The following is a 244939-nucleotide window of genomic DNA, read 5'->3' as shown; positions in this document are numbered from 1 at the left end:
CAACAATCCTTACTCGAGAGTGGATTCAGACTGTATGCTTAGTGCAGTGACTTTTACATTATGTTCATCATTCACTTTCTAGAACTTTAGCTCATGTTTTGTTCGTGACCTACTTCATCACTACTTTATTTAAAGTGAGTATGTGGGGCAATTCTTTGAACTTTTGAAGACAAACTTGCATAAAATATGTGTAACATGTTGTTAAAGAGAAATTTTGAATATTTTTTAAAGCGTACATTCTCAATGTTATTAAAACATACACTTTCTCTGATTCCCAAGGCTGAGAAGAAGGCAAGGCAACTGGAATATTCATGATCAATGTTAAAATAGAGGTTAAATTCAGGTTAAATTTGTATCTACTGGTTTATATAAGGCTTTAGCATGTCACGTCAGCATTATTTTAGTTTTTTTAATATACAGCTACTACAGCTATAGCTACCCTTTTCTCATTTTTAAAAATTGTCCAGGAACTTTAGCAATTGTTTGAAGAGAGTATAGTCTGGGCCCGAGTCTGGGGTACAATTACTTTTTGTTTTTGTTTGACCCCATGAAGTGAAGCTTGTATTATAAGCTGTTGAGACGGCTTTGAATGCCTCTCAAACAAATAACAACTGTGAGAAAATGTCAAGTTTTGAGGCTTAATTACCCTCCACTTGATTAAACCTATTCATGATATTGTGGAAGAAGTGGCCTAAATCCAGTGGGCAGCCGCGCGTGCGCGCGCGCGCGCGCGTGCGGCCTCTCCCTGTGCGCACTGAGCGCCACGCGGGCGGGGCGTGGCTTTGGAAAGGGGGAGGGTGCAGGCAACACGCTGCTAAGTTTTCAAACTGCCCCGGCCAAACAAAGTGCCAAGCCAAGCAGGAAGCAGGGAAGTAACCTTGGAACAGGGAAACGCGACGCACTGTCCGCTTTTTACAGCCACAGGGACCTTTACTCCGGGCGCGTGTGCGGGACAGGTGAGCTCCGCTCGTGCGCGCACTCAGGTGATTGCACTTGCGCCACCAAAGCGAGGGAGCACTGTTCCGCTGCCTTCGTCCTATTGATTAATCAGATCTATCGTGTGAGAGCACAAAGCCCGTGTGCGCCTTATCTGGAGCGCCCGCCCATTGGGCTTTCTGCGGAGCGATAGCGGGAGAGATTGATGATAGTCTCCGGGATTTGCCGCGGAGAGAGAGACGGAACGAGCCGCTGTGGACTGCTCGGATTTGCTCTCTCATCATCAGCGGAGGCAGGAGGGCGGCTTATTACGGGCTGACATCAAGATCTGCTCCCTCCAAAGTCTTGTCAGAGGCTCTCCCCATCACAGACTTTGGCGCTGCTCGCTCTGTTCCACCGGAGGCTGCCTCAGAATCGCCTCCGCAGTCTCAGATGCGTAGTAACCGGGGAGGAGGAGGAGGAGGAGTGGGCTGGGTCGCCTAGACTTCCATACATCCCTACGCACACCACGTCGGCGGTGATAAAGAAGCAGATAGGTGCGGGTGAGCGCCAGGGGAACGCACGCACTGTGGGGCTCCTCTTCTCCAGTCGCAGCAGGACGCGTGAAAGCGAGAGTCGGACAGTGGCGCTGACCAAAAAAAAAGCCTCATTTGACTTTCAAACACGAACCCCCCTCTGGCTCTGACTATCTTTTGTCGCTTGGGATTTTCCTTCCTTCTTTCAGGATACGCGGTGAGCCACGGGACCGAGCACAGGCGCGCTGACCGGCGGGACTGGACTATAGAGAGGGACACGTCGCTTCTCATCTTCACCATCCAAAGGGAAATACTACAAGTCATAGATCTGTGGGGCAATGGCAACCAGTGCGCCCCGGCTTCTCCTCGCCTGTGCCCTGCTTGGTGAGTACCGCTGGTGGTCCTAAAGAGAGAGAGAGGAACCTTTGATTTACTGGTGGACTCTTGTGCGCGCAGCTTGAGTAAAGTGGCTGTCAGAAGGTAGACAGAGGGAGCTGGTTACGTTGATAATCTTTGGTGTGATGTGGCAGATGCCCCTGAACAGCTGTGCGCACGGTGAACTAGGTTAATGTCATATTTGGACTTGAGTCACAGATTAAACACAGTGATGAGAGTATGTAAGCGGTATAGTCATGTGTGCCATTGTAAAACTACACACATACACACACATAGACACACACACACACACACACACACACACACACACACACACACACACACAGAGAGAACACCTGGGGCACCGCGCACACCCCCTTACGTGGAGTCATCCTCTGCTTCTGCCTCCAGGTGAACTCATCATAAGTCACCGCCGGTTCGAGTTCGCACACCTAGTTGTGATCATGTATGTGGTGCCATTGTTGATTACTCATGGCTCCAAACAGTGCATCCTCCTGGCTGTCCCAAACAAACGCCAGATGGCTTTTTTTTCACTCCCAGTTTCAGGATGGGGCAGCCTGACAACATCGGAGGAGGAGGAGGAGGAGGAGGAGGAGGTGGAGGAGGAGGAGGAGGAGGAGGAGGAGGAGGAGGAGGAGGAGGAGGAGGAGGAGGAGGAGGAGGAGGAGGAGGAGGAGGAGGAGGGACAATGGGGTCGTGATAGTGGTGGGTGCCCAATGGAGAACCCCGTTTCGACCTAGAGGATTAGCAGTGGCAGCTAGTGTGATGTGAATTCAGTGAAAACGTATTAACCTTTTGGTAGAGAAGTGTACAATTGCTCTAAATGTATGTGTTGGTAAATGTTAAGTTGCTATGTATGACGGTAGATACCTGTGATGCAACTAGGGATGTCAGAATATCACATTTTTGGTGTTACGATGATATATGAGAAGAAATAGCACCGTTTTTTTAAGCTATTCACACTGATTGACTGGCCCAAAAAACTGTGAAATGCTTAATGCACTTTCATTCACATTGTGTGACAGATGATCATTCTATTAGTATGTGGCCAGCGGTTTTCCCCCCTCCTCTTACTTAATTGTGAATCACACAGAACGTTCAGGTGTTGTGAAATGATGTAATGCCCTCTATGGCAAGTGTGAGAACATCGTTTCATGGATTAAGTAACACAGTGAAAAAGCCTTACAGTGCAGAATATGCTGTGGCACTTTAACACATACTCCTGTGTTGAAACATTAGAGATGCTTTCCAACATCAAAGCAGGGCTATAATCGTATTTAGGGCTATTTTCAGAATGCCTATGTGGAAGGAAAGGTTGGAGTTGCAATGTAATCACCTGTGTCATTTGGTGATGTGGAATAATCGTTCGGAATAGGAGGGAGGCTGCAGATGCAATAGTTCTGCGGAAGATCAGTCTTAGTTAAGGTTGGCACTTTTGGGGGCATGCAGATCTCATATTGAAGTTATTATTTATGATGCTGACTGTGCAGTGAGGGATGGATCTGGATGCTTATGGTATGGAGCATATAAAGGGCCCAAAGCTATGAATGTTTATTAGTTTCGCAAATGCGATATCTTAAAGTGTGAAACCCGTGGAGTGAGTTCGTGAAAGGCAAAGTAAAAAATAAGTAATGTTATTGTTGGATATGATGAAATAACACTTGATACAGTTTTTTTGTTGAAAACTGTTTACCGTATTTTCCGGACTATAAGTGGCATTGGAGTATAAGTTGCACCAGCCAAAAAATGCATAATAGAGAAGAAAAAAACATATATAAGTTGCACTGGAGTATGAAACGCAGTTGCAAGTGTGAAAATAACCAATAATATCACATATAAGTCGCTCCGGAGTATAAGTATATAAATATAAGTATAAGTCGCACCCCGGCCAAAACTATGAAAAAAGACTTATAATCCGGAAAATACAGTAGTTACTTAGATACTACAAAATACTTCCGCTAATAGTCTACTATCAAAGTTTACATTGAACTCATTATTAAACTTGTGATTCAATGTTGATAGTGTCACTAAAGCCCATAATGGCTGGGCAACTCGGTGCATGACACTTTATTCACACTCATTCACTAAGAAAGTATATTTTTTGACATTCAAAGTCAAATAATGTAATTTTCTTAACAACAGCAAAGGAACTGCCTTTCGTTGTATAGTGGAACCTGGTGTTATTTGACCGCAAAGTGCTGAAAGTGTCCCGTTTATTCAGCTACAGTGACAGTATAATATGTGTGAGCCTGGCTGGTTTAACTGTGAAATGCCTGAGTGCTTTCCATTTACTGAGCCCTAAACGAAGAGGTTAGCCCTTGCCCAAGAAAAAATCAACCTTTACCTGCTTTCCAATACCGGCTGCTGAAAAAAATTAAAAGAAAAAAGAATTATCCTTTTCTCAAATGACCGAAAGCCCATGTTTAGCTGTCAAGATGGACGCCATCACTTTGTCACGGTTGTTATTAGCTGATGTTTTATTTATATCCTTCATAGCACTGCCAAATCTGAGAGACAGGTGAGACTTCCACGCAATTACTGAACATGTTATGAATGCATTTGCGGCAGATGAGAGTCGGACACATATGGATGGTGTGAGTGTGGTGGGGGTTAAGGAGCCAGGTGTCACATTAAGTACATGCAGTACAGTGAGGCACAGATCAGTTTAATAACTAGTGCCTTTTTCAGACATGGATCTGAGCAAATATCCACCACCAGTCCACAATAATTTTTTGATTTTTTGACTTGCGTAATTATTAGTTCTGCTGTAGATTGGGGCTTTTGAAATGCATTATTAACCAAATAAAGTTTAAAATATGCAAACTTCTAGGCTTTTGAATAGAATATTAATGATTAAAGTGTATTATTGATGAATATCAGAGATTCCTAACCAATAAACACTGAATTTTAAAACCTTGATTCATTAAAAAATACAAAGATGTGTGTAAAACTTATTTTTTTTTTAAAATGGGTACTTAAGTATTGTTTACTTTGGTACATTTAATTAAGTACTTTTTTGCTGCACTCAATTCAGCCAGGTCACAGCCCTTTAATATAGTGCTATTGATGTTTTTTTTAGTAATAAGTAATACCCTGTAACTTTAAGTACAGATGGTGGAAAGCTAAGCCTCCATGATTGGCACAATCAAACAACATGCGGCAATTTAAGAGCTTATTTCCTTTCAAGGCTTACAATCCAATTCCTTTTCCTCCTCTTTGCCTTAGTGTATGCGAGAACAGTTACTGGCAATTAGGCGCAGAGTTGATTGCGTGAGACGCGCTGTTAAGGCTGTCACCGGTAAAGTGGTCATGAGAAGAGGACTATATTTTCTATTTCTGGCAAACGCACTGCCAAGTCCTGATGTAGACAAGTCTACATCAGGACTAAACACAGACTTATTTTAAAAAAAAAAGGCAATGAACCAACAGTTTAAATGTAAAAGACTGATTAATACCACCACATTAATCCTTTTATCAGCCACTCCCTCCGTCCTGCCTCTGCCCCGTCCCTTTCAGTGACAGATGTGACTTCCCCACCCTAAATATGTGGGATAGTGTTAACTTGTGTGGTCAGACCGACTGCTTGTCCTGGATCAGCTGTTGCCACAGTGTGAATGCCTTCCATGTGTTTGGGAGCTGCAGCTGACACAGGGGAGAGTGCCGTCTAGACTGAGGGATTCCACGCAACAATTTACTGTCATCACTTTGCACATAGGATATTGTAATTTAATTGCATGTTATTATAAACATACTATTTTGAAGTACGTTGACAATGTTCTTGCATTATTCTAATTGCTAGACAGTATTGGGTGATAGCCAATGTAGTAAGAAACATTGTAAAAATCCAGTCATGGAAATGTATTTAAAATGTATTCATCGCCTCTTCTGTTTTTGTCTTTTCTTTGCTCTAAATTTGTCACATCCTTTGTCTTGCCTGTGTAAGGAGTTGCATATTGATGTGGCATAGGTTTTATTGGCTGCCATTCTTCATTAACCAAGTCAATTTATTGGGGTTCAAGGCTGACAAAAGCGCTGAAATTGATTTAATCTTCTGCTTTAGATTGTTCTAATGATAGTCCAATGTTTGAAGTTATGTTTAAAGTTAAAACAGGCACCGCCTCTTACATCTAAAACACGGGCTTGCAGCTGTCCGTCTGTGCCTTTGCTGCTTGTTTGTATTTGTATTCACACACTTTTGTTTGCATCACAGGTGCCTTTGTGTGCATGTGACACAAGCGTTGCCGTAGTTTTTTGTATGAGAGCGTTTTCTTGTAAATCGGAACATTAAGTTAAGCAACGTGAGCTAAAGAAAAATATAAAAAAACGGACTAACTTTTACCACCAGCTGCGTGGGACTTTCTCAGATATGCATTTGGCATATAGTGAACACTTTATGAAAATGCGGTAAATAAGTCGGGACATTATGTGAAAAGTGTTATGAACAGCTTTACCACGCTTTTCATAAATAGTACCTTCTTTTGAAATTGAAGACTACAACACTTACAGCAGCTATTAAATGAACTTTAATCTGAATCTGAATGCAATATTAAAAAAAAAAACATTTACTCTCATCCAAACCTCCCAAAAGGTGTTCAAACTAAAAATCTTCCATCATAACTGACATATATTTACTCATTTTGGTTATGTTTGCTGTTTTTTGGTCCCAACTTTTTGTAAATGTATAGTTACTTTTTTCTGCCCTCATTATTTCTGGATTCGGAGTGAACCCTACACTGTCTGAAAGTAGAATGTTTGGCGCTTAGTGGGCAATGTTGCGTTATGTCTGGTTCACGGCTAAAAACATGTCAAAATAGTGCTGTTACTAGCCACAGGGCAAGTCATGCGCCCTGTAATCCAGTCTTTGCACTCAGCAGTGGAAACTCACACCAAACTACTACTGCTAGAGCAAGTCGACTCCCCCGCATGACTCCCATCCTTACGAGGCAAAGAGGAGGGGTGAGGAGTACACATTAAAAGATTCCAGGCAAATCTTGTATTTTTAAATCATGACTGCGCTGTTCTCCTGGCTATCGGGATCAGAGTGGAGTTGACCAGCGGTGCATGTTGGGAAATTCAGCGCTGGCGGAGTGAAGTTTGTGCAGAGTTCTTTGGGGAGACTTCCTGCCTGTCAGAGTGAATCAGGGAAGTGTTTACAGCCTCAGTTAGCATCTGCTTTGTGTCTGGTGTCTGGCTGGAGCAGGAGCGGGCAGTGCTGCTGGTTGAACTGTCAGCTTTTTGTAAACGTCACAAACTTGCTCCCAAAGTGGCTTATATAACCAAACTACCCTGGTGGTGAGGAGATGAGGGCTTTTCAGGGACTTTCCTCAACTAAAGCCACCCCAGCCAATGCACTCGTGGTCTTGTCTTCATCTCAAACCCTGTTTACTTTGGTCTGTGACTGGACTCGGCCTGCTCTATCTTTAGACAACTTTCTATATGTTACAATGTGGTCTTTTAATGATTCAGATAAAGTCCAAAATCATTCTAAAACTGTTCGGGAAAGGTCACGGTTCGTCCTGTTCATGTGATTTAAAAAAATAAGATAAAATTCAGTTACAATACTTCTAATTTTGATATTAGTATTAGTTTTATTAGTTGATTACTTTCTAATTTTCAATACCTTGACTTGTTTCTGCTAATGTATTCCCAACATATGGATGTTTTGCGTGTCTGGCCAGTAACGTAACATTTTTATGTTTGATCCCGACCTCAACAGTAGAATATTATGTACAGTATACTACAAAATGTCACATTTAATTACGATAAGCTGACCTTATTTGTGTTTAGCCCAGCCGGGCTATTTTTCCTGCTCGTCAGGTCCCTCCACACCTCAGCCTCCACTCCCAGTCTGGTCATGTGACTAACCACCACGTTGCTATCAGATAAGCTGTGTTTTGGTGATAACAGCCCAAGCAAACAGAGCCGTTTCTCTCTATTTGCTTCATGAAACACTAAAGAGGCTGTTTTTAGCTAATTTGTGTACGTGGCTCTCTCCTGGTAAAATGCTACTCCTCTTCTTGTCTCTAGCGCTTATGCTCCCCACGCCCATTTCCCAAACAATAGCACAGCCCTAAAGCCAGCCCACCTCCTCTTCAAAGAGCTCTAATTGCAAACGGCCCTCCAGTGTGATCCCGGGAGCAGATATTGCCGCTCCCGAGAGCCAGGATCCACTGCTTTTTAATACCGACGTCTACCTATTTACAAGGCCCTTCATAAGCTTAGACCAGCCCGCCCACTGACCCCCTCTGGAGCTCCGGTGCGCTCCACCCCCACCCCTCATTTTCAGACCCGTGAGGGTGTGAGATATGATGACGACTGGATTTTACTCCTCCACACTCGTGCAATCACAAAGCCCCCCCAGAGCTCCACGCTGCCGCCCTGCTGGGTCAAAGGCTGAATGAGCAGCCCAGTGCATCCCACACACAAGTGTATCTATGGTGACTGCTAACCTACCTACCTAAGAGATTTATATTCAGTAGAGATGATAAAATAATGTGATTTTCTTGCCCCTTTGGCTTATGGTGATTAACGTTCACAAGTATATACGTATATATATAATAAAATGCAAAATACAGAGATCATCACAGACTCATCATGTTGGGTTGTGTAGATGTTTTTGTTTCAAGGCAAACGTTTTTAAAAGAAACGGCTTGCGTTTTGTAGCCCATGGTACGTTTAGGACTAAGAAACACTCACTTTTAACTGTATTTTAAACTCTCAAAAATGTTTGTCCTTACTATTGTGTTTCAAAGTTGTTTTATTGTACTCGGTGTTGATGGGAACATTTTTTTTAAATTATCGGTTGGACATTTATTAACCTTGTATTGACATTATTTTATGCAGCTAAAATTACAGAAAAAGCTAAAAGATGGAGTGATATGTAACTTTCCATATGAACCTTATTCCGGAAGCCTATCTGGGCACTGCCATACGACGTATTTCTTCTTCCAGTTGTATTGGTTCACATGCCTTGGAAATCGGTGCAGTGTTGACTTGTTGGTCATCTGAACATTGGATATTTTACACAAATCAACATGCTTTATAGCATAATTTGAACGGTGAGATATTTCACTTGTTCTCCATTTGAACCAACGATGTTTTCCGCTGGACAAGAAGTGCGATGACAATGGAAGTCCCGATACGTAAGAAAAAGAGGAAAAAGTGGGCGTGGCGGAATACGGTCAATATCCCAAGTCTATAGGCCTTTTTGTATTTGGAAAGCGCCACAATAGGGCCACTATCTCATTTTGACACAAAATGTTACCCACAATGTTAATGAACTAATGCTTGAATATAAATAAATCACAGTTACAAATGGTATTCTCCAAAACAATCATGTTTTCATTTTTTCTTCATTTTTAAAGATTATTACTGTCCGTGTACTTTCTCATTACGATTGGGCTCATCTGCTTCTAAACACTTTGACTGTGTTAGTGTTTGTGCGTCTAATCACTTAATGCATAAAGGCATAAATGTACAAGCTTGCCTCCCTTTATCAGCCCGAAAAGGGAAAAACACTGACAATGACCAGAAATATTTCATTAAAAAATATTTTAAGCCAACTAATTAGTAGTTAATTAGCTTCCTCTTGTGCAAAACATGGGGGACTGATCGCTCATTGCCAGTCACAGCTAACCCAGTGTAGTAGATACAGCTGTCTGGCTTAATTGTGCACAAACATAAGACAGATAATGGCTAACTCTAGCACAGTATTTTAACAGCCTCTCACTCTTCTCCCACAATTAATGCCATGTATTAAGTGGTTTGTGACAGGATATTAAAAGTTGCTTGCGTTATTGTGTGTCAAGTGAAAGTTTGTTGGGGGGATATCGGCTGCTTTGTCTCAGATGGGGGGTTGGGGGAACAATGTGGCAGAATGGGGCATGAGAAAGTGCCGGGGGGAGGGGAGGTTAGCGAGGGGAGCAGGTGTCCATAAAGAGTTTTAATGTGCTGGTGAATGGCTTTAATGTACTGGAAGTGTCTGCCTTCGTCTTGCGATGAGTGGTTGTGCTTTGTCCACTGTACTGACCGGTCATACATTATTAAAACATGCCATTGGGGGTAAGAAAGCAGCACCTTAAAGAGTTAGATTGAACAATGCAGCCTAAACGGCACCCTTTCAGTATAAATAAAAACTGTAAAGTTTTGGCAAGCAGGGATGTTTTTAGATGTGAGAAGTTACAGAGGGCCGGTGGACAGAGTGTTCGCAGTGGAAATAGAAATGCAGTCGCCACGTTGGAGCAAATTATCATCTAATCCTTCTACTGGCTGTTCCCAATGGGGGTTTCCACAGCACATGATCTGCCTTCTTGCATATTGATTTGGTCGACCACCATATGCCCCTGCTGCCACAATCTTTGCCATTTACTTGGGTTTGGGATCAGAACAAAGGATCCATGTCAGACTATATCAAACCGCATGGTAATGTAGAAAGAAATGCAATTATCTGGTTTGATAATTAGTTGTATCAAAATGGAGATGGATATAGTGACAATGCTAGCACATGGTCTTAGATAATACTTTTAGTTTTAGGGCATATTATTTTTTGTTAAGAAATCATAACAGCTCATAAACAAATCTAGGGGGCCGAGCGTAGAACCTTCATATTCAGGGCCCACTGCCAATGTATTAGCCAAATGTTGTGCAGAAACAATTACTTCTTATTTGTCTGAGACTTCAATGGCTACATGGGTAGAATGTATTTATTGAAATGCTCAAAATGAAACAAAACAGAGAGCCATACATGTTTCACCAATCCCTAAGTAATATTGAATATTGAAACTTGGATATTCAGTTTGATTTGTCTCTAACTGCCATGGGTAATCAAATTGTGCTTTCTACAATGAGACATAATAATCATGTTTATCTTGTTTTGTTGTAGCTCAAACACTTCATCTGACGAAGTAGCTTGTGTAGTTGATGTGGAGAAAGAAGAAATTAAATTTGCCTGGCATCGCTGATTACATTTTAGATTGCAACTGTGTGAAAAATGTAAACTAAATGACTCTTTTTAAAGGTTGAGAGAATTAACTGGATGCTCATTATGCGTTTCGAATGATCACTCAAGATGAAATAATGGAACAGAAATGCTGTTGTTTCTATTCAGCTATTGAATCGGAAAGCAGAACGGTGGAGGATGTGGGAGGCTGTATGGACGAGATTAGGATCTGGTCTATCTTCTTGACACTATCGAGAAAAGCTTTTGACACCGGGAAGAGATTGAAGGAAAATATGAATCAACCAATCACACACTCCGTTCTGTAGCCGCGGACTCTTACACTGACACAAATTTACCCAAAGCGATGAATCAGCCATGAACCCACACGCACACGCACACCACTCATTGCACTGGTCTGGCGTCTGTTAATGAGCGACGGTGCAGGTGGGACCATCTCTGCTGCTGCTGCCCAGGGGGTCCATAAATTAGGATGATGTGGCGTGCGGAGAGCAAAGTAGCATGACCAAGGTATGACAGAAAATGGAGGTTGTAGTTCAAATCTGTAGACTTAAATCAAATGAACGGCAGGTTGAGACTTGTATTTCACCGTTTGGAGGCTTGACCAGCTAAGGACGACTTGATGGAAGGGTTAAAAAGGCACGGCAATCTGAGCGATGTCTCGGGATAATGGGATAGATGGCGAGGGCAGCACTGGGCAGGGTTTACATTAGGTAAATGTTGATTTGATCATCTGTGAATGGAAATGTATTTTGGTGTAGAGCCATATAAGCCCTGATTTGTTCTGGCATTTCTTTATCTTTGGATTCTAGAGCTCTATACTCCACAGATTGACAATTGAAAAATGTATGATATCTATCTGCAATTTGCAAAAGATTATGGCGTACACTGCGGTGTATTCTTTCAGTGTGATATTGCTTTTTTGTGGTTGATTTGAATATCCGTTGACAGTTTGTGCAATACTTTTTTTTTTTTTTGCATGTGGATTGCCAAACCGGTTTATTTTTTGTCAATATTGCCCACGCTTACTGGAGATTGGGAAAAAACAGAACAGATCCTTGTTGTTTTGTTTATATCATACAGTTCCTTGTGCAAGAGGCAAAAATCTGGGTCCAGATTTGTTTTATTATCTGAGATAGTTAGGCTTGTTAGATAGATGATGGATAAAGCATTGATTCAAATTGGCTTCATGTTCAGGGCGACCGGACTATTTTCACAATTTTGAGATAATACTATTACCAATAGCTCAGCGGATGTAGCGACTCACCACTCCATAATGTTGCCATATTCTTTTGAATGAGTTATTGTTAACATTTTCAAACACTTCACTCACAGCTCGTATGACACAGATTGGACTTTCCACAAATGACTTCCAACAGCTGTGTGCAACTGAAAGACACGAACAACAGCCTGTGGATCCATATTTCAAACTCTCCTCTTCCCCGGCTGCTTTTTTTTTACTTAATTAAACCGGACAATAGACTCTTTGATCCTTCTATAGCCTCTAAATTCACCTATTATTTGAGCGCTTACCCATGTCTAACAGGGATAATATTACTCCTCGTTTTACATTGACACAGTATATTGTGTGTGTCCAATGTCCCTGACTCTAAATGCCAAATTGTGCATGCTCTTCCCCTTATTAGAGAGGCGTGGGTGTAATGAGCAGTTGTTGTCGGCCTGTGTCAGCTGTTGGAGTGGCCTGCTGCTCAGTAATAGAAGTTTAAGGTCTGTTTTTTTTCCCCGTGGCTGTCTGTCAAACAATCACACACCAAGGCGCACCTGTTCCCCCGGCCGGCCTGGATGTTTTCTTCCCGCGAGCACAGGAAAATAATTTGGACCTGTAAATAGGAAATGCAGTGCCCTCACCTCATTCCGACTCCAAAACATTCCATCTTGTAGCACCATGCCCGGGTATAGATTTGCGAAGGAATTTGAAGGGAGGTCAAAAGGTTGCTAATGACAACACTGCGCCATTGCATTCAGTATGAGTTGGAGGATAATTATCACTGCAGGAAGGATAGGGATGTTGGTGTATTAAAATGTAGTGCAGAGGACGGTTAAGGCTTGTAGTTCGTGATGTAAGCCAGAAACCCATCAATCACAAATCCAAGAATCAGAAGAAAACGCTTGAGGGGAAGAGCGGGAGTCTGTTCACTTCATTACAAGCGTTTATGCCATGTACAATCACTGACCTTTACTGAGTTTTCAATTTTGTATCACATTCAAGCTCTGGTTTAAATCTTCTATTTGGAGGTGGAGATGAAGTAGTACAAGGGATGGGCAATTTTTCTGTCTTTACCGTTTGGTCATCTTCCTCTGGCGTTGACGCATTGAATCATATGCTTCTATCTGACCCTATCTTTTGCATCGTCTTCTCTCACTTTCTCTTTTCATGGCAGAAATAATCTCAGCCAGTACTTGTATTTAGGGTTCAGTATCTGTAAACGACTTGAAATAACTTGATATACAATGTACGGGTCTATTTCTGTTGACGGTAAACATTTACACAGAAATCAGTAGAAAGAAACTGATTAGGACCAATGCTTTCTCATGGTCTGTGAAAGTAGAAGTAGTTTGAGTTTGATTAATTATACAGAACTGTTCCCAGATAAAAATCTCTTTCTTAAGACGGTCCCAAAAGGCTTTGCTTTCATGTGGCCCCCTTCAGTTTCCCTGATCGTTGATCACTCAATCTTTAGATTGGTCTCATAATTATGTTAATGGCTGGAATATTCTTATAGGAATCAAAGACACAAAAAACTTTGGGGGAGTTTTTTTTAAATCCAGGCCCTGTCTTCGTTGTCAAATCTGTGTGTAGCACATTAGTCTGGAGTAGACTTCAGATTTTACATGTTGGTCTTCTACCCCCTAAGGCACTTGTCTTTCCCGGCTCTTCTGTTTTTCACTTTACTCTCCTCTTGACTACCTCCTTCTGAACGTCTTCACAGATTTTCACATCTGTGGGAGCAGCCTGAACCTCCCTGGGGGACCTAGGACATTGACTGGGCCCATTTTTTTGTCTGGTGCTCATTATTTATTAATCTTTCCAAGGCTGAACTTTTTTCTGTTTTATTTCACTTCTTCTGATTGTTTAGCAAAATCTAATCTAGCGGTAGTTTCAGTTTTGACAAAAATGGATGATAAATGTTTTAGAGGAAGATTGTGCTCTGTTTGCTTCCTTGAACTTGCTATACCAAATACAATGAGTCACAAAATATACATTTTTCATTGAGCTTTTACATTGCATAATAATTCTTAGCATATCCTATCTCTTACTCGCACTCTTCGCTTTCTCCGGCATTGAGGAAGGCCTAATCTATGTAATTGGAGAATGTGTTTTACTAAGGCTTTTGAGGGGAAGATAATGCCGACGGTGTTTAATGGAATACTACATATTTTATGAACAATGAGTAAAAAATGAAGGCTAACGGTTAATACTTAAAAATGTAGGGTTGGCGACATGCTAGTCTTTCACAATTCAAACAATGAGAGGGCTTGCTCTATGTCGTATGCATTATTCATCGGCCACCTCTGAATACGCCCTCATTAACACCAAATAATCCTTCTCCTCTTGTTGTAATTTGACATGTAAGTGAAATAACTCCCCGATTTCCATCTTTGATTCAACTTTCCGCTTGAGTTAATGGGGCGATGGAGGCACGCTTGAGCACAATACTGTCAGGGAGTCAAAAGATGTTCCATGTGCCCAAATTGTGAGATAAAATGTCTCACTTTTGTTGAAACACGTTTTGGAAATGATTTTTACTCAAGTAGGTCTCCACACACATGATGAATTAAAACACGGCGCACTCTAATGGCATCATTCATCTGCTCATAATGGGATTCATCTGCTGATTGGTTTCTGGGGTAATCACTTGTGTTAAAGCAGTTGGTAAAAAAAAAAAAAAACCTCAAGAATCTCTAAATGTGAGCTTGTATCAAGGACAATATACAAACTGGCTTCCTGTTGCTATGAAAAATTCCGGCTAAAAAGGCCCTGTTGAATCAATTGCCAAATTCAGTCACTATTGATGAAGTTGTGTGTAAAGGCAGTACAGAAGGAGAGACCACCATGTGACAAACCCATATTACATTTCAAATTTTACTGGTATTTTACTCCATACTCAATAGGGCAACGTTCATGAAATGTCCACCTTTACTGACCTCTGGCTGGAGTAAAGCCTCGTTTCCATGAGGGTGGTACAGGGCTGAGCGTCTTGGTCCAGTAGAGTTTCCACTGTGCAAAGTAGCCTGTACTAAGTGGCTTTTGAGGCATAGGTCTGGATCCAGGTCTGCTTAAAGCTGCGATGAGAAGATTAGATAAGCGAGAAAGAAGACTCAAGTGAAAAAAGGTGGCAAAAAGCAGATATACACAGAACAGTAATCATTTCTCACCAAATGCTGACTTGAAACCACTGTATTTAAGATAAGATAAGATATTCCTTTATTGTCCCACATGGGGAAATTTCATTGGTGTAACGCAGGTAGATACAGAGGTAGATACAGAAGAACAGATCACTTATAGGAAGTCTGAAAAACACTTTCAGTAGAAGATCTCCTATAAATAAATAAAAACTCCCATAGACAAATAAATAAATAAATAAATAAATAAATACCATTGCATGTGATCCCGACAGTAATTGCACATGAATATGTGTCACGACAGCACATAGATTGCACATGAATTGCACATGAATTCCAACAGCAATTGCACATACGACAGAATTGCACATCAGTATTAGGTTAGGTCAGTATTGCGACGGGATAACGTGACGATCTCCGGGTAAGACGACTGTTCTCCGCAGTTTCATGAGTTCCTCTTTTGTGGAAACGCGGTACGGCGCCGGCCAGGGGGCGGGGCCGGAGCCGGGGGGCCGGGCCGGAGCCGGGGGGCCGGGCCGGAGCCAAGACACATCGCAACGACACGACGAAAACACTCAATCCAGCCGAATAAAGTCAAAACAAGTTAATTTAAAGCGATTCCAGTGCGTGTCCCGATCGTTCGTGAAGTTCCTCTTTCATATAAACGTGTATATAAACGTGTACCGACGACACGCCGTACTTTAGCGCGGCCGGAGGGCGCGGGGGGCTGGTGGGCTCGCTCGGAGTTCAGTTTCAGCTTACTGTTCTATACAACAGTTTGAGGACTTATTTTTGCTCGCTAAATATATTGGACTAAATTGGTTTGTTAATCACTGTAGCAACCATTTTAATTCCTTCTCATTCTCAAACCCATGGATAGCCTACAGTGTAACATTGTAGATTGGTTTTGTTGCTGCAAGTGCTGCTGCTTTTGATAAATGAAAAATGTTGGATTGAAAGCCATGAACAAAAGAAGCAACATTGTCAAAACATCCCTGATAATTGCTCTATTATGGTGCGTTTTGAGCAACCCTGCTTTGTTTATTACTCCTACCATCTTATCAAGACACTTTTCTCTCAGAACTGAAATATTTGCGCTATAGTCATCAATGTAATAAGATATAATATGAAAAGGGCCCTTAACACAATCGCTTAGCTGCTCAATGTTATTATAGTGAGAAAAAAAAAATCCTGGCTAAATTTGACTAAGGTGATTTATTCTGCATTCCCTGGTCAAATTAACATGAATATTGATGTTATTTTCCTATGATTCTTCCTGATATTTATGCCCTACTTGCACTAATCCATTTTGCAGGTATTCCCGGCATCATTTATGGAAACATTGAGTGAGCAGTGATTGACGGGCGCCTCCCCATTTGACCTCAGCAGTGAACGTGCTCTTTGTTGATCACACCTGTCGCGCTTTTTATTGTACACCTTTGTCTAGGTGTATAATTATCGCTGAAGAGTAGAGTGATGGAGGGGGGGTCTCCTCTCTGCTACTGCTGTTGCAGCTGAGAATAAGACACTGGCCGCAAATGATTGGATTAGTGTTTAACCCTCCCTTCCACTTAGCATAATCCTCTTTGCAGATTTCTTTCCTCTTGTGTGAGTGTATGCACAACCCATTGCTCTGCATATAGGAAACAGCAAGGTCAGTTTTGCCAGGTTTCAAGCACCTATAGAATGGTGTGGAATGGCATGACATGTAACGTGTACTTCCCCAAAGGCATTGATTATAGAAGCAACGATACGCTGCCCAGACCAGGATTCATTCTAATATTTTAATCCGGTGGTAATAAATGCTTTATCCATTGACCTACCAAATCCTTATGTCTTGGTAATCTTCTTTCTTTAACCTTATCCCATCTGAATTTGCTACTGCAGATCATCTGTCAGAGGTCAGCAAATTGATATGGTGCTGCAATTATTATTACAATGTTTTAATATACTTTTTAACACAATAATAACTATGCAACCTGATTTTCACAAAGCAAAAGGAGGAGGTACATTTTAAAATGTGTAACTCATTCCTAACTCTCATCAACCTTTTGGCAAATCATTAATATCTACATGCATTCATTTTAGGCGCACACACGTTTTTGCTGCTTTTAAAATATACTCTTTAGGGTCAGGTATTGTACCCGGACTGACAAGACTGAAATTATTGTCTTTGGCCCACAAAAACAAAGATAAAGGTTTAGCAGTCACCTCCAGTCTTTTTCTCGGGAGAAGTTAGAAATCTGGGAGTAATAATGGACTTGAACTTTTAACAGCCATGTCAAATCAATAACATCTGCAGCTTTTTAACATCTGATACACTCTCCAAATCAAAAGTATAATGTCTAAACCAGACATGGAGAGACTTATCCATGCGTTTGTCTCCAGTAGACTAGACTACTGTAACGGCCTGCTCACTGGCCTCTCCAAACGAGCTGTAAAACAGCTGCAGTACATCCAGAACGCTGCTGCTCGGGTCCTGACTAGAACCAGGAAGTATGAGCACATTAGTCCTGTTCTCAGGTCTCTGCACTGCCCCCTGTGGCTCAGAGAATAGACTTTAAAGCAGTTCTGCTTGTGTACAAGTCTCTCTATGGCCAAGCACCAAAGTACATCTTGGATATGTTAGTGCCATATGAACCATCTCGGACTCTGAGGACCTCATGGACCGGCCTCCTGCTGGTGCCCAGAGTCAGGACTAAACATGGACCGGCCTCCTGCTGGTGCCAGAGTCAGGACTAAACATGGACCGACCTCCTGCTGGTGCCAGAGTCAGGACTAAACATGGACCGGCCTCCTGCTGGTGCCAGAGTCGGGACTAAACATGGACCGGCCTCCTGCTGGTGCCAGAGTCAGGACTAAACATGCACCGGCCTCCTGCTGGTGCCAGAGTCGGGACTAAACATGGACCGGCCTCCTGCTGGTGCCAGAGTCAGGACTAAACATGGACCGATGATGGAGGACACTTGGTTTTATTGATGTACATTAATTAATTTACTAGTCAGAAAAAAAAGATTAACATTGACAAAACCCAGATTCAATGGAGACTAATCTAGTCCTAAAGTCCTACCATTTTCCTTTTATAAAAAAAAACAAAAAAAAAACAGCAAATTTCTGTCTGGTGAAGTGGTGCTTTTACAATATATTTAGTTTGTTGCAATATCAATCATAAAGTTAGCCAATATTGTGGTATCAATACCTTTTAGGATATATTGTGCAGCCCTACTGGTGTACCTGGTGTGTGTGGAGTTTAAGCCTCATCAGAAGTTTGTGATCCTTTAAGATCTACTCAAAATGAACGCGATTTGTGCATTTGTCGTTGCAGAATATGATTGTTTATCTAAAATCACCTATAACCTACCTCCAAACGATTGTAGATGTTTTGGTTCTTCAAAACTTAGTCGTGTGGTTCATTTCAGGACAGTTTGTTCCCGTTTTGACAGCAGCAGCACATCTGAAAAGCCCACATTCTTTCCATTTCTTGTCTTTTCAGCAAGCTAAATATGATAGCTTGGACCGGGGTGTGAGAAATGGAAGATGGTAACGTGACATGTATCCCCAGTATGAATAAGATGGGCATTAATAATAGAAAATTTAACAAGCCAATATGGGCACTTGGTGATCCAGTTCTGAACAGCCAGAGGTGAGGAATGGGGGATTACGCGTAAGAAATGTGGAATTGAGCGATCAGTTGGAAGGTCTGCGGGGTTTGCGATGTCATTGTGAGACTTATAAACAGCCACAGCCAGAGATGTGCACTTTGAAGTTGCATAGAGCCGCTTAAATCCTGCCTGAAAAGACACTGAAGGCCCCCAAAGAGGAGAGGGAGACAGGCGGGGGACGGAGCTGGTGATTGGCGAGTAAAAAATCCAAAGTAACGGAAATGCAAGTGTGTTTTTTTAGGCCTTCTGACAGGTGGAGTGGAGATAGGAGAGCTCTCAACCTTGCTATGAAAAGTGTGTTTCTTTCTTCTCTTGGATGGATGAGTAATGTGTTTCTTGGACGTGGAGTGGATGCAACATGAGAAGTAGTGATGCAGCAGTGCAGAGCTGGGAGCTGATCTGAGTAGGATGTGGGTAGACCGGGTGCCATCGCATTAGGAGCTCTGACATCACGGTAAAAAGGGAAAATACACGGCCAGGCGGCTGAGTCATGAGGAGTAGACTCAAACAGACACCGTATAGACTCGATCAATCAACCTGAAAACTCTCCACTGTCGAGTTGTATACTGGTAGGGATATCTAAAGTTATACAGGGGTGTTGTAGACTAAGCGGCATTATATTATATATATCACTTCTGCTTGTAGTAGATATCTTCTTGTAATATTATACCACCTTTGATTCTTTGCTTCTGTTACCCATCTTGTCTATCAAATTATTATGGTAAGTGCCTACTCAGGCCTGTCGCAATAAAACATTTTGAAGGCTGATGTATTACTACAATAACATTGAAACTTCGTAATGCCACTGACATAATTACTCAAAAGCAGGATTATCTAAGTAAACTCTTTTTAAAAAAGAAAAGAAAACTGTGAACTGCAATAAATAAACTGCACAAAAAAAATCCAATCGTTTTCTTAGAATCCATAATAAGTCATTTTTGTTACTTACTGACTCTCTACAGATCAAATGGTCTCTACAAGTGCAAAGAATCTGTACACACAAAAAAATATTGAGCGCCATAAAAGTTAATATAGTGATTATTTTGATAGGCAGCCCATTCAAACCCCCATATGTGACACAAAGGGCTTCAGACATTCAGACACACTTGACTTTGACTCCAGAAGTTGACTTTCAAGTTGCTTTAGACAAATGGTCTTACTGATGCAACACATCAACATTGGGATATAACTTTGACTAGACCTGGTACTAGACCCCAAAATTGACCTGGAACAAACCAGGACTAGACCAGATTGAGGCAAGAACTAGACCAGTAATAGACACTGACAAGACCAGGCACAAACCAGGATCTAGAACAAGACTAGAACAAGTATAGATTAGGATGAATCTGAACTCAAAACTGGGCTCAATCCAGGGCCAAACCAGGGCCAAACCAGGACAAGTGTGCTTGGATCCAACAAAGAAGATAGCATTGTTAATCTTGGTTCATATGGAAAAAATATCTTCAAATTTAGGGCATCAAAGTAAGTTATGTTAAGACGATTAAGAGATGCTTTCATGGTGTTGCTGTTATCATGAAACTCACCGTAGAAATGGGGAATAGAAGTTGTGTGAGATCACTTGAACCAGATTCATTTTTCATACACCACCTGCTGTGATTGGATTGTGCGCCAATTGTACAAAAAGGAATTGGACATGCTAAAGAATTTATTAACGCTGCGAGTTGGATGTGCCGAAGAATCAAACAATAGAAAAGGGATTGGTACTTTTCCAAATCAAATTCACAATAGCCGTTTGAGAGAAAAGATTAAAATGTGGCTCTTCCAGCAAACCCGTTCATTAGACGTTTCCTCATGCAATAAACAAAACATATTCATCCCTGCACGTGGACACACACGCTAACATTGCATTCAAATGGGTGCATTAATAACAATGGAAGTGTGACAGAAGTTACCATGAGGGGAAGAGGATGGGGAAGTTAAAAAGCTGTTGTAGTGAATTATTAATGCTACCATTGTGCCTGCTCTTATACACTCATGCACATGCACAGCTGCAGTCCCCAGCCGCTGGTGTAGACAGGAAACAGCGGGCTAGTTCAGTCTGAATTAGGCCTATCTGTAAGTGCTCTGTTGTGAGAAGGATGCCAGGACCTGAATGGTAAATGCTATGTTGGTCACAAAGCCCTTGCACAGAGGTATATGGGTGGGCTATGAATAAGGCTACGATGGACAATCACCATCTCTCAGTCCATTGTACCTACTGTAACTACAAAAACATGCTTAAGCAGCTGTGTAGAGTTTTGAATTGTTTAATTTATGAAGCAGAAGAGACCAATTTGTGTAAAAGAAAAATAACATGGTAGTTCTTTAAGCAGCTTTTTTTACTTTATGTGGGCCAATAAAGGATTATCTTATCTTATCTTAAGTACACATTTGGCAGCAGTACCGGTAATTGTAATTGGGTACTTCTAATCCTGTAACTGATGTACACGTTTTCCTTCATCTTTCCAGCCTTTATCGCTATTATACTATAGTTGCTCAGAATAATTGTTTCTTTCCTTGCGTAACGTTTCAACACATTTTAGTAACACACTTTTCACATTTGATCTCGATTAATAACGAGAAGAAACGAGATTGTGTTAGAAACAACATTGTGTTATTACCCAAAAAGTGTCAAGCGAGGATACAACGTTTGCTTACACTAAAGTATAAATTAAATTCAAGCATAAATGTTGTTGCTAATAAATGAGTTTATGAAGCCTCATTTTGGCTAAATTAAAATGCTAATGAAGCTATTAGTCTTGTTGCTCTAAATCTGTATGAAAATGACTATGCTTCATTTATAAAGGAAGCAAACAGCTGGTTTAACATTCGAGACATTAGCGCTTTTGTGTATCTCAATTTACCTTAAATTAAATGTTGCCTTGTGACATTTAAAGGCTGTCGAAGAGAAAAGGCAAGAAACAATTTGAAGTATACACAAGTAATAAAAGAGCAAATCAAACTGCCGTTGCCAGATAAGTTGAGTGGAATCCAGTTTGGAAAGGTTGCTGCTGAATGACATAGTATCTCCTTTTATAAGTGTAAATGTCATCATGATTTCATATTCTCTTGTTGCATATTAAGAACTGTTTAAAAGTGTTTTAGGTTACGGGAGGGGATAAAAAGTCCTTAACCTTAAATTAACACACATAATATAATGAAAACACTGTATACCGGTATTCTTTGACTAAATAAATTCTACTTTCAGGATAAGATAAGATAATCCTTTATTGTCCCACATGGGGAAATTTCAATGCTTTACTCTTGGATTTGAAAAAAAATAAAAAGTTTTTATTCCCATTTACCAAGACTTTATTAAATGTAATAAAATCTTGGTAAATGGGAATAAAAACAGATTTTATTCCCATTTACCAAGATTTTATTAAATTTATCTCATATTTAAATCAAAGAGATAAGATAGCATTTAGTGTCACAATTTTAAACAATACATCTAAATAATAGCTGTTCCTTTGAATTCACAATGTGTTTTTTTATTTACTGTTTTATTTTAGTATAGATATCTCTAAAACTAATCAAGAAAAGGTCACATTTGTCCTATTTGTATCTATACTTCTTCCAATAAGTATCTATTTTTGATACAAATTTTATCCATTAGTATCTGCATATAGTTTTTTTCTTTACAATCCTTTTGCTATTTATTAAGGTATGTGAACAGAGGAAATTTGCCTCAATGTCAAGTTATCTGTCCGTTTCAATAGCCGCAATCATCCGAACTCGAACCGTAACTTACACCTCAACATCTGTACGCTCTACACTGATCGCTCAGCAATCAACAGTATTTGCACTTGATTGTGACTGCCGTGCTTCTGTAACCCTCCTTGTTTGCTCTCTGGCTGTAGATAAAGCTTACGCTGCGTGTCAAGCAAAGCGGTACTTACACCCTATGCACCTGTAGTCGTTTAAAGTCGACACGGCCCTGCACGCCCCGCTGCCGTGTTTGGTACCAACGCACTGACTATCTATCCACTGAATCCCAGATGGCCTGCGCTGGTCTCCCCCTCTGCAGCTGTGTGCCGTGTCCTTACATACAAGGGTTAACATGTAACAGTGTGTGGGCCAGACAGAAAGAGTTGCAGAGGAAGGATGCAAGTGGTTTCTGTGGTATTCCGACAAGCGTCTGTTGTGGGAGCATGTATGCCCACACCTCAGCCCACAAGGCACAGGGCATGCTGCATAGGAGAGAGAGAATGATATTGATTTGGACTGGGACTATTACGAAAGTATGAATCATGATTTGTTTCCTCATAAAGTTTTTACATCAACTTTAGGTCCTTCCCTTTCATAGGTGGGTGACAAAAACTATGAAAATGTCATGCTTATGTTCAGCTATAATAGGAATTAGAAAAAGGTCTGTTGATAAGCAATATCCTGCTTTCTGAGGATTTTTTTTTATGTTATTTTCCAAGTATGAACTATATATACTATATACTATTTTAGCAGTTCACTGCCCATTCACTGCATCATATGATTTTATTTTATTTTTAGTGAAACAAAATCCCCCCTTCACCCCGTTACCCCCAGGCCCTGCATTTTGCTGCACAGCCCCTGGTCCTTCACATCTTCACCTTTTTCTCTCCTCCCCTTCCTCCCATTCCTCCCCTACCTCCCCTACCTCCCCTGCCTCCCCTATCCCCTCTGCCTCTCCAGCCTCTACTGCCTCCCATGCCTCCCCTTCCTCCCCTTCCTCCCATGCCTCCCATGCCTCCCATGCCTCCCCTTCCTCCCCTTCCTCCCCTGCCTCCCATGCCTCCCATGCCTCCCATGCCTCCCATGCCTCCCATGCCTCCCCTGCCTCCCCTGCCTCCCCTGCCTCCCCTGCCTCCCATGCCTCCCATGCCTCCCCTGCCTCCCATGCCTCCCATGCCTCCCATGCCTCCCATGCCTCCCATGCCTCCCATGCCTCCCATGCCTCCCCTGCCTCCCCTGCCTCCCCTGCCTCCCATGCCTCCCCTGCCTCCCATGCCTCCCATGCCTCCCATGCCTCCAGTCAACACTCGGGCAGAGTTTTTTTCTCAGGACTGCTGAACTTATGTTTTATGTTGTAGGTAAATTTATAATGGTTGTCATTTGCAAGAACGAGTTTGACTTTGCTGCGCAGGCTTCCATGTGCTGCTGTGTTGGCGGCAGTTTGCGCTTCATTAATTCACTCTTGCATCTTTCTCTGTGAATATGAGGCCGATTAACATCAAATAAAATACTTAGTATTTTGTTGCAGAGCAAGGCTATGTGGCCGTCGTGTTCCCCTGTGGCCCTGAGCCGCCCACGCTTCTGTTTTTCTAAGTCTGATTCGAAACCTAAACAAGCCCACTGCTGGTCACCTGCGCCCCATAGTAAAGAGAAAAGAGAAAAGCAGAGGTGATGCCACAAAGAAGGAGAGTAAAGTTTGTGCAGGTCTAGACGGAGAGAAAGCACTAACGTCTCGCAAGGATAATAACAGCTAAGCATCAGTGATCAATACAAAAATCCTAGACTACACCACTATTTCATCGCTTACCCAAAGCCAGCTGGATCCACAGATCAGACGCACGCAATTGTCGTGAATGTTGTGAATAAAAAGTCAGGTTCCCATTCGTCATAAAAACTGTATGTTTTTGGCTTCTTTGCAGCTCATGCTGCTGCACGCATGGATGCTCAGCTTGGCTGAGATAACCAATGTTTTGGAAATCCCTTCGCGAGCTACTCAAAATGTGGCCATGGGCCAACAATAGGTTGGAGACCCCTGCACAATACATACAAATAAAAAAATATTTTTAAGTTAAACCTACACCCCCTCAATATTCTAAATAGTAATTTTACACACATTGCATATTTAACCCTCCAACAACCATTTTTCTCAGAGCCTTAGAAAATGCTCAGTGTTGACAGCTCTTATGAGTTGTGGGCTTCTTTTTGTTGTGTCTTTGAATGGGAAAAGCCAGACAAGCTGACTGTATGAGTAATATTACCTAATTGTGATGTAAGGAAAAGTATATCTCACGTCTGTTTCTTGAAAATTAATCTATACTTTTTCCTCTTCGTAGCCGGTATTGCCGTGGCTCAAAGAGTGGTGACGGTGCAGAGTGGCCCGCTTATTCGGACGGAGGGCTCCCATGTGACCATCTGGTGCAACGTGTCGGGGTACAAAGAAGGCGTGGAGCAGGACTTTGAATGGTCCATGTATCTGCCTTCGGTGGCAGACAGGGAGATCCGCATTGTGAGCACGGCGCAGCAGAACTACGCCTACGCCGTGTACTCCCAGAGGGTCAACAACAAGGAAATCTATGTGGAGCGTCTGACCCTGGACTCGGCCGTGCTCCACATCACCAAAGTGCAGGCCAAGGACCAGGGGCTGTTCGAGTGCTACACACCCAACACGGATGGGCGCTATCTGGGCTCCTACAGCGCCCGCACAAACCTCACCAGTAAGTCTGCCCCCATTTGTATGAGCACAAACACCACTGATTCACAAACACTGATTCAGTCCCTTATGAATGAAAATGAAACAGAAATTGAGGCAGTGAGTTAACCGTGTCCTAAAAGTAGTAGTATGGCTCTTATAGAGCCCTTACTATCAAACAAGTATTTATTTATGCTACAACATTCATTCATACATTATTTTTCACTCTCTGTTTAGTAGAGTCAACCTTGCTACCGATATTGGTCTGACTTCGCACTTCACACTGAACTGAAGCTTAATGTTTGCAGTGAATGCACTTGACACGCTTACATTCATTTCCATTGCAAGGAAATCCAATGAGAATCCATGGCATTGAATACATTTTTAACCTGCCTAAATTTGACCGTATGCGAGTCAGAGACTTATTTTTTTATTTTGTCAACAGATGAACCAGCTTTTAGAACCAAACATTGCACATTGCTGCCTGACGAGCGTTAAGCACGCCAGCAGAACATTAGGATTTTCTCAAATGTACCACCATCTGAATATTTAAAGGCAAAATCAAAATAGATGATAATAAATCTATTTCCACTTCCACTTGACACAACAATGTACAATGCATAATTTAATATTGAAACAGCAACCTACTATTCTCCACTTAACATCATTGTGCAGTTTGAGCATATGACAGCCAGTGCATCGTAAGTGGGCAGTTAAAAAACATCATCTGCTCCTTACATTAGTCCATATTGGTATGAAGCTGGTATTTGTGTCGCATGCTTCACAGTCGAGTTAAGTCATCACTGTCGGCTCCGTTAAAAATATATACTCTTAAATGTTCTCCACATCTGTCATCTTCAACTGAAACGAGGAGCGTGAACATTCTGTCTTTCAATGTCAAAATGCACCTGTTCGAGGCCTGGACATGATTCCTAAAACTGTCTTTATGCTACATTTTCCCCCCCAAATTCCTGCAGAGATGTTTCTGTGGCACGCTCCATGTGTTGGGGGATTTCGAGCACTTATTTAGACCAAGGCTGGGCAGCTACTGAGCAGTACACAGCTGCCATAGTTGGGGATTTCATGTCATTCATAACTGCATGCCTTCATGACTGGAGCGCTTGACCTTCCTCCTGAGGTCAAAGTGCAAACCAACTCCAAACTGGCTTCTAGTACCTTCTATAGGCCACATTTAGCTTCAAGGCCAGTCATACTATAATGAACAATGTACGGTAATATCTGGCAATTGGTTTGTATAAATTTTAGTAATAATTCTAATGTCTAAATAATCATCATTACATGTTGCATTGCTGTTTCTGCCATGATCTCAATGATGAAACATTGGCACCACTAGGACATTGTTCAGTTACTGTCTAATTTAATTTAGATTTTGTCAATCTGATTGGAATTCCTGGTTATCATTCAATTCTTATTTTTTTATGAAACATATTTTTCATTCATATATTAATTTATTTTCAACGTTCTCTTAAGTAATTTCTGGTTTAGCCTGACAAAAGGAACAATATTGATTTAATATCTTATACCACCCACATACGGGTCCTGACCCACCAGATGAAAAATGATAATCATTACGCATTTACAAAGATGAAAGTTTATCTATAAGTAACTGGCCTTTACCCTTTTGTCCAAACGACTTAAATCGGAATGGCTCATGTAATATTATGCATACACAGCAACATAACATTATTTATACCTTAGGGCAAACGGTTGAGAGCTGTGGGTAAATATCTGGGGCATTAGCCATGTTTTGGATTATGAGAGGTGGGGTCAAAGTGAAGACAGAGATTATATTTGATAAAGGAACCTGTTTGAGAGGGAAAAATTGTCCGTTCAAGTTATGACCTCAAAGCATTGGAAGAAAGACAACATGGCATAAACATTGTGATGGCAGGCGACTTTAGGTCAGTGCAAGTTGTTATAAAGTTATACCTTGTTGATATGGTCAATTATTGTAACAGTAATAAATAGACATAAATTCAACATAATGTCTTTGTAGTTTGAGTTGAATGTGGGGCAGGGCTCTCAGGCAGGGTGCAGTACAATGGCACTTGTGATAGCACTGAGTATTTATAGACGTGTTCATAAGACAGACTTCAGGGCATGAGGAGGGGCGGAGAGGAGCTGGTTATCTCAGCCTCCTCTCTGTATCTGCGACCTCTTAACCCAGTTTGAAAGGTCACGGGGTCACAGCAGGGTTGCAGCTCTCAGCGCAGCGTTATGGATTCCTCTGCCATCACTTGGCAGCTTCACACTTCCTTCGACCATTGTTGTCAAACATTCTCCCAGCCTCATTCACCCTCCCTGTCCCCCTGCACCCCTCCTGTCCTTCAGACTGTCATTTCAATTATCAGACGTGTTGTAGTGGAGCCAACAAGGACCAAGGCCGAGTCATGTAGTTCTTACCGAGGGAGCCGGTGTCAAAACTTTCGGAAGAGTGTAGTCTGGCTAGTCATTCTTTACTATGTCACTTTTATTCAACCAATCAGCCGTGATATTAAGAGCACCGCCAGAAAACTTGTTTTTATAAAACAGTGAAAAGGAGAACATTTTACTTCTTCCAAAAAGAAAAAAATGAGGAAAAATAGTAAAGAAGTTTTGAGTGTCCAAATGATATTGTGTTGCGATATTAGTGCTAGAATTGTCCTTGGTTCAGTCCTGGTTTAGTCCTGTTTTTGTTTTAGTCCTCAGTAAAGACTGGTTTTGTGCCTGGTTCAATTCAGTTTTTGCCTTGCTTGTCACTTCAACAGAAAGGGGATCAAACGTATCTTTAAATGTAATTGTTGAGGTTGAAGTCTCTGACAAAATGTGTATACGCGTTGTACACAACTAACTGGTTTTTAGTTGTGATTTTTTTTTCTATAGGCTATGTGCAATATTCAAACTGTTCAAAACGACATTTGCTACACTACTTTTTTTAATCTCTATATATTGCACACTTCTACAGTGCGAGTCTCCTTCAGCATAACATACCATACAAGCAAAGTACGTTGAAATATGCTTCTAAACGCATTGCTCTCCGAAGCCAGCACAGTAAAGCTCAAGAGGCAGTGCCGCACATGTGCTCTGACTACTACGCTGGCATTGAGGTGGGCGGGTTAATGGCAGGGTTACAAGGCCAGGTGGTAATTTGTGCCCCGACTGCCGCGTCCATGCTTAGTCATAAGACGTGCCCTTACTATAGTCACCTCTCGGCACAAAGCACACTTGAAGCCCGATCTCTAAATTGCCTCGGGAAGATCAGCGTTTCTCCTCTCCACCGCGCACACCTGGAGAGCCAGGCGGTCGATACTGTGACGATGTTGTATTGTTTAGGGATGACAAGGCGACTCGGGCGACACAGCTGTTGCGACGCGCTCTTCCAAACGCGTGGGAAACCCATTCGCTCGCTTCCTCTTTGGGAAACGCGACACTTTTCTTTTTCAGGCTCGCAGCGCTTATACCCTCAACGATACCAGAATTAATCAAATAAAATGTAGCTCTTTTTCAGCCCGCCAGTGCCAGTTTTGCTTGAGGCGGCGAAGTAATGGTTCTGCGCATGAAAAGAATAATTGACACTACAGTTTGAATTATGACTTGTACTAAATGGTGGGGTGATGTAAAAGAGGCGAGAGAATTACCTTGCACAATGGCTTTTGCTAACCTCGTATAGGATTTTATACAGGAGGGATGGTTCCAGCAAAGGGTGGACAAATGTGACTCACGTATTAGCCTACAGAATGAGCAGATCCTATTATTGGATTCTGTGGGAAATGGCAGGAGCGTGATACTATTAACACCTCGAGTTGCGGTGTATGGAGCCAACTAAACCACTTGAAATTGTACGCCGGTGTCAGAACCACAGTATTATAGGAATGCATGATTGATATCCTCATCAGTGGGAATACTTCATCACAAACTATTAGATTACAGTGACTAGTGTCTATCATTCATTCAAAGAATTCCCATGAGTGTTGTCATTCAATATTGTAACGTTTGTATAAGAAGATACTCATAATTATCTCAACATTTTTCCCTTCATGTTTTTACTTTTACAAAAAGATTGTGACATTAATACTTTTATTAAGATTATGAACTAATAAAAGCACAGTTTGTACCTGTTCAATATTGATAGGTTCAGTATGTTAGAAAGATAAGGTAATACAATGCCATCGATTCAAAAATTCAAGAGGCAAACAGTGCGTTTATTAGAAAAATATCATAATTTTAGTTTAACTTGTTGGGAATCCCTGGTGTATCACAATCATAAATCAAGACATGTATATTCTTCTTAACTAAACCTTTTGAAAATAAAGAATGTGTATGTCACTCTCTTTAGATCTATTTAGGCAATGAACTGAGTGAACCTTTGTCTCCACAACATGACATTCAATAGAGAAAGCAGTAACGAGCTCAAAATATGTCAACCTCATTAACCACATAAATCTTCCTTGTTTTCTTCAGCACTCATTTGTCACTCTCCTCAAAACCCAGCAGTTATGCAAATACTTTGTTTAGTTGCTCAAAGGCTAAGGCGTGAAGCATGTTTGAATGTCAAATTTTGAACAGAATCTGATGATGAAAACACAAACTGCAATTTTTGTCAGAAAAATTGCAAGCCAGAATGCACCTGCCTGTATGTACCCTTCCTGCCATCAGTAACAGAATGGTCTGACTAAACCCCCGTCTGCTGTATTTGGTGTTTGCACCCGTATATGATTGCGTAGCTCCCATCTACTCTTCAGATTGCAGGAGGAAAAGGACAGCAGACTGACATGGCCAAGGCGCTTGTCCTTAGCCTACGCACCAGCTTGTGTGTAGCATGTCCAACTGCTAACAGAACAGCAAGCCCGCAGCAAGATGGCCTACCAAGGACTTTAATACACCACCACCCCCTATAGCCACACGTCACACTGCTGGCAAACAGTCACATTATAGCTGCAGCATTTGGCAGTGGTCATGGGCTCCCAGTCTTGTAGTAATGTTGTATTAGAAGGAGGGAAGTCTGTAAATCTTTTATAGTGACATTTTATGCTATATTGTTATGTTGGCTTGGTGAGGGGAAAGCAATACACATCATCCGTGAAGGAATTGAGCTTTTCGAAATGGAGGGATAAGATGGTAATGTGTATACAACAGTAATTTGGGATGAAATGCCCTAAAATAAGGGATTGATCTATAAAAGCAAAGAAAGGCAGCCATTCTGTGCCAAAGACCTCACTCTCTTGCCCTGTGTGACTGCCAAGAACACAACAAAAGTACTGATGTCGTAATGTTACATTTAGTTAGTAACACTTTTGACTTGGGTTGTCAAAAGTATCAAGAATCCGATAGTGATTTATTGAATAAAGCTAGTATCAAAACTACTGGTAGATACTCATTTGAGCAAGTATCAATACTAAAATGTAACTGTTTTAGAATGATCTTAAGCTTTAGTATAAGACCACATGGGAACTGTCAAGTGCATAACTAGTTTCACTGCGTTGGCCCTCACACTTGAAAGTTGTGTACCCACAATTTGAAGTCAGTGCTGAATTTACTCAGACGTAGCCTCTAAATATATTTCCACTCTTTAATATTGCAGATCCATTGGCATCAAAAGGTAAAAACCTAGAACATAGAAAACACTATCAATCAATTAAGTCAGCAGTATAAAAATAGAATATATAAATATTTTACACAAACAGCCAAATAATACATCATATTAACCCCTATATACTATACTATAATGTACAATTACAAAAGACAAACCCGAATTAATGAATGCAGCAATTTATCTATTTCCTTAGTCTGAGGATTTACTTTATGTATAAGTATTTATATAGCACAATAGCCCACTGAAATAAATGTAAAATACATCACACCACAATATAGCATGTAAAGCACAAAATCAGTACTGCATATCGAGCCTATTCCTTAGTATTAGGGATGGGATATTGGTAATCAAATATCGGGGTAGGTTTTCACACTTATCGGCCCAATATTGGAAATTTAGAAGATATTTGGCACTGATATTTTTCTTGCACTGCCCCAGTCTGTATTTGCTCATGTGTCATCCCCAGTTAGTCCTCGGTATCAGATATGTCTTTTTAAACAAACTCATGAGTAAAAAGAAAAATAAGAGGCCAGTTAAAAAATACTATGTATACACTATCATGCCAGAATATTCAAATATCAGTTATTGGCCAAAACAGTAAAATGTCATGTTTTCACACCATCTGCCTTTTAGAAACTTTCTCTGTGTTCTTCCATCAGACTGTGGTCGAGCAGACAGGAGTTTGGCCTTGGCTTTAAATGAATCTCGTCAATGAGTAAATACACAGCACAGCATTCTGCACAAACAGCACCGTGTTTTCATATAAGTCTACATTGACCAAAACAAAGCACATCATATCAGCTTACAGATAAAGAAGAACTGAAGGTCCAGGGTTGCGCTCATATCCACCCTAAAAAACAGAGTCCGTTTTCTGCGTTGAAGCCAAAGCGGGTCCACATGATCAACACTAGGCTGTGACCCGCCTCCTTCTTGGTCCAGGTAAACGCGTAAACTGCAAATAAATGTGGCATGGTTAAAATCCAGCGAGAAGATGCAGCCAAACAGAGTAAAGTTCAGGCAAAACTAAAATACTGTCCAATCTCCATAATCCTCCTGCTCCATAAAGGTGTAGTAAAAGCATAAGCACGTGCTGTGCATCGGTGCTGTGAGTGCTGAAAGCAAAAGTGAAACTTAACATGGTGCCAGGCTGGTTTGTTTGAGTTTAATAGTATTAGCACTTTTCAAGATGCCTTTTTTGCATAATATTGGCCATTAATGTTCACACGCATACTTTCACTTATGCCTGCTGTTATTTTTGTTGTTATGTTGTCAGCTTCACATGTATTATTATGGGCCTCTGGGTCAGAAGTATATTCTGCAGATCCTGTGAGGACAATAGTTTAACCGCTACAGCCCTAGTTTCAGCTCAAAACAGTTCACATCGGACCATCCCTACTTGGCATCAAAATAGAGTTTTGGTATTTTGGCACTAGTTTTGACCAGTGCAATCTGCAAACCATTAAATGTAGCTTTTAATGGTATTGCCTTGACTGGAATGTTCCACATGGCATTAAACTTACACAAAGACAAATGGGTAACGTTACCAGGACAAATTACAGGTCAGGGGTCTCATTTATAATCGGTGTGTACGAACAAAATGGGGTCTAAAAGTTATGTATGTGATTTTCTATGTTCCATGTTGTGCCAGTGTCAGGACGTTTTATTGTTGTGGAACGTTTTTGTTTTATTCAAGCAGAAGCTAAAGATGAAGTTTATGTAAAGCAAGCGTCGAGCCGTCAAAACACTGCGGTCAAAGGCACGGGCCGAGAGCAAAGCAAAGCATGCACGTAGAGAACACATCATGTGAAATAAAAGCAGTTTAAGCTCAGGTAAATCTAGACTAAAAGGCATGCATTTGGGCACTACTGCTGTTTTATTCAAATGTTTAATGGCGGTCAGAGTTTTCACTAAAGATCACTCACCTGTGTCTCTACTGCAGCGAGCCCCTCCCTCTTGGTCTGTATCTCAGCTCATTATGGGCTCAAGTTTAGGTAATGCTCATTCACACCTTCCATGGGGAAAAGGAGGCGGCGTGGAGGAGGCGTGACGTGAGGTGAGATCATGTGCTGAAGGTGTGACCCATGAGGAGGAAATAACTGATGGAGTGTGCACGAAAGGTTTTATGAATCTCAATATTTTCTTTATTAGGGAAGTTTGAGTTTTGTCCTCACATACTATTTTATTCAGAGCTCCACGTACTGTTTAATAAATGAGACTCCAGATCTGTCAAGAGGCTAGCCTGTTTATACAATTCATGTTTTCTTCTTCAATGAAATCCTTTGTCATTGAATAAGTGCAAGCTGGACAAGATAACCAGACAAAGCAATAACGTGGACAGTGGACCCTCCTGGAAAGTTAAGTAGTACTCCTTTAACACAGTGTCCTGACTTTGAACTGTTCTTTTTTCCAATTGAGTGAAAGGAATAACTAGGCAATAATTCTTTGAGTTGTATTAGAACAAGAGGGTTCATTGGATCGACGTGTGTGACCAATGAATGATGAGCTGTTCCTCTCGGCTGCAACGTGATTGGTTACAGGTCCCCACGGGCAATACCCACAATACACCTGGCACTATAGGGGGCGAGTTTTAAATAGTCTGAGCCTGATGTGACTCCCAGGGTTAATGCAGTTACTAGCCGCCATACAAGTACCAAATGCAATTAGCCGGAGCAAATGGAGAAGGCAGAGAAAGGAAGGAAGAAAAGGACGAAGAATTTCAATTATGGCAAAAGTAAATAGTAGAAATTCTTTTGGCTCACAAACTGCAGGAAAAGTTTCAAGTGGTTATTTCTTTAGTTGTGTTATTTTCAACATCCATTATGTTCTAAATAGTCCAGGTAGAATGTGTTATTTTGCATAGGCTTGCAGAAGACTGATTGCTTGCCAAGGGCAAATAATGTTTATCTACGGAGGCGTGCTTCACTGTCCGAGGACAGAGTCAAATACCATTCAAATGAGAAACAAAATGTTGCATACGTATTTGCAGTGCAAAACACCAAAAAATGTAGTACTGATAAGATAATTATAGATAATGAGCTATAGTCCAATGTATGTGCAAAATGGTATTGGTGTTTTTATCTCAGTAAAGTTCAAATATTGAGAAAAAAAACTATTATACATAATACAGATTATTAGATCATAATGAAAGTGTATATTTATCATCTGAGTTCTCTTAAAAGGTCAGTACTAGGGCTGGGCCATATGTGTGATTCAGTGTGTTCTCTTTAATGCAGCTCTATGATCCGTTCCCTCCCGAGGGCTCTAAGTGAATGAAAGTTGGATTCATGAACTCGGAAAGCAAACGGATGATTTTATGGCAACTCGTTAAGATACTGTTCCTTAGTAAATTATTTACAAGTACTAGTGATTTGATACAAAGAGTTTTCCAGCATTTATCATTTGATAATTGAAAACTGTTTAATAAGCAGCTTTTTATTGCTCTACATTTTTTATGTGGTTTAATAACGCTTCCATGCGTTTTGCCCATGGCGCCATCTACAAATACTAGTAAATGTGTTTTAAGTGCTTATAAACAAATAACCGGTTCTCATTAATGCCTTATAAATAGTTTACTAAGGAACCTGATCTTATTACTACGTTATTTACCACACAAGTTTCATGGAATGTGATAAAAATCCAAATTGTTATTGGCTTGAAGAAAAATTATATTTTTTAGCATATCACCCTCTACTAGTCTTCACCACTCCACAAAAACATCTAATCATTTTTTTTCAGAGTGCTAACAGTATTGAGATCATTTTCAACTTTCCAAAGCTGTGACTTTTTAACCTGTGCTTGATTTAGAGACTCACTGTGACAGACAGTTCACACTCTAATACATTCACTATGGGCAATTTAGATTCACCCGACGATGCCAGGTGTCAGGAATGACAAGCGCTGCCCCCTACACTTTATGTAGTCTATAAATGAAGACTTGACATTGGATATGACAAAAGGAATGGCCTTGTTTTTAACTTGTTTTGATTGTTCAATTTTTTTAAAACACACCACAGCTCTAATTAAGGTAACCAGTTGCATCAGCAGTACTAATATGTAAATGTGTGCATGTGGCGGCACATACAGAGTAGTACGAGTGGTAGTTGGTGCTGAGCCAGCGCGTGCGTATGTGTGTGTGATTTGTGTCTCTCCCTGCACTTACGTTTCGCAGAGAAGTGGGTGCTGCCAAGTCGCACTCTTCTACTTCACTTAATGAGATAGACCAAATCCGGAGATGTCATCTTGCATTCTATATTTTACACCGAGTGACACCCGGCCGCGCCCTGTAGCACCGCCGCTCCTTTCCCATACGTCTCCATCAATCCTGGGACTCCGACGCAACCCTCCACCGACCATGGAGGTCCAGGTATATGGATATGTCAATACGGCTGTGAGTCGGACTTCATTATAGGAGATTGGAGCACAGGGCATAAGATGGAAGCGATTTAATGAGAAAAGGCAGAGAAATATGGCGGCCGTTGTGGAACTGGTCAACTGTTTGAACAAAAGAAAAGTACTAAATGTGAAGGCCTGGAGTGGTTTGCATCTCCCCCTCTGTAGGACTGAAAAACATGTCGTCTAGGAAACAAGTTGACTCACAAGTGAAGCACTTTGTTGATATGTTTTACCTCAGATCAGTGGTATAAAGTAAAAGAGTACTAAAATAAACGTTCTGTACCTAAGTAATATGATTAGATATGTGTACTTTACATTTTATTTGAGAGCAGATATATGTTCTTTCTACTCCACTCCGGTTCCATATTGTTTAAGGGAAATCCTCCCTAAAAGTGTCCTGGCTTTGGGCAAACAATTAATGTACGGTATATAAATAAAATGTGAAAAAAGTGGCTTCTGTTGACTCAAAATCAGCACAATTATTTATCAAAATCACTATGATCCTTTGATTTTTACTTCAGTATTCTTTGCTCCTGTAGCTGTACTGTTAAGTAAATATATTGGGTGCTTCTTCCATCATTGTCCCAGATGCCCTCCCAAACACTACTCTCCTCATTTATCCAGGCATGGAGCCGACACAATGATTCAATGGCCGCCTTGTGTTGTGTTTTAGCCCGATGATTAGCATACATTCTGACTATACTATTTGTAATAATAAATTCACTGCATTTCTTAATCTTCTAGTTCAGGGTTTAATGCTTTTAGCCTAAAACCATAGATCAAAGTGTCTGTGTAACAAAATGGTAGCCTTTTTGTTCCCATAAAAGGCGCAGAATCTCAATGAAGTATTTTGTCTCATTCCGTCATTATATTATGTATGACAACATTAGTCTCCGTGAAAAAGAACCAGCCAACTCTGGATTAAGAGAATTTAAAGAGACAATGCAGATCAATGGACAGGGGAACTTGCATCTATTTGTTGCTATTGATTTTGACTTGCGGCCCATGTGCACTTTATCTTTTTGTCCCTCTTGTCCTCCCTCCCTCCTCTACCTCTCCTCGCTGTATCTATTTGGCCTCACTGTCACCTCTTGGTTTCATTTAGACTTACATTTCCCGTGTCGTGTGTTGGTCCGTGTGGTGATGTGTGCGCAGAGCTTTAAGCTTTGGCCCAGGCAGCTCTCCAGATGGAGAGAGATTTCATCACTTGGTCTGTCTTGCCATTTTCTTTGCACATCTCATCTACTTCAGGAGACAGGGCTCTGGGCTCAATAGATCCTTCCACTAGTGACGTAAGCAGAGGGAGAAAACGGAACTTAATAAGGAACTTTAGATTGAAAAGCTCACTTTTTTATATAGATGTAATTTTCTACAGGCTTTGGACTGGCACAAACCATACTTTAACTACTGCAATACTGGCTGAACACTGAACACTTGCTGGAAATGTACGAGTTTTGATGGATCTTTTAAGAATTCAGAAGATATTCCATTTTGTTTTGAACTGTTAACTAGAGATGTCACAATATCACATTTTAGTGCTATGATTATTCTGTGAAGAAACATCACACTTTAATGAGTATTCCCAATTACTGAGAACATGTTCAATCGACAGTGAAATCATGTTCTTTAATTACCATTCTCTAACAAAATTTAACTTTCGGAGAGAAAAAATAAAGTTATTGTGTCACAAGAAAAAAGTGTTTACATTTAGATCTGTTTTCTTTTTTACTCTAGTTTGATTTTTGCTTATATTTAGGTTCTTACCTATTGTTACCTGAATAATCATGATTATAAATTAAACTAATAATCTTGACATCCCCACTTGTCATTAAACAACTCTGAGTTGTATTCAGAAGGATTCATGTTCGAGTCATCGTTATTCTTCTGTGGACAGTGGTCAGTTCAGGTCTTCGCCGGTCCCGTGTCACGCCCACAGCTCTTTTACTTCATTCTGCAATTTGATTTTTGTAAAACACTGATTTGGCAGCATCAGTCACTTTGAAATAAGTACGTTTTATTTTTAAACTTGTAATTTTAGATCCAAATTGCTATTTAAAATGTCCAAAATACAACGTAATGATCCACAGGCATTGTAGATTAGAACTATGTTGAAGACAAAATCAGTATAAAAGTGATTTAAATACAATATATACACAACAAGATCAAAAAGAGCAAAATCGTATTAAAGTGAGGTATTATTCATCACTCAGAAACCCATGGATAGCAAAGAGTTTTTAAAGTTATTTTTAATTATGTTATTAATTTAACCTTAAGCTGAATTTTATTGTGCTAATTACAATAAGCAAAATTCCCAGATGTTCTAATTTTACCAGGCTCTGTCCAGACGTATTCCTCATGTACGCTGCACCTGACACTGTTGTTATTTACTATCAACATGACCAATATTCACATGTGCGAGTCAAGAGAGCGCAGATGATACAAATCCCTCCGGAGTGGCACACCAGCAGGCTGCCAGTCAGGAGAGATGTGGCGGCCATAATTGAGTCAGAGAGCGGCGGCGGCGGTTGTAGTGCTCCCACCGGAACATATGTTTTCAGCTGAACATCACTGAAGAGCCTTTAACAGCCCTCAGATCACGGCGACAGACAATGCGGTGGCAGAATAGGACATGGAGCACCCTGAGTAAAACGCCACTACAGAGGGAGGTGGAAGGGCAAATGTCCCACTCCATGACACTTGTTCTCTGCACTCACGCGCTTGGAGAAGTCAGAATTAAGAGGTGGAAGAAATCAGCATTCAAGCGGAGGGAAAGGTCATGACATATTTTTGAGAGGATCAACCCAAACCGTTATTGTTGAGGATGTACTTTTGATTTGGATTTTATGAGGGTGAAATGGAAGAGGTCATAATCTGGTTTACGGTGGGAAGTACTCAGTTACATTTACTCTAGATTTACTTTTACTAAGAAATTGTTCTTCTCGAATACCATACTTTTACTTCTACTTGAGTAAGTAAAATTACTCTTACTTGAGTAGAAGTTGTGGCTCCTCTTCCCACTGTGAGTCTGCAAGTCTCAAAAGTTTAATTTTGATCAAATGAAATGATTTGATAATTTGTGTTTCTTGCTCTGCTCTTTTCAGATTTGATTTGGTTTAAAAAAATAAATAAAATAATGTATTTTTACCATTCATTATAGTTTGTTCTTCCAATTACATTATCTTCACATGATGGATAGACTGTTACGTCCAGACTTTACTCTTCTAATTGCTCTTACCAAATACTGTTTTACTCTGACCTGAATAATGACCTCTGACCTGAATCTTTTTTGGAGGTCTACTTTGTACTTCCACCTAAGTATTATAATTTTTCTCTGCTGAGATGTACACACAAATGTACATGATATTATGTAAATAAAATATAATCCTCTGCCCAGGCACGTGCAGCAGAGGTCATTCCTGCCTTTAAGTTTTTACCTTTGCAGTAATGATAAGGCTGAGAGTTCAGTAGTTTGCAATGAATTCACAGTGGATTCCTGATAACTCCAAACCTGCCCTGCATATTCACACATCCTTTTACTTTAGAGCCATACAAACAGAGCAATGACCACAAGAGCGACACACAAGGAGCTGATCTAATAGAATAACTTTGAGTACAGGTCTCACGATAACATCTAAAAAAAAATTCCAAAATAAAAATGGTACATGTTTGTTTCTACTTTTGATATACAACTATGAGTCATACAATCATTACCACATACATGAGGTTTTGTGTGAGACCATTTTTTGTGATGAGTAAAGCATGTCCAGTGGGGCGTCGTTCGTCTGCAGTTGTCAGTTTCTATCAAAAGAAAGAAGGAAAAAAACAACTTAGCTTTGCTGCCCTTGCTTTGCACTTCTCGATAAGGTTTTCTATATAACAATCTTACATTTACATGAACTATTTTTCTACTCACACATTGTTGCTTAATGCACTTGTTGTGACATTCTGCATATGTGCCTATATGTTTATATTATTAGCTTTTACAGAATGCTCTAAACACGAGCCAGTGCTGCTGTGGTTTGCCTTGATTAGCTTAGCAACCCTCGGGGGTCCTGCTTTGCCTCTTCCATGTGAGATTAACAGAACTCAGCCCGTTTGAATATATTTGTGCATTAATATGGATGGGAATGAATGTGCTAATGACTGTTTTGCCACTAAAATGTGTGTGTTAGTGAAAGTGGAAGCGCACAAGCCTGCAGGACTGGCTGTCTTGATCCCAGACACTCATTTTGCTCTTACATTGTTTGATGTTGGCAGCTGCTTTGAAGCCTTATCTGAGCACAAAGAAGGACACAAGGTTCTTACCAGTGCGAGCATTTTATCTGATCGCCCTTGTTGACCTAAACACAAATAGGCATTGTTTGGATGCGAGGCTGCGATGGGTACCAGTCAGAACATCGCAATACAGACCACTTTGTTGTAATTAAAAGTGCAACTACAAGGTTTGATTAGTGGCCATAATAATAATAATGTATTGCTCATGTTCATTTTGGCCCAATACATTTTTGAGGAGGAAAAAACAATGGTCCTCTGCTTTATATTTGCCATTTTTCAGTGGCCACTGAATCCAGCCACATGAGGTCACTCAAGATGGCTGTTTTCCAAGAGAAACCAAGAAGGTTTAGTCATGAGCGACATTAGGCCCTACAATTATATACCATGCGACTCGACTGAGAGGCAGGGGAATTTCTATGATGGGCAAAGACCATAGCATCAGTTCAATACAACGCCTCCTTGTTGCTCTTCCTGCTGTGTTTTATAGAAAGATTAAGAAACCCAACACCTCCTTTGCTCCCAGCTCATTAACACGCACTTCCCGGTGTGATTATTTGTAATGGGAAACAGAGGTTTAGTTAAAGTGTCTTTAATAGATTACAATTTGGGCTGCAGAGTGTGAGCCTCAGGCTGTGTACTTATTAATGTGTGGAGTAAAATGCTGGAGAATAAGTTGCAGCAGCGGCAGTGGCGGCGGCAGCAGTAGCAGCACACAGGCAGGAAAATCGAATTGGCCCAAAGCTTTGACTCAAGGACAGGGGATTGTTTGTACGCTCAGACTGACAAATACCTCAAACCACTCACAAGGATGCATTGGGCTAGAGGTGTGCAGAGAAAATGCAAAGGCCAAATAAACATGATTGTATTGTTATTTTGCTCAATAGATGTCATAAGCATATGAGTGACAATGAACTGGTGACAATTCAGTCAAGATCTCACAAAATCAGGACACCAAGGGTGAATTTTAAACTGAGTGTGTTGTGAAACAGCCTGGACAGTGGAAAAGTTGTCCCTGTGGCGCAAACATATTTCTTTTCTTTATTAGACAGGAAACGGAGTGTGAAGAGGACAGAGCAGAGAAGGGAGGACATGCAGTAAATTGTCAGAGTCGGGATTCAAACTCTGCAGCCGACTGCATGTGGAGCCGGGCATAATGTGCTGCAGCCTTAAAGGCGCAATGGAAGATTTCTCGTCGATTTGAGAACTCAAGCGGAAGTGCTCATGCGCACTTTACTTTTTCCTTCTGTTTCCAGATTGACTAATTTGGGAGTAAATTATCTGGGTATTGATGAACTTAAAACCTCACAGAGATCAAAACAGTGATGTAGATAAGATAACTGAGATATTATAAAACGTTTTCATTGCTCCCTTGGTGTCATCATTTTCCCTTTTATTAAAACTTTTCAAACTACCAAAGACTTTTAAGTCTTTAGTGTAAGCTTATGTTAAGAGCTCTTTAATTACTGCCAAAATCTCAAGAACTGTCAAGCGCATATTGAACATACAGTAAGTGCATATGGCAGTGCCATTTCATAAGGAAACTATAAGGTTGGAGCCAACATATGATGTGATGATTTCATAAAGTTTTATTATTAGGTTTTCAATTTGTTCTGGCATCTCTATGTGTGGATAATTTACCTTCTATAACTTATGACTTGTTTTATTGATTTCACCAAACCAGGGTGTCAACTGAAAATATTCCAATCAGGATCTAACATCTGATTGATAATTTGGAAGATCTCTTCTTTGGGAATAATTACTAGAAATCGGCAATTAGTTGGGGTTTGGCTCAAGAAGGATCCAAAAATCCCCAAAAATTACTACAAAAGTGAAGAGTTTGTATCAGTTGTGGTAAGATATGTGGAGATTAAACTTTTTTTTAATTTGCCAACTAACCTGACATGTAACTTGGTCTATTGGTGTCACCTGCTTGTCTCCATGGAGATAGATTAGTTTAATATCCTACTGTGGAACATTTCTGGTAAAGCACTGAAATCTTCTTTGAGACAAGCAGCGGGCTAAGTTAAAGCCCATGTGACAGGTTCTCATGTTTTTGTAATTATGATGTTGTTTGGTGAGATAGTCCCTGTGGTAAGTAATATCATAGTTTTTCATCAGTCAAGTTGTAGTTTGTGCAGACAATTTCACAAATACAGGAAGTAGTGCTGAGTTCTAAAAACAGAATACCCCAACATGTGTTTAAAAAATGCACCATTCCATCAAAAATGCCTTGAAAATTTGCACTCAACCTTTTTATGATGGTTTAAACCTGTTTACAGGTGTAATTATTTGTCAAATCATAACTATTGTAGGATTTAATGTTAGTCCTTGTTTACAATCTGGTTTCTAAGTAACAGTTGTGGAATTGCCTCCACCTATGTCATATGTACTGGCCTAACCCTAACCTAAACCTAACCCTAACCCATATTTACTAGCCAGGAAGTGACATTATAAACGGCAGAATTGGAGAAAAATAGGCAAAAATATTTGTCAAAATCCTAAATATAATCATATTCCCTTTGTTTTTACTGAAAAGTGTAGTCAAATTTTTGATCATTATTTTACAATTTGTTCATTATAAACCACAATATTGATCTAGCACTCAATAGTCATGAAAATATCTCAGTTGACTTCTATTCAGACATTTGATTTGAAATCCATCTCGAGCTGTCCGTGACTTATTCACCTGTGTTTGATCTGTTTGAATGACAGACAGTGGACATATGCTCCCGCACGTGTCCTGGTGACCTGCTGTCCACTGCAGGACATGCACGCAGTGATAGATGGCTGTATGTGTTTCTAACAAAGGGGGAGGTGCCGACATATGCCTAATTCTCCACAATGTTGGCAGCCTGGACCAGACAGTTGCTCCCTCATCTGCTGCCCCGCTGGATGGGTGCCTGCCGAGCCCTGCCCGCTCGCCTCCCTTTAGACAGTTAGGCTTTTTTCTGCAGCTCAGTGCTATTTCTCATGCTCGCACAAACAGCTGCTAATACTTTGGCATGTGGACAGCACCTTTGGCCAGGTTCCACTTGTAGAGTCGCCGCGCACTGCAATAATGAAGTGATACTAGAACTGTCGCCCAGTGTTTGTGCAAAACAAAGGCCAGATGAAGTCTGTAGCTGTTTAGCATCATAGGCCAAGGTATGGAGAATGAATAAGAAAAACAAAATGTATTTGTAGAGCACAATTTGTACACAAAGTAATTCAAAGTGCTTTACATAACTGGAAAAGGTGCATTCAAACCACGATACACAGACATGAAAACATAAATAATGACTTTAAAAGAGAAGTTCAACAGAAAAGACCAAATACCAGATTGCTTAGCTACTAACTAATACATTTATTCGGTTGCAAATATAGTGTGTTTGCTTCACACAATGCATTCTTGTGATGAGAGTTGTACATTTTATTTAATATTCATAAATGACTGTACTCAAACACTGAGAAACAGCACAGATATAAAGCAGAAGTGCAAAAAAATATTGATTATATATTTTTTAAACTGTAACAAATAGCTACAACAACCCACATTGGTCTAAATCTACACACAGAACAAAGGATCTCCTCACATTAGCACTTTAAGGTTAAAGGAGGCTGTCTTCTCACTCCGTTTAAAAAGCACTGATCTGTTTTGGAGCTTTCTGTGGGCACACAAACAGACGTTATCAGATGGCGGGTGCTATAACCGCCTCTATCCTCGGGGAAGCCTTTAATTGGTCACAGTGCTTCGCCATCTGGGGCCAGAGCTGCAGACCCGGGGATTGGATGAAGGTGAGCGCGAGGGAGACGGTCGAAGTTCCTGTAAGCGCTTCACCGAGAGCCATAAAACAAGCGCATCGAAAAGAAGACGGCAAATACAGCACTGGGATGGGCTTTATTGGTTTTAATACTTACCCCTCCGGTTACGTCGGGAGTCATAATATACTTGATAAATATGGTTTATAGTAAGGGAATGGCCGGGCCCGTAGGTGCGCTGGTTTTATTGCATCTTTGTGTACATGCGAGGCTTGTAGTGAGAGAGAAAGTGTGTGCATGTCCAAGAGGGCCCAAACCACTCTAGGGTCTGTGTTTGTGCTGAGTTTGGCAGACGGAGCGAGATGGTGCGCCCGTGTTAACAACCTCCAGGACAGGAACAAAAGATAAACAGACACAGTGAGAAGCCGCAGCGTCCCGTGTGCTCCACTGCTTTTGGAAGAGCAGAGCCACAGCGCCAAAGTCCAGAGAAAGCTGTAAATGCGGAAAGGTGTATCAATGTAGTCACAGAATACAGCAAATGAGAGGCTGTTGGTTGTATTGCATTGGCAGCAGCGGTTCGACTCGTTTTGATGCAAAGAAAAAAAGCGATGGAGAGAAAAGCAACACAACGTAATGTATTTTTATAGGAATCTATTTCAGTTTTGTATAAGAGAATCTCCTCTTGGCGAACTGCATTCTCTACCCACTGGATTAGTCTTACCTATTAAAGACCTGTTTGTGTGTTGTTTTTGGCACATTTACTGTTCCAGCTGTTCTGTTGTTTTCTTGTCCTATGCCAAGTTTCCAACCTGCTTTCCTCTCGCTAAATGATTGAAAATGCTGGCAAGCCTTGGATTGTAAGATTAAGACCACACTTCCACACACAGTTCCGCTGCCATTTCATTGAATTTGATCATTTTTATTTCAAGCTTTGTACTCTATACATAATGTGCAGACTCATATTGGTGTATCAAGGTCAAGGGAAGCCTGTTTGTCCACTGTTGCCCCTCGAGGCCACTGTGATTTTTGGCGTTACAGAAATAAATTGATTTGAAAACGGCATTGAATAAACAGTGCATTGGTGTTGGATTTTGAATAGGATAGAATAGCTTATTCTGTTGGATACACTTTTAATACTGTCTTTTAAAGGCAATTTGTGGAAGAGTATGTGTTTACCCTTTTGATCCTTGACCTTCAATAATGATGTGTGGAATTCCAAGTGGTATTTTTGACCCGATGTTATTAAAAGGTTGCCATCTTTTAAGGCAACAAGTTAAGTCCAAGTCTGAATCTACTATGTCACTGCAGAAGATTCAAACTGAAAATCACATAAAACATGGCGCTTTAGAGCACCTGTGAAGTTGGGGTCCCAGAAAGAATCAATTGGCCCACTTCCATGGTGTACCTTCTGTGCGATGTCTGAGAGACCAGGTCTTGGGAAGTCAACACGACTGATTACAGCTTGTTCCTAAGGAGATTTAGTTCAGCTACACAGAACACCATTGTGTCCATACTAGATAACATTTATATTTATTTCACAATCCTAGAGACCTTCACCTCAATCTATAGACCCTTCCAGGAGTGATGTGTTTAGAACAGCTGCGCACACAGCATTTACTGACATAAACTTTCTATCTCATTCATTTTAATGATGCAACAAATAAAAAAGGAGTTTTGTTGTTTGGAGACAGCACAGGCATATGCTGGTTGTTTATATGGTCATTACATTTGCCGGGATGAGAAGAGATCAGAATTCAAGATCTTACTTTCTGAAGTTCTTATTACTGTGGTATTTGTGTGACCCACCATGTTTTTGGTGCATTATCATCCGACAAAAAGTAGGGCTGGAGATCGACAGATGGAGATAGTCATGTGAAAATGTCAATAATTTGGTTGGGGTTTTTGAATCGTCCACAGTAAAATCATGTGGTTTTGAGCAAAAGTCAGATTTTTGAAGAACTTTTAATAATAGTTGTGTAAAATGGCAGAGATCAAAAGTCTGTAACGTTAATGCTTGAAATCATTATTAAAAATCAAATCAAAAATTGAGATCGATCAATATGAAATAGAGAATGGTGATTATTTTTTTATTTCATATCGCCCAGCCCTAACAAAAAGTTAAATTTAAGACATTTTTATTATGAGGTTGTTAGCTTGTATGCTAATTTCGGCGCTAATGGTTAACAGTGACAGTCCACCCAAAAGAAAACAGTGCTACATGTGGTAACTTGTGGTAACTTGTGGAATTGTGCCCGCTAATGGATTGCAGTCGTTTCATTTGCAAACTTTGGAAGGGAATTGGACAGTTTCTGTTTTAAAAGTTTATAAATGTGGACAGAGAATGTGTGTGTTTTCAAAATGTTAGCAGTCAGTGTTTAACTCATTCAAATGTTTAAGCTTGAACATGATCTCTATTTCCAGCGCTTTAACACCAAGACAAGCCTTCATGTTTAGCCCATACAGTAATGAGATAACCACGCTTATTAATAATAATTCTGCCTGTGGCCACAATGTTAAATCGCTAACGGTTGCGGCATCCGCTTAGTGTTTAGTGAAGGTTAGAGTGTGCGGAGGGAGAGAAGGGCGACTGGCAGGTGGAGCTGAGAGCCAGAGGGGAAGTGCGTGTGAGAGATACAGCATTTCATGTGTTTAGGCGTGATGAGTAAATCTTTGATGCTTTAAATGATCTCACTCAACGATAGCTCAGCTCTTCTGCATTCTTAGGGAGATTTGTCTTTCAAACTCCCACCTCACTTTCTCTCTCTCTCTCTCCTCACATTCCTTGCCGTTTAATCTCCGTCGTGTTCTCCATCTTCCCAGGCCTTCATTCCCTGGCCGGGCCTAAGTCATATGCGCTGCTGCAATGTTAGTCTCAGTTAGTGTTGAAACCATCCACGTTGCCTTTGTGTAAACGGCGTCTCATGTATGAAAGCTACAGCTCAAGACGGATCCGCTCCTTATCACAACATTCAGCCTTTTTTAAAACGGCGTCAGTTTTCAACAAAGTGCTCTTCTTTTTTCTCCCACGTTTTGCTTTTGTTGTATCCTCCTCTCCTCTCCTCAGCCGGACACTTGCTTTTATTAAAAATGATGAAAGTTGCTAGATGAAGGGAAATGTTTCAGGAACGGTATATTGCGGTTATTCTGCTACCAAAGCAGCTTTAGAAGGTGATATCAACGTTGGCATTAAGCCCACTCAAAAATGCAGACTTCAATTTGAACATTACAACGTTATGCATTCCATGTCCTCACTTTTAATCTGATCTAAATCAAAAGTTATGCAATGAAATGGCAGTTTTTCCACCAATACTCATTTGTATTTGCTCTTTGTCCAAACCGTGTTACGTGTTTACTCGATATATTATCCATCTTCTATGTTTTACCAGAACAGCATGTCCTCATTTGACATTTTTGCCTTTTCCTTTAGTCTGCGACGCATTTGTCGGTTAACAATATTTATGGACTGTCTATTAAAATGATGCTCCTCTGTCTGCTGTCCCCTGAAGCAATGTTTCACTTCTGCTTGTGGAATTCTTGAATAATGTTGCTAATATAGTTTGTGATACATGCGTAATGACTTTACAAAACACACTGTATCATTTAGAGAGATAGATTTAATATTTGTTTTGAAATACTGGGTGATAAAAGATTGATCTCAAAGCACATATTTGCAGAAGATGGATTCAAACAGATGTTTCAAGGAGATTTTTCTTTTTCTTTTTCTTTAGAGAAGTTTTAGAAAGTATAAATTGAACCATGCATTTCTTAAGACGCATATATATGTTATTATAGCATATTTTAAACACAATTTGACCAACTTGACCTGCTTCATCATTTAATGTGGGTTCGATCATACTTCATACTTTTTCATATTTTGGGTGGAATTAGAATATCAATTTTATATTCTAATTTATATTCTAAATAGCAAAGTTATGTGCAAAAATATTTCATCTGGAATAAATATAAATTTTTGTCAACATCGCCCACATCCCCCTATAATTGCAATGGTTATTTACATGCTTATCAAATTATTTAAAGCACACAGCCTCCAGCCTTCTCTTCTGCATTTTTAATTTATCCTTTGCATGACATGGTAGAAAATGTTGCTAAATAAAAAATAATATTTGTCTACTATATTATTCTACTGTGTTCTATTCATCTTTATTATCGTCCTGCACACCTACCCAAAACGTACTCTCTATTTATACATTTGGACTGAACCCAACTTTCGGGGCTCGCTGCGCTGCTCTGTGGTGCGCCTTTTACACTTCAGCTGTTTTGTTGTCATCAAAGGGTGCAAGCCAATATTCCCAGTAAACATGTTGACACAAACTCTCCCCTCGTGTGCCTTGGAAACACGGCCAAAGACGAGATAAAATTAGACAAAGAGGAAACTGCAGCTAAAATGGTGTTACTAGCTTATCACAGCTAATTGCAATATAGCGATTCTGGGCCGTCTCTTTTTATTCATATGTCATATGAGTTATTTGCAACACCTCTTCACATTTTACAACAAAGCGTCTGGGGATGAGTCAGTGTGTTAATACTGCTTTTTACTCCACTGGTGGAGCTGACACCATCACAAAGGCATCAATCAAATCACAATGAATTTGAATGGTAATTATATATGGCATTTTTATGGAACGCAGAAATACTCGCATCATCATTGTCAGTGATGGCTCCTCACTGTTGTTTTGAATATTACCACGATGTGTTTTTGTGATTTATGAAGCTGTCAGAGATACAGATAATGAGTTTGTGCTGTTTGCAGGTTCAAAGTTGAACTAGTGAACTATTGATTCACTCTGTGAAAAGTGGCGCATACAAACATTTTCACAAATCAAATTGAAGACCACTACGAGCCACTGATGCTCTAACCCTAAAGCATGATTACTCCAATAAATCCTTTACTAAATAAAGATATTTTTATTTAACCCTCTACATTCCACATGTTACCAAAACAAGTAAAAGTTCCCCACGTGTATCGCTGCAGAGATCAATAAGTTGTTAATTTGTCATTTGCTGAACGATCGGTCGATAGTAATTATTGTGGCAGGATTAAGTACATGCACTTAAGATAACTTGCATTGATGGCTTTATTCGGTTAATCAATAATTGATTTGTAAAGGTCACATTAGACTCATAGGTAAAATTGTCTACAATTTTAAGATATGATGCAAAGTTTACAGACCACAGACAGTGCATTTTCCATGCACTCTTGTATAGGGTGAAAATCAAATAAAAAGAAGAAATGTGTGCAAACTCGTGGAGAAGCATATCGACTTAAAATAGGGCCAAATATTTCTGTGCAGAAGCCTTTATCGATTGCTGTGGGATTAATTGTAAACTGGACTTGAATGACAGTTCTGTAGTAAACCCGTTGCAGTTACCTCCATCAGTGTTGTACCAGCATGTGAGTGCAGCTGTCCCCTGGAGCTCTCCACACACAGTATATGGCCTTGTTTACGTGGTTTGCTTCACAGCTAATCACGAGACACTTCCTGCTTTCTCTTCCACCTTTGTCTATAATGAGCTCTAAAATCCATAGGGTGCTTCCTTTGTTATTCCCATGTCTGCGTTCCTCTCCCTCTGACACACACAAAAAGCAGATGTTACAGTTTAAGTCTTAAAATAAAATAGAATAAATACTGGTTATTGTAGAGTGTTGCAGAGTTGACAGGGGCTTGATGCAACACATCCGGCCATGTTTGGCGAGCATGACGTGGAGGAAGTGACAATAGAAGCTGTGAAAAACAGCCAAGTGATAATTGGGTACAGAAGTCTACTTTTGTAATAAAAAGGAATCTCTCCAAATCAGTCATGTGCAATCTTCTCACAGCACGTAATTGGCTAATCCTGGATTAAACCTGGTCGACACCTGGATGAAGAATTTTTAAAGGAGATTGAAAGGAATATGATTAAAAGAAGATCCTGATTAGATATACCCAGACCAAACCAGCATGACCATGACAGAGTACAATCCGGACATTTATTTGACCAATCCGTCAATGCCACTGGAGCAACCTGTCAGGAGCAGTGACCCATGTCCAGACCGTGAGCTGGGCTTGATCAGGACCACCAAGCACGTTTCAGGTTGATGGGGAAACAAGAGCCTACCTAGACACGGGGAGAACAAGCAAACGTATCCAGGTCCAAATAATGCTGGGCAATATGGAGATAAACATTTAAGCCTGATCTTATCCCTGTCACAGTTTGCTAATTTGGAAAATCAGAGAATTATGAAGTCTCAGGAGGAGCAGATGAAATTAGTTTGCGTTTACTTTCATCTGAGTCCAAATAGATGTCCTGGTCATACGGGTACTTTTGAGTTAGCGCTACGGCCACGCCCCCTTTTGGGTGAAAACAACCCGTGTTAAAAGATAAGCAGGAGATACAAATCGTTAAACAGTTTTCGTTTTGCTCCAAAATCCCCAAAAACATTGACACTGGCGACACAGCAGCCGTGGATGGAGAAGAACATTTTAATAATTTGTATCTCCTGCCTATCTGTTAACACTGTTTGTTTTCACCCAAAAGGGGGCGGGGCCGCTCTGGTGGCACAGGAAGTGACATGTCCAGAGACATCTATACTCTCCCCCAATTTACTAAAGCAGTACGACATTGAGACCAAATTAGAACAGCAAAACATTAGTAAATACTACCAGTAAATGTCCACTGCACTAGATTATGTATTTAAGTTGAAAAAAAAGAAAGACAATTATGAGATGAGCCTGAGGACTCGGCAAAGGAAACTATCAGAAGGACCCTTAAATTAAGTGGAGAGTCCTTTTCTGCTCTATCCTTGAGACCTTTGCATTAATGGACAGACACTTACCCTGCTCTACTCTTCTATTAGCAAGAGGGACCACACACACACACGCACACGCGCACACACACACACACACACACACACACACACACACACACCAAATCTCATAATGGCATCTGCATGATCTCTCATATCCTCTCCCCACAGACCACTTTTAATTTTTTTTTTTACAAGATGGCATGCTGTGTGCTAGGATAGGATTATTTCCATTCAGACAGATAAGTTTTAATTTGTATCGGGTTCTTTAGGCAATGTACATAAGAAGAGATTAGCATTCATTGGAAATCCAATAAATATTAACATTATTTAGCCTACACAGAATCAACGTGGATGGGAGCGGTTGTGCGCCTCTGCTTACAGCCTGATTACATCTCATCAAAAGCAGTAATTAAAATCTTCCCTCCTTTTCATAGGGGTGATTGCGCTGGCAGTAGTTCCACATGTACACAACTTAAACACACAGGATTGAAGTCTTTTATGAATGATTATGGTGACTTTGATCTGGACACGTTATACACCGTGACAAACAAATGGGAAGTACAATTGAAGTCTCTTGATTTTGAATCCCAGGCATCCTTGTAACACATCTGGAGAAGTCCGGAGCGACGTTTCGGGGCCATTTCTAAATTACCTATTTGAATCTTTGACCTGCTGTCAACTGGAACAAAAGGGGTCTGACAGGTTCTGAGGCAAAGATTTCAGTTGTTTTGAGCACTCCGACTTCTCTGCATCGCCACTGTAGTATAATGTATATTACTTTATAAGCAAACTCCAATATGTCATTAAAACTGTGTATATTGTAAATTAGAGCTGCAAAACTTTGAAAGAATATTAAATTGTGATTTTTCTGATCTTTATTGCGATTAGATTCAGGATTTGCATTTTCACCCGTCCAGGAGAATTGAAAAAAAACTGTAATAAAATTCACTTATAAACTAATAAAAGAATCACATGTATTCCTGAAAATGTTTGTACAAATCTAAACTAGCTGTTAGCTGTAATTATTCAGATTAAGACCAAATATGTTAGCTTTACGAAAAATTCAAAAGCCTTTATAAGGGTGTGTGGCTATTGACTTAAAATACGCACCAACGTGTTTCGTCCCAGCGTGGCCTTCCTCAGGGTGCAGAAGGTGTTACACGTTGGTGCGTAAGTCCTAGGTAAGTTTAAAGTTAATAGCCATGCTGTGATAGACTTTTGAATTTTTGTGTGCTTACAGTGCCTTGGATTTTTGTTCTATTATTCTACACTTTTTACCCAAGTTGACTGGGCTTTTGTCCAACTGAGTTTCTGTTTTAATACTATTTTTTTGGACACTATGTACCCAATAAGTTCTGAAAACTGTTGTGGATTTTCTATTGAAAACTCTGTCCCCAAGTGAAGTCAAGAAACCAGTTAACACCAGTAAATGGGTACACGCCCATGATAGATTAGCTTCATAACAGATCAGTTGTTGGTTATCCTATCTTAACAACACAATGTTTATTTTAATGGGCTGCGGACATTTAGTAACTGGACTTTGAGATTTCCAAACGCAGTGGTGGCATGACTTTTTTCCAGTACGAGACCAAATATGTATTTTGATGAATTGTGCGGCCCTATTGTAAATCAGACTTGCATGCATCTGTGCCATAAACATCTCAGTGGCACAAAACCGTCCATAAGATCCCAGCATGTCTTACAGCTGTACTGCATAACACGTAGATCTATGAGAAACTGACAAGAACATCCACCCAGCACTCCACTTCGGCTCAGATTTGGATTCCATCTTATCTGATCATGTGCATGTGTTGTATTATGGATGTGGCCCTGCTGCGCCTCCAGATCCCACACCACAGCACTTTGAGTCAGTTTTCTACCTGCTCCTTTCTTCCCTGTTCAAGAGCCTCCCCGGTGTCAGTTTTATCTCAGACACCAGTCATTGCCGGACATCTTTCCTGCTACTACTGAGCTGTCGTCTTAATGGCACCGTCTCATGGGGAGGCTGATTAGAAGCACGGCACAGTGAGAATTCTTTTTTTATTGTTGAAATTATTATTAGAGTGAGAATTTTCCAGCATGTTTTTTTTGCAGAGCTTCACGTGTCATGGTTTGGAATTGATGTTGTCACTTAATAACATGATTTTTAGGGATGATATGTCAGATTTGCACAGATATCGGTATCGGTCTGGCATTGAAAACTTTGACACTGATTTTTTTCCTGCAATGACCCAGTCTGTTTGTATCACTGCCAGTTTGTCCTCTGTGCATCAGATTTGTCTTTTTGAACAGACTTGTGCGTAAAATGGAAATAAAGGGGGATGTGTTAAGTTGAAGATGATAGAGACATGAGCTGGGTGGGTGGGGCTGAGAGATGCTGGGATAGGCCTGTATAATTAGGGCTTCTGGGTAATTAGAGGTGTGGTTGAAGAGTGGAGGCGTGGTGGTTGCAGGAGGAGGAGCGGGAGGTTGAGGCGTGGGCCACCTCTTGAATCTCAGTCAATGATTAACCATCATTAACTACATAAAAGTGAAAAGTTCATGTGTGAACTTTACTCAATCTTAACTTAATTTGTGGGCTTTGCTGTGGGTTGTAAAGTCTTAATATTCACATCTGTAAATATCATTTATCGGCCACAGCAGCAAGACAAATATCAGATATCATTATTGGCTCAGAAATGGATATTTCTGAGCCAATAACGGCTCTGATTTTATGATTTTATGTACAACTGACAAATAGTGCAAATAATCTATCATTAAATATGTCCCTAGGTCTGGATGATATGTGATAAAACTCAAGTAGTGATCTAAAAAAAAAAATCACATCAGTCACTACTGCCTCATGGTCATGCTCTGAATGAGTGACAGGTGGATTTAACCGACAATGAAGTGACACGCAGAAGAAGATGAGTCTACCCTTCTAGAACATTTATCTGTCTCACACAATGACACTTGTGCTTTTTTCAAAATGAAAAATCCATCCAGTACTTTAGACATAACTTTAAAAGCATATGGGATTTAAGTTTGCATCCAATCCTAAATTCAATAACCTATTATTGTAGCTGATGGTAATGGCAGTTTCTATGGCAACAGAGAAGTCAGCCTAAAACTCTAATAATTATTGGTTGTACAATGTGTTCAAATTAAAAGTTACTTGCCAATGTTTCTTCACTTTTTTTTTTTTTTTTTTTGGGGGGGGGAAAAAGAGAGTAGACAATGCTATTTAACTACCACTGGCAATACAGGCAAACACTGTAACTATACTTTATGTGCATTATTGTGTAAGAATAAACACACAAACATCAATTTGGAGTGCAACAATGAATCAACTAATTGTGACTAGCTGACTATAAATAATAATCAAAAGTTTGAACACACACACACACACACTAGGGCAGGGTATTGCCTAGTACCTCACGATGCAATACATCGGGATACGTACATGGTCCACAATATGATATGAATTCCAATACACAATATAACAACGATGGCATTATTACATCAAAAGGAATACGCTCAGATTTTTGGAATACAACACTTTATTCACCTAGAATCCTTCAGTCAAACAATATTTCAACCTTTATTTTACTGATAATGTATTTCAAAAGTCTAAAGGTATACAATATAATAATTTGACTTGTCAACTAATCGAAAAAACTTAGACTTCGACTACTAAAATAATCATAAGTGACAGCCCTAGATTGGAGCATGTAGCATTCTTTTTTTATTGAGTTTCACCAGGGGTTCTACAATAATAAACTGTGCATGCTGACACATTTTTAGCAGATGCAGCAGTAGCTTCAGCAGTTTGAACTGCTGTTGTATGCCAGTTGAATAACATTCTCTCCCACATGCATCGCTTCTGATGGCTGAGAACACAATTAAGTTTAAGCTTCTAGCACAGCTTCAAGAACAACATGCTAAACTGCGTCCAGTACAGTAAAGTTTCCACAACACGACTATAGAATGATCCATTATCACCTGTCAGTGCTCATAATGTTATTGCTGATCAGTGAATAGCCAGCTGAATTGTGTTAATGGGGCTCTTTTTGGCACCGTCTGCAGCTCTATTGCCCCAATGTCCATTCTAATCAAGCATATGTCCGGCACATTATGAGTGGATTGTAAGGTTACGCTCAGTGTACTCCTAACGTCTGGTACAAATGTAGAATTTTTAAAGGATCTGTCAAAAAGACAGGGCTTCCAGATGAGTCAGGTTCTCGTACAACGGACAAAATGGCACATAATTGAATACTTCTTTAGCCTGTATTGCTAGGTTTTTGTTGCTAGATTGCATTTAGAATTGGCTTTAGTGCAGTCTATAATCCTGAAAAATAAAAGAAAGTATGCAGTGTAATGTGGTGATATGTAATTTCAGATAGCGCCAGCGCTTGCGGCCATTATTCTGAAATTACTGAGAAGTTGACTGCGTAACTTGTATTGAGTCTGGGCACATGCTGCAGTTCTTTTGGCAGAAGCTTTAAAGGAGAGAGATTGTACGAGGCCTTTTTGTCGACATACAGTATCCCTGTTTTCCACTTCCTCCCACTTTGCCCTCCTCTTCTCTCTGAGTGTCCCAGGCGAACCTCTTTAGCACCTGACTCACAAACAGCTCTCAGTGAGCAGAACAAAGACGTGGTGGATATGACTCGTCTGATAATGGATCATAAGCATTAAAGCACATCAGTGTTTTTACATCTATTTCGCCTGTTCGCTTCATGTGCTAATGTCATTCTGTTCTTAAATTTGAGGTCACATGACGTGTGAAGTGTTGTCGAGGGGCGCCCACGTGCTCCGTTTCCCTCTCAGCACTATTCTCAATTTCACCAAGTAATTAACAATAATTAGCCTCCTGGCTTTGCCAAATGGCCATTTGTTTTGCAGAAACACACGAGCAAACGCAGCCACTTAGGTCCATTATGCTCCAGAGCACTTGGATGCAACTGTACACCAGTCACGATTCAAGCAGCTCTTGTTTGGACAAGAGTCAGTGTGGAGACAGATTTTACAAATGTTTTTTCCTGTTTTACAGCTCCTTATTAGCATTATAATCTTTCATCAAATTTGGCCTACCGGAAATGTTGTGGCATGTTTCTTTGGGAAACAACCCAACTTAGTTTTATATTGGTGCACAAAGTAGTTTAAATACCTGGACATAAAGTCCAGACAGTCTTTTCATTTGCAGATTGAAAGTGTTGCCTGGCAACAGCCAAAAAGAATGAGCAAAGACCAACCCATGATAGGCTCAATCTCATGGAACATCAATTTAAATATAAAAACCTCTCCATCTAGATTTTTTTTGCAACAGTACCATCAAGTAATCATAATGGACCGCATCCACATTTAAGATTCCCGAGAACATGAGCAAAGCATCATAATAATAATAAAAAGCTCTTATGTATATATATGTCAGTCGGAGCCTACTGATTGTACCTGTCAAACATCGTGGCTCAAAGCCTAATCACAGGGGAACATAATCCTCACAGATGCCACTGTAATCTACAACCCGTCCACACAGAAGAAAAAAGAACACAAGTTTAGAAATGTCTCTGCTTTTAAAACTTAAAAATCCCACCAACCAACACTGCGGTTTGATGTTGCTCACTTCTTGCACAGGTCAGACAAGTTTGCATGTAAAGTGTATTAGAGATCATAATATTTCCATAATTTTATTACTCCTTACACACTTCTTTGCCGCTGTAACTGGACTTAAAAGGGCAGCTCGAGAAGGCGACAAGCGTCAGTCACTTCACAGGGCCTGGGGAGGAGAGGTCTTAGATCAGGGATGGAGAAGATGAAAGCACAAAATGCAGCTGAGGTAGAGCGGTATGTTTTAAAAGATTTATTACGGATTGATAGCTCGTGTGTCACTCAAACAAGCAATGTTTTTTTCTCCTGTGGCGCATCGGTAATCTCCACAGACTTATTACTTCATCATGTGGACTAGATTAGAAAAATAGATGCACTACACAAACATTTTTATCTTTGGAATACCAGAAAAACAGGCCGTAACCCCCTTTTCACCTTCAGCGAGGCGTTAATTTGCTTACCTGACTTGAATTTAATCATGTTATTGATCTGCGCGGATTTATAGCGGAGCCTATATAGCAAAAGGACCAATCGATTGTGGGTCTGTGTAGCACTTTCAGTTTTTTTTCATGCATGCCCCTTTGTTATGGCGGGCAATAAATACAGATTGTAAAGTTATTAGCCATTGGAAGTTCTTCAGGCCTTTCATATTGTGCTGGTTGGTTTGTAATTGTGTTAGCAAGATATCGCAAAGCAAAGATTAGCTTTTGATTACATTTTCAAGAAAGGTCAGTAAAGAGGTTTTTAGAATAGGGTTTGTTGTGGGTCCAGAGCACAATTTTCAAAGATATTGTACAAAATATATTGCCAAAAATTGAGTTAGTTAAAGTGTAACATAGGCCGGTCCATCCAGAACAATCAAAGATGCGCCACTTATAATAGTCTCATATTCCATTCGGACTCCAATTGTTGAAATTGAAATATATTTTTAGATGGATTAGCTGTTGTGAAAGAAGTAAAAGTACATTCAAAAGTATTGAAGTACACTTTTAAAAAATGTACTTTAATAGTAAAAAATAAAAGATGAAAGAATGCAATGATTTTGATTATTTTTTTTAATTGCAAAATTTTGGTCAACAGTAGCAATTACTCTCAATTTCCTAATTTTCTAGTGCATTTTATGTATATTTTTCTTTGCTTGTTCAAAGCTTTTAGGAAGAATGTCACCATGAATGTCAAAAATGATGTTGTTAAAAAATGTAGTGCAGTACAGATTCCCGTTCTCAGATGCAGTGAAGTAAAAGCTAAGTATCCATTGTAAAAAAAACAATAACTTAAGTTAAATACAAATAGCTATAAAATGTACTGTAAGTTTACATTTGTACTTGTTACTGTTGAGACTGTAACTATCCAACACTGGAGGTCATCACAGTCAATCTGTCATTTCCATTTGTTGGTAATGTACCTTATATTATTTGGAATAATTTGGTCCAGTTCTTACAATTTGGAGAAATTAAAACTTCATGGTAGAAAGAAGCTAATAAAATTTGCCTTTTTAAAAGACAATAAATATGCATGACTGACCGTTTATATTGACAAGCTTGTATTCAATTACTGTAATTTAGATGCAAAATTAGTGTAGTGTTTTGTTTAGCATCATTTGTGCCCACAGCAGTTGGCATCGTTTCCAGGGCAAGTGGGATAAATTAGCAAAACAATGTTATCTGCTAATTCTCTAAGGGAAGGCTTTTAATGTGTGTATATGTGAAATCTGTTGGTGGTGAGATCTAACGGCGCTTGAAGATATGCATATACTTTTAACTGTAACATTGTCTCTGATGTGGCCCACATATGCATGCTAATTATGCATGTGATTAGCAACAGTAAACAAAGGCTAATTCAGCAGCAGGCTAGCGACATGTAATGTGTTTGTGGCTCTCTGCTGCGAAATGCCATGTCAATCTGTTGTCAGTCCGGCACAGATTGGGGTCAGCCGGGTGATGGCAGGATGTCTACTGTCTGTGTGCTCGGATTGGCTGGTTCCTCCCAGTTTGGAGGTTTTGAGCGATCTGATTGGCCCGAGGAAGCAGCAGAAGAAGTCTGTGTGTTATCGCTATTAGATGCTCTTGCCACTTCAACACTTTCAAGTCCCAATAGGTGTACGGGGGGAGGTGTGGTTGTTATAGTAACCATACGACTGTTCGCATGTGATCTTGTGGGAGGGTTGCTATGGTGACACCAGGTTGTAGCGTAGGTGTGTTGTTGTGGTAACTGCGTGTCTATTTGCACCACTGCCATTCACTCGGTGTTGAATCAGGACCTTGGCAACACTGGGATCATTAAGATCTATTTTGCAATTGAATTTAACCAATATGCATTTTTGTATTATTTTCAACATTATCCTTTCTCATATCATTTAACACATTTAATCAATTTAAAACAATCTTTTGACTGCAAATTCGTTAAACATTCAAGTCTATTGGGGCCGACCCACGAATTGGAAATCACTGTCTTTGAGCTGCAGTGTTTTTAATTGTCCATTCAGGGACTGCTCTAATAATGTAAGATTATAATGACTTTATAACGAGTCACTCTCAGCATCTAAACTTTAACTCCGAAACAACAATTATTGCAGAGTAGTCTCTGCAAAATTGTGTTGATCACTCCACCAGTTGAAGTGGTGTATTTCTTGAAGTAGAAAATGATGGGCTTACTTCAAACACCAAAGACAGGTCAACCTGACCCTGACTTACAAATTGCCTCATAGTGGCTCAGATGGTTATGAATGATACGTTCAGCTCAATTTCCAGCCCTATAAAACTGCTGCTGGCATAGACACTGTATGACTGACAACTAAATGATAAACAAGCCAACCTGTGCCTGAGAAGTTGCCCCTGCAGCATTGAAGGATGGGTCAAATACAGAGGACAAATTTGCCGACAGGGCTTCAAGTTTGTTCTTTGTTTTTAATTAAAGTAAATAAATATAATCACATACACCATTTGACGTGACCAAATAAAAAAATAAAGGGCGAGGGTTTCTCAGGAGAGTTGTCGGCAAATGCAGGGGGTGACGAGGGACACTTCAAACCTGCCAAAAATACATTTTTAACCATCACAGGGACTCAAAAAGTTGTTTAAAATATGAATTAGTTCTGCTATAATGGTTATTATTCAACCCACTGAATTATTGCGCACCTCCATTTTTGTGCTCATAAATTAAAACAAAAAAAAGTGCTAAAATATATGAATTAATCAAGTTAGTATATAGTCCAAGCATTTATTTTTGCAGAATCCTTCATCACTCTCCCAGAATAGAACTGCATTCTACCACACCTTTGCTTCACAGCGCATTCATCCACACTGTTTATTCACATGCTATAAGTGTTGCATTTATCTCGATCCCCCTGATTGGACAATTCTCCCCCTACCTCTTCTGCTTTTCCATTGTCACATCCTTTGATTGTCGAGTTAAACCCCGCTAACCAGATGTCAACACTACCTCTCCCTGCCTCACATCTACATTTGTCTTTCTTCTCATCCCACACAGGCTTTGTTCACTTTGTTCCATTAGCTCCGTCTGCGCACCGTTTTCGCACGTGTGAGATTAGCGTGACCAGAAAAACACATCAATATGTGCTTATACTACGCTTTGACTGAGGCTTCAGTTTGTGTACTTTTTTTTTGGAAGAATCACATTGACCTCCAAGATTCAGCTGCAGAAATCTCTTAAGAACCTAAGTAGCCGAATCATTTGAACACAACACTCCACTAGCCTAAACCCGTACAAAGCCCCTTTCGGTATTTTCCAGCTTCTTGGTAAATCTCTCAGTCTTTTCCTCGCTATACAAGAATAGTTTTTTTCCTCTATTCATTTTATCCCATTGTAGTCCTAATGCTTGAATGTTATCTCCTGTGGATCCAAATGTAATATTGTTGTGGTGTGGCAGTGGTACAGGTGGTGTACCAGTGATATGTCTTTGTGTACTATTTATGCTGCTCAGGTGTCTTTGGCAGTTCAAGTGCAGTTCAGCATACATCAGAGTCTGTTTTTGCTTTAGGCGCAGATGAGTTGGCCTGTCACGATATTTATTGATTTGACGTTCAATAAATGATAGCTGAAACAATCATTTATGGAAAACATTTGCACTCTAGGCCATGTTCGGATAGTTCTGGAAGTACACGATAAGATTTGAGCTGTAGCGGGTCGAATCATTTATTTAGACTCATTCATTCTGCTATGTGTTTACAGAAGTTTTTGTAGCTCAACGAAAACGGTTTACTGATATTATTGTGTTAGTGGCTTGTTTTAGTTATTGTATAGCGTATCGTGATATTTTCTGTACTGATACATCGCACTTCAAAAGGCCTGGTTTGGTCATAATAATTGAACAATGCTTTGTCCTCTGTAAAAGTACACATACATTCTCATTTGACCCCTTTGCAGTCCACTTGACGCAAAATGCAAGAAATATTTGTTAATAGACTAGATTATGTGAGGAGTTTTATTGTACTCTCCAGTTACAATTTTAAAACTATTTACTAAACATGTTGTATTTTTAGGTTTGGTTTGTTTTTCCAGATAAAAAGAACCACCACAAACCCATAAGTGCTCAGATAGTCTTAAAATACTACTAGAAATACATTTATCTCGACCTTTTGTTATGGCTATTATTTATGGATGAGGTTTTAGGCCCATCTATTGTCTCTATTTTTACTATGTTTGTCTTTCTGGCACAATGCGTCCCCATCCATCTAAAAATACTCCTTTTATCCTTCTATAGAGCTTTGAAATTGTAGTTCTGTATCCATCCTGTTTTCTGAAATGGTCTCACCTTGATGTCTACATTTCGATCTTGCGCTTGTGTTTTTAATCTTCGCTGTTCTCCACCACCTGGCATCACATTCTGGGTCTGTTTGAGATGTAAATATAAAGTTAATTTATTGTTTGTGATTGTGTATGTGTAGTAAGGGTGATCAAAGCGTACTGTGAGGTGTGTAAGGGATGGGAAGGAAGGATGCCGAGCTGTAAAAATGCAGAGAAATGTTTACCAAAGTACAAAGAATATAGGGTGTAATCAGGGGCAGAAGATGTAAGGATGTGTGGAGGAGAGGAATAAAGCGTTACTATGACGGCGTGGGGCTGACATAATAAAGTTACATGGAGGAGGAAGCGCAGGCAGACACCGCCACACAATAGCCTGGCTGTGGTGGCACTTGCTGACATCAAGCTGCTTGTTGTTGTTTTCTTTTGCTCATTTTAAAAACACATGCTTCATAATGACAATATAAAGATGCTACATTTGAATATTGATGGTATAATTTATAGTTTAAAAAAAAGAAAAGAAAAATACTAAAAGTTAAAAATTTAAATCAAAAACTAAAGTGGAAAAAAAATGTGGTGATATTTCTGCACTTTTGTGGTCAGTTTTACAGACTTTTAACATTATTATGACGACAAAACTCCCAAAACTAATATTTACTACGAACGTTTAAAGACACAATATTAATTTCTGTCTGTCTCGCGCTGCACCAATTCAATTATAGAGATGTGTCATGGCAATAGCATAATAGCTATATAGTTCAGTGTATTAAGCTTAAGTGTCTGTTTTCTAATATTATAATTTGTTGTATGTATCAAGTGTGATAATTTACAATTTGAACATACTCGAGGAAAAATGTCCCCAAGTGGTAATTATTCAATTTCTTGCTGTTCTTCACAGGTACAGGTTTTCCCTCAGAATAAACGCTTTGTGTATTATTGATTCATTCTCTAATATTGGAGACTCCTGCCACATTACGCAGGCTTTCAAATTGCTTTTTCAGCCTCTTACTTGCTCAACATTCCTCAGTAATGTTTACTGAGCGTGGACCACCAGTGTAACAATAGAAACCGAGTGATTTGCTTCCTGTTGTGTAACATTTGGCATAAGCTTCCACTCACACCTATTCATACCTCCACAAATGCCCAATACATCCACATCCACCTCCATTCTAATCCATCATGACTCACTGTAGACCATTCAGACCTTGCATAATGGCTGACCACGTTAGATCTAGCCACACAAACTGGATTTTATTGCCGGGTCTGAAAAAGGGCAAAGACTTGATAAACAGTAAATTGTAAATGTAAAATAATTTACACCTGAAACATTTGCAGGAATAGTGTTATGGTGTGTTCTTTTCGTCTTTGGAAACTGCTTACAAATGTATAACTATTACTCCAAAATAAAAAAGGGAAGTGGCTAATCCGATTCCATATTAGGGTCAATTTAGAAGAAGCCGATTAAGCTAATTAATTTGCATTTGTATTAACTAAACGGTCACACACCTAAAGGACAAACACTACTGAAGTATTCTAAACATCATTGTTACTTTATACTCACAGGTAGATCTACTAGAAAGTATGTATAGACCATATGTAATTGTATTTAAAAAGGAGTTGGACTTCGAAACACGTTACCCTTTGTGGCTAAGTGTTTTTTTTTTTTTTTTTCCTTAGTTAATTTTATTGTATTTCTGTTTCTGTCATTTCTTTGTGATTTGAATGCATTTTTCCTGCTGTGTGGAGTACTTTGAATTGCCTTGTATATAAAATGTGCTCTACAAATAAACTTGCCTTGCCTATATAGCGTTCTGCACTCCAATGACTCATTATTGGTATTTCTTTTCTCTTTGAGATTTTACATCAGGACCCCAAGTCAAGGCCCTGCTAAAATGGGTTTAGTTCTCCAAACAACATCACTTTTAAGAGCTGCCTCAAGTCTTAAATCAAGCTCCACAACTCTCCTCAATATGTAATTTACCCTGTCGCTGTCGCACTTAATTTTGACCTCCTCTTCTCTTTTATTTTTGCAGTTATTGCCGACTCCTTGATGGCCTCAGCCCCAGCTCAAACGCTGTCCAAAGTGGAAGGGGACACGCTGCAGCTCACCTGTGAAGTGTCTCGCACCACAGTCCAGCACACACACTTGTCTGTGGGCTGGTACCTGCGCTCCCCGGAGGACCCCCTGGCCCCGCCTCTGGAGCTGGTCACCCTGTCGCGGGACTTTGTGCTGCGCTCCGGTGGGCCGTACAGACAGAGGATGGCCGCGGGGGACCTGAGGCTGGATAAGACCAGTGCCACTGCGTACAGACTCACCATTCACAAGCTGCAGCCGGTGGACCAGGGGCTGCTGTACTGCCAGGCTACAGAGTGGATCCAGGACCCCGATGACAGCTGGTTTGCCATGACACGCAAGCAGAGTGACAAGACCCAGCTCCGCATTCAGCCCACGGGTGAGGACGGGGGTAATGGGAGGTCCAAGGGTTTAAGTACCTTTTATAGCTATTGTATTAAAACCAATAATCACGTAATTTAGGAAGCTCCTATTTCTGTTGTCAATACAAAATCCAATTTATTAGATTAGATTTATTAATTAATCATTTCCTTCACTGAGATCATATGCCAGGATCTGTTTTGTATACTGGTAATATGGAAATTCTAACTATATTTCAAGATCTCTTAAAATATAATCCATAGAATTAATCCAGGACTATTTAACATTACACAATATACCGGTACTGTATACTATACTATATACTATTTTACTTACAGTAACATCCATAGCTATTCTAGAAGATTTGATTTTCTTATAGTCACTGGGATATGAATGACAGATATTTGCTCTGCAATTTTATTATACAGTAATTAGATAGTATCATTGTTTGAATTCTCCTTTTGACAGACTCGCACACACTTGTGGGTTTGTCTCTTTTTGATTACAGATGAGTATCTGGCACTAAGCTCATTATCTCACTAAAAAGGGCTTAACTCAACCTCCGAAGACCCCCCACTTGTATTTGTGTCTGTTTGATGAGCGACATTACAGCACATCCAAGAATCATTGGAGCTACTCTAAACTGTGTGGGCGTGCTCTGAGGAGACTTATAGCTTTTGCATACACTCTGTCTCCATTGGCAACATATGGCCCTGACATCCAAAAACACAAGGGAATTTTGTGTTTTGTTGTGCCTGTGACGCTGTAGAAAACGTAGTGGGCAGAGTATGGATCGAAAGATGAGTGGTCAAGTGTATAGGAGTATGCCTGCAAGATTAATCACAAACAAAATAGAAAACAATTGATGTAATATTTTCAGGCCTGGATACAATTAAAACCAATGCATTGGTGTGCTGTTTATAATTTATAGAGTAAATGTATGTATTAGTACTAGTATTTATCATCTGATTTGTCATTCTAGAAAATAATGCAGGAATTAAGTTTAACTCCTGTGCCAAAAACCAGGTACCAGGAAATCACACACAGAACAAACAGTTTGGCGAGTCAGAGGACTTTGGGGCAGCTAGAATTACACAGTCACAGTTCAAAAAGGCTGTTACCATTAAACTACCTGATTTTACTGTTCATTTTCTAATTCATGGTCATATTTTGATGTAGGTGAGCATTAATTAGGGGTGAACATTGTTTTGAATACCTAATTGTAAGTATATTTTCAATTTACGGTAGGTTTTAAATATCAGGATTCTATGAGTGTACATTTTAAACTCAGGAGCATTTCGATTGAGAGAAGACTGAAATACAAGGTGGCCGCACCACCTTGAATGTGCCTCATCTCGTCAGATCTGGGAAGCTAAACAGGGTTTGGCTTTGCTCGAACTTTGATGGGAAACCTGGGAATAGCTGGTGCCACAGTGCAGCAGCACTGCCTGTTGTACTGTCTGTCATTGTGTGAACAACACACTTTCTTCTCCTTGCCTCCAGCGTTTAAGTACACTGCTGAATGAATGAGTGTGTGTTTGTGAGAGCTAATGCTTCACAGCGGATAAAAATAAGCCCATGGCTAAAACCCGATGGGTTTAAAGCATGTACAGTATATGATGCATGTTCATTGTCTTGACCAAAATAAACAAATGATCAAAACTGTGATACAAAATGAAATATATATACATTGAGGAAAGTAAGTATTTTAACCTGCGATTTTCTTTCACTTAGAAATTTTGGAGGGGTCTGAAAGTTTCATTATATATGCATTTCCACTGTGAGAGACAGAATCTAAAAGAAATAAAATTAAAATCCGGAAATCCCATTGTATGATTTTAAAATCTTTTATTAGTATATGATTGCTGCAAATAAGTATTTGAACTCTTGAGATAATCAGTGTTAATATTTGCTACAGAAGCCTTTGTTTATAATCACAGAGGTCAAATGTTTCCTGTCGTTCTTGACCAGGTTTGCACACACGGTTCCTGGACCACTCCTCCTCATACGACTTTCTCCCATGCCGCCCAGATGGCCATTGGCAAACTGCACAGGGGACATGACAATGGCACTGTGTTAAGGAGAGAATGAATGGGGCCATATATTTGAGAGATTTTGGGTAACAACCTCCTTCCCTCAGCCACTCGGTCGTGGCTGGGTCTTCCATCGTGAAAAATGACCTGAAGCACACAGCCAGGATAACCAAGGAGTGGCTCTGTACAAAGCATATCAAGGTTCGGCCTAACCAGTCCCCAGACCTAAATCCAATAGAAAGGATCTTTGGAGGGAACTGTGTTGCTCAGCGACAGACCCGAAACCTGACCAATCTAGAGAAGATCTGTGTGGAGGAGTGGGCCAAAATCCCTGCTGCAGTGTGTGCAAACCTGGCCAAGAACTACAGGAAACATTTGACCTCTGTAACTGTAAACAAAGGCTTCTGAACTAAATATTAACACTGATTTTCTCAAGTGTTCAAATACTGATTTGTAGCACATTCAAATAAATTATCTAAAAATCATAAAATGTGATTTCCATTTTTCTCAGTGGAAATTCACCTAGGATGAAAATGTCAGTGGGAGAACTTGCAGGGTGTTCAAATACTTACTTTCCTCACTGTATATGGGTACGTATATACAAAATCTGAAATGTGCTCCATCTTGCAGCTGTACAATACAGTTCTGTAGCTTATTCTAGTGTGTGTGTTTACAATAAGAATATAACTCAAGAATTGTATAGTTTGAGATACATTATGATGCAGTGTTGAGGTCGGGAATGTAAAGGAACACAGTGGCTGTTACAAAGTGTGTAACAGCAAGTAGCCTACGTAGAGGAGTATGTAGGATGCAAGAGCGTGCCTTTATGATAATGATTTAATAAACCGCAGGCCCTGAAGCGTGTTGGAGCTCAAACAAAGATGGCTCCTCGGCACCTCAGATAACCTCCCACTCCCTCCTCGCTTTGGTCCTGCCTTCCCCAGACACCACCACCACAGCTGCTCGCCCCGGCTGTGTTCTCCACTCTGCAAATATGCCTCTCCTTTGGTCTTCCAAGCCACATAGGCATGGGATAAACTGCCCCAGCATTAGCTCAGTTACAATGGCCCCATGTGGTGGAGTGTCTCGTGCCAGTACATTTCTTTAAAGTACGAGTTCAGCTCCTAAACGGAACAGAACAATGCAATGAGTTTCAGATGAATCGCAACTGAATTTAACTGGTCGCAAATAGAGAAAAAAAATATCCATAGCAAGATTCTAATTGCTACTAAAACTAGTTTAGAAAGTGCATAATCCTTTTACCAGATACTGATACCAAAATAAATAAATAAAACTGTTTCCTTGATAGTGTTAGAATGTATTTGTACCTTTCCACAACTTCTGACAACAATTGGTTGCACTCAGGGAAAATGTAATGAACACTGTAAATGATCTACAAGTTTCCTTTCACTTTCACTATTGTGTGCTACTTTGTGTTGCTCTTTCACACAAAAATGCCAATACAGTTTATTTTAGTTTGCGGTCGTGGCGTACAGTTCCAATGGTACGAACACTTTGACCATTTTCAGAAATATAAGACAAGAGTTGTGAAATTAAAGAAACTACCATTGTGCTGTGTGTAAAATGACTTTGTATTGTTTTCACTGTAACTACATTCATGTGTTATGTTTTATTTTCAAACAAATATTGAAGTTTTCCCTTGGTATCAAAATCAAGTTTGAAATGTTAGTATTGTTGATAACACTACTCCGCAGAGTATTATTATGTATAAAACCCATTCACCCTATAGTTCTGAAATATAGCCTTGTATTCTAGTATTAGTTCAGTCGAAAATATTAAATTTGTCTTTTGATGTTAATTTTCCCGACCCTGAAAAATGTGAACAGAATTTAGATTTTAGAAATACCAAATCTAATCACAAAATCCTTGGTCATTGTGAGTGTGGATGTGAAGCACGTTGTGTAAAAAGTACCCGCTGCCCCCCTTTTGTCATTCCATCTCTATAATCTATAATGGATAGGAGAATTGTTGCGTGACAAAGAGAATACGGGTGTTGTCGTAGCTGCCAGTGTGATTTAGCTTGTGTCGTATGCATGGAGTTTCTTGCCTTTGTTTTGTATTTACATAGAACACAGAAGTGTGCCGGGGCCATACCTTGAGCGTGATGTATATTTGATGTCACACCTGTCTTCTTGCTTGTATGGCGGGAGGTAGATTGATGGAGAGACAGAGAAATGGGTAGTGTAAGCCCAGAGGAGAACAAGAGCACGTCTCCATTGTAGAGTCATATTACATGCATTACATGAAATACAACTGAAGGCAACTCTATACTTACATATACGATACACAAATGTGAGGTCAAGCTGGGTTAGAGAGAGCATCAGGGGACAAAGCTGATCAAATACTTTGCCCTATAATAACTTAAACTTAATCTGGGCCTTTTTCTGCACATACTTTTCCTTCAGTGCTCGCAGCTCTGACAAGTTGCATAGTGTAGCTTCAAACTGTATTCCATTTTAGAGAACTATTATGACTACTAAAATTGATTCACAAATTTTAGTGCCTCCTTCAAAGTCCATTGTTAGGACTTTTATTGACTTCACAAGCCTCGCTTTGGCCTCTGGAGTGTCTTGATATTGGGCAATAAAAACAGTGGAATCAATTTGACAAGATGGCTGTAGATATGCAACTTAGGTCAATAAGAGTATGATGAGTTTCTTTATAATTATACCATGTTTTAAGAGCTTTGTTCAGACATATATAAGTGTGAGGACAAATATTTCAATTGTAAAAACTGCGATATATATATATATATATTTTTCTCAAAGCATTTCAGAATCAAAATGATCTCATTATTATAGTTGGGGGATGAATTGAAAAATAGATCATGTAGAAATAGTTGTTTTGGAAATAGACCTACAATATTAGTAATTGATTTAATATAGTTAAAATGAAGTGGGCAAATAAAGTGTACCGGTACCCAAAAAAAGAGCTAATAAATACATCGGCGTAATCCCTCCTTCATCCAGGAGTGAACCATCAAAGGAAAAGTTTCAAAGGTAGAGTTTCTCAGACCAGCTCCTCAGACTGAAAATGACTTTCAGATGGAAGTCGAAACGTCTCAATTTTTAAAACCTTTTCCAGTTGTCTACCTTTGTAACTTTTCTACAACTAATAAAATAAATAAATCAACAAACGGACACAAAAGGGTCCATATAAAAAAAAAACATCAAGAAGGGGGATTAAGTGATATTTCTTTATTGGTAATTTTAATATCCATTCACTTTTTTGGGCTCTATCTGAACCTGTTTATGCCATCTTTTGAAAAAAAAAATGTACATAAAGCAACTACCGGTATATACTTCTGTTTTCCAGGTTATTGGGGCTTACATTTAATTCTTTATACCCTTATTAACTTTGGGCTTTGGACATGATTTAAGCACATTACTGTATCTTGTATCTCTCACTGGATTCGTCACTAAATCTACATTCATGACCCACTTTCAGATCCCTGCACACTTTTTAGGAACCACTTGACATTGAACCAAAGACAACCTACGCTCTTGCTCGTGCTCCTTTGCCCCCCATCACTCCTCGTTCTCTTCCCTGGCCTCGTTACATCAGTTGTCCTTCTCTAATTGAGCCTAAACACTTACATACGCCCCGCCCCGACCCCCCATCTCCTCTAGGCCTCTGCATCTGCCGCCTGTTGTCTGTCTACTCCACATTGCATTCTCACTGAAGCGGGTCAAGGCGTTCTACTACATCGTTTCTTTCCACTTTTTTGAAAATGTCGGAGCGCATTGTCTTTTCAGCGCTAATCCGACTGCCTCGGTTTGTCAGATAAAACACTGCTCTCCTCGCACCAGCGCTACATTGCGGTTACTGTGATTACTCTTCCACAATTCAGACTGATAAATAATGCAAGAACAACGGTGGGCTACAAAGATAGTCACAACACAGTTTATGTCCAAATGTGGTGCGATATATTGACTTGTGTTAAAGCAAAGTAACAGTGTTACACCGGGACAACAGGAAATTGCGTGAGGAGCGAACATTTCTGTGTCATAAATGAAGAGTTTGGCATGGCTCAAACCGCACAGACGCATACGACAAAAGCACCAGCAATTTAAAGTTAGAGCAGTAATTTGCTGTTGAGGATACACAGTAATATAGGAATTGTCACGTCAAAAATGTAGCTTACGGTTGAAATTTGCCTGCATTTACATTATCGACTGTGCGAATCTTATTCAAACCTCAAAAAGATGGATATTATTTATGGCACAGTGGTTAGTGCTCCTGAGCTTGAAGGTTCGTCTTATGTCTAATTGGAATATATCTAATACTATAATATAATGTGCTTGCATATCTATCCTAAATAAATGATAGGACTACAACTGAATATCATTTTTATTGTAGTAGTCGAATAGTCAAAAATGTAATACATTATTTATGATGAGGCTTGGATCTTTTTTTTTTTTAAGTATTAAATCTGTTTTGGGTTTTTCCAATTTACAGAATTCTTACTGTCTCATTTTGATTTGATATTAGTTCTGTCTTGCTCTGTGATATAACCAGTATTCCTGCAAATGACACGTGTTATAGTCTGTTTATTTTCCAGATAGCAATGTTATTTTATTATTTATTATTAAAATGGTTGACTAGTCATGGTTATTCTAATTGTTGCAGCACTAGACGGCAGGGATTTTCCTCTGTTTAATCATTTACTTCAGTTGTATTGACTGAATCAGCCACCAATTAAATAATAAAGGAGAAAACGCATATTTATAAGTGTATTTTTATGTGTAATTTCTTGCATAGTTTGACACCATTATGTCTAACCTTAAACTTAGTCACTTAACCTTAAACTACTATCTCTCTTGTTATAGCACCACCTGTTCTCTCCTTAGTAAATAGTTCTATCATTATATAACTCTTCTGCTTCTCAGCTCCTTAAATAGAGCAGTGGAATAAGAAATGCACAATACAATATACCCTGTGCAGTGTTTACGTATACGTATGTGTGCAAACAATTGCCCGGCTCGTCTAATGTTCCGCTGCATAATGAACCCTATACCCACAACAGTCTTTGAACTCTCCCACTCGACTGTGTTTTTTTTCTCACAGGAAGTCTTTGTAATTACAGCTCGGGGGCCTGCACCTCACTGCGAAGCCAAGCAGCCGGCTCTGATCCATACTGCGCTCGTCATCTGCAAATTAATACAGCAAATAACGCGCGCCAGGACACACTTGCACAGTAGTGGATGTAATAGTGGCAGAAGCTAGCTTAAGTGGTGTTTATTCTCAAGCAGGAGGAAGGAGGAAGCGGTCCTGTCGTAGAGCAGCAGAAGAGAATTTTAATTAGATGTGTTTTTTATTGCAGAGGTGAAACCGCGAGGGGCTCTCTGAAAGATCAGCGTTTTAGTGAAGCCATGCACTGTATGACCTTCTCCTGCTCTCCTCCTGGTGTCTGCACTTTTACAGTTACCCGCGCTGTCAAACTCCACCTTAAGGCCTAATCTGGTTTTAACATTTGAGTTTCACTTTAGTTTTGTCCGACATGGAATTGGAAAAATGGTATCAGCGCTGGGCTGGCTGAAAAGAATCACTTATGTTTTAAACACTATTCAAGCTAAGTCTTTCTAAGCCTTTATATATTATACCTATAGAGTGATCCCGCCCCCCAACGTTTATTGAAATAGAGGCACTTTCCCCATTGCTCTTTCCCAGTAGGATATCATTCAGACCAGATTCATGTGAATAAGTAGAACTAAATTAATTCAGGTGCTTCAGGAACTCGCATAAGTACACAATCAACATAAAATAATTCTATTCATATATTTTATGATCTGGCTTTAATTCACACTTAGAATACAGTACTTAATTTTAAAGTAATCTCTTGTTTGCAGTTAAGGGTGTAACAATATTCTACTGTAACGATTATTGCGAGAAGAAACTGCATGAAATCTTCATTTCGGTCTTGTTCAGAATCAGATTCTAACACATTTCCACTCCACGATTGGTCACCATCTTTATGAAATTAAACTTTCTGTCAAGTTAACTTGACATATGCCGGTACATACAAAACACTGTACATTAAGGCTTACTTTATAAGATTGAATAGAAATGTTTTTTTCTAAAATGGTCACAATTATTATTTATCAGTCCTTATATATATATATATATATATGTGATATATCTTGACAGCTAAATGCTATATTCACCAATATACAATGTCACAGTGTGAATATTGAAAATGTTTTTCTTTCTATTTATTGTGTTCAATCTGAGTTTTGTTCATAAATGGTCTATTGTAGATGAGATACATATAATAATAATGTAAGTTTTTGTTCCTCTCTTGTGCCCCTCTAGACCGTGACTTCAGTATCCAGGTGAGCACGGAGCGTCGGTCCTTCACGGCCGGTGAGCCGCTGGAGCTGCGCTGCACCATCGAGGCGCAGAATGTTCCCGAGCGCTTCTTCTCGGTGTCGTGGGTGTTCAGCAGCTCACCGGTGGCCGTGGTGGGCCCCGGCGCCGTGCCCGTCCTGGGACCAGAATACGTGGCCCGAGAGGCGGCAGGACAGATGACGGTGCGCAAGGAAAGCGCCAGCGTGCACTTGCTCAAACTGCAGCATCTGAGGCCTTCAGATTCAGGCAAATACATCTGCAGGGTGACTGAGAGGGAGAAAACACCCACAGGTGACTTCATCGACCGCAGCAAGAGGTCCCGCAACGTCCAGATCACTGTCTCGTCTCTGCGTGAGTAACTGCTGTCACTATAATACACTGTTCTACGACATTGTGTTCCATTTCTCTGTATTTGTATCTTAAACGTGCCCACTACTTTTATAGCTCCACTGATTCATCACAAAATGACATTAAGGTCCACATCTCATAACTGATGTTCTTACCATTCATTTCTCTAATGCCTTGTAAACCCTGGGCAGAATTGCTGTATTTAAAGGGCCACTGCATTTCTACAAGTACAGTCAAGGGTCAAATTGGCACAACGTGAGTAAAGCAAACACAGTCAAGGTCCAAAGATGTACGTAGCTACATTTTATTTTTCAGATTAAAAGTGCTCACAAAGCAAAAAGCTTTGGGGCCAACTGGTTTATTTCTTCGCTATGGCCCATTGCACATGTCTCCCGCTGCCTTTGCACTTGCATTAGCATTTGAACCCCCACCCCTAAAGCCCCCTCTACTGCCTACACACACAAACGATAGTTTGCAGGCAGAAAATTTGAATAAAAACTCCATCTTGTAAAAACTGGCAATTGAAAATAATATCCAACCATTTCTGAAGTCACAGTTGCTCTGTCAGCACTCTGCATTTTATATGATCGCTTATGGGGAAATGCTGTTTAGGCTGAGCTGAATGACTTGCTACATCACTCAGGAGTTACTGAAAATATAAAATGTTTCAAACATTGAGGGAAAATTTGGGCGCAATGAAAATATTTGTATTCCATTATTAGAATCTCCGCATTGCGCAGAGTAGAGTAGAGCCAAGTAGGTAATAATGGAAAAAGGGCATATATGGACAGAGCTACATATACAGCTATTGTATTGTGTATTCATTTGGCAACGTTGAATGAAACTGAAAATGCAGTGATGCATCCACCAAACGGTCCTGTGGCTGTGGTAAAATAAGTCTTGCTTTCAGGAGGGCAGTAAGTGTTCCATAGTGAACAAAGCCCCTGATGTTAGAAGCTGGTAAGAGGACAAATTACACTTCTTGATATTATTCCTGATGTATTTTCAGTTTGAGTGGATTGCCAAAGATCTCTAATGCAGCATTACAGTGTGTGCGTCTGTACCCATTTCCTCTGGCATAGCTGGAGAAACCGAGTGGAGGGGGTGCTTCACTATAGGGGTATAATGGAGAGCAGGGAAGTCCAGACTCAAGCAGGCTCAGCTAACAGCCATGAAATGAAAGAGAAAAAAGATCCCCTTGTCTCTCCGGGGCCTATCTACGTGTCTCTAGGGCCACAAATGACTGTTCTGCCTGGCCCAGCCCTCTTCACTCCGGGTTAAACGCTGCTGCCTGTGGGGGCCCTTGGGTTTGCATGTGATTGATTTACAGTTACAGCTATTCTCCAGGTTACTCCTATCAGGTAATTGGCCCTGCTACCATTCTGGATCATTGGCTGCGACCCATCTGTACAGTATGGAGCGGAACAGCACATGGGGCTAGCCGCTACTGCTGCAATGAAGCATAATATAATAGCGGGGTAATAGCTTGCTTATACCTGACCATGCCGCATCAGCCCAAAATAATGCTCTTGCAAGTACCAGTCTCTGAATATATAGTGGGGTGTAAAAGTTTTGAGAAGTAAATGGCCATTGAATAAAAAGAAGGATTAATAGATTACCAGTCTCTTGCGATTGTTCTGGTTATGATCGGGAGGGCATCTGGATGTATTAGTGTTTCGTGAGTGCAAACCATTGTATAAAGAAAAGGCCTGATACCAATTTGGGTACTACAATGATCATTTCAAACAATTGAAGGTGAATTTTAATACAAAATACTATTAACCCAAGGCCTAATGTCTATACTAGTTTAGTAGTGATTCATATCTGAGTATTGATTTTCTTCACAACCCTTCCATCTTGTACCAAAAAAATAATAAAGTGTTTGTATTTTAACAGCATTTACCCCTGAACTATAAGTAGAGTTAGATCTTTGTGTGTTATGTCCAGGTAGACCTTAACCCCATTGTATTGTCTTAGTACTCATCTTATTACTGTGCACTTATTATTTCTCTGTCCTTAAAACACCTGCACATCGCTAGTGCACCATTTGTTTTTTCAGACAAAGACCCCATCGCCCCATAAAAGATGTTTATGACACAGCATAATAACTGCTGCCGGCAAATATGAACTTCCATAAAACACAGGGGTCAGGTTTAGCTTATTTCTTCCCCAAAAAGTGCCCATATCTGAGATGAGATCGTGAGACGTGCTTTATCACTATAATTGGCCGACGGAGAGAGGTTGGGTAATAAGCGGTGGCAGGGGTTAAAGTTGAGTCGGGGGCAGAGTGAGGTGACAGCAGAGGGAAACGCAGACGTAAACACTCCTGACAAACTGCCGGTGATGGATGAGTTTACTTTTTGTGGCGGGAGGCAGAGAATGGATCAGAGCTGCTCCGCTGAATCTTCTATTGTTCACACAGAGAGGACAGGAGCCAGGGCCAGGAGGCAGCGCGAGTCAAAGGCGCTGTGGACTGTAAACAGAGAAGCAGCTCGCTAAAGGGGGGGGGAGGCCGCAAAGGTGGGGAAGTTAGAAAGTAGTAAAGGAGAAAATGTCTTGTGGTCAAAGAGGGTCAGGGTCGATTGCAAATGTGAGTGAAAAAACAATAACAACATGCAGAATGACGAAAAGCAATCTGAGTATGATACATGAGTTATTTGGTGCTCAGACCCCGGCAGAAGACAGTGCGATTATGGGCGCTCCGTAATAGAATTATATTAGATGTCTCCCTCCAGGGCTTGGAGACTGGTGGTGGTAGATATGAGGAAGAGGGCAGAGATGATGACGAGGACGATGTGAGGGGTAAAGGAGGAGAAGGGGAGGTGGTGGGTCGCAGTACGCTCTGAAAGCGGCCGAGACAACTGCATGAGGTTTCAATGGGGCAGACTGGGCACTGACTGGGAGCAGAGGAGGTGCGCTGTGCCACAGGGAGGAGTAACTCTGGCACGGGGATTGAGGCTGGAGAGCAGGTGAGGCGTTAGGTCTTCCAGGCTGAATTTATGCTAGCTTCATTACTACTATAACAGTTACAGTCTAACAGTGCATACTAGTAGCCGTCTTGGGTAGTTAAAAAATAAGTAAACCCAGATTACCCATGTCCAAACTGATCTACTTTACTTTGACTTTTATATGCAAGCAGTGACCATAAAAATAATTTGTAAAAAGTTCTTTTTAGCCTATTTCAGTCCCTGAAACGGATCTATTTTATTAGTTGGTAAAAATGCAATAGAATCAGAGACAGATATAAGACAAATGTGCTAAACTGAGTTATCTAGTAAATCACTACAAATTCCATTTATACACTACTGGCATTGATCCCAAGCTGTGGAAGAACATAAAAATACTATGACGTTCGGGAGCTTAAAAAAAGTCCTCGGAGGCTGCTAAAATGGGCAGGGAAAAGGGAATGGGATGAAGTATTTTCTCTTTGTTCATACGAGAAGCAGGATATTACTTTATTCCTTATTCACAAAGAGCTCGTGCTTATTAGCCTGAGTGAAGCACCGTGTTACACAGCCTGGCCAAAGGGAGTGGGATGCTGAAGAAACCGATTGCCACATCCCTGTAGACGACAGCGCTTCAGGGTCAAATATGTGCCTGTAACGTTTGATGGGCATTGACGTGTTTTCTTTTGATCAGAGCTGAATATTAATGTGGTTGGTTCCAAGTCATCTTTTGCCCAAGGGACCATGGTCAACCATCTAGCAGAGGGATCTAACCCACATGCACTGACAGGAACCTGTCAAAGCCTGACTGACTTCTCCTTCTAAGTGCCCAAGGCTTGTTAGCATAGCACACCGCCACCACTACAACACACATGCAGATTGTCTTCAAGTGAAAAGGGATCTCTTTTATTGCCCAAGGCTTTCAGCACTCCTTTGACAAGTATTTTCTGTAAAAAAAAAAAAAAAAAAAGGAACACTCTCTTGCCAGCTTGTCGTAACATTGGATATCTTCTTCTTATATTGCATTGTATTGTTTTTGTCTTCCAGAGAGCAACATCACAGTGAATATGACCAGTAGCACGTCCGATGTGCTGGAGGGGGACGTGATCCAGCTCACCTGCTCGGTTCAGACCACCACGGGCCCCCTGTCAGTGGTGTGGTACTGGACGGACAAAGACGCAAAAGAGACGCCCCAGGAAGTGGCGACGGTGGAACGGGATGGTGCAGTGTTGCATAGTCCGAACTACAAAGAGAGAGCGAGTTACGGAGATATCCGAGTGGAGAAAGTACAAGGGAGTTATTTTACTTTGTCCATTTACAACTCTTTGCCGGGGGATGAGGGGCAGTACAGCTGCGCGGCGACCGAGTGGCTGCAGACGGGCAGCGAGCTGGAGATAAACTGGGAGAAGATTGGAGAAAAGTCCGACGCCAAGAAAATCTCCGTCAAGACCGTGGGTATGTAACCGGACAACTTTTAACAACTTTTCCAGAATGTAACTTTACTGTGGGTTGGACAAAGTTTTGCAGAGTTTTTGGTGCATAAATGTTTAGAGAGAGGGGAAAGGAGAGAAGTTGGCCTTGAGTCTGCAGAAAAGTACTTATGGTAATGGTTTATGGATGAAGTGTTTTTATATGTAAAGCCATTTAAAAGCAATGTTATATATATAAATCCCTTTTTCAGTTTCTGTTACCTATAGCAATCAGAGAGAATGCACATTCATTTGCCTGGTCAAACCAAGAATACACACTTCCCTAATACTAACAAAGATGTCCGTATAACAAAACCAACATGAATGCTTACAAGTAAAAAAGAAGGGAAAACTATATCACAGGGGAAATTAAATGCTGTCTGTGAAGTGGCACCATTATGTGGAAATATTGCTAGTCCAGTATGTTTTACAGTAGACTCCTGCACACCATTTAATAAGAACGATACACTTTTCTCATGCCTGCAGAAGTGATTTACAGTTCATTGTTTTGCTTTTAAATGTAGGCCTGTACTGGGGAGTAGAAGTGGCCTATGGCATTATCAAAAGAACATTGTGTAACTGTTCCAGGAGTAAACTACACTATGTAAGACGACCTAAAATTCAGTCCTGTCAGTCCTGAGTCTCAATCAAAATCAACCGCGTAAAGAACCTTTTGAAGTTGTGGTGATCCCAAGAATATGCATAATAAACTGGCTCAAACTGTATCTTCTTACTCTTTTATTTTAATTTTTTCATTGGTTTATGCCACAGAATCGTGTCCTGACTCACACACCAGCCATACGATTCTTAGTCATAACCTGTTTACACCTCAAAGCACATTTCACTGTTTATCAGCTCTTCACGTCAGCATGTGCCCCGTGCAAACAGCGCGAGACACTCCATCTACTTGGGTGCACCAAATTAAACACAGGCATATGTTTGTGATTAACTGATGTCTGATGAGTGACTCCACAGGCACGCCATGCTTTATTCATGCCTTGCTCTGGGGAGGGATCTATTGTGGCACACTTTCCCTGCCAAGCGTCTAGAGCACTAGTTTATTATGGCAAAGTACTCACTCACACAAACACGCACACATATGGATTAGGTCGAATTATTAGAATGGAAATGCAGTGGCAATATGTTTCACAGTCTGCCGTTCCCCTCCGTCAACGCTGAGTTAAAGCGCGACGTCTTTGGACTGAGGGAAGCCAGTGGAGCGGAGAAGTGCTGGCAGACCACAGAGCCACACATTTAGAAAGGAAGGAAAGGGAGAGAAAGACAGCGGATGGATTAGCGAGAGAGAACATCTCAGCTTTTTTAAGTGGCCATTTGTTAAGTTTAGGCAATGGAAAAAAAAAAAACATTAGTTGGGAGAAACAAGGGAGAAATTATGCAAATAGAAGAGAAGACTCTGCTTGTCCGCCATGCTTCTTGATCAAAAGAGTTTTTAAAGTGCACTAGCTTGTGACGGTTACTGCTGATTTGTTTTGATCTCCAGTTCAGTCAGAATACTGCTTTAATGGACCTGAATCTGTTATGCAGATAGAGATGATGCACTTGACTCTCCTCTATAGGGATCCCAAAGCAACATGATGGAACTTTTACTTGTTTTTTTTACTCCAAAGCCATAATTGTGTTCACCACGGTGAGAGAAAATGTCCTGTCACATTTCTGATTGGGGGGGTCCTTTTCCTCTTATCCATGGAGGATGTTACTGCTTTGCATGGAATGTTGCGTATTATTGTATTAAAGTTATTGCATTTATCCAGTTAGTTGTTTTATTGCCTTGAAAAACATGCAGTCTTAATGTGAGTGGGTGCACCTCTCCATAGATCTAACCTGTAACTTGACCTGACAGCTGCACCTGCTTGATAAGTGTAGTGCCATACTGTGGATCTCCAGGCAAAGCCATAACATCTCAAATCACACAACATATAAAAGTGTTGTCAGAATTGTCGGACTGATTAATTACAGTTATTTAGCATAGCATTTTGTACAGTCTTTTAATTTACAGCGTTGTTTAAACCTAGCTTTGAATCTATACTCCACTGCATGCTAATCAAAATAGCTGAAGAAAATTTACATAATGTCCTAACAATCAAGATCGAGCCACATTAGGCAATTTTACAAGATTATACAATTCCCTCCTCCTACAAGGTATAGAAGTGTGGAGTAAAGGGAAAAACAGTCTACAACACTACGACAATTAAGTTGTTTAGGATTCTAAAAGAACATAATGGGCTATAAATGTTCAGATCCTGCAATTTTCTCACTTCTTCCATGGGTATAATAACTTTAATAATGACCAAAAGAAAATGCATATATGTCTGTACAGCTCGTTATGCTCTGTGGGCAGCTCACATCACACTATGTAAAATTTGTTTTGATGTGTGGACCGCCTTCATGACCTCTACCGGCCTGAGGGTGAACCTAAAGAGAGAGAGATGCCTTCTGGGAGTTAGGTTGCTATGGTAATGGCCAGGTGCTCGATTGGAAGTTTTCTTTGCTTAGTTTAGAAGACAACATAGGGTCTGTTTGAGAAGAGAATTTTAATTGCCTGTAGGTATAAATGGCTATAGAAGTAGTACTTACATAGGGTAGTGTGATAGAGTAAGAAATACTGGAAATGTTTAAAGTTAATATGCGATGCATTTTAATTGTTTGAAAGGAAGTTACATTGAAAATTGGCCTTTTGTTTAAAGTTAATCTTGAAATCATGAATACTTACAATTGCATAAAATAAAGGAAAAATTACACTGATAAAATGGCTTACTGAGTTTTTCACTCTCTCGCTCTGAAGAACTGCATAGCCTTACTATTTTTAGGATCATTTTTGCCAAATGATTTTAGGTTAGAGCACACTACAAGATTTCCTTGTAGTGTACAGTTGATTGATTGTACAGTTCAAGCATGCTTCCTTTTCACACGCCATTTATTGGTCAGCCCAACATCAACCGGCACAATGTCTTTCCTGGGAAGCTTGTTGGCGCTCCAATCCGCTGTCCGGGCAGTCGTCAGCAATGAGGAGAGTGAATGGAAGCAATGAGAAGTAGTGAGATGAGAGATAGACTTAGAGCGGAGAGTTATTGTCTATTAGAGAATTATGGCCCGAGGCATTCGCCCGGCCTGAACAGAGCCCCATTGATTGTGCGCCCCTGAAGGACACCAGGGTTGATAGCTGTCAGGGCGAGTGAGAGGCCGGTGGAAGGAGAGGGAAAGTGACAAGGCGATCGACTTGAACTTCACCTGGACATTTACAAAGTGTCGAGGAGAAGAACCGCGTGCGACCAAAATCACTCTCCATAAAGGATCTAGAACATAACATTTTATGCAAGACATCATCAGAAAGCAGGCACTCGCATAGAGATGTCCAAAAATAGAATTGATGTGGAAGGTTTATACTAGTGCTTCTTAGCAGAGTTGGTTTATAGCATTTTAAACTAGTGAAGATGTTTTTGAAAAATATAAATAGTGTTTTCATTTGAACTTCACTTAGGTTTTGAAGCATGTTAGACTTCTGAGATGTTTCTATGAGTAGACGAGCACTTACTAGCTGTTACATAGTGATCTGTCCTTTCTGTTAATAACAAAAACGTCACTCATTCAATTATTCTAATGATGGAGAGTAGGTGCCGGTGAAAATGGTAATATGTTGTGTTTAAATCTCTTTGTGTATGTGTAGCGTTGCAATAATGAATGCAGTTGGGTGAACATTTTCAGCCTAATGAGGAGTGTTCGGACTTGGCAAGCAGTTGGGCATGGATCGAACATCGGCGCTTAGAGGAAATTTTTCCCCTGGGCTTTTGTCTTTGTACCATTACCATTTCAGTAGCACTATCCACACAGAATGTACATAAACTTCACAAAAACTAAAGGGTCATGCATACACCTACGAGCATCGTGGACATAAGGTGGGCAATGTTGTGGGCATAACGCTGGAGAAAACCATTATGGAGATAAGAAAGTGCTCCAGCAGTTTGTCAATATGACCCCAGTGCACTTTGAGTAGGCACGGACCGCATCTCCAGCTTTTGTAGCTCACTTAGCAAGATTATTATGCTATACAATAGGAGTTAGTCTATGAAATGTATAAGGCAGCCGCAAGCACTTGACAAAGCATAGGTCAATAGAAAGTGATGGCCGGCTGGATCAAGAACAGGGGCCATAAATCGTTGGGGTTCATAGAAGCAAACATTTTATTTCCCACAGTTGGTGTCATATGGAGAAGGGAAAACTCAATATTTGTGCTTGACTGTACAAACGGTTGCTTTATATGCTGCCAATAGATAACTCAAAGCACATGGGCACAGAAATCATAAATACGGTATGTACGCCAGCTTATGCCAAGATTTGTGTGCACATAAAGCAAGGGAATTTATACTGATGATAGTTAAAAATAGTCAGAGACTAGAAGCTTGTGCCACTTGATAGACAACTTGTAAGACTATGTATAAATATACCCACACTATTGATAAGGTCTTTTCAGGTTAATGCTTGTTTGGTTTTTTATATGTACCGTATTTTCCGGACTAATAGAGAATAAGAAAAAACATATGCAAGTTGGACTGGAGTATGAAATGCGGTTGCAAGTATGAAAATAATATGAAAAAAGGTGTGACTTATAGTCCGGAAAATACGGTATGCTGAAAACTGGTTGGTAAAGTGTACATTACAAACTCGTCCAGAAGCACTCATATCTTGGAAAGGATGGAAATATCAACTGCAAAACGTTACAGGAATCACACATATTTCAGAACGTGTTTGTAGAGGTATAAAGAATAGGGTCAGCAGCTTTTTACAGAATATAATTGTTTGCAGAGGAAATGATCTTAGTATTAGCTAATTGTGACCATTCAAATGTTTGATTGTCCATAAAACTGTTAAAACAAATTATAAGATATTCTATTGTTTTTTTTTGTTCCCATACAGAATCCTCTTTTGTGGTATCCGCCTCATCCAGGACACCTTACATCACATTTGGAGACTCATTCGATCTGCTGTGTTTGGTCAAGCCCCGTCACAACCCCCGCGTGCCCACTTCAGTCACATGGCGTTTCAAACCAGCCAGTTCAGAGGAGGAGGAGGAGGCGGCGCAGGGAAATGGGTTCAAAGAGCTGGTGACGTTCACCCGGGAGGGCACCCTGCAGTGGGGGGAGCAGCTGCTCGGACTGGGCACAAGGACCACCGTGGATCGCTCTCACTCCAACACCAACTTCCGCCTGTCTGTGACTAAAGCGGGGCGTCGAGAGGCGGGCAAGTACCAGTGTACTGCAGTGCTGTGGAGGAGGAACTATGACAACAGCTGGAGCAGAGTGGCCAACCGCACCTCCAACCTGCTGGGCATCAGTGTGGTGCAGCCAGGTGAGACACAGACCTGAATAGAATGGGGGTATAATGTACAAGCTTACAGTAATAAATCTATTGAAGCTCATATTTTTACATAGGCTATTATGTGCAGTTTTTTTCTGTTGCCAGGACACTTTAAAATGTTGTGATAAAACATAGTGTGCAGCATGAGTTCACTGAAAGTCTATTGTTTTTTTAAATTAATTTACTTTGATTCCAGCTTCACTTCAGTGCAGGGGAGGTGAAAACGTGACTCGCAAGCCACATTGGCCAATCAGAATGCAACTCTTTGCCTCATATCAGATTTGATGAATATGTCCCTGAAACGTTTGCTCTCTCCCTCTGTCTCTCCTGCGGGAGGCTGTGTAAGCAGAACCAAAGCAGATCTGTCAGATAGATTATGTCTTTTAAGGAGCGTTTCGAACTTTTAGTGATATTATATGAATCTGGAGTTTCTTTTTGGTCCTTTATATTGTGCAAATTAGTCTCATTTTCGCAGGGATTGGAACAGCGGGTTGGGCCCCAATGGAGAGCTGGTCCAACCTTTAGAATTTAAAGTCTATATTACATTCTCCTGTTTTTCTTATTGTGACTTAGTTTGGTTCTGTAGAACCTGTGGTAAATATTTATAATAATTTGTGAATAAATGTTTGTATAATAAGAGTTTAAGACTATAGAAACTAGTGCGGAGTTCTAAAACAGAATCCCTCTTCCCATGTTATCAAAACAAAACAATCCTAACAAATAGATAGATAAAATGGATGTAAATGTTTTTTTTTTTTATTTTAATAAGAATGTTACATCTAAAATACACCAGAATGATTTCTAAAAATCTCCAGACCCCCTTTAGTTGCATAAACCTTATTTTATTATTTATTGGGTGAGTCCACAGTTATTTTATTACTTGGTTTACGGATCCGCCGCACTTAGATTATTGATTTCTACAATATAAATAAAATATATTTTTTTTTTTTTTTTAAATAAAGTACCGTTGACAAGGCAAAATAGCATTAAATGAAATATAAAAAGCGGAATTAAGTCAAAAGATAAGAGCGCGTGAAGCAATTTTTCCTGCGGGAGTTTGTGACGGACCCTGCGCGCGGCCTCAGGAGAGCATGTGAAGACGAGCGCGCCCGTTTCCCTGTCTGCTACGCGCCGCGCCAACGCCTTTTATATCGCAAATACACATTTTAAACCCGTTTACCACATTTTCTCCAGCGCGTTTTGCCGTGACTAAGGGGGCACACTTAGAAGCGTCCATTACCAATGCAAAACATGCAAAATATACTGTTACACTCACCTGCGCCCCCTAGTGTTGGCAGTGCACGTGGTGAGGCTGAATATTTTGCCTCTGACCAGTGAGCCAGCTCTGCTTTAGTGTCATACCATAATCTGGTTATCCATTTTTATACCCACCCAACTATTAAAATACCAATTCCCATTTTTAAAAACATCATTAAGAAATATTGAGTTCCAGACCCTGTTTACATTACTGCAGTGATTTGGTATTACCCAGGCAGTGCTTGATTAGCACAAAATAAGTCCAAATGAAAATGTATGATGATAGCATTCTCTTTGAATTGGCAGCGCTCAGAGGATTTTGCTCTTACTCTAAATGCTCTTAGTCTATGGTTTAAACACTAATTACAGTGTGTGTGTGGAGCCTAGGTTGGAGTCCTCTTAATGGAACAGAGTGAATGGACTGCTAAATATCCCACAGGAAGAGCAACTAAGTGAAAAAGGTGCGGGGAGAGTGAGACGCTGATAGAACAAGTGAGCAGCTCGTCCTTGAACCTCTTCTCTCAGCGGAGGCATTAAACTGTCTGCACCACACAGCCTCATTGGCCTTGTGTGGCCAGCGCATATGCAGACACTGCCCAATTAGAACAAGCACACAAACAACAAACACACACAGGAAGAAGGCACTGGCCCAATTTAGCCTAGCCTGGTCTACCTACAATGTTTGAAAAATCCTCTCCGGCGCCAAGCGTCCTGGCAATACAAAAAGTAAAAGGAATATTTAAAGTTTCAAAGTAGTTTAGCCTTGAGGAGTGGTGGAAATGGGATTTGTGGGAGTGTAAGTAGGAGATTCGGAATTGTGAGTGTGTACAAGAGCAATCTGTTCAGGCGTCAATGATGAGGTTCAATTTGGAGCACAGTTGTAAGGAGACGTTTCCCTCTCTTTCTCTTTGGGCTGCGGGTGTTGTGTCTATATAAGGAGTGGGTAATGGTGCAATGCAAAACCACACTGTGGAAGCTATGAGTCTGTTGAATGGAATTGGTAATGTAAACAATGTCCTTTTGTCAATAAATATACCTTTAGTAGGCTATAGTACTAATTACCATGCTTCACTGATGATGTGTTTTTTCTCCTGAAGGCTTAGTGTGAAATAGGGATGAGAAAGAAGGGAGGACATGCAGCAAACTGTGAGAACTGAGATTCAAACTCGCGCTGCTGTGGCCGGCTGCACATGGTTTAAATGTGCTGTCGCCTTAACCACTCGACCACCAGACAGCACTCACTCTTTATATAATTGTCTTGTGAAATAAAGCCTTCGGGCTAGAAAACCCTTTTAGAAATAATAATAATAATGATAATTGGCATTACCATTTTCAGTGTAATCTTGGTAATAGAGAGAACAGGAAAATTAAAAGGCAACAGTGATAAAAGATAAAGTATGATGCCAAATCTTTAATTACTTTTAATACATTTTATTTAACAAGCAAATCATACACTTCCTGTCCAAATAAGCTTTGTCACTTGGATTCAACCAAGCAAATACAGTAGATACAAGCCTCCTATGATGATCTTTCAGCTGCAACACAGTATTTAAACACAACTGATGCAGTGAGCGTCATGGAACAGATGCCAGTGTGTTTGAGAAGGGGTCAAATCATTGGCATCGAGCAGAGAAAACATCTAAGGACAAGCAGAAACTAATGTACTCCAGATCTGAACCTCAGTGAGAGTGTTTGGGACGAGCTGGAGAAGGCTTTGTGCAGTGGTCACTCTCTCCATCATCAATACAAGATCAACTGGTGAAAAATAATGCAAAACTGGGTGGAAACTGTGCCACAGCCAATGTTTCTGTAATCAAAGCTAAAGGCTGTTCTACGAAATAGAACCTTTCCTCTTTTTCGGTAGCAACTTTTCTTTTTGTATAATTGTGCATACTTTAATTGTTTTATAGAATCCAAAATAAGTTGCCTGAAAATATTTCTGCTTTTTGAAAATGTAGTTTTCACAGTTTCTGCACCAGCTCTTCAGTCTGACTCACCCACTCCCCTAGAAGTGATAGCCCACACTACTTATTTATAACCACCACGCTTCAAAAACCTCCGATTTAGCCTGTAAGTACGTGTTGTAGTTTATAGTGGACTGACGTAGATTGTAAGTGATGCAGTTTTCAATTGACTTTCCGACTTACAGTACATAACAACATTAGGTCTGCATTAGTAACTCGACCGACCTGAAACAAACAGGAAGAGAATCGAGAAACAATCAGCAAAACACAATAAATATCTTTCAACGTGAGGAATGATGAACCTACGGTAAATAAACCACTATAACACTGGCAGCACTCAAAATAATGACGGATTAGCTACAGATTATTACATTACATTATTATATATAGATGGTGCATGGGTTGCTCAGAATTGCAAGGATTTTTTTGGGGCGAGGTATATTTGAATATATATTGACTTCTGAGTGGATATTTGAATTGCAGTGGTCTCACTCTTAACTTAAGCCTGAATAAGACGGTCATATTGAGCCAGACTAGGGTGATCGATTGCTCTTTCAAAGCGAGCCCCAGGAATCTTGTCACATGTATAGCAGAGTTCCTTATTCTCTGCTCATATTGATTCTGAAACGCTGAGATGCAAACAGAAGTAAACAGACACACACAAATGGGCCGGTGCATCAGACTCGCTCCACTGGCCCAGCTCTGACCTTAAACCATCCATGCAGAACACAGAGCATATCCCATGTTCACTCACAACTTATGTGGGAATCGACTTGTCATCTTTAATGCTCATTTGCTTTTCCCGGTGCTCACTGCTTACTTTGTACTTTCTGTTAAGTGGGGAAATGTTTTGGACTCCTTCACGCCGACACACAGAAATGAACAGCCAAGTATCGGTACGAAACGACAAAGATGATTGTTCGTAAAGATCCTAAATTTGACTTTGAAATAAGCGCATAAGTAATTAGGTGAGCTATTAGGAGCGATAGGGCCAAAAAGTGTATATATTGAAGACAAATGTATATCCTGATAACAAGACTATATATTTTGTCAATCTAACAAAAATACATTAAAACATTTAAAGGTATTAGTTGAGGTTTAATTAACAAATGTGAAATGTCTGCAAGCATTATTCACAAAAGTGCATTTTAATTTTTAATTAGCTCTTTTTGTATAGGATATACCAGTACTCACTGTTCCATTTTTAAACCTTTTTTCAAAACGATGATATTATCTAAAGTTAGTATATTGGCCACCTCCACACACAATATGATATGCTACACTTAGCCATACTTTGTGAGATTTATTGAAGTTTGTCTCACTTGCTAAATGTCATTTAAACAAACTGTATTGCTGGTATATTAATTGCTTCACTTAATAAGTAGGCTATAACAATGTTGAGTTTTGTTGCACTACGCAAATATAGTCAATTGGCTGTCAGTCTAGCGCTCAATATGTGCTGTTTTGTTGAATGTGACTCTACTCCGCCTAACGATCATCACCATTCTTTTAATGGCAGCCATATTGTTTACCAACACTAGAAGGCTCCTCACGTCTATCACTTCCTTTTTTCTCCAGCAGCTTCTCTCCATTATAAATCAGTTACCGTGGCGATGCCATCAGTAACCATGACAATCAGTTGACTTCTAAGTTCCGGGCGCTGCCCGTAATAGTGCCATGATTTAGTATGTAAGAGCAGCATCTCCTAGAAGGATCCGTGTGTAATCGTGTCATCTGATTGGCTGTTGAGATATCTGGCTCGGTCTCCTCCACCTCCTCTTGCCTTCATTTCCATGATGATTCATTTGACACAATCATACCTCTCCTCCCCTTGTGATGGTTTTTTCAGCTGTTTTCCTAAATGTTAACCACTTCTGGCTAAATAAACGACTGGCATTTTCCTTGAAGTAGTGGAATAAAGGGGAGAGCGTGTAATGGGGTGTGAGCAAACACCAGATTCATAATTGAGTGACTTTAAATCACACTTCCACAGCTACCTACCTGCTCAATATGTATGAGCTACATCTGCGCTGCCTCGCGTGTGTGTGTGGCCTACTGTACCGTACACATGTGCTCCCCAGCTGGTTTTGTGCATGAATGATCTCGCCACAATGTTTCCCTCTTCACCATACGAGCTTTAAAGTGCTTACTAAACACATACAAAGCCTATTTCAGCCATAGCACAGGGCAACCACTGGTCCATTATACCATCATCTGGAATTCACAACATGGGAGGCTGAGTGCACTGGGATGCTCACGGAATGACGCAGCTCATTAAAAGATTGTTGGGGCTTCAAAAGCAGAGGCATGAAAAGTAGCATCTGAAACAGCCATCCTTGATCCAGCGACGAGGCATCAGCAAAAAGTGGGATGTAGATGAAAGCCGGACCAAATTCAGGCGCAGGATGTGGAATGTGGGACTGGTCAGGGCGAGGATTGGTGAAGGAAGTGATGCGTCGTCTCACCCTGAACCCGCTCTGTAGCCTGCGCGGTGTGTTAGCACTTCACAGCCATGTTCACTCCAGGAGTTAAAGCGAAAAATGTTCACTGCGGCGTGGGTCTATTACATAAGCCAATCGAGGCAACTCGGATTGATTTAGACTTCGACTCAGACAGGTAAAAATTGCACAAACATTTTTTTACAGCACAAATCAAGCACTATTGATTGACACCATTTCAGGCCATTTTGGAGCATTTTCCTGGGGGGCGGGGTGATCCTAATTTGACCTATAAAAGGATTGTTAATATCTCAAAAACTAAAGCGGCATAAACAAAACCTTTTTCTGCAGAAAAAAGCACAAACAATTGACAGTCTTTGTGTTGGAGACAAAATGGACAAAAATCAATAATCAATCAATAGATCAACGCGGGCATGACGTCAGAATATTAATGAGCACTACAAATGTCCCGGATGGACATTCAAGCCCGCTCAGGCCGTCAGGGAAATAACATGGGAAAATGGAAGAACAACAGCGACTACGACAGCTAATCTCACTCAAATTGACGAAAGATGACATCCCAAGAGCGAAGCTGAAACAGCATATAGTAGAGGACCATTCTGAACTAGTTGAAGCGATGTTTACGGTGCAGAGGACGTTGTATTAGCGGAAAGAAGGCTGAACTTGTGAAAAAGTATATCCGGGCTTTCAGCGTCTTCATCTAGACTCTTCGCTCTCTCCTCGGTTTACAACAAGTCCGATTTTTTAAACATTGCGACATGGCATTTGTAAGGGTCTCCTGAATAAAACTGATGTTAATTCTACAGCGTTTGCGGAACACGGTAAACTTATATACGGGGCTGCAGCCGCAGGCAGCGGTGCGTGACAACCTGCGTCCCCGGGGTTTGCTTACTTTCACAGGCAGAGCGCGTCCCCTCCGCCGCTCTCTCCGGGTCTAAATTTCCCGGTAAAGACATGGACACAAGAGTCTTTGACCACTCTCCGGAGAGCGCTGCGGAGGGGACGCGTTCTGCCCGTGAAAGTAAGCAAACCCCGGGGACGCAGGTTGTCACTCACCGCTGCCTGCGGCGTTCTTCCTCGTCTGCTTCGGGACAGTTATGAACCAAACGGCCGTCATTTCAGGTTTATTGGCGTAGCGAGAATCACTTTTACACGTTCCACAGCAGCAGTGTTTGTTGATAACTATCTTTGTGGAACAAATGAGTCGATTCTGGGTCGTAATAATCAGTTTTGACCGTCGCTTTATGAAGTGTTTTCAAGGGGAATTGATGGCCCCGCAGTTTCCATTGTCTGACTTCCGGGTACGAGCTGTTGGCGCAGTGATGCCACATGGCTATTTTTAGCTCGGCCGTGGAGTGCTATCATTTTGCCTTTAGTCACATTTGATTTGATAGGACACACACAAAGGAATTGACCATGTCCTGTAAATGTTATACATGTACTTAAATGAAAGTCAAATGTTGAACAACAAAGTTTATCAGTACACACAGTATCTAACCTCCAGTTCAAAGCCTCCCTCCCTTGTTTCACTCTGGGTTAACAGCCCCAAATGGCTTAGTGAAACTAGGTCCATCATCTCTCACACTCGCACTGCTATGTTCTGGGGGCAAACTGGTGCTGTCTTGAATTACCCTCCACCAGCACCAACCACATACTCATTTACACAAACGTGCGGAGATACCTCCTGGAGCAGAACTCTAATTATGTTCTCCGCTTCAATATTATCCCTCTCCACAGACTTGAGCAAACATACAGTGTTGTATACAGCTGGCTTCATATATTAGATCCGACCTGATTGAGTTTTAGTCTGCAATGTAATAATATAAAACACATGTTCAGGCCAGATCACCGGGGGAAAGCCTGGATCACAACCACACATTTTAATAAATTCATATCATAATCTCTGCACACGTTCACTCCTTCCGTTTACACACACCGAGACACACAAAACTAATTATTCCAAATCTTTCCCTAATGGAACTGGAGTTTAGATTAATGACGGTTGGGGGAATTCAATACGCTTTTTTCTCATCTTTGAAATGTGTGCCTGGCATGAGGATATTACAAAGTTATTGGCTGAGCTACTAAAGATGATGAGCAGAGAGGTGTCCTACTTAGCGGGTTTGTGTTTTTGTACTTTGTTTTCTTGTTCTCGCACACCTACTCCTCTTACTTGGCTGCCTTTCACTTTGCCTGATCAAATGAAATGCTCCAGAAACTTGCCGTGACCTGTTTTGCATGGTTCTGCATTCATGGATTTCAATCAAATGATTTTCTTATGTTATGGACGCCCTAATTGTTTACCATTCGAAATACGTTATGACAAGAGTCCATATTGCACATTACTTAAACCAATTCATATTTATCAAACATAATTTCTCAAATCCAGGATAAGCGTTGCTACAGATGTAGTAGATGGAGATTAGTAGCATCCGCTTCTACATCAGCACAAGGAGCAGATGAGGAGCAGATGAGGAGCAGTGGTGCTAAAATTGGTTTTCTTGGAACATTCAGTTTGAACTTATTTCTTCATTACTGGTATTCATCTATATCTATTGTTCTGGTTTGAGTTGGAGCCAGATTTATTCTTGTAAATGTAGTTGTTTCCATCATAGGGCCAGATTCATCAATCCATTTGCTAAATTTGGCAGAGAGTGACTGATTGAGCATTATTAAATTAGTAGCTTATGCACAAATTAAGTGAAGTCTCTTCTCAGTACAGTTATTATTTTAAAGGTGTGTTGAGAAGACATCCGACAAACATTTAGAAACAGGTTTATATAAACAGGTTTGTACATAGAGCGGATTGTGAACTAGAAGTAACTGTGAGTCTTGGACAGATTAAACCCTTCTCCCTGCAGAATTTGAAAAGTGTTACAGAACAGGACATGAACAAACACCGTAGACCCCTTTTACGTGTGCACCATCCATTTAGCACGCTTGCTAAATCTAGCCCTATATAAAAGCAGCACTTTGTGCCAAAATCAGACTATTGTGCTTGCTGTCTGCCTCTCCTAAAGCACTCCATGCACTCAAAAAACACTTGTCTGTGAAAATCAGCAATGTTCCAATTAAGGCTTATTGAGCGCAAGGAACAATCAGTTTCCATTACCATTAGAATATCTACTTCCTCTTCTCATGCTTCGAAAATGAGGTACCACACTTTTAAGTACTGCTAGTAATTGAATATTCTTCCTTTTCCTCTCGGCCCGTTGTCCTGCTTTGTCTCTGCTGCACACTCACACTTGTCGTAGGTGCCTCTCTAATGCATCCTGGCAGGAGCAGATGGCACACTTGCTTTCTTTCTGTGCCAATGAAGTGTGTGCCACCCAGACGTTATTGATAGCGCTGTGTGTCATTGTGGCGATGGGAGAATCCTGCTTATCAGCTCGGTGAGAGGGGCTGCCCGTCTTCATTAAGGCTCTGTTCTATCTCTCTCCTTCTGCATACCTCCCCTTCTCTCCCCCTCCACCACTCTCTCTCGCTCTCTTCCCCCTCCAGAAGACTCCTAATGTCTTTTTTCCCCTTCACTCTCACTTATCTGCTTCTTGTGATTTTTCAATATTTAATTATCCTCTCCTTGCTTGCTCGTTCCTTATGCTCGCACTCCTCATAATTCTCTCCATTATGTGTTTGGTTTTTGTCTGAATACGTCGTCAGTGTTGTCATTTGTTCTTCATGAATAATAGGGCTTTGGCAGCTGGGCTTGTTTGCCTACAGTGCAGGCTTCATCACCGTGGTATGGGCGCTGACAGGGTTGTAGATCTTCCCTCTGCCCCGTTTTTATATGGAGTTAATATAGTTTGGCTTAGCCCTGAGGCAGAAGCACTTGGACACACTCACCTGCAATGTGTACGGTTTTGTGTGTGCTGTGTACTCTCGGGCAGACGTGGGAAGTAAACTAGATAGATATGCTTAAATAGGGCAATTTCTGTGTATTTTATTTTCCCTAAGCGTATGTATAGAGCGTATGGAGTTGATACATTTCCCAAGCGTTGTAAAAGATGTAATGGTAATGGATAATTGGCAGTAGGACCAATAGATATTGCAGTAGTAATAAAAGGGTCATAGTAGTGCTAGAAGTAGTACCAGTAATACAAGTAGCAGCGATGGAAGTCGTGAGGCGCGTTTCGATTGATCTGCTTTGGATCGGGGTGGACCGTGGTGTATTCACTGATTAAAAGTGAAGTCTACTGGCCCGTCAGAGAGTGCTGGCTCGCTTTAGGTCCCTAGATCTCTTTAACGCAGAGTGATTGTACAAGCGAGAACAAAAACAAAACAAAGTAACCTGGTACAGACAGTGTCAACTCTTTAATATTTCATTAGCAGCAGCTACAACTTCGTTAGCGATTGCCAAACATCTCCGCTCGCGCTCCCCACAGCCTCTTCTCCAGAACGCCAGAGAATGATCGCATCAGGGTATTTTTCCAATCGGCTGGTCCCACAATGTTGGCGTTCCCAGCCCGCCACAGACGTGACTAACCTTTACAAACCTTCTAAATGTTTTTAACAGACTTTTAGCTTTAATTCTTAACACAGTTACTACATTCGTAAGTGCTGGAGTGTGCGTCTACAATTGCACTTGAACACGGGGTCATAACGGGTGATGAATGAAAAGCCTTTGAGGGAGGCACTGAAACAGAAAATAATTTCATAAAAGCTTTTTGATTAATCACGTCTGCTCCTGGACAAGGTCATGCTCTCTCCCTGTGTACCTCCTCCTTCTCAGCAGCCCCTAACAAACTGTCATCTCCAATCCACTCCTCTCCTCATTTCTTCATTCCGTTGCACAGTCCCGCTCACTCTTGTTTCTTTCCTAAGCACTCGAGAGCACACCAGAGCTCCCCGTTTGGTTCTACCTCTGTAATTGAAGTCGTAACTCAGAGCCACTGCCTATGGAGATCTGGGCCTAATACTGGTTAATGCTGGATTCATAGCTCATAGTGGTGCTCAGTCAGAATAAATGTTTTTGAAAACTATTTGAGTTGACGGGTCTAGTCAGAATTGGCAGCATCATAATGTGATCAGTGCTTTTAATCCTGGTTTATAGGTTTGGGGAGAAGTTCTTTTAAGGTGTGCTAATTTTGTCCTCATATGAACGCAAAATGAAAAGACCCAATTTTAATCAAATTACCTGAATCATCTGCTGCTTTTGGTGGGCAGAGAATATTATGAATGTTGTTTGGAAGATATCCAATTTGAATATTGACTCGAGTATATAATTTATAATAACAAAATGCTGAAAAAGGAGATGATTAAAAATGAAAATGGGGGAAAATTGCTTGTTCTAATCTTCCAAACAAGAGTATAAAGTTGTATTTCTACACTCTGGTAACTTCAATCTGAGCTAATACTTTTAAAGACACTTTTCTGTTGGATTGACATAATATTGTCTGAATATAGTCATCAAGATGCAGATATATTCATGTTTTCAGCCGTCATCTACCCCTAATCACTACTCCTAAAAAAGTCCCTTATAATATATATATATCATATTGAAAATGAATGCCTGATGGTGGCTGAAACGTCTTGATTTCAGAAACAATCCTGGCTAGCCTGCCACTTGTAACACATAAATTTGCAGTACGAGTTAGCATTCTGCCATTTGACTATATATGACTGCCTTTGAAACCTTTTTTACTTTATATACTTTGTATCAAATTCACGATTAAAGTACTAATTATGTAAACATGCTGCATATAATGATAAAAGTTGAACATTCTGACAAAACTTTGCACATTTAGTCTGGAGCAGGGGTTTGCTTACATTTCTGTCTCATAAAGGATGTGATTATCACTTCCACACCATATGCATCGTCAGCCTCAGCACGGCCGTTTTCAACACAAGTAAACACATTGTGCCGGCTCTGACTGAGTCCACTGTTCTCTAATGATCTTAATGTGATTTATTCTTATCAGGCGACGCACAGAGATGCACACAGGCCCTATCAGATATATCTCTGTGCCCTCCTATAAGCAGCCTGCTTCTGTCAGGCCATTAATCTGCCAGTATCCCCCTGCTTTGACCCCTGTCTGACCCCTGGCGTGTACATCCTTTCCCTTAGCGCTGCTCACTTCCTCTTCCTGCCTCCTCTCTGCCCGTCAGGACAGTGCGATATGCCAGCTTCACTGGACATGGCCAGATGTACCATTAATGGTGGTTATAACGCCAGTACTCATTTGGAGGAGTGTATGGTAATATGAACAAGTATTACCCATTACAAATACTCTCAACAAACACATCCAAGAGCTGACAAATAATGTTACATTTTCTTCTTTAGAAATAAAATGTGTTTTCCTCTTAATTGTAGAAAACAGTTAATCCAGTTCTAGATTATGGTGATAATATATATATGCATTCTACAGCAACTCTGTTAAAAGAGAGGTTCAGAGAGATTGTCTGTTAATTCTCCGCTGTGCCAGTTCCTGGTCATCACAAGTACATTACACCCTACAACAGACTGGAATACACACGCTTGCAATGTCTTAGGGTTCATGGCTCCGGGTCCCAAGTCCCGTACTGATGCATTAGAACTTTAGCCTCATGCCTTTTTTTAAACTCTCGGGTTGCTTCCCTTTATTCTACAATAAAATGATATAGCCTGCAAATCCAAGTGTCCAAATGTAAATACACAGCCTGTTCTCACAAGAGCTTGTGAGAACTGGAAAATGGATGGATATATATATATGCATTCTACAGCAACTGTGTTAAAACCTCTGAACTCAGTTTATCACTCAGTTCTGAGGTTCAGCTCTAAGGTTCAGCTCTCAGGTTCAGCTCTAAGGTTGAGCTCTGAGGTTCAGCTCTAAGGTTGAGCTCTGAGGTTCAGCTCTAAGGTTGAGCTCTGAGGTTCAGCTCTAAGGTTCAGCTCTCAGGTTCAGCTCTAAGGTTGAGCTCTGAGGTTCAGCTCTAAGGTTCAGCTCTCAGGTTCAGCTCTAAGGTTGAGCTCTGAGGTTCAGCTCTAAGGTTCAGCTCTCAGGTTCAACTCTAAGGTTCATTACAGGAAAAGGAAACCGAACTCGCCACTGTCAATTATGCTCTAAAGTAGAATGTCATTGGAGGCAAGAAGAGACCAGCACTGCCTTATTATCAAGTTTTCCGAACACCAGAAAGTTTTTATCAATTGAGATCTCAGGACGTTTTTAAACTACAGTTGCATAGAGTCAACACATAATTAGGAAAAAAGGCTTTCAGCTCTGTTGGTCCCTCTCTGTGGAACAAAACCCAGAGACTTTTTAAATGTAATTATTTTATGCCATTTTATTAATTTGAAGAACTGGTCAAGATTTTACCCACTATGCAAGTGCATTGTATAAGTGTATCACATTTTGTATGTATAAGTGTGTTTTATGTGTTTGTTTGTTTGTTTGTTTGTTTGTTTAACTTATTATGTTGTGTGAACAGGGCGCTCTTGCAAATGAGACCTTGCTCTAAAGGCAAAAGCTGACTTTGTGTTTACAGTGTTCTGGACTGTGCAACATGCCATGCAGCCTCAATGTCTCGTGCACAGGTCCATAATTAGCTGTTCTAATGATATTGTAAAAGGAGAGGACTGAGGAGCGCTAATGCCCCCTCTGACACAATGGAATCAGAGCTACATCACAGCCATTAGCATAGAAATGAGTCACGGTTTGGCACAGAGTGGACTTCGTCACCGGGGAACCCCTCCTCGTCCACATCCAGCCTGTAGAGATCAGTGTAGAGGTGAGATCTTGTGTTTAAAGCGTCTGGTCTTGACATGTTCAAGGTCTCGATATGGATTAGCCCTCAGGCCGCACTAATGCTAAAGCTAAAGGCGGACCAAGCAGGCATAAGATGTATTGAAGCTGGTAAAGACTTCCTTCTGCGTCCCTCAAATCCCCTCGATGCGTCTACATCTCCAGCACTGCCCCCTCCCTCGCCCGTGTGTCTGATTGAGGAAATATCTGACTTTGCCTCTAGTATTCAGTAGAGCGCGTTGCAGTGTGGATTTTGGATAAGCTCAGATAGTTTGGTGCTCGAGTTAGGTTATTGAAGATGTAAAAGATTAAAGCAATTCTGAAGTTCAATTAAATTCAATTTATTTTTGTAACAGCAGTTGCCTCGATGGGCAACAATCAAACAGAGAAGCAGTTATATTTGGAGTCTGATTATGTAATATATCATGTAATTTGTAGGTTTATTCAATCAACAAAGAATTGATTCATGATTTATTTATTTATTATTGTGTCAGTTTGTCCAGAGCATTAGTCAGCGAACTCTGGGAAATACCTAGTGACTCTTCTCCAGACCCCAAGCCAAATCATGTTCTGGAATACCTAGCTGGGGTACTGACCTATTGTAATGAGCCCCAAAAACACACAAATCCAGCACTTGTATCTGGAAGAACGTGACTTTCCTAAATGATGTCTGTATATTCACTATGATTGAATATTAATTTGCTGTTGAAGCTTGTTTTTTTTTTATTATTACCTCTTATTAAAAGCCATTTAATTGTTTTTATTTTACATTATTTGATTAAAAATTGTGATTGTGATAGATTTTTTTCCCAACCATGATAATAATAATATAATAATAATAATAAATGCCATCAAATGCCCCCAAAAAGTATGCAACGTTTTTCAGTGTTTTTTCTCAGCTTGATATTCATGATAAAAACGGCAGAGTTATTTTGAGAGGCGTGTCGAGGAGTTATAAAGCTGTGTTTCATTCTCTCTCATCTCCTCTCTCTCCACTCCTCCTGTAAGTGGAAGTATTAGGTCTAGACAGGCTGTCAGCTCAGCAGCGCTCTTACAGTATCCTGCCCTATTTTTAAAAAAAAAACGGCCTCACATTTTATCTCCGCCTTATAAATATTCAGCCTTCAGGTACGGGCCTATTAATATTCATGTGGCAGTCAGCTGATTAGAGACGCTGATCACAGGAGCAACAGCAGAGGTGGCGTGGTCCAAACACTCTGTGATGGGGTAAAAAGAGCATGTCCAAGGGGTGCAGATTGTGTTTTGAATCAAAAGACTGCACCCGCGGCTAGCACACAGACATATGAACCCTTTTGATAGCATAAAGTCTAATAGTTTGATTTTTCTGGCTTTTCTGTTTCTTGCTCAGGCTTTGAAGTTTAAAGCCCTAAAATGTGGTTACGTAGAAAGTGAGGTGGAAATAAAAGTTGTTAAAAATACTCCAAATATAGTGCTGCTAGAAGTGTTTCAGGAAATTGTTATGGGAAGCTTGCAAAACCAAATAAATAGTCAGAGAGATTGTCTGTTAATTCTCCGCTGTGCTAGTTCCTGGTCATCACAAGTACATTACACCCTACAACAGACTGGAATACACACGCTTGCAATGTCTTAGGGTTCATGGCTCCGGGTCCCAAGTCCCGTACTGATGCATTAGAACTTTAGCCTCATGCCTTTTTTTAAACTCTCGGGTTGCTTCCCTTTATTCTACAATAAAATGATATAGCCTGCAAATCCAAGTGTCCAAATGTAAATACTCAGCCTGTTCTCACAAGAGCTTGCCGTTTTAAAAAAAAAAAACTATCTTTGCAACCCTAGACTAAAGATTCTGCTTCAAGGAAAACCATGTGTAAATCAAAAGAAATACCCAGGCCTCTACTAAATGTTATCGCACAATCTTTTTAAAAGGCACATCAAATCCCTTACTTTTCACCAGAACCAGAACTTTGTTGGAAAAAAATCTCCAACTGCCATGATATAATATGTGGTCTACATGGCTTGTTATGTATTTATGATTACAAGGTGCCCCCGATCACATGATATAATTAAGTCCTTATTACGGAAATCAACCTCAGTGCTATGCAATGCTTGAGATTTATAAGACTGCATTTTTTGTCATTGGCAAGTAAAGAGTATAACAACAGCAAAAAACATTGTAGCTAAAATGACCCAACTAAAACTATAATATGTTTTCTCATTTACTGTTCGACTACACACATAGAACTCTTTGTATGTGTGTTTGGATGCCTCAGTTGAACAGGTTCACACATCCCTCTCCCCGGACTCCGTGTTTCATCTGCTGTTAGCTCCATAAAGAACAGTGGAGCGCAGGATTTTATTAGACACTTCAGTATCTTTGGTCTTTATTAAAAGGCTGACCACTTTTCAGTGCTGTGTGTTCTTACCTCCACTGGTAAATAAAAAGACGAGGAGACCGCTGCCTCTGCTTTACCCACGCCTATGTGGCTATTAGAGGAACAAACTAGGAAGGGACAAAGGGATATGACAAGATGCAACTAGCTTATTCACAGTGCGACAAAAGGCTCTGACCCCATTTAATTTAGCTGCTTCTTAGTCGGATAATATCACTGCTGTTTCGCCAGCATTTCGGCATTGCCCTGGTAACGTCCGTGCCATGTAAATTGAAAAGAGGTCGGATCCAAAATGAGTCCAAGGTGAAGTCAAAAATGGTTCAGAGTTTATCATGTTTCCACTTCGTTGCACTCTTTACAGGCACAAAACAAAGCCGAAGATAAGAATTCATTGTGTCGTGTTGTTTACCCGACTGCTGACAGAGGCAAGACGAGCTGACCACTTCAAAGAGAGGCAAAGATGGGCTTTTTGCATATAGAAAGATTCTAAAACCACAAGTGACTGGCACAGTAAACCAGCACAGACCACAGATAACAAGTGTTTCCAATTATGGATTTGTCGTATTTTGCGGACTCGCCCTTGAGGCTCATTAAAGAAGACGCAGGAGGAGAAAACCATATTCCAAATTGGTTTTGTCAGAGCTGCTTGAAACAAAGAGCACCCGAGCTCTTCTTGTTTGGGGTCTGGAATCTCCAGCCTTGTTAACGATGTAGTATCGAGCCACGTTGGACTGTTCCCTCAATGTAATAAATCTGAGTTAGCAATTCAACGTCCCAAAACACTCCACTGTGTACATTAAGGATTATGGCCATCCTAGTGATTGTGCATTGATGTACTGACCGTAAGATGGCAGCTGTAAATGGGATGGCCTGGTCTCTCGGGGGATAGACACGTGTCTGTAGAGCAGCTATAAGTGTATATTATTGATTAAGCAAGCGTCCGGTCGAGAATATGATGCATTTTATCTCAATAGGCCCAAAATGTGTGACTCGAACATGCACTTTTCCTTTACAAGTCTTTTCCTCTTTAACAGGGTCATGTAGGGTTTCCTGTATTTACATATACCGTATGTTTATTGTTTATTCTTTGTGCTGAATCAGTTCAGTACAGAACTTAATCAACATCATTGGGTAAAATTATTGATTAAACATAATTGGTAATGGCACAACTCAAACTATGTGATTTTAAAGGACACATATTTTGCAAAATGTACAGATTTTTGTTAGCTTTTAACCATGTAATTACATTGTTCCCTCATCAAAAACATACCTGGAGTTGCATTTAGCTTAATTTACGCCTGTTTGATGAATGCTGTTTAGAAAGTCCTCTATTTTATTTTGTTTTTAAAAAAAATACATGCCAAAGTAAAGTTATTCAAAAGCATGTTTAAAGGCCAAAGACAACACAAATAATGCATAATATTAAGACCAGTTTGTTACAAAGTCAAAACAAAGTCATTTAAAAAAACTGAATAACTATATAATTGATGCATTTTAAAAAACATTGAATCGCTTAAAGGCGTAATGGCCTCGTGGCTCGTGGAATCGCATCGCGTCTCTGTAGATTTCCGTCTCTTCATGAGTCAGCTCGAACTGTCTTTCTCTGTCTTAATTTTGTCCCGTACACTGAGGGAACTATATTATGATAGATCATGCGCTTAGACATGCGTAAACGTGCTGCTCTCCTGGGGACGAGCCGACGAGGCTGCAGGTGAGCAGTAGCTGCATCCTATGATTGACACGTGGCAGGACTAATCGGCAGTCCACGCCACGAGGAAATGAGACTCAGATTTGGCGCCAACAAAATCGTCCATTACACCTTTAAGTAACAAAAAAACACCCATACAGTTATTTTAATTTTGTCTGATATTATGTGCTCTAAGTAGATGTTAAGATGGAATAAATAGGACCATTTTCCTGCGCAAATAATTCCAGTTTCAGATAAATTAACTTTTTGTGCTTTTTAACACTATTTAACACTACGTTGATTTATGAAAACAACCATTTTCATTCTGTTTGCCGAAACTCCAAACTTCAATTGACAGTGCCACCAATTTGCTCTGTTGAGTCCTTCATGCATGGTTTATTCTTCATGATTTTCAGAGGTAATTCTTGCACACCAAAACATGTGCCAGGACTTCACGCAGAGCTCAAAAGTACTATTATCCGGATGGGGATGTTGTGAGGCTTCCTACCAAGTCTCTAGTGCCAACGATGACAGCTAATTTGAAGCTAGCTTGTAATGTTGCACAACTGGGTGGTCTGCTAATGCCTTGTGGTTACTGCCGTTTGGGATGTTACCAAATTAGTACACAGCATTACAGCGGCATGTTTGGTGTGTTCACTGGTGTGTGGTGGACGACGGTACGGGCCAGATGGCTGAGACCCTAGGCAACCAGTTCCAAAGCAAATAGCAGGCAAAAATTCAGTGCAGCAGCAGGAATGTCAATACTGGTTGGTTTGAATGGGATTTTGAAAAAGTTGCAGTATTCCTTAAGCCAATTACCGTGCTAATTTGCTCAGTTTGGAGAAATGTGGACTGCTTTTTCATGTGTGTAATGGCTGTTACTTGTCAATGTGGAATTGCCTAAAAGGTGTTGCCGTCACACTGAGAACAAGGCGAAGAAAGATTTCACAATTTCAAGAGATAAAATTATTATGCAAATGCGCCGGATTTGTAAATCTTGCTCTTCCTATCATCATTTTGGAGAAGCTAGATGAATTCAGGTTAAAACGTTTGTGCCATTTCCAGCATACGGGTGCTAGGAATGGCATCTTAATGTGTTAATGCAGTCTAGATTTTAATCATTTGCTGAATAAGATGTACTGCAAATGACAAAATATCTCTTATGATTAAAGAGTAGAAAGTAGAAAATACATTATATTTAGCAATTAAACATAGCAGCAAGTTTCTAATGCACTTACGAATGTTCTTTGTCCCAAGCCCAGATAATTCAGGTCGAGGATCTACCTTAAACCAAAAAGCATAAACTGCAAGGACAGAAGAATGTGCTTTTGTACTATATAACTTGATACGTTGAGAGTTTGCTGCTCACTGTGTTCTACTTAGTTGAATGAAAACTTAATTATTCATATCCGTCTTGAGTAATTCCATTTTTTTACTTAATTTCTGTCATGCAACATCCCATCCTGCCGGCTCTGTGACTTGACATATTCCCATTACCCATCTACATTACCTGCCAGCTGTACAGTGTGTGCGCTTGTGTATTTTGGATTTTTCCCTCATGTTGTGGGATAATCCTTCCCCGGAGCGTTTTGACAGCGGGGGGGGGCTAGTCTGGTCACGGTCACACCTGATGTACCTGCAGCTAATCCTACGCCGCAATACCAGTGTCGCCGTAACCAATCCGCGCTGACACCTCCGTCCCACCTCGCTTACGTTCTGCTATTTGCTCCTGTCCACGTCTCCGAACAGCTTTATAAAGAGAGTTTGTGTCTTCATTCTCAGTGACAGGGCCTGCCGAGGTGCATCTCCGCTAACAACATCCAGGCTTCCTCTCCTTCCTCTCTCCAGGCAGCTGTTGAGCATCTAATCGGGTGTTTTCACCTTGGGATACACGTCACGTCCTCATGATCTCGCTTGACATTTCCCTTCCCTCGTTTGCTACCTTTCAAAACTGCAAATTTTCGAATCGACTGAATTTGTATCCAGATCACAAATGCCGTACACCGGATTATGGGCACTTGGATAATTAGGTATTAGAGCTCAAATGGCCAAATGTGTTTTCAGCCAAGTCAAGTCGGCATCATGTACAGTCTGCATCAGTAGTCACTCAAACTGTGGGCCTGAGGCAGAATAAAGATGGAAAACGTTAATTTAGTCGTAAGGTTGAGTCATGTAGACTGGCAAACAACAGAATAGACTTATTATTCTTTGGTTTCAGGGAATGTGTCTTAGAGCAAATCATAAATAAACCTATAATACAATATGTTTATATAGCCTATACATTATGTGATTTAAGACCCCGTGTATGTTATATTGTAAGTATATAATGATAGTCTGTGTGTTCTATGTCACAGTGTGGGGTTGATTTCCACCTCAAGACAAAGTTGAAAAGCACTGCAGGTTCTATTTCTAAAGATTGAACCATTATGAAGTCATCTTAAAAGAAACAGGGGATCATTTTCTTTTGTCCTTTTACAATGGTATTCTAAATGTCAATAAACAATAAATAAATACACCTGGGTGATTGTTTTTTATCTGTATATAAAGCAAATATCTACTTGATACAAGCACAAACAATTAAAAGCCTCTCTTCTTTTCTAAGTCCCACAGGGTTAATTTCACTTTCACTTTAACTAAATCTGACTGGCAAGTTCATAAAAGATGTTTACAAATCATGCAGAATACAAAAGTGTGCAGAGACACGGGAGACTAATGGTTCTTAAGTGGTTGCAGTCAATTTACTTATACAAATTTAGTAGGAGCCATTATTTACCGTCTCTGAATTCCCATCAGCCTTTTGTTGAATTATTGATGTCTTAAAGTGGCTTAAACTGAGGAAAAAACTGTCTTTTTGCCGTGATTTATTTAAACTTCAATTCTTCTGTTCGAGTTTTCACAATACAATACACAAGTCTAAATCTGTGGAAGGCTACAGGTCATGCATCACAACACTGAAATTGCTCTGCGTCCCTGGCCTTCCCTTCATTCCAAAATGACATTGTTTTTCCTCTTTTGTTCTTCCTTTCAGAGAGCAAGCTCCGAGTGCAGAAAACCAACCAGTCCCAGGTGCATTTGGAGGACAGCCGGGTCCGAATGAACTGCTCCATCACCTCCCAGAGCAGCGCCGACTCCCAGCATGCCGTTCTGTGGTACGTGAGGCGGGCTTCGGGCTCGGAGACGGACGAGCTGCTGCTGAGGATAGAGCGATCCGGGGCGTTTGAGTACGGGGCGTATGCGGACGAGGAGAGGCTGAGGCGGCGGGTGCAGGCGGAGCGACTGTCGCAGCGCCTCTACACGCTCACCCTGAACCGGGCCGAGAGCAGCGACTCCGGGACGTACTACTGCCTGGTGGAGGAGTGGCTCAGCGACCCGGACGGGGCCTGGTACAGAGTGGCCCGGGAGGCCTCGGGGTTCACACAGGTCCTGGTCCGACAGCCAGGTAAGAACACTGGACCTCATAATCATATGACATGCGATAGTCACTAAGAGTTTACTAGAGTGTTTGTGTTTGCTTCAGTTTGAGTCCAGGTTGATTGATTTGGTCCTGTTCTGGTGCTGGTTTACTTCTGGGTTTAGTTATAGTTTCATCCTGCTGGAGAAATTGTGGCTGCCATTTTGGTTTGGGAATGTTCTACTGTTCAGAAAAACAGACTCTTTTCAGTATTGGTATTCCACTTGACTTATCAGAACTATGTATTTAGGCCTCAAAACTCCTGCCATGGACACAGTAAATGGATACTTTTGCTGTTTGGCGGCAGGAAAGAGGGCCATTACGTAGAAATTGATGACACAAACTGCCCCGACAATCTGGGACGTGACCGAAATTATAACTGACATTCGAGAAATTTGGGGGGAAAAATCACATTCTGACCTAATCTGAAAGTGGACCTTGACGTTTTATGTGTTAAATAAAAAATAAAATATTAAAAGTGATGATAATGTTTCATTCCAACAGCACTTGGCTTTCCAAATGCAATCAGGACGAAACCACTACAAAATCAGGACAAGACTTGAATTGTAAAATAGATTATTACTAAACTACTTGTAAAACATGTCTAAACTTTATTATAAGACTAAAATCATACAAGATTTAACTACTAAACTTTCAAATTGGAGCTGTGTTTTCAAACCTTTACCAGGTCCTCATACTTTTGTGATTTGTTTGTTACTGTTTTGTAACATTAAAACCGTGATTTGTTCAATACAACGGTTTCACTACGAATAACATGAACTTTTAAATGAGGAAAAACTAAACCAGGACAAACGTTGGACTCAATCAGGGCTGAAGTAGGATCAAGATGATGAAGTAGGACAGAGAACAGGGGTGGGTCAGGGTACCATCTTGTCACAACATATGTTCCTCAGTGGGGATCATCCATAAAATGCCACTTTATTACTGATGATTATTCATTATCATCACAATAAATAAACGTTGGTGGTTCTGTTGGATCAAAGATGCACAGGCTTGTTTCTTATAGGTCTGTAAATCTTAAAAACTATATTAAAACACATTTATAATCGTTTCATTTTTATATTACACAGTACTTTTAGAGGATTTTTCCCACCCACTAAACAATACCAAATTCCTGCTTTACCACGGCAGCCATTTAACTAAACGGTACTTAAATAATAGTTTTTCTTGTGGACGTAATACGGCCATAGGATGATATTACACAGTGGGGATTCTGTTCTCTGTGGGAAGTTTGAAAACAGCAGGCATTTGATCCAAGGTGCATGTACATAATAACTTTAATGCTATGGTAATAAGTCAACGCTATGCACTGTGTAATCACCACAGGTATTCATAAAGGGGCTAAAAATGCACTTGTTCTGAGGCACCCAGGAAGCCGGCCAGAAACCTGCCTGTTGGGTGAAAAGACGAGAGGCGAAGCGTGCCAGAACCTTCCGCCGTCTCTCGCTCTCCTGCTGTCCTCCCTGCTTCTCTTTTTACCTATAACAAGGAAACCGTTCCAAAAAAAAAAAAAAAACACATTTGGAGGTTTGAGAGAGGAAGAGGAGCAAGCGTAAAGACGGAAAAAGAAATGGGCCACAGTAGTTTTTCTTCCAGGCTTGAGCAGAGGAGACACAGACAGGAGCCCGAGGTGCAGGCCGACCTCACTGGAACGCCGCTGATCGCTCCGGGCACCTGCGGCACATCCAATTAAAGGAGTTTACTCAGTTTAAAGTTTCCTGGACCGTTTGTATCACTGGATTATGTGCTTGGGTTTAATCAATGTGTGTTTTAACTTTGTAAGAACAGTGTAGACTTGCAAAAGAAAGGGATTTGTGTTGCACAATAGAGGTGCATATCAAAAAGTGGAACATGGAGGAGGAATTAAAGGCTTCTCAGTTTGTGAACACTGTAAATCATTTCAATAAGTTGCATGTGATGATGAGGCATAGTCTAAATAAAAACCTCCATATCTGATTAAATCTCAAATATTTCATGATATTACATAATTAAATCACAATTATGATGAATAATGCAGGAAATGTTACACTTTTGTATATACTGACTGGGGGCTTTTTATGCACTTGTACTTGAGCCCAAGAACTTGGAGAAGATTTAATAGAAATTGACAGCAGGATGTCCAAAGCACTTTAATGGGCACTGGTCTTTAATTGGAGGTTCTGCCTGTATTGATTTCGGGATGTGGATCAATAACTCTTACCATTCAGTGGACATCTTTTTCATCTTGTTTGTCAGTATTTAGTGTCTTTGGTCTATAATAAAAACATAATATTTAACGTCAAAACAGTAAAACTGTCTTAAACTGGTTATGATAAACACTTAAGCCTTGCTGTGTGTTTTGGTTGTACTCTGGTGTTAATTAAAATGAGTGAATTGATTAAAAACGACTTCTAGCCCATGGAGGCTCGCTATCCAGGGAGTCATCCAAGCCAGAGCTGCCAAAGCTGCCACTGACTGGAGAAGTGCCTCTGAAAATGAATAATAGCTGCTCTGTGCTCTGTGTCAGTGGCTTACAAATCCCCCAATTCTGGCAGTATTTTACACGTAATATCACATGTGAATAAGACTGCAGATATCTGATAAGCTGTTATTCATCTAACCTCGGTCAAACCACCTTTTCCCTGCAGAGATCCGACTCCAGGTGGAGGAGCAGGAGTCCAACATCACAATCCCAGAGTCGGGCTCAATCCGCCTGGGCTGCAGCATCCCCTCCCAGTCGTCCCGAGAGTCCCGCTTCTCCGTGTCCTGGTACGTGGAGCGCTCCGACGGCGAGTACGACGACGCCCAGCCGGGAGAAGAGGGCCGGCAGAGGGAGTGCGTCTTCTCCATCGGGCACGACGCCGTGTTCGGCAACGGGAACTGCAACCCCCGAGACGAGAGTGGGCCCAGCTCGCGGCTGCAGTTCGAGAGGCAGACCTCGGACCAGTACAGCCTCACCATCCAGGGGGCGCGGCCCAGCGACGCAGGGAGGTACTACTGCCACGTGGAGGAGTGGCTGCTCAACCCCCGCAACGCGTGGTACCGCCTGGCAACCAACAACTCCGGCTTCACCTTCGTCAACGTCCTGGCACAAGGTGAGCAGCCACGGATTATTCTTATGTCACGGATATCAAAACACTAGATAGATACTGTGTTTATTGACTACAAAAGGAAAGGACTAGTATTAGATATTTATTTATGCTCTTTTATGTTGCACTGGGGAGGTTTTCTGGTGGAGGGGTGCCGCGTGATATTGCAGTTTGATATTTAACTTATCGAGCTCCGCTGAGACAAGCTGTTAGTGCCACCAGACCATGTTATAGGTCAGATCTGTGGAGAGTTGATCCCAGTCACGGTAAGAATGCAATGTTTTAGTAGCAATAAGAAGCAGGTGGCGCACCCTCCACCAGAAACGTTATGCAGAACACCATTAAATAAAAAAAGTGGAGCTAAAAAAACTGCATCTAATACTATTTTTTGTCAGTTTTTGTTGCTTCTTTGTAACGTAATTAAAAGTTTGGAGATGAGTCTGGATTTTTACATTATGTGTTATAACTGACTGTGAAACTCACCATGACTCAACTTTCACTGTTTTTCCTTCACTGATTTTCCCGAGGTTTCTTCTACTTTGTGTTTTTTCCTTGCTGAGACGTGTCTAAGGACGGGGGACGCTGCGACATTCATCATTTGATGATTTCCTGTGAACATTGTTTAATCTGCTTCTCTATTTCACTGTCGCCCTTTGAGGCAAATGCTGTTGTGATTTTGGGCATTACAAAAATGAACTGAATTGAACAACTAAACCATTTAACTGCTAAGTAAACAACCTACAAATACTGTAACTAAAAAATGTATTAAATGTTTTGTTTTTTATATAGTTCTTTCGTCAATACTTGCCTCTTCAGATGAGGAAATTTTCCAAAACTGAGCTCTTTATAGTGTTTGCTCTGTAGTTTCCAGCTCGGGACACAGATGCTTTGAAAGAAGTACATTACATTTAAAAGTCCTTGTTTTGTTCTGTGATGCGACCTCATGTTCCAGCTTCCACTGCATGCACTTCAAAACACTTTAGCCTGCACAGAATACATTATTTATTTGAATTGAGCATAACTATTGAATAACTTAAAGCTTTTTTATAGACTGACTTGTACATTTATGTAGTATTCCCTTTGTTTTAACTTAAACACAAACACTTACGGAACATGTTTTATCTCAACATAACAAATAGGGGTTGTGTGTTGTGTAAAACTCAAAGTTGTAATTGTTTCTCCACATTTCTGAGCCACTTTCTGTTATTTGAGCCCTGTGGAAGTGGCAAGTGAAACTGCTCAAGTGTTTTATAGACTCAACAGGTTCATAAAACAAATAATTATTTTCTCTGACTTTTTCTGACGCCGTAAATTTTGCCTCTTACATTTTGTTTTCCACAAATAATTGGATTCTTTTTGTCAGTTTGTTTATTTCTTATTTGTATGAAAGAACTTTTGATAAGTCTTCACATTTTAGCTCGAATTATTTTAGCGAGATGTAAGGAATTTGTAGTTCGATTCGATTCAAAATGTGTCCGTTTTTTGGGCAGAAGGCTTTTCCACTGCTCTATAATTTTGCCCAAAACGCTTTGCTCTCTTGACTTGAAATGTCGACATGTTCCGCCACTAATTCTTTGAACCCGTCTCTCAGCAGGTTCGTCCGTCCATTCCGTGGTGTGCTCCAACGAGTCGCTCTTCTACTTCGTCTTCTTCTACCCGTTCCCCATCTTCGGCATCCTCCTCATCGCTCTGCTGCTGGTGCGCTTCAAGTCCCGCAACAGCAACAAAAGCCAAGAGGGCAAGAACGGCGCCCCCCTGCTGTGGATTAAAGAGCCACACCTAAGCTACTCCCCCACCTGCCTGGACCCGCCCGCTCTCAGCCTACACCCGGGATCAGTGGATTAAACTTGATGGGAGTTTTTTCTTATAGTCCACTTTGAGGATCTTTTAGACAAAACCAGGAGGAAACTGGACTCCTCTAACCGTCCTTCACTGCTGTGTTCAAATAGGACTACAGAATGGTGGCTACCTATTTTATCTTGACATTATGTGTGAATGGAGTTGTGAGTGCGAGCATGAACGCGTTATAGATTTGAAGGAGCGTATTTTAATCCGCCTTGTTTTGTTTATTTCAGTGTCATAGCTGTATTTTGGGTTTCATGGCCGTATATTTGTCTATTTTTCCAACAAAACATAAAAAAAAACGCATTAGAAGTGTTCACATGGCATCACCGATCCAGGATGGACACTATTGAGATGAAACTTGACTCGGGCACTGAGTGGATGCCAAAAAGTCTTTGCACTGATTCTGGCCCGCTGATGCCGGTTGCCATAGTGATGGTCTAGGCCCACAGACTCTTTTGCTGATGAGTTGGTTGGCAGCCCGCAGACAGACAAAAGGCAAAGACACACAAGTGAGTGTCCTGAGCGAGCGCGTCCACCTGCCTTCACAACACATCCGCCTTGGCAGCCACTGACTGTCCTGAGCCGCTGCCACACTGCCTCAGTCAGACCCTGTGCTCGGGCCCCACTGGCCCCTCTCTGAACAGGACACACAGAGCACTGAGCAGACATGTATTTAGACTGAGAGAGCTTCAGTGCCAAGACCTCCTCCTCCCGCCTGGGTCCAGTCAGATTGTAAATATGTCTGCTCACCTCCTGCTGTGGCTGTTTGGGCCTTTTTACATTCATATTAAATCAGTAGTTGGGCTGTGAATGGCACAGCGGGGACTATGGACCCAAGTTAACCTGTTGCACAGTTCTTTATGTTGCCCTTTGTGGACCACTATGTTCTGTCTTTCGAAGATTTCAGAAGATACATAGAATAATATTGTTGATCTCTAAGAGCCAATCTAAAGATTATTTATGTGTAAATGTTTGGTGAAACGCACTAACTGTTCTGTGCTCATTAGAATCTGTGGGCAGAGGCAAGTGTTTGATTTGTGTTTATTTTAAGATTTTCTATTTATTATTTTATACTATTTTGCATAGCTTTGTAACTTTTTTGCTTTGAAATTCTCAAAAATATGTGCTGCTTGTGTTGCCAGGCAACTGCACCAAGCTGATTATGTCAATAGCCTGTGTGTTGGCAATGTGGTAGATGTAGAAATGCTAGATTCGTCCTGCGCATTGCAGTCTGTAGCATTTCAAACCAGATTGTCCAGTCCAGTGCAGAGACACTGTATATCTATATAACTATAGAGAAATGACTGTGGCTTTGTGTGTATTATAGTTAAACAGACAGGTCACCAAATGGATTCACTTAATGCATTAGCTTGAGTTGTGTTGAGTTTCTTTTGTGAAATGTGATGTAACACCTATAGGTCGGACGTTTGATCAAAGCAGGCTCAAAGTGAACTAACACGTCTCATGATGGATTCTAGGCCTCATCTCTTCTGACGCACACTCAGGGGAGCTGAGCTGGACCCTCTCACTGCCACCACACCGGACAGCCCCGTCTCACTGTCAAACTGTATATTGCATGACAATACTGGGGAGGAATTTCAATGTTTTGTAAACTCTGAACTCTTTGAGCATTGTGTTTGTGTGACAGAGCAGAGCCCTGAGCCAACAGTCCCACCTGCCCTGCTCCCTTCATTTACTCCACTGCCAAAAACCTGTGAAGCAGTGTCAACGGCTGGTGTATAGATTGTGTTTGATATTATTGTTCATATTTGTCTTTTTATTCTTTGCTTTTATGCAGCACTACATTCAATAAATTTATGTCTATATCAAACAAAACAAGCTGTGGCTTTTAATCATCACTATACACTTTATTGTACATACTTCTCAACAGATATTGGAAAAGGTGAATAATGTGAACTGAATCAGTGTAAAACTATTGCCCAGTGTGCTTTATTGTTGCAAGATTCAACTATGTTTGAGCGATCCTTTATTATTTAGTGCTCCCTTATGTAATATAACGTAGATCTCTAAAGATGATGCGTTTCTCCCACACACGCTATGCACAGCCACAGGTGAACGACGGCGTGGAAAAGAAATCCGGGTTCTTTATTCTTCGATCTTCAGACCTTCCCCACCGGCCTCAACTGTGAAGAGAGACCTTGAATACAGCAGGAGCCATTTCAAAACCCTTAACGCTTTAGTGCTCTTTGCTCCTAAAAGATTCACCTGTAACGTTCGACTGATAAAATATCCATGGTTGACTTGAGTATTGTTACTTTTACATCTTAGAAAACAGATGTGAAAATACAACTACCTCCAAGCCATCTTTGACTTTTACACTGCATTTTAAAATCTCAATATGCAACATACCAAGTTCCTGCCCGTTCTTTCCACCTATGAGCGTGTTGTCAAGGTCAAACCCCGGAAGGCACCGTGGGCTTGAAAGGTCAGTGTTGATTTTTGACCTCTACGTTACAATTGCTGCTGTCCATGAGCACAGATTTGTGCTTGTGTTTGTGTTGGTGTGTACACGTGTGAGCGGGTCAGCGTGTCGGCGGATAAATGATGTTCAATGCAGCTCGGAAAAACACGACGTGCCACTCATAACTCAGCACTCGCTCAAACAAACTGCAAACGGTCAAGGCAGACCAGCTCCACTGCAGCTCACAGAAGGAAAAAACAGAATGCAAAGAGGAGGGGACGGCGTCTTCTTGGAGATGTTATTGCTATAATTTTCCACTCTCAAGCAAATATCTCTTGCATTTATTCCATTGCGTGCGTGGCTGAAATTACCTTGGAAAAGTGTTGCATTTGTCGTTTTCACCTGCTCGTCTCCATGGTAATACATACATTTAATGCTATACTAGAAACTAAGCAATTACTTCTCCATGGAAACATGCAACCCCACCAGAAATGTTACATAGTGCAGCTTTAAAAGGAAGTACTTTATATGTGATTTTGCTTCTTCATAATTCACTTTTCTGTGTGCAATGTGTGAATGGGAGAAACAGACTGATTATCGGGACTATCAATCAAAACCAGACAGAACTATTGTTATAAATTGAAAATACATATTAGCATTTATTGATATAGTGCTTTAAAAGATGCTGATTATGATCCTTTGTTCATTTTCAGTGCGGTTTATTTTTAATGTTCTTAAAATATGGCAATAAAAAGGTAAAAACTAAGTCTCGTCAAAGCACTTTTGAGTCAATGCCTAATACTGCACTGGGCCTTTTGCTTCACTCTTCAAATATCATGGACTTTATAAAGTAATTAAAGTTTAAGCTTTTACTGTGCAGTGTGAGAAAATGTACAGTTTACAGTTTTCCCCCCATTTTGGAGCACTTTGATTCTTGCACAGAAACGTGACCTCAGTAGAAATAATGGCGTCATGCGGGAGAGGCATTTACCCGGTGATGGCGGCGTTCTGATACATCTGATGTTATTGTCACTCAGCTTTTTTCACGACTTCAGTGGCTCTTTCCCTTTGAGGGCCGCCTCCATGTCCCAGTTCTGTTTGGGGCTTGTTTTTGTAGTTTTAGTGTGAGAAATGGGTTTTGTGTGGAAGGAGTGAAGAAAAGAATTACATTTGTCTGTGTCGGGTTTTATGGTAATGCGGGAGTTAACAAACCAAAAAAGAATAATTATCAAAACATGCCAGTTACAAAGTTATAATGAGCACTAAAACCAGTTATGGAAACATTTAACATAAACCGAATGAAATTAATTACAAGCTGGAAAGAGTGAAATAAGAATAAAGGTATATTTAGTCTATTCACTTCAGTGCAATAGTGTGAATATTGTTTTCTACGTTTGAATATCAAGTATATATAAGAAAAACGCATCATGTAAACTTCCAAATAAGTTTATATAGTCATTTTACATTTGTCTGATACTTTAGCTTCAGCTGACACAGTTAAAGAAGTGTTTTAGCACAATTGGATCGTCAGAATATTGTCGGATATTGAGATATTCATTTTTTGCCATGTACAAATCCCCTTTCTTGATTAAAAATAACTACAGTCGCACCTGCAAATTGCCTACTCCTATTATTAGTGCTGCTAAACTATGGTTATCCGTAAAATGTGACGACAAAGAGGCTTAGAATAAACCAAAATGGATGGCGGTGCAATAAATAAACAACATTGGAATAAATCCACGAGAAATAAATAATGAAGTAATGTAAGCACCTGAGAACCACAAAGAAGAAACTGGGAAAAGCAACATTGGCTAAAATAAGAACTGACTTTTGTATATAAAGTATAGTACATAAAAGTATTTCAGTTCAATAAATAATATACAAGATGTGGTGTTTTGTTCAGGGGTAAATGCTTCGACCATATCAGTCCCTTTACTGCATTTTAACAATATTTAAAATGATTTTGCCCAATTGAACCACATCTTTTAATGATATGATTGTAGTTCTGGCGTCATGCACACTTCTCTCCTCCCAGAATGACTCACTCGTGATGTAAGTGTACGTCTTTGTAAGTACACTCGCTCGCTGGAGTGTCCTGACTTCATGTCGTGTGTCCCGTGGCAGTTTCTTGGGGTAAAGCGTTGCTATGGTTGTTGTCCTGGTGTCTTCAAAGGCATTATCTACGAGCTTCCTGATTTAGAGCAAATTAAACAAGGGATAAATGTTGTCAAATGAGAATGTGAATCATTCATTTCAGAGCTATTTTGACCACACCAAACGGAAATATCCGCAGATGACAGTTTAGACGACACTTTTCACTAAAACGTGGTGGACATGATTATGGTTTAAGGTTTTACTGAAAACCTTTTCTATTTTTCACCAGTTTAACAATTTTGGTGAAGTTTTAAATTGTGTTTCATGGTTTGACATAGGGGGAGGTAATTCCACGACTGTTACCTAGCAACCATATTGTAACAAAATCCATATAAATGACACAAGATAACACCTAACAATTGTTTGAACTGTCTTTTGTTGAAACTGTATTTTGGATGGAATGTCACTTCTTGATGACATCACAGAGGGATTCTGGTTTCAAGCTCTCCACTCTCGAAATGCTCTACTTCCTGTCATTTTTCTTTACAAAATGCAACGTGAGACATGTAAAACTATGATAAATATTTAAACTATATAAACTAAGTCATAATTAGAAAAACATGAAAACCTGCCATGTGCACTTTAAGGCAGTGGATTATCTGTCTTCATCCATCACAGCCACAGCAGCTGTGTGAGGCTGTATGATGAGATTGGTCATCAATAGTGTAATACTAGCAAACATCACGGTGGATGTTTCGCCTTTAGGCAAGACGGCACAGAAGTCATCCTCTTATAGGTTTGCAGTGTCACCGCAAGGCACAACACTGTAATCTCGTGTAACAATATCCCAGGCAAATTGTTAATTAGATTGTACTTCCTCTATCAAAGCCAAGGCTCTTTATGTATAAGTAAAGTTAGGAACAGCGAGCTAATCGCAACGTGCGTGGGGCTCTCCTGTGGGCGGCCACAGTAATTATGAATGAGAAGAAAAGAAAACAGCTCCTTTGCTAATGTGGCCTCAGTGCTGGGGATGAAGAGCAGAATGATCCAACACAAAAATAATGGGCGAGAAGAGAAAGTAGAAATGAATAGCAACGGAATGTGCAGGAAAAGAAAGGAGGTGTTAAACTACAAAAGCCGCTGTAGAGGAAGAGCAGCTTCAAACAGAATTATGGGGTGATGTTTCTGAAACGACAGCACTCCAGGAGCTTTTCTGCACTGATTCCAATCTTATGATTAAGGTTAAGGGATCATCTCAAAATCGGTTGAAGGGGGGGTCCAGAGAGTGACTAAAAAATATTCGTCTTTTCAGCTTCAACTTATTTTGAGATGATCCCTAAGTATATTATGTGCAATCAGATACTGCAGCAGCACCTCAGACACAAATGTGAATTTAACTCTTTTCCATGCGCAGATCGAGCTGTCTCCAATGAGTAACTGCTCAGAGGCCAATGCAAGATATTCACTGGTTTACACATGCAATAATGGCAATAACCACAATTCTCACTTTGTTCAGCATCTTTAAATCATTTGGACTCATTGTCTTAGCAATAAGCCCCTTAACAAGAAGTTGGCAGATCAATTCCAGCTGCAGCAAGAGACATCACCTACAAGAGTTTTACTGTATTTTACTGTAAGTTCAAGCTGCCACTTTCCTCTTGAAAATACTGCACTCATTTTTTTTTTCATTTTTCATTTGTGCATAATACTGTATTTGGTCATTTTGTCTACATGATGTTAGGGGGCGTAATGTGTGACGCACATTTATAGCTAAATTACAGAAAAAGACAGCATTCAACTTTGTATTTATTTTTAGATTTAAGTATTAAATCTTATCCTAGCGCCTGTATTAAAATTCAGTCAAAAGCACACTTAGTACTTTTTGTCAAAGGAAATTAAACAGAACTGAATGAGAACATTACAATACATGAAAGTGTCATGTTTAATCCAGTGTGTTTCTTTCTGGCTCACACAGATCTCCGCAGCCCTCAAACTGCCCCTGGACCTGTTGTTTGGAGATGTGCCTCGCTTTCATGCTGTGTCTGTTACATCTAGTGGTCCGGGCTCTAGACCTTTGCCAAAAAGCTGAGTTTCTCCCCCTGTGGCACTGCTCGCAGATCAAAGACGCCACACGCCGCCTGTCCAATTCACTTTTAGTCTAATCTTTTCCTTGGAGAAGTCCTTTGTGTAAGCTACAGTTAAAGTACGTAACCAAAAGGAGATAATAGAGCTTTAACTACATGTTTTTATGATGTGTCCTTTCCGCTCATGTCTCCTTTGACACCATGACAGACCAAACCTGTGGCTGTGGTTTCCATGGCACCAGAGCTGGAAGTGCAGGGTAATATCGTACCTTGAGGATAAGGTTAGACTCTACAGAAAGAAAGAAAGAAAAGAAAGAAAAGAAAGAAAAGAAAGAAAAGAAAGAAAAGAAAGAAAGAAAGAAACAAAGAAACAAAGAAAGAAAGAAATTGATTTGAGGAAGGTATGAATGAAGGATGGTGAGCGTGACTGTTTAATCAATTTATTTTATAGTCTAAAGATTAACTTCACTATAAATTGGTGTCACAAAAGAAAAGAAAATAGACTAAAATGACAAAATGCCTCAAATTTATCTAGCGCCTTTCAAGCTGCTCCTTCTGCTTTATTGTAGTAATTGAATGGATACGCCACATTCACACAAAGGCAAAGTGTGTGAAGTATAAAGTGCTTTGCTCAAGGACACAACGGCAACAGTCCGAGCTGGGATGGGACTGACAATCTTCAAGTTGGTGGGAAAACGCTCTAACCACTAAAGCACAGCACAGTCGCCCCGGTTGTGATTATCCATGACTTGAACAAATGGAACAGTTTAAATGTAGTGCGTGGATTAAATTGACTGAAATAAAGATCAGTTGTGAGATTGGCTCCAGTCACCCACGACTCAAACGAGATCAAGTGGTAGAAAGGGAAGGAATGTGCCACAGACGGCTTAAAAAAGAAAAAACAGCTCATCAACACCTCCAGGTCGACGGCAGAGAATGGAGTGAGAATGTAAGATGAAGGTGGGTGGTTAGAAAAAGAGGGGAAAGAGGGAAAAGAAAGCTCTACTTGATGGAACGATGTAATAAGACATTGGAATTGAAGCTGTGGGTTGGGGTTAACTGGGGGTTAACTGTGGGTTAGGGTCAGATCTGTGGAGATGTGACCCAGCTCACAGAAAGACCATGTTTTTGAGGTGTTTTTTACCAATAAAAATGCCGGTAACTGAATAAATGCAAGATAGATACATGTAATGCCAGACTGAGGAGCAAAACAATGGCTTCTCCATGGCAGACGAGTCAGAAAAGTTGTATTGCACCTTTAATAAACGTACTAAAATGATCTGACTATATGTATTTGATGTAGATGCAGATTAGCCTCTCTTATGGAATGATGTTCTTCTCTCCTCACGGCAGCAGGGACACTGACATACAAAACGTCTGTCAGCAGCGATTACAGAGGAAACACTGCTGCAGAAATACCCTTGTGATGTTGTAAAGCTTGTATGACGTTCTCCTACTAACAGACTATCCACATGTTCAGCGGTCCATCGAGAAAAGCAAACCCCATTTGATGACATGATTTGCAATTGTCTGTGGCATATGAATGAAAATACAGATTTGAAACATCAATTTTTCAGAAGTCAGTGAATTGCCCTGCAGACATGCACTGCATTATGGAGAGAGAGATTCTTGTAGCTTGAAGTATGTCATGGTTGACTATCACTGACAGTCCACAAAGAGATAAGAGAAGGGCCAGACTCTTAGCCCCAAAAAACCTTTCTCACAGTGATGCAATAAATTCAGTATTATTTTTTTCTGATGTAAGGTGCTGGCATTATATGATCCATTACTGTAAAGGTCAGTGGTTCAACTGTGATTATTTTCCTCAGTTTTATGATTGCTGCTTTTATACCAAAGACATTTTTATTAGTGGATAAAAGCATTAAGACGTTTCTGTCTGGAGTCATTTCTCTGCAGAAGCACACATTAGTGGTTAGTTTTTCTTATTCTACAGCACAATTTTGAGAACTCGCATCACAAACACTTAATACATTATGAATTAAAGCACTAACTCATCTACAGAGAATAAATCAGCTTTATTCTTTCAAACAAAATGATGTTTGAGCTTTTCTTCACAAAGGGCTACATTCTTGTGGTAAGTTCGCCCCCTAGTGTCAGAAGTTAAACATAATAGGATTGATAAGAGTTTATATCTATGCTGTAAATAGACCACACATAAAATGACATCATTCACTTAATTTATCATTGTGGCCAGAAAAGACAGTATTTTGGACGAAGGTACTTTTTGGCAAGATTGTTTCAGGAATGGCCCAATAATTAGAGATATTAATCATAAACTATGACAGTAAAATGTAGATTATCAAAAGTATCAAACACGGATAATCAATCAAAACTAGCACTGAAACAAGAAAATATTAAAAATAATAGACTTCCTGATCTATATCAGAACAAGAAATAAGACCACATGGTAACATTTAAAAACTCTACTGTAATTTCAAATATTGTGACTACACTAATAAAAATACTAATTCTATCATAGAATTCTGACCTGCCAAAGAACTGAACCCACCTATTCTTAAAGCAGCTTTTACAAGACAAACACTGTACCAAAGGATGGTTTATTTCCACATAATTACAGTTAACTTACATTGTAAGTCCAATTTGTTTTAGGAATGTAACTATTATGAAATCAGTATCTGGTTATTTCCAACTAGAACAAATTCTGACTTCAGACAGAGGATTGTGGATGGAAAGGGTCAATTTGAAGCATATTGAGTCTTCAGTTGGTGATCTGGACATGGACTGACCACAGCCTCCACAAAAGGCTCTTATGTGTCATTATGACCTGGGCTTGTCACACAAATGTCTGTTTCATCTTGTCCACTGGTGGTGGTTGTTAATGGAGGGACATTGACGTGCTGGACTCCACAAAGCTGACAGGTCAGCGGTCCAAAGAGCGTTTCTGTATTGCTTCAGCCACTACCGAGCGCAGGTGAGCAATGACCGAGCGAGGGTCATCACTGCCTATCACTGCACTGCCCGACACGATCATGTTTGCCCCAGCCTGAGGACACCAAAAACATGAATGAACATGAATAATGAATGAGCAAGTCAACATAATCATTCACTATTACAGAGACAAATCTTACCTCGGCACAACAATGGATGGTGTCTGGACCAACTCCACCATCTACTTCAATGTCCAGAGAGGGAAACTGGCTTCTTAACCACACAACCTGTTTATACATACAAATAAAAAATATAACGTTATGAACACTCAGGTCAATACAAATCTGTGCTTGTGTGTCACTACTGGAAATTCAAATCATAACTCGCCCTTCTCTGAGTCACTTTAAAGTTTCTTTTGTCTGCAAACACAATGACATACATTGTACTAAAACTTTGAGTTTATTCACTTCAGTAATGTTTCAAAACTTCCTCTTCCCTGTTGTGCAATCACATTTCACAGTCTCTGATTATGTACAATATCATGAAACAACAAAATACCAAATCTTTCTTTTGCCATATAAACTGAAGGTGTTTTAACCTGGCTCACACCAGATTGATGTGTCTCACTCTGAATTGAGTTCACATGAATCAACCTGGGAAGGCTCTCACAGAAAGGAGGAAACAATACTTCACACTGGTTGTTCGAAGCGTTACAATCCAATGTCCAGAAAAACACAGTCCTCTTTCTCATCCACAAATGTACAAATTGCCATTGTGTGCACGTTTGAATTTTTAAAAAAAAGAGTCTGTATTTCTCCTAAAATGGGCCAAAATACGGCCGTTGGCGTCACCATGGTCGTTTTGGTTGGGTTGTTTTGACTTCCACCTAAAGCACAATGCTGCTCTGATTGGTTCCAGTCCCACCTGTGAGCCCTAAATACCATGTGATTGGCCCGTTAAACCACTTTGCGGTCTGCAATCAAAGGAGCCTAACAGGATGAATTCTAAAAGAGTTTGTGAACTCACAAAAAATGCGCAAATTTATCCTGCTGGCAAGGTTATAGGTCTTTACCTTGGGCATCATGTTTTCCATAAACTTCTGTCCTCCAAATCCTGGTTCCACTGTCATAACTAGAGCCATGTCAATCTGGTTAGCCCATGGAGCAAGCTCTTCAACTGTTGTACCAGGTTTAATGGCCAAACCCACCTAAAACAAAGGTGTCAGTTTGTAAAGGGGTAAACTTTATGTGCAAAGCTGCATGTCATTTCTCACCTTCATCCCGCTCTCCTTTATGTCCTTGATTAGGGCTGCGGGGTTGGTGGAAGCTTCTATGTGGAATGTGTACTGGTTTGCTCCTGCGGCTGCCATGGGCTTGACCCACTGCTCCGGCCTGGACACCATCATGTGCATGTCTGCACTCACACAAACATTAACACAGAGTTGCTACACACGTGACGTGTGCATGAGATCAATTAGATGAGCTTATCTTTGGTCTGGCTATTTTATAGGGCCGTGGTTCTCAAACTGTGGTACAAACTCCTTTATTTGGTACAAGGATTACTCTGCAGTTAAAATATCTACTGAATTCAGACTCAAATCAATCCACATTTTTGTCCTACGTTTGGTTAGACCTGGTTTATTTACTTAGTTAGAACTTGCTGTGAAACATTTGAACTAAACAAACACTGTTCTAGGGCACGAAGAATATAATTTATTTTCCTCTCACCAAAGAAAGGCTCTTGTCCCAAAGACTTCCGTAGGCACTCAACCATGGGATGTCCAAATGTGAGGTTGGGTACAAAATGTCTGTGGAAACAAAACGAAACAGGCATTTAATAATGAAGACAGAAAATCAGGAAAAACTCACTTTCATCTACACATGCCAAAATGCGCTTTATGCATGGATTAAGACCAACATTTAATGCTCAATATTTGTATCTATGTAACTTACACTAACATAGTAATTTTCCTAATGTTGCTACATTGCTGCAGCAGTAACTTATGCCATGCTATCTTAGCCTCTTAATGCTAGCAGGCTTAACTTCTGAGCTCCACAGAATTAGCATGCTAATTGTAAGGTAAACAGACCCGTCCATGACATCGAGGTGCAGATAGTCCGCCCCACACTCCATCATCCTCACGCACTCACTGCCCAGACAGGACAGGTCACTGCTCAGGATGGACGGGCCGATCCTCGCACTGTAAGCCATGCTGTGTCTGCAGTAGTGTCTGCATGCAGCCTGCAAGAAGGAGGAAAGCATCATACTTCCACAACATGACAAGCTGCGGGAGGCGGAACAGCGCATCCGCACAAAACTTCCAAAGTAAAAGGAAATGAGGAAAGCGTGCCTCACTTTTGGGACTTTAACTAAAGACTGGCATGTTGACGTCGTTCTGCAAGGTTTAATTGAAGAAAACACTTCCATATCACTGAATTAAACCACATTTATCGTTCACATTTTGCAATGGTAAGACTTTAACGCTGTTGTGTATTCCTGGGCAGTCGGGTTTCTAATGTGTTTTAAAAGGTAACTTGATTGAGAACGCTTGGTTCCACTTCCGCCTTCATCACGGGTCAATTTCAAATCCTGACGCTAGGTGGCGTAGTCGGCTGTCTTCTCGTTCTGGTCTGTGTAAATCATTGATTTGATCACATTTATTGCTCTTTGATGACTAAATCGAAGAAGTGTCGTCAGGGAATCAAGCAGCAAAACACATCAATCTTTAGACAAAGATTAAGGTAAATATGGTGGAAAACGTGCAAAATGTACTTTCAAATCAAGAATGTGCGCGCAAAGGGTCCACAAAATGATTTAGGATTTGTTGAATATTTGTTAAAACTGAGATGAAAGACGACTCGAGGAGGAACTTTGAGCTTTCAGATGTTTGTCATGTTTACTTTTATTGGTCATGGGGCTTATTTGATTTGAATCAAGCGCAGACAACTGTTGAGATATTTATGTGCTGGGGAAATTTGTGGCAAAAAACGTTTCCATCATTTGCCAACGTGTGTTTCAACATTTGGAGGGTCTGGCTCCAGAGGCCCCCGCCCTCCCACTCCATAGAACTTACCCAGGAGGAACCCCATGGGAGGAACCTTCACAACAGTTCCTGAAGAACATACATGCAAATATATGTAAACCAAAACAAATTTTTAAAAAAACATTACGCGATTATTTATATATGTATAGAAAAATATAACATGATTTGATGTATTTATTATACATTATAAGGATAATTTAATAATAATCATAATAATAATGGTTTAGTTGTGGCGTAAGAAGTAAATCATTCATGTTCAAACACAATCTGAAAATATTCAAACTGAAGATTGGCAGCTTATAGAAATATTGATGATACTGTATGCTCAAGACTGTTTTGAAGAAATGCTCATTTAAAATAAGGTTTATTGACATATTTTCAGATGGAGTCTGGGCCTCTTTAACCACAGATATTTCCATCATGAACAGTAAATGTTGATGGCTTCTTCTTCTCGTGTTGATATGGTTACATTGACTCATCGGGGCCTTAGGGACCTCTGGATGAAGGTAAGTAACGTGAGGTTCCTCCTGGTTCAGGCCTGAGTGTAGGGGACATGGCATTAAGGCCTGCTGCCGGACGCCACTCACATTTTAATTTTGTTTTTTATAAACATTTTGTTTACACGGTGGCAAAGGTGGTTAGCTCTCTTGCCTCCCAAGAAGGAGATCATGTCCTCCCCGTGTTACTGTGGGTTCTCCCCGGGTTCTCCGGCTTCCTCCCACCGTCCAAAGACATGCATGTGTTAGGCAAAATTGGTGACTCTAAATTGGCCCTAGTGAATGAATGTGAGAGTGAATATTTGTCTGTAGTGTCTATGTCTCTGTGTTGGCCCTGCGACGAGTTGGCCACTGTCCAGGATGTACCCCGCCTAAGGCCCGAAGTCACTGGGATAGGCTCCAGTCACCCGCGACCCCGAAAGGGAACAAGCGGTAGAAAATGGATGGATGGATGGATGGCGTGTATTGCAATCACATTTTGTCACATTTACAAAAAAAACACCACAGATGGTGGGGAACTGGAGTTTCAGAAAATGCAAAAAATGTTGACAAAGAGTAGTAAAATAGTTTCTGACTTTGCACCAGACTGTGAAATGACTTGAGCTTTGGATTTTATTGAGTGCACAGACGAGAGGCCGTGACAAGAGTGGCAGCTACATTCTTGCCACTTTAACACAAACATTTTCCCCTTAAATGCTGGCCTTTATATTTAATCTAAAACTTATAGCATTAGTAGCACTAGTATTAGTATTAGAGGTGATTATGTAATAACAGTGAATAGTATTGGTAGAATTAAGAAAGATTTTTGCTGTTGTAGTAGTATTAAAGCCTTATTAAAGTTGTAAAAAGTGGCATAATGGGGTTTTGCAGGCATATTTCAGTTCTGTTTGTGTGGCAAAGATTTTAAGGAGTGTGTAGTAGCACGTGTGGTGGATGCATTATGACAGCCAGTTTAAAACATAATTTATTAGAAAGATGGTTTATTTCACAGCAGCTGTAGGATGGCACATTACTCAGCTCACTGTAAACAGGCTGCTCAGCGTGTGCTCTCAGTCAGTCAGTCATGAAGGCTTCTGTTTACTGGAGGCCCCCATCGCACACACCTCGTCTGGGCCGGGGCAGAGGAGACCGCTCTGGAATGTGACTATGAGGATGCTCAGTGTGATCGGTGCTGAACCCTGGTTTTTCACTGGCAGACGTACAACGGGACAAAAATGTGAAAAATAGGCAATTTTTCTAATGCGTTCATTTTGACCATTAGTTATTGCCTAATCAGATCTCAGAAGCTACGTGAGGAGGGCCCTGTTAATACTTGGATGGGAGACCAGGCCCTCAGTGGCAGCAATGGCTTGAGGATATTGTTTTATATGTTTTTTATTGTTTTTTTATTCCCTGTGTTAGGCTGACTGTAACAGCTGTCATGGGACTACACAGGAAAAATATACTTTTGGCTAATTCTGGCATATTTACTCAAATGTTTATTAAAATGCACTGTCCCTGAAATAAATGAATAAACAAATAGCTATTGTGTTCTTTGTAAATTATCATTATTAACAAACATAAAATAAAAAAAATGAATTAAAAAAAAGTTTAAGGCACATACGGTCTAAGATAATTGTCCCATTTGAGTAAAAGCTTTAGTGATTTTTTCCCCATTGTCCATATGTCCAGTGTCCAGTCCTTTGTCAGTACTTTTTTCACCTCTTGTCCTATTTTAATTTGATCCAGTTTGGGTTAGTTCTTCAAAACCATTTTCTTTTTTTGTTGTTGTAAAACTTAGACTGGGTTCTTCAGTTAAAACCATAAATAACCTGCCTTATATCTGGAAACTATCTGCTACATCTTGACCGTGTTATAGAAGTATTATTATAAACTTACCGTAAAAAGAATCTCAAAGGATTTAATGACTGTAGTTCTCTGAGCGCTTGATCAACACGGCCTGAGAACTGTGTATATATTCTCCAACTTGCTTATGTGTAAAATGTATTGAGTGTGATCCTAATGAGCTCTGGCCATTCCTCGTTACATGCATTCCTGCATCTCAGTCGTCCGTGTAGACAATTAAAAAATGGATTTTGGCCGTTGGTGTGAACGCGGTGATTGAACACTAATGAATCCCATTCGCTTTCAACTAAATTGGTGTTTATTTTCATGTAATCTATATTATGAGTTTCGGATTGGCGTATAGCAAGAATAGATTTGTTTTGGGAGACATAGATGTACAGTTTATCAAATAAGTACACGTTTCACTTCTGGAGAAATTGTTTGATATGCTATTTTTGAGAATATAATTTAACAAAATCAAAATAATAGTTAAGATAATCATGAAGTAAATATGTGTTTTTTCTTTTTGTGTCTTGATTCCCATTGTAAACTTTCTGATTCATAGTTTTGCATTATTTTCTGCCTCTAAAGTCACATTATTTGTTGTTTCTAACCATAACTGACAATATCCTGGAAGCCTGCACTTTTCCACTGTCATCGCTGCTCTTCGGGGGAAATGCATGTTTATTGGACACAGGGAAGAATTCCATAGTGTGCTTTAAGTGCTCCTCAAGATGTGTACAATTGTAACCTTAAACAGGGTGTGTTTACTCAACCTTTGACCTTTAAACTAAAGCGCAGGAACTCGGCTGACATTAAGAAGCTTGTTTAATTTTCCCTGCTTCATTATTATGATTAAAATAAGTGGCTGTGCTCCAAGTGTTTCATGCATTGTCTTGTTGTTGCTTCCCTTAGGAGTCGACTCGGGGCCTCCTGTCCAAACAGATCGTGATTGAAAACCTCTTGATTTTGCGCAGAGGAAGACTGCAGCACGAGTGTCCGACACGACGTTCCCTTCCTCTGCTTTATGTGGTCCTCGTGGGGGTGCGGAGAATCAAACGGAAGGGTGCCACCGCCTCCCAACTTATGGAAAAAGTGTCCAATCAAGTGAGCCTTCCTGTCCAGGGTTTATAGGGAAGGCGTTGCGTGAGTCCATACTCCGGGACGCACGACAGGAAGACTTTCATCACGTTATGGACACTTTGAATATATTTATTAAGATATCGGTGTAGTTTAGTGCTGATGTTTTGCTCAATGTTTTAATGTTGCATATCTTCAAAACAACAATTGCGATATGATACATTTTTCAATACATTTCCCTCCTCTGGAAACTGGAGTAGTTTATGTTTTGTCATTTGAGTGGTCATAAATAATGATCCAAGTCAACAAATACACTACTAATTAAAATACACACTTCTAGAACCAGTGTGTCTGTTAATTACTGCTGCTTTTTTTTAATCAATTATACTATTTCAAATTAAAAGCACAATAATAATTTCCCTGGTGAAACTGACAGAAGCGAAGCATTGAATCTGCAAACAAAATAACAAATAAAACATCTTTTCACACATTATTGCTCTGTTAATCCTAATCAAAGTCAAAAATCAAGACTTTATTTTAAAAATCGATGAATATATCTGAATATTTAGCTACTTGCAGGACACTAAATTGGGTTTCAGGTTTCACAGATGGTGATAAAAAGTATAGGCACGCTAGCTCATGAGAATAAAGCGGCTCTATAAAGTCTTGTGTGGGGCACCTGCTCTTAAAGGGAATGCAGTAAAGATGCAGAACTGTGGGCCCCCGACTTGTAATGATTAGCAACATAAAAGCCAGGGCCTCTGCGCTGCGGTGGTTCTGTTAAACAAGTTGTGCTGTAATATTTCTTTATGACAAATTTGAAGAAACACGTCCACCCAACAGGAATCCAAAGCCCTTTTTACTCTGTTTCGATCGATGTCCAGTTTGTTCCCAGCAGTAAGTCTGTTAACGTGTAACCAGGGATACGACTTAAGCTCCTGGGATATTGACTTGTTGCATGACGACACAAATGGCTGCAGTGGATAATTCCTTTAAGATCTACTAAAGATTGACTTGGATGACCCGCCTCGCTCTCCCCTTGTTTTGATCTGGCCCGACACGTAACTGCACAAACAAAAGAGCGGAAACAAAAGCCAGGGAACAAAAGAGGAGTGCGAGGGGCTGACCTTCTAAAACATCTGTGAACTAAAAGCAAAGAGGCCAATGCTCTGGGCAAGTTTCAAGCAGAATTTGTATTTGTTATCGCTTTAAACGCAACCCTTTGCATACTTGTGGTTGGAAATATCTTTACACCACCCAATCCCATGTGAACTGCACTTTTGGATTGTTTCTTTATAAAAAACAGACTTTTCTCTTTTAACTGTCTTGACAGCTGGCCACAACACACATCTCCCCCAGTGCAGCCCTGCGTCAGGTTCTCCTCTATTGTTATGTGGTATTTGTAGAGGTGATACTGGCAAACAACCTCTGTTTTAATGAGCATTCATTTTCAAGTTTACTGTTACGCTAATTTAGATGTTTAGCATGTCATTTGGCTTTGGCAGAGACTAATTTGGCCCTCAGGCTATATGTTGAGTTTCACCCATGTCCACCATTTGACCTTTCACCTTCACGTACCAGCTCACGTTGCGTGGCGCAGAGTGGGGGGGGGGGGGGGGGGGGGGGCAGCGTGTCATTAGAATAGTCTGTGAAAAGCTTCTCCTGATGGGAAAATGGCCCGTTCAATAGAGTTCAATGTGAGAGAATGTCACTTCAGAAGTCGAAGAATGGGGCCATGGGGGAAATTACATTTATTCTAATAAAATAAAATAAAGATTTAGCACCTGCAGGAGCCTGAGTAGCTTTTTATGAAAAAGGCTTATGGTTATAAAGTACTGATCCATCTGATATAATCTTTAATATTCAAAGCTTTTTCATGCAGGAGCAAATGAGAAACACAGTGGGATTTAATATTCTGGCTGTACATGTGCTCCCAGACTAGCACCAGGTAAAAGTGCAATTTCAAGGCTCGAAAGAGAGATTGTGAATATTATAATTGATTCAAGGTATTCTTCCTAGACTCTGTATAGCTGTTGAGATAGTGAATTGTTATGAGAGGATGAAGCAGTGTGGTAACAGCCCCAAGTCCTAGGCCAGTACTTTCGTCAAATGCTTGAAAATATGTTCTTTCATAAGCAATATTATTTTGCAATTATTGTGTCAAAAGAAGATTAGTGTTAAGTGTAAGTAGCAGTAAAACAAAAATAAGTACTCCACTTTACTGCATATTTTGACTAACCCAGTTCTGTTATTATAGGCAAATGCATCTTGCTGCTGAGGGTCGACTCCTACAATAGTCTATGAAATATGTACACACAGTTTGTAGACCCGGCCTCACGTATTTAGGACTGAAGTAAACATGGCTATGAATCTAGAGCTAATAAAACGCTGCCCACTGCTTTCTGGAGCATCGTCTCTCTCTTGTTTATCACGGGGATCTGCTCCTCCACTGGGAACAGTTTACATGCTTCCAGTGCTAAGAATACAACACTTTACTCAGCTGTGCACAAAAACAAGGCAGAATAAATGACTCCGGAGAGAAAAAAGGATAAATCCAACCCTGCTATCATAAGATCCATGTGGGAGTACAGACCGGCACCCCATGTGGTGAATCGAACAGCTGCCGGACCAACTGTAGCGAGACCTGGGATTACCAAATTGTAGCACAGTGCAATCCAAAACGCACATGGACACAGTTACATAGAGACAAGTAAAAACATGTGCTAAGGAGCAAAAACACATACAAACCATGACATTGTCTCTTGTTCCTGTCTGCAGGTTAAAGAGGTTTGACAGAAAGAGACTCCCCGAAGAGAAACACGACTATTTTACTTTTACCTGTCACTTCAAAGGAGGAGGAATGCCACAGGGTGAGTACTTTTTGACACTTTGGCTATCAAGCTCCTGCTGTGTTGTATCATTAGCATCAGCTCGGAGGAGAAGTCCACTCCGCTAAGCCCCAGGATGATCCGGGATTAAAGATGTGTTAGAACATGACCTGTAGCCACAAATAAAATATCTACTTATCAATCGTGCCGTCCACATGGAAAAATAAACATGTTGGAAGTCTAATTCTGCAATAATAAGTCCACAACATGTGCTGAGAAAGGTTTTCCCACTCAGACAGGACAGGAATTACTCCAACATTTAGTGCTTTTGAAGGGAATGAAAATTGTAAGAATAAAATGGGCTTAAATACTAAATATATATAGAGCTCTATCAGAACGACCATTCGGATGTTCTCCTGTAAAATTGTTAATATACACAGGCCTTTTGCAACTGAAACATTCATCTATTAAACAATATTCACTAAATTAATCGATTTGCACATTAATCATTACTGCTTTATTCCACTGTAATCAAACAACACTACATATATATGCTGACTGCAACCATGTGCCAGTTTTACTTCTTATATTTCCCTTCTTACTGTGGCTAATGCCTTCTTTGCTTACTCCACGCAGAAAGTGGGATTTTGCTCTGATTCTGTGAGTGAATCCAAAAACCTGCGGCGTGTGCAAGACAGCAATAAGCACTTTTAGCTTTAGGATGAAGTTTGTGCGTAAAAGTACTTTACACCTCTGTGGGAGGAGAAGAGCGATGTGTTACCCTGAGGTCTCCAGCACCCATGGGAGCACTTGACCAGGCTGTGATCTTAGTGAGGCCACTTCCCCATGCTCTTGTTTTCAATCACCCTCTAGATATCTCTGCGGAGGTATTTTTCACCTCCTTTGTAACGCTGCTGTTTGTTGGCAGGGAGTGTTGACTTTGCTGATGTGTTTTGCTTTGGCACGGGGAACCGCTCAGGGCTCTGCCTGGAGCTGACCGCTGTGAGTGGCTTAGCAGAGCGTCCTGGCACATCTCCAGCACGTAGAGTGGCTAATAATGGGCCGAGCCAGTCACTTCTTATTGGCTGAAAACATTGGAAAACTGCAGGAACAAGACCTTTAATATGTTGTTTTACGTGTCTATTTATAGTTCTGTAAAATCACCCAAGACAAATAAACCTGTTTAATGGACGGTGGACTATTTGACATGCACCTGCTGGTTTTCAAGCACAAAAAGGCTCTTTTTGATTGTGTTAACAGAGAGGCATAACCCACAGAGAAGCAGGGATCAGTGGGCACCAAGCCAAAACTATTTTTCAAGCTACTCATTTAATAGGAATGAGATACGAGCGAGTGCGTAGCAGAGTAAACCACAAATCCTTACGAGCCTCAACAAATACTTTCCTCCAACTTTAATTCACACTTACACAAAAAACAAAAACATAAGGTGACTGAGAAGAGTCAATCAAGATAGACAAAAATAACTTCAAGATAACATGAAGTAGATGTAAGGATACTACTACAGCTATCCAAGTAAATGAAATGTGGTTCCCCAACTTGGGCGTGGCCGTGTGATATGAAGTTTTAATCGAGACCAATCACACTTACAGGTTTCATTTTCTTTTTTAATATAGCAAGCATTACAGAGATCAATATGACATCACTTCCTGGTGGACTGTGCACATTTGACATTGTAAACACATTTCCATTTATAGTTCCTTTAACCAGTACAAATCTGCCATCTTTATCTTTGTGTTCAAACCTCAAAAGCTGTTTGACACTCCCCGTTTATGTTTACCCCTGTGTGAAGTGCAGTCTGGTATAACCACATTTCCTGTTTCTTTCTTATGTCTCTGCACCCAAGCACAACCTGCCCAAGACAATGAAGTTTACCTCAGTTTTAGATGTTCTACATGTAGATTGTCTATTCACTTTAAAGGGTTCTACTTATATTTTTCCTATTGCCATTGGATTAGCTGTTTTGTAATTACAAGTCTGTCAGGTCGAACACTGAACTCAAAGAAAAGATAAACGGCAAAGAAAAAATATCCATTTCCAAAGAAAACCATTACATCTCGTCATTGGAGCGTCTTAAAGGTGCCAGAAAATCCAACTGGAAACATCCACGTTTTAGGCCACTGCAAAACTGCAAAAACAGGGTGGAAAAAACTCAAATCAGTCTAAAATAACATCAAATAAAGCCCATTTCTACATGTGGGAAGAACATACCTGTCTACGAACAATCATCACCATCTACTTTTAGTGCTACAAATCTTGTTATTTTGTGTTTCTAAAAGACAGAACTGAAACATTGGCAGCTTCCTGTGAAGATCCACCCAAGCCGTAAAAAACCCAAATATGTAACAAATCACTGCAAGTTGTTTGTCAGCGGTGCTGGGGTGTTCCCTGCGTGTGGGTTGTATAAGGTCCATGGAGTCTTGAAGATTCATTAGGCTGGATGTCCCCCAGAGGACACTCTCCAAAGTGGCCCATATAGTAAACCAACCGTCAAAGCACGCTCAGACGAGAATGTCATTTGTTAACGCAAACAGCTTTTAACTGCTAATTGTGGCGGCTTGTTGTAGTTGGGATTGTTTTTCGTAGTGTTTGCCCTTGTATCAGCTTTAGCTCCTCATCTGATTTACTGTAGACCACCCACAAAGCCCCATCAAAGACATGCGCATGGCTCTAAAAGTCAAGTCAAACATTTACACTATCAAATTTGTCACAACAGGACTTGAGCGCTGCAGTGGGAAGCGTGGCCTGAGCATGTCTCAAAACGGAATAATCAGCAGCTCCAGCAGTCGGAGCGGTGCCGGTGCCCGAGATAACCAGGATTTACTGTATGTTGCTTGGTAAACTTTGCGTTGCCATGGCGAGCTTGTAAAAAAAACGTCCCTGATATGTTCCTGTTGTATTAAGACGCTTGGCAGGAATTTCCCCCATGCTTCACTGTTTTTGTTTTTGCTTTTACTGGGCTCGACTTGACCCCGCCTTTTCCCCCTCTCAAAGGTCACGGAAAGGTCAACCTCACCAAATCTGGAATCCCAAAGAAGCGCATCTATATTTTTCTCATAAATCATCAGGACGGTTAAAGCTTTTGACTTTGTAAATTCTTATTCAAAATCTCTGTCATGGTCAGTTTGGGTTTAAGAGCAGCATGTCTGTGTCAAATGTATTGTTGCATGACACAAAGGCAATAATATCCTGTTCAACAATAAATAGGTGGGGAAAGGAGAGCGGGATGTGATCGTATTACAGACAGATGGACGATAAGATAAACCTGGGCTAGTTTACTCAAATAACAGAGCTTTAGCAACAAAAAACCAAAAGGAGACGACTTGTTTTTCTCCGTCTTGACCAAGATTTAGTGACTGATCCCACAGCGTTTTATGGATGCAGATTTTTGGAGTTGGCACTAGTCTGGTCCGTCATGCGTCATATTCAAAAAATGTTTGTTTGGTTTTTTAACTGATGAAAATGAGATAATTATACCTTAAAGCATAAACCTTGCCAAAACGGAGCTCAACCGTTCACCGCTCGGCTCTGGAACTACATTTTCTACATTTTTCTGATAAAGATTTGGAAAGCTCTGTAGTAAGTAATGAGGCTACAATTCTATCTTAAATTTGTTTTTGAAACTTTATAAACTGCTAAGTTATTAAATCATGTAGCGGAAGTTTTACATGTGCTTTTGGACCGAAAATCAGCCGTGTTATGTTAGCATCTGCTCCTGTAGTGAATAGGTGAAAATATGGGACATTTTAAGGAAACAAAAATAATCAAAAGTGATCTTTGTATTTATTATGATGAAATAATCAGCAATCATTATATAATTATGATTTATACTCACTATAAACTATAGCTATAACATATTTGACTCGTAGAGATATTTTTTATGGACATTAAAGACAAATTCATCATAAGCATAGGAGCTATTTTGTATTATCATATAACCGTATTTAGCATTGCCAAGTGTGTCCGTCACTAAGCATCTTAAATGAGCTTTTTCTAAATATGAAAAAGTGACATCAAATGAATTGTTTTGGCCCAACACATGTGCACACCTGGATCTGCTGTTCTGGTTCATGTATTTCTTTTCAATGCAGACGGTTGGAGTGAATCCGGGGTCAGAAATGCAATGATTTCCAAGTGAGTTTGGAGACAATAATCAGGCAGTGTCTTGGAGGTGTTGTGGATTTATTCTGTCCACAGCTTTCACCATCGTTTCCCTGCATATTTCCAGGTCATTCACTCCAAGTTGAGGATTTGACAGTTGTCCAAAACGGCTCGCTGCCAAAAGATCTCCTTTTCCCCTCCGCGCGCAGCACTTTTCCGACAATTTGTTATGTATTATGACTCCACTTGGACTGAAGAAGTGTCATTTTACTTAATCCTTGAGTTTAGACTCCTAGTTCGCGGCACTGGGGATCTCTTTGGAATCCCGTTCACTACTCTGCAGGGTAAATGAAGACGTTTATAGCTGCAAATGCCTTGGGTCTTTCTGCTAATACTTTACACACAAGACATGTTTCAAGCTCAAATTAATGCATCTACAACTCTACTCTATTCTGAAGCCGTGCCCAGCCTGAAAGTCGGGTAAAGTGAGCATGAGTTATGGTAAAAAAAACACTGTGCATGTTTTATCAATAGAAGATGTCAGAGCAACATTAATCTGTAACAGCACAAGTAAAATATGATCATTGCTTCATAATTTTTTCAAAGCGGGTTGTGGCATTGCAAACACGCTAATATACGTCTGATTAGTAATAAATGTGTTGCTCCAATGTTATGACAATGTTCTGACGAATGGATGTCCACTGTGCTTTTTGAACTGGCTCCAAAATGCACATTGCTGATTTAGAGTGTTGCCTTTGCTAAAGATGTGTAAGTCTTGCCACAACCCCCACTGACATTGACCCTATCTCACCCTTTTTATTTTCTGTTTCATAGCCAAAGGTTCTCCCCAGCTGAACTAACAGCTTTATATCTTAGCCTTGTAAAAAAAAACATTTTAACGTGTAGCACCGCTCCACTGCACCTGAGCAGGGGCACAGTGTTCTTTCTTTGACCCTTTACAGCTGAAATGTCAAATGTGCTACAAAAAACAACTAAGCAGAAAGGTCACAAGGAACATAAGATAAATACTGACAGTTGATAATGCTATATAGTGATTATCCACACCATTCATCTTCTCTCAAATGCTCAAACAAATCTGACATACGTGTTTTGTTAGTGTGAATTTGACACCACTGCAGTCAAATATATATATAAAATAAAATAGATTGCCTCAGACTTTTTGGGAAATCTGAACAGAAGCTTTGACCCGATCCACTCCAATAGCACTTAATATGTGTGTCTGGGACTAGATCATAAATTACACTTCTGATGACAGGATGAGAGGCAAAAGCTCTTAGTGCGATAAGACTGTGTGTGTGTTGTCACTTGAGAAAAAACAGGTCAAAAGTGTGAATTACTGCACTTTGGGTGTTAAATGGCAACAGAAACCTGGCCCGATAATGTACCTGCCCGTCTACAGTCCAACATTCTCATCATTCCTGCTCGTCTTGTGGATAAAAAGGGGGAAGGTTTTGTCTGCGCGCGCAAATACGTGCGTGGAAGGAGTTATTTGCAAAGCTTACCTGTGGTTTTCCCTGAGCCCGTCTTCAGAAAATACTTAAACCTTTCGTGCCATGCGGTTATCGCCTGGCACACGCACCCCTCTTCAGACATGCCCGGTCGATCCTGGAGATTTACTGTCTCGTACTTAGGCTCAGGAACATCTGGGAAACACCAGGCGGCTTGGATAAATGGACAGGGCATGACGGGGGTGTTTTCACTGTGCCACATTAACATTTTTGTTTCCTTCTTGACAGGCGTCTGGATGCATGGAGCCTTTTCTAATGACTGAGGGCTATTGGCAGCTTTGTACTGAAGAGGGATTAGTGAAGACATCTATTTTGACATAAGCTGTTGACATAAATTGAATTGAAAAGAGGAAAGAGGAAGAAGAAAGTAGAGTTGTACGTGCTTATATTACTATTCTGGTAACTGCTATATTTGTTGTGTAAATCAAAGGTCATACGTTGAACACTGGCTCACAGGGACAAATATAACTAAATACGTTTACAGAGAAACATCACAACGTTGGAGAGACAACACCAAAGAATCCGTTATTCATGATTGATCTTTTCTTTCCAGTTTGCTCACTGTGTGACCGTCTGATATGCAATGGAAATTTGACTGATTGAAGTGAATCACCGATCTGTCAGCTCGGCCTTCGACAGCGGCAGTAAAATCAATCATTTATGGTCAATAAAAATAATTTAAATCTTTGGAAAGAGGTTTAAGATATGCTGTTTCATACTGCGGCTGCACGTCACTATAAAATCAAAATCGCTATCTGAACAAAATTTGTCATAATTACGAAAATTACAAAGACTGCAACATAATTTTCTTTGCAAACACATATATTGCAGTCTCATTAATGAATAAAACCTGGTAACCCTGTAGTTTAAACCTGTACAAACATGTTCTTAAATGGATGCAATTCTAAATGCTCCTGACGTTTGAACAGAATTCTACAATTATTAAAACAAATCTTGGAAAATCTAATCGCATTGCAGAGAAACTATATGTCAATATTTTGCCAAACGCATTCAGCCCTATTCCATACAGTTATTCACAGTACAATGTTGCCTGTTAGGAAGTACAATCTAAATTTGTGTTTTCATCTTTATTTTGCACCAAAAGCTAACCCTGATGGCTGTTTATTCATTATCTATTTTAAATTTGAAGCCACAAGTGTTATTTACCCACTGTAAACATAATCCCAGTTACACAAGCTTGGAACAAACACCCCAAAAAGTAGCGTGAAGAATCATGCTTTAATTAAAAAGTGGATTTACACAATCTGAAAATAATTACTCGCTGTTCCGACATTAAAGTTCTGGCAATATTTGGAAAGCTTGAGCCAATGTGCTGGGGCCACCTGTGTAGAGGCCCTGTGTTTGATGTCTATTTGTGTTTGTCCAGTCCTAGTGGTCTGCGGCCTGGAGGGGATCAGGTTCTGCGCCTGTGTGTGTCCACGTCGAGGCCCCCGTCGCTGGGCTGCAGTGATGGATGATGCCTGGGAGCCCTGGAGCCCTGAGTCTGCCTGCGTTAGCGCTGTCTTCACGCGGACACTTCCACAAGATGGATCAAGTGGATGGTGAGAATGAGTGACGTGCCACTGATGCCGCTGTCCTTTAGCGGTTACTCTAGCTTTATTGATGACAAAATGACGATCACGTTAAGGAAAGCGATATATACTCATAGCTCAAACGCACACCTCCCATAGCCCACTGTTTATCCAAGCGCCCCACTACAGTTATTAAGTTACAGCTCAAATCATATACTCCAGGATATACGGCCTGCTATGAGTTCAGGCTTGTGCTACATCAAACTCAATCAAAATATTCATCCATCAATCTATAACACAGACAGCTACAGGTTCACGGAGCAGGCTAGGAAAATACACACTTTTTTCACCCAAAAGTCCCCAAACGTGTCTCAAAGTAGGTCGTAGATTCAGGAGAATACTGAACCCTTGTTTTACATTGGGAGTCAGTGTAATGTATATTCAGAGTGTGCTTTATGGGGACTTTCCAATGTGACATTTTCCATGTTGAAACTGTGGATTCGTCAGGTTCTGGTGTGAGGTGGAGTTCAGATGTTGTACAGACACCACTCATTGTCAAATTAGGACTGTGTTTGTGTACAGTATGTCTGGTGAAGCCATTTAAGAGGACTCAGAATAGCATGGAACTGACCACACTGTTTATGTCTGTGGTTCACATCTACTTAGCCTTAAGGTTATTTACCTAAAAGCATTCTACCATTGACTAAAATTGACTTTTCTTTTCAAAACGAGCCATTGTCAAGTCTCAACGTTGTACGACGCCTAAGGTTAGATTCTGGGACGCTTGACACCTGTAAAATATGGAATAAATAAAATGTGAACGTTATTGAAAGGTTTTCAAAAGTCAAGTACGTTATTTTGGATTTAAACATTTTATTGTTTTTGTTGTTATTACAGTTGGCTGAACTGGACTACTGGACCTGCTTAGGTCCAGTACTGCTAAACTGTGTTTATAATTGCCTTGAATTGGATCATACCATTTATCTTTACAAAGCAGCAGTTTGCAGTGCTTTTAACAAGTTGACATTAAACACAATGTAATAGTTCTTCCTGGGACAATAGTTCTTGTGAAAAGCCAGTGGGGTAAAAAGGGGACAGAGGAGGACCAACTCAAGTTCAACTCTTGTGAACTGTCTGCTTTCTCATGTGCCTGTCCTTAGGGGCATTATGATGTGTGGCTTGTTTTCATTTAGCTGATTGTGCCTCTGAACGCTCAGATTTGGTGTCACGCACACACACACTGACACACACACACACACACACTGACACACACACACACTGACACACACACACACACACACACACACACACACACACACACTGACATACACACACACACACACACACACACACACTGACACACACACACACACACATACACACACACACACACACATACACTGGGTGTGTCCACTCTCGGTTTGCACACCCAAGTACCCTCACCGGCAACGGAAACTACTGCTTCCTCCCTCCATTCATCTCACTATACTTTTGTTTTATTTCTCAGAGGCCCTTGCACAAAACCAATTTGTCAACCGCACAAAAGTCAATTGAATGTTGTGTCTGAAAAAAAAAACACATTAGTTGGGGACTGGGGTTATAAGCAACTTACAAAGAATACTTTTTTTCTGCAATCTAGTATTGTGTCCAGACTACACAAGCCATAACCGATACTAGACTACTGTATTTATAAGAGGATCATATTAAGCCCATGTCTGATTTAATTCATTCTGGTTAGGAGTTAGGAGTTAGGAGTTAGGAGTTAGGAGTTAGGAGTTAGGAGTTAGGAGTTAGGAGTTGTAAGGATTTGGCTTGAGCAACATAGTTCTCGCTTTCATCTAATGTGGTTTTGGGGAATGAGTTTGATAATGGGATCTATGGAGCCTACATTAGCGTGAGGATATAGTATCAACACTAGTTACTGAAAGAAAGGTAAACCAGAGTCCTTATAGTACATGTGGGAGGGGAAGGCTGGCTTTGAGGTCCAATCCAACTGAGTTTATAGCTCAGGCTGTTAGAGAAGTTATGATGTATTTGACAGAAAGATCAGAATTCAGTTTACAGACAGCTTCAATCCCAGTGATCATAATATTTACCACAACATGTCATGTGTTTCTATCTAACCTGTGGGGCGGGGACACAGACGAGTGAATCTTTGTCTCTGTGTATTCCCTGCATATTGCCCCCTAATCTCAGGCGGGGCAGTCCACACCGATCGCTGAATGACACGCAGACCTCAGTGTTAACCTCAGGGTGTGAATCCACGAGTGAGAGAAAACTCCCTGTAAACCGATCCCAGTCTATCAGTGCTGCTGATCCGCGGAGCAGAGCTGGGAATAAGGCAGAGATATGTGCAGTGACAGACATATCCAAACACAGAGACAATTACTGCTGGGCTAAGTGCAACAATGGGATGTTTGTGAGGAGCAGTTGGGGAAATGCCACACAGACAGGGGTAAAAAGCGAAAAATAGACTTTGAAATGGACTGAAAATCCCAGCTGAGGTATTTTTCTAACAAAGATTGATTCTGGCTTCGTGCTGTGTTACCCATGTGACCTCATAATGGAATCAGCAGGTGAGCTGAATGAATAATATATATATGACAAATCTATTGCATTTATTCATTCATTTGCTCCCTGCACATTGGGGGATGTTTTCCATAAAATGTCTTTAAATATTCAAGTGTCTTATAATGATATTTAATGGTTTCCAGATGAAACTCATTGAAGTTTTGAGATCCTCACCGCACTAAACACTCTGTAGTGTGCAAGTGCATGTAAGGAGCGGCTTTAGAAAACACTTTGCTGCTTCAGAAGTACTAGACTTAGATTTTAAAGGTGCATTATGTAACTTTCTGCTTGTTCCAATAGATATGTTATACTAAATGTTCCGCCGTATGGTATTAAACTTATCTATCTCCATGGAGACAGGCAAGTAATGCCAGGTTACAGTTCAGATCTGTGCAGAGGTGCCAATCATAATAAGAATGTGTGTTTTTCAAGGTATTTTTGGACAATAAAAACAGACTTGAAATTAAAATAAATACTGGAAAGATTCCTTTTAAAAGTAATAAACATGATTATTTAAATCATAATTGAAATCACATGCTTCTTAGGCTTTATTGGACAGGACGGTAGTATGAAGTGGGGATGGGGGAAGGATAATCAGCCTATTGTTGGAGCCTGAATCAAACTCTGGACGGTGCAGCCGGCTGCACATGGAGCCTTATTATCCTGCTGAACCATATGCTCCATGTGCAGCCGGCCGAGTGCCACAAAGTCATTATTATTCATTCATAACATTTATTATCTTAGAGGAATAGAAAATGAAAAGAACAAAGAGATGAAATTAAAGTAGATGACATTTCTCACAGAAAGAGAAATAGTAGATTTGTGAGTAACTTTTCCACTCAAAGAAACACGTACATGCTCAGTGAACGCACTTATGGGGTTATTGTTATCTTGAATACTTGACTGCACTATTTTTTTAATCGATTAGAACAATAACCAACATTGTGATCCAAATTTGATTAATTTCACAACCCTACTTTTGAATTATTATTATTATTATTATTATTATTATTACTACTATTGTGGGATATAAATTATTTGTTGCAAAATACTTTTCCCCAAGCACAAGAACGAGTTCAGAATCACTAATGTGTATATCGTTTGTTTGAATAGATTGAATTGCATTTAGAATATAGAGCCTTTCAATAGATTCAAGTTCATCTGGGCCTAGACTCTTATTATTGGTGGCATACAAAAACATAACTGCATATTTTGTGGTAGATCTACATGAGAGAACAGATTTTTCCACACATTTCTTGGCAAGCAAGTTGCTACATTTCCCAACTACTTTCCCAACGTGTGAGCTTGAGGTGTGAATAATGCAACTTAATATGGCAAGTTGTGGTTCAGGGAAACCATGTTGATCCCTTCTTTTGTTTTATTTTTTTCTTAGGAATGCCAGAGTGTGACCCCAGACAGGCACCACACGGGATATTTGTCTTTGGAAACAGACAAAACATTGTGCAAAGCTAAAAAGTTGGTATTTTATAATCACTTCAGCGCGACAGATAATTCCTACTTTCAATTTTATCGCTACAAACTGTCAGCTAACATACAAGTGTGTTCTGTCATTTTGTCTCAGAAGCTGTGTAGGCTATCATTACCTGTAGTTTACCTCAAAGGGCTCTCCTTAAGTCATTCATTAAGCCTGTAGGGCCAACAGAGAGGGAAAGAGGAGAAGAAAAACAGTGAATTACAAGCGTAAACAGACTGTAGTTCTGTAACATGCTGCCTCCTGGCTCCACCGTGTTTTGTGTCATCAGGATGATTAACTGTGCACACTACATCAGACATGAAAGAGTAAATATGTGCATTTTGTGATTAAACATGTACCAGGTAACCAATGGACCAGTGGTTCTCAAACTTACCACCAAAGAAAAGCTTTCCAAGTATCACCAGATCCCATCCAGGTCCAAAGCAGGGCTATTTCAGGTCTAAACTAGAGCTAAAACCGGTCTAAAGTAGGACTAAACTAGGACTAAAGCACAACTACGTTGCGATTCATCTCATTTCTCCCTGCCCACTTTTACTTCCGACTACTACAGATCAACACTTTCATTGTTTTGGCCTTTTTGGTTAAGAGGAAATTCCGATCATTTCAATGCAGAAATAGAGAAAAATGTCACTGCAAAAATATTATACAAAGTAGGTCGATTTTTGTACACCAACAAGTCAGCAATGCACTGTTTCTGGCTTGAGCATGACTTTGTTGTCTGTGTAGAACTTATTTGTGGTCAAGTTGTATGCAAAATCATACACACATGCATAATAAATGGTGGCGCCCATGACAACTAACTCCAAAATCCAAATAAAAATGTAGCCAACACTACACCTGAAGAAGAGTCCGCGCACCTCCAGAACAAGCTCGCATAGCACCAATGGTACTCGGGTAGCAGGAAATCGCATGAAATCGCAGCAAACTGAGCTGCACAGGGTGGTATTTCTAATAATGAAATCATATTAATGTTAATTCTAGCAACAGCTCTTGAGTCAGTTAGTGACACCAGCCAACAGGGAAGTCGTTTACGAGGTTGTTGCTGTGGTGGTAAAGATAATTAGGTGGGATTGGAATCAATTTCACTCTTTTATATTTGAACGTTTTTCCAAAATGAGGGACAATGAGAAGAACATCACAAAGACTTTCAGCGTAATGTAGTATACTGTCCTGTAATGATACTCCTGTACAGTTTTGCAGTGTGTTCTTTTCAGAGCCTTTAAGCAGCTGCCTTTCTTCCCTAACACATTTCCACAATCCCCTTCTACCCCGAGTGCAGCCGATCTACTTGAGGTTGAAACAATAGCGACACCTTAACAGACAAACACTGAACTGAAATGAATGAGGTGAGTGTAAAAGCGTGGACCTGTAGACTGGCCGCCCAAGTGTCTCCTGCCCTTTACACGGTCGGATCTGGAGTAGATTAAACCTGCCCTCGATGGGCCGTGGCATGCTTTACGAGGGTTATCATCATCTGAGCGGCGCAACGCATTATTCAAGATCTGAAAGTGCTCGAAAAAAGTGGGGGCATAAATACTGTAAATGTATGACGCATACTGTACAGAACTACTCATCTTTTTGGCATGTATTATCATGTGGATAAGCTGGTCCACATGATTAATGCACATACACTTTTCTTGGGTTTCCATGCTTTTTGGAGACATTACATTGACTTGAATTAGTTTTCTAACCATAATTACTAACGTAAATTAATGTATATCTATATTGTGAAAGATTTTTTCTTTTTTTTAATATATATATAAAAAACAATATATATATATATATATATTTATATATATATATATATATATATATATATATATATATATATATATATATATATTATCTTTATACTTTGTATTTTATTTTATTTTTATCTTTATTATTTTCCCCCTCCATCCCTTGTTGGGAAATGGGAGGTTTTGTTCTATTGAGATTTTTTAAAACTAAATATTTTTAAACTTCCCACAAGTTATCTGTCCTTTTCCTCTGTATCTACCTGCGTTGCAACAATGAAATTTCCTCATGTGTGGACAATAAAGGATTATCTTATCTTATCTTATTTACCTCATGGGGACCTGTTTTTCGACGGAATATTTGCAGAAAATGTAAAATGTGTTCTGCTAGCATACAGTGTCAAATAATACGGACAAATTTGCTCTAAATTAATTTGTTTATTAGGCAAATTGAGGTCTATTATTTAAACTTCTCATATTGGGATATAGCTTGAAAAAGAGATACAAATTCACTGGTAATAACCAACAGCCTTTTATAACACTGTGGTGGCTCTACTAAGCACACGTCAAAGAAAGCAGTAGAAGTTGAATTATTGGGACCCTCTAACTTTGAAGACTGGAGCCCGCTCTGTTCTGTCTTTTCACAGCTTTCTCTAGCAGAACCTCCACGAGAGTCCAGACCTCGCTTTGATGGATCTGTTGTCAGCACATAAACCAGCTCCACCTAATGTTATCAGCACGGCCTGAGAAGGTTAAATAAACCACCAATCTAGATAAATAAATGTGAGCAATCAGTGTGGGCCGATCCTGCAACTGGTCTGTACCACTGCACTTGAACTACACATCTGTCCAACATCTGCTCCCTGCTCGCTCGCTCTTCACACTGATGAAGAGCTAAACCAACCATATCATTTCCTCAGCATTTGCACTGAAAACTCCCTTTGAGCGATGGCAGCTTTTTATGATTCATTAATAATTCAAGAGTGCAAAGTACAATGCGCTGATTCTCTTGCGGCTAACCTGGCAACCCTCACATCCCGCGCCTCGTTGAACTCATTATAAAGGTGAGGGAATTGGCCAAAAATAATGTTTGTCTGTTTAAAAACTGTGAAATAATTGCTTCCCTGGTTTCGAATGGCCAACCTTACCTCTCACCTCCACCATGTTTTGTCTTTCATAAATATTATCTAGTCATAGGGCAACACGCTATAATTTCATGATAAAATAAAGAGCTTGACTTTGTTTGGCCCGTTTCCTCGGCTCGCAAAATAAAAAAACACAGCGTTATGCACCCCGCAGAGTCAACCGTGATAAGGTTTCTGAGGTCCGACCTGCTGCGATTGTCTGTCCGACACATCCTGCATGAGAAAATAATAATGGGAACGCAGGAAATCAATGTCGAATCATAACTGGCAACGTGTAAAAGGAAGCAAAACACTTGACAGCGTCTGAGTGAGCCAAGGTAAACACAAGCTGTGCTCTGGAGCAGCGAGGAGTCCACACGCTTTTGTACCAGACGTCTGTGTGGATCATATGAGCATCTGGAAGTAAGATTATCAATGAAGCTTACACAAATATCAAGCCATATTTAATTTGTTTTTCGGATTACTTTCAACCACTCTTGATCCATTGTGTCAGGGAAATTGAAAAATCATATGAAAAACTTGACTTCACTGCAAATCATCTGTTGCAGTAATCTTATGTTGTCATGATAAGCTCCTAACATTTAAAACTCAATAGATCATAAGGAAACAGCTAGATTTTGACACCACGATGAAAATAAAAACACACATTAAACCATGAAACTTTCAGCATAACAATGTAGTTGTTTCTTTATTAAAGGTCCATTGTGTAACTTTTCTAGAGGACGGTCTGTCACCTGCTTGTCTCCCTTTAATCAAACTCTAAAATGTCTTCATATTGTGACTCCTGTGGGTTCTGTTGTGTGTTCAAAGTGCAGTTTTTGGTGGACAGACTAGAACATACAAAGAACGTGTTACAATTGCATGTTAAAATACTTGATCATTGTATTTTAGGTACTGCAAAAAGTGTTTTGTAGTTTTGATTTGAGAGTTGAGGCATGAAAATGGATATAAGGAGGTGCCGATATAAGCAGTGTTTGATCCCTGAGCGGAAAGTTTTGAAATTGGTGCCAAACTTTGACTTTCACTAGCAAGGACCACGTCACAACAATGGAATATGAGAGCATGTTTATTGATAATAGGGATGATGGATCGATGATAGTTGGCTGGGTGGAGACTCAGGATGGGGGCTCCGTCTCGGGTGATCAGCTGATTCAGAACCCGCCCTTCCTTTAGATGGTTAAAGTGAAGATGATAGAGACATGAGGTGGGAGGGTGACGTGGAGAGAACAGAGACAACAAGAGATGCTGGGATAGGCCTGTATAAATAGGGCCTCTGGGTAATTAGAGGTGTGGTTAAAGAGTGGAGGCGTGGTTGCTGGAGGAATAAGAGGTTGAGGCGTGGTCCTGCCCCCAAACCTTAGTCAATGATTAACAATCTTCAACTACATTTACTGTCAAAGCAAATTAAAAAAACTGTAATAAGGAAGCTCGTAATGAAGTGGGTAAGTGAGCAAAAACTTTGGATTGCTCCAAACTGTTTATCTCTTAAAAGTACCAATGTCTACAATATTTATCGATCCAGGCCTTTGTTTTAAGAGTAACAAATGTGTAAATTCTTATTATCGACAAACAGTTGTTAGCTCTAAGGTCAACTCATATTATCAATTCAAGCCACTTTGTCTTTATTCTTATCCCATGGAAATCGATAAAAGGAAAGCTTCTCCTATTTAAAGTGATTGCTGATCAGCACAGCACTGTGTTTTCAAATCAGCTGTTAGTTAAACTGCTTGGACCCGGAAGGGATGTCACACTTATTGATCCCATTGCGTGAAATGCTTTATCGTTAAAGCCGGGGTACCAGAGTTACAAACCATGAAAGAAGGAAGTGTTTAGGAGGTATATAAATCTATCTAACTAGCGGTAGTTCCGAGCTCTCACAAACCCTTTAGTATGTCACTAGCATTAACATCGCACAGCTTTGGACAGAAAAGTGAAGCAGGGTTGATCCCCCTTGCACAGCCAATCATCCCATAAAGTGACTCACATGGCTTTGTGTTACATGTTTTGGAGTAGTAAAATATTTTATAATTGGATAAAAATAGCGTGCAGCGGCCTGATTATGTCATAAAGTTTTACAATTTACTTTGTGTGTAAAAAACTTAATTTACTCCATAGAGACAAGAAAGTGGTGATCCCTCCTCCAAAAAAGTCCCATATAGTGCAGCTTTAACAGTACCATGTTGTCTTATACTTGCTCCGATACAGTATATACATGAATCAACTATCCAGGAAAGTAAAATAAATAAGCTTGTTTTAGTATTAAATAGTATCATGATTTGATTTGGTTTTAGGAGCTGACCTTTATGTTTTTTTGTTTTTTTGTTTCCAAAGTCACAATGTCCGTGTGACTTTGTGACTGGTGGGGGCCAGTGGCGCCAATGCCTTGTTCTAAATGCAGAGTGCAGTGGTCAGGGAACAGGCTGGACATGACGTGGAACTCTGTAAATTACTAGTCTGGCGTTCCATTACTGTCAGTGTGGAGCGGGACACTTAACACCTCTGACTAATTGTGTCTTGTAGCCATCGTATTGTTGTCCTGTCTGACTAAAAGAGAAATTTGAACCTATTATCCTGTCGAGATTAAAATGGCTATTTAAAAGCTGGTGCCTTGTGGCTGGATTGTGTATGTTTCTACAGTGTAATTTATACTTCATAGTACAAGTCATAGATAGTATTACTCATCTGAAGTGCTTGTGCTGGTGTATTCCATCTTGTTGATTTACCCCCAGACACTACTATCATGTTGTTAATGTGCTCTGTATTTACTTTTCAACAAGGAAATAAAAACCTGCCTATTGAAATATATGTGCAATATGTTTCTACAAAGAATAATAGGTGTCCCATTGCTGTAGAGGGCGGTGAAAGAATGGGATTTATAGTTCCACTGAGATGCTACAGCAAAGTGTTCAGCTGAAAATATGCTGCTCTGGGACTGTAAATATTTCCAGGTGATAGATAAAACTACCTCCGCCTCACAGCCTTCTCCAGACCTTGCTTCACATTATCAGTATGGATTAGGTATACAAGCAGTGAAGTTCCTCTTTTTTAGCGCTCATGGGTGTATAAAAGAAGTGTGTGAAATGTTGCGCCAGTTTAACAAAGTCCAGTTAATAGTTTGATCTACTTATTCTTCTAAAATGCCATGAACACCCAGTCCAAGAACAACATTTGCTCTTAAATGTAATATCCTCAATGATTTTAATAGATGGAGTAATTATCAGATAACAACTTGACTGAATGTTTGTAAGGAAAGAGTAGGAGAACAGTCATTTTTTTTCATTATAAATAGGCAAACAGAACAACAGCGAGTGTGAAGACAAAGAAAATACAAAAAATAACCCCCCCCCACATGTATTGGTCTCATCTGATCCATTTAAGTTGAGGTATCCATCAGTCATTTCCATTGTTGGAGTTTTGCGTCTGAGATTCAGTGTTTTAAGGTCAAATGGAGTCTGCTGTGCCTCATTAAGCTCAGTCCAATATTTATGAACATTGTAGTGAACATGATAGTGATTAATAACTTGCGCTGGTCCAAATGTAATATTATTATCACATTTTAAGAACTGATAGTCGATCAGTCCACCCTCTAAAGTTAAATTATACTGCAAAACTGTTAAATATTATAAAGAAACCCAAAGGCAAGCCTAGAATATACAGTCCATGCAAAGTAGTTTTGTGATTAATATAGTGGAAGAACTTTACATTTTCTATTTTTGGTAACTATAAATCATTGTTCGGTGTTTGATACTATCTCATTAGTCACTTGTGAACCTGCCAGAGCGGCTCATTACAGTGACGCACACAACTTTCCAATCAGAGTGTCCAATCAGACTTCCTGCAGAACTACATTGTCCGTAGGGCCACAGTGATGAAGATTTTAACTACCGCAATCTTTGGACGGCAACTCAAGCGGAAAGCCCTTAACAGGTGCCAGGAGCAGGAGACGTGGACAATTAAAATCTCTGCTCCGGCCTTTGTATTGTTCAGGGACAGTGACTCCTTTGCCTTTGACTCGAAAAGAGAGGATTAAATGCACAAAAGAACACAAAGAGGTTTAGAACTAGCTTTGTGCGCCCAGATTGAGCTTAAATTGGTGGTAGCTGTGAAGGGGCGGAAGTCCGGTGAAGAAGACAAACTGTGCTTGTGGCGCGGTCAGACGAGCTCAGACATCTGATGGGCAAAAGGTCACGTCTCAGAAGCAAACAAAAAAGAACAAGGAGCAAAGTGGAAGGTGACAGCTGCGCGGCAACAGGAAATCGGCACAGAGAGACATTTGTGCCGTGTAAGCAAACGACGGCAGACAGATAAAACACATGAGGAGTTTAAAGGCGAAAAGACGCGGCCAGGGGACCGGGTCAAAAGCAGAGGTTTACTGTGGGGTCATCGGGGGTCATAGGTCAGCGAGCGAGTCACAGGAGTAGCAAGAGGGGAGAGCTGGCTTTGACCGGCACAAAGGAAAGAAAGAGCCAGCTGAGATGAAGGGGGGACTTAAGTCTTCAAAGTGATCAATGGTGAAGAGTCAAACAGGTGGCGGCCTATGGACACCTACTGCCCTAAAAAGAGTGCGCTGGACAGGGACCAGGCTGGACAGGGACCAGGCTGGACAGGGACCAGGCTGGACAGGGACCAGGCTGGACAGGGACATGACGTGAACCTCTGTAAATGACTAGTTCTTCTATTATAGTCAGTGTGGAGACAGATACTTAAAACCTGTGACTAAGTACACCGAGTCCCTTCCCCTTTTGTCCAGCGTGACTAAACTGAGAAACGTGAGCCTATTGTCCAGTAGAGATTGAAAATGCTATTTAAAACGCCATTGTAGTGTTATTAATAATATCAGTGAACATTAGCTGTGGTTTCATGGCATGTGGTTGTGCACAGCCATCTGTTTCTCCAAAGGCTCACTCAGCAGTGTGGACCTGGTGAGGACTTACAAGCCCCCTGAGATGTGGTAGTGCCAGTTATGAGCATGTCTGGGGAATGACAACATCCTAGTGATTTAGCGGGACGGACCATCTGGCAAGTCAAGTTCAGCATTAGTTTGATTGAAAAGGTTTAAAGACAATAATCTATCTTTGCGTGAACTGGAACGAAAAATTAAAATGAGCGTTTTCTGGATCTTAACGGTATGTTCTGGTTCCTATGTCATATGTTTTGTTGATTGCCTTGTCATTCACCAATCAATTATTCTTTTGGAAATTTCAAATGATCTGTTTTGTGTTATTTAGCTCATGACTTTACTATTATTATATACCACACTGTTCTAATACATCCTGGGTTCATTACTTCTTTACTAAACCAATTAAGGTGATGCCAAACTTTGACTTTCATCTTTCTTTAATATTTCACAGCGCGGTATGGTGTCTGTAACGAGAAGCCTCCACATTTCACAGACCTGTACTTCAAACATCATTTGAGAAATACATTGACATAATGCTTGTGACAGAAAGTGCATTTGTGCCTGATCCTGCAGATCCAGGGTTTAATCCGCTGTATAGGCTCCAGATGTGGGCAACCGCATGAGGCTGTAAAGTTTTACCTCTAGTTTAGTGCCGTTTGTTTTGGGTAAATTAAGTAAAAGCTTTTCTGAAACTCGGCCCACAGGAGCTTCTCACTTACGAACTACATTTATTGAGTTCACGGCGCAGAGAAAATGAAGATGCAAGACTATTTCTGATTTATGAGAAGAAAATACGGTGAGCCAAAATACATTTTTCAGTATTTAATATATAAAAAACACATGTTGTACAGTACATTACAAAAGGGAATCCATCTGTTCTTGTCTTTTCAATCACAACATCAGGTTGTTTCAGTGTAAAAGCAGACTCGTGTAACCAATCCAATGACACAATGTTGTATGTCTGCAAATCAAAAGGATTATGTCTTCCTACTGCAGAAAGTGGGTAAACAGTTAAAAGGTTGTGTTGAGCGTAGACACATGCACAACTCTGACGCTATGCTGTGATGTATTCTTTATTTGGTCCTCGATAAACACTTAGTCATTGCACGCCCGAGTGGTAAAGCTATTCATTTGTGATGTTTGGTCAAAAGACTTCAAGCTATCAATGGCCTGCGAGATTAAAACCACATGCATATAAATATTATTTGCAGATTGACCATGTAAGTTCAGCAGTTCCAGCGGATGCCTCCCAGCATTAGGAGGAAGTTTTAATTTTCCCCTGCTCTTTGCCAAAAAATTAAAGATTTGACATTAGGGTGCATACAACAGCTCCATGAAATAATTTACATATGAAATAATAGGTAACATGAGGTTGTTGAGGACAGCAGCTCTACAACCCTGAGCTAAGCAGTGGCTCTACCAAAACAATGAGGCAGCTACGTAAGAGAATGGTGTACAGCACTGTGGAGACACCAGTGTTACAAGTTTGGCTATAAAAGATACACGTCTATAAATACAAGTGAATACATATCTGAAAAAAAACATCACTTTTTAAGTACAAGGGCTAACATTCATTCACACACAAAACATGTACACAATTACAGTCACTGTTTTGCATAAGGAAGAGTGACAACATCTGATTTTTATTAGCTTAACTGCCTTCTAAGTGCTTCTGATTCAGTCTGATATCCAGTTTTCAAGATATGAAAGGAAATTCAGTAATTTTCTGTACAAGTCACTGATGATTTTGACAGTGCATATGAAATGCTAGTTGGTTGGTAGTTTTTACTCCATTTAGATTTGGGGTGAATTGTCCACAGCCACCGCCGAGTACTCTGTGTCAGACACGTTTGACGTCTCGATCAGCCTCGCCAACCCTGTCCGTGTGGAGTATTTAAAGATGAATGCCTTCATGAGGTCGTAGCGGTAGTTCCTGTTGATAAAGTTGTAGAGGATGGGGTTGAAACAGCAGTGGAGCAGGGACAGGCACTGGGTGAGGTGTAGAGCCACATACAGGACATTCTCCAAACCGCAGGTGAGGGGCAGCAGGCCGAGTTGGGATAGAGCATCTGCAAACAGGACACTGTGGTAAGGGCCCCAGCATCCGAGGAAGACGACGATGTAAGCAAGGATTACTCTTCGACTGACGCGACGCTCTTGCTCCACACTGGTTGAAGGTTCAGCTGAAGAGGAGCGTTTGAATGTGCGGGCTAAAAGAGTGTAAAACACAGCAATAATCGGGAACGGCAGGACGAAGCCAAGCAGGATGAAGCTCAACTGAACTCCAACCATCCAATCTCTAGGGTTCTCTTCTGGGTAGACCGGGCGGCACAGCATCAAATCCCCATGTGAAGACTTAACCGTGTGAAGGAAGTAGGTGTCAGGCAGACTAGCGACAAATGCTAACAGCCAAACTCCCACACATGCAGCACGGCGCACCAGCTTCCTTCTCGCTCCTCCATCGCTGTCGGCGTGATTGGTGACACTGAAGTAGCGGTCCACGCTCATGCACGCCAGGAAGAAGATACTGCCAAAAAGGTTGACTGAAAACATCAGGTGCGTGAGCTTGCAGGCTATCTCTCCAAAGGGCCAGTGACCGTGCTGCGCCAGAGAGCTGACCCAAATGGGCAGAGTGGCACACACGCACAGATCGGCGACAGCTAAGTGTGCAATGTACATGTGCGTCTCGTGTCGAGGGGTGGAGTCTCGTTGGGCGCGGATGTTCACCCAAAGGACTAAGGCGTTGGCGGCCAGACCGATGATGAAGATAAAGGAGTAGAGCACGCACATGGAGATGAGGAGGGCACTGCGGTTGAAGGCGGTGGCGCACACCGTTGTGTCCACGCTGGAGATGTTCCCCAGGTGTTCTGAGATGTTGAAGTCACTGGAGGTCAGGGACTCCCACAGGTCCTCCAGTTCGCTGGTGCTCAAGCTCATTTTGCAGGGCTGGCAGAAGAGCACGGACCGTTCTTCTGATGGGGTTACTTCCTGTAAAAACAAACACGACATTGATTTATTTTATGCAACATAACACTTTCATTGACATTAGTGATAAAAATATGGATTTTGTTGTAGGTTTTATGCCAGTTTCCTTCTTCAACGCTGGTCTCCTTGTTTTGTAGATTGTTTTCGACCCCGTGCGACTGGTTTCATGCAACTTTACATCATCTTCTCAAGTAATTTGGTGGTTGAAGCTACCGTTATTTTTGTAGTTAATCTCTGGGTATCCAATTTAAAAAGCAATTTTCCGTCACATTTGCTTGCACCCTCTGGACATTGACTGCTTGAGCTAATAAAACATGAAGTACCTGCGGTCTGCCACCAGATCCTGAAGAATCTTAATGTGGTTAGCTTGTTCAAACAGCCCAGTCAGGGCCGCATACAGGCACGATGTTGTCGTGTCACAAACCTAAGCAATCTTTGTGAGTGATGTCCAATCAAAGGGGCCGTACAATAAATGTTTACATTAGCTCCACCGGTGCAGAGTGCAGATTGGACACAAGGAGGTAGGGTTGAGAAATCTATACACAAACTATTTCCGGAGCGTTTTGGGCATTCCGAGATAAAGCTCTGGTCAAGGGTGGGAAATTGGATGCCACTTTGAGGAATGTTTTCCTTAACTAGCTTCTTATAATAATAAAATATACCTCATCTTTTCTGGAGGCAAAGCTGAGGAGCAGTCACCATGTGTATGATCAAAGAAACAGCAGGTTATAGGTTCAAAATGTCCTTTTACAACATCTGTGACTAATAAGACGGAGGTATGTGCTCATAATTTCACATGCCCTACATGTGTAGAGGAACAAAAGGTGGCCCAAGTCATTTGCAGGATCACAGCGGGCTATTCGGCATTCATAAAACCACGTATAATGCCGCTTTTATTCCTAAGGTTAGGGTTAAAAAGTCTGTCGCTGCATGGCTCTGTCTGGCTTGTCTTCACAAGTCTGAACTGTGACGTCTCTCTCTCCATGTCCCTGCTCTAACTGTGGGTTAGCTGCACTGGTGAAGGTTCAGAGGTGAGAGATAATAGATCAAAAGCAGAACACGAGTGGCTTAACCTGCACGGCCTGGACTGATATGTGTACACCCGGAGAATAAGTTGTGTTCAGACAGCCGTGGGGTGCTTGACACCTCGTCCCGTGTATGGGTCAGTGACCAGAGGGTGACACAGCACGACCACGAGGAGTGAAACAAGAGCACCAGTGCATCTGTCTGAGAGAGGCTTGTTTAGACGGGAGAGAAAAAGCAACAACCTTTTATTTAGGAACACACGTTGTTGGAGTGTCTGTATGTCCAGGGTTGATTTATAGATATTCAACACACTTTGATACAAAAATAAAAGTTTCCAATACCTTCAAAGAAAAGTTTCAACTTTTAAAAAGCAATGGTGGGTTACAGTTTTCTAACTTCCTCATCAAACTAGAGACCCCAAAGATATTAAATCAATATATTATTGTGGATTTGTCATGGCACCACTGATAGGAGTGGACTGTGGTACACACTGTGGTCACGTAGTCTCAGAAAGTTAAAAAAATATATATCTATATTCACCCTGGGGAAAAAATATTTCTTGTCTGAGTTTTCTTCCGAAACCACACCGGGTTTCTGAATAATTGCATGTTTTAAATGAATGTTTATTTCTCTTTTGCAATACTATCTGATTCAGACTGTGATGTGTCAGTAGTGGAAGTGATGTAACATATTTAGAGAAAATCCTAATTAAAGAGTTCTGGGGGTAAATCCACATTTATTTATTTATTTTTTTAAGAGCACTCTTTCACATCTGTAGAAGTAGATTCAGGGCTGTGAAGCCTATAAAGCTGTGGAATCCATCACCACTTATTGTCATAAGACTTGTGGGGTTTTTGTATGCAGAGATAATCCTTCACAATGGTCTCTGTCTAATTCCCTTCATATTATATGGAAAATACCTGTGGGTGCCAGGTAGCCCCACAGGCTTCTAGTAATTAACCCTTTTAACACCCAGTCCATCTGATAAAGTAGCTGCACACAGCCCATCGCGAGCTCTGTATGCGCGAGCGCATCTGCCTCTGCCTCCCCCGTCCCAAGACTCGAGCCTCCACTTTCAAATGAGCTCAAACGGCTTTTTGTATTTCAATACACAGACAATAAAAGCGTTTGAAGGCTAGTTTCTTGTGCTAATGGGACCGACAGGCGCAGTGCAGGTGCAGCGTGTTTGCCCGACTTTCTCCCTCAGTCTCACCCTGTTTACATTCTTTATCCTTTAGTTAGGATGAAATCTTTTGAACGGACACGTCAGGTTTCAGAGCGGCCTGAGCATAGGAGACATTAACACTTGCGTCATTGCGCACGAGCGCCAAAGCAGAGGAACATCCCAGTGCAGCTCAACGCAAACATGCATTGTTGGCATTGTTGGTATTGTTGGTATTGTTGATTTCTATCTGTTGGAGACAGACTTATCTGATGTCACCCAGAATACAGTAGCCCGGCTTAGTGCGTGAATGGGGCGCAAATACACTGCGGCGAGTGGATAGAGAGTGGCTCAAGTGTTAGTAATGCGGGAGTAAACCGGCTTTTACTTTTCCTCCAACAAAAGATGACAAAAGCCACGGCCGCTTTTTGTACGAAGCGTGTTATGTTTTCATTTGACAAAGTCGGTTTAGCTCCAAAACTCATTTAGAGCTCTAGGATAATGCCCCATAGAAGCGTATGGAACAATCTCCACAAAAATCAAACTAAAGTTAAATATGGAAGTCTGCTTACCTTGTGTTATTTTTCCAAAGAGGGAATATCCTTTGTTCTTTAGTTGAATGTACAGTTGAAGTAATAGGCTACAGTGCACCGCTGTGTACTCTGCGCTCTGCGGCTCCTTAAATGAATCTGAGCCGCGCGTCTGCGCCTCTCGCTGCACTTGCTGAAACTCAGAGAGCTACGCCTCCGGGGCTGGACCAGCTCTAATGCATTATTGACATGGCATCACCCCAATAAACTGTGCGTAAACGCACTGCCATTAGAGTTTCGACAAGACTTCTGTGCGACCGGGTTGCGTCACTACTCGGCCGATAGTAATGCGCTATATTTATATATTTATTATGCGCTACATATCATATAAACTATTGTAGGCTAATAGTTTAAAGTTAGATAAGACTATTAAAAAATAGATCGATAAATAGAAGGGGTTTCACAACAGAATTATATTATGACTGCTAAAATGGCAATACATACAAAATGCATAACAAGTTATACTAAACATTTCATATTGCCAATATGTTTTATATGTTTTACTGAGTAAAACCTAGTGAGACTACTTTGAACAAATTTAAGATGTATTGTTCATCAACTAGATAATGTGCCCATTAATTCTAATTTGGCAACTAAAATCAAAGTCATAACTCACATTTTGTGTGCATCATTATGATCTTTGCTACGTTGCAGGCAGCACAATACACAGACTCAGAGTCACAGTGTAAAAGGGCTGTGGCTGTCTGCACCCATGACTCGCCCTCTGTCACCTAAATATGAAACCAGATCTGCAGACACCAGTCAACCACATCAACTGTCCCATGCTTCCACCCAAAACCAACATGAGCTGAACCGTTTTCAACCAGACCACTAAAGGTGACCGCGCACACCTGCCCCAACTGTCACTGTTACAAATGATGCACTTTATTTCAATGAGGACAAAAGGATCAATTAGAGAGCCATTTTACGAACAAATTTGTCTTCATTTTCAACTTTTCCTACTGCTGTCCTATCACCCACCTTCTAGAATGATTGAATATATATATTATGTGCATATTTCTTTGTGTTTTACACCAGTCACTCCACCTAACAGGGCAGACTATAACTTGGGATTAATGAATCAAGCCATTAAACATTTGCTATCGGGCTCAGGAGATACATTCATGGCTCATTCTATGGCTTATCGAGCTTACTCAATAAAAATGTATTCAAACTTCAAAAAGGTCAGGACCTTATTATTATTAGATTCAATTGCTATAGTTTGATTAATAGTGGTGAATAAATGCTGCTATGGTGAGATAATTTCATTGTTCCTTTTTATTACCCGCACATCCTTTAACACAAAGCTCTTTGGTTTTCTTCTCCCACAGGAGCAATTAACCCGACGTTCAACCCTTCTAAGCTGCAACACCAGGCCATTCCAAAACACCACCCTAATCTTTATAGCATCGCCAAATCACCAAAACATGCTTTGATGGTGTTCATTTGTGACAGAAATGGGCTTTTGATGTCCTCACCTCCCAGTATTGTTTTAACCAGGTACAATGTGTCCGCCGTGTTTGCTCAGGAAGAAGATACGCAGCGATCGGTACGGTTCACCCCTCTGAAGTTTATTATGACGGTACGCGCTGCATTCTCCCTGATGAAATACAACCAGCAGGCCACTCTGACCTCATTACCAACCAGGGAAATGTGGTGAGTTTCTCCGAGGCCTCTGAACGGGTTACCACTACGCACGCACACCCATTGTCCTCCCTATCAGCAGCATCGGAGGGGGTTGTAAGACTGCCTGATAAGCATTCATAAGCGGCTGCCAACCACAGTTCTATACAGGGCTATACCTCATTCACAGGCGGTGGTGGGAACTGTGCGAGATCAAGTCACATTTTAATTAGATGTCATATATTTTCACTATTGGCTGTATATTTGAAATGCTTAAGCTATGTGGGATCGGTTGACATGGCGAAACTAAGTAAATACAGCGATGCAAAGTTTTAGAGGCTGAAAATCCTCCTTAAAACAATTACTGTTGGCAATTACATCAGCCAAAGATTCTTGGAAAAGTTGGAAGGTTTTGGTTCATTAATCAAGGATAATATTTCATGTCTTTTTGAAGTTTGGGTAGTAAATAAATAGATGTTTGAAGGCTTGTCCTTGAAAATAATGGAGACGTCATATCCTACTGGTTCTGCAATGATTTATGCTTTGTTTAGAACTGAACTGTCCTTGACGGTAAAAGTGTTTTTGTACGCTATTATCGTGTATCATGCTACAATCTATTGCTCCAAATAAGTAACAAATAGGGGTCTCTTCTCTTCAGTTTAGAGGCAGAATCTTATCTTGCATACGAATATTCTTCATTCGTTGATATTGGTTAAATGTCACTAAATATAACCCATACAGAAGCATGACTATATAAATAATCAGGCCATTTCTCAAAGGCCACAATCTTTCACATAACAATAGCTCTGAGCGATAAACATTTCCCCTGACTGAGATTTGAAGGGTTTATTCTTTTATAGCAGCAGACATCAAAATAGTTTTTCTGCTCCATTCTTCTGACAGTCTCCGTGGTGAATAAACACGATGAATGGATAAGGAGATGCAAAACCGAGGGCGGCTGCTAAAAGGCTGTGCAGACGACAGCGAGAGAGGGGTGAGAGGTGGAGGCCGGGAGTGCGTGAGGCGGAGGAAAAGAACCACGGAGTCGCAATCTGTGCTCGAGTCGAAGTAAAAGGACTCAAGTACAGAGAGTTGTGGTACTTTATGTGCTATAGGGGTCTTTTTGCAGTAAGTAGACGGATTAACTTTAAAATAAATATAAAATGTGCAAGGCAGGGTACAAAGATTTTGAATATATCGCTCTTTTTTTTTTGCAATTTTTATTAAAACATAGAGCAAAACAAATAGTGCAACAACACAACAGCAGAAAAAAACAACATGATTTTATATATATTACAAACATAATTTAGTTCAGTGATAACAGTTCTGTATGGGAGTAATCATACAACAATTTTAATGCTACTGCAATACTTCTGAAAATAGAACGTTTTGCTCCGTTAATAGCTTTTTGAAACCTTTGTTACTATAGAACACACCTTGATGGCTGAGGGATTATACAGACATACTACTACCTCCTTGGCAAAAAATGAAACAAAAAATACAGCACATGAAATATGAAAGTAAGACCAATTAGTGATTTAGGTTCTCTCGGAAATTTGCCATTTTCTCAACTGCTCTAATTGAACAATTAATGTGTGTTTAAGTACTTTCAACACTTTCCCACTGAAAACAAGAGGAAGAACGCACTGAAAGAGTTATTCCTATGGTCGGTGTTTCTATTGTACCCTCGCTGTGAATCGCAGTGGGGGGTCTCACAAATGTGGGCTATTTTTGTGCTAATGTCCATTCACCTCGATTCACTCTGGACCAAAACATCTTCAACCGCCGACCTCCTGCACATTCCTGCTCTCATCCAATCACTTACTCGTGTCCAATTATATACCGAGATCAAATGGTGAGCCGGGTGAACAAGACCATGGAAACACTGAATAAAAGGCGAAAAACTGGCACCTTGATTGTGCATTGTTCTGCCTTTCCGAGCCACTTGTCAGCGCTGATATTGTGAATGCAGGTAATGAGGTGATACGCTGCGCCTCTCAGGGGTGTGTTTGTGCAGGTGTAGTGTCAGGAAATGCAAAGCAACACATTCCAGGCTTTGACACTCCATCACTTTACAATGCTCGATCCAATATGAAAGAAGAGATTTGCAGCACAGCGTGACATTGTGTAGATGTTTAAAGAAAAGCTATGAGGCAGATGTCCAATATGAGTAATACAGTATAAAGTAAAACTATTTCTGTGACAGTACATTAAGGGGTACAATGCTGGACTAGAGAGTGTGGGCATTTTGTGTTTAATGTCTTGGAATGTGAAGTTTTGAATAGTACCCTGATCGCCTATGCTGCATGGTTGGACTTAGAAAGATGGCATTGACCAGACTTATTGAGACGAATGACCAGAAGAAAGAGATAGAACTGCAAAGAGCAAAGCATTAGGGTCACATTTTAAGATAATATATTACAGTTCTTGTGTAATTACATGGTACTAAGGGTTAAAGTTAGGAGTTAGGTTGTTACACTGTGCTTTTGAGGTAAATGTGTTGTGTGAAGTGTAAAAACAAGATGTTACAGAATCTGCTTTAACAAACAAATGAATGCATTCACAAAAACCCTTGAAACACCCCATAAAGGGCTGCCAGATGAGTAATGGATCTGGCTTGGGCCAAAGGTAAACATTGATACTCAAATCTGTGCACAATGCTGAATAATAACAAGAGGAAATCTTTAAAATGCAGTCAGTGAACAGAATTCACAAATCAGGAACTTGCTTTGGTTGAAGGTGCAATATACAACAATGAATAATAAGGGTAGCTAAATATAAATAGGGTGTGCATAAAATTTTGAATTTAAAAGTAAAAATAAATGGACTTGGTCTGAATTTATACACAATTTACAGATGGTCAGAATAGTGCAATCCCTTTTTAGGCACAGTTAAATATCAGTAAAGTTCAAAGTCAAAACTGCAAGACTTTGTGGCGTTTTTCCTTGTTGCAGGGCCAAGCAATACTCTTTTTCAAACTTCTAATCTGTCAGTGCTTGATTCTCAGGTGCTGACCATGACCGGTTGTGGCTGCCACACTCCATTGGCTTTGTCCATCATCTGTGCTTGCCGCTGTAACTCAAACTAAAAGCAAGTTCTTGTTTTCCCAAAGCTGCTATTGGTTTCTGCACCCCCCCTTCCCCCCTCCCTGGCTCAGTATCCATGCATGCACTGGCACATAGAAACCTTGTCGAACAATATGAGACAGGTCAACGGGATCACGACAGGAGACGCTATAGGAAAAGTTGAAGAAAAGCTTTGCTCGGGGGGACAGATAGTGTCCAGTAGAGATTAGTGCATGACAGAATCTCTCCACGGGATCCATAAAGAGGTGTCTATGACTGCCTGGAGCTGCACCTTCCTCCAAACCAGTAATCCTATCCATGCTGCGTGGATGGGGCTTCTTACAAAATGCCACTGACATCCAGTTCGTAGATAAGGTAGCTTACTTTCACCCCTATTGTCTTGTCACGCTATATGAAGAATGGATCATGAGCTTTTTTGCTGGAATGTGCTGGTGTTTTGTAGAAGCGAGCGGTTTCACCATACATCACCTGTGGGCCAGCGAGTGCGTGCGTAGAAGTTCACGGTCTGAAGGTGGTGGTTTAGGGAGAACTAAACAAGCCACTGAAACTGAGACAAACATGGCACTGTGATTCAAACTTTTTGAGGGTGAGCAGTAAGGGAAATCCAAACACTACCAGTTTTATTGGACGTAAACACAACTCCAACGCAGTCAAACAAGCTGATGAGATAAATAACATAAACATACACACTGAGTCATTTCAATGAGTAGCCACGGAACAGTTGATCAGAAGTGTAAAGTATGACGGAAAGTTACCCCGAGACATGAAGTCCCAGGTGGTTCCCATTCATTGTGCTGCACTGTGGATCTGTGCATGCTCATGTATGCACTGCACGCGAATTACAGTCAGGATGTGGCATCTGGAGCTGGGCTGACGGCGCCTGCAGCAGGGAGGAATGGGGCGCTCTTCTACACTCATTTATCTAGTCCGGCTCATTGAAGTTGGCCCCGAGGGATTCAGCGATTCACTAAACAGCAAGGAATCAAAAAACGGTTTAAATTTGTATTTAGTCCAGCATGTTTTTTCAGTAGATGTACTTTGTGAGTTGTGGTAAATGTTTTTAGCCATGATGGTTAAATTCATGTATATATCATTAACAAAAATGACTTGCAAAGGAGCGAGCGTCTTCTTCTCAGTAGGCAAACGTTCCAGCAGGATTTGAAAGTGTGTTAAGCTCTGTCAGCCTGTAAGGTAGTGCTGTTGTGTTCTTTGGCAAGACACTTCACTCCTCTGTTCAATGTCAGTGCATGTGAATGTGTGCGTGGTTCTTTTGTGGTTTGCTTGTCCAACACAGATCTAAACGCACTATCCATGGGTTTCAGAAGGATGAGAAATTAGGGCTGTTGCCATAACAATGAACAATTTAAAACAAAAGATTGCATATATCACAGCCCAACCAACAACCCATGAATATAATTTAGACTATTTACAATTTAGATATGGGTTTGTGGGAACTGAAGGACAATCCCAAAAGCTAATAAACTTTTCACTTGTCAATACACTTTTTATTTAAAGGACCACCTGCTGGTCTCCACAGAGATCAGAGTTATTGTAATAATATGGCATTCAAATTCAAATGCTATACCCATAAACACAAGCAAGCGACACTGATCTGTGGAAAGGTGAACCCGCTCACAAGGATCAAATCAAGGATGACTGATTTATAGGTTATTTTTGAGCAATAAACACAATTAAATGTGTAATTAAATAAATGCAAAATAGATATGTTTAATGCCATAGTTTAAAACATAATTCACTTTTTTAAGCTTTTCTCAAGCTCATCTCACCAAACAAATGCAAAACCCTTGTTCAGGCCAGGCTCAAATGTATCTGGGCTTGTATGATATCTATCATCGTTTAGGCACACTCACAAGGTTGCTATATTCTTGTTTTGATCCCTCTTGAAATTCTGCGGAAATTTATAAGTAAATATTTCTCAACTTGTCATTTCAGTGAGAAACGAGGAAAGTTTTGTATGACAATTTGAAACATAAAAGTACAAAGAAGAGGTGAACAAAGTCAAGGGCAGAAGCCAGTGAAGGACAGGATGTGCCGCCTTGAAGCATGTGTTTCTTCCATCAATCGTCGTGCTGGACATAGTCGAGACCAGGTTCCAATTATAAGGAGCGTGGATCTGTGAACTCTCGTAATGGCTGCAGTCTTAACCCTGTCACTGCGACGCCCATAACCACCAAAACCCTCTGTCAGCCTCGTCTACACTGCACTCCACTGCGGCTTGTAAATAAAAAACAGGCGAGTCGCGCAGCTTATCAATGCCAGGCACGTCGTAGATCACAGCCAGGGCCCCGTGTTCACTCATTCATCCAGGAGACCTTTCCGTGCAGGCCTTTCAGTGAAGCCAACTGCGGGTCCGTCTGGGTTTTATCACCGTCTGAGTGAGTTGAACTTGGTTGCGTTTGTGTGCTGTCAATTGTTCCAGTAGCTTTTCGTGCTTGCAAGTAGTTTATGTTAGTTTGGTCATAGCAATAGATGATTTACACAAGGTTTTTACACAAATATTTTCTAAAACTTGCTACCCTATCCACTAAAACATGCTCACATTTGAAGGTGAATGGATTGGTCAGATATTGAACTTGAAAACTTTAGGTGTATATTATGGTTCTCTATGGTTATATGTCTCATGTCTCTGTTTTTATAATTATGATGGTATAGTTCTTGTAGGAAGTTTTTCTCATAGTTCTACATCAATCAAGTTGCAGTTTGTCAAGAAAAACAGCAAAATAAAAGTGCAGTTTGAAGAAGAGCAGTTTGTGTCATGATTTTTTTTGGGATTGCCTTCTTCCTGGGAGATAATAGTACCGGTATGTTCCAGAAATATCCATCCATTATGTCCATGGCGGGAGTTTTGAGGCCTAAATACATTGCTCCAAAATTGAGTCGAATATCGGTACCAAAAATAGTTTGTATTGTCTTCATCCATCCATCTTCTGCCGCTTTATCCGGGGCCGGGTCGCGGGGGCAGCAGTCTGAGCAGGGACTCCCAGACTTCCTTCTCCCCAGACACTTCCCCTAACTCCTCCGGGGGGATCCCGAGGCGTTCCCAGGCCAGCCGAGAGACATAGTCTCTCCAGCGTGTCCTGGGTCTTCCCCGGGGCCTCTTCCCGGTGGGACATGCCTGAAACACCTCCCGAGGGAGGCGCCCAGGAGGCATCCGGAAAAGATGCCCGAGCCACCTCAGCTGGCTCCTCTCGACGTGGAGGAGCAGCGGCTCTACTCCGAGCTCCCCCCGTGTGGCCGAGCTCCTCACCTTATCTCTAAGGGAGCGCCCAGCCACACGGCGGAGGAAACTCATTTCGACCGCTTGTATCCGCGATCTTGTTCTTTCGGTCACTACCCAAAGCTCATGACCATAGGTGAGGGTAGGAACGTAGACCGACCGGTAAATAGAGAGCTTTGCCTTTCGGGTCAGCTCCCTCTTCACCACAACGGTCCGATGCAGCGACTGCATCACTGCAGCCGCTGCACCGATCCATCTGTCGATCTCACGCTCCATCCTTCCCTCACTCGTGAACAAGACCCCGAGATACTTGAACTCCTCCACTTGGGGCAAGGACACCCCACCCACCTGGATAGGGCAAGCCACCTTTTTCCGGTCGAGAACCATGGCCTCGGATCTGGAGGTGCTGATTCTCATCCCAGCCGCTTCACACTCGGCTGCAAACCGTCCCAGTGCATGTTGCAGGTCCGGGCTTGATGGAGCCATCAGGACAACATCGTCTGCAAACAGCAGAGATGGAATCCTGTGGTCCCCAAACCAGACACCCTCCGACCCCTGACTGCGCCTAGAAATTCTGTCCATAAAAATTATGAACAGAACCGGTGACAAAGGGCAGCCCTGGCGGAGTCCAACATGCACTGGAAACACGTCTGACTTACTGCCGGCAATGCGAACACAGCTCCTGCTCCGGTCATACAGGGACCGGACAGCCCTGAGCAAAGGGCCCCGGATCCCGTACACCCGGAGCACCCCCCAAAGGACACCCGAGGGACACGGTCGAAAGCCTTCGCCAGATCCACAAAGCACATGTGGACTGGTTGGGCAAACTCCCATGAGCCCTCGAGCACCCGATGGAGGGTATAGAGCTGGTCCAGTGTTCCACGACCGGGACGAAAACCACTCTGCTCCTCCTGAATCCGAGGTTCGACTATCGGTCGGATTCTCCTCTCCAGTACCTTGGAATAGACCTTACCCGGGAGGCTGAGGAGTGTGATCCCTCTGTAGTTGGAACACACCCTCCGGTCCCCCTTCTTGAACAGAGGGACCACCACCCCGGTCTGCCAGTCCAGAGGCACAGTCCTACAACATCCAGATACTTTAGGTACTCAGGGCGGATCTCATCCACCCCCGGATTCCTGCCACCGAGGAGTTTGCGAACAACCTCAGTGACTTCAGCTTGGGTGATGGATGAGCCAGCCTCCGAGTCCCCGGTCTCTACTTCCTCTTCGGAAGACGTGACTGAGGGATTAAGGAGATCCTCAAAGTATTCCTTCCACCGTCCGACGACATCCCCAGTCGAGGTCAGCAGGCCTCCACCCGCACCGTAAACGGTGTTGGTGAGACACTGCTTCCCCCTCCTGAGGCGCCGGACGGTTTGCCAGAATTTCTTTGGTGCCGACCGATAGTCCTCCTCCATGGCCTCCCCGAACTCCTCCCAGGCCCGGGTTTTTGCCTCTGCGACAGCACGAGCCGCGGCTCGCTTGGCCTGCCAATACCCGTCGATGACCTCCGGAGACCTACAAACCAGAGTGGCCTGATAGGCCTCCTTCTTCAGTCTGACGGCATCCCTTACTTCCGGTGTCCACCACCGGGTTCGGGGGTTGCCGCCACGACAGGCACCGGAGACCTTGCGACCACAACTCCGAGCAGCCGCATCAACAATGGAGGCGGAGAACATGGTCCACTCGGACTCAATGTCCCCAACCTCCCCCGGGACATGGGAGAAGCTCTCCCGGAGGTGCGAGTTGAATACCCTACTGACAGAGGGCTCCACTAGACGTTCCCAACAGACCCTCACAATGCGCTTGGGTCTGCCAAGTCTGTCCGGCTTCCTCCTCCGCCAGCGGATCCAACTCACCACCAGGTGGTGATCGATTGACAACTCTGCCCCTCTCTTCACCCGAGTGTCCAAGACACGCGACCGGAGGTCAGATGACACGACAACAAAGTCGATCATTGACCTCCGGCCTAGGGTGTCCTGGTGCCATGTGCACTGATGGACACCCTTGTGCTTGAACATGGTGTTCGTTATGGACAATCCGTGGCTAGCACAGAAGTCCAATAACTGAACACCGCTCGGGTTCAGATCGGGGAAGCCGTTCTTCCCGATCACCCCTCTCCAGGTGTCACTGTCATTGCCCACGTGGGCGTTGAAGTCCCCCAGTAGAACAACCGAGTCCCTGGTCGGTGCACTGTCCAGTACCCCTCCCAAGGACTCCAAGAAGACCGGGTACTCTGCACTGCTGTTCGGCCCGTAGGCCGCCACAACAGTGAGAGACCTGTCCCCCACCTGAAGGCGGAGGGACGCGACCCTCTCGTTCACCGAGGTGAACTCCAATACGTGGCGGCTGAGCTGAGGGGCTCTAAGCAAGCCCACACCAGCCCGCCGCCTCTCCCCGCGGGCAACACCAGAGAAGTGGAGCGTCCAGCCCCTCTCGAGGAGATGGGTTCCAGAGCCCAAACTGTGCGTGGAGGTGAGGCTGACTATATCTAGTCGGTATCGCTCAACCTCCTGCACAAGCTCAGGCTCTTTCCCCCCCAGCGAGGTGACATTCCATGTCCCCAGAGTTAGTCTCTGTGTCTGGAGATCTGGTCGCCGAGGCCCCTGCCGTCGACTGCCGCCCAGATCTCTCTGCACCGGCCCCTTATGGATCCTCCTGCGGGTGGTGGGCCCACGGGAGGGCGGCCCCACGTTGCTCTTTCGGGCTGTGCCCGGCCGGGCCCCGTGGGGTAAGACCCGGCCACCAGGCGCTCGCCATGGAGCACCCATCCCAGGCCTGGCTCCAGGATGGGGCCCCGGTGACGCCAATCCGGGCGACGTAAACTGCCTTGTTCTTGTAGTCACCATAAGAGGCTTCTGAACCGATCTTTGTCTGACCCGTCACCTAGGATCATTCGGGCACTCAAACCCCTCCACCACGTCAAGGTGTCGGTTCAAGGAGAGGTTGTATTGTATTGTCTTGTTTGTGTCAAATATTTTGTGCAACAGGGCAGTCCCAAAACACATGGTAATGATCTGCCTCCCGGCAACCACAGTTTCTTCAGCATTCGGCCCCTCCCTGTGAATAATGTGCACTTTGACATGGCATTCTACCATTCTTCCAACAAAGTTCCCTCCAAACATGGGACTTTGTGGTCCTCCATGTGATGTACATATTTCTTCCCACTCCTCATCTGTTAAAACAAATGACCTATACACCATTTTGCGTGACGTCATTATACAGGACTCTGCGGGGGGTCAACAACTCCGTAGTAACCGCTCACATAAGTTTTGCGACAAACTACTGATGTCCTACGAGTATCAATACAGCTTGGATGTGTCTTCTAAACGATGACGCAGGATTTTGGAATACTTCCTATTAAAGTGATGTAAGCTCTGGCATGGAGTGTGTCTGTCAGCGGTTACTATGGAGTAGTTGACCCCTCGCAGAGTCCCGGATGCTGACATCACCGCAAAATGGTCTATAATATAGACCATTTCTATATCAATAGACTTTAGATATTATTTCCCCTGAAAGTTGGATTTATATGCTTTGATTTATTTCAGTAAGAGGATTATAATTGTTGGTGCTTTGTTTCATTTTTTGATTATAATAACTCCTTATTTGTACCTATAAAAGTCCTGTTTCTCCAAGCCAAAGAATTCTTTCAACATATTGAAGCTTTTCATTTGATTTTCTTACACGATTTGGTAAGACTTATGCCTTTTGTTATCCAAATCTTAAATCTCAGATCGGCTTTCATGTGGTCCTTGTGAACTCGGTATTACAAAATGAGAATGACCTGTAATAAAATCACCACTCTTTAACAGAGTTTAACACAGCTGGCCAGTAAGTTTTGTTGTTGTTTGCTAAATGTTAGCTGGTTATTTATTTTTACTTTAGCTAGCTAACGTTACATTTTAATTAAACAGTAGTGTCTGGTCATTTTGCACAAATATGTTACACTTATCTAAGGGTCACTGACAGTAAACCTCAAAATTTTCGACTTGTGCAAGCGTTCATGTGCATTCTACAACTCGGAAAAGCTTTTCCCGAGTTCTCGAGGACCTCATGAACTCATATGTGACATCTGCTCATGTCAAACCAGGAAGTAACAGGACAAACTTAACCAAAATGTTCATACTGAGGAAAAAACATGAAAATCTTAAATGTAAATATATATCATGTTCACTATGTTTCAGTGAACCCTGTCATAAGCACTTTAAAGGTGCACTATGTAACTTTTCTGGAGAAGGGTCAGGCTGCATGAGCATGTTTCATGCTTTGTCTGAAGCACAGCATGGTAAACCAATCAGTCTTGCATTCCCTCAATTACAGGTGTTAATAGTGCTAAAAAAAGATATTTACACACTTATTGTGTGTGGGGAAGCCTTTCCATAGAACTGACCTGTAACTTGAAAAATGCATTAAACCAGAGGCATTCTGTTTGGCTTCTATTGGCTTAAGTTTATTAGTCATAGTAATATGTAATTGATGTCTCCTGATCCTGATGATCCTGACTACCGCACATATCTCTGTTGCATCGGTTTGTGTGTAATGTACAAGAAGATGACAGAAAAAACAAATAGCCAGTAGTAGCTAAAAATAGTGGTGAATGTGATAAAAGAATCAATTGATATGACAGAACGTCAATGTTTTAAAGTGAAATAATTTGTTGTTTTGTCAGTGCTTAAGCTCGAGAGGAGATGGAAGAAGCATTACATTTTTACAGGACTTACTGTACTAACTTACACACTTTATTTATCACCTTTACTTGTTCTTGCAAATATAATAAAAATTCTTCAGTGCATTCCTTGGTAAAGTATTATGCATTTGTGTAAGCGTTTACAAGGTCAACATTCACCTGCACCTGCATATATACACAAATGGTTGCGACGCACTTGCTCTTAACAAGCCATCGATGTGTGAAAATGTGAGTGTGGAAAGTTTCTCAGTGGCAAGAGGATAAGGCCCAACAAAAGAAGGATGGAGCAGAGGATGAAGAGAGCCTCTCATGAAGGATACATCCTGCAGCAGTTCATGAAGAGGAAGTCATTGTTGTTATTTTCTTGGGCCTGTTTGCTACTTTCAGGACCACACGGCTCTGTTTGTGCCGTGTTCCTCTGCAGCTGCTGTAATCTAGCCTTTTTATCGAGTTATTACCAGCTGTTTGGGAGAGCGCTCTGAGAAACCTGAAACGGCCATAAAGTCTTTTTACAACAATAACACCAAATCAAGGCCTGAACAAGAAGAAGTGACAATAACAAAAAACAATGGTGAAGTTGGCTCAGTTGAACATCTCTAAAGAGGACATTCGTATGCCTTTTGTCAGTTATGGCAATATATAGTGCGGTGCAGATCTCAGTACATCTGCTGCTGTTACCGTACCGATGGACAGATGTAAACTGGCTGCGCTCATCCTCTGCTGTCAGACTAAACATTATTAACAGCAAGAACTTTTCCATATCATGTTTTGTGTCATTATTATATACATTCTCATCAGAAACCGCTTCTTTTAGTACAACTATATCCATGGCAGTGATGGAAAGTACAAAAGGCTTCTCAACTCTTTAGATATTTGTACTTTCTCCACAAGATTTTACATCTTTACTTGAGTCCTGCTGAAATGGTCAAGGGTCATGCTTTGAACACGTGTATATGCTTTACATGCTGGTTTGGACCTGATTGGTGTAATTCTTTATCAAGACTCAAAACTCTTTTCTCAAAATATTATCAAAAATAGACTTTAAAAGAATTTGTATGTTTTATGTATACTTTTGCTTGAGTATATTTTGTGCTCTTGCATCAGTACCATTATTCAAGTAAAGTAATTGAGCACTTTCATCACTGAGCCCTAGGTTTATTACCGGTATTTGCACTTTTTTAATCACAAATGCAACTTGAATCTTTGCAGTGCAACAGTCTGACAAAACCTATGCACATGCTGCATTATATCAGGTAGAACGCCAGAACATCTGTTTGCAGTCAGCGTTAGCCAGCAGCTCCACACTTAAGTTGACAACATGCAAATTCTCACTGGGAAGAATGAGAAAAGCAGAATGTTAGGATACTTGCTTTTGCCTTGTGCTGAAACTGAAAACAAGCCACTAGGGCATGTTAATGATAGAATGTGTTTAATTCCTATTTTTGGATTAAAGCCTTTATATTTGTTAGCTCCTAATTTTACAACAGTGCACTTTTCAAGCCCATGCGGTGGTTTTGGCAGGCGACAGTAATGGGTGGGTTTGGTGGGGTACTCACATGTCAGCGTGAATTCCTCGCTTCTATAATGACAGCAGCACACAATGAACATACTGTGATAGTGAGGCAGAGGGCCATTTGGAAGTTCACTCAAAGCATGCAAAGGTAAATGCCGCTAGTTACTCATTACAAGCGCTTTCCTGCTGCCAATCTTGATAGAAACGATGCCTGACTTGTCCAGCACACATGAGCCCGCTAACGCAGCCTCACACGCAGTTTGACAAGCCGGCGGTTAATAGATTGACTTTTAATGTGGTCATGAAAGCACGGAGGGATGGATGGTAAATAGTTTGACATGTTACTCAGCTGTGTGTCTGTGCCATCGTTCTTCTCCTGGTCTTTAATGGTTGGCCCGTTGTTAACCCGCTGACATCTGGAGCAAACACACAAGGATCCATTTATGGACCAGTCAAAACAGTCCAAAGCCAAGCACGGTCAGTCTGACCCAGCTTAGCACTGCAGGGCCAAGATTAGAGCAACTCATAGCTGGACAGGGTCAGATTTTTTGTAATAGAAGTTACACAACGTTTGGAATTTTATGGTAAAAGTTACAGTTGTGCTTGAAGTTTGTGGTATGAACACAATTTCAAGGGCATATGACATCTTTTCACGAAAACTTAGTGAGCATCATTATATTTATGATGTATATATTTTTTCCCAGTTTGATCATATTGGTCATGTTTATAATTGTACTTCCTGGTTAGAAATGAGCAGCAGATGTAACATAGAGGTATAATTCCACTATTACCTAGCAACCAGACTGTAAACAAGGGCCAAACACAACAGTTATTATTTCATCAATTATAATACCCACGTACAACTTTATATTGTTAAATTATAGTTTAAACTGTCAGAAAAGTGTGTCCATTGTGTCCAAGTTGTTCCTACATGTTTGATGGTCTACTTCCTGTAATTTTAAACTTCAGAAACTGTCACTGAACTGGTTTGAAACAATGATACATATTTACCACAGATTCTATCCCACCAAGCAAAGTAATAATTAGACAAACATGAAAACCTGTCATATGCACTTTAAGTTATTATTAATAGTTTTATGAAACATGATTTAGTAATATACATTTAAACATGAGTTTTTCTTTTACATTATTTTAAGACATCTTCACTATCAAAGTCCCGAGTGAGTGATTAATCTGTGCTTTTGTTTCTATTTTCTACCCACATGCATGGATGTATTTAAAACATTAAGAGCTGGAGTTTTTCCGGCGCCTCTGTTTCGTGTTGGGCAAATGTGTGCCCACTTCCTCACATTGAAGCAGTTTAAAATGGTCTTCAATGGTCAGGCTGGGAAAGCCACATGGACAATGGGAGCGCAGGATGGACAGCGGTTCAGTAACCATAGCTGGAGACATACATACATAAACAGACGAGGCCCTGGAGCAGTCATGTCTGAAAGCAAACTGTTAAAGGTCACCATGTTGGTTAAAAAGCTACAACATTCAGCCTAATTAGTGTGCACATACTTGGGATTGCTGGGAGCGGGATCAGCCTTGGGTAAACTTAGTTTTAAAATGTGCTCATTTGCATCAACCATTTAAAATTATTGCTTTTGACAGCAAGTTAAGGGAAAGCAGACAGGTGATTTTGGTGCTGGACTCTTGGTGACCTTGTGAAACCTCAGCTGCAGAATAGGCTCGGTCCTAAAACATTCACTGAGCTCGGGACATGAGTACAAGCCATTTCCTTAAGTGAGCCACCTTCACCTCTTCACCCATCTCATTTCCTCCATACGCAAACAAAAGCCACTTCTCTGGGAATAGTGCAGGACTACTTCAGCCTCTAAACCTGTAGTTGCACTGGTTTAGGCACAACCAGAAAGGAGACAATGTTGGACAAAGATGAATTACTTTGACCAGAGTTCAAATGACAGCGAAAAAACTTAGTTTGAAGTAGAGTTAAATTCTGAGATTATAAAATCAAGAAAGTGGCAAAGGATCTGTCATTTTAAGACTCCGCCCACCCCTGGCATAGACCATTGTCCTCCGAGGGCCATATTCAAATCCAGGCAAGTAGCAGAGGGCCCGCCCGCGATCATTGGTGTGGAAAAATATAGAATCACTTTCCTTTCAAATATAGGCTATTTCACGTCATTTATTAAGGATACAAGTGCACACAGATGCCTGAGGGCAAAATTAAAAAAAAGTGGCCCGCGGGCCGTAGTTTGCCCATCCCTGGTCACGTACTTAGATGCAGTTTCTAAAATGTGTTCAAGTGTAGAATCTAGCCATGTTTAATGTGATGTGAGACAACACTGCACAAGAGCATGAATCATTTAGATTTCTTTATTAAATACATGAACCATTAGAGCCATGACATCCATTGACCCCAGCCTTCATCTGGTTGTTAGGGGGCAGTGGTTTTCCTAAGTGAATGCCCACAGTCAGGCCAAAGTCTCTATTAGCATGTTTCTGCACAGCCTCTGGTTTGAGCTGGAAGCCCTTCTCACTGTCGAAGCAACACATGGGGGTGAATGAGAGGGGCTCCTCCTTCAGGAGACCCTGCATGCGGACGCGCCAGGCCTCCAGCATAGAGCTGCGGCTCTCTGGAGGGGCCTCTGCTGGGGCCCAGAAGATCTGAGGGGCCAAGACCTGGAAGCCACAGTAATGCAGGATCCCATTCTGGGAAACAGGGAATTCAGATTAGAAGTGAAGTTTGTCTTTTATGGTCGTCAGAGAAGGACTATACACCTACTTGTAACGGCCACAGGGTGACATTCATGTCTCCGTTGATACCATTTGGACTAAACATAGTCTCCTGTGATCCTGTTGTGAAGGAGAGCATGGCCTTCTTGTTCTGAAGATGATGCAAACAAAAGGCAAGCAATTTTTCTAAATCTTCTAGCTACTCATTCAATATGACATTCCTTTGGTTCATGTTAAAATGTGAAAACAAGTTTGGGAACAATCAGTGACTAGAGATAACTCTTCTAGCAGTGTTCAGTCTGAGGAGAGTTTCATCCAGTTTATTTAGCCTTGAAGCTGTAGGCTTTCAGTGATAACACTAGCGTACCTCAAAGATCCCCTGGCTATAGCGCTTCTCTTGTGTGTAGGCAAAGCCCAGGGTGAGCACCCGGTCAAACCAGCCTTTCAGGATGGCAGGCACAGAGAACCAGTACATGGGGAACTGAAATACACAAACATGTTAGTCACTTTGAATGCACCACACTTTAAATAGTTTCTGTCTCTCACCTGAAAAATGATGAGATCTGCTTCTTTGACTTTGCGCTGTTCCTCTGTGAGATCTGCACACAGCCGGCCTTCCTCCCATGCCAGTTTAGTCTCCTCTGCATAGCGGAAGTGTTCAGGATTCTTCAACTCACCTGCAAAAGTGAAACATTATTCATAAAGGTGCAAGAGGACGCTCCAATTCTACTTTTCATGCTGGCGGCAAAGTCCTCCTACGCACCAGTGATGTCTTCAGCAGTGGCAGTGGCTTTGAAATTCATGTCATATAAATCGGACACTTCCACTGTGCAGCCTTGGGACTTCAAAACCTCCACTGCAGCATCTTTGGCAGCAGCACTGAATGATCCGGAGCTCTGGTGAGCGTACACAATCAGCACTCTGCTTGCTGCAAGTCAAAAACACTCATGTTAGACGGGCGGATCAAAGAAAACTTACTGTTATTCAACTATAAGCTCACCCATTTCTAAATCAACAGCAACAACTCTAAGAAGCAGTTCATTCTGGGCATCATTTCTGCCATTGGTTTTATACTGCCATCCTATTGGCCCAGGCTCAGACACACAGGTGCTGTCAATCACAAGCTCACTCTGACTTCTGTGCTCAAATCTGGAAGACATTTCTCTTTGTGGGCCAAGATTGTATGGCTGTGTTATGTTGTATTGGGAAACCAGCTGCACACTATTTTGTACTTTAATCACAGGATAAACTCACAATAGTCTTCCTGCTTTCCAGCTGCTACTTGAGGCAAAGATTTTTCCTTTTGCTTAAAAAAATATGATGCCTTTTTCTCACAACATGTTGAACTATAAAGAAAACCAGTCAGCATAATTTCACTCAAGTTAATTTAGTTTTGTGAGTTTTGCTTCAGTTTAAAAGCTCAATTTAACCCATTTGCAATTGAGATATTATGACTGTGGAGAAGTTTGTGTACACAGCAGCCATCTTAAAATAAGACAAAACATGTGCACTAAAAGACTCAATAGTAAAAGTAATACTTATGAAATGAAAAATGAAAAGAATTGTTCAATTTGAGAAGTAATAAATAGGTCTATCTATCGTGTGTTCCATTCTATATCTATCTAAAGGTTCAGAAGTGACAGCACCAAATGCTCACCTCAGAGGTTAAAAATAACATAACTGGACATTATCTAAAAATCTCATAGTTGATTTGTTTTTATTTTTCAAGCAAATGTGTCTTTTTACAGTATGCATACATGTTTGCTTGCATCCAGCCTGCTTCTCCATACTGTGTCATTGCACCATGTTTCTAAACCACATGAAGGAGGTTCTGCAGAGCGCTCTTCTCTTACTGCTTCTCCAGCTCTGTTTTCCCTTTGTACTTTCCAATAGTAAGAAACCATTGTCTGCGGTTGGGCCCACTCACCAACACGGCCCTGTAAAAGAAAAGAGAGGAAGGAGGAGCAGTCACTGGGCATCAAAGTCAAACATGAGCTGGTACACTGAGGCCATAATCAATTTGGAGATCCCGTAGACTAGAAGGAAGCTAATGAACAACTGCTGTACATTAGGAAGCATATGACACATAAAGCATTCCACACACTTTGGACATCTGGAGTCAAGAGATACTAAAAAGATAACGTATTGAAGTGAGAGATTAGTAAAGGAATGTTGTGTTTGGTTTTGTGGCTTTCCTCTTGTTCACACCATGACCACATTATTAGCAAACTGCATGAAGTTTTTTATTGTCTGTTTTGGCTCAAGGCTGCGCTCGCCGTCAGGATCATGTGTTTTAATGCGTTTTGATTTGTGGGTTACACCAGTCTGCTTTGTGTTCTGGCAAGTTTGGACATGAAACACAAAAGCACTGCTGATCTGCTCACAGACCTCCTAAAAGACTTAAAGAAGTAGTGATTTTAAAAAGGATCAACGGGGCCATCTTGTGGTTGATTATAGACATTGCAACGGCCACAGCTTATTGAATATTCATGTTTTTAGATAAATGAAAAATTTTGGATCGTTGCATAGCAAAAACACACTTTCTGATGTTTCAAACTGTGTGGTCTGACTCAGGTCATAAATAAACCACTCACACTTGGCTAAAGCAGATGTAAAGGATCCTCCACACTCAGCCATACTGCAGTCAGATATAGTGACCATAATTTGATTATTATAAATAGAAAAGTAAAAAAATAAATGACAAACGCTGGTCCCAAAATCACTTACAAAAGGTAATTACATTTTTTTAGAAAATAAAAATGTCTTCATGATGTATAGAATTGCAGTTGGTCAAATGTGCATTCTAACACAGACCTGGAAGCTTTGCATGAATTCAATAACTATGAAGTTAGATCATAATGCACCATTTAAAAAGTTTGTTTCAGAACAACTACAATACTTTTGTATTGTCAGTCAGCACTAAAGCCACTGCAAAGTCCAGGAAGACCCTGAAGCCCCTGCTCATTGATCAAGAGTGAATTTAACACTAAAAGCTTTGGTCGGGTTTTGTCTGGGACAATTGATTTAGCTAAAGCTTAATCTAGGGAGGGGGCAGAGGACACTGGGTCCGTCGTCAAAGATAAAAAAGCGCCACACATCAGGTGGAGTTGTCGTAAAAGATACATACGCTTAGCACAGACGTGTGCAGAGGCAGATAGCGCGTTGACGTCTAGGGACGGTCAAACATGGGAATGATGATGTCTAGGGACGGTCAAACATGGGAATGAATACTGTATCTAAAAGCGATGTGCTCATCCCGGAGACGCCAGTCACGCTGGTAATGCCAAATAAATATGGGAAAGAGTGGAGCGTTTACCAGTGTGGTCAAAAAGATTTGGTTTTCCATCTAGCGCATCGGTGTCAAACTCTGGCCCGCGGGCCAAATCCGGCCCGTCAGACGTTTTAATCCGGCCCGCCGAACATTTCAAATTTATATTTAAAAATTATACATTTTTTTAATCGATTCATAGAACCGTAATTACATCCGTAACCGTTTTTATTGCTAAAACTACGTTTCCCACAATGCTGCCTATGGCCACCCCTCCCCCACGGGGCTCTGCTGCACTGCTGTGTGAGCTGCCGAGGGAGAAGTGCACTTTAAGCACTTTTGAGCAGAAGTTTAGTGGTGTGTCAGTTCAGGTGAACAGATAACTACACAGACGTGGAAATGTTAGTACATTTAAAAACAAATTAGATCTTGAGAGGTTTATTTTGTTATAAAGTTAAATGTTTATCTCTGTGTAGAACTGGAGATCAACTCTGAAGTTGTAATGCACATAAACTGAAGCACAGTGTTGGTGAAATTACACTTGTTTTTCTAAATACATTTGTTTGAGAACAAATGTTTTGCAATTTTTTATCGATCCAGTAATTGCTTCAAAACAGCGTAGGCTATATAAAGCTATTTATTTCTTATATTTTTAATAGTTTTAGGTTTGGCCTGCGACCCAGCCCGAGTTGTCAAAATTCAGCCCACGGCCCAAATGAGTACACACCCCTGATCTAGCGGAGCACCAAGCACAGACAAAATGATTCATGCCAGCAAAATTGTTTAATTTAAAATAAAAGGTTGTGATTTCTTTAAATTCTAATTTTAAATGTTCCTTGTTTGAGGCATTTTCTTATGTACGCATTATGCACTACATAAACGTACCGTAGTTGGATTAAAAAAAAAAAACTTAAGGCTCACAGAACTGACAAATTTCAAGAAATTAGACACATAAATTACAAAAAGAGTAATTAAAAAAATGGCTCCAAACAACATTGAGCTAAATGGAGATTTTAAAACCCTTATGGAAAAAGTTCAGGTTGCTTTCATTTTAAGTACTAGTCTATGCCCTGATCACTTACCTAGCAGCACAGTTTCTAAAATGTTTAAAGATGTTCAAGTATAGAATCTAGCCATGTTTAATGTGATGTGAGACAACACTGCACAAGAGCATGAATCATTTAGAGATCTTTAATACATGAACCATTAGAGCCATGACATCCATTGACCCCAGCCTTCATCTGGTTGTTAGGGGGCAGTGGTTTTCCTAAGTGAATGCCCACAGTCAGGCCAAAGTCTCTATTAGCATGTTTCTGCACAGCCTCTGGTTTGAGCTGGAAGCCCTTCTCACTGTCGAAGCAACACATGGGGGTGAATGAGAGGGGCTCCTCCTTCAGGAGACCCTGCATGCGGACCCGCCAGGCCTCCAGCATAGAGCTGCGGCTCTCTGGAGGGGCCTCTGCTGGGGCCCAGAAGATCTGAGGGGCCAAGACCTGGAAGCCACAGTAATGCAGGATCCCATTCTGGGAAACAGGGAATTCAGATTAGAAGTGAAGTTTGTCTTTTATGGTCGTCAGAGAAGGACTATACACCTACTTGTAACGGCCACAGGGTGACATTCATGTCTCCGTTGATACCATTTGGACTAAACATAGTCTCCTGTGATCCTGTTGTGAAGGAGAGCATGGCCTTCTTGTTCTGAAGATGATGCAAACAAAAGGCAAGCAATTTTTCTAAATCTTCTAGCTACTCATTCAATATGACATTCCTTTGGTTCATGTTAAAATGTGAAAACAAGTTTGGGAACAATCAGTGACTAGAGATAACTCTTCTAGCAGTGTTCAGTCTGAGGAGAGTTTCATCCAGTTTATTTAGCCTTGAAGCTGTAGGCTTTCAGTGATAACACTAGCGTACCTCAAAGATCCCCTGGCTGTAGCGCTTCTCTTGTGTGTAGGCAAAGCCCAGGGTGAGCACCCGGTCAAACCAGCCTTTCAGGATGGCAGGCACAGAGAACCAGTACATGGGGAACTGAAATACACAAACATGTTAGTCACTTTGAATGCACCACACTTTAAATAGTTTCTGTCTCTCACCTGAAAAATGATGAGATCTGCTTCTTTGACTTTGCGCTGTTCCTCTGTGAGATCTGCACACAGCCGGCCTTCCTCCCATGCCAGTTTAGTCTCCTCTGCATAGCGGAAGTGTTCAGGATTCTTCAACTCACCTGCAAAAGTGAAACATTATTCATAAAGGTGCAAGAGGACGCTCCAATTCTACTTTTCATGCTGGCGGCAAAGTCCTCCTACGCACCAGTGATGTCTTCAGCAGTGGCAGTGGCTTTGAAATTCATGTCATATAAATCGGACACTTCCACTGTGCAGCCTTGGGACTTCAAAACCTCCACTGCAGCATCTTTGGCAGCAGCACTGAATGATCCGGAGCTCTGGTGAGCGTACACAATCAGCACTCTGCTTGCTGCAAGTCAAAAACACTCATGTTAGACGGGCGGATCAAAGAAAACTTACCGTTATTCAACTATAAGCTCACCCATTTCTAAATCAACAGCAACAACTCTAAGAAGCAGTTCATTCTGGGCATCATTTCTGCCATTGATTTTATACTGCCATCCTATTGGCCCAGGCTCAGACACACAGGTGCTGTCAATCACAAGCTCACTCTGACTTCTGTGCTCAAATCTGGAAGACATTTCTCTTTGTGGGCCAAGATTGTATGGCTGTGTTATGTTGTATTGGGAAACCAGCTGCACACTATTTTGTACTTTAATCACAGGATAAACTCACAATAGTCTTCCTGCTTTCCAGCTGCTACTTGAGGCAAAGATTTTTCCTTTTGCTTAGAAAAATATGGTGCCTTTTACTCACAACATGTTGAACCATAAAGAAAAGTTAATTTAGTATTATTTAATTTCATTTTTTGACTTCTGCCTGAGTTTAAAAGCTCAATTTGATTAAGAGAGATTATTTTAACCATTTGCAATTGAGATTTCATGACTGTGGAGAAGTTATCTGTTTATGACAGGTCTGACTATAAGAAATTCTTAATTCATTCAAACTTGATGACCTAATGAACCTACATGCTGTTACGTGTGTATCGTTTAGGCCTGAATGTCATTGGATTTATTTTTTAAATACTTTATTTGTCCCACAATTTATTTGTTTTTATTTTTCAAGCAAATGTGTCTTTTTACAGTATGCATACATGTTTGCTTGCATCCAGCCTGCTTCTCCATACTGTGTCATTGCACCATGTTTCTAAACCACATGAAGGAGGTTCTGCAGAGCGCTCTTCTCTTACTGCTTCTCCAGCTCTGTTTTCCCTTTGTACTTTCCAATAGTAAGAAACCATTGTCTGCGGTTGGGCCCACTCACCAACACGGCCCTGTAAAAGAAAAGAGAGGAAGGAGGAGCAGTCACTGGGCATCAAAGTCAAACATGAGCTGGTACACTGAGGCCATAATCAATTTGGAGATCCCGTAGACTAGAAGGAAGCTAATGAACAACTGCTGTACATTAGGAAGCATATGACACATAAAGCATTCCACACACTTTGGACATCTGGAGTCAAGAGATACTAAAAAGATAACGTATTGAAGTGAGAGATTAGTAAAGGAATGTTGTGTTTGGTTTTGTGGCTTTCCTCTTGTTCACACCATGACCACATTATTAGCAAACTGCATGAAGTTTTTTATTGTCTGTTTTGGCTCAAGGCTGCGCTCGCCGTCAGGATCATGTGTTTTAATGCGTTTTGATTTGTGGGTTACACCAGTCTGCTTTGTGTTCTGGCAAGTTTGGACATGAAACACAAAAGCACTGCTGATCTGCTCACAGACCTCCTAAAAGACTTAAAGAAGTAGTGATTTTAAAAAGGATCAACGGGGCCATCTTGTGGTTGATTATAGACATTGCAACGGCCACAGCTTATTGAATATTCATGTTTTTAGATAAATGAAAAATTTTGGATCGTTGCATAGCAAAAACACACTTTCTGATGTTTCAAACTGTGTGGTCTGACTCAGGTCATAAATAAACCACTCACACTTGGCTAAAGCAGATGTAAAGGATCCTCCACACTCAGCCATACTGCAGTCAGATATAGTGACCATAATTTGATTATTATAAATAGAAAAGTAAAAAAATAAATGACAAAAGCTGGTCCCAAAATCACTTATAAAAGGCCATAAATGATTTTTAGAAAAGAAAAATGTATTCATTATGTAAAGAATTGCAGTTGGTCAAATGTGCATTATTAAACAGACCTGGGAGCTTTGCATGAATTCAATAACTATTTATGAAGTTAGTAGATCATAATGCACCGCTTAAGAAGTTTGTTTCAGAACAACTACAACACCATGGTTGGATAAAGAGCTGAAGGATCGTATGAAAGAAAGAGATAACACAACTGAAATATTGCAGAGTCAGTTAACTGGGAATTAGGAATTATGACGATGTGATCAATTAAATACATTTTGCTTTTAAAAGAATTAAAAATAGAATTATGAAAGATATGAATTGTACTTTCAAGTTTAAATCACTACATCTTAGTGAAGTAAAGAATATATTAAGTCACAGTTAAACAATTGCAAACTTTGACCAAGATGTTTTCATGCATCTATCATGTCTATATAACGTTTCATATTTATCATGTGGTACACAATACTGTCACTGTGTATCTGTAAACTGGTCAAATAATCTTAAAGCTGACATCATGCCATTATATCAGACCTTAATAACAGCATTTAAACCACAGTTAGATTGTTTTTAAAAAAAAGTTTCCCTGTATGCATCAAATAAAGATAGAACGATCCTGGCCGCCTCGTCACAGTCTTTCATAGACTAAAAACTTCAACAGAATCCTCAAAAACAAAAACAATGGTTCCATATCTTTATGCCAGCGGTGTGGCTCCTTTCCTCATGCACACAAACACTTGGTCTCCCACAGCGCGGTCACACTTTGGTTTTTAGCCCAAATCTCCTGCAAAGTTGTCTTTCCTACACTTCTCAGCCCATCCTCTCATTACACACTGTTTAGAACCGTGAACTCTGACCTAAACTCCAATAAAAAACTGTCAATTAAATTTGTGTTTGTCAAAATCTAGTTGACTTTATTAGTTCACATTTGAATACCCTATGCATATCCACTGTCATATGACCAAAATAACACCATCAAAGGCTTTAGGTGCCGTGGCACAACATAGAATAAATATGTAATGTGTGTTCTATAGTAGGTCTAATCTATGCTCACTGCGAGCCTTTGAGACACAACACAAGCCGGGCTAAATAGATTTTGTCTAAATGTCTGTTTTTTTTTTAAATTCTGAATATTTTGGAACATTCAAAGACATATTTTTACAATCATTTTAAATCTTATCGACAAATGTATGATCAGTTTTGTGTGTTCAATAAAGTTATCTATTCTGAATTCACATTGTGTTAGGGGGGGAAAAAACTTAAGGAAAAGACATTGTTGGGAGCGTGATCAGCCTTGGATAAATTTAGTTTTAAAATGTGCTCATGTGCCTCAACCATTTAAAAATATTGCTTTTGACAGCAAGTTAAGGGAAAGCAGACAGGTGATTTTGGTGCTGGACTCAACAACACTTGGTGACCTTGTGAAACCTCAGCTGCAGAATAGGCTCAGTCCTAAAACATTCACTGAGCTCAGGACATGAGTACAAGTCATTTCCTTAAGTGAGCCACCTTCACCTCTTCACCCATCTCATTTCCTCCATACGCAAACAAAAGCCACTTCTCTGGGAACAGTGCAGGACTACTTCAGCCTCTAAACCTGTAGTTGCACTGGTTTAGGCACAACCAGAAAGGAGACAATGTTGGACAAAGATGAATTACTTTGACCAGAGTTCAAATGACAGCGAATAAACTTAGTTTGAAGTGAAGCTAAATTCTGAGAATATAAAATCGAGAAAGTGGCAAAGGATCTGTCATTTTAAGACTCTGCCCACCCCTGGCAGACCATTGTCCTCCGAGGGCCATATTCAAATCCAGGCAAGTAGCAGAGGGCCGGCCCGCGATCATTGGTGTGGAAAAAAAATATATACAGCACTTTCCTTTCAAATATAGGCTATTGAAGCTTTCAAGTCACGTCATATTATTAGGGATACAAGTGCACACAGATGCCTGAGGGCAAAATAAAAAAAAAAAAAAGTGGCACGTAGTTTGCCCATCCCTGGTCACGTACTTAGATGCAGTTTCTAAAATGTTTTTAAAAGATGTTCAAGTGTAGAATCTAGCCATGTTTAATGTGATGTGAGACAACACTGCACAAGAGCATGAATCATTTAGAGATCTTTATTAAATACATGAACCATTAGAGCCATGACATCCATTGACCCCAGCCTTCATCTGGTTGTTAGGGGGCAGTGGTTTTCCTAAGTGAATGCCCACAGTCAGGCCAAAGTCTCTATTAGCATGTTTCTGCACAGCCTCTGGTTTGAGCTGGAAGCCCTTCTCACTGTCGAAGCAACACATGGGGGTGAATGAGAGGGGCTCCTCCTTCAGGAGACCCTGCATGCGGACCCGCCAGGCCTCCAGCATAGAGCTGCGGCTCTCTGGAGGGGCCTCTGCTGGGGCCCAGAAGATCTGAGGGGCCAAGACCTGGAAGCCACAGTAATGCAGGATCCCATTCTGGAAAACAGGGAATTCAGATTAGAAGTGAAGTTTGTCTTTTATGGTCGTCAGAGAAGGACTATACACCTACTTGTAACGGCCACAGGGTGACATTCATGTCTCCGTTGATACCATTTGGACTAAACATAGTCTCCTGTGATCCTGTTGTGAAGGAGAGCATGGCCTTCTTGTTCTGAAGATGATGCAAACAAAAGGCAAGCAATTTTCCTAAATCTTCTAGCTACTCATTCAATATGACATTCCTTTGGTTCATGTTAAAATGTGAAAACAAGTTTGGGAACAATCAGTGACTAGAGATAACTCTTCTAGCAGTGTTCAGTCTGAGGAGAGTTTCATCCAGTTTATTTAGCCTTGAAGCTGTAGGCTTTCAGTGATAACACTAGCGTACCTCAAAGATCCCCTGGCTATAGCGCTTCTCTTGTGTGTAGGCAAAGCCCAGGGTGAGCACCCGGTCAAACCAGCCTTTCAGGATGGCAGGCACAGAGAACCAGTACATGGGGAACTGAAATACACAAACATGTTAGTCACTTTGAATGCACCACACTTTAAATAGTTTCTGTCTCTCACCTGAAAAATGATGAGATCTGCTTCTTTGACTTTGCGCTGTTCCTCTGTGAGATCTGCACACAGCCGGCCTTCCTCCCATGCCAGTTTAGTCTCCTCTGCATAGCGGAAGTGTTCAGGATTCTTCAACTCACCTGCAAAAGTGAAACATTATTCATAAAGGTGCAAGAGGACGCTCCAATTCTACTTTGCATGCTGGTGGCAAAGTCCTCCTACGCACCAGTGATGTCTTCAGCAGTGGCAGTGGCTTTGAACTTCATGTCATATAAATCGGACACTTCCACTGTGCAGCCTTGGGACTTCAAAACCTCCACTGCAGCATCTTTGGCAGCAGCACTGAATGATCCGGAGCTCTGGTGAGCGTACACAATCAGCACTCTGCTTGCTGCAAGTCAAAAACACTCATGTTAGACGGGCGGATCAAAGAAAACTTACCGTTATTCAACTATAAGCTCACCCATTTCTAAATCAACAGCAACAACTCTAAGAAGCAGTTCATTCTGGGCATCATTTCTGCCATTGATTTTATACTGCCATCCTATTGGCCCAGGCTCAGACACACAGGTGCTGTCAATCACAAGTCAGTCCGCTCACTCTGACTTCTGTGCTCAAATCTGGAAGACGCGTCTCTTTACGAGCCAAGATTGTATGCCTGTGTTATGTTGTATTGGGAAACCAACTGCACACTATTTTGTACTTTAATCACAGGATAAACTCACAATAGTCTTCCTGCTTTCCAGCTGCTACACTGTCAAAAGGTATGGATAGAGTCCATCTATGTTCTCTATCATCATCATCATCAATTTATTTTTGTAAGGCCCAAAATCACAACAACAGTTGCCTCTGAGGGCCACAGGGAGAAATGAATCAACAATGTCTGTGGTGGCGAGGGACGATGTCCCAGGGTCCTCTGTCCTTAGACTCTCTAAGGCACAATTTACAGTGATGTACCTTCAATGTGTCATATTTTGAGCCCTGACATCCATATTTGTACCCTTTTCTGTCTGATATATATATATATATGTAATGTAATTCAATCTCTGAAGGGATCTGAAAATGGCTGTGAACTGACACTCACCATTCAACCTGATGGAGCTGGAGAGGTTCTGGAAAGAATAATGGGAGAATCTGCCCATGAATAGATGTGCCAAAGTTATCTCTGGAGCATCCTCCTGGCTGCAGCGAAAAAGGCTCTAAGAAAAAAATGGATGACACAAAATCAAGGACTGGACTAACATTATAATGGACATTGACAAAATGGAAAAGATGACATACTTAATTTGAAAATGGACATATTTGACATACTGTGGACTAGATGGGATGTTTGCTTTGGGTTCTGTGTGCTATGATTTTTTTATCTTCTTTTTGTATAATTTATAGTTGTTGTCAGATGTATGCTTGTTTTGTTTCCCCCCTCTCTTTGGTCATGTTCTGTTCTTCTATATTTTTGTTTTGTTTTAATTTTTGAAAAATAAAAACATTAAAAACAATAAAGGAAATGGTGTGCCAAGCTTGTAGGATTAGACTCCAGAATATTTGATGCTGTAATTAGTCCCAAAGGTGCTTTAACAAAGTTTGAGCAAAGGCTGTGAATACTTAAATTCAAGGGCTTTTTAAAATGTATTTCTAATTTTTAATATATTTTCAAAGAATTCAACCAACCTTCTTTCACAAGTAATGAATTTAATCATTTTAGGATTAAGGTTGCACCATAACAAGAAGGGAAAACTTTTCCAGCTGCACTGTACAGATGGTTCTTTGTCTACCTATAATCAAATATTGGAGATGATCACTTTTGTCAGATTTGAACGCTCCTGGAGATGTTTCAAAGACAAAAGAGGAAAAAGAGAAAAGAGGGATGAACTCATCATTAGTACATGATGATAAGAGCTGGAGAGAAAGAGCTCTTACTTCTGTCGAGGGAAGAGTTTTGTCTGGTTCATTATATCTATTCTTTGTATTACACACATTACACAGTACAAACTAGTCAAATAAAACTATAACACAAATCATTTCAAACATTTGGACTGTAGAAAATGACCAGCCCTCTCTCTTTGTTTACACTTGGTTTGATCCCAGTTTGAGCCCAGTTTAGTCCTGATGTAGACTTGGTTAGATATTGTACCGTTCCCAGTTTTGTCCCAGTTTGGTCCCATTCTGGATCACACAGTGGGACAAAAGGACACGTCTCATCTGTAACTTTGAGGACTTTAAGGTGAGGCTGGAGGTTGTACTGCAGCTTCAGCCCCTCCAAACCTGTGCGCCATGGCAACAGTGACGGTGTTACGTGCACATGCAAAAGCAGCTACTATAGCAGACATCACTTAAACACTTTATTTTCATTTGGAGCAAGTGAAAAGGACAATTATATTTATATATTTATATATATTTTGTGTACTTTTTATTAAACCAAAAACAAGAGTTACAAGTTAAATGCTTCTATTGTGTGAACATGACTTACAATATAAATACAAGCTAAACAGGAGAAGAAGAGACTGTCCTATCGACTGGAGAGTTAGTGAACAACCCCAGAGCTCTACTTTTACTGTATAATTAAGTTCATAAAATCACATTGTATGGTCAGTCTCCAAACAGACTGTTTACAGAGGAAAATGACACCAAAACATGAACGTACAATTTCTCAAACAAAACAACTTAAACTGAAGCCGGGATTGTCCCACTGACCCTGAGTTAGTGAACAATCCAGATCTCTGCTTTTGGCAGCAGCTAAAGTTTAAGTACATGAGGTCATGTTGCCATCACACATGACTATGCAAAAAAAGTAAAAATAAATAAAGATAAAACATAAACAAGAAGGGGCCTGTCTCACTGGCAGGTGAGTCAGTGAACACGCCTAGATCTCCAGAAAATAATCATTTAGAATAATCAAAGTGTTTTTGTAGTCTACAAACGGACTGTTTACAAAGGCTAACAGTAAAGAAAAGTATGTATTTCTTTATTTTCTTTATTTTCTTTATTTTCTTTATTTTCTTTATTTTCTTTATTTTCTTTATTTTCTTTATTTTATTTCACAAACCATTACAAAGAGGAGGAGCAGGGATTGCCCCAAAGTGACAAAGTCGTGCCTGTAATTAGAAGAGCTGTGTGTGACCCCTCACATTACATTTTAGGTGGGTCCAAATTTGCCCTTTTTTGAGAGAGCGGCTCAGATATCGGAGAGAGTTAGTCTAGGTGACTTCCTGCTGAAACAAGAAAACGCTTGAATGAGCATGAGTCCATCAGAAAGGGTCATTGCATTAATGCACTGTTCAGACAGCTTCTACTTCTATCAAATAACTGAGAAAAATCAATAATACAGCTACGAAGACTGGCTCTTTGCTTCTGGCAGCGAGGCAGGGCCGGTTAAGTTTTCTGACCCGGATGTGTTTCTAAAAGAATGAGTTGGCTCTAAAAGGAACAGGTTCTTTCTTTAGTCTGTTATATCGCTAAAGCTTGAGCGAGGAGTGTTGTATCCTGTAGAATTTGTTTTAAAGTGAATATTTTTAAATTGTGTTAATTCAATTAGAATTTAGTCAGAGAGAAACCTTTACGTTTTTGGCATCAATGTGTATTTTTTTTTTTTAATGAAATCCTATTATATTCCTGCTTTTTTTTTTTGTTAAACACACAGCTACTATTACTACAAATTGAATTGAAAGACATCAAGGTTTTTTATATGTCGGTATAATCCCTCATTTGTCCAGGAGTGTTCCATTGTAGAAAAATGTTCGGTTGTGGTCATCTGGACTCTAAAAAACTAAGTTAATAGTTTTTTAGTTTTTTCTAAACTGAGTCCAGATGACTACAACTGAACCTTTTTCTACAAGATTTTTATGTTTTGGGGGAATCATACATAGTATTCCTTGCTTAATTGTTTTGTATTGATACAGATTTACAACTGAAACTAGAATTCTACATGGAAAAACTATTTACATGAGCTGAAAAGGCAGGGTGGAAGGAGGTAACAATTTAAACTTGTTTTGGGATCGTCTCTCTCACTACTGTGTGGATGGTTTACATCTGAATAGACTCGGAAGCCGTGACTTCATGAGTTTACTTCCTTCATGCCCCCATAGATCTATAACCTTGTCTCCTTCAGACTATTCAACACACAGCTGTCTACAGACCAATGCCCCCTCTAGGTCACTGTAAACAAGATCTCAAAATGGACAAACGCAAGAAAACGTTCGGATTGGCTCTAGCGCCCCCTGGCAGTCGGAAACTGACACAAAACTCCAAGACTACACAGGACATGGTTTTCCCTATTATGCCTATTATAACTATGAAACATCACAGATATAAACACTCCATACTCTTCATTGTTTTAGACAAGCCTCCCCAATAATGCCAAATGATTTTACTGAGATGCTTTCAGTCATATGTACCGATTTTGATGGTTTAATTATTCCAAGTGATCTGAATGTACACGTGGACAATGTCTGTGATAGAAATGCTTAAGAGCTTGGTACTGCTCTTGTAACCTTCAGTCTTACTCAGCATGTGAGTGGCCACACCAACAGCAGAGGGCACACTCTGGATCTGTTAATCACAAAGGGGGTTGATATACCAAATGTCAATGTGGTTGATGTTAATCTGTCTGATCGTTTCTGTGTCTACTTTGATCTGCTTGTCGATCTTAACCCATCTTAAAACAGTCCAGCAGTAGTGCTAGGACCTATGTCATTTATCATCTTAATGAGAGCAGTTTCAGTTCTGTGGGGAGATCTGAAACTCAATTGGAAAACCTCAAAATAATTATTCTTTAGGAACTGAATAAGCTGCTGATAAACAACTTTTTCAAGGACTTTCCCCCAAAAAAATATTGTCTAAAAATGCTTACCGGTAAATGAATTATATAGATACAAATTTCGTTCATATTATTAAATAATATGAATGATATATAAAGAATATATAAATAATGCATTCTTGTGAGTAAGTGAACAGATCAGTGAACTCCTCAAACCTTTCTGGTTTGTTTAATCACTATTGAGAAACTTTATGAAAAAATAACTGTGCAATCGTTTTGAAACCTCTTCAAATCCCTCACTCATTCAAAAAATAAATAAAACAGATTGGTCATGCAGTCAACTCCTACAGAGTGGTGCATGTATAATATAAGCAGTATGTGCAGATGTCTTTGGCCTTTAGACAGATGGTGTTCAGACTGAGCTGAATAATGGGGGAGGACATGAAGTATGCAGCACATGAAAATCCATTTATATGGGAAATATCTTATTTAATTAGGGTAGATTTAGATTTTCATGTAGGTTCTGGGTAGATAGATACATTTGACAGCTGCACCTCAAAAAAGATCTGAGGTCAAAATGGTTGCTATATAGCTATCAAATATCAGCCCAAATGAACCCCAAATGAGTTAACTGCCATGCGCTGTAGTCTAGTTCATAATTCATGTTCATCAGTTTTCTGTGTTGTGCACAGATTCAAATTAGTTGTGAAAAGTGTCCTTCCCAAAGGCATGGATCTTAAAGGAAGTTTAGAATTATATTACCTCCACAAAAACACAATGTCTTTATTGCTTTGAAACAGAGATCACGTGTGATATCAGGCAGCAATAAAATAAAGTTGTTATAGTTGTTGTATAGTTTTCATTTAGTCTGTATATCAAACAAACCTGAAGTGTTTTAAAAGAATAAAGTAGTGCACGGACGTCCTCATATGGCTTTGGATGTCACACAAAGACGGGGCGTTTACGCACAGCTGTGTGGGCGGGGCCGCGTGAAAGGACCAGACTCAGGACACACAGACTGAAGTGTACGGGAATATTATACCTTCAAACTAACTGTGATTCTTCAAGACCGAGTGGGGAAAGTAGGCTACAGCTTCAAGTGGAGGGACAACTTTCATATTGTGAACACGAATTTGTCTTTTCTTATGAGATTTTCTCAACTCACCTAAATCTTACGGGAAGGCAAGTTTGTTTGTTTGTTTGTTTGTTTGTATGCTTGTTTGTTCGTATTTTAACTTTTCACTGTGTGTGATAAATGTCTAACTTTTGTTTGGCCAAAGTAACTAGGATAGTCAGTCGCGATCCTTAAGGAGAACAAGCGGGAGAAAATTAATCAATCTATCGCTTTGATAGGTTATTAAAGCCCACAGGCTTTTCTGGAATATTTTACTAAACTTAAAAGCATAATGAGAAATTGTAACATATTTTCCTATTGTGTAACTCCACGGTAGTGTTTTTTATATGTATATTATCGTGTAACATATGTGTTACGTTCAGCACGTCGGACAGCGCCATTAAGTAAAAGGTATTTGTCCACCACTAGAGGCCAGCACCAGCGCACCCTTATATTCACCGTACGGGGGACCACGTCCCATATTGAAGGCCAAATCTTTACGTGTTTATGAATTATTGTCTGTCGTGCATGACCTAAAACTGAAATTAAAAAGATTCACCTGTTTACGTCTGTAGACCACCAGATGATGCTGACTTCGGACGAGACCTTGTTGTGGACTGAGACAGCCTCACTTATGGCCCTGGAAGGACGCATGCCCAGTCAGACCAGGGAGGACCGGAGGCGGAGGAGGCGCGCCACCCCAAAATACCTCTGTGAGCACGCGACCAGAGAGCGTGTCCGTGTGGAGGCTTTCAACGTGGTCTTTGCTGAGCTCAGAAAGCTGCTCCCCGTCCTGCCTCCGGATAAGAAACTCTCCAAGATAGAAATTCTCAGACTGGCCATTCGTTACATCTCCTACCTCAGCCACCTGCTGGACCTGACTTTTGGACGCATAGATGGACAACTTATTCAAACGCATGGACTTTAAAAATGTCACGTTGAACTGTGTTTTTTTAAGCAATGCATTCTGTTTCTGGCATATGCCCTCTTCTAGGGTTTAGGTTGGGTAAACCTGGGTTGGTTGTCGCATTGCCACAGCAGGGGCTGTTGTGGCTTGACGTTGTTATCAAACATTAAACTGAACATCCTCTATATCCTCTATATATATATATATATATATATATATATATATATATATATATATATATAGAGGATATATATATATATATATATATATATATATATATATATATATATATATATATATATATATATATATATATATATATATATATATATATATATATATATAGGTCTGTGTAATTTTCTTTGTTGTTTTTGTTGCAAAAGCCTGTAGGTTAGGCCTAAAAAAAAAATATCTAATAATCAATTACTAGAGCTCAAACTTCCAAAAACGGGAAGTTTGAGCTGAAAAAAAAAAAAATCGGTGCTAGTTGTCTCAGGGAGCCTGAGGTCAGTTGTCTCATCACATCGGACATAAATGGTGGGTCTTGGATGTTGTTTTAATGCTGATATACACCTTGGCCATCAATCAAATCAGTAGCTTTTGTAAACTCAAGACTCAAGATTTATACAATTTTGCAGCTTAATATGAAGTAATCCATTATTGGAGCACATCATGTGATGATAGGCCCATGTTTTAAAACAATGAAATACCTCTTCTCAAAAGACACAACATGTCCCCTCTCTCCCCTATTTATCTTGTTTATTTAAAATTATTGTTAATATATTGTAAGTGTATTCATTACATTATAGCCAGCATTAAAAGCAACCCTAAAACACAGGTCTATGGTCCATTGTGTTGCAGCTGGGGCTTCTGGCTGCCTTACATTTACTCATGGCCAGCGGTTGTGTGTTTTATGAGCTCAGGATGTGGAGTCTCTTCACTTCTCTCCATTAGTCACTCTCCGTTCTCTTTGTGTGTGCCTCTGTGGCGTAATGTGGCTCCAGGGGCATTTGGTATTGTCCATGTCCATTCCTGCAGCAGGAGGACAGGCCTTTGTGCACTCTGCGCTGCACTTCCGGTATAAAAGATGCTGTATGCTCAACATCTATCTGAATCCATGTGTGTGTGTGTGTGTGTGTGTGTGTGTGTGTGTGTGTGTGTGTGCGCGCGTGTGTGTGAGAGTGAGTGTGCGTGTGTGTGTGCGTGCGTGCGTGCGTGTGCGTGTATTTAGTTGTTTATTGATTTATTTCACTGGCCAAAAAACTTACATTAGAACTCGTGGTCTGTTGGTGTTCTAAATTATTTTGTAGGCGAATAGGCTTACGAGATTAATATTCCAGTCCAAATGCCCTATAAATGTTTTTGTTTTGTTTTTTGTATTTAGATTAATAGTAGTAAAAAAATAATAATAATAATAATAATAATGATAATAATAATAATAATAATAATAATAATAATAATATATTTTAACGCGAAAAAAATAACTAACTAACTGGATGGATAGATAAATAAATAGAAAAAAGATAGATAAATTGGCAAAATGTCCCGTTTTCTTCGCGCATGCCATAAACAGCGACCTCTAGCGGTCAGTGCTGTCACTCCGCCGCTGCCTGTGCTTTTCGCCACAATGGCCCGGCTCGTCTGAAGGAGCTGCCTCTCGTCTGCTGCCGGAGAAGAGACGCCCTTCACAGCGGAAAAAAAGCGCAGCGTTTGGCGACACACACCCTCCCCCTGCACCGGGACAGGATAAAAGCATGGGGGCACACATGTGAAGCAGAAATACGGTAAGGTGGACTCATTTTCTGTTATTTTCTTTTATCAATTTAGCGTGAGGCTTCCTGAGGCACAACACCCCACAAGAATTAATGATGAAGTTCATTGGTGCCATTGAGCAAATAGGCTGTTCTTTGAGTCCATACGTGTAGCTATATTGCTTGATTTTTCTTTTGGGTTATTATCTGCATGTTTACGTTTAGAGAGTAGCCTAGAATCAGGCACTTAAATGTTGAATTTAAATACAACGGTGCCTGATCATAGTAAAACAGTGATCGCATTGCTTCAGGATGAAAGTCGATCCGTTGTAACCGAGACCACTGCGCCAGGGATAGTGTTTTCTACTGTCGGGTTTGCGGAGCCAGTTGCTTTAAAAAGAGAGGCTTAATCTGCCCTTTTCCCTCTCGGTTGGGTATCGCCATCATCACCAGCTGCCTGGAGGATACAGTGCACACAGCTGGATGGATGGGCGTTATGTGAATGAATGGAAAAGCCCTCAGTCTCAAAGGGTCACTGTGGACTACTGGATTATTTAAGAGCGCTGATGGGTCTTGGCAGGGAAGGCTATAAGGGCAGATCTATGCAGTAGAAATCATTGATATTTTAGGCATTCAAGTGTGTTTTATTATTTGTGTAGTGTATTTTGGCAGAGCTCTTGAAAAAAGAAATGTGTGTATTGATGTGCAAAATAAATGATAATATATATGTACACATTGCTGCTTGGTATGTCACGATATGACATTTTAGTGTTACGAGTATTGTGAGAAAAAACATCACGATTTAACGATTAACTCACGATTGATGAGATTGAGGCAACAACGGTGAAATATTTCCTTTTATTTTCATTTCTGTGGTTTTACATGCTCTGCCTCAAGTTTGTGACTGGCTTTACGAAATGTAACTTTCTAAAAGACAAAATACAGTTAAATGTGACAATAACAGTTAGAAACGTTCTTTACTTTTACATCATTTTTTTTGCCAAATTTTGCAAAAAAAAACAACTTAATTTTGCTTCTAAAATTGTCACAATTATTATTTTTTGGTTCTTATGATTATATTGTGGCCTGAATTGTCTAGATTATCGATAAATAAAAGCAAGAAAGCTGCAGAGGCTTTGTGTTTTGCAATTGTTGAGATTCCCAATTAAACACAAATGTAAATTATTGACTGAATCTCAAATAAATTATGCTCACTGAATGAATTCTTCTGTCAGATTGTCAAAATAAAGAGTTAGAGCTCGACCGTATCGATCAAACTATTAATAACATCATTCATTGAATACAGAAGGGCATTTATTTGTGTTTTTTGCCTTAGTAGTTTGCACGTGACCGATTTAATCACTTGCAATACCTCACCACGTGTAGTCCACTCTTTTTTAGTTCAGTTGAGCGAACGAGACGGTGTAAGTTTGCATTCCTGAGCTGTGTGTCAGGTCTTAACTTTCTCCTTTTACTGCCTCTTGTGTTAAAGTGCAGGCGTGTGAGCGAGAGGGCATGGAGGGGGGCATGACAAAGACCCTCAACCGTCTCCTAAAGGTCAAATATTTTTAAATAATTACCTACGTGTAAAATGTGGTATTCAAGTTTAACATTGTGGCGTCAAGTGCCATTTACAACTAATGGTGATGGAAGAATTCAAGCTTAAAATGTCCAAATTAGTTGCAAAGGTCTTTAAAATGAAGAAAATGTAGGGCATTGTATGTGGAATGTTTGCAGGCCGACAGTTTGTGTGATGTGAGCGGGCAGTATACAATAATATGTTAATCAGCAGCTGTTCCTCTGGGTTATCTGTAGTCCAGGGAGGGATTGGAGATGGCTATCACTATAAATATCCCCAGCACAAAGACTCTCACTCTTCGTATTAACAGAGGTTTTACTATAGGCTTACGGGATTGTCTTACTCTCTCTGCTCCTTTTAATTAATTTGGTATTTTAAAACTGGTTTGCCTTTCACAATTCTGTGCATTGTACGCGGCGGTGTTCGCAGGACAAATGTATGCAGGAACAAGTGCTAGTTGTTGTAACAGGCAGATTATCACATGGTACATGGATGGCGTGTCCGGGCAGAGGAAGACAGAGCTGCTGTGGCGAGGTTGCAGATGTCATAGACCAGGCCTCGCCATGTGCTCGACACAAGGCCGTGAGGCTGCCTTTTTCACCTCTGCAGGCTCGAGCTGCTCAGTGTTGGACAAATATGCAAGATCTGTTCACTATTGCGACAGCCCTGTAGTTCAACATCACAATTATCAATAGTATTTAGGTAGAGAGCGAGTCAGAGTTCCATTGGCCTTTTATCTTATATTTATTATCTCTTCTGGGTCTATCTATATGGAAAAAAAGTGTAATGCCTTATGTGTCACCAAAACAGAACTAATACTAGCTTTAGTATTAGAAATGTGTTGTCATTTGTGGATATAACAGGCCCTCAATCTGAACTATGAGTCTAAGACATCATGATACAACTAACTCAAGATCCTTGCTCAACCATCAAATCTGGGTCAGTCTACCAGTCTACAGTTTGTCTCTCTTTGATTTAATGCTCTTGTTACAAACACGATACACTCATGTGCAATCAGTTTGCTGAAATACTGTAATAACAATACATTTCACAAGTGCATCCTTAGAAACATGTAGAGGATGTTTTCCTTCCCCACAGGAAACACTCTTCCATGTGGCCTTTGCCCCCGAGTCTGTGCCACAGCTCCCACTGTGCGTCCGGCTGAATGCGCTAAACAAACACACTAATCAGAGTTTGTTTTACATTAGTGTCACTTTCTGCTCTCGTGACTCCCTTCGAGGTGCAGTCGACCAGAATGCTTCCGAGTGACGCAGCCTCGCTCGTACAGTACAGGCCGACCTCTCTCTGTCCCGTCAAAGGGGGGCAGCTGAATCTTTCTGACTAAAGGAGGAAACGGCCCATTCCTGACGCAGGCTCTTACCCCGCATCCTTTATTCATAACTATCCGCGGGATTGTAATTGATAGTTTTTTTACCCTGTGGTGCAGATTTTCCACATGGCCTGGTTCTGTATGGCCCTTCATGCTCATCTTGTGGATCAGTGCATCTTCAGTGTCTGATTGTAACCCACATACTGTCGCCACGCGTCCAGAGATCAGCACTCAGGGGGTTAACAGCTTTTATTCAAACAGCTTTTTAATTTAACCATTTTAGTCCAAAGGTATTGTTTGCTCTCCGTGCGCTCTTAGCCCCTCTTTCCTATAAAAAAAGGCATATAACACACATTTACCCTCAGCGGGGTGATTGATTATTGCTGCTTGATGTGGCCTCCTGCCTCATCTGTTACCACAGTAACGGTGGACGCTGCAGTGATAGGCTGGAGATGAAAGATGACTGTCTTCTGCCATAAAACTCATTACCTTTAGTCTAATTATCATTTTGTCTAAATTTCAATATTCTGTCATTTTTGTTTCTAAATTATGTTTTCAATAATACAATATATGTTAAACCTGATAATGATAACTTGCCTCTATTAACCAAATAACTCTAAAGAAAATTTGTGGCTAGGGAACATTTTAAAAGCTACATACACAGTCATATGTTCAACTTTCTGAGCATATTCCTTAAGCTTTCCTACAAAGTGTATGTTAAATACACATTTTGTGACATACATTATACTGTTGTAAATAATATGGGAAGGATTATCCCAGTTAGTTAAGTGAGACTCACCCGTGGCCGTGGACAGGCAGGTGGTTGTCAGGGCAACAGCTGGGACACAGACACACAGTAGATTAAGGTCTGAATGGACGGTCATGCATGGGGAAGCACTTAGACACATACATTAGGCCGCATGCATTAGAACCAGGGATGTGTCTGTTCCAGGGCAAAGCATCAAAAGAGCCTGACGTTGATGATAGATGCTGTGGTGGGCTGCTGGACTCAGTAGGCATTATGACTAATAACCCTGCTAGGTGTAAATATATGTAAATATATATATGTAAATGAAAACTGGTGCTAAATGTGTGTTTTTTACTAGAATTGTTCTCACTTCCCTTGTCTGTGCCGTTTCAGGTCAATGTGTGTCCCAAATAAGCTTCCGTGGTGGATCATCTTAGTTGCTGTTGCTTCTTCAAGTCTGTCTCTATAGCAACCCATCCCTCTCCCTGAGTGTTGGAGCGAACCCCACCTTTATCCGCCCCTCTGCTCCCCACTCCTCTACACTGGCCAATCAGACACTGAGCCATGGACACTGAGTCCACTCACTCGGGCTACTCCAGCCGCTCTGGCAGGTCCAACCGACACACGTGAGTATTACACCGTCCTGGTCCTGGCTTTGATCAATCAAACTTCAGACTTTCAATCTCATGTATAAATATATTTTCTGCAAAAAAATAATACAGACCTTTGTTGTATAAAAAAAACACATCAAACAAGAGGCCAGAATGTATAGTTATGAAGACAGGAAACAGAGACGACGTCACAGTCCACAGGCTCAAACCCATTACAGTGATTCACTGCAAATGAGAAAATCTCCTGCTGTCTAGCCCGTATACCTTATCTGTGCAAATATACAATATATATACACCTTTAGTTTCTATCCAGGTTCCATTAGGTTTGACTCAAGCTCAGTCAGAACATACAAAAACACGTTTACAATATGAGATAAAGTCTTGTATGAAAAAGCTGCTTGTGCTTCAAATCCCTTTGATCATTTAGATTGAACTCCATGTTAAATGTATTTAATTTTTTTATAGAGATCGAAGTCGTGAACGACACAAGGCCAGTAGCAGTAAAGACAGCAGTCGCTCAGAGCGCTCTGTGGTCATCAACCCTCCTGACACTCCGTCCCAAGAGTCTCCTGTCCACAACGGAGAGCCCTTGCCTGGAGACCCGGCTCCAGCTGCTGAGCCTGGAGAGGACGCTCAGGTACAAAGACACTTATTACAAGAATGTGGGCTGTGGTTGTGTATTTCTGGAGTAATTACATACTCTGAATAATCACAAGACTTAATAATGATCTTTATTGAGTCACTTTCACTGCTGACTGCTCACTGACCGCCTGAGCCACTGTAAGGACGCAGGATTTATATAGAGCACATTATGTACAGTGAATGTGAAGCTGCGTCAAACCTTTTGGAAAGGACACTTAAATATAGTATAGAAAAATATACATAATCAAATATATTGAAATGGGTCTTTCAATCATTTCTTCAGTCCCTTTTTGTTCCTCTTCCTGGCATTCCCTTTTGGCATGGCCACCACATTCCACACTGTCATGAGATTGTCAGCTCATAGTGTCCATTGTGGCCAGTGTAAGTTAATCCACTATTGTAATATCATGCCCCCTCCCCCAGTCAAATCATTTCAAACAGTGTCCAACTGAAGAGCCGACATTTACCACCGCCACTGATATTTCCAAATCAAACCAGCTGGGACTTTTGGGAGCGACTCTAACGCCAACGTCACGGATACATTTTCACAAACTGAGATTAGCTTAACAAACTGCACTTTGAGGAAAGCTGATATGAATAATCCTCCATGTTTACACGCATGCCGATGACATAAGGCGGGAGTGTTGGGTGACAGCCCTGTGTCCCAGTGTGAGCGTGAGTCAGAGGAAGAGCGCCAGTTCTGTCACTGTGAGCGGCCATGTGCTTTGTTCATCTTTGTGCCAGAAGGCAGTAGCTTCAGTTTCCTTTAGATGTTTGCACCGCCAAAGACTTGTTTGTTTCATAGATGATGTATTCACTGCTTTCATGCAAAAATCCCCCAAATTGTGATAATTTCAGACTTTTTTCTGGGGGGAAAAGCAACAACAGTCTGACACGCATCAAGGTTGTTAATTCCACTTAGCATTATGTTTTGTAGTTGGCAGCCGTAAGTGTGCTATTTATTGATGTTTAGTGATGGAAAAAGTGCCCAGCCATTTTCCAGTAATCCGTTGCCAATAAGAACAGTGCCAACTTCCAAGCAAGCTGCAGCCCCAGTCTGCTACACTATTTGTGTTTTTCGCCTCAGCTTCATTATAGTGGATAATCAAAGTGTCTTCAATATCAGGGACAGTCCACAGATGTAGTTACCAGCTGGTCCAACTCTACACTTACTCTTAATTATCACTAATTTAGGTGAAAACGGGGAATGCCACCTCAAACAGAGGACAATAGGGATTACTCAAACATACATGAATCACCTAAATTCAATTTTGACAAAGCTGATGATGTGGGAAAACCAATATAACATGTTTAAAAGCTAATTAAGGTTACATAATGTGTCTCCTTTAAGACATACATATGTATTTTTTATTTTATTGTGATCAAAGAAGCATTCTTGTGTGAAAAATGCAGCTTTGGTGAGGAACTAGATCATAATTTGTATGTTTTAGTCTTTGTGCATGCATTGGGGCCTGAAGCACTGAAATACATTTAGCTGACTATACAATTTCTCCCTTCGCACATGTTCCAAGATATAATTTTATATTCCCAGTGGAAAGGCTCGATTACAGAAGTGGAGACTGCCGTTACTTCATAGAATCTTCCTAGAATTTTCCTAGACGTTTTAGATCTTTCTGTATTTGTAAAGGAAAACACAATGATCCACATGTTTTACCTGCAGGAGGGAACTAGACAGAGGGCTATGTAAACCAGACAGCTCAATGTCATATCGCCACCTATCAGTCTTTTTCCCCCCAGCCCCTCCTCCACTAGCTACTGCCTCTTTCACTACAGCTAAATCCATTGGGTGTGAACACTAATGGAATAGATGTAAATGTAGGTCACTAATTAGATCTTAAGATTTCACCACAAATAATGTTTTTCTGTTCGAGGTTTGAAAAGTGCTAATTTGGGTTCTGATATTAAACAACATTCACTCCTGGTCTTTTTAATTATATTCAAGCGCACACCAGTGAAAGCGCTAAAAGCTTCTGGGAACAATAAAGCCTAATGACATGTATTAGTGACAGCCACAAAGACAAAAATGTCCCTTTGGACCAGATGCCATTCATTCTTCAGCTTATTCTCAATGTTAGAAAAACCCTGTCATCCGGCAAGAATTAAAAATGACTCTAATATGCAGAGATGGGCCATGAGCATGTGGTTATGGACTATGGTCGTCACTTTGAAGGCTTGACATAATGAGCTATCCTCCTCCAAGTTTTAAACATCAATGCTGAATTCCTGGAAAAATAGATGGAAAAAAATAGCATTGTTCTTTGCTTTTGTTTACTGGACATTTTGGTCCGTAAACATGGAAAATGATATTGTACAAAACGTATATATACATGTAATGGATTTAACTGTAATGTTTAAATGCTTCTGTTCCAGGATGACAATTGGGGTGAGACCACGACAGCTGTGACTGGGACATCAGAGCTGAGTGTGTCCCAGGAGGACGTGGTGGGTTTGGGGAAGGAGATCCAGGACCGCACCCAGAATGTGCGGAGGTACCTGCCCGTGGCTCTGGGCCTGTTTGTGGGCTTACTGGTCGCAGCCACGCCTTTAGTGTTCCTGCTGCTGCCCGCTTTGTTATGGCCTGACCAACTGCAGGCGTGTGGATCCGCCTGTGAGGGCCTTTTCCTCTCCATCTCATTCAAGCTCCTCATTCTCCTGCTGGCTATCTGGGCTCTGTTCCTCCGACCGGGCAGGGCCAGCCTTCCCCGAGTGGACGTGTATCGTGCCTTTCTCACCACACTCACTCTACTGCTCACGATGTCCTACTGGCTCTTCTATGGGGTCCGGATTCTTGATGCTCAGGTAAGACGAAGAACGCAATTTTTGTCTGTTTTTTGGAATTTTAGAGCAATAAGATATGAATTAAGTGAACATGCCCTTATGCATTAGCTGTTTAGTATCACAAGTACGCTAATGGACCATTTGTTCCACACAGGATGAGGACTATCATGGGATTGTCCAGTTTGCGGTGTCTCTTGTGGACTCCCAACTGTTCGTCCATTATCTGGCTGTGGTTTTACTGGAGCTGCGGCACCTTCAGCCCTGCTACAGCGTGTGTGTGATCCGTTCTACTGACGGAGAAACTCGCTATTACAACATCGGCCAACTCAGGTACTACTGCACACCATAAATGTATACAATAATGTAGATTATTTTTGGCTAAACCCAAAAAACCCAAACCATTTTGTGCTTCTGCTTCCTCATTAGAGTCTTGACTGTGCCATGCTGAATTAAAAGTAATTGCAGGCTCATGTCCTCTGAGAAGAAAGGCAGGGGCAATAATTGAATCACTCATCAATCTTGCTGTCTCGTTCATTGCATCCATTGCCTATAGACTCTATAGGGACCGTATAACGCAGACCCAATTGCTCAGTTTTCTCACTTTGCTTGGGTCATGTTGCAATAGTGGAAATATTCTAGAATCTAAATCCTATGAATGGTTTCACATCCTGGTTGTTTGAAATTTGTATAAAGATTTTGGAGTTTGAAAAACCTAGGGGTGTTTACCAAAAGCAGTGCATGAATTTCTATCTAAATCTACAATTTTTCTACAATTAACCTTTTCCCCTGTATTTGGGGAACACTTTAAGGCACAAATGTGTGGATTGTGGAAGCAAATATGGTGGAATAAGTTTATATGGTTTTCTCTTACAGCATTCAGAGAGCAGCCCTTTCCCTTTTGGAGTATTACTACAGAGACTTTCCTGTGCATAACCCCGCCCTCCTCACCGCCTCCAAGCAGCGTTCAGCCAAGCACTTAGCCGGACTAAAGGTCTACAACGTGGATGGTCAGTCTTTGTAATCAGATAATACCATGCCAGTATTGTTTTTTTCTACCATGATTTAGAAGTAATTTTATATTCAAGTTTTAATGATTATTTTTCTATACAGTTTAAAATCTATTGTGCATTTATTCATAAACTGCTCTTATGTGTCATAAGAACAAACCTTTTTGAGAGTAACTGCAGACACAATTCTTTGCAAATTGCATGGTTGAAGTGAGCACCACCCTCCATAATGAGTAGTGTCCATAAACCACAGATCTAGTAATCTTAGCTTGGCCTGTGGAGCGTTGCCTGTTACACATGGTGCACACCGTGTTGTAGTTAAAATGCTGCTCACAGCAGTCACTAGTCCACTCAGAGCCACCAGACACATGTGCTGTTAACAGGGTTTTATTACATGATATGATGTCCTCATAGTACCTCCCTCACCCAACCCCCCTCACTATCAAAGTGTGGTGCAAAGGCCTCAGAGGCCTGTGGAATTTCAATCCTTAAATAATTCATTAGAGCAGCAGTCGTTTCTCACATTCTGCCACATCTCTCCTTCCTCTTGCCGAGCCGTCTGCACTGTTGCCTTTTCTCTTCACTCCCCACCTTTTCACTATGTATTCATAACCATTCAGAGCTGATGGTCTTTACCAAATAAACATGATCTTTAGAGTTAAAAGGCACATAACTAAATACGATGTTCTTTTTTCTGTCCAAAATGCCAACATTGGTGCATATCAAGTGCTGAATACACAAATATGTAGAAAATGACCATGTCTCTTTGCAGGGGTCCATGCTCACCTTATAAAGGAGATGAATACAGCCATATCATTCAAAAACAATGCTATGGCTGTATTCACCATATAATTGGTATAATAATGTTTGCCTCTATCCTCTACATATATCAGACACTATTATATTCACAATGGCTTCATTGGCTGTTCTATGAGAATGAATGTGCTTAAGGTGGAGCCTTAAAGCTTCTGTAACAGTCAGAATACAGATATTGATCATTTAAAGGGCTTAAAGTCTACCAACAAAAGTAATATCTGACATCTCATTTACCCCATGCCCCTCCACAAATTGAGACATAAGTCATTAATCATGGTGTGGAGGGGTCAAGAGACCCCTCTCTCCACATTGAGCCAATATGACCAATTTGCCTTTGTCCTGTCATCTGGCACAGCTCCGGGGAACGCGGCAGGAGCACAGCCTGGTAATGGCAATCAGTCACGGCCAATGGGCACAGCTGCCTCCAAACGCAACGACAGCGCCCATAATGAGCTTTACTATGAGGAGGCAGACTACGACAGGAGAGTACGCAAGCGCAGAGCCAGGTGAGGGCCAAACAAATAATGTCCTTCCTTCAGGTAATTGAATCAATTAACATCAAATTCCAATTTTACATCGTATGTACGGTGACCCTTAGCAGAGATGGAGTGCTAATTACAACTTTGGGTTAACAGACTGGTCGTGGCTGTGGAGGAGGCTTTTACACATGTACGCCGAATGAAGAAAGAGGATGAGCAGGCCACTCCTTCTGACATAATGGATGTCCGTGAAGCAGCTCTGGCTGTGTTCCCATCTCTGGCCCGTGCCTTGCAGAAGTACCTCCGTACCACCAGAAGGCAGCACTGCCACAGCATGGAAAGCATTCAGAAGCACCTTTCCTTCTGCTTGATTAATAACATGAGCCCAAAGGTGAGGCAGGAATCCTGCATGATGTTCTGTAGATTGTAGCTCTGGTTTGTCATGTGTGTGTCTGTTTGCCTGTTCATAAATGCATTCTGTGTGTCCAGGCGTTCCTTGAGGCGTACCTGGCCCCGGGGCCTACCCTGCAGTACGGCCCTGAGCGCTGGATGGCTGACCAGTGGACTTTAGTGAGTGAAGCCTCTGTCACCACGGGTCTGAAGCAGGGCACAGACTTCCTGCTCAAGTGTCTGGACTTTAGTTTAGCCATCACTGTGAAAGCCATCCCTTACATCCGCCTCACAGAGGAGTACGTCGACCCCAAGTCCCACAAGTTTCTGCTGCTGCTCCAGTCGGAAACTTCAGTTTAGCCGAAGGTTAATCAAAGCATTTTTCACTACGAAAAACTTTTTGTACTGTTTTTGTACTTTTTCACATAAGTTTTTATGTGTTTGTATCTGTCCCTGGAGACACAAAACAAATGGACTCACACTGGAGGCACGTTGCTTGAGTTCCCCTGTCCTGGCACTGGGGATCAGGTATTCCTATGCACTACAGACCCTCTCTGCTGTTCTTTGCATGTGCCAGTGAGTGCCTGCTGGGCTGTATTAACACAGACCGGATCAGCCAATCAGGATGCAGGCAGCGTTAGTTCTACTTTGTCTGGGAGACAGTATAGGTACAGCGAACACTGGGATCTGTCTCTGGCTTGTCTTCTCTTTTAAGTGTTACCATGGTGACCAGGGCATTTTACAAAAGCCTTGTTGCAAACTGAAACCATTGCTGCAAAAAGGTCCTTTATGCCTCTATTTAACTCTCTTTTTTTTTCTTTTTTTTGCAAATACTTGTACAGTATTTATACTTGAGTATCTAATAGTGTATCCATGTTTTTTTGTTCTTTTCTGAAAATGGCTTGAATCATTTCTATTGTGTATGTCTGAAACGTATTGGTGAATATATCTGGTAGCCAATGTAAATATCTGAATGTTTTGTAAATGTCAGACAAAGGCTGGAGTCCATTACACAGAATGCCATGCACAAAAACAGCCAACAGAGACAGCTTGTGTTAAATACAAGAGGGTGTGTACACAGGTCCTTTTGTATGCCAAAACTAAGAATGACCATGAAATAGCTAATGTGTAGCACTTTTTATTGATCTGGATTCCGATTCGAAGCTGAGTTTTTAATAAACGTGCAAAACCTGAAGTCATTTTTAGATTTCAGCTTTTACGCACATCTTGATCTACCTAACGATGAATAGTATTAATCATGTCATTCGGTCCATTTCACTGTTAATTTTATCGGCGCTACAAATGAAATGCAGAGAGAGAAGGGTTTGTGCCAAAAACATGTTCTCACTACATAGAAGCATCTCATTGTCACTCTGCTGCCATCTACTGCATCCTACTGTGTTTGAACATCGGGCACGGTCCAGTCAGTTTGAAAGGTGACTTTATAGGGGACTTTTTTTCTTTAGTTGCTGGGCATTTTGTTGCTAGAAAACTCTGTGCTAATAGTTTTCGAACTACATTTGTGCCTCAGCTGTTTGTATGCAATACCCCTCTGCTGAGTGCGTGGGGAACTGAATGCATGATGAAAAAAAGAACTAGGGAAACATTAATACGTACATCCCACTGTCTCTGTTATTTTATACAACATATTGTTAATGTCACATTTGTAAAAAAATAAATATTTGTACTAAGCTATTTTTGTGTATTTCATTTTGGTGCAATGTCCTGTTCTTACTGAATATGGTTTAGCCACAGTGGCCTTTTGATAATCTGGTCCATTCCATAACAAATTGACTGTATTCTGTGAATTTAAAATCAAGAATCTAAGAAATGTGTCATTCAACAAAAGACAATCAGGCAGCTTTACAAGTGAAAGCAACATTGAGGGCAATATAAGCTTCTACAGTGTTAAATTGGCTGATTAAAAACAAAAAACTTTAAATTTGACCTGTCATTGCCATGTATTTATGGGAAAAAGGACAGACAAATAGATCTGAAGGTCATCTTTATTAACAACGTTCTTAAACTTGAAGGTTTCAGTTGTCTCACTTTGCAGCTTCAGTTCATGTTCAGCCCAGTCTGTTTCGCAAACTGGCCTATGAGCTTAATTGTCATCTTCCTCATCATCATCGTCATCATCTTCCTCATCATCATCTTCATCGTCATCATCGTCTTCATCATCATCATCTTCGTCGTCGTCGTCGTCATCGTCCTCCGTGTTCACTTTCCCCGACAGGACGTCCTCAATCCAGTCCTCCAGTTCTTGGGCAGTGGGCAGGTTCTCGTCACTGTCGATGCTCATCCACACGCTGTCGGCCTGAACACAGAACACATACGCATTTAGAGAGGTTTTTCTACTCCGTAAACTCCAGGAGTGCATCATGTTCTTGTATAGACACTGTACTTACATCTGTGACATTGACAACTCCAATCTGAGGTCTGAACAGGTCCACTTTGAAGGTTTTCTCCCAGTAGGGAATCAGCTACGGTTGACAAGGACACAGTGAATACACAAAGTCTAAAACAGTCCGTATCAACTGTGTTATCGTTGCTCTGTGCCTGTTGAATTCACGCTTTAACGCTGTTCCTTAAGGTTAAGATACACTGCATTATTGTCCCTGTTTGTCCTCTGCATCTTCCATCCTTTAATGCCGCTGGGGCACTTATTGAAAACAAGAAATGTGTTCCTATAGTGATTGTTTCAGAAAAGGAAAGATGTACAAAAAAATCTGTTCAGATGTTTAGAAACACGTGACGTACCAGAGGGAAGTCGTCTGGATCGATCCACACGATGCTAAGGTCGGGCAGGTGAGTGTTGTCTCGCGCCACTTCCTTTAGGATCTCCAGGAACTCAAAACCATCTGAAGAAACATGGATGAGCAGGTTTTTCCCACTTTCAAACAAAGCTGTCATGTTCTTACCTGGATCTTCCTCCTCTGCAAAGGCAACAATGTGGATGCCCTCAATGTCATCCTCCTACAAAGATTGGAAAAATCTTTAAATGACCGATGTTAATAATTAGTTCAAGTGTTTGAGTTAATGAGCCGAATACAGTTTTGAGTGTGATAAATATGACCAAAACGTACCCTGTAGAGTAACGCAACAGAGTAGTTAGTGTCCTTTGTTTGAGAAGGGACGACATTCTCAAACAAAGGACTTTGTGTCAGTAATAAAAACAATATGAATAACAATAGCGAAATGAGTTTAAATACTGATGTCATTATTCTCAAGTGTACAGCTTCAAAGTGAAGAATACCATGTATTTTGGGACTGCTCTTACCACCTTTGTTTGTGACAAGAAAACATTTTTTTTTTAAAAGTATGTATTAAAAATAATCTAGACCGTCTGATTTTCTAACCAGAACCTATATTTGTAGTATTTCAATCCCTTTTGTCCTCTTATCTAAATTCCTTAAATCATTGCACTAATTTAGAGGCCTTAAAGACCAAAATATTATGTGACTTAATTAATTTGAACTTTAACTTCACGCATTTTTAAATGTATTTTTCTATTCATGTAAACTTTTCAAATGTTTATTATTGCACATATCAAGCCCCAAGCAATGTTAGTGCAATGTCATAAAAACAACTATCATTTATTTGAAGAAAAACTACAAAACGGCCTCTTTTGACCACCAGGGGGCAATAGAGACACAACAGCTTCCGCGTGAGACCAGAAGAATCCCATTTTAAATGTGTAAAATGGCAAACATTTATGTTGTTTAACGGTCCTAGTCATCATGTAAGTATTTGTGACAGTGAGTAAACTTTCATTCCGTTTCAAAATCCTTTTTTTCCCTTACGATAACATGTAATTTAGTTAAATTAGTTTGACTTACCCACGTTTCAAACATGTCTTCTGCACGTAACTTCCTCAGCGTCGGCCTGTTAGCACAACATCACGCACACGGCTTTACGGGATATTCTGGTGTATTTAATCATCTCTTTTATGTAATGTCATATATTTACACACCTTCTGTGCTCTGTGATGAAGTCCACCAGCTCCTCTTCTGTCAGAGGCTTTCCTGGGATGGTCACGGGCTCCTCCATGAAAGGCTCATAGAAGTCCACCTCATTCAGCCTCAGGGTCAGCTCTTTGGCCACCTGCAGCACACGTGCATGAAGTGTGGGCCCCATGTGTGGGCCCCATGGAGCAGGGACTCATGTAACAATGTGTACTTAAAGAGTAGAAGTAACAAGAAGCATGTAGATAAACTAACACTTGAGTACTGGACATAAAATATGATTTAAGTGAATAATCAGACAACCATTCAATAATGCAGAGTCTGACCAAAACAAACCATATCTGAAAGTTATTCCTGATTTGAAGATTTTGTGAGGGCCTTTCCCCATTCAAAAAAATATAGTACATAATGATTTGAATTGTGCTATTGCCATGACAACGGCCCTATAAGGAATCCTTATGCCTGAAACCCATGAATAGAATCACTCACAGAGGGAAAAGTAATCAAAATCTTCATTGTAAATTTCAAACTAAATATTACTCAAATATGGATGATGTCAGAAAACTACTTTTTTCAAAAAGTTACTCAAGTACTACCCACCTAATCCAGAAAAAACCTAATCCAGACTATTTATTATTGATTTCACTCCAGACTTTACTTACAGACTTCTCAAACGTGGCAAAGAACCTGATGTATGGCTGGAACTCTTCTGCCGCCTCTTTAAACGCTTCATAGTCTAAAATGCAATGAAGACGTAGTCATTTTTCCACTTTAATCTACTTAAAATAAACATCTAGTCCGCGTGCACTTAAAATAGTCGTGTTTGTGTTTTGCTCTGAAATGGCCCATGTGACATTCGTCCATTTGGGATTTACAAATAGCTGAACATTGACCTCTGCTTCTCCCAAATCGGGTTGATCGGATGAAGCTCAACACAACACTACAAATCAGGCCGTGACAGTTGCGTCTGTGGTAAAAATGGATTTGCAAAGCCACTGAGATGAAGGAGCATTTGTGTTGTAATGTGAGGCACGACTTCAGTCACACACAAATCCACCGCACACCGTCGCAAATCATTCCTAACGTACGTTCTGATTCCTCATTCTTGAAGTGACCGATGAGACGGATGTCCTCCTCCATCCTGTCGAAGGCCCGGAGCTCCAGTGCATTATCTATCACTTCAACAGGATCCTCCATCAGCTGTAGAGGAGCACGAACAGCAGCGTCACATTTCAGGTAAGACATTGTGAGAGACGGCTGAATTGAACAGTAAACGCACATCCAATAAAAACTCTGCCAGAGTATTTGCAGACAGTAAGCCGTCAAACTCAATCACATGGTCCTCTTTAAAGATGTAGACGCTGCCCTCCTCCTCCAGACCTGAGAAGGATCGAGGAAAAGAATGATTTATATGTTTCTGATCAACACTTATATTGGGAAACACAGAGAGAGCTCACCCAGCCTTTTAGCCACTTTAGCGTCTTTTTGAGAGTTCACCATCCCAAATCCAATACCTTTGTCCTCCATCACTTGTGCAAGAAGCTACACAACAAATACAACAAGAACACATTTAAAGTACATTAGTTATTTCTCACTTTTTATTTCAGCAGGATTAATTTTGACAAAAGTAGAGGACAAAAGGATTGAGGCCCATTGGCGACCCTGACACACATGTGGAGGTGTTAAATATCTCATCATTAATGAATGAGTGTGACTGACTCACTGTCACTGTCCACTGTCATAGCCTCGGATGGACCAAGGACTGGAAAAGTTAATTTCATGTATATCAATTTAAAAACAATATTTGTTTTACTTTAACTTTCCATTCAAGATATATTCATGCACATTTGCACGTGCTGGCATTATGACCTAACTGTCAGAAGACAGTAGCTACTTACAGTTCATTACATCATCTTATACACCACACAGGATTGTTCTAAATATAACTTAAGTGGCGGTGTAGTATATGTAGTATTTTCTCTTTCTGTGCTCAACTATTGGAGATCAGAGCTCAATATTATGGCTGTGCAATTAATCAACTTTTAATTGATTTTGCCATACTTTGTCCATACTAAAGCATGCAGTTTGGAGCAGAGTTTAGACTTTTGAGGAAGAGATTATTTTTTGTGTTAAATGATTCTACACAATGTCTACATTGAATTTACACTGCGTTGTACAACTGTAGACTCTGTCTTACTCTTGTACCTGCTCAGAAGTCACACCTGTGCCATGTGAACTATGTAAAGCTGCATGTGACAGTGGCTCCGTGGGCTCTTGTTACACTGGAGATCAGAGGGTAAACCCCTGTGCCTTGTTGTAACTCGAGACCAGCTCTGTGCCTTTTCACAGTGCATTTGATTATGAGATGAAAAGCGTGATTTAAGAGTTCTGCACCAGGTCACCTTGACTTTTTCACCTATTCAAACAAGCTAAAAGAACCATTTCAGGGTTAATTATTACAGCATTTTACAAGAATTGCATTACTGGTATAAAAGAGCATTGAATAAACATCAAAAGCACAGTTTTAAAGAGCATCTTTCCTTACCTCCAGCACCAACTCAGTCATCTGGTGTTGCTTCTGCTGCTCCTTGTTGTCTGGAATAGGTTTATGGTAAAGCAGGCAAAGCATGGTGTACTTCTTCATGGCTTTCTTATAGTTTTTGTCGTTGATATCAATAACCCGGTCTTCTCCATCATATTGTGGCAGCTCCAAGCCCTTCTCAGAGGTAGCTATAGGCACAAGGCTGAGGCACGGGAGCAAGAACAACCAGACGGCCAGCAGCTCCATGGTCCACGCAGTAGAAAAAAAAATATATAATAGTATTTCTGATGTTGGCTCGTAAGAAAATAAAGTGTTTTTAAGTTATTCAAGCAAGTTATCCCAAGCTGAAAGCATCCTCATGTCTTGGCCCCTTTGCAGCAGACACAATTAAGCGCGCAGCTAGCCCTGTGCAACACTGTGCAGCAGATACCATACATAGCTGCCCGATCTATCCTCTTGTAGGACAGGCCCATTTTTAGGAGACCAGTTGTTTGAAAGCTAAAAATAAATATCCAACTGAGAATGAGCCAAGAGAGCGACAAGGCAGGACAACAGCGGTAGTGGGTTCAATAAAAGGTTACTTGCATCTCATGAGGATGTGGGATGTGAATGGAAATCGGCAGGATTGTTGTGTGTAGGCGGTCGAGACGGTGTGAATCAGACTGTGGAGGTAGTTTGGTTAGTTATGAGCTGGTTGGTAACTGCTGTGAGACCGTGCAACAACAGGTGTGCAGTGGCAACAGGAACCTAAATAATGTCTGGAGTCTGGAGATCGGTGTTCACTTGAAATGACCACGTTCAGAGGCTGCATTAGTCCAGATGAATAAACTATATGTAATTATGTATACGTTTGTTTCTCTGGTAACAAAAAACATACTTAACAGCTGTTGCTTTGTCTGTTGTCATCTGCACTTCCTTTGTGCATTAATGTCAAGGCAAGTTTGAAGAGCGGTCTGCTGCCCTCTGCTGGACAAGCTCCACTCACAGTATTCGCTTAAACAAGGGCATTTGAACACCAAGTTCAAATGGCATTATACAAAAGCCTTTAAACAAATGTGTTGAAACTATTTGTTACCTTAGACACTTAGCAGCGAGAGCTAACCTCATTCTAACCTGTTTCTCCCACAACTATTATTCCTTCAACTAATTTCTTGCTGCTATGACCTTGTCTCCGTCTTAAGGCACCTGCAGAGGCTCCAGGGTGGAAAGGCTTGGCACCGACTTATTATAGTGGTGTTCAGAACAGCATTTGGGCTTTCCAACACAGTTTATAGTTTAGCATTAACATATTTTTTGCCACAGAGGGAGCTTTCTTCCCCTTGACAGAAACCGATTTCATAAAACCAAAAAAATCAAATAACTCTTTCTTTGTGTGTTCCGTGTGTTTTTGCTTATGTTGTATGTTGAGTTTTGTTATTTTGCAATCTTAATTTAAATTACGATATATCTGATTTTCAATACTTGAAAATATCTATAAATACACCCACCTCGGGAGTGTAGTTTTATTTTTTAAATTCAACTTCATTTGTTTTACGCTACGCAGAGAGCTCGCTTTCACCCTTGGGGAATGGCGCGTATGTCTGTGTGCTGTGTGCTTTTCCCAGTCCGCCCGGACTAAAACCAGTTACAACTGTCATGCCCTGTGGTCAAATCCACCCCCCTGGAGACTGTGTGTCTGTGTATCCGTGTATCGAAAATCATTTGAATCATGCACAGGACGTAGATCGGGGGCAAAATACAGCTCATAAAGTGTGTTAGCCGGAGTTGAGAAAGTAAATCATTAGTTTATTCTGACTTATAAATGCAGTTTATTATACAGTGCAGTTTACTACTACTTTTCTGAGCTTGTGCATCTGATCCATATTAAAACAACTACAGCTACAATTCCCCGAGTGATGGCTTTATTTGGCTGCGAGGTTCGAGATGATGTGACTTTGCTCGGCGGTCCAGCCCTCCTTGATGTACTGGTGGTAGGGGTCGTTGGAGTGCTCCTGCCTCTTGGACTTGACGGTGCTCACCAGCATGGCCACAATGATGAACGCAAACATACCAAGCATAACCGCCAGATAACAGACGATGTTTCTCACGTTATCTTTGTGTCCTTCAGATGCTGTTGCATTTTGTTGCCAGTCATTGAGGAAGCTCTCCAACGCACCAGTGAGGGAGTTCTCCAGGTACGCAGTCAAATTGGACAGATCAGGCATCTAGTTAAATGAAAAGAAAGATCATATGATAATTATACATTGGTTTGGACAGGAATGAATGTTGACAACATGTAGACTCATGGATTTAAGATCACTAAGAGGTCACTTTAGTAAAGAGTCTTGACTTTTTTGTGGACAAAGGGAAAGCATTTATCAGGCTTAATATATATTTTTAAAGAGAAAGACAAGTCACAGGACTCAATAGGGGGACCACTGAATCTTAGCAATTGCGTCCTGTAAATAAAATAAATCATCTCTGTATTCCATTTGTTTCTCCTTATTGCAATGATATTAACCAGGAAACATGGAAAGACATCTGCGTTTTATATTATTTATAGTAGTATTAACAAGATATGACACACGATAAACAAAATACACATGCAGTGTATACTACATAAACAATATACAAGTCACTCGGGCTCGACGCACTGCATATTTAGTCTGTGTTGTGAATAAATTAAATAGACTGAGGTATGAACAAGTTTCTATGCCTGTTAAGGGCATTCTCCATGTCCTTGCTGAGCTCCTACTGAGGGCTGAACCCATATACTGGATAATAGTTAAAGTATTTGCAATTCTTAAGGTTAAGAAAGACCATGCAACATTACAAATTAGTACTCTGGTCTGTTTTTGCTTAATATGCTTTAAACACAATTAAAAGTGGTTCAAAGAAGTTGCCATACAAACCTTTTGCTGCAGTTGTGTAGGTTGCTTCATTAGAGAGAAATCAGAAGAAACTCAACAATACCTGACTTATCCCTGCAGATTACCACAGTTTATATTTCATTCACTTCTTTAATCTTGTTTATCTAAGAGGCAGTGGAGAGGAAAGGCTGTGCCACACGACCTTGGACTGTTTTTTTTTGGACTGATACATTTTATCAACTGATAAAAGGCAAGAACGTGTTGACGTCACCTGCTTCTCTCAAAAGTATTTGAAACTGGTGGTGTCGTTTGGAACAAGACTCGAAAGGACCAGAATGAGTACTTCAAAGAGACTGCTCGTGTAAATCACAGTGTCTAGACTGAGGCAGGTACAAAGACCAGTGTTATAATGAAAGCAGAAGATGATATTAGTTTGGAGAGGGGGAAGCCAAATCTGATATAAATATATGTTTCAATCGATACATATTGTGCAAAATCTCTTGTAGTTCCCAGTACTTACACAAGGTGGCAACCTAAAAAAGCAAATATTTAGCTTAACATTCAAACAAGATTATGCACCCTTAGAACTGTTGCATTGTTCAGTTATATTGTAAATTGTGTTTTTTTTTCTTTCAGTATCACTTTCAATCCATGCACTTCAGTTATGAAGGATCTATTGTGTCAGTCGAGGACAAGTCCCCTTCTTTCTGACTAAGTGCTTTGAACAAGGCCGCTTTGTCTCCTGTTTGTTGTGATGCGGCTCTGGGTAGAAATGAATTAAAGGATCATGTTGGAATTATTTATTGAGCTGCAACACGTACAGCTTCTACATGAGATGAGGCATGTACAACATTTATTTGTGGAGAGACAAATTGTAAGACTTTCACCCTGCAAGTTCTTGCAAGAAAGACTTATTTCTAATGTAGATTTAGTGTTTAAAGCAGATATTTCAAGGAGGATTTCCAGACAGTGAAAGTTGGTGCAGTGTGATCGCAGACTGTTACAACACGATATATGAAACACAGTTGTTTGTGCCATTACTTACTTTTAAATAATATTGTGCTTATTAAAAGATCTAGAGTTCTAGACCACCTATGGTTAGCCTAAAATGGGGCTGAGAGCACAATTATTTTCAGTTGAGCAGTTGAAGGTCCCATAATTAACATCTATTTCTCATTATAGATATTTATTAACTACTTAATTACATTTAGTAAGTGTTTCATTGTGCTATTTATTAAGTGCTGTAGTTTATTGATTTGTCTTTCCTATTGCCCGGATTTTTTAAAAACATGATTGTCCTTTCATTAAAATAATACAACCATTGTTGTTACACATATGGGTGCACACTTTCTTTCTGAGGACGAGAATCCAACCAAATTAACTGCAGGCTTGTTTGTCTCATCCAACGTTTTAAAATAAGGAAATATAACTTTCATATTATACTAAAAGATTTGGTGACAGGTTGCATATTTTTTCCATTTTATCATCCACTGTAGTAACTACCATTGCAGTTTGCTCCACTTTTTCCCCTTTGTGTGGATATTGAAGGATTATCTTATCTTATCTTAAAAGAGTTTCAGAAGCTTCATATAATAGTCCCCCTTTTAAAAATGCATGCACTAGCTTAATTTTTAATATATATGTAATTCAAATGTGCATACTGTTATATATGGTTTATTACACACATGTGTTGATACACGCATGCATTTAATTGTGTTTTGGTTCTGTTGGATTACAGTTTGAAGTCGGTCATGGATTTATGCCCGAGTTGCTGTGCTTTTGCTCCAGCGATGGAGATGATTGATGGATACCTGTGGACTGTATTTTTGCTGCCGTGAAAGAAATGATGACGGGAACTGAGCTGAATATAAAGGACTGGGCTGAGATTACGTTGGACATTAATCAAATGGAAACTTATACATGAACTTAAACATGGACAAATTTGACACTAGGACAGGTGGGATACATGTGCCTGACTGACATTTTATCTATTATTTAATTTTGACTTCCTCTGGTCTTGCTTTTGTTTTGTTTTTGTTTTTTCTAATACTTTTTATCTTGCTAATATAGTGATTAATCAGTTCGACTCTATAATTCTGGAATACCTATATATTCCAATTATTTGTTAAATGTTGACATGGTTTAATCCTTTTTTTTATGGAAGCAATACTTAACCAAAGCCAAATACAGGGTTGTGGGGTAATTTAAAAATAATAAGAAATTACATTTAAAAACTACTGGTGCTCTATCTTATAACAGAAGCTTGAAGTTACATATTTGCTAAAATGTTAATAATGTCTTCCATCTGTTGTGTCAAGCCAGTATTATACTTATAAATAATAAGAAAGTTGGCATATATCGAAAAGTTAGTACAAAATGCCAATGATTAGAGAATGCCAATTTTTCCATGCATTAGATCTGGGCAAGTAAACTTCCAAATGGATTAATCATCTGCTTAAGCATCACAAAATCACAAAGACATTGAGTAACAACAGGTAATATTTAAACAAAACATCAACATCAGATTGTGTGTTTAACTGTGTCCTTCGGGGAGAATGCTGTTGTCATTGTTACGTCAACGCTGACAATAGAAAAGCAGAAGGCAGAGGCCAAACAGGAGTATGCCTCATTGCATCTCTTTCAGTACAGGCTGCTGTTATTGGCGACTGGGAGGCAAATATTTCCTTCTGTTATTGAAGTTTAGCCAGAAATGGGCACTGGGAACGCCAGGAATGCACAGTCCTACTGTTTACCATTTTAAAGGTCACAATGACGAGTAAGTTTGACATACTATAAGCTGTTAAGCTGTCCATAATGAAACTGGCACCATGTTGTGGAAGCAGTGTATTGCACAGAAAAGTTTCTGTATAAACGTTTGTTGATTTGGTCCAACCAATAACAACTTTGGGCTTGTTTGAGAATCTCGAATAGGCAAGGCAAGTTTATTTGTAGAGCACATTTCATACTTAAGGCAATTCAAAGTGCTTCACACAGCAGGAAAAAAATCATTAAAATCACAAAGAAATTACAGAAACAGAAATACAATCATCCATCCATTTTCTACCGCTTGTTCCCTTTCGGGGTCGCGGAGAAATACAATCAAATTAACTAAATAAAAAATGTAATTAAACACCAAGCCAAATCCAAATTTATCGGATCACATTGGCAGGCATTCCAGACACTCCTTCCCATATTTATTTGACATTGCAGCATGACGGGTGTCTCCGGGATGGACACATAAAGCAAAAACACTTTTTTAATTTTGTAGTTTCAGAGAGCTTAATCCTAACTAAAGCTCTAGTTGTAATACATGGAGACTACAAATAGTAGCAGGACTGTACTGACTTTGAGCGTGTACTTAGAATATAGTATGAATACACTGTTAACAACACTAGAACTCCTTCCAGAGCAGTCGTTTTGACTCCTAGATTTTTTTACCTTGCTTAAGTAGATTTTTGGTGTTCCTCACTTTTTGTCTTATACTCTATCTGTATGTATGTATGATATGTATGATTTGGAGAAAATTTTCAAATTTAAGCAGCTGCATTTGACTGCTCTATTCATTTCAATGTATTTTTTTAATGTAACAATTTTCCATTACAAAGGCAACAAACATTCTGTGGCAGTTAAAATGACCAGTGAACTCGACCTCAACTAGAAAAACATCCCTGCACATTCTTTGACAGTTTTAGGCACTTGCATTTCATCTATTTGTTCTTAAAATAAAATAATTTGTATGCAATTATGAATATAAGAGATGCATAAATAAACTCTATATAATAATTTGTGTTCATGTTATTGAGCAGCTTGGCCTTAGCTCTGGATGTCCTCCACAGCTGTTGGTCACTGTCACAACTGGACGTCATGTGCATGTAACTCATTATAGCTTAGGTGAAAATGCTGTGAATGACATTTTGATAAGATTCATGAGAAACATAACCAGTGTAATGTTTTGAAACGGAACAACAAGGTGTGGCTTCATGGAGCGTTAAGAGCACCAATAATTCCTGGTATCAAATTTTGAATGAAAGGAACTGCAATGACAACACTACGTCTATTTATATCAATAATTTCTCACTGTGAAAAGCTTTTGTTTGAGACTGTTGATCACATTCTCTCTCAGTCCAAAATAGACAATGAACAAAGCACAACACGAATGCCTGTATTTTTCCACAAAGACACCATCATTTCCCCTGGGATGGTGTGGATAGCAGATAGATTTCACTTTTTACTTTGACAACTTCTCTGATTCAGCATTATGAAAACTGTTGCACACGTCTTGCATACTGTTGCTATTTAGTCTAAGGTCAGCTGAGGTCAGTTAAGGACACTTTTTAGACAGAACGTGCTATCTTAACTTTCCCTTGACCTTGTATCTTCAGATTAATTATCATGTTAACTATTATATATAAACTTTTTTTTAAGTGTGACTGGTTCACTTTGTGTGCTCTTTCAGTCGTTGCACTTGTAGCCACGCCCACTTAATGTTCACAAGTGACTGTACACTGCTCTGACTCTTTAAGTGACGGTTGAATGCAGGTCACGGCTTGTGTGACTGGAGAGTGATCAGACAAGACTGTACCTGATCTAAGGGAGTCATTTTTAAAAGCATGACAATGGTTTGAGACACAAGTTAAGGCGTGATTGTGTGATTGACATAATTTATAACTAATAATTGGTGCAGTTCAGTTTCATTTTTGGCCACACAATTTTTTGTCCGAGTCAAATGTAATACTTTATGATAATTTTCTATTTTATCTTCTGCCTCGAGATCTTATCCCATCTATACTCTTTTGTATTGGCACGACCGAATAGAGTGTAATCGACGTCCTAACCAAACATCTTCTGCTCTGAGCAGATTCAAACTTCTCTGGACTTCACATAATCCTGATCAGAATAACACCCAAACTGGAATAGAGGAATGTCTCCTTGTGTGTCTCAGTCATAATACTGTAAATGCATGTGCTTATAATAATAACTGTTTGAAAATGTATGTGAAGAACATTAGCCTATATTATGCTACATATTTGAAATATTAGAAAGAATTACAGAATATAATTGTTAACTTTACCAACATTTTTATTTAGTAAAAAACATGAACATACAAAATATAACATCTTGACAAAAAGTAATACTATATACTATATTTATAGATTATATATAAAACACACTATTTCTATACTTTTAACATTAGAAACAGAAAATATTATTTTGGAGAAATGTTCAGTTATTTAAAATGTATATTATTTATTGTATATAAAATAATAATAATAATGCCTTTGTTTAAGATGACATAAAACTAATTTCAAACTTGAAATGTATATAATAAAATTTGCATAAATATAACTGTCCCCATAAGTTCAGGGCAAACTTTAACTAAAGTGAGAAATAGACAAACAAGAAGATACCCACACAGCAAACGCACATCAGGACCACGTTGAGAAGAAGTTTAACTTTAGGAGGTTCGTACAACAATTCTTGTACAATTCTCATTTCATCCTCTACTACTCTTTGCTGAATATTTGGTTTTCCATCAATTTCATCTTTACATCCACAAATCCAGTTCAGAATTCTTATGCACTTACTAGTCTTCCTGTCCTTGTGCCAGCCGTCTTCTGAGCCTCCAAGAATCTTTTCATTGCCAAAGTGACCTTCAGGAGAGGTTACAGGTGATCCTTCTGTACTAGGAGTGGCTGGATCATGATCATTAGATTTAACCAGGAGTTTAACATCTGCCCCATCCAGACACATTTGTTTTGTAACGTCGAGAGGCACCTCTTTACAAGGACCACCACTGCTGCCATTGCAATGGCTCTTCTGGGTTAGCCTGTGAATCTCTTCTCTCTCCTTTACTGGATGTTTTTGTAGGTTACGCAGGCCCCAGATTGTGGTGGTTCTAACCTGCTCCTCATCTGGTGGAGAGGTGCACAGACTGACAACTACAGCAACAAAACCTGAAACCCAAAAGAGTGTTGCTGCCACGTACATGTAGTGTACCTGACTAATAAAGAGTGGCCTTGTGTCAGGCTGGTCACAGCGACCTGCGCGGAAGATGAAAGCTAGGATTAGCCGAAGGGTCCCTAGGACAAACCCTGTCATACCACCCCAAAACGCTCCCTTTTCATTGCACCTTTTCCAGAAGACACCCAACAAGAACAGGGCTGCAATTGGTGGGGTAAGGTAACCTGCTACCTCCTGAATATAGATATATGTCTGCCCTCCTTGCATTTCAATAATGACTGGCACCCATGCAATGCTAATTCCCACCATAAATACAACAAACAAGCGTCCCACAACCAAAAGCTCACGCTGAGATGCCTTCCTCCGGACAGTTTGATAAATGTCCAAGGTGAAGATAGTGCTTGCACTGTTAAATATTGAGTCAAGGTCACTCATCAAGGCTGCAATCATGACCGCCATCATTAGTCCACGGAGTCCCACAGGCATGACAGCCATGACCAGACGTGGATAAGCAATGTTGGAGCAGCCAGCTGGGGAATCACATACAGCCATACAGTGCTCTGGTCCAATGCAGGCAATCTCGTTAGGAAACATTATACGTGAGATCATCCCTGGAATGACTATAATAAACATGGGCAGGATCTTGAGAAAACCAGCCATGAGTGTGGCGCCCTTGGCATGTGCAATGTTTTTGGCAGCTAGTACTCTCTGAACAATGACCTGATCAGCACACCAGTACCAAATGGAAGCAGGAGTTTGTCCAAGTATGAAGCCCGGCCAAGGTAGATCTTCATCAAGTGGGCCGTGAAGGATACGCAAAGAGTCAGGCTTTGGGTGAATGCGGCAAGAAGGGGAGTAGGTGAAGTTTCCAGCAGCCGTAATGGCAGCAACATCAGGTACAGCCTGCATGTACTTGGTCCGGACGCCCTCTAGCCCACCAACTTTTATTAAACTCAGGATAGTTAATGCGAGCGCTCCACCAATCATAAGCACTGCCTGCAGAACATCTGTGTAGAGCACTGCCACCAGTCCCCCAGTCACAGTAAGTAGTGCCGTCATACTAATGAGTAAAACTATGGATAGATACAAATTCCATCCCAGTGATTCCTTGATGAAAATGGCACCAGCAAACAAGTCCACTGACAGCTTGGTGAAAATGTAGAGCAAAATGGACAATAAAGCAAAGTATATTTTGAGCCTGGAGCCTCCATAGCGTTTGGAAAGGTATTCTGGCATAGTATAAACTCCTGAGTGGATATACACAGGGATAAACACCCAGCCAAGCAGCTGCAAAAGTAAAAGAGCATTAAACTCCCATGCTCCCACAGCAAAGCCGCTGGCAGCTCCGGATCCAGCCAGGCCTATGAAGTGTTCGCTGCCAATGTTACTGACGAACAGTGATGCCCCTATCACTATCCATGTCATTGACCGTCCAGCCAGGAAGTAGCCACTAACAGTACTCCGGTTGGATCTCCACATGGCAAAGAATCCAATGAGTAACACCAGAACAAAGTACAGTGCCACCACAGCTATGTCCGCAGCTTCCATTCCAGGACCCATCGTTCTATGGTCAAATAAATGTTCAATATTTGAAGCAAAAGCAGTTGGTGCTTTCTAGTGTGCAGGCGGAAGCAGTAGTGTTTCTCCGTCACTGCATGCTTCAGAAGAGACTATCCACTGGGACAGAGGTCGATCTAGATTTAGAAGATGCTGCAGGTGTCTGGTTTAGAAAAATCTAGTTACAATTCCTGCAAGACAATAAAACATAGAAAAGATACTATTAGCTATGCCAAACAGATTTGAATATCCTCATAACACAGACCAAGCAAAGCAAAAGAAGCAACACGCGATAATTAAAATAGCAGTGCAGAGGTGAGCCACACACGACAAATGCCAAGTGTGAATGCAAATTACCGTCAACATTCACAGACTCCTTTTTTTGAAAGAAACTGAATAAAAATGTCACTTTTCTGGCTGGTTCAGTACTATAATATCCCACAAGAAAAGCTTAGAGAAGTTGAAATATGAGTTGGGAGTAGAGCATTTCCTTGGCAAATGTGTACTTTTTTCTTTTTTTTTTTACGTTGTGTACCATTTACATCTTGTTTTTGTTCTTTCCTGTTCATCTTAGCAGTGGTTGTATTTAGCTGTTTATTAAAGGCGTAATAGACGATTTCTCGCCAATTTGAGAACTGAAGCTGAAGTGCGCATGCGCGTGGACCTGCACAAGAGCATCGCAGTCAAAAGTGCGTTTGTTTTAGCGCGACAGACGGATCGCATCTCTCGTCTCCCGTATTATCTTACCGTAATAGCTTATCATGACAGAACGTTGCTAAAAGACATGGGAAGACATCCGTTTTGTATTTTCTCACACACATTTGCTTTTCCTCTGGTTAAAGCCTGCCAAACATGACATAAAAGAATACCCAGCTTTCCCTGCAAACTAGAACTACTTTTAAAACAAGAAGTCTTTGTTTTCAGTCAGCCATCTTGCAATAATAGCTATACAGATTATATTTGATTATTGGACAATCCCATATTGATCATGACCAAATGACATAGATGTATAAGATTCTAAGAACATAATCACTCCTATTATAGGATGTGCCACTTGAGTCATGAGGAATGAGTTATTTCCTTTGATTGAGCTCCAAAATCATCACATTTTAAGGGTAAATAGGTTAAATATGTACATATAAGCGGATGCTCGTGTCGCACTTTGTCGACGCTACTTTCTAGAAGTCATTCTGAGTGAACTCCTAATCCAGATGCTAAGCGCTGGAATTTAGCCTATTCATCTACTGTTTTACACCATCTGGAAGAGTAATACTTCTGGCTTTGCTTCAAAACACAGCTTTTTAAGTCTTATCTGTCGCCAAAGAGTCAAAGCTCGTAATGTCAGTGATGAATGAGCCGCTCCTCCAGTGCGACTGTAGCTGCAGCGCACGCGTCACACGGGATTTCTCATTTCCACACGTTTTACGCACTTCTCCGACACAAAGCGCACGATTCAATATAATCTTAGGATAAAACATATACCATGTTATCTTGGCTTGGACTAGCAGACATACTAGAGATGCTACAACACCCCAAAGGGAAGATACAGGAAACCGCGTCCTCCTCAGCCGTCTTCCCGGAGCGGCCACGACCTCGACTTGTGGGTTGATCAGCTCTGGACTCTGGTCTGGACTCTGGTCTGGACTCTGGTCTGGACTCTGGTCTGGACTCTGGTCTGGACTCTGGTCTGGACACTGGACAGTCGCTAAACCTCCCTGTGAATATGCGTCTGTGTCCGGATGCTGTGAGGAGGTGTGAGAGGACAGATCATGGGGCAGACCGGCAGCACTGGCTCTTTATAAGCGCGTCCGGTCCACGTCCCGCGCACGTGTCCCGTGATGGTTTAGTAGTAAAAGACCAAAACACACAATAACAGATGTAGAGTATGTGAGGTACTGCATATTTGTATATCCTCAACCCGATGTGACTATATAAACCATGCACTTTATTATTTTTCTTTATTTAAGTAGTCCTGTGCACAAGAGGACAGTAAATTGTCTAAGCTGCCGAATATTTCACATTAAATAAACGAAAACGGATTAACCTTAGCTTTAGTGTTACGGCAACAAGCAGGTAAAAGATCAAATTCACTAGTGGCTTGTTGTGGTTGGAATATTAACTGCACAGATTCAATAAATATCAGATAAACGGCACAACAGCTCATCAGTGCAATCTCATGTTGTACCATTGTATTTGCACTCGTCTTATTTGAGGTGAAAAATATTGTCTCATTCACATATAAATTACAGCTCACTAGAGTCAACAAGGTTCACTTCACAGCATGACTGCACAAGAAGCACGGCTCGCGTTAAAGGGGAGGAAACGGTACATTTCCACTCACTTTAGAATTAAATGTTGGAAATTTCCATTCGTGACAAACCTACAAATCCTTGTGCGTAGATGATTTGTGCGCCACCTAATGGTCGTTACTGAATATGTCAACTCGATAATGAAGTAATAATAATAATAACGACAATAATGGCAGACCAGAACATTGTTATTAAAATGTTACATGAGAACATAAGCCTGCCAGTATCTCTGTGGTCCAAAGTGGGTTTCTTCTATTTTTTAGCTTGAAAATATGTGGGGGGTTTTTTGTTAGTTTTTTTTATATGTTGGCTTACGTTTTTAATTGCCACAGTATTGTCTCTGGACATTCTAATTACCAAATTTCTCCGACCCATTTCTCACATCAGAACTGAATTCTTCAAAGCTGTAATTGCATTCATCAAAACAATTCAGACGGAGTATAAAATTGCAACATGAAATCTGTTTAAAATCCTCAAGTACAGCATGCACACTGCAGTGTTCATGGGATGACCATTAACTGTGTTTTCAGAGTAAGTACAGGCCAAATATATGGCTTATGTGGAAAATATGGATCAAAGGCAAAACAGGACCTGCAATAGTTTACTACATTATTTATTGGGACAATTTCATTCTGAACTGTTTTTTTTTCCTTCTTCATAAGATGGTCAGTGCAAATGGCACATATCTGATGTCATTCTCATTTTTGAAAGAAAAACACAAACCAGTTCTAGAGGCGTGTTTCTAAATGCTTATGTTATAATGTTTAAGGAACATGCTTTTATACTGGCTCTGCGACATTTCACAAGCAGTCTCACAAATGTCTCCACTTTTCCACATTCTTTAACCTTCAATTATACGAAAGGTTCTTTACTTGTTTCTGCTTTTGATCGCTCCTATATCAAAGTTAAGTAGATTGGATACTGTGCCCAAGGATCCTTCTTCAGACCCTGGTCAGGAGCAGGATACTTTTGCACATTGCACAGATCTGTCTCACTGTCTACTACTCTTTGTCTTCAATCTGAATATTTTTAATGCATTTGTATTTATTTGTGTCAAAGTATCACAAAGCATAAACATTTGGAAAATGACAATGATAATTGGTGTGATCATTTCTGAGGGCCATGGTTCCAAATAATGAGGTAATTCTGAATTTTAGTTTTGAATAGTTTGTCCAAATAGATAAGCGCCACTTTAATACATTTGGACCGGTCTGATTGCAAAAACATTATAAGAAATGACAGACAATTGTACAAATTCATATGATACAAAGAACTAAAGCATTTGAAAGTAAGGGTTTGAAAGTTGAACAATTACATTTGAAATGTACAGGTCTGACCAGAAATATATGTAACTGCGAAAAACTAAGTCGAGGCCAACCATTGTGTGGTTATTTTAGTGAAGTGGTGCCATCTACAGGCAGATACAACCAACAACACAAACAGGTGCACATAATAACCTTATGGAAGTACAGTGTGTCTCTGATAATGCTCCTTCATCTGTGTGCTCGGTACAGGTCAGGCAAAAGCGTGCTTTTCAGTGACAGGGCCCGAATATGTGACACGGGGGTGACAGGTTTGTAAAGCTGCAAATCCTGGACCAAACCACCAGCGCGGGGCAGTGACGCCACTCTAGCTCCACTCCATTTCAACACACGTCAAACAAAAGCGGCCTCTTTAGCCCCTGGCGTGATTCTGTGTAAATGATCCAAGGATGTTGACATTTTGGTGAACGTGTATTGACAATAAGACAGTCAGTAGTTTGTTCACACGCGCCCCACCCCCCGCCAACAGGAAGTGGGCTGTTCTTCCCCTCGGCACGGATCAGCTGAGACTCCCGCCCCGTCATGAACCTGCGCGCACTGTTGTTGTGACGAATACGCATTGTTTTAAACATTTGTCCACTCTATTTGAGCCAAGTCTGTCGGATGTGATCAAACATATTCTCTGACCTCCTCATTTCCGCCTGAATAAATGTGACGGGACAGATGCGCCTCTTGTGCTCTGCTGGTGAGTCACTGATGCACCTGAAAGAGAGCTATGCTATGCAGTCTTTTTGTCTTTCACTGCTACAATAATAGTGTGATCATCTATGGCCATTATGCCTAGTACTGTTTAGGACAACTAACAGTGTACTAAATGTATACAGTACATTACATTCATTGCTACGTTGGTCAGTTTAGATGTAGCGCATGGGCTTATTTCTTATCAGGGCTGTACATGTTTGTAGGGTAGACTTCATATAAAGACCTGGTTATGAATCATGTTGTCTGATCATATTTGAGGTGTGGATGTGTATGGCGTGTGAGCTCCAGTTACATAACAGCAGTGTGCTATTGATGCTGTGTTCACGGTCAGTGCTGCAGCCACAGCCTTGTTGTCTCTGTTTAGTCCAGTGCGCAGCTGTAGTTTGTGGACTGTACACGGCTTAAAGGTGGTGGTCTCCCGTGGTGCAGTCGTGGAGATGTTATTGCATGGCCTGTAATGTTCCACTGAATGGCTTTTAATTGATCTATCTTCCATACATTCAATAATTAGGCCTAGGTGTTTTCACCACACCACATTCTTACTATGAACAGGGTCACACTCCACAGATCTGATCTGTAACTTGGCCTGGTGGTGTCCACATGCTGTGGAACATTACAGGCAAAGCAATCTATTGAAACAAGCAAGTGGCAAACCTTCCAGCAGAAATATGACATGGTACACCTGTAATGCCTGTTGTGACGGCCTCGCTCTGCAAGGCTTTTATGTCCCTGCAGAGTCGGTCCTCACAGCACACTCATAAGTATTTTATTATCAGGTTGTTTAACGTGATAAGTCACCACATTTTATTATCTGGTGCTGTTTTATGCCAACTTGATCACGTTGTTGGCATTCCTACGTCTGGTGTGGTTTGGAAAGCATTTTCTTTTACAAAATTCATAGGCTTTATTTGCTTAGATGGACTCAAGAGCTTCCATTTCAAGACAAGTGTTGTTCTGGGGGATGTTAATTGTCGTTTATTTGACTATAAACCCAACATCTAAAAACGGTTTTATTATAGCTTCACATGGAGATACTGTGACATTCAATTAAATCTTCATACTTGGTTTAATAAGTTTAAACACTGTTTAACACTGACATGTTTATTTCTTCTGCAACCACATTGATCTAATTGGTGTTCACTGACTAGTTTAAGTTGAAGTTCTGTGTCGGTGGCATGTTACTGTTAATATTATGAATGATATCTTTGCTTTGCGTATCTTTTCCTTTACCTTGTCCTGAAAGGTGACACATTCTGATCAGGAATCACAATATTTTGAAACTTAGGAGGAAGACCGAGTTAATCAGACCAACGCTGACCTCTCATGAATGAGATCATTTGTGTGTCAGCCAGCTTGTGCCTTGACGGCACAGCTACCGTAATTGGCTAATGTTATTTACACATTAAATGTCATAACAAGGTTCAGAGCAACTGAGATGCCAAGCTGTTTGCATGTCAACAGATGCAGATTTATCTTGCTGTTTACGTTCTTAAGACTTCTCACTTTTTGCAGATGTTTTCAACTGGACATGGTGACATACTAATTCATTATGGATCCTGAGGAAGTAGAGCTGATGAATGACTACCGCTACAGGAATTATGCTTCAGTCATTGAAAAAGCACTACGGAACTTTGAGTCGTCAACAGAATGGGCAGATCTCATTTCCTCTTTGGGGAAGCTTAACAAGGTATGATTTACAGAAAAGAGAAACTGGCCCAACAGCTGCTTAATGTAATCATTATAGTCAGAAGATTTGAGAGTTGGGGTTATTTTTTGGGTTACATTATCACAGCTGCCTTTGTGTTTCACTTCTCTGTAGAGAACTCCCTGCTTTCACAATCTTGTTAGTTTGTGGTACATGCCTTTGGCCAATATACTGTAGCATAAGGATATTTGTTTTGGAGTGTCTGAAATGATGGCTCACAAGACACCTCATAATAAGATGTAATATTCTTTTATTATTTTATGTTTATTATTTAACTGCTTATATCTATGCCCTTGTTTCTACTGTCACAGGCCTTACAAAGTAATCTACGTTACTCCCTACTACCAAGAAGGCTAACCATAGGTAAGCGTCTAGCACAGTGTCTGCACCCAGCTCTCCCCAGTGGGGTCCATCTTAAAGCCCTTGAAACCTATGAGGTCATTTTTAAAATCATCGGAACCAAATGGCTTGCAAAAGATTTGTTCATTTACAGGTAGGTTTATTATTCTATCTGCTCCATCTTTTCAGAGCGGACCATTAGTAATGTCTTTGGGTTTTCAGCTCAGGTTTGTTTCCTCTGCTGAGCCATGCGGCCATGGCAGTGAAGCCTGTCCTCCTGGCTCTGTACGAGCGTTACTATTTACCACTACAAAGGGCTTTGCTTCCCAGCCTTCAAGCATTCATAACTGGGCTGTTGCCTGGTCTTGAAGAGGGTCTGGAGGTGTACGACAGGTGCGATGTTCCTCTTCTTTTTTTCTTTTCTTTTTAATTAAAGCGACATTTTCATCAATCTTCTAATTGTACCATTCTGTGATACAGAACTGATGCACTGCTGTCGAGGTTGTCACTGTTGGTGGGACAGCAGGTTTTCTATGGTGCCCTTTGGGGCTGTGTTTTGGGCAGCCCAATGGTCAGACTTCCAGCGTCAGTGTTCATTGTCACTCACTACGACCGCATGGTGTGCCTGAGTCAACAGACATTTATGCTTGGCTATGATCACCATCTTGTGGTAGGTAAACATTAATTAGCAATGTATTTGTGTATATTATATTTAATGTCCTCTGTGTATACTTTTCTGTGATGGCTGACCTCTTTAACCTCTACTACAGGTCAAGTCATTGGCTCTTTCTTTACAAGATTCAAATGTCCTTGTTCAGAGAAACATGCTAGAGGTCTTGCTCTACTTTTTCCCCTTTGCGACATGTTTGGTGCGTATAATAACTTATATCTTAATATTAATCTAAACATTTTAATATTAAAATGCCTTTCCTGTGTGTCTCATAATTGTTTTCAAAGTCATAAAACACATCTAACATGTCATGTGTTGCCCAGAATCCGGTGGAGGCCAGTATTGCCATGAGTGTGGAAGACTTGATATCACTGGTCGCTGCCGCACTGCTCACACTTCTCCGCAGAGACATGTCCCTCAACAGACGCCTTTATGCCTGGCTTTTAGGTATTCCTCGGTCAAACTAGCAGAATATGTACAGTGAGATCTGTGAGATCAGATATTTTGTGCTTTTTTTCCAGGCGCAGACATTAAAGGTGGCATGGTTTCCCCACACCATGCCCTGTCTACAACAATGGAGGAGCATACAGCTTTTTACTTCAGTACATACTCTAAAAGTTACCTCGTGCAGGTAGGAATGAAACATGCCAAATACAATTTCAATAGAAAAACTAAATGTGAATATTTAGTCAAATGAAAAGTACTGATTTTCCCAGGCTTTGATTAAAATAATCAAGCAAAAGAACATGGAGAACAAAGAGAAGGTTGTTGGGTATCTGCGACCGTTTCGCATTCTCATGAGCCTGTTGGATAAACCAGAAATAGGTTTGTGCTTTGTAAATTGTCTCATATATCCTGCTTTCCACTTAAGTAATTTGTCATCATTTATCTATTCTATATTTATAATGGCAGTTGATTTTTTTTGCTTAGGTCCAATGGTTTTGAGTAATGTTTTGCTTGAGTTGGTTCGAGCTTTCTACAGCTACTGTCGAGAAATGCTTGGTGAAGAAGTCATTAACAGCTCAAGACTTTCGAGCAACCAGTTAGCCAGGTGAGAGGCAGATAAGGTATTCTTGTTTGGTTCATTATACACTAAATGTACATTCAATTTAATCAAAATTGTTCTCTGTTTTATACAGCAAGATAAAAGAAAACAAGAATGCTTCTGAGATTATTAAGTCAATGAATATGCTCATGAGTACTATGAATAGTGAATACTTGTGGGAATATATGACACGCCGCTTCTGCACTGCTCTGAGGTATGGCATGGGACAAAGCCACACAATCTTTTCAAACAAATCTTTTTATTTTCCCTGTCTAAACAAACGTTGGTTACATATTTAACATACTTGATCTTAACAGTATAACCACTGAAAACCTTTTATTTCTTTAAACTCTGAAGAGTTAATTTTCTTAAATAACTGAGAGCAGACTGTATCTTGAGGTGTTTACTGGAGTGGACAGTAAGGAAGTGTATTCAACTCATCGATAGACAACAGTAGAGATGACAAAATGTATTCACTCATTTGAATCGAAAAGTCAACTTCTCTTGTTTAAGATTAATTCATAATAATTCGGGCTTAAAAGAAAGTATTAAGGGTTATGGATGTGTTTTATTTCCACAGTTCCAAAAATGACCCCCCGAAACCCCCTCAGCCAGACTGCAGTCACCCAGCTCCTTCTGTCACCGAGATGTGTCAACTCGTCATCTTTCTGCTTGACATTATACCTTTGGTAATAATCAAAAGCCAACATTTGGCCAACTAAGTGTCTTTAGTCTGTGAACAAAAATAATATGTACATGTATTAATTTTTGTGAAGGATAAACCTATATTGACATGCATTATAATAATGATCTATGAACTAATATAAAAGATGATTATGTAATTTGCGTTTCCTAAATTATCCCCATGTTTCAAAACCATGTGTGTGTGTTTTCTTCCACAGGAGCTACATGCAGACATCCAGTCTCAGTTTCTGCCTGAAATGCTGGGCACAATGTTGAGAGCTCTGCAGAGCAATATCTGCTCTTTGAGTCTGGAAGATATAACCCTGAGTCTGCAGACCTGCTTCAAGGTTCTGAGTAAGATCCAAATGCCTGTGTCTTACTTGGACGCGGAGGCCGGAACCAGTACACAAGAGATGTTCACACAGATGCAAGACAAGAAAGACAAATGTAACAAGGTATGACTGGCTACACTCCAATGTTTACACAGCAAAGTATATGCTACATAGATGACAAAACCCCATACATTATTTATTTCTCTTGTGCACAGGACATTAATGAAAATGGACAAAAGGCTGCCAATGGTTGTGTTAATAGAGCTGCAGAGTCCAAAAGGCACAGCACAGATGAGGCAGAGAGTGGCATTCATGTACCACTCCGGTCTGAAGACAGTGGGCTGGGAATCAGTGCATCTCCTTCAGAACAACAGTTGCCTCCAATTATGGGAGCAGAGAATGAAGAAAATAGGAGTACCAAAGACGATGAAAGAGTGTGGCGTAGAGGGGGAAGTGTTCACAGCTTTGTCCATTGCCTTCAGGACATTCTTGCTTTCCTAAATACCAGGTAAATGCGTGGACTTTAAACTGTCCGTTTAGCAAAACATACAATATGGACCATTATAACCTATGTACATTATAATGAACTTACATTACATTACAACATTTCAGATACCTGCTTGTGCAGGTGGAAGAAGTCCATGTTCCAGAGGAAGAGCTACAACCTGCTACACCTGTGGACCAGAAGAACCGGCTAAATGGAAGAGAAATTAAAGACAAGCTGACTGAGCTCTTTGTTTCTAACGTTCTGAAACCTGGCTACCCATCTGATGGTGCAGTCTCAGTTGAACTGCCGACAGCAGGCTGTGATGAGCTGTTGAAAAAGAAAAAGGGGCGTTTGTCTCCCGGGTGTCTGCAGTGGGGAGAGGGCTACATGCCCAGAGGAAAAGGGGATATTTCTGAAGACTGTCGACAGGCATTTACAGCTTCTTGTCATCTCTTACTGGAATGCATTACCTTCCCCATCTACCTAAGTGAAGAAGAAACACTTACCCTCTACACAGAAATGTTTGGACACTCAGGTCGGCAACTATATCACTGATTGAGCTATGGTACATGCATTTGACATCTGTAAATCTAACCCGCACACCTTGCATGTTTTTCATCTTTTATAGGTTGTATCGTAGAGGATTTGCCAGTGTGGCTGAGGTCATTAATGATACTCTGCTGTCTGTCACGGGACTATTACATCCAACACACAGCTGTGGCTACGCTGTTGGCACTCATAAACCACTCTCAGTCTTTAGCACTGGTTATCCAGGACAAACATAGGCGATATCAAACCTATGACTCCAATCCACTGAGTGGGAGGCTACAGATGGTCACAGAGCCACCCATTTCCCCTGCTGTGCTCAGAGCCATAGAGATAGAAACTGATTTCTACCAGGTCAGTATCAGAATCCTCATGTCTCATATGCATCCACCATTCTTAAATCCATCTAATCAGTCTTATCAGTTTTTATATTACAAATATTAACTTTAAAATGTTCCTTTATTTTAGCGGATGTCCCAAGTGCTGTGGTCGCAGCTGGACACAGACCGCAAAGAACAGCACATTTCCAGTGTGGAGCTCTTCTTCCGACTCCACTGTTTGGCACCATCTTCATCAATATGTGAGGACATCATCTGTGAGGCTCTGTTACACCGGGACAAGGTATGCAAGGTTTAAGAATGGCAATTATTTCCCCTATTTAAATGAAGACTGACAAACAGGTTAAAGAAAGGCTTTGCACGTCATGTGATGAGGTCTGTGTATTTTCCTCAGACTGTCAGACTAGAGGCGTTACACCGCTTCACAGTCCTATGGCATCTTACCAGAGAGATCCAGAACAACAGATCTATGTCCCTCAATCGCTCGTTTGATAGGTTTGAAAATACATTCAGTGTATAATATAAGTGAAATCCGTAATGTTGGCTTTTGATTTAATGTCTAACGGTTGATGGTTTATGCAGTATATCTTTGTTGTTTAGATCTCTGTGTGTTGTTGTGGACAGTCTAAACTGCACAGATGGCTCAATAGCTGCTGCAGCTCACTGTTGGCTGGTCAGAGCTCTGTCTCTCAGAGATGTGATCAGGATCTTGGAGCCAATTCTCTTGTTGCTTCTTCACCCGTCTTCTCAACAATGCTGCATTCAGAATGTTAAACAAAATCTTACTGCTGGTAACAGAAAGAAAGTTGCAATCAATAACAATAATATACAATGTGCATGTAAATCATTATCATTTTTGTCTTTATTAAAGGGAACCTAAAGATTCTAAATGGCAGAAGCCAAAGCACAACTAAAACATCAACAGATACAATGGCAACTGAAGTTACAATCTTTAACATAAATGATATCCTTGATCGAGAATCCCTCTGGATTGAATTAGACACTGGTCCTGAAATGCCCAAAGTATCAGAAGTCTTACCATTGTCTCAAAGTGAGAGTGAAGAAACTGAAGAGGATGAGGAGGGGCCTGAAGAGGAAGATGTGAGTGAACACACAGAGTCCGCAGATACCAGTGGGGCACAAGTGTCCACAGAAAACTCTAGCTCTGGCTCAGCAGTCTACCGCAGTAGTGAGGAGGGAGCCTTGATCAATGGGCTCCACAGGGTGGAATCGGAGCGAACGCAAGCCTCAGATTCACTATCAAGTGAAGATGAAGACCAGGAACTTGAAGCTATGGCAAGGTCTCGTCTCCTAAAGCAGGAACGTGACAAGAGGGAGGCCATCGACTCCCTGTTCCGCCATGTGCTGCTTTACCCTGTGGCAGGGGGCTGGCCCTACCTGCTCCAGGGCCTGACTTTGCTGCACAGCTTGCTCAAAAGCAATGCCCACACCGTCCTGGTGGATGCTCTCTCTGTCTCCTCTCTGGATACTAGCTCAGCAGCACATTTAAACCTGGTTTCCAACCTTTTACAACGTCACCAACAGTCTCAGGATGGCAAATCTTTTTATGGCTCTCTCCTGTCCCCCTGCTCCTCTCCTTCCACCCCTCCTGCACTCCTCATTGAACTGCTAGTGTCATTGTGCTTGGGTTTCCTCCGCTCTCATTACCCATCCTACCTCAGCCTGGGACCTCAGGACCTGCAGGGGAACAGAGAAGTGCAGGTGAGAAGCGTGGAGGTCCTCACTCGGATCATGCACCAGCTCCACTACATCGCTCGTGCAAACAATGGCCCCACCCCAGAGCTAATCCGGAAAGTACTTTTTGATTGTAAAGTTCAGCAATATGCCCTACTTTCTCTGTCAGCTTCTATGTATGTCAGCCAGCGAGGGAGTGAAAAGGGAGTGAACAAGACTGTCGAGTTGCTGGGAGAGGAAGGTGGGCTGGCTGAAGAAAGTTTAGTTAACCTTGGTTCAGGGGGAACACGGGAGCAGTACCCCTTACAAATGGCATTACTAAAACTGCTCCAGTCGCTCATTGAACTTGAATATTGCGTATGTCCAAGTGGCGTAGTTGCTAGCCAGCCTGGGGAGCCTCGGGAGACTCCAAGCCCAAGCACACCTCTAGCACGGGAGTGGCAAACTGCTGTCCTCTTCCAGCAGTCCATTAAAGCAGCTCAGTATGTGCCGAATCAGCCAATCACAGCCCAGGGAATGTTTGTCTCCGCCGCAGCCCGAGCTTTGCAGCCGCAGTACGGTTATGCCATGCATCCTCACTGGGTGTCGTTGCTGTGCTCCTCTTTGCCCTATCTGGGGCGCTCACTGGGCATCATCGTGGCCCCATTTGTCGACCAGATCTGCAAGAATTTGGATGAGCTAGTCAAGCTCTATGAACACGATGGAGCAAAGACCAATCAAAGGTGGGTTGTAAAAAGGAATACATGATTTTCTTGTTGTTATCAAAATGTGACTAAGTAACCTTAGTAGTCACATTATTTGTTTGTATTTATTTATACCATGTTGATACAAAATAATGATCAAGTATTTCATTTCATTATTAATTTTTATACAGAGATTCTTTGTTTTACAGAAAAGAAAACATTGCGCCTGATTACGCCCTCACACTTCTCGAAGGCCTGACCACCATCACACACTTCTGTCTTCTCGACACAAAAAGAGTGAGTGCCATAAAGTAAAATTACATCAAATCGGAAATCAACTGCACATATCAATCAATTATTTGGATTTAATTGTAGCCCCAAGCAACAAATGACGCTATGGATATTCGAAATGCCCGTAATGCTGTGATTGAAGCGCTGCCCCACATGCTGAGCAGTGCGGCTCTGCTGTGGGGTGTCGTGATGAAGGAGGAGAATCAGAAACGCTTATTGGATTCAACCCCGAGCAGACACAGTTCAGCCTCTGTGTACTTCAAGAGCTCCAAGGTGCACCTTTGCCTGGTATAGTAACGCTTGGACAAGGTGTAGTTATGACTGTGCTAATAACATTTACTTCTTCTGGACAGATTCTACGGCAGCGGGTACTGGAGTTCCTGCTTCCGTTAGCAGCACAATATGGCACTCAGCTCATGGCTTCAGTGGCATCGGTGTGGAGCAGTAGGAAGGGCAAAAGGAGACCCAAAAACAAAGTAAGTGCATACATTTTAGACTCAATGTTTTTATGGTTTTCTAACACTTTGTCTCTAAGGTGCTAGCTGTGGCTAGTGAGCCCCGTCTAATTCTTGTGGATCTGGTGAAATCCCTGAATACACTGACCACAGACGCCATCTTACATCTGTCTAAAGAAGTGGTCAAAAAACCCCATCAGATTAAAGGAGACCAAGTATGTTACTACTTTTCTTTACTGTTATAACAAGTTGAATATTCACTTTTACATTCTTCTATTTTATTTTTCAGAAATCAGCCTTAGTTGACATTCCAATGCTCCAGTTCACCTTAACTTTTATTCAGAGGTATAAAACACCAAATCACAATGAGTTTTATATCTGAATCAAATATTATTATTATTTGTAACAAGCTCTAACAACTACTATTAACTATCTAACAACTACAACTATTTTTTTAGCTTTTCATCTCAGGTTCTACAGGACAATGTTGTTCCTCTCCTTACCCTGTTAAGAGAGTCTGTGCAGTTGAATCTGACTCCACCAGGATATTTCTTACTGCTTGGGTTTGTATTCAAATTATTATCATGAACAGACAATTTATTTGAGTGTTGCAACAGGTAAATAGTAAATAATCATAATTCGCTTGCAGAATCCTGAATGAAATTGTAGACGGAATTCCCAACCTGGACAACAAGAGGGATGCTAGAGATCTACAAGTAAATGTTATTTTTACTTAAATTTTACTTCTAACTAACGTTTCTATAATACTATATACATTGTCTTGCATTTTGATAATTCTGCTGTAGGAGGTGACCCAAAGGATCCTTGAAGCAGTGGGGGCAATAGCTGGCTCATCTTTAGAGCAAACTAGTTGGCTTAGTCGAAGCCTTGGGGTCAAAGTTCAACCACAAGTGTGCCAGGAAGCTAATGAACATGATGACACCGATATTGATGGGGAACTTAATGGTATTCATTTTCTATGTTCTTCATAAATGTGGCTTTGAATGAATACAAACATATACCCAATCTTTTCACCTTTTCAGAATCAGTGGCACAAGCTAGCACCATGGTGTCCTCCTCGGCACCATCTGTCTACAGTGTTCAGGCTCTTGTATTGCTAGCGGAGGTAGGCATTTATCCAATTTCATATTGCATTAGTTACTTGGTTAAGGTTAACAACTCATCAATATTTGTTCTTTCAGATTTTATCCCCACTTCTTGATATGGTATATCGCAGTGATGAGAAGGATAAGGCGGTTCCTCTCATCTCCCGCCTCCTTTATTATGTTTTTCCTTACCTGAAAAACCACAGGTAACTGCAGCAATACCGTAAATGCAAAGTTAAAAATGGATAAAAGACCATAAGAGGCCAGAGCGGGAAGCATTATTGTGGGAATCAGAATTACAGATTACGTTATGTTTTAATAGCATTATCTACCTTTTGTAGTATTTGTTTTGTTATATTAGTGTAAACTAAGTTCATCAGCAAAAAATCCTCATATCCAAAGCCGTGCAGCCTCTGGATCTTCTATTTGAACGTGAGAGAAAGCCAGGGGGAAGGTCTGTCACCGGAGGAGTGAGAGGAGAGTCAAAAATACAGTGGAAAATACTGCCAAAATGTATTTTAAAAATTGTAATTATTGCGGTTGTCTCCTATACAAATTGGCAAATCCTCTTTAAAATGTTAATATCACTAAATTGCTTGCAATGAATAACTGTCCTCACAAGAAATATCCTATCAGAGCATTAATGTTGGTCACATCTTAAAACCTATTGTAGGTTTGCTTACAATAATAATTGCCGCAGCTCTGGCAATAGATTAGGATGTGGACTTATGTTTAACTTTGTAATTACAAGTGGCCCGTTTATCTGCTCACTTTTTCTTCCTTGCTTTTTGGCACATTTCCAGAGATAACGTGTAGGTGACATGCAATGATGTCATATAAAACCAAATCAGCAAAAATATCAGCCATATATCAGCCATATAACAGCAAATAACACCCAAAACAGACCTCGCTCTCACCTCTGCGATCACTTTCTGCCTATTTTTATATACGAGCCAAAAATCCCAGAAGAAAACACTAACAACAATCGCTGTATTTGCCAAACGTCTCTACTCTTTCTTCCAATGTCATGCCTGTAGCATGTCAACTAAAGCCTTCAGACCAAAAGAGACACCTGGCTGCATGGGCGGAGTTTAAGGTGTGTCCAGCCAATCCCACTGTTCCACATACGTCCAGACCGGCCCATCCTCCACCCTCACATGACACCTTCAGTCCTCCAGGCACTGCCCAGTTTATAGCTCATTTGGACTGTAGCTGGCGGCAGGGTTTAGGTGTTAAGTTCCACATTAAATAATTCCTCGCTTTCAGTTGTGCCAGTGGGTGTTCAGTAGGGATGAAATATAATTCAATACTTTCCACACCCTAACTGTTCCTCCAATTATGTTTTTGTCTTTGACAGTGCCTACAATATTCCTAGTTTTGAAGCTAGTGCTCGGCTGCTGAGCAGTCTGAGTGGTTATGCCTACACCAAAAGGGCCTGGAAGAAAGAAGTCTTTGATCTCTTCATGGATCCTCTTTTTTTCACAATGGAGGCTTCTTGTGCACCCAGGTGACCATAAACATTAGATTCAGAGCATAATTTCCCCCATTGTGAGGAATGCATTCTATTTATTTTTAGTAATTTTGGGGGGCAATAAGGATCTGTGAAATCACTGTCCAAAGGTGCTAATCTAAATACTGATTGCATTGACTTTGATGCTTCATTAAATAATAAAACCTTTACCAATACAAAATCAATATGTTGATAATATGTAATTATCCTGTTTTCAGTTGGAAATCAATTATTGATCATCTGCTGACTCATGAGAAGACAATGTTCAAAGACCTTATGAGTATGTATGACTTTACATAACATACAGGTTAATTTAGAACTAACAACTAATTCTACCATATGTTGCTGCAGGTATGCAAAGCAGCTCCATGAAACTTTTTGCCAGTGCAGACCAGAAACCTATGCTCCTGAAGCGCCAAGCATTTGCTATGTTCAGTGGGGAAATCGATCAGTATCATCTCTATCTGCCTCTGATACAAGGTAGCATTATGTATTATTATTATTATTTAATGTACTCTTTTAACTGTTAATTGTTGGCATGGTGTTTACCATAATTTACTTTGCAGAGCGTCTTACGGAAGCTTTGCGCATGAACCCCAGTGCAGCAGTGTCAGCTCAGATGTTTCTGATGTTTCGAGTCCTGCTTCTACGTATCTCCTCACAACACCTTACTTCTCTTTGGCCAATAATGGTCACAGAACTGGTAAGATTTCATCAAACGGTTATAAATGTCAATATTGTTTGTGGGGAAAGGTAAATTGCATTGTCAACTTAAACAAATGTTTTAGATACGAATATTTGTACGATTGGAGAAAACGCTTCATATTGAGAAGGAGAACTCAAAGTAAGTCAATGTATTCATAAATCCAATTAAAAACATGCCTGGCATTTACTGTAGTACAATTACTTGTAATCTCTTGCCTATTTCCCCCCGCTTATCACAGACAGCCAAAAACTGGACGTGGAGACAAAAATGGGCCGGTGAACTTCTCGCTGTCAGAGTTAGACATGTATTTGTCAGCCTGCAAGTTTCTGGACACTTCTTTGTCTTTTCCCACTGAAAAGATTCCACTGTTTCAGATGTAAGAAACTGAATATTTTTCCAACAATGATTTATTATAGTGTACAGTATGACAACACTGCTCTGGTTCTTTGTGAAAAATCACTACGTTCTCACATAATGTGCAGGTATCGTTGGGCATTTGTGCCCGAGGTAGATCTAAACCGTTACAGCGGACCAGAAAATGCTTTGATTGAGGGAGAGCTGGAGAGCATGCCCCATGTAGTTAAAATACTAGAAGGCATTCAGCAGTGCTATGGGGTATGTTTATACTACTATGGAGATGTATTCAATTCTAAACAATCACCGTTTTTTTTGTTATGTTCTTGTTGCTCCAGGCACTTGATGGACTGAGTGAGGAGTCGACAACAGAGCGTTTGGAGTTCCCTCTCCTCACCCAGCGCTCCTTAATGTCCATTACACAGTTAGTGCCTTTCCTTTGCACTCTCTGCTGCTCTTTCCAGGGGCCTCTGCCTTACAATGAGCCTAAGCCCCACTTCCCAGCGGCAGAGTACCCAGCATCCAGTTTAGAAACTGTGCTTTACAGGCTTGAAAACACCACTGAGGAAGAGTTTCTGGACTGTATGGAAAGTAAAAACTAGAACAGAGCTTTCAGTGTTTTTGCATTGAAGTTTTTGCTAAAACATGTGGTGAAGCACGTGAAGTACAAAATGTTGAAGTTCCTTAATTGTTTTGTTGTATGTACTGTATTATATATAAGAATCTGACAATAGCTTTGGCCACTGATAAACTCAACCTGTTTTATCTTTTGTTTGTAACTTTAGACCTGACTGTTATTGTTTTAACCTATTAAATAAACTCGACAAATATTATTACAATCCTTTACTGGCTCAAGATGTAGGACATGTAGGGGGGGCTGACTCTGAAGTTGATGTTAATTTACTGAATGTAATACACACTCACCTTGGATTTTAAGGGAAATCTGTGCATAAATTGATGTTTTCTCATTTAATCAGTGCTAAATGATAATTTATTTTGCATTCATCTTTTAAGGACTGTGCTGATTTTGCAGAAATAAAAGATGCACTTAATAAAACCTTGTGTTTTTAATGAATTCCCTACCTTATTGAATCTATCAACTTACCGGGAAGTCTACTGGATAGAGACCCTCAAAGCTAGGACACATCCCAGACTTAATGAGGATGTTTACTTTGCTTTCTTGTAATCATTTCGTTCTTGCCTTTCTTACTTTTTTTAAATGGTTAAAGAAATTTATTTGAAATTAAATTGTCTTTAACCCCTTGTGCCCTTTATTCATTTTGTCCACATCTTCAAGCTGCTTCATATGCTGTACATAAAAATAGGGCTATAACCCTCTTACTTCCAGTCAAATCAATCATTCTGGGAAGCATCATGGTCAGTTTATACTCTTAACCCAAAAATAAAAAAAATACCATAAAATAAAAAATTATGACTTTTTATGGATTCCATCTGGACATTTTTGCTTTATTACAAGTCCCTAGAACTCATTTTGATGAATTTACCTTCAGCTTTTAAAAGAGAATAATTCTCTTTTAAAAGCTGAAGGTAAATTCATCAAAACCCAACCAACGCTCATTTTAGTGTCAATCAGACCCAACCTCCAAACACCAGCTTTACTCATTCATATATTTAACAGAAAACCTATACAGGATTTAAAATCTGATTTCGTCTGTGCAGAGCTTGTTTCTACATATGATAAAGAGTCCAAACTACAGTCTCAGCTTCACAAAGGCTCCAGCCAATTGTGTGCGCTCCAGAGCGTTCAGGAAGTGGTCAGCCCTAGGTTCCCCGAGACCTGGGTTAGGGTTATTTGCTGCTATATTTTATGCTGTTAAACCAAACATTTATGCGCAACTGTTGGGGCCGTGGAACCTGAACCTGAACCGTTCATAGAAAAGGGGGAACATAGGTACCGGGGAATATAGGTTCACACCCGTTCAAGAGCAGCGCAGGAGAACAGACATGCGATCAAGTAAATAACTATTTAACTATAATTAAATTCAACCAATGTAACTAAAATATTAGAAACACTTAAGATACAAAAAGGCGTAAAGGTAATACAAACATTGCTGTATTAAATATAAGGCTACAAAATAGTGTACATTAAGTGGTTGACTATGGTTATTTTCAGTGCAGACCTGCAGAACTTCTCCTTCACTTAGCAAGGGTCTGTCACTGAAGCTGGGGGTACTGTATACATGTCTTCTGGACCATACCTTATCCTCCTTTTTAATCGCCCCCATGGCCTCTATGGGCTTTACTGTCAGGTGTAGTATGAAAGTAGAAATATCTCTTTCATATTCCAATCATGATTCCAATACAGTAGGTGGCGGAAATATACCTAAATGTTGATTGCCAGTCGCCATAAAACAAAACGAAGAAGTCAGGTGTAGTATTGCAACTTGACCTGAGGGGGCGCTGCAGCGCAGCAGGACTTTGTTGGGCACAGAAGAAGGAACCGCGCAGCGTCATGGCCGCCCAAACAGACCGAGGGGTCCCGCTAAGCACAGTAAGAACTGTTTACTCCGATTTAAAAGCTGATTTCATTCACAATCTTTGTTGTGTAGTGTACGAAGACTTGTTTACTTGAAAACACAATATAGGCTAAAGCTACAGTTTGGTAATAACCGTTTGTTATTGCCAAACTGTTTACTGCCAAAAGTCACTTGGGCATTTGCGATGTAAAGGCATTTGTTATCTTGAGGTTTTTTTTTTACAAATATTGGGAATGGCACATCTAACTTAACTTATTTTTATTGTCTTTTGTTGTATTTGTGTAATACAGTCTTTGATGGTTAGTTTCACTTTGCTGTGGACCTCAGGATGTGTCGTCACGCCTCATCTTCACAGTTTTTTTTATGTTAAACCAATGGGAACTATTTAAAATGTTAAAGACTTAACGCTCAACCAAAAGTATTCGAACACTACATTGTGATTAGTGACCTAGTCGCCAGAGCAACACATTTTCAAAGCTATTGTGAACTACCAAATACAATGTTGTGATAAAAGCTAACGTTAACCCGTTCCATGCGCGTGTTGTTGGAATAATAATACATTCCGCTATTGCTGCTGTGAATAGGCTACTAAATAGCCCCCTACATGATAGTATTATGTTTATGCTAATTATAATTAGTCCTACAATAATTATATATTTCTTAGCTGGCCATTTTGTTGTTTTTTTTCCCCCTTTTCAGCTTTGTCCCAAATATCTTCACACCAACTCCACAAGCCACACCTGGCCCTTCAGCGCTATCGCAGAGCTTATCGGTGAGTCATTATTGTTCTCTAGTCTTATTGCCTTTCCCGATTTTTCCACATAGTAAACAAAACTGTTATTTGTCTATATTTGAGATAATGCATATGATCCAGATGTCAACGCGCAGCACTTTTGGATTGATAAAACTGAGGTCAGTAAACAAGACTGCCTAATCTTTATGGACGATGGCAATGGACTGGACTACCAGACTATGCACAGGATGCTTAGGTAAATGCAGCATTGATGAGAAGTTTTATTACTAAACCATACAAAAATGAATAATATTGTAAAATGTATTGCATTTTTAGCTTTGGTTACAGCGACAAAGTGGCTCTGAAGGGTGTACAACCAATTGGTATCTATGGAAACGGATTCAAATCTGGATCCATGCGGCTTGGAAAAGATGCAATTGTGTTCTCCAAATCCAAGACTGCAATGTGCATCGGAATGCTCTCACAGACCTACCTTCAAGAGATCAAGGCAGAACAGATCCGTGTGCCAATTGTGTGCTTTGAGCAGATAGGAAAAACAAATATCCTTTCTCTTAATAATGATAATGCATTTGGTTTTTTTAACGCTTTTATTGACACTTTATGTTCCACTCTACTCTAATGTTAATACTAATGACACTAGCACTCCACATACATAGTCATGGTGGAAGTGTCTTGCTCATGGGCAGTATGCACAGGTCATAGCGGGACTCAAACCCCAACTGTTTGCTCTGACCAAGCGTTTATGTTCATTCAATCTAAACTCTGATCGTATTTCTTGCCTAAATTGCCCTTAACCCTGGTTTTACTCAGTGTAAAAGACGAGCACAGAGCCAGTCTTCAGGACATTCTTCGCTATTCCCCCTTCAAAACGGAATCTGCCCTGCTCACTGAGATCAACGCCATTGGCGTCACATGGTCTGGAACTAGAACAGGGACGCGGATCATAATCTGGAATCTCCGCAGGTTTGACCTACTTACAAATACTGCAAAATTCAGGATACAGGGAAAGGCCTTGGTCCCTTTCAATGTCTTTTTTCCTAACAGGACATCACAAGGTGGACTGGAGATTGATTTTAATTTTGACCGTTATGACATACGAATGCAATCTGATGTCTACCAGGAAATGAATGACACTTCTTTCATCCCTGAAAGTGTCTACTCACTTCGGGTAAGGTTTATATTGTGTTTTCTGTTTTTTTTAATCAAATCACACTTTATTTATGTATGACCTTCTATAAATGATCGTGTACAGGCCTATTGCAGTATTCTCTACCTGAAGCCTCGATTGCATATCATGATTCGTGGTAAAAAGGTGAAGTCTCAGCTCATTGCAAAGAGTCTGGCCCACAGTAGAAAAGACCACTACAAGCCAATTTTCCATGTATCTTTTTCTCTGTACAATAGACTCATGATGACATGATGATGATGATGATGATGATGATGATGAATAATGAATGCATAACATTGGCATGTACACTGCAAGTATTTTTCCTTAACTTTTACTCAAGAACAAACGTATTCCTGTTATTTTTGGATACAACACCAAAAGTAAAGATCAATATGGCATTATGATGTACCATAAGAATCGGCTGATTAAAGCTTATGAACGTGTTGGGTGCCAGCTTAAGGTAAGATCGTTTGCCCTGGTTTGTTGTACTTCTGGTTACTGTGTGTGATTAACCCTATTCAAATTTTACAAATAACAGGCAGACAAAAAAGGTCTTGGTGTCATTGGCATCATAGAGTGTAACTTTCTGGATCCCACTCACAACAAACAAAGTTTTGAGGAAAACGATAAGTACAGGTAGTATTTCAAAAACCTAAACCATTTTTCTAGCTTTGTTTTTATTGTTGATGTGTAATATTCATGATTTTAGAAAAACCATGACCAATATGGGGATCAAGCTGGAGGAATACTGGAAAGAAATCAGATTCCGGAGATCCAAAGAAGATCCCACTGGCATACCAGTAGAAGATACAATGTAGGCACTAGTATATTCTACATACAACATTCAAGCTTAACATTATGACCCAATCATCTGCCTTAGCCTGTGTCAAAAACACAGTTTAACTAGTGATGTATGTAATTAGTACCTTTCTGTGAGAAGCTTTTTATTGTCTTGTATATTTTGATTGTCAGTGATGATCCATTGTGCAAAAATGATGTTGTGGTTCACTTTACCTGTCCTTTGTATTGTGTCTTGACTAGGTTCAATGTATTAATAATGTCTTCATACATTTTTGTTTGTTTGATCTCAGTCAAAAACCAGACCAAAACTGGGTACAGTGTGACGGCTGTTGTCACTGGCGAAAACTTCCAGATGGGATTGACTGCACAAAGCTGCCAGACAAATGGTACTGCAACTTGAATCCAGATCCTCAGTTCAGGTGAGCCAAGTCTTATAAATGTATAGTGTTATTTATAAATTAATAAATATATCACTGTAGTTTTTCATAACGCACTGTAATGTCCTTATCATCCCCCCCTTCAGGAGCTGTCAGGTTGAGGAAGAACCCGAGGACTCCGATGATGAACAGCCTTCGTACTGCAAGACCTACAAACAACAGTGAGTACTGTTAATACACCGTATGCGTTCAGAGATGCAATTTTTACATTTCAAACCCTTTAAAATATATAATTTTATAGGGAAAGGGAGGATAAAAAGATGCAAGAAAGGAGAAGACAGCAGGTGAGAAAAATGTTTTGGTGAGCGACAAAAAATAAATACATTTGGAGTGTGATAATCATTATTGACTTAACCAGTTTAAAAAAAGACAAGGAACGTATTGTTGTATGCCGTTTAGAAGAGAAACAAGACAATACCATTGGAGAACCTACAGAATTTATGTTATATTAATTAATTCTGTAGGTTCTCAGATGGTATTATAAACATAACATTTAGGAAAAGATGAAGATGGTTGATTATTTATCCTGCAAGATACAATTATTTATGTAAAATAAATTGTACAATGATATCAAGCCAATGTTAATATATACATATAATTGATTATCAGATGAAAAGGAAACACTAATCAACTAAAGAAACTGAACTGAATGTGTTTCTCTAATCCAACTAAAAAATAACCGTTCTTACCCAGGCTGAGCGAGATCAAAAGCAGAGACAACAGCAACAATTGCAGGCTCAACTGAAGCAACAAGCTGATGCCATTATGCGGCAGCTGCGCCAAGATGTATGTCTATTTGGTTTCTTAATTTAAAAGCCCATTTGTACGCATGAAAATATGGAATGGATTATGTCTGTATTTTGTATCAAACTGCTGTTTTATGTCAGCCTGCATCTTTGCCTACCACTCCAACCACACCAAGAAGCAGAATGAACACACATCAAACTCAGGGCGGCTCTCCCCTAACTCCTTCTTCCATCTCACAAGCCGGTACCATTGTTTTTACATTTTGTATTTTACATTTTAAACATTTCCTTATGACACTGTTCATTGTTAGTATAATTATTATACTGTGTACTGTGTACTTTACAGCCTGCAGTCCGTCCACCAGCAATGGGCTTCCAGTTATTTCTAATGTGTGCTCTCTGGCTTCAATGTTAAGGTATAAATGTTATCGTAGTTTATTTTTTATTATCTAGCTAAAATGTTAAAATAAATAATAGCACAATTTATCCGTCAGTAAGAATGTAATAAAATGTCTATTGTTTTCTTTCTTTGTTACTGTGTCTGCATGTCCAGTAGGAAAAGACAGCAGCACAACTCTCCAGATACCACACCTAAAAGACCAAGAGTAAACCAAGTGAAAAACATTTCAGATCAGGTTTTGTCTTTGGAGGCGAGTCCAGCATGCTCACCATCAATCCCCATTGATGACAGTAGTAGTGAGGAAACAGATGATGATCTTGTCATATTGGAAGTGGCCAGTACTCCTAAACCTAAAAAGAATGAGCCTGCTTTGATCAAAGTAAAGACCGAGAGCCCAGAGGTCGAGTGTGATGTGAACTTGCTGCTGGAGTGTAGTGATGATGCAGCTGTAGAGAATATTAGAAGTAGCACTTCAGCTGATGAAGCTACTGTCGCCTCAGCGGCTCCTCCTGCAGTGACTAACATCACCACACAAACGGAAACCCCTCAAATTAGTGTAAAAAAAGAAAATACGGATCAAGGAAGTACAGAGCAAACAAAAAATAATAATGATGACGCAGTGGCTTGTAGTTCTAAGGACACTGGTGTCTGTGAGAGCGATATGAAGGAGGAGCAGCTCAATGGAATTACTCCTCATCCAGAGAATGAAGATAGAGAGTCCCCATCTCTGCTGTCTCTTCATTCTTCAGAAAGTCATACCGAACCGAACCAAGTGTCAGAGCTCAGACAGGAAAGAGACTCTTTAAAGGAACAGATACAGCAGCTCCAGGCCAAGCTGCAAGAACTGCAGAATATAATAGACATGTCTCGCATCAATGTAAAAAAGGAGCAAGAAAAGGAAGTGGCTAAGGAAGGGCAGAACTCCCTAACCTACAAAACCCTGTTTGAGAATGCCAATACTAAAATCAACGAGCTCATTAAAGAAAAGCAGGTTTTACTGGCAACCATTGAGGTCAAAAGTGATGATAAGGCTATGGATGAAATTGCACTGCAAGTGGATCAGCTCATGCGGGAACTGGATGAATGTAACAAGGAGAAGGAGAGACTACAAACACAAGTCAGTGTGATGGTGTTGTGTATTTGTGGCTCATGTTTCTACAGTTTTAGGTTCCAACTAAAATGTCTTTGCTTTTCTTAGTTGGAGTCAACAGAGAAGGAAAGGGGCAGTCTGGCATCTGAATGCGAGTCTCTCAAGTTAAATCTTCAACAAATAAAAGATAATGCAGCTGCAGGTGTTGATTCTTCAGTGCAAACAGATGGTCAAGAAACATCAACTGATCCAGGGCCTTCATCACACACCGTCTATCAGAGGTAAACTAGTTTTGAACAGCAAAAAGGAGTTTTCTGTGGCTGCTATTTACACTGTGTTTTGTCTCTGTTTGATTCTCAGTTTGGTTGCGCTGCGGAAAAATGTTAGACGTCTCCTTGTCACTTATGTTCCTTTCAGTCTGGATCAACTGAATTATGAGGGTGATGTAATTGATGATATCTTGGAACAAGTTCTAGTTCAGAATGACGTTGGATCAGGAAACACTACATCTAGCGACCATCGCCCATCATAAAAAATATGTAATTTAGGATTTTGTTTAATACTTTCTGTTGACTATTTATTTAAAGTTTCCTGTTCAATTTTGAAAGTTCATCTGTAATCATGTGCCATTTGATCATTTTAACACGATAAAGATGAAGGCAATGCTGTCAATTTGTGCACTAGTTTTAAAAATATTTTTTATACCGTTTTTAACAAGTTATTAGTTCTGTATTAAAAACTTGGCTATTAATAACATGCTTGTTATTTTTTTATCTAAAGCAACTGTGTTCAGTTTTTTAATGCATTTGATAAAATGTTACTGGGGAAAAAAACACTTTTGTCTTGTTTTTATACACAAAAGCGCTTTTAGCCTTGGCATGTGAACGTCATCGCAAAGCTCCACCCTTTCCGTGTTTTTGACCAATCACAAACGTTCTCTAAACCGGATATTTGGCCGAAGAGTACGCGGGAAATAAATACAATTCGTAAGTGTTTGAGCTGAACTACAGCGGGAACAGGTAAAGCTAAGCGCTTACATTGCTTTTATGTCTTTTGCTTTAGTCTGCTGCTGACTATTTCTGTACGGAACCGTAGTGTGTAAGAGTGAAGGTTGTCGAAATACGACATTACTAATGTTTTTGTTAAATACATTTCGTCTTGTTAACGGAAGCTGCTAGCAACGTCTTGCTAAAATATGTGAGGGCAGTTGTTCCATGTAAATATAAAACATTTCAATGAACTAACACACGGCCGTTTCATCGACATTAGAAATGAAGGTGGTAACTTGTGAGATTGCGTGGCACAACAAAGAGCCAGTGTACAGCCTGGACTTCCAGCACAGCGCAGATGGACGCGCACACCGCCTGGCCACGGCTGGAGTGGACACGACTGTGAGGGTGAGTGCTTTCAGGTCTCTACAGCTTAACTACTCTGGAAGAGAATGAGACTCATACGTTTGTGGGGCTGTGGCAGATGTGGAGAGTTGATCTGGGTCCGGATGGAAAAGCTGCAGTGGATTTCCTGTCAAATTTGTCCAGGCACACAAAAGCTGTGAACGTGGTTCGATTCAGCCCCACTGGGGAGTTCCTTGCTTCAGGGGGCGATGGTGAGTTTCACAGACAGTTCTCCACACATCACAGATAATCGTGTAAACGACATTGTTTTTCTCACAGATGCTGCCATTCTTCTGTGGAAGTTGAATGATAGTAAGGAGCCAGAGCACACTCCTGTTTTCCAAGAGGATGAAGAGGCTCAGCTGAACAAGGAGAGCTGGACTGTCCTGAAGACTCTCAGGTAAAAACTGTTGAATGGTTGTATTATGACTTTAAAACACAGCAGCCTAGCACATATTCAAGTATGTTGTTTTTGTTTACCCTGTGGACAGAGGACACATAGAAGATGTATATGACATTTGCTGGGCCAGAGATGGAAACTTCATGGTCTCGGGGTCTGTGGACAACACTGCTATCATGTGGGACATTAACAAAGGTTTGTCCATGTTACAGTTTTTGAATGGCAAAAAAAAGTTGCAATTTGAATTTTACATCAAATTAAGTATATTTTTATTTGTATAGGACAAAAGCTCTGCATTTTAAATGACCATAAGAGTTATGTACAAGGCGTGGCTTGGGATCCACTGGGACAGTATGTTGCAACACTCGGCTGTGACCGGTACAGTATAGTAGAGTCATAACAAACTTTAGTCTCGTAACTTGTTTACTTATTGGAAATTGTGTATAACTGCAGAATTATGCGTGTGTATGGTACCCACACTAAGAAGAAGGCATTCTCCATAAGTAAACTGAGCTCTGGGCCCGTGCCAGAGGGAGACGTAAGTACACCTGACCAGATCACAATAACTACAATCTAACTCCTAATGTAATTATGTATTGTGGTGTTGTTTTTGTTTTAAAATCATTTTATTTCCAGTTTTTATAGCGTTATCTTAATTTTTCCCCCATCTCCCTATAATTTTGCAGGTAAAACTGTTCCGGATGTTTCATGATGACAGTATGAGGTCTTTTTTTCGGCGCCTTTCATTTTCACCGGACGGGTCATTCCTGTTTGCTCCAGGTATGTGGCCAAAATTCTAGAATTATATTTTTTTCTTCTAATTTTCTTTTGACTTGGTTCAATATTTTTCATTCCAGCTGGCTGTGTTGAATCTGGAGAAAGCATTATCAATACCACTTACATTTTTTCTAGAAAAAGCCTCAAAAGGTACTTATATTTTGTTGAACCGAATGAAAAGTATTTTTTTTCCCTGTCTTGAAGTCACTCTAATATTTAGTACATTATTTTTGTAATAGGCTCTGGTACAGTAGGACATCTCATTTAGATTATGGATCATTACAAAGTTGATTATGTATAAAAAGGTCTCATTTTAATAGTAACCCTAACCCACTGTAAATCTGACCTACAGGCCCGTGGCTCACTTGCCCTGTCCATCAAAGGCTACACTGGCTGTGCGCTGTTGCCCTGTGTACTTTGAATTGAGGACAAAGAAACTAGAAGGCAAGCTAAACTATATTTGACATTAAACATGGCTTTTTATTGATAATTTATCAATATAAAATGTTTTATTGATCCAATTTACCTCTTATGTTATTAGATGGATCTGTGGAGACTCTTCCAAATGTGTTCCAGTTGCCTTATCGCATGGTTTTTGCTGTCGCTTCTGAAGACTCTATTTTTCTTTACGACACACAACAGACCCTTCCTTTTGGTTTAGTCTCTAACATCCACTATCATACTCTCAGTGATCTAACTTGGTGAGGACGGCAAATTATCTTTAATTTATGGTATGTAAATTGCTATTTTCTGAATCTGACTTTTTGTATGGATTATTCATTTTTCAGGTCAAGGGATGGCTCCTTCCTGGCTGTGTCTTCTACAGACGGCTACTGCTCTTTTCTGTCCTTCTCTCCTGGCGAGTTGGGAACTCCTCTGAAGGAGCCTCCTCCTCTGGAGCTCTTCACTCCAGTCAGTGGACCCGAGAAGAAAGGGAAGAGAAGTGTAGGGAACAAAACCATATCTCCTGTTTCTCAACCAACAGCCACAGTCCCACCTGCTATTGGTAAAGATGGCTCTGCTACCCCGTCATCTTCCACAGCTACACCAGAGGCAAAAAAGGCCTCAAGTGCCAAATCCAAACCACAACCACGCAGGATCACACTTAACACTCTTGAGGGCTGGGGAAAGCCCACTGCCCCTAAAGCGGCCCCTCAGAGTCCAGTGTCGGGCAGTGATGTTGCTCCCTCCACTCCTCAGCGTCACACAGCACCACTTACACCCTCCGACTCCTCTGCAGGGCAGCCACGGCTCACCCCTCTCACTCCGTCTACTCCTAAAGCGCTCAACAGTGCCAACACTGGGTGCACTACTCCAAAAGGAAGAACCACCCCAAAGGGACCAACCCCCAGGTCAGTTAATTTAATGGTGTCATAATTCAATTACTAAGTAGCTGTGATCAAAAGTCTAAGCAACAGTATTCACTTGGCTGCCAGGTGTAGCAAAAACTGTTCCTCTTAAATCCTGCAGCAAAGTACGGTTACAAGTTGCATTTATGAACATATGAGGAGTGCAAAAGTGCTGGATAACCTGGCAAGCACAAATTCTTTTGTAATGGCTGCCACAGCATTAATCAAGAGAAAAAATGTGTTTGTACAACTGGAAGACTATCTTGAATCTAACATTAACAAAGTGTGAGAAGGTCATCCTCTCAAAATTATGAGTTTGGGATTTTTGGCATGTATTCCTTAATTGTGCTAATGAACAATACGTTTACAAGACCCAGAAGCATCACCGTACAGCTGCCTTCCTTTGCTCAATTGGAGACTATGGTTTCTCACCTCAAATCAGTTGTGTAGAAACACCTCCATAGTCACACTCTGCCAAGTGTGTCTTTGTGCCAGATGAGATCCAGCACACATCATGACGAACATGTAGTTTTCCCTTTTTCTGTGCAAGATGTGATGTCCTGCATTGTATGTTTTTCATATCTTCCCTTGAATGTTTCTATCTATCTCTATCTCCGGTACTTTTATAAGAAGACACTGTTATACAGTTTGAGAAGGCTTGTAAGGCAACCTTTCTCATGAGTTTCAGTACCTTCAGCGTGATAAAACATGCTCTGACTCTTCTTTAACGAGTTGCTGTGTCCTTCAGGGTCTGTGTGACTCACATTTTTGTTATTTAAATGTATGTGTATTTTTCCATTGGTAATGCAATTAGCCAGTAATCAAGAAAATATCTATTCAAAGGGACTCTCCGATATCTGAAGACCTGGTCCGGCAACAGAAATGGCTTATATCTTGAACAGATTTGTTTAGTTCTTCATAACTACCGGTTGTAAGAAAACCATTCAATAACTCCTATTGATATTATTTCCATACTGCAGTAATATACATTTGTGGTGTAATTAAACAAGCCACCTTCATACCGAGTAAATCACTTCATTATAAAGGCTAAATAATGGGTTTTAAAAGGCAAATACAAAAGAGGTTTTAAGAAGTAGAAATTCTGTTGCGACACCTCAACTAGTGACATCACATCTGTATGTTGGTGTGAGATTTTAGGATCTTTACTGCACTGCATAATTGGCAATAGGATTTGGATGAAACACTAGGTTGGGTTCACAAAGATTAAATTTAACAATTTATAATACATAAATGGTGTGGTTCAGTTAGATATTTACACTCTTGTATGTCTGTCTCATGAGATCTTGTTAAAGATTAATGTGATTATTGAACAGCAGTGCTCCAAAATATTATTAACCCTGCATATTTCTGTAAGTCAAAGTAGGGTTTTGGTTTTCTTCGGCAAATATGTGTGTGCTATTAGTGTGCATAATTACTATAGAACTCAGAAAAAACAATAAAATCCCTCACTTGTTTTCCATCTGTTAAATGAACGACTTATAAAAATTGCATAATTGTTTATGCACACTGTAGAGTTGGTGTTGATTTGACTGTATTCTGATACTACTGTGAGTTCATGCACTGCTTTTAATTGTTCTGGCTCAGTTTAAAGCTGCAGCTCCTTAGTGTTCCCTGCATTAGCCCCAGGAACAATGCTCCAGTCTGTATGAGATGTTTGTTGGACCTCCTGCTATGTATAAAATAATGAGTTTGACAGACCCTTTGTACACAATGGCAGGCCTTTGTCTTTGATAGAAAAAGCACTCTATTCTTTAGACGGCTGTTAAGACGTACTGTAAAGTTTAAACCTGAAATAAATGTAAAATCTTGAATTGTATGTTAATTTTCTGTGTTCTCTGTATTTTAGGCGTGTGTCTCTGACTCCAGTTGCAGCTCGGTCACCAGCTGCCAGCTCACTCTTCACAACACCCTCATCTT

General features: G+C 40.6%; 14 protein-coding genes across 16 annotated transcripts in view; 6 read left to right on the top strand and 8 right to left on the bottom strand.

The window, feature by feature from the left end:
- The first annotated feature begins 1581 nt into the window (after positions 1-1581).
- Positions 1582-109035, top strand: igsf3 (immunoglobulin superfamily, member 3). Of its 2 annotated transcripts, none has more exons than XM_072444544.1 (9): positions 1582-1835; positions 24872-25252; positions 62420-62839; positions 71187-71573; positions 75563-75970; positions 80917-81348; positions 101840-102250; positions 104911-105357; positions 106946-109035. In XM_072444544.1, exons 1-9 carry the CDS (start codon positions 1790-1792, stop codon positions 107194-107196), a joined length of 3183 nt encoding a protein of 1060 aa, XP_072300645.1. In that variant the 5' UTR covers positions 1582-1789; the 3' UTR covers positions 107197-109035. The 2 variants fall into 2 exon arrangements, with proteins under 2 accessions (XP_072300645.1, XP_072300644.1); XM_072444543.1 differs by having other exon boundaries at positions 1584-1835; positions 106943-109035.
- Positions 97112-168679, bottom strand: LOC140359567 (ribosyldihydronicotinamide dehydrogenase [quinone]-like). The gene is made up of 7 exons (XM_072444548.1): positions 168618-168679; positions 168381-168545; positions 168164-168294; positions 167985-168098; positions 167667-167768; positions 167275-167593; positions 97112-97126 (listed from the first exon to the last, which is right to left on the bottom strand). Exons 1-7 carry the CDS (start codon positions 168619-168621, stop codon positions 97119-97121), a joined length of 843 nt encoding a protein of 280 aa, XP_072300649.1. The 5' UTR covers positions 168622-168679; the 3' UTR covers positions 97112-97118.
- On the bottom strand, positions 116357-118995 carry rpe (ribulose-5-phosphate-3-epimerase). Its single transcript, XM_072444549.1, has 6 exons — positions 118796-118995; positions 118434-118513; positions 117980-118119; positions 117779-117913; positions 116907-116993; positions 116357-116821 (listed from the first exon to the last, which is right to left on the bottom strand). Exons 1-6 carry the CDS (start codon positions 118969-118971, stop codon positions 116699-116701), a joined length of 741 nt encoding a protein of 246 aa, XP_072300650.1. The 5' UTR covers positions 118972-118995; the 3' UTR covers positions 116357-116698.
- ackr3a (atypical chemokine receptor 3a) lies at positions 145813-150837 on the bottom strand. Its single transcript, XM_072444542.1, has 2 exons — positions 150751-150837; positions 145813-147993 (listed from the first exon to the last, which is right to left on the bottom strand). The coding sequence occupies exon 2, from the start codon at positions 147940-147942 to the stop codon at positions 146800-146802; it is 1143 nt and encodes a 380-aa protein (XP_072300643.1). The 5' UTR covers positions 147943-147993; positions 150751-150837; the 3' UTR covers positions 145813-146799.
- A 3383-nt stretch (positions 168680-172062) lies between the features above and the next one.
- LOC140359166 (ribosyldihydronicotinamide dehydrogenase [quinone]-like) lies at positions 172063-173501 on the bottom strand. The gene is made up of 6 exons (XM_072444028.1): positions 173433-173501; positions 173196-173360; positions 172979-173109; positions 172800-172913; positions 172482-172583; positions 172063-172408 (listed from the first exon to the last, which is right to left on the bottom strand). The coding sequence occupies exons 1-6, from the start codon at positions 173434-173436 to the stop codon at positions 172067-172069; spliced, it is 858 nt and encodes a 285-aa protein (XP_072300129.1). The 5' UTR covers positions 173437-173501; the 3' UTR covers positions 172063-172066.
- A 3696-nt stretch (positions 173502-177197) lies between these two features.
- On the bottom strand, positions 177198-178657 carry LOC140359562 (NAD(P)H dehydrogenase [quinone] 1-like). Its single transcript, XM_072444540.1, has 6 exons — positions 178572-178657; positions 178335-178499; positions 178118-178248; positions 177939-178052; positions 177621-177722; positions 177198-177547 (listed from the first exon to the last, which is right to left on the bottom strand). Exons 1-6 carry the CDS (start codon positions 178573-178575, stop codon positions 177215-177217), a joined length of 849 nt encoding a protein of 282 aa, XP_072300641.1. The 5' UTR covers positions 178576-178657; the 3' UTR covers positions 177198-177214.
- Positions 178658-184522: 5865 nt separating this feature from the next.
- Positions 184523-184903, top strand: LOC140360077 (helix-loop-helix protein 15-like). The gene has a single exon (XM_072445393.1). The coding sequence runs from the start codon at positions 184559-184561 to the stop codon at positions 184901-184903; it is 345 nt and encodes a 114-aa protein (XP_072301494.1). The 5' UTR covers positions 184523-184558.
- Positions 184904-186498: 1595 nt separating this feature from the next.
- Positions 186499-198729, top strand: LOC140359566 (vang-like protein 1). 2 transcript variants are annotated; one of them, XM_072444547.1, is made up of 10 exons: positions 186499-186666; positions 188126-188190; positions 190684-190916; positions 191367-191538; positions 193935-194363; positions 194497-194672; positions 195216-195349; positions 196521-196671; positions 196801-197035; positions 197134-198729. In XM_072444547.1, exons 3-10 carry the CDS (start codon positions 190855-190857, stop codon positions 197392-197394), a joined length of 1620 nt encoding a protein of 539 aa, XP_072300648.1. In that variant the 5' UTR covers positions 186499-186666; positions 188126-188190; positions 190684-190854; the 3' UTR covers positions 197395-198729. The 2 variants fall into 2 exon arrangements, with proteins under 2 accessions (XP_072300648.1, XP_072300647.1); XM_072444546.1 differs by lacking the exon at positions 188126-188190.
- Positions 198730-199059: 330 nt separating this feature from the next.
- casq2 (calsequestrin 2) lies at positions 199060-203982 on the bottom strand. Its single transcript, XM_072444539.1, has 11 exons — positions 203545-203982; positions 202457-202541; positions 202279-202379; positions 202088-202199; positions 201662-201735; positions 201008-201138; positions 200874-200919; positions 199956-200010; positions 199795-199895; positions 199443-199517; positions 199060-199351 (listed from the first exon to the last, which is right to left on the bottom strand). The coding sequence occupies exons 1-11, from the start codon at positions 203785-203787 to the stop codon at positions 199139-199141; spliced, it is 1236 nt and encodes a 411-aa protein (XP_072300640.1). The 5' UTR covers positions 203788-203982; the 3' UTR covers positions 199060-199138.
- A 1450-nt stretch (positions 203983-205432) lies between these two features.
- LOC140359165 (potassium voltage-gated channel subfamily E member 2-like) lies at positions 205433-205745 on the bottom strand. The gene has a single exon (XM_072444027.1). It carries the CDS (start codon positions 205743-205745, stop codon positions 205443-205445), a length of 303 nt encoding a protein of 100 aa, XP_072300128.1. The 3' UTR covers positions 205433-205442.
- A 5979-nt stretch (positions 205746-211724) lies between these two features.
- On the bottom strand, positions 211725-215534 carry slc5a3b (solute carrier family 5 member 3b). Its single transcript, XM_072444537.1, has 2 exons — positions 215391-215534; positions 211725-214099 (listed from the first exon to the last, which is right to left on the bottom strand). Exon 2 carries the CDS (start codon positions 213909-213911, stop codon positions 211767-211769), a length of 2145 nt encoding a protein of 714 aa, XP_072300638.1. The 5' UTR covers positions 213912-214099; positions 215391-215534; the 3' UTR covers positions 211725-211766.
- Positions 215535-218048: 2514 nt separating this feature from the next.
- On the top strand, positions 218049-232227 carry dop1b (DOP1 leucine zipper like protein B). The gene is made up of 38 exons (XM_072444538.1): positions 218049-218224; positions 219754-219928; positions 220258-220439; positions 220508-220678; positions 220766-220955; positions 221056-221154; positions 221279-221402; positions 221477-221586; positions 221672-221780; positions 221886-222006; positions 222095-222214; positions 222581-222689; positions 222903-223139; positions 223232-223524; positions 223629-224038; positions 224132-224403; positions 224518-224670; positions 224782-224882; positions 224988-225178; positions 225259-226804; positions 226975-227062; positions 227141-227329; positions 227410-227532; positions 227592-227726; positions 227801-227856; positions 227970-228074; positions 228161-228227; positions 228318-228477; positions 228555-228637; positions 228714-228823; positions 229975-230124; positions 230346-230407; positions 230479-230607; positions 230694-230830; positions 230916-230971; positions 231072-231209; positions 231316-231448; positions 231526-232227. Exons 2-38 carry the CDS (start codon positions 219791-219793, stop codon positions 231787-231789), a joined length of 6861 nt encoding a protein of 2286 aa, XP_072300639.1. The 5' UTR covers positions 218049-218224; positions 219754-219790; the 3' UTR covers positions 231790-232227.
- Positions 232228-233634: 1407 nt separating this feature from the next.
- morc3a (MORC family CW-type zinc finger 3a) lies at positions 233635-239727 on the top strand. The gene is made up of 19 exons (XM_072444536.1): positions 233635-233699; positions 234385-234457; positions 234542-234674; positions 234755-234978; positions 235246-235402; positions 235484-235607; positions 235692-235820; positions 235948-236067; positions 236146-236243; positions 236317-236421; positions 236699-236827; positions 236932-237006; positions 237087-237129; positions 237539-237631; positions 237733-237835; positions 237938-238007; positions 238148-239108; positions 239190-239362; positions 239442-239727. Exons 1-19 carry the CDS (start codon positions 233661-233663, stop codon positions 239611-239613), a joined length of 3021 nt encoding a protein of 1006 aa, XP_072300637.1. The 5' UTR covers positions 233635-233660; the 3' UTR covers positions 239614-239727.
- A 346-nt stretch (positions 239728-240073) lies between these two features.
- The window catches only part of chaf1b (chromatin assembly factor 1, subunit B), a 5810-nt gene continuing 944 nt past the window's right edge, over positions 240074-244939 (top strand). The window contains exons 1-13 of the mRNA XM_072444535.1: positions 240074-240100; positions 240351-240478; positions 240555-240687; positions 240755-240875; positions 240967-241070; positions 241157-241253; positions 241329-241413; positions 241562-241655; positions 241733-241802; positions 242005-242096; positions 242194-242353; positions 242441-243004; positions 244869-244939. The exon at positions 244869-244939 is cut by the window's right edge and continues 18 nt beyond it. Of these exons, the coding sequence (XP_072300636.1) occupies positions 240353-240478; positions 240555-240687; positions 240755-240875; positions 240967-241070; positions 241157-241253; positions 241329-241413; positions 241562-241655; positions 241733-241802; positions 242005-242096; positions 242194-242353; positions 242441-243004; positions 244869-244939 (1717 nt within the window). The 5' untranslated portion in view covers positions 240074-240100; positions 240351-240352. The remainder of the gene's footprint in view (positions 240101-240350; positions 240479-240554; positions 240688-240754; positions 240876-240966; positions 241071-241156; positions 241254-241328; positions 241414-241561; positions 241656-241732; positions 241803-242004; positions 242097-242193; positions 242354-242440; positions 243005-244868) is intronic.

Source organism: Eucyclogobius newberryi, unplaced genomic scaffold (genome assembly GCF_026437365.1).
Source record: "Eucyclogobius newberryi isolate DKJ021-1_F unplaced genomic scaffold, fEucNew1.0.hap1 SCAF_14, whole genome shotgun sequence".
Lineage (NCBI taxonomy): Eukaryota > Metazoa > Chordata > Actinopteri > Gobiiformes > Gobiidae > Eucyclogobius > Eucyclogobius newberryi.
This window is presented reverse-complemented; position numbering and strand designations above follow the sequence as displayed.

Excerpts from the sequence above, each read along its gene's own strand:
- igsf3 (XM_072444543.1), top strand. The coding sequence starts at position 1,790 with ATGGCAACCAGTGCGCCCCGGCTTCTCCTCGCCTGTGCCCTGCTTG. Across the intron at positions 1,836-24,871 it reads CCTCGCCTGTGCCCTGCTTG|CCGGTATTGCCGTGGCTCAA; the intron begins GTGAGTACCGCT and ends TCCTCTTCGTAG. Across the intron at positions 102,251-104,910 it reads GGTCCTGGTCCGACAGCCAG|AGATCCGACTCCAGGTGGAG; the intron begins GTAAGAACACTG and ends TTTTCCCTGCAG.
- rpe (XM_072444549.1), bottom strand. The coding sequence starts at position 118,971 with ATGATGCTTTCCTCCTTCTTGCAGGCTGCATGCAGACACTACTGCAGA. Across the intron at positions 118,514-118,795 it reads CACCTCGATGTCATGGACGG|ACATTTTGTACCCAACCTCA; the intron begins GTCTGTTTACCT and ends TTGTTTCCACAG. Across the intron at positions 116,994-117,778 it reads TGGAAAACATGATGCCCAAG|GTTGTGTGGTTAAGAAGCCA; the intron begins GTAAAGACCTAT and ends ATGTATAAACAG.
- ackr3a (XM_072444542.1), bottom strand. The coding sequence starts at position 147,942 with ATGAGCTTGAGCACCAGCGAACTGGAGGACCTGTGGGAGTCCCTGACC.
- LOC140359567 (XM_072444548.1), bottom strand. Across the intron at positions 168,295-168,380 it reads CACTGCTGAAGACATCACTG|GTGAGTTGAAGAATCCTGAA; the intron begins GTGCGTAGGAGG and ends TCACTTTTGCAG. Across the intron at positions 167,769-167,984 it reads ATAGCCAGGGGATCTTTGAG|AACAAGAAGGCCATGCTCTC; the intron begins GTACGCTAGTGT and ends CATCATCTTCAG.
- LOC140359166 (XM_072444028.1), bottom strand. Across the intron at positions 173,110-173,195 it reads CACTGCTGAAGACATCACTG|GTGAGTTGAAGAATCCTGAA; the intron begins GTGCGTAGGAGG and ends TCACTTTTGCAG. Across the intron at positions 172,584-172,799 it reads ACAGCCAGGGGATCTTTGAG|AACAAGAAGGCCATGCTCTC; the intron begins GTACGCTAGTGT and ends CATCATCTTCAG.
- LOC140359562 (XM_072444540.1), bottom strand. Across the intron at positions 178,249-178,334 it reads CACTGCTGAAGACATCACTG|GTGAGTTGAAGAATCCTGAA; the intron begins GTGCGTAGGAGG and ends TCACTTTTGCAG. Across the intron at positions 177,548-177,620 it reads TCACCCTGTGGCCGTTACAA|AATGGGATCCTGCATTACTG; the intron begins GTAGGTGTATAG and ends CCTGTTTTCCAG.
- LOC140360077 (XM_072445393.1), top strand. The coding sequence starts at position 184,559 with ATGATGCTGACTTCGGACGAGACCTTGTTGTGGACTGAGACAGCCTCA.
- LOC140359566 (XM_072444546.1), top strand. The coding sequence starts at position 190,855 with ATGGACACTGAGTCCACTCACTCGGGCTACTCCAGCCGCTCTGGCAGG. Across the intron at positions 190,917-191,366 it reads GGCAGGTCCAACCGACACAC|AGATCGAAGTCGTGAACGAC; the intron begins GTGAGTATTACA and ends ATTTTTTTATAG. Across the intron at positions 194,364-194,496 it reads TCCGGATTCTTGATGCTCAG|GATGAGGACTATCATGGGAT; the intron begins GTAAGACGAAGA and ends TGTTCCACACAG.
- casq2 (XM_072444539.1), bottom strand. The coding sequence starts at position 203,787 with ATGGAGCTGCTGGCCGTCTGGTTGTTCTTGCTCCCGTGCCTCAGCCTT. Across the intron at positions 202,542-203,544 it reads TGACTGAGTTGGTGCTGGAG|CTTCTTGCACAAGTGATGGA; the intron begins GTAAGGAAAGAT and ends TTTGTTGTGTAG. Across the intron at positions 199,518-199,794 it reads ATCCAGACGACTTCCCTCTG|CTGATTCCCTACTGGGAGAA; the intron begins GTACGTCACGTG and ends TGTCAACCGTAG.
- LOC140359165 (XM_072444027.1), bottom strand. The coding sequence starts at position 205,745 with ATGCCTGATCTGTCCAATTTGACTGCGTACCTGGAGAACTCCCTCACT.
- slc5a3b (XM_072444537.1), bottom strand. The coding sequence starts at position 213,911 with ATGGGTCCTGGAATGGAAGCTGCGGACATAGCTGTGGTGGCACTGTAC.
- dop1b (XM_072444538.1), top strand. The coding sequence starts at position 219,791 with ATGGATCCTGAGGAAGTAGAGCTGATGAATGACTACCGCTACAGGAAT. Across the intron at positions 221,587-221,671 it reads CTAAAAGTTACCTCGTGCAG|GCTTTGATTAAAATAATCAA; the intron begins GTAGGAATGAAA and ends TGATTTTCCCAG. Across the intron at positions 223,525-223,628 it reads CTTGCTTTCCTAAATACCAG|ATACCTGCTTGTGCAGGTGG; the intron begins GTAAATGCGTGG and ends ACAACATTTCAG.
- morc3a (XM_072444536.1), top strand. The coding sequence starts at position 233,661 with ATGGCCGCCCAAACAGACCGAGGGGTCCCGCTAAGCACA. Across the intron at positions 236,422-236,698 it reads ATACCAGTAGAAGATACAAT|TCAAAAACCAGACCAAAACT; the intron begins GTAGGCACTAGT and ends GTTTGATCTCAG. Across the intron at positions 237,632-237,732 it reads TGCGGCAGCTGCGCCAAGAT|CCTGCATCTTTGCCTACCAC; the intron begins GTATGTCTATTT and ends GTTTTATGTCAG.